This window comes from Heterodontus francisci, chromosome 10, assembly GCF_036365525.1.
Source record: "Heterodontus francisci isolate sHetFra1 chromosome 10, sHetFra1.hap1, whole genome shotgun sequence".
NCBI classification, from domain to species: domain Eukaryota; kingdom Metazoa; phylum Chordata; class Chondrichthyes; order Heterodontiformes; family Heterodontidae; genus Heterodontus; species Heterodontus francisci.
The window spans coordinates 94,857,678-95,141,282 of NC_090380.1; the positions used below are offsets into that span (position 1 = coordinate 94,857,678).

General features: G+C 42.7%; 2 protein-coding genes and 1 long non-coding RNA gene across 16 annotated transcripts; 2 read left to right on the forward strand and 1 right to left on the reverse strand.

Moving 5' to 3' along the window:
• Nucleotides 1-8,326: 8,326 nt before the first annotated feature.
• Nucleotides 8,327-142,014, reverse strand: LOC137374644 (uncharacterized). The gene is made up of 4 exons (XR_010975864.1): nucleotides 141,932-142,014; nucleotides 141,703-141,849; nucleotides 37,254-37,317; nucleotides 8,327-8,502 (listed from the first exon to the last, which is right to left on the reverse strand). It is a non-coding gene; the product is annotated as an uncharacterized lncRNA (long non-coding RNA).
• A 19,408-nt stretch (nucleotides 142,015-161,422) lies between these two features.
• Nucleotides 161,423-211,454, forward strand: LOC137374643 (exosomal polycystin-1-interacting protein-like). Of its 7 annotated transcripts, XM_068041083.1 has the most exons (4): nucleotides 162,054-162,215; nucleotides 178,440-178,537; nucleotides 194,825-194,999; nucleotides 209,538-211,454. In XM_068041083.1, exon 4 carries the CDS (start codon nucleotides 209,593-209,595, stop codon nucleotides 210,256-210,258), a length of 666 nt encoding a protein of 221 aa, XP_067897184.1. In that variant the 5' UTR covers nucleotides 162,054-162,215; nucleotides 178,440-178,537; nucleotides 194,825-194,999; nucleotides 209,538-209,592; the 3' UTR covers nucleotides 210,259-211,454. The 7 variants fall into 7 exon arrangements, 6 of the variants coding, with proteins under 6 accessions (XP_067897188.1, XP_067897184.1, XP_067897182.1 ...); XR_010975863.1 differs by lacking the exons at nucleotides 178,440-178,537; nucleotides 209,538-211,454 and adding an exon at nucleotides 201,852-201,900; XM_068041081.1 differs by lacking the exon at nucleotides 178,440-178,537.
• Nucleotides 211,455-223,510: 12,056 nt separating this feature from the next.
• Nucleotides 223,511-252,232, forward strand: LOC137374645 (interferon alpha/beta receptor 2-like). 8 transcript variants are annotated; one of them, XM_068041091.1, is made up of 11 exons: nucleotides 223,511-223,725; nucleotides 226,865-227,003; nucleotides 227,167-227,255; nucleotides 227,564-227,747; nucleotides 228,133-228,223; nucleotides 231,977-232,106; nucleotides 233,288-233,511; nucleotides 234,192-234,373; nucleotides 239,174-239,345; nucleotides 244,285-244,403; nucleotides 245,707-252,232. In XM_068041091.1, exons 5-11 carry the CDS (start codon nucleotides 228,172-228,174, stop codon nucleotides 246,262-246,264), a joined length of 1,437 nt encoding a protein of 478 aa, XP_067897192.1. In that variant the 5' UTR covers nucleotides 223,511-223,725; nucleotides 226,865-227,003; nucleotides 227,167-227,255; nucleotides 227,564-227,747; nucleotides 228,133-228,171; the 3' UTR covers nucleotides 246,265-252,232. The 8 variants fall into 8 exon arrangements, with proteins under 8 accessions (XP_067897192.1, XP_067897189.1, XP_067897197.1 ...); XM_068041088.1 differs by having other exon boundaries at nucleotides 227,586-227,747; XM_068041096.1 differs by having other exon boundaries at nucleotides 227,586-227,747; nucleotides 244,288-244,403.
• Nucleotides 252,233-283,605: the final 31,373 nt, after the last annotated feature.

Below are 283,605 nucleotides of genomic sequence, written 5' to 3' on the forward strand. Positions count from 1 at the left end.
TGCTCCTGCAGAGTGCAACTGCTGTGCACTGTGTTTTTGCAGGAGTTTGGAAAATTTTGTTGGAGGCTGAAGGGAGTGGTATTGGACTTTGCCAAGGAGTTCAGAGGTGCTTGAAGACCTGTCAGTGGAATCACTAATGGGGACTATAGTTGCAGCACGATGGGGACATGAAACACAGGCAGCAGAAAGGGGAAGCTGTGCACAGTAGAGGAAGGCTCTCAATAGAAGGCTGTACCACCAAGGGTCATCAGGGTGCATGTGTACTATCTCCACTGCAGCCAGGAGCTTTGTCTGAGGTGGCTACATTTCACCAAAGAGGTGGTAACTCCTCCAAAGCGTACCATTTCCTCCAAACTGTGTGAGGTAATGCATTTTGGGAGGGAAAACAAAGCAAGGGAATACGCAATAAACGGGAGGATACTGAGAGAGGTAGAAGAAGTGAGAGACCTTGGAGTGCATGTCCACAGGTCCCTGAAGGTGGCAGGACAGGTAGATTGAGTGGTGAAGAAGGCATATGGATTGCTTTCCTTTATTGGCCAAGGTATAGAGTACAACAGCAGGGATGTAATGCTGAAACTGTATAAAACGCTGGTTAGGCCACAGCTGGAGTATTGCGTACAGTTCTGGTCACCACATTACAGGAAGGACATAATTGCTCTGGAGAGAGGACAGAGGAGATTTACAAGAATGTTATCAGGGCTTGAAAGTTGCAGCTATGAAGATTGGATTGGCTCGGGCTGTTTTCATTAGAACAGAGGAGGCTGAGGAGTGACTTAATTGAGGTGTACAAAAGTATGAGGGGCTTAGATAGAGTAGACAGGAAGGACCTGTTTCCCCTAGTGGAAAGGTAAATTACTGGGGGGCACAGATTTAAGGTGATTGGTAGAAAGATTAGAGTGGACATAAGGAAAAACTTTTTCACCCAGAGGGTGGTGGGTGTCTGGAATTCACTGCCAGGAATGGTGGTGGAGGCAGAAACCCTCAACTCTTTTAAAAGGTACCTGGATTGGCACTTGAAGTGTTGTAACCTGCAAGGCTACGGACCAGCTGCTGGAAAGTGGGCGGCTAGTTTTATCGGCCAGCACAGACACGATGGGCTGAATGGTTCTATGGTTCTAATCTGACCTGCAGCTGTACAGCAGGGTGAGCCACTGCCAGTGGCTGTGAAAATCCTTGTCACCCTCAATTTCCTCACCAGCAGATCCTTCCAGCCGGCAGCTGGCGACATTGCCAACAAATCACAATTTGCCATGTATCACTGCATCAAGGAGGTGACAGAGGCCCTGTATGCCAGGAGAGGGGACTTTATAGTCTTCTCCTAACCCGAGAGAAGCAGGATGAGTGAGCACATGATTTTGCCAGGCTAGTGGGATTCCCAATAGTTCAGGGAGCCATCGACGGCACACATGGGACTCTGCGAGTGCCCCATATTAGCAGGGAGATGTACCAGATCTGAAAGGGCCACCATGCCCTGAACATGCAGTTGGTGTGTGACCATGCATAGAACATCATGTCAGTGAATGCCCACTGTTCTGGCAGCAACCATGACGCTTTCATCCTGTGCCAGTGAGCTGTTCTGATGAACCAGAGGCTGTCTGCTTGGTGGCTGGGTCACTACACCTGGCTCTTGACTCCCCTCTGCTACCTGAGCATGCGTGGACAGCGCGCGTAAAATGAGAGCCACGTTGCCACTGGGAACATCATGGAGCAAACCATCAGCATTTTGAAACAACAGTTCCACTGCCTGGACCACTCAATGGGTGTCCTCCAGCACTCTCCAGAGCATGACTCCAAATTTGTGGCGGTCCAGTCATGAGGGCGCTGCCCTTCCAACAGGCCTTCAGCAGGCACCTCGGGAGGAAGAAGCGGAAGAGGAGGAGGAAGGGAGGAGGCAACCAGGATCCTTTCACTCCAGAAGGGCTGTCCATGTGCAATTACTCAGACTTCCCATTCACCTAAAATCTTATTCCCACATTACTGTTGCTCCACAGTTCCCCACCTTTCCACCCCTCTACTCTGGTCCATCAACTCACTCTCTTCGCCAAAATCCTGAAAGAAAAGACGCCACAAAAAACCATTCCAGAACAACTTTATCCAGCAACACTTTCAATAATACATACAAAACTGAACCATTCACTCTTGTGCATTCCCTCAGTGCTTTGCCTGTCCTCGTGCTCCTATGCTGTGCTCCTCCAGTGGCCGCAGCATCACTGGTGGAAGGTGTAATGAGTTCTTTATGTTGTCTGATGCAACATAAATGAGATGCATGGAGTCCAGTTATGCTGAAGATCTCAAACAGATTTATTGCAGCTGAACTATTATATACCATATAGAGCAAACTATTTCCAGAACTTTCCTCTAGAGTGTCCCTGGCATGTAGTCACATGACTACATCTGGTACTTAGCTCAGTAGCATGCTAAGATCTGACCTCACTCTTAAAGGTAATCATACAATAGAAGGCTACTGACTGTCAGTGGGGGAGACTGCAAATGGCCTTGTAGGATGTCCTCAAGCAGCTCTGGGCCTTGAGATCCCAGCTTCAACTGCACCACTTCGGCATCAGTCTGGGCTGGATGGCTAAAAGGCAACAGCAAGGGAACTAGCGGGGAGGCAGGAGAATGAATGCTGAGAGAGGGCAGTAGGTTTGTGCACCATGACAGGCACTGCCCCAGGGTGGCACCTCATCAATCCTAGCTGGACTGCAGTGAGGGACTGCATGCCCTTTTAGCAGCCATGATGGCAGCAGTCTGGACTTGCATGGCAACAAGCATGGATCTCATGACCTCAGCTTCCACTGCAGCACTGAGACATTGGGCTGGGTTTAGTTCTCCATCAGGTGTTGGGGTCCATGGCGGGGGGAGGGGCCTGTAGGTGCCTCTGGGAGAAGGCCGCCATGTGCTCCGATACCGGGAGGACCCAGCCCGATATTGCTGGTGGTGGCGAAGCCTCATGGCAGCCCTGCCCCCCCACCCCCACTGCTCGGTGACGGGACTTTCATTTGCATATTTAAATAAATTTAAATGAATGAATTAATCATACTTACGTCACAGCCTGAGTTCCCGCTCCGATCTTCAGCCCGGTGACCGGTACTCCTGTGCCTTCGGATCCCCGGCAAGGAAAACATGGCGCCACACTGGTGGGGAAGGGGAGGAAGTAATTTTCTCAATGTGGGAGCAGGGGAATGGGGTCAAAGTAACATCATTGATATAGGGGATAGTGGGAAGGGTTGGAGGTTAAAGTTTATGCAGTTTGCAGGGGAAGGTCAGATCGTAAAGGTGTTTTGGTGGGGGGGGGAAGGGAAAATGAATAATTTTATGGTTATTGGGGGTGTGAGAGGGGCAAAATAAATGTATGTAATTTTTTTAATTCACTTTATCTTTAAATATTTAAATCCATGCTTTAAAAAGGGCGTCAGCGCCTGCATATCGGCCGGGGATGGACAGCCCGCTCCTTCCACGTGATCGGGGGGTGGGGGACGGGCTGCCCCGGCTGTTCAAGTGAGCCATCGCACGGAAGATTGTGGTGGCTCTGTGACATGCAGCCGGTGCGGGCTGCTTTTTTTTTTACCCCCACCGACATCAACGACGGGCACAGAAGATTCAACCCATGGGGTGGCTTCTGTCTGCGCTGCAATGGAAGCTGAGACATTGGCCACCAGATGCTGCATTATGGCTGGGTCTGCAAGTGCTGTTATAGAATTGGCCACCATATCCATACCTGAAATGTTGGGCTCCAAGCTCGATGAAAAGCCCTGTGTCAAGTTGGAGCCAGATTCCTCCATGCTCCTTGATAGTGACAACAGGTTTTCTGGCAGGCTTGCCAATGCACCAAGCAGTTCTCTGTGCATGCCCTTTAGCATTCTCCTGTACATCGTCCCGTCAAAGTCCTCATCTGAGTCCTCAGAACTCATCTGTGACTTCGCCTTCCGGGAAGCTGGCGCATGTGCTATCCTCTCCCCTTTGCATGGCTGCAGCTCACTTGTGCCTGGTGACTCACCATGTACAGATCCCAACTCTATATTACCCTCTAAAGCCTGTATCTGAGCTGGTGGCTACGACTGTCAGATCAAGTGACGCTGCTTCTTCATCAGACACCTGCTCTTGCTTGCGCCCTTCATGGTGAGGCTGCCATAGCTGGCCAGGTGGCAGTTCTTGGGTACTGAAAGCAAAAATGCAGAAGAGGAGAGTTCAGATGAGAGAAGGTGGTGTGGGAGGGTAGTGGTGGGGGTGCAATGGAAAGTAAGAGATCCATCGTCACACCATCTGCAGCTTGCACTTCATGCAAGATGAAGCATGAGGGTGAAGTGGGATTTGAGAAGGTGCATAAGGCAGGAACATATTGTCATCCTGGATTTCCTCAGCAATGTGGGATGCAATGGCCTTAGTCATTGATCTATAATGGAGAACACTGTCTCCTCCAAAGGGCTCAGGGGATGCAGCCATGCCTTTTCCCTGCTGGTTCTCTGCTGCACCCTCCTGTTATGTGCAACCATATCCTGCAAGAAACAGGGAAATGTGTTGGTAATTGTGTTGCAATGCGTTTGGGTGATGCTCCTGTCATTGCTGAATAGCTGGACGTATGTGGAAACTGGACGATGTGGGCATGAGGCTTGCAGCATTAAGTGTGTGAGGGTAAGGTGGAGCATCTGAAAGGTAGGCATGAGTCCTGATTGCTGTGGGTGAGTGATGGGGCTTTAGTACATTGAGCAGCATGAGAGGTTGGTGGTGCAGTGGGTAGGGGATGTGACTGGAATGTGCATTCACTGATCTTGAGCACTCGTCATTGAACTTTTTGCAGCAATACAGCTGGGTCCTTGGCACCAGATTCCTGGAATTCACCTATCTGACCACCTGCTTCCATTCCTTTGGAGGGTATGCCTTGAGGACCTCCTAGCTTCCTGTGAAAACATGACTACTCTGCTCCTTTCAACCTCCTCAACTAAGGCATCCAGCACAACATCAGAGAAGTTGGGAGTCCTCTCTCTGGTGTGTTGTTCCATTGGTCGTCTTCTTCCCTCCCTCAATCACTCTCAATCACACATCATGATCTCTATACTTGCTAATGAACCTAATCGAATTTTTAGCCTAATATTCCAATGGAAACCTAATCAATGATCTGTATAGGTTCAGCATTCCCTCTTTGCATTTGTACTCAATGTCCCTATTTAAAAAGCCAACGATCCTACTGCTTTTTTTTTTACAGCTTTGTCAACTCAATCTTCAGATAGTAGAAAAATAAACCTTTTACATTTCTAATATCTGCCAGTTCTGATGAAGGGTCACTGACTTGAAATGTTTACTCTGCTTCTCTCTCCACAGATGCTGCCAGACCTGCTGAGTATTTCCAGCATTTCTTGTTTGTGTGTCAGAAAAATAAACACTCTGCCAGACCTGTGTCATATCCGAGGAATTACAAATAAGGTTTAGTAAAAGTAACAATTAGGCAGTAGCAGAACAAATTTCATTGGATTACAGAACACTTAATTTACAGCTAATCAGAAATGCAAAAATAACAAAAGATTTCTCATTTATTCTTCAAAATCAGTAACTTCTGGCTATGGAACTGGCAACTAGTCTTGAAGGTGTCAGGGCCTTTCTGCTTAGATACCTGTCTGAAGACATCTACCACCTTTTCTTTATTTGGAATATTGGAAATCAAAAAGGTGATTGATACCAAGAAATACAGTTGTTTCTCACAGTTGGTTCAGTTGGGATTGATATCACATAACCTGTCTCTGGCCAAGAAAGACAACCAGATTCCATTGATTGATAACTTTGTAAATAATAATCCGTAGGTAAACAATAATGGCTTTTGATGATAAATATTGATATGTCAAGGCCTATTAGAGTCATTGCAGCAACAACAGAAAATGCTGGAGACACTCAGCAGATCAGACACCATCCATCAAAAAACAGGAGTCAATTGATGTTTCAGTTATAAACCCTTCCAAATTCTAAGGAAGGATGAAAGGCTAATAGACTTGTGTTTTCTCTGTGGATGCTGCCTGACCTGCTGAGTGTCTGCAGGCATCCTCTGATTTTGTTCCAGATTTTCAGCATCTGCACTATTTTGCTTTTTGATCGCAATGTCTTTGTAGCCACTTCATCATTTGTGGACCTGGTTTTCCTCACAAAGCAATTACGAGCCATAACTAGCAACTGTGGATTTCACCTCAACCCAGAGACCCTAAGCCTACAGTAACACAGATTTAAAATGACCAGTCAGATTTCATAAGTATATAAATGTTCTTATGATTTAGATGGCAACAGAATCCCTATTCATAACAGTGGTTTCCCGGCTTTATGCGCAGTTTGAGCTTTTTGTTCACATTAGTAAATGGAGAAAAATATATTTCAATATATATTTTTCAATAAAGCCCTTGCTTCTTGTGACATAAGGTACCCTCATTGGTTGAACACACTGTAAACAAAAAGTAAACTATGACAAAGCATTTTCATCAACAAACAATGTGAATGATGCACATTCCTGATATAATCCAGTCTTCACTAATCTTTAACTTGTTCATTATATAGTCATTACTGCTAAAGAAGAAAATAATAGATTTTTAAAAAAAATTACAGAAAAGCATACCAAAAGTAATAGAAGCTCGGAGTAAGGAAAGATCATTTAGTGGTCTACCCATCAGCTAACATCATTGTTAAAGATCACATTCAGGACTCATGCAGATCCTTTTGCCATATCTCTGTGCATTCCCATGTCTCTTTGCTGAATTAGGAATCTATCCATGTATTTATGAATGCTTTAATGAGCCAACATTCATTGTTAGGTGTCATTCTATTCCCCAGCCTTTCTTCTTACCTGTAACATTTTCAATCTGTAACAATCAATGGATACCATGAGATTCTGCTGCGAGTAATGCTTTAAAACTGATGGACTTTTTTCCTAGTTTATTTTCCATTTATAAAACATGAGTGTCTAAATTTTGCAATCAGTGTTATTTTGCCAGTATTAATCTGTTTAAAATAAATGGGTTAATGCCAGCATTGGACTAATGTTGATTAGATTTGCTGGACTAGAAACCATTAGAGTAAACTCCACAAGATATATTTCCCAGCTGGATGCCTTGTGACCTGCATGAGAACAGTCTTTAGGGTATATCCAATGTAGCTGAAGCCCAACATCTTGTCAATCACTCGCTCTGTCATGTCCAGCAACTGGATGCCCAAAATGTCAGTGATGTAGAAACACAGGAAAATAGGAATAGCAGTAGGCCATTCAGCCCCTCAAGCCTGTTCCATCATTCAATTAGATCATGGGTGATCTGCGCCTCAATTCCATTTACCTATGCTCTATATCCCTTGATACTGGCACCGATTAAAAAGCTTTGTTGTTATCAATCTTGGAAATTTCAATTGATCCAGCATCCATAACCTTTTGGAGGAAAGAAGTTCCAAATTTCCTCTACCCTTTGGGTGAAAAACTGCTTCCTGGTTTCACCTCTAAATGGCCTGGCTCTAATTTTAAGATTATGTCCCTCTGTTCTGGATTCCCCACCAGAGGAAATAGTTTCTCTGTATCTACCCTATCAAATAGCATTATCATTTTAAAGATCTCAATTAGATTGCTCCGCAACCTTCTAAACTTAAGGGAATGCAAACCAAGTTCATGCAACTTGTCCTCATAATTTAAAGTTTAAGCCCTGGTCACAGCAAGCATGAGGGAACTCTGTGCCATGCTTGGTCCCTCATTGCTTTGGACTCACCTGCAAAGAGTTGTGAAGATGCCACTCATTCCATGGTACTTTGCATTTGAGTAACTTCTTCCCACAGAACTGAAGTGACATTAGAGGTGCACTGCTGCATATTCTCTGACTGCTACTACAGACTGATGGAGACTGACTCTAAAGTAGTTCTGAAAGCCTTCTGCATAATTTTCTTCTGAAGGCCAGACTAGTAGGATGCCAATCCCTTGTCCATGTTGCTGGCAGAGTATGTACACACACAGCATGGTCAGCAGGTTAATTTTCCTCTCCTGGAATCTCAACTTGCTCCTCCTCAGTTATATTTTATGCTTCACTAATGCACATTCTTCCAACCCAGTCTTGGGGTACTAGACTCTGTGCTGATGCTGGGGGCAGCTTGAGTGCTTGTCACAATGTTCTGTGAGATGCCTGCACTGGTGGCATCACTCTCTCTGGACTCATTATCTTAGGAAAGACCTACACAAAATAAATGGAGTAAGATTTATAATATAACCTGTAAACAATGGATTCCAAAATAGGTATGGCAGAATAACTTTAATGCTTCATGCAGGTAAGGATATAATATACATAGTCCTTGTTGGGAAAAGCAGTGAAAAGGTGAAGGATCATACAAACGGAAGGTTGTTTTATGAACTCCAAACTTGTCTCTCCAATGCCGTCTACAGCTCGCCTTCCCTATAGGATAAGACTCATCTTCTCATAAGTAGTTAACTGCTTCAGTGAGGTTGGGCAACCTCCAGTATTCATTCCTTCCTCAATGGTTATGGGCAGCCTTGGCCTGTAAACAGACCACATTGATCAACATATTAGTTTGTGACTGAGTAATGGAAACAGAGCATTTCAATCCACAATAATTTTAGCATTCTGCTTTACTCGCAAGTTGTTTTTGTGTGGTTGGCCTTTGAAGGCCTCAGTTAATGGAAATCTTGTTTTCTTATTCCATCTTTTATATTAATATGGCATTTAGCTTCTATAGAATGAAGGAATGTAACATTAAGGGGACAATACAGTGAGGAATTGTTTACACTGGCCTTTCAGAAGGTCCTGCAGACTTACAGTTACATTAGGGTCACAGCTTGTATGAAAAGTGATGATCTATTTATGTCGCAGTGAATAGATTTAACATGAAACTTCTTCTGATGTAACAAACCTTTTCTTCATTTGTTCTCAGAACCACCTGATCTAGAGCACAGCATAGACTTGTTGCTCATGTCCTCCCAAGGGGCTTGATCCTTTGGTTTCAGATGGGATCATCTTTAACCCTTCTTCGCTGCACCTCCCTCATCAGCACCTCCAAAACAATGGGGGTTAATGGATGTTACTTGCAGCAATTTCACTCAGTCGAGGTTCTTTAGTTAGTTTAGTGGCTGTTTCATTTGCCATCAATCAGCAGATGGGTTTTTAAAGGAATGCTAAGCTTTATTCTCTTAAATGTATTTCTTTTCCGAGAGACATTATATTACATATGTGCAGTTAGGGAATTGAATCCCTAATTCAATCAGTCCCACCTCCTTCTTACCTTGGAGTCATGAATATAGCAGTGAGTCTATTGTATTTGAGATTTTATATTATACATTCTGTAGGAAATAGGATCAGGCTACAGGTAGATAAAGTCTGCTCAACTATATCTAAAATAACAGTCTGGCTATATATCCAGTGTTAACCCACTTGCAATGAAATATTTAACTGTATGTTTTACCTTGGAAATTGCACAGGTTCACAACAGTATCACTGATGGGTGCTAAATTAAGGTATGTCATTCCTTTAAGAAGCCCTTGAATAGCACTGATAGGCAGGTGACATTGTACTGACTTAACTCCCAAGAAAATCTGAGATTCCTCACCAGGAGAATTAAATCAGTGCCACTTAATTATATAGCTGACAATTGAATAACCTATTTATTAGTGTCAAATCCACCAAAACTAATTGCATGCTTGTAGATAGGAATAAGTGGAAAAATGAATATTGAATTAGGTGTAGTTTTTAATTGTAAATGTTGATGGCAATATAGCAGACTTGCTACTGTCCAAGAACAGATAGAAACTCTGACATTGGCATACTCACTGTTATCATATTGCTACACCTCACATTCTGTTTGTACTCCGCAGCATGTTGTTACAGTATAGTTGTATTACTGATATGTTGTGATATGCCACAAGAATTCTTTGAGCACTTTTCATATTATCGGTTATTAAATATCTTCAGCATACAGGCAAACTGAATCTTCTCTCCTTATACAGTGTAGGTCCAGACCGTGCCTGCCTGAATTTACAGGCAGTGTATTCCCAACAGACAAGAAAATATTATAACTCTTTTAGTTCCATCTCCTTATAGGGACAATTAAAATACAATAGAAATCAATAGCTGCCATTTTTAACATAAATGAAGACTTCAACTGTGTCAGACGCTGAAAAAGTGATGCTGTGTGTTGGTAGCTTTGTGTTAGAAATTTGTGGTCTTATTTACCAGTCTCCATAAGAAATGTCTTCAGATGTAAATGTTTCTGAACCACATAAGTCGTATTAAGACATGTAGCACAGGAATGAATTACTTTGGCCATGTCATAGGTGCTTTATATTCTAATAAACTATTAGAATGCAATGTTTATTATAATGTATGTGAACATTAAGAAATAAATTAATTTTGATATCACAGAGGTACTGGATGGTTTAGGCATCAATGCAAGGCTCTTTGCAGTGAAGAAATATCATATCAAGCCCTTACTTCACTGAACTACTCATCTCAGCTGCACTGCACAGCAAAATGTCAAGCGACAGCTAGACTTCTGCATCTGGGGAGAGAAAGTTGGATGAGTTTGTTCTACAGGGCTCCACTCTCACATTCCTAGGGAGCCATCCTAGAGCTGCATTGGCAACAATCTGAGAGCAGGCTACATGTACCACCTGTTCAGTTGTAGGGCTTCAGAGCCCTACAAGGAAACCTGATTGAAGAAACCTAGGGCTGAATTTTTCCAACAACAATTGACCACCGGGGCTGAAATTGGGAACTGACCCAACCCTGGCAGGCAGTGGGACCCAGGGGCAGCATTTTACCAGCCATGACCAATTAACAGGCTGCTGGTGGGGCTGCCGTCCAATTGAGGATGGTGGCCTGCACCCTCATCCATCCCAGCACCCCCAGAGCTGCCAGCTCAATTGGAGGGCCTTCAGCTCAGCAGCCTCAGCAGTGCCACCACTAGTGGTGGCCACTGCTGAGAGTGCAAGATGAAGGAGAGGCCGCTTCCATAGCACGGCGCCCTCGAAGTGCAGGTGTTAATTTTAAACAGGCAGGCAGGACCAGGTGATCGGGGTGGGGGTGGCGGGGTCACAATTAAGCGGCGGCGCCACAGCCACAGTGGTGGCCATTGCCGTTGGGGGCGGGGGGTTGCCCTCTGTGGGCTATGGAACAGTCATAAAGGAGGGCCTCCTCCCCCAACCCCTGGAACCTGCTGGGTGGCTGCCAGGGTTTAAACCCTGGCAGGGACGGGCAGTGGCCCTTAATTGGGCAATTGTGACTCAATTGGCTGTCCTGTAGGTGGCCATGCGGTTGAGGTTCCTACCGCTAATAATATGCCATGGTGGCAGGAAGACTGCAGGCTTCCTTCCCGACTCCTTCCCCTGCTATATTACCAGCCCTCCCACCTTCCAACCTGTCTCCAAAGGGCTGGTAAAATTCCTAACAGACTTTCACAAAAAGTACTTGACATGTAATTAAGTCAATCCTCATTCTTTTTATGTTAAAGCCATTTACTATGTTTCATTTCTCATACAAGTCAGATGGCACATAACATATGTTGTCTACTGGGGATTGGCAAGACCTTGGAAGAAGCACTGAGAGTAGCAAGGACACAGAAAGTATTATGGGTGGGGGACTTCAATGTCCATTACCAAGAGTAGCTCGGTAGAACCAATGTTGGCTGAGTCCTGAAGGACATATCTGCCAGCCTGGGCCTGTGGCAAGTGCTGAGGGAACCAACAAGAGGGAAAAAACTACCAGACCATGTCCTCACCAATCTATGATGACAGTATAGGTGGAAGTGACCATCACATAGTCTTTGTGAAGACGAATGCCCATCTTCACACTGAGCATACCCTCCATCATGTTATGTGGCATTACCACTGTGCTAAATGGGATAGATTCAAAACATATCTACCATATCAAAACTGGGCATCCATGAGGCTCTGTGGGCCATGGGCAGCAGCAGAATTGTATTCAGCCATAATTTGTAACCTCACTCTACCATTACCATCAAGTCAAGAGATCAACCCTGGTTCAATGAAGAGTGCAGGAGGGCATGCCAGGAGCAGAACCAGGCATACCTAAAAATTAGTTGTCAACCCGATGAAGCTACAACACAGGACTACTTGCATGCCAAACAACGGAAGCAGCGCAACCACAACTAATGGATCAGATCAAAGCTTTGCACTCCTGCCACATCCAGTCGTTAATGGAGAGGAATAATTGACAATCTAGTGGTGCTGTACTGAAATATTCTTATTAAGTTCACAAATGACATCTTCTGTGACTGTGGCCAATATGTATTATCCCTACTTCCACCTCCACAGCAGCATCCAACTCAACCTCTGCCAAAACCCATCTGCTACTGAATCCCTCAACCATGCCTTTGTCACCTCCAGTCTCAACTATTGCAACATTCCTGTAACAGACCTCCCATCCTACATCATCCATAAACGTCAGCTTTTGCTGCCTATATCCTATCCCACACCAAGTCCTGCTTATCCAACATCCATTTTCTTGCTGACTTTCTTTGGCTCCTGGTGAGCCAATGCCTCTAATTTTAAATTCTTATCCTCGTTCCCTTCATGGCCTGGCCCTTTCCTGACTTTGTAACCACCTCCAGCTCTATAAGCTCTGTACTCTCCATTCCTCTGACTCTAGATTCTTCCTTTTTACCCTACCATTGGCAGCTATCCCTTTGTTCATCTTTGCACCATGCTCTGGAATTCTCTCTCAAAGCCTCTCCACCTCCCTCCCCTCCTTTGTCCTACTTAAGCTTGGGCCAAGCTTTTAGTCTCCCATCTTAATAGTTCCAGCTTTGGTTTCCCATCAAATTTGGTCTGATTGTACCTTTACAAAGTGCCTTCAAACATTTTTCTATGCTAAAGGTGCTACAAAAATGAAGGTTGTTGCTGTTTAGTTTTATTTTGTGAATACATTTTGTGCTCATCAAGGAAATGTGTAATCCAAATGCCTTTTACTCTGAATGTCAGCAAAAGCACGTTTGAGTCATATATTAGTTTTACACTACTACAAATTTATGATGTAGCTACAAACTCAGAACAGCACCTTCTACTGCACCTATATAACATTTCCATTCTCCATACAAGTTATCCATATGGGTTCCTTCAATGAGATTACCAATTTAATGCCAAATTGTTTCAAGTTATTGACAGTTTTGTGCAATTAACTTACAGAACTGGATTGAAATTGGCCAAACTCCTAGGCTCGCTCAAACCTGAAGAGAAATTCATGAGCCTGACTTGGATTTGAATCCAGAGCTGAAAGGATGTGTCACCTTAATAACATTGTTAGCAAAGGGATTGGGTTCTTCATGATGTGCTTGATGTGATAGCCATCTGTTTTTCCCTCCAGTCTTCACCAAGTGTTTTGGTAAATATTTCACTGAAATAGCTTCAATATGGTGCTCAAGTCTATACACTATTCCAGCAAACACTAGTCAGTTTTGGTAGATAAGACGAATTATGGTCATGACCCTTTAATAACCAGCCAACCTATCTGTTTAGTCATGTAACGACTCCTCAACTGTCAGTCACCAACATGTATTACACTGTAAGCACTATACTGGAGCTAAGCAAGAGCTGACTGCCAGCTGCCAATCTTAAACCACATTGAGAATCAGAATCTTCCTTGACGTGACACCTACCACTTAGTTTGTTATTGTGCGGGGAGCTGTCAGATGCAATTATGATCCCAAACTATAGGAGGCTGGCACACGGAACAAGGAAAACTAGCCTTCAGTCTTGGAAAAAAAAAGAATTAATTTAATTTGGAAGTGACACCATTAAATAATGAACTGCATCAAAATCTGCCCTTGGGGAAGTTTAATTTAAGTCACTCATATTGTGTTATGCTGGTGCAGGGAAACTAAACTGAATGTCGACTGATGGCAGTTTATATTAATAATTCTGCTTGTTATTCTATGATAATTTCTGCAAAAATTGACATGAAAATCTCCCAGTTTGGGTCCCTCAGGGAGTTTCGATTGAGTTTTTTGATCCTGTTGCTCATTGATTTGAGGTCTGATGTAGTGCAAGGGTCCTTATTAGTGGCGTCTGTCACTGCTGTAATGTTTTTGTTATTTTTCTCGTTTGTTCACTCTGACATCATGTCATTACAGAATGGTGCTGTTCAGGCACTACCATGCCTGTTCGTTAGCGTGTGTTTAATGAGCAGCTTAATTGAGCTGTCTAGTAGGCCACCTGTCACCCTCAGACCTTATTAACATACTAATGGTCCGACATTGTACTCTCTGACAGGCAACAGGGTTTGCTGATTTGACGTCTGGATAGAGGGATTCTGGAGAAACAGTGGAAGGTTGGGATAGAGATGGGGGCTGTGGGGAGGGGTGTGGGGTGGTTACTGGGATTGTGGCTGCAGAAGCTAAAATTAACCCATTCTATCCTAAAACACAAACACTATCCTTAATCTAATCCAAAACAGATTTTGTTGTTGCCATTAGCTCGATGATCTGTCATATTTCCAGGCTAGAAAATGTTGCAAGATCTATTTACATTTCTCATTAATTATCAGCAACAAAGAGACTATGAAGCTATAAGCAGGGTTTGAAGCTATTTTTAAACAATTCTCTTGTCATTAGCTGGATAATGTAAGTATTTCCAATGTAAAGTTACCAGTTTTTCTTATAGTAAACTGCAACAAAAAAAATCCAATCAAAAATAATTGCAGTAGAAAGGGAAATATATGAACCAATAATGAAATTCAAATGATGCACGTCATTTAAGATAATATATTTTTCCAAAAAAAAGTCAACAATTTTCTATTCAAAAAGTTGTTTTCAACCAGGTTCATGACACGCTCTTCTGCTTTGAGTCAACTGATCCAAGTTCAGACAGCAATTGTACATCTACAATTAGTTGCCATATCCCTGGTCTAGGAAGGGCCAAAATCCACACAAGGTTCCTATTCATGCTGCATTCAAGTAACACCTGTAGGAAGGCAATGTGCAGCTCAGATCAGGACGTGATCATGCTCAGTTCCATGATAAAATTGCCTCCCCACATTCATTCTCTGGACTCACGCACAAGAAACATAGCTTTACAGCACAGAATAATCCCATTCGTCCAAAAAAGAGCTATCCAGCCTAATCCCACCTTCCAGGTCTTGGTCCATAGCCCTGTAGGTTACACCACCTCAAGTGCCTATCCAAGTGTTTGTTAAATGCGACAAGGTTTCTGCCTCTACCACCCTTTCAGGCAATGAGCTCCAGACCCCCTCAACCCTCTAGGTGAAAGAATTGCTCCTCAACCTCCCTCTAATCCTTCTACCAATTACTTTAAACCTATGCCTCCTGGTTATGGACCTCTCTGCTAATGGAAATAGGTCCGTCCTATCCACTCTATCATAATTTTATACACCTCAATTAATTCTCCCCAGCTTCTTCTGTTCCGAAGAAAACAATACCAGCCTATCCAATCTTTTCTCATAGCTAAATCTCCTTTGTACCCTCACATCCTTCCTGTAATGCGGTGACCAGAACTGTATACAGTACGCTAGCTGTAGTCTAACTAGAGTTTTATACAGTTCTAGCATAACCCCCCTGCTCTTACACTCTAGGCCTCGGCTAATAAAAGAGAGTATCCCCTATGCATTCTTGACCGCCTTATCTACCTGTCCTGCAACCTTCAGAGATCTGTGGACAAAGAGAATAGGTACTTAGGTAAGGTATCTAAGGGTTGTCCGTAGCCCAAAAAGAGTCAGTAGGAGTAATTTTGACTTGAGGCGATATTTGTTTTCATTTAAGCTAATGGGGGAGGAGTTTAATGTGGCGTCTGAACCATTTTACTCTATTTCCCAAAGTCAGTATTATCCGAGTGTCAACAAAGAGAGACAAATTGGAAAGAAAAATAAGTTGTGTTCAAGTAAAGAATCTGACTAGCTTGGATCTTTCCAAACGTGAACAGTAAGATCTATAACTGTACATTCCTGGCGAGGTTGCATAGCCTTCAAGGAAAATTGTTCAACAAAATGTTTACTTTTGTTTGAGGAGAAATGAGCTGTGTGTAATTTTTGTCATAATGTCACATAATACAAAGGATGCGATTTATGTTGTGGAGTTCTGTGCTTCAAACCAATGAGAAATGGTTAGCTGAACTTTAATCCATCCCTCATCTAGGTCATCCCAACAGGAATGATTGGGTTCAGGTTATAATATAGGTAGCAAGAGTTTTTGATAAGGTAAAGTTTACAGAGGGTGGAGGATGAAAAGCCAGCCACGATAGCATTGATATAATTGAGTCTGGAGATAGCAAAAGCTTGGATACAGTTTCAGTGGCAGCTAGGCTGAGTTAGGGCAGATGCAGACTATGGTACAGAGGAGGAAGTAAGCAGTTTGTGATGAAAAGGATATGGGATCGGAAACTCAGCTTGCGGTCAAGTAAGATGCCAAAGCTGAGACAGTGACTGAGGAGTGGGATGAGGTCAGTCACAATGGTACAGAGGCTGTCGGAGATAATGATTTTAGTTTCACCAATGTTTAGTTGGAGAAAATTGTACCTCATCCAAGACTGGATGTTGTACAAGCAGCCTGACAGCACAGAAACAGTGGAGTGGACGAGAGAGGTGCTTAACTGGTAGAGTTGGGTGTTTTCAGTGTACAAGTGGAAGTTAACCCTATCACTGTGGATGATGTCATCAATAGGTGACCTGTCAATAAGAGATAGGAGAGGTCTGATGTTGGATTCTTTGGGGACTCCTGCCGTGACATGCAACGGATGGAAGAAAAGTCATACGTGAGATTAAAAAAAAGTGGGACCGAATGAGTACATTCCCAGCAAGCTGGACAATTGAGGTAAGGCATTGGAGGAGGACTGTTACAGTGAACTGTAACTAAGATGGATAATACACCATGGTCACAGTCACAGAGAATGTTGATTGTGACTTCAGTTCAGTCTGTTTTAATGTTGTTCGAGGAGCAGATTCTAGACTGGAAAAATTGAAGCAGGGAATTGAGGGAGAGATGGGCATCGTTCTGATATATGGCAACACATTGAAGGACTTTGGAGAGGAAAGGGAGATTGGAGATCGGGCTGTAGTTTGTAAAGTCTGAAGAATGGAGGGTGAATATTTTGGAGACCAGGGATGGCAATGACAGTTTTGAAAAGGAAGGGGAGAGGGAATCAAAAGTGAATAATTTATGAAGTGTAGTCACTGTTCTATAGGCAAACTTGACAACCAATATGACCACAGCAAGATCTTACAAACAGCAAATGAAACAAGTGGTTCATATTGGTCGAAGGATAATTGTTAACCAGGACATTGGGAGAACTCTTCTTTAAATAGAGTAATGGAATCTTTAATTTCTGTTTGATTAGGCAGACATGGCATGAGTTTAATATCTATATAAGATTCTCCAATAAAACAGCATTCCCTCGGTACTGCAATGAAGTGTCAAAACAAGATTATGTGTTCAAATCCTAAAACTGGGTAGGAACCCATGAACTTCCAAGTCAGAGATGAGAATTATAACACTAAGCCACACTGACACCGTATAGTCCGTAACATCTCACTATGAACAAGTGACCATGTGTACTGCAATTACCTATGTATGCATTACCTAGCTATGTTCTCAGGAGTATAAGTACAAATATTTTATAAACAAATCTGCTGACAGTGACAAATATGACTGATGATGCTATAATATCACAGCGTCAACATCTGCATCATTGTACTTTCTTCTATAATATAGACACATTGTCAAGGAAATAACATTGCTCCAATTAGTATAGCCAACCATGTGATCCACCCCAAAGTACACCACTCATGAGTTTTTGCCTATTTAAAAGAGAAACAGGGAAATAGGTATCCAGTCTAACTGGACTAAGCAGAGGAACAGTAAAATGAAATGTTAAATATCTATTGATGAAACAATGCAATACATAACTGAACAAAACCACAGCGTATAAGTATTGATACTGAAAGCAAAAGTGTTGAATAAAAATGGTACAGAATGAGGAAAGTTTCTTCTACTCTGTAAAATCATCTCACCAAGAACTTTTATTTCACTAAGGTCTGAACAAAAATTATTGTAAATGACTACTCCTTACTCCACAAATATAATTGAGTAAAATCATTTTATATTCATAGACTCACTGTGAGCAATGCCACAGGTGATTTACTTGTCTTTTTTTATTCATTCCTGGATGAGAGTATCACTGGCCAGGCCAGAATTTATTACCCATCTCTAATTGCCCTTGAGAAGGTGGTGGTGAGCCACCTTTTTGAATCACTGCAGTCCATGTGGTGTAGGTACACCCACAGTACTGTTAGGAAGGGAGTTTCAGAATTTTGATCCAGTGACAGTGAAGGAACAGTGATATAGGTCGAAGTAAAGATGGTATATGACTTGGAGTAGAACTTGCAGGTGGTGGTATTCCCATGCGTCTGCTGCCCTTGCCTTTCTAGGTGGTAAAGGTCATGAGTTTGGGAAGTGGTGTCGAAGAAACCTGAGCAAGTTTCTGCAGTGCATCTTGTAGGTGGTACATACTGCAACACATATTAAAAGTCTCAAATACAGTACGCCTATAGTACCTGTAATTGTTATACTTACTTCATGCAACATTTTTCCTGTTAGACAGTCCCATCACTGGGGCCCTACCAAATTCACAAGTCACATTTTATAAATTTCACAGTCACAACATTTTAAGAATCATTAATTTCATGATTTCATGTATTTAAATCATAAATTTCATGCAACAAACCAAGAAAATGATCTATTTAAAACAAAAAGAAGACAAGGTAGGTTTCTGGTTTCAAAAGACATTTATTTTATACTCAAAAACAATTATAAAAAGCTGACTATAAACAGGTCACATTTTTCACTCACTAAAGTCAGTGGTTGAATGTGAGCATGGAGCAACCTGCAACTTTCTCTTTCTTCACTCCCTGTCTCTGCGTTGTGAACACCTATCCGTGTTTAGATAAAGCTCTCTCCATGTCCACAGGGTTTGTTGGAAATGTCAAATAGCGCTGTGCTAACCTTGCAAAGTGGGGGATTCTGCATTCCACAGAGTTCTTAAACTGCAGCACAGGCGAAGTACAATCTCTTTCTTTTGCAATGCTTTTATAAGTAGGAATCTCCAGCCTACAGTTCTTGTCAAAGCCAGGAATCACATCAACCAAGTTTAAATCCACCATCAACAGGTGCATTTGTGCAGGGTCAAAGATACGCAAAGCTTTCAAGAACACTGCAGAAGGTTGTTGAAACCTCTGAGCTGCTTTTTCTTCACCGCTTGACTCTATCCCGTAGCAGTAATATTATTTGAGCTTCTTTGCCATGCAAGAAAACTCCAGTTGAGCACAGGTATTTACTTCAGCATCATCAGAGTGTTGATAGTTTGACTGTTCTTCACGCCTGAACAGTACATCCATTACTTTATTGTAAACTTCATGGATTGTGACGAGTCAAGATTCAAACCAAGTGATTACATCCACCAATCGGGTAGCATTCTTGGCAACAAATGAACTTCCTCTTTAAGCTGAGCATCATTTAGAAGGGTTACAATGTCTGTTAAAACCTGTGTTTATGGTGTCAGTGTGAGCTCTTCTGAGAAGAAGTCTGAGTAGTACTTCAGATGAGCTGCATGATACTGTACTGCCTGAAACCAAGAAGTCCAATGTATAATTACTGGCTCTGGAGGAAGCGTAATGCTTTGTTCCCAATTTCAGCCATTTTAGCTGCATTTTCAATGTGTTACCTGTATTAAAGATTACGGCTAGGGCAGCGTTTGAAGATCTTTTGAATGTAGCTGACCAGTTTGTCAACTTTACCAAACTTGCTTTTCCACAGCTCACTAGCAAGAGAAATTATATGCGTATTACATACACATTCTGTTCTAATGAAAGGTCACAGACCTGAAACGTTAAATCTGCTTCTCTTTCCATAGATGCTACCAGACCTACTGAGAATTTCCAGCACTTTCTGTTTTTATATTAGGCATTACTTTGGAGCACAGATTTGAAACATTTTGTCATGTAAGTTGCAATGTCACTAATGAAAGCAGACACTTTGTTCAAATTTGAACCGTATTTTAAAACGATTTTGATTATTGCTTGGGAAACTATGGTGCAATTAACAGCTTCTAAGTGGATGCAGTCTGCCAGCACTGTTGTTAGCTTTCCTGACAGTACATCTTAAGCCTTACCAGACATAAAATCAAACAAAATATGTAGTACATAGTTGTCTTGCTCATCGGTGGACTCATTACAAATAATTGCAAAAGGCTCACATGCGTTAATCTGAGACTTCATCTCCTCACAATGCGAAGCAAAACCCTTCAGTAGGTAGTCCTGTCGTAGTTTATTTGCACTAGGCAGCAACTACCATTTGCACATCATAGTGAATGAATACCCACAGCTTTGAGTGATCAAGTATTTCCAATGCTATTTTGGCACTTGCAAAAGCATTCACGAGTTCCATTGTAATCAACTAATGATTTTCTGAGTTCTCTGTCGACTTCTTAAAAAGAGATGAAATAGCTGCTTGTTTTTTTGCGTGTTCATTTTGGTTTCTAAATTCTTTCACTCGATGTGCTGCAGTACTGGTTGTGGCTGTTTTTGATTTGCTCATTCTGGCATTTTCACTTCTCTGCTAATACTTGAGACTACTTCTCTCAAAACTGCACCTGAAGCCCTCCCTCATCTACCAATCAGCGTGTAGAGCCTTGTGTCAATCACTAAAACACGCAAAGGTCACAACATGCCTAGCAGTCAGTGAGGTGAGCATTGTGTCAATGAATAAAACGTGTGTAGTTCTCAAAATGGCCGATTTCACAGAAGACCTGAGGTTTTATGGTCCGTGACGTATTCTTCACGGCTGTGAATTTGGTAGGGTCCTACCCGTTACCTTTTGTTGATACCATTATAGTTATAAAACAGCATGTCGCCCAATCATCATGAGCAATGCCACAGGTTATCTGCCAATGTCAATTAATAATTCAAGAGACTAACACTGGTGAGACAGTAATAAATCACAAATTTATGAATTGCAAAAGAAATTTGCACTGAAGCGACAAATAATACTCTGTGAAGTTTTTGTCCAGATAATAACGTGGTTGAGGGATGGGCAGGACTGACAGCTCAATGTTCCGGGGTACCGATGCTTCCAACGTGACAGAGGTGGAGGTAAGAGAGGAGGGGGAGTTGCAGTATTGATTAGGGAGGACATCACGGCAGTACTTAGAGAGGATATCCTGGGTGGAACGTCCAGAGAGGCCGTATGGGTAGACCTTAGAAATAAGAAAGGGGTGATCACTTTGATGGGATTATACTATAGGCCTCCCAATAGTCATAGGGAAGTGGAGGAGCATATAGGTAGGGAAATCACAGATAGGTGTAGGAATTATAGGGTTGTAATATTAGGTAATTTTAACTTCCCTAATATTGACTGGGCCTGCCTTCGTGCTAAGGGATCAGATGGGGAAGAATTTGTTAAGTGTGTCCAGGATAGTTTTCTGAAGCAGTATGTGGATGGCCCTACTAGAGAAGGGGCTACACTCGACCTCCTCTAAGGAAATGAGGCTGGGCAGGTGGTTGATGTGTCAGTGGGGGAGCACTCTGGGACCAGTGACCATAACTCTATTAGCTTCAAGATAGTTACGGAAAAGGATAGGCTGGTCCTCAAGTTGAAGTCCTAAATTGGGGGAAGGCTAATTTCGATGGCATCAGACAGGAACTCTCAAAAGTTGAATGGAAGAGGCTGTTTACAGGTAAAGGGATGTCTGGCAAGTGGGAGGCTTTTAAAAGTGAGATAGGAAGAGTTCAGGGCTGGCATGTTCCTGTTAGATTGAAGGGCAAGGCTGGCAGGTTTAGGGAACCTTGGTTGATGAGGGATATTGAGGGTCTAGTCAGGACAAAGAAAGAGGCATATGTCAGGTATAGGCAGCTGGGATCAAGCGAGTCCCTCGAGGAGTTTAAGGGATGTAGGGGTACACTTAAGAAGGAAATTAGGAGGGTGAAAAGGGGCCATGAGATTTCCCTGACAGATAAGATAAAGGAGAATCCTAAAAGATTCTATAAGTATGTTAAGAGTAAAAGGGTAGCTAGGGAGAGAATAGGTCCCCTTAAGGATCAGTGTGGTAATCTATGTGTGGAGCCACGGGAAATGGGCGAGGTCTTAAATGAATACTTCTTGTCTGTATTTACCGTGGAGAAGGTAAATAGGGCGGCACAGTGGCGCAGTGGTTAGCACCGCAGCCTCACAGCTCCAGGGACCCGGGTTCGATTCTGGGTACTGCTTGTGCGGAGTTTGCAAGTTCTCCCTGTGTCTGCGTGGGTTTTCGCCGGGTGCTCCGGTTTCGTCCCATATCCAAAGACTTGCAGGTGATAGGTAAATTGGCCGTTGCAAATTGCCCCTAGTGTAGGGAGGTGATAGGGAATATGGGATTACTGTAGGGTTAGTATAAATGGGTGGTTGTTTGTCGGCACAGACTCGGTGGGCCGAAGGGCCTGTTTCAGTGCTGTATCTCTAAATAAAATTTTAAAAAATAAATAAGGTCATGGAAGTTAATGAGTTCAAAGGAGGGAGCAGCGAGATCCCAGAGCATATCAACGTTACAAAGGAGGAGGTGTTGGAGGTTTTGAAGTGCATTAAGGTGGATAAATCCCCAGGCCCTGACCAGGTATATCCTAGGATGCTATGGGAAGCAAGGGAGGAGATTGCTGGGGCCCTGGCAGAGATTTTTGTATCATCGTTAGCCACGGGTGAGGTACCAGAAGACTGGAGGATAACTAATGTTGTGCCTTTATTTAAGAAGGGCAGCAGGGATAAGCCAGGGAACTACAGGCCGGTGAGCCTTACATCACTGGTGGGAAAGTTATTGGAAGGGATTCTGAGGGACAGGATTTATATGCATTTGAAAGGCAAGGTCTGATTAGGGATAGTCAGCATGGCTTTGTGCGTGGGAAATCATGACTTACGAATTTGATTGAGCTTTTTGAGGAGGTGACCAAAAGGATTGACGAGGGCAAGGCGGTGGACGTTGTCTACATGGACTTTAGCAAGGCTTTTGACAAGGTAGGCTGGTCCAGAAGGTTCGAACACATGGGATCCAGGGTGAGCTAGCCAATTGGATACAAAATTGGCTTGGTGATAGGAGGCAGAGGGTGGCAGTGGAGGGTTGTTTTTCAGATTCGAGGCCGGTGACCAGTGGTGTGCTGCAGGGATCGGTGCTGGGCCCTCTGTTGTTTGTCATATATATTAATGACTTGGATGTGAATGTAGGGGGCATGATTAGTAAGTTTGCAGATGACACCAAAATTGGTGGTATAGTGGACAGTGAAGAAGGTTGTCTAAGGTTACAACAGGATATAGATCAACTGGGAAAGTGGGCAAGGGATTGGCAAATGGAATTTAACACAGACAAGTGTGAAATGATGCATTTTAGGAGGTTAAACCAGGGCAGGACATATACAGTGAATGGCAGGGCCCTGGGGAGTGTTGTTGAGCAGAGAGACCTTGGGGTGCAAGTACATAGTTCCCTGAAAGTGGCAACACAGGTAGACAGGGTGATGAAGAAGGCATATGACATGCTTGCCTTCATCGGCCGAGGCATTGAGTACAAGAGTTGGGACGTCATGTTACAGTTGTACATAACGTTGGTTAGGCTGCATTTGGAGTACTGTGTGCAGTTCTGGTCGCCGCACTACAGGAAAGATGTGATTAATGCTGGAGAGGGTGCAGAAAAGATTCACATGCATGTTGCCTGGTTTGGAGGGCTTGAGTCATAAAGAGAGATTGGATAGGCTGGGTCTGTTGTCGCTGGAGCGAAGGAGGCCAAGAGGGGACATGATAGAGGTATATAAAATTATGAGAGAATAGATAGGGTAGATAGCCAGAGTCTGTTTCCCATGGTAGGGGTGACTAAAACTAGAGGGCATAGATTTAAGGTGAGAGGGAGGAGGTTTAAAGGGGATCAAAGGGGTAAATTTTTCACACAATGAATAGTGGGTATCTGGAATGAGCTGACTGAGGAGGTGGTGGAGGCAGGAACAGTAGCAACATTTAAGAGACATCTGGACAGGTACTTGAATGAGCAAGGCATAGAGGGATATGGAATTAATGCAGGCAGGTGGGATTAGTATAGGTAGGCATTATGGTCGGCATGGACGCAGTGGGCTGAAGGGCCTGTTTCTATGCTGTACGACTCTATGACTCTATAATAACTTTATTATGAATTCGCACTGAAATATTTTAGTTCTGGCAATTATTTTTGTGCCATGAAGAATTTCAGTGCATAGAATGGACGCTTGTCTACTGATGACATTAAACACACCCGTGGCAGGTGCTATTTAAAAGTACCTCTGCTCTGCTCCTGTCCTCAGAAGATTGCCCCCCCCCTTACCCCCACCCCCCACCCATTGCATTGGTATAATATCTTTCCTTTCCCACATCAACTACTGATTAGGTTTCCGATTCCTATTGTACTTTTCATTCACTGCCCACAAGGAAATGAGTTGCCATTGGACAAACTCATTTCACATGAAACCCTTTACAGCAAGTTTCATTCCCTCCTCCTGGGAAAGCTCTGAATTCAGGGCCCAGGGGATAGTGTGACAATCCACGATTCACTTAAAATATTAAACTGCTAAAATTGTTTAAACAACTGCTCAAGCAAAATCATGTGATCTTTCACATACCAGGTATAATCAATGACTTTAGCTCTAAAATTCGACCGCAACACCCCTCTAACTAAATTGGGAATGTTTGAAAAATTCAGTCTATAAATAGTTACTTGAGTCCTCTGGAGAGCGTGAAAACAAATTACAGGATGCATTTTGTAATAAAACCAGAAAGTGCTGGAAATACTCAGCAGGTCTGGCAGCATCTGTGGAGAGAGAAGCTGAGTTAACGTTTCAGGTCTGAGACCGGAAGGTCTCTCTCCACAGATGCTGCCAGACCTGCTGAGTATTTCCAGCACTTTCTGGTTTTATTGTGTTATGCAATAGTTTCATTTTACTGCAGTAATTATTCATTCTTTCATAATTATGTTTGTAATTCTGATGTCACGAGGCCCAGGTGAAATTTGCATTTAATGTCCAATTATTTTTGGAGTAAGTTCCCTCCACTTGTGCAAAAAAATTGAAATAAATGAAGCCTAATCCAGCATATTAACAGTTAATCTCTTTCAGACCAACAATGACTTGAACTTGGAGTTTCCCTCTCTCCCCCCCCCCACCCCTTTACACTTTTTATGACTGAAAAGAATCCTGCTTTAATATTCTGTTACTGCTAATTGAAACAGTTATCACCTGTCTGTCAGTTGACCTCAGTTAATGATCAGGCAAGGCACAAACTGCAGTCAGCTGTGCAGAACCACATGGACTTAGCCTGTCCATCATTACCAATGCAGAGTTTTGAAGCGAACTTCTGACTCGAACCAACAATTACGAAAAATGCTATACATGGGCTTAGCCTGTCCGTCATTATAAAGATGTCAGGCAATGTGCAGTTCAAGAGTCAACTTCTGTCTCTTGCTGTGCAAATGCATTCTAAAGAAAAGGCTAGACTGTGACACAAAAGAATTAAACATTTGTTCCTGAATTCATTTGGAAAAGAAAATAATCTTTTACAGGACCGGGCTTTAAAATCATTGAAAACTTGTATAACCCTTGGCTTTTACTAGCCTATATGAATAGCAGAGATATTTTTTCCCCTTTTTGTTAAGGTGAAACGTTTGGTGAAACTTGACCTTGGTTAACCCTTTGAAGACATCTGCAGCAAAATGTTTTAGTGTTTTCCAAGAATATTATGTGCAAAATCATCCCAGTGTCAGTAGATTCAACACCCATTTTCTGACATGTAGGATACTGTAAGTGAAGTGGTAAAGTGGGGTTTGGCTGAATTCTAACACCATATTATTTTGAGTGCAAAATATTTTCTGCACATAAAATTTGGTTATTAATTATTATTAGGAGTTGGATGCAATCTTAGCAGGAGCTGATTGTGATTGTTCAAGTACATGCAGAATTTAGACCCAAAAACTGCACAAGATATCCACCAATGCATTGTTGCTGCTAAGCAACACTTCTTTAATAGTAAAGCCACAGTGAGAAGGGACTTGAGGTTTGGTGCTTGTCATTTTAATTCTCTGCCCCACTCCCACTCCAACCTCTCCATCTGCAACTTCCTGCACTGCTCTATTGAAGCTCTATGGAAGTCCAGGAACAGCATTTATCTTTCGTTTAAGCACTTTACAGCCTTCAGGACTCAATATTGAGTTCAACAATTTCAGATCATTTTTTCGGACAGTAGTTCTTTAATGATTCTGATGTCATTTTCTAATCCTCTCGACCCATTCTTTGTCTCTTTACTTGTCCCATTAGCACCCCCTTTTGCATTGCACCACCATCCCTTTTGTCATTTAATCTCTCCTGCCTTCCACCCTATCACAGACTTTTCTTTCTGTTTTTTCTTCCCCACCCCCCTTTATAATTGCGTAAGACCTGTTACATCTCTAACATTTTCCAGTTCTGATGAAAGGCCACCTACCTGTTAAATTGTTTCTCTCACCACAGATACTGCCTAACTGCCTGACCTGTTGAGTATTTCCAGCATTTTCTGTTTTTATTTCAGATTTCCAGCACCTGCAGTATTTTGCTTTTGTCTTTTTTTTCTTCTTCTTTGGCCTCCTTGTCTCAAGAGACAATAGGTACGCGCCTAGAGGTGGTCAGTGGTTTGTGAAGCAGCGCCTGGAGTGGCTATAAAGGCCAATACTAGAGTGACAGACTCTTCCACAGGCGCTGCAGATAATATTGGTTGTCGGGGCTGTTACACAGTTGGCTCTCTCCTTGCGCTTCTGTCTTTTTTCCTGCCAACTACTAAGTCTCTTTGACTCGCCACTCTTTAGCCCCGCCTTTATGGCTGTCCACCAGCTCTGGCGATCACTGGCAACTGACTCCCACGACTTGTGATCAATGTCACAGGACTTCATGTCGCGTTTGCAGACGTCTTTAAAGCGGAGACATGGATGGCCGGTGGGTCTGATACCAGTGACGAGCTCGCTGTACAATGTGTCCTTGGGGATCCTGCCATCTTCCATGTGGTACACATGGCCAAGCCATCTCAAGTGCCACTGGCTCAGTAGGGTGTATATGCTGGGGATGTTGGCCGCCTCGAGGACCTCTGCGTTGGAGATATGGTCCTGCCACCTGATGCCAAGGATTGTCCGGAGGCAGCGAAGATGGAATGAGGTGAGACATCGCTCTTGGTTGACATATGTTGTCGAGGCCTTGCTGCTGTAGAGCAAGGTACTGAGGACACAGGCTTGATACACTTGGACTTTTATGTTCCGTGTCAGTGCGCCATTTTCCCACACCCTCTTGGCCAGTCTGGACATAGCAACGGATGCCTTTCCCATGCGCTTGTTGATGTAAACTTCTCTAATTTAGTATCTAATTTTAAAATATTATTTTAACTAAATTTCCTGTATCAATGCATGATACTTTTGCTTGGTTTTTGTGGACCATTATTGTTTGCCAAAGATAACTGTCTGCCAGGCTAGCTCTTGAGTGGAGCCTATGATCTGAATACTTGGCGGATGACACTGGTGCAAAGTTCAAAGAATGAAGCAGAAAAAAACTATTTTTTGAATTTCGTGGTGGAGCCAGGAAGAGAAGTACTCTACTGGGCCCCACAAGGAAAGTTTAGGCTTCCCTTGCTCTGGGCTTCTGCTCCACCCCCTGATAATGGGGCAGTCCTGAAGCCCCTTCCCCGTAGCATATTTGTTCATTACATTGGTAATTTGGAGAGGTGTCCATCTTTGAACTGATGGAAATCTAAAGGCATTAAGGAAGACTTGGGAAGGATGTATTTGGGTGATTTTCTTTTGCTGTATAGAGGAAAAATCAAATATTTTTTAAATATTCATTAAAAATTCTATACATCCTGGAAAAATGAAGACTCAGTGATTGTAAAAGCCTAATTAAACTATAAATGTCAAATTATCAAAAAAAGACAATTATAAAAAGCAGTCTTTAAAAAAAACTAAAAACAGTACAAGGGAGGCTAAATGTAATTAAATATTGGTAAATAATAACTATAATGGCAAAGTTCTTTTTAGTGATGTTGAAATACAGTCAACAATTATGGACTAGAATAGACCATTGAAAGGTTGGTACAGATAGAAACAAAGGTAAAGCAATGAATAAAGGATAGGTGTTCAGCTAAAATTAGCAAGTTAAAAGTAACATTAATGTTAATGTGCCTAAGATTGATTGTGCTGCAATACTGAGTGCTCCAGGAAATGTGAATTTCATGAATGAGGTTGTGAAGATTGGAATGTGGCTCGTGTGGTCTGTTACATATTTTTTTAAAATTAAAGAATTACACTATGGGAATTATAGACTGGTGGGCTCAACTTCAGTCGTAAAGATATTAGAAATTATTATCTACTGATACTTTAAAGGAGTTGAATTTATGTAATACCTTTCATGTCCTCAAGATGCCTCAAAGTGCTTCAAAACCAATTAATTACTTTTGAAGTGTGATCACAGTTGTTATGTAGGCAAATGCTGCAGATAATTTACACACAAAAAGGTCCCATATAAAACAATGAGACAAAGATTAATCATTCAGTTTTTTTTTGATGGTGTGGGTTAAGGGATAAATGTTCGCCAAGATGTTTCACCTCTTTTCCTTTCAATAATGCCATGGAATTTTTTTTATGTCTACTTGAACAGGCAGATTGGCTCTCAGTTTTACATCACATCAAAAAGATAACACTTTCTCAAGTCATACTAACCTCTCAGTCTAGATTATATGTGCAAATCCTGCAGTCAATTTGAACTCTCAACCTTCTAACTGAGAATTCAGAGTGCTGGAACTGATCTAAGCTGGTAACATAGGATACCAGAGTTACTGGTGATACCCAACCCAGCTTTGGAAGACATGGGTCATGCCTCAGTAACTTGATTGAGGTATTTTTTAAGGAATGACCAAATCAGTCAATGAAGGAAGTCCAGAGAATATTATCTACTTTGTTTTCCAAGAAGCCTTTGATTAATTTCTGCTTAGGTTGAGATAACAAATGATTCTGTCACATGATTGTTGTTGAAACAGCATAATTCCTTGAAATTATTTAAACAAAGAATATTAATTATGACATTGGGCCTAGCAATGAATGAAAATTCTTAGGGCTCTGTCTTAGGTTCTTCATTGTTTAACTTTACGAACATTCTTGGATAGGAGATAAATTGTACTATTATTAAGTCTGCAGATAATATTCCAATATGTGGAAAGATTGCCAATAAGGAAGCGATTATTGGGCTAAAACTTGTTTGGGTAAGCTAAGTGAATCAATAATATTTATTATTTAGGAATTCAATGTGAAGAAGCATTCTACACATGGGGTCAAGCAACTCAATGTATATCTATTCCATGCACAGATTCTCGTTAAAAGTAACAGTGAAGGAAAGGGTCTTGAGGCTAATCACTAGCCAGTTGCTAAAGGTTGACGAGTAATGTGGAGGAGCTACAGGAAAGATTGTGTCAATGAAGTGCAAAACTGAGAGCAGTCATTCTACACTTTAATTCTACATTGTTAATTCTACACTTCAAGGGCTGAATTTTGTTTCCTCACCACCGGTCCCGGCAGGGGTTGATAAAAATGGCAGCTGGCACGCACAGGCCACACACCACCACGCCACTGCAAACTTGAGCCCAGTGACTCATTACAATATGCAGGGGCTAGCCTCGGCAACGCCGTGAAAAGGGTTAGCTGCCTCTGCGCAAGCGCTGGTGCCATTTTTAAAGAGCTGCCAGCCCTACTCAGAGAGAGCAGAGTTGCCCCATTCCCTCCCCCCACTACACTAAAAATAAATGTCTGATCCGTCCCCCCTACCACGACTGTAAAATTGCAGAATTGACCCCTTCTCCCGGCAACTGCACAAAGTGCAGAGTTCACTCCTTCCCCTTCTCAAAATAAAAATGCTGAGTTGACCCCATTCCCACCACCTCACTACACTGAAAATGCTCTGACCCCCCACCCCCTTCCCCACCTTAGTGGTGTCAACTTTCCCTGGTCGGGAAAGTGAAGGCCCCTGAGTGCCGCCTGTTGCACTGAAGATCCAGATCCGACAGTAAGACCACAGGGAATTGTATTTAAATGTATGCATCAAGTTCATTTCAATATTTAAAGTCAGGTCTCATTGCTGAGTGGCAGAGGGACCACCACGGAGCCTCAACGCCACCGGAAAGATCAGGCCTGGCAATCTCTGGCTCTGTGGTGGGCCGCTGCCATTCCGATCTTCCAGACACCCACCACAGAGCCTGACGTCAGGACCTGAACAAAATTCAGCCCCAAGTTTCTACATCTGCTGATGGATATTAAGCTTCTAGAGAGGGTGCAAAAGAAAGCAACGGAGGATGATGGCCAAACTAAGTTAATGAGATTGGCTTAGAGACTGAGAGTCATTCATTTTGGAGAACAGTAGGCTTGGGGGAGATGTGACAGAGGTTTTTAAAATTTGTTCAGAAAAGGGTAACAAGGTAAACCTTGCAATTACAGGCTAGTTCGTTTAACATCGGTGATGGGGAAAGGAAAGCCAGCAGAGATTTGTTAAGGACAAATAGTGTTTGACTAACTTGATTGAGTTTTTTGATGAGGTAACAGAGAGAGTGGATGAGGGCAATGCAGTTGATGTTGTGTATATGGACTTTCAAAATAAGACAAAGTACCACATACTAGGCTTGTTAGTAAAATTGAAGCCTATTAGATAAAAGGAGCAGCAGCAGCATGGATACAAAATTGGCTTAGGGATAGAAAACAGGGAACTGTGGTGAATGGCTGTTTTTCAAACTGCAGGGAGGTATACAGTGGAGTTCCCCAAGGTTCAGTACTAGGACCATTGCTGTTTTTGATCTACATTGATGTTTTAGTTTAGTTTAGAGATACAGCACTGAAACAGGCCTTTCGAGTCTGTGCCGACCATCAACCACCCATTTCTACTAATCCTACACCAATTCCATATTCCTACCACATCCCCACCTGTCCCTATATTTCCCTACCACCTACCTATACTAGGGGCAATTTATAATGGCCAATTTACCTATCAACCTGCAAGTCTTTGGCATGTGGGAGGAAACCGGAGCACCCGGAGGAAACCCACGCAGACACAGGGAGAACTTGCAAACTCCACACAGGCAGTACCCAGAACTGAACCCGGGTCGCTGGAGCTGTGAGGCTGCGGTGCTAACCACTGCGCCACTGTGCCGCCCTGACTTGGACTTGGAAGTACAGGATGCAACTTCAAAATGTGCAGATGACACGAACCTTGGAAGTGTAGTAAAGAGTGACAAAGAAATGATAGACTTCAAGAGGACAAAGACAGGTTGGTGGAATGGGCAGACACATGGCAGGTGCAATTCAACACAGAAAATGTGAGGTGACACATTTTCATAGGAAGAATGAGGAGAGAGAATACATGCTAAATAGTGCAATTTTAAAGGGGGTGCAAGAATGGGGAAACCTGGAATTGTAGAATAGAAGAATCGAATGATAGAGTGGTTACAGCACAGAAGGAGGCCATTCAGCTCATCAAGCCCATGCCAGCTCTCTGCAAGAGGAATTTAGCTAGTCCCCCTTCCCCATCCTTTCCCTGTAGCTCTGCAATTGTTTTTTCCCCTTCAGGTGCTTATCAAATTCCCTTTAGAAAACCTGATTGAATCTGTCTCCACCATCCTTTCAGGCAGTGCATTCCAGATCATTACCACTCGCTGCATATAAAAGATTTTCCTCATGTTACCTTTCTTTTACCAATCACTTTAAATCTGTGTCCCCAGTTCTTGACCCTTCCACCAATGGGAACACTTTCTCTCCATTTAATCTGTTTAGACCCCTCATGATCTTGAATGTCTCGATCAAATCCCATCTGAACCTGGAAGTGTCTGTACACAAACCTTTTGAGGGTGCGAGGACAGGTTAACAAAGCAGTTAATAAAGGGTTCTGGTGACGGGTCAATGACCTGAAATGTTAACTCCATTTCTCTCTCTACAGATGCTGCCAGACCTGTTGAGTATTTCCAGCATTTTCAGTTCTAATTTTAGATTTCCAGCACCTGCAGTATTTTGCCTATGAGTTGAGTCAATAGAGCATATGGGATCCTGGGCTTTATAAATGGAAGCATAGAGTATAAAAGCCAGGAAGTTATGCTAAATGGATATAAAACACGGGTTTGTCCCCAGCTGGAGTATGACATCCAATTCTGGGCACCACACAAGGAGCTGAAGGTTTTTGAGCATATACAGAAAATAGATGAGGAATTACAGTTAGGTGCATAGACTGAGGAAGCTGGGGCTGTTCTCTTTAGAACAGAGAACGTTTAGAGGAGATTTGATAGAGATATTTAAAACCGCATAGGGTTTAGATAGAATGAAGAAGGAGAAACTGTTTCCAGTGGCTGAAGTGTCAATAACCAGAAGGCATAAATTTAAGGTGATTGGAAAAAGCACCAGAGGCAGTATGAGGAAAAACATTTTTAAACAACAAGTGGTTTGGATTTGGAATGCACTGCCTGATAGGGTGGTGGATGGCAATTGGATAAATATTTAAAAGAGAAAAGAATTACAGGGTTAGGGGAAAAGAGCCAAGGAGTGGGACCAACTGGATTGTCCTTCAAAAGGGCCGGTGCAGATCCAATGGGCCAAATGGTCTTCTTCTGTGCTGTACTATTCCATGATTCCGTGATTCTAATAGGATTGGGTGTACAGGATTCAGACAGGATCAAGGATGTACCTATAAAATACCTAGGAAAAAATCAAGTTAGATACTAGGAAATATTTCTTCTCAGAGAGTAAGCAAGCTATCAAGGACATGGTAAGTTTTGGTGCACTTGATGAGTTCCTTAATGATGAGTCACATCAAGAGGTTGTGGGGTGGGGAGGGCAATGGGCTCTAGGTTGTGGTTCAGATAAGTTGGCCTAGTGGTGCGACATGGACAACTATGGTCCGCTGGAGCTGGCTTGTTTACTATATGGAGTTGGGAAGGAATCTCCTAAAAGTTATCATGAAATAGACCACAATTATGTTTTTTCCCTTGTCATGATTGTATGTGTGGCTTGAGTATTAGAGACTATATGGTACTTGGAAGAGAAACTGAAAGTAACTTTGTGCTTTGGGGAAAACACCTGACCTGGGGGTTGTTGTAAGGTCAGATAGGTATGTGCAGCAGCAGTGGACAGAAGTCTTTATTAAACACTTCTTAAATCTTTGTTAAAGTTAAATCTGTGACTTCAAGTGTGAACTTTTGAGCCTGAGATGTGCCATTGGCAACGAGGATATAAAGAGAAACAATACAGAGGTCAATTCGGAGATATTTAGGATTGTGTCATGGCATTTTCTGGAGCTGATATGTCTGCAGTCTGGGGAATTGAGCCATTTGATCTGACGGGTGATGCCAGTACTGTCAGTGTGAAATGGAAAGCGTGGCTGGAGGAATTTGAAGCGTATACTGACAGTCGCGGTTTGCTTTTGGATGAGGTGACGGAGATGCAGAAAGCACAGCGACGGGCCTTATTGCTGTTCAATACGGTGCTTCAGTGAGGGAGACTTTCAAGATGTTGCCTGTCACAGGAGAAAAGGTGGATTATGAACGTGAAAGCTTTGAAAGACCATTATATGGTGATGCCAAATGCCACATTCTAAAGGCATGTTTTCCATCAAATGAGACAGAAAGGGGGGAAACAGTAGCCCAATTTGTGACTCGTTTGAGGCAGGCGTCAGATGGATGCAATTGTTTTGCGACGGATCTGAATAACCAGATAATGGATCAGGTAGTCCAACATTGCAAGTCGGATAAGTTGAGGTGTAGGCTGCTGGAAGGAGGAGGTGGCTTCATGTTGGATGACATTTGAAAATAGCGGCTGCATTGGAAGCAGTGGATGGACAAGTTCACAGCATGAAACTTGGTCCTATTTCCGCCATCGGCATGACAATATCTGAGGTTAATCGAGTGAGAACGGAATCCAGGTACGTGTAAATGTAAACAGCAAAAGTCTGAGATGTGGCAACTTGAAGCACTATGGAAGAGGTAACTGCTGCCCTGCCAAGGGAAAAATATGTAGAAAATGTGAGGGCAGAGACCATTTTGCCAAGAAGTGCAGAAGCAAAGCTGAACAGAGTGGGAAGCCTGGCAAACCATGTAAAGGAAAGAGAAATGGAAGTAGCACAACTGTGAGACAAGTTGAAAAAGATGCAGTGAATGAGAACACAAATAGCAATCATGGATACATGTTTTTTGTCAATGGAAGCAACCATTAGAAAGTTCCAGTGATTGTTGGGGGTGTTGAAATGAACATTATTGTAGATTCAGGCAGTGACAGTAATGTCATCAGCAGAGCACTGTGGGAGGAACTGAAGACAAAGGGAATCAAGTGCATATCTCGAAAATATGTCAAAAAGCTTTATCCTTACACATCTAAACCCCCACTTTAAACTGTTGGATGCACACTGCAAGTGAGAGAGCTGGGATCAGAGTGTTGAGGCAAATTGAGGAGGATGGTGAGCCTCTTCTGATCAGCGAAATTGGCCAAGCCTTGGGGGTGCTACATATTGGATTTAAAATGAATTATGTGACAGCCTATGCAGAGCTTTGAGAGGAGTTTGGACCTGTGTTTCAAGGAATTGAGAGGTTGCACAACCGCCAAGTACATTAAACAATTGACGAGAACGTGAAGCCTGTAACTCAGCATGTACGCAGAACACCTTTTGGTCTGAGAGGGAAAGTTGAGGCAAAGATCGAGGAACTGGTTGACCAAGACATCAGAGAGACAGTTGAAGGACAAACACACACAGATCATCACTAGAGAAGGAAGCTGAATCATTTGTGCAATTTGTGGCAGTTCATGCTACACCCAGAGCAATGACAGCTAGAGAGATTGAGAGTCAGACAAAGATGCAGAATTGAATGACATCAGACAGAGAGTCCAAGCTGGAAATTGAAAGAATTGCCATTCAAGACATACATTATTGTACGAGATGAACTGTGCACAATTGGGAAGTAACAGACTTGTAGTGCCATAAAAGCTTAGGACTAGACTGGCAATGCTGGCTCATGAGGGTCACTTGGGAGTAGTTGGTACTAAGCAAAACTTATGAACTAAAGTATGGTGGCCGGGGATGGAGAAAGATCTGGAGCAGTTTGTCAAAACATCATGGATGTCAAATTGTCAGTAGATCCAATCCATCAGAACCAGATGCAGCACACTGTTACCGGCTGGACCATGGGAGGATTTAGCTTTGACTTCTTAGGCCCACTTCCATCAGGAGAGTCCATTCTAGTGATGATTGACTATCATAGCCGTTATTATGAGTATGTGGTAATGATGTCTACAATGGCAGAGAAAACGGGTGTTTGCATTGACTGAAATATTTGCAAGGCACGGTCTGCCAGTCACATTGTATTCAGACAATGGGCCACAATTCATTTCACAGACCTTTGCAGATTACATACAAGTGACAAGAATTCACCATCATAGAGTGACCCCTAAATGGCCACAGGAAAATGGGGAAGTGGAAAGACAAAACAAATCCTTAGAGAAGCAGATGAGGATTTCTTAGGCTGAGGGTAAAGACTGGAAGGAGGTGTTGTTGTAGAGCAACTACACACACTATTTAGGGAAAGAGCCCAACTGGACACAAAATACACACCAAGGTACCAGAGCTGAGGGACATTAGAGTTGATCAGGAGGTTCAAGATCATGATACTGAGAAAAAGGATGCTGCAAAGTTTTATGCAAACCACAGAAGGGGAGCTAGATAATCTGATGTTATACCAGATGATGAAGTATTGCTGAGATGGGAGAGTCCGAGTAAGATGGAAACACCATATTATCCCAAGCTGTACACGGTTACTGCCAAGAAGGGAAACAGTGTAACTGTGCTGTCGTCAGAAGGAGTACTGTATTACAGAAATTCTTCATTCGTCAAAAAGTATCATGGTTACAAAGACACAGCAGCAGATGAACCAGATGTAGGAGCTAAGACGAAGCTGACATTTAGCAATTCAGAAATTCAAGCCAGTTATGTTGTTGGCAGGCAGACAGCTTGCTATCCAGGGGGAGAAACATCAGTTCCAGAGAGGCCTAATCCCGACGTGGTGACCAGAGTTGCTGAGACAACAGGAAGACCACAGTGCAAGAGGAGATCACCAAAGCATGATGAAGATTTTGTGTTGTGATTATGTTCAAAACGAAAAGAGTGTACGCGAATGCTGACCTTGAAAGCAAATGTAATTGTGAAATTCATTTACTCAGTGATTTAGGAAAATAATGATTTCTTAAGTTTGGATACAAAATTTGTTGCAGTATTTTTGGTAAGAGATGGAATTTAAGCTACATACGCCAAAAAGGAAAATCTCGGACATATTTTAGTCTAATAAGGGAGGAATGTCACGATTGTATGTTTGGACTTGATTATTAGAGACTATATGGTACTTGGAAGAGAAACTGAAAGTAGCTTTGTGTTTTGGGGAAAACATCTGACGTGGGGGTTTTTGTAAGGTCAGATAGGCATATGCAACATTTTTGAACAGAAGTCTTTATTAAACACTTGTTAAATCTGTGACTTCAAGTGTGATTCTTTGAGCCAGGGATGTGACACCCCGATCTTCCTCAGGAGTCGGTATTGATATATGTTCAAAGGAAATTGCATGTGCCAGGCCTGATGGTCTTGTCCTCTTCACGTGCTCAGATGAAGCTTTACACATAATTATACACTCACTTCTCCAAACTAAATTACAATTGTCATTATTGAGTGCATCCACTTAGTTTATCTAATCCAATTTAAAACCAATTAATCTCTTACTTATTGCCAACCCTTGCAAATAATTATCTATTATCATTGTTCATCTGTAAAAGCCTTCTTAAAACTGACTTCTTTGGCTGTGTCTTCAGCCACCTCCTATAATTTCATTCCTACGTGCTGCTCAGTCTCCATCCATACCCCTATAATGCACCTTGGAATATTTCATTACACATAGACACATTATATAAATGTAAATTGAGGTTGTAGGAACGGTACAAACTTATTTATGTTCATCAGGGCAAAAGGATGGCCTGAACCATCGCACAGGAGAATTAGGGCTGAATTTTACTGGCCCCTCGACACCGCGGGTCACAGCGCTGGGGCTGGTAAAATTCTGCAGGGAGAGGCCTGCCTTGACCCACAACGTCAAGAAAGGCCCGCCGCAAATTACCTGGCAGCGGGCCCTTTATCTCCATATGCAGATTACCAATAAATATATGCAAAATTAATTACCTGCCTTCCCACGCCGATTTTACGGTCTCCGTTTGGCCTTCGTGTGGAGTTCCGAGGCGAGAACCTGGTGGAGAGGGGGGAGAAATAAAAATTTCAGGGCGGGAGGGGTGGAGGAGTGGGAAAATCAATTTTTATTGGGTGTGGGGATGGTGGGAAGGGGTTGAAGGCCAAAAGAGTGAAGGTTGTGGGGGAAAGTTCAGGTATTTGAAAAATCAATTGATGGTCATTTTGGGCAATGAAATGACCATTGGGGGTGTTGGGGAAGGGCCTCCATCACTTATTTTAAAATTTAATAAAAATCAATTATTTTTGGCCCTTAAAAATTAAAATTAATGTAAGATAGCACTGGACGCCATTGCCGGGCGCCCCCACATGTCAACAGAGGCAGGCGCTCTGCCCCCACTATTTAAATGAACACCTGCACGAAACATCATGGGGGCTTCTCGGCGGCCGCTGAATGCGGGCACACTGCTGAGTTTAAAGGGCACCACCATGGAGTGCGGCGCCCAAATAGAATTCAGCCCCTAGTATCTAGCCAATAGACACTGTTGTGGATAAAACAATTGAGCTAGACATCACCAAAGTCAAATCTCTCAGCCTTTAGTGTCCCAAGGTTTACTCCAGTCTGATTTCTAAGGGGTTTATCCAACTGGCTGAAACTACCCTGAATTGTATTCTAATTTCTAACCAAACTTCTCTGGCAGCTAACTGGAACTGATACCATATCAGTCTATGAGCCACAGAGAATATGCAGCTGGTACCATAGTGATCTGGATAGCATCCATTCAACAGTTCATTAATCCAATTCAAATTAAGGAAGGTTGGTTCAATGTCCTCCAATCTTATATCTGTGCATTTGTGTATGTGCGCCAATGTCTGATGACTGTTCTGTTGATGCTCTAGTATTCTTACATCAAAGGCTTCCAAACCAGCTTTGGAATCCATATTCTGTTGCCCAGGTGACTGCTACTCGAGAAATTTATCTCAACTGATGGTACTAATTGCTCTGTGCAAGTATGATGTTCATATGCAGAGGATCAATTAATTTGTGTGAAGCTAAAATAGTAAATATCCTAGTGAGTTCAATTTTAGTTTCAGGTGATGCAGATGTCCAAACATGGACAAAAGAGCTGAATTCAAGGAGCCTTAGCAAAATTGAAGTCAATGGAATCGGGGGAAAACATTCCACTGGTTGGAGTCATACCTAGCACAAAGGAAGATGGTTGTGTTTTTTGCAGGCCAATCATCTCAGCCCCAGGACATCATTGAAGGAATTCCTCAGGGCCCAACCATCCAGCTGCTTCATCAATGACCTACCTTCCAACATAAGGTCAGAAATGGAGATATCTGCTGATGATTGCACAGTGTTCAGCACCATTCACAATGCCTCAGATTATGAAACACTCCATGCTGACATGCAGCAAGTCCTGAACAACATTCAAGCTTGGAAATTATAGGCCGGTGAGCCTTACGTCAGTGGTAGGGAAACAATTAGAGAGGATTATTCGGGACAGGATTTACTCCCATTTGGAAACAAACGAACTTATTAGCGAGAGACAGCATGGTTTTGTGAAGGGGAGGTCGTGTCTTACTAATTTGATTGAGTTTTTTGAGGAAGTGACGAAGATGATTGATGAAGGAAGGGCAGTGGATGTTATCTATATGGGCTTCAGTAAAGCCTTTGACGAGGTCCCGCATGCATGGCAGACTGGTACAAAAGGTGAAGTCACACAGGATCAGAGGTGAGCTGGCAAGATGGATACAGGTTGTTTTCGTTAGAGAGAAGGAGGAGAAGAGGTGACTTAATAGAGACATATAAGATAATCAGAGGGTTGGACAGGGTGGATAGTGAGAGCCTTTTTCCTCGGATGGTGATGGCAAACATGAGGGGACATAGCTTTAAGTTGAGGGGTGATAGATATAGGACAGATGTCAGAGGTAGTTTCTTGACACAGAGAGTAGTAGGGGCGTGGAACGCCCTGCCTGCAACAGTAGTAGACTCGCCAACTTTAAGGGCATTTAAGTTATCATTGGATAGACATATGGATGAAAATGGAATAGTGTAGGTCTGATGGTTTCACAGGTCGGCGCAACATCGAGGGCTGAAGGGCCTGTACTGCGCTGTAATGTTCTATAAATAAAAGCAAAATACTGCGGATGCTGGAAATCTGAAACAAAAACAAGAAATGCTGGAATCACTCAGCAGGTCTGGCAGCATCTGTGGAAAGCACAGATGCTGTAATGTTCTATGTTCTATGTTCTATAGAACTGGCTCGGTCATAGAAGACAGAGGGTATCAGTGGATGGGTGTTTTTCTGAATGGAGGGATGTGACTAGTGGTGTTCTGCAGGGATCAGTGCTGGGACCTTTGCTGTTTATAGTATATATAAATGATTTGGAGGAAAATGTAGCTGGTCTGATTAGTAAGTTTGCGGACGACACAAAGGTTGGTGGAGTTGCGGATAATGATGAGGATTGTCAGAGGATACAGCAGGATATAGATCGGTTGGAGACTTGGGCGAAGAAATGGCAGATGGAGTTTAATCCGGACAAATGTGAGGTAATGCATTTTGGAAGGTCTAATGCAGGTGGGAAGTATACAGTAAATGGCAGAGTACTTAGGAGTATTGACAGGCAGAGAGATCTGGGCGTACAGGTCCACAGATCACTGAAAGTGGCAACGCAGGTGGATAAGGTAGTCAAGAAGGCATACGGCATGCTTGCCTTCATCGGTCGGGGCATAGAGTATAAAAATTGGCAAGTCATGTTGCAGCTGTACAGAACTTTAGTTAGGCCGCACTTAGAATATTGCGTGCAATTCTGGTCGCCACACTACCAGAAGGACGTGGAGGCTTTGGAGAGGGTACAGAGGAGGTTTACCAGGATGTTGCCTGGTCTGGAGGGCATTAGCAATGAGGAGAGGTTGGAAAAACTCGGATTGTTTTCACTGGAACGACGGAGTGGAGGGGTGACATGATAGAGGTTTACAAAGTTATGAGCGGCATGGACAGAGTGGATAGTCAGAAGCTTTTTCCCAGGGTGGAAGAGTCAGTAACTAGGGGACATAGGTTTAAGGTGCGAGGGGCAAAGTTTAGAGGGGATGTGCGAGGCAAGTTTTTTACACAGAGGGTGGTGAGTGCCTAGAACTTGCTGCCAGGGGAGGTGGTGGAAGCAGATACGATAGCGATGTTTAAGAGACATCTTAACAAATATATGAATAGGAAGGGAATAGAGGGATATGGGCCCCGGAAGTGCAGAAGGTGTTAGTTTAGGCAGGCATCAAGATCGGCGTAGGCTTGGAGGGCCGAATGGCCCATTCCTGTGCTGTACTGTTCTTTGTTCTTTGATCGGTGGCAAGTAACATTCACACTACTTAAGTGCCAGGCAATGACTATCTCCCCTTTACATTCAATGTCATTACCATCGCTGAATCCCCATCACCAACATCCTAGGGGTTAACCATTGGCCAGAAACATAACTGGACCATATAAATACTGTGGCTACAAGAACAGGTCAGAGGCTGGGTATTCTGCAGCGAGTAACTCAACTTCTTGCTCCCCAAAGCCTGTCCACAATCTACAAGCACAAGTCAGGATTGTGATAGAATACTTTCCACTTGCCTGGATGATTGCAGCTGCAACAACACTCAAGAGGCTCGACACCAACCAAGACAAAGCAGTCCGCTTGATTGACACCCCATCCACTACCTTAAACATTCACTCCACCACCAACACACAGTGGCAGCAGTGTGTACCATCTGCAAGATGCACTGCAGCAACTCACCAAGGCTCCTTCAACAGCCACCTTCCAAACATGCAACCTCTAGCACCTAGAAGGACAAGGGCAGCAGGCACACGGAACACCATTGCCTACAAGTTCTCCTCCAAGCCACACACCATCTTGACTTGGAACTATCTCGCCATTCCTTCATTGTCACTGGGTCAAAATCCTGGAACTCCCTCCCTTGCAGCACAGTGGCTGGACCTACATCACATGGAACTGCAGCAGTTCAAGAAGGCAGCTCACTAGCACCTTCTCAAGGGCAATTAGGCATGGGAAATAAATGCTGGCCTTGCCAGTGATACCCACATTCCAAGAACGAATACAGAACAAAATGTTGCTGGAGATTTTTGTCTCGTGCTTAAACTGGAAGATATTAGAGTACTCCACCAGAACTATGAAATTTTACAGCCAACAGGAGGCCATTCAGCTCAATATGTCTTTGCTAGCTGTTTGCTCTATATCTTCCTCTGATTGAAGTATTTATTCCAATTTTCCTTTGAAGATGCAACCAACTGTGTGAAAAAAATTTTACTAACCTCTCCCCTCACTCTATTATTAATTTTAAATTGATGACCCTCATCACTGACTCTTTTAAGGAAATAATCTTTCCCTATTCTTCATAATTTCAAAAACCTCCATTGAATCTCCTCTTAGCTTTCTCTGCTCCAGTGGAAGCACTCTCTTCCATTCTCATCGCTATAATTTTACATCCCTCACAATATCCTGATTATTCTACACTGAGCACCCAAAACTGTATACAGTACTCCAGCTGTGGCCTAACCACTGCTTTGTATAATTTTTCATCCTTATTTTACTCTTGTACGCCATGCCAATATTTATAAAACCCCAAATTCTGTTTTTATAGCTTTATTTACCTGCACTCTCACTTTCAGGAAATAGTGTGCTGAACCTTAAGTCACTCTGTTCATCCACACCCTTCAGTGTATCTCAATTAATTGTTAACCTTCATTCATTTTTTCTTTCAAAATGTACTCCCTCGTTCTTATCCACCTTAAATTGCATCTGTCACTTGTCTCACCATTACACTAACCTATGTCTTCATGAAGTCTTTTACAGTCCTCTTCATTGTCTGCCAAATCTCCTACGTTTGTGTCATTTGCAAGTTTCAAGATTTGTATTCCGTATACCTGTCCAAATTATCTATACAGAGAACAAAATTGAACTCAACATTGGCTTTGGGGACGCGACTTTTAACCGTTCTCCAGTTTGGGCCAAACCCATTTACCCTAACTCTTGTTTCTTGTCCAATCAATTTTAGTCTATGTAGCTACATTTCATTTAGACCATACATCTCTTGTGAAACACACTACCAAATGTCTTCTCAGAAATAATATAAGAAAACCGGATTTTTTAAGAACAGGAAATACCATAAGGCGGAACAAGTCCATCCCTGTTAAAGAGACCAATCGCCTTCCTATCATATCCCACAATCTACCTTTCTCCAATAATGAATCCAATTGCCTCTTGACAATTGTGTGCTTTAATGGTTCTCCCCAACTTATCACCCTTGGGTAAGAAAGTTCTAATTTCTTTTCTTTTTCCTGATATTTAACTTATATCCCCTATTATTTGTATCCCTGTTATAATAAACAATTTACCTGGTTCAATGTTATCAAATCCCTTCATCATCTCCTTGTATATTGCACAGTTATAGTTAGCAATTTATTCTGAGTAATATAATTTTCTCGCGCATTCATTGCCAATTGGAAAAGGAGCAGATTTAGTTGTAAGTTATTCTGATTGCCTCCACCTCATCACGCCTGACAGTCTAATGTCAAGATGCCTGCAGCATCAACATTTTAAACATAGGCAAACATCAATAAACAAACGTTACTTACGCATGGCGGTGCCTTGCTGAGAGACAGAATGTAAACAAAGCATCTCTGCTGAATGCATTGCAGATTAGAACACCCAGCCCCAAGTAAGGATTTAGCAACTAGCATTACTTTCGCCTTAAAATACTCCCAGCTGAAATTTGACAAAAGGTTGGACATTCAGGAAAGCTTCCTCTATTCTGGATCCTAGCCCCAACTTTAGAAAAGCACCCCATGCATCAGTTTGATTTTTTTGCATTTCCCATACTAGGTCTCCTTATGGCCTCTCAGAGATGCCAATTAATGCCAAATCTCATGCTGCAGCTCACACCAGCTAGATTATGTACCTCAAATTAATTTCACTTCAGACCTTTACAGCTAATTGAGCTGCATCCTTACAAAGATCAATTTAATGGTCTGAAATGTTATGTTCATTTGTATCATAATTCAAAGCCAAACTTTAACATTTCACATTTTTTTCCTTCTAGCGATCCAGTTTCCTCAAATTGAATTACTGAAAGCTGTCTTTTCTGTCTCTAAACTCAGATCGTCTTCTCTTGTACATGTCCCAAGAGGAGAGGGATGCTATGCTGTGTGATAGAGGAGAAACCAGTCATTTTTGTACAGTGACTCTTATTGCTATATTGAGAGGCTGTGATCACACTGCCCAATTAGAGGGGCCTGTGAATTTGCACTTGATTAGTGTGACAGAAATGCTAAATTTATAAAAAGTGTATATATCAGGCAATCACCAGGTTGGTTGACAGGACAGTGAGAGAGAGTTACCAGCATTGCAGCTTCCAAAGATGTTGAGGATTAGAGTTATATCCTTACGGTTTTAATGTCATTTTCATAGCCTGGCAAGATGCACTTTTACATAATAGCTCAATGTTTGTGAAGTGTTTTGGGGTATCCTGAGGATATGATTAGGTGCTCCATAAAGGTGAGTTATTCACATGTTGGCACTGTTTCAGTTGGGATGCTAGGAGACAGGCATCTCTGAGCCAATTCTAGTCACGTATACTACTAATTCTAGTGCTAGTCATGGTTCAGAGGTAGCGTTCTCACCTTTGATTTGAAAGGTTGTGTGTTCGAGTCCAACTCTATAGACTTTAGCACATAATCCAGATCAACATGTCAATACAGTACTGAGGGATTGTTGGAAGTGCTGTTTTTTGGGATGACAGCAATGCTGCCCTGTCAGCCCTCTCAGGAGGATATAGAAGAACCTATGGTATTATTTCTGACCTAGCAGTGTGCAAATTGGCTGCCACATTTCCTACATTACAATAGTGACTACACTTCACAAATGATTCATTGACTGTGCTTTGAGATGTCCTGAAGATGTAAAAACTGCCATCTAAATGTGAGTCTCTCTTTTTCTTTCTTTAAGTCCAGAGCCACAAAAATCTGGGTCTACAATTCTTCTGGTGAGGTAAAAGAGCTCTATTTAGCATTATAAATGCTGGAAGCCAGCTCACAAGCAGAGTGAGTGGATGGAGCATTTGTAAAAAATCCCAGCCCTTTAATCCAACCTAACAAAGAGAATTTTGTGGAAACAAGCGACATCTAATAATTTATTTTTTAAAAAGCATGAACACGATTAATAAAGCAGGATCTATTTAACTTTAGAAATAAATGAAATAATAGAGGAGAATTTGGGCTTGTCATCAAAATGGATGACAAGTAAAATAAAACGACTGTTTCACGCGCCAACCCACGCTGCTCTCAGAAACCAGTTTATATGCGAGAAACAGGCAACGACACGTTGAATTTCTGCCCTAATGTGTGAGAAGTGGCAAATGCAATCTAGTGTATAAGAATTGAATATTGAGTATAAGAATATTTTAGACGGAAACTATTCTGTTCAAAATACATTTTCTCTTAAATAAATTTAAATGGAAAATAATTATTAAAAAGCAAGAAAGTCTTTCATTTATATAGCACCTCTCATGGTCTCAGCCATCCCAAAGTGTTTTATAGCCAGTGAAGTACTTTTGAAGTATAGGCACTGTTGTAATGTCGGAAATGTGGCTGCTAATTTACACACAGCAGCTCCCACAAACAGCAATGTGGTAATGATCAGATAATCTGATTTTGTGATGCCGATTGAGGGATAAATATTGGCCCAAGCACCAGAGATTACTCCCCTGTTCTTCAAAATAGCACCATGGAGTATTTTTATGCCCACCTGAGAGGGCAGATGGAGCCTCAGTTTAATGCCTTGTCTAAAAGATGACATCTTTGCCAGTGCAGCACTCCCTCAGGACTGCATGGGAGTGTCAGCCTTGTTTTGCATGCTTAAGTCCTGGAGTGGGAATTAAACCCACAACCCGCTGGGCACAGAGGTGAAAATACTAACAACTGAGCCATGGCTGACAGACTTTACTATTATATATTTTATGCCTTAAACCATATTATAAGGTGAGTATACACTTATCGCCAAAAACATGTGGACAAAAATATTTTTTAATCTCTCACTGTCATTGTTTCTGTGTCTTTTTTTCTGTTTACTATTTTACTTCTTGCTTGCTCTCTCTCTTTCTCTCTCTCTCACACATTCTCTACATCTCTGACTCTGTTGTCAGTCTTCCGATAAGTCTTTTCTTCCTTGTCTACTCTCTCCATGTTTTTCACTCATGGAATGGATCTCACACACACTCTCTTACTGATTTATTAAAGTTGCATATTTTACCCTTTGTTAAATATCTGGCCTCGCAGCAAGATAAGACCAACTGTACTTGGTCAGAGGTAGGAATCTGGACCAGGCCTGCAAAATCCTGAGGTCGGGTGGAGAAAAGTTAATTAGATGCATGCATCAGTATAAGAGAAACTGAGCTGCTAGAAATCTGGAATCGGGAGGGGGGACAGTGGTGTACTGGTAATGTCAGTGGCCTAGTAATTCAGGAGTCCAGCCTAATTTCCTGGGAGCGTGGGTTCAAATCTCACCATGGCAGCTGGTGGAATTTAAATTCAATTATTTTTTTTTTAAATCCAGAATTGCTAGTCTTGCCATGAAACTATCATCAATTGTCATAAAAAACCATCTGGTTCACTATGTCCTTTAAGGAAGTTAATCTGCTGTCCTTACCTGGTCTGGCCTACATGTGACTCCAGACCCACTCTTAACTGTCCTCTGAAATGGCCTAGTAAGCAAGTCAGTTGTCAAGGGCAATTCAGGATTGGTTGCCAGTGACACCACATCCCATGAAAGAATACAAAAAAAATAGAGGTTGGGCTGGGAGAAGATGGTGGGCCTGAGGCCACTGTTTTGGTAAGAACTAACACATCCAGTAACATATGAAGTGGGAATCTATTTGCATAACAGGTATAGCAGGTGCTTGAAGATTGGAATCCATGTTTAGGCAGGTGCCAGAAGTGAGGAGGTTTGCAGGGGCAAGACTGCAGCCCAAAACTATAGTGCAGTTTAAGAACAATGGGTTTCAAGGAGGGCATTGGGTCCAAAAGCTATCATGAAGGAGGAAAGAATCTGTTATGGTGATGGTTTCTTTGGGGATTAGAAATGAAACAACAAAAACCTCCTTGTCAGCATCAGGACCGGAAGATCTGCTGATTGCCCAAGTTCTGATCTTGTTTTTTCTATTTTTCTTTTGTAATCATTAAAAGCAACATTGCGTAAACAGATGATCTACCAGTCTTAAGCTAAGCAGAGCACAGCTGGAGTACATGAGCTGCCCTGGGAGGGGGGAATGATGAGGCACAGGCAGTAAGATATACAGTGTGGAGGATTAATTAGATTAGATTAGAGATACAGCACTGAAACAGGCCCTTCGGCCCACCGAGTCTGTGCCGAACATCAACCACCCATTTATACTAATCCTACACCAATCCCATATTCCTACCAAACATCCCCACCTGTCCCTGCATTCCCTACCACCTACCTACACTAGTGACAATTTATAATGGCCAATTTACCTCTCAACCTGCAAGTCTTTTGGCTTGTGGGAAGAAACCAGAGCACCCGGAGAAAACCCACGCAGACACAGGGAGAACTTGCAAACTCCACACAGGCAGTACCCGGAATCGAACCAGGGTCCCTGGAGCTGTGAGGCTGCAGTGCTAACCACTGCGCCACTGTGCCGCCCAATGAAGGTGGGATTGGAGAACTAGCATCATGGCTGAGAAGAAGGATTTTTTCCCGAATGATCTGATTGTTCAGTGGTGTCACATGTTTAGCATGTTGGTATCTGGTTGGTCTGTTGTTATGAGGTTAGCCAATCAATAAATCTGAAGGCTCACTACAATATTATGATCACACAAAGACTTACCACCACATTTTAAGCAATATGACTTTCATGAATTGAAATCAAAGGGTGTAGAGTTTTCAAGTAAACCATTCACACTGATACCCTCAAGGGATGCTTTAGCTTCACAGTAGCTTATCTTCCATATGCTCACCATTCTTTTGCCATCTATACTGATCCACAATCTATAATCAAGAGACTGATGTCAGCCTTGGCGCTGCAATAGCATAATTACCTCTGAATTAGAAGCTTGTGGATTGAATACCTGCTTTGGAGATTTGAGCACATAATCTAGACTGACACTCCAGTGCAGTATTGAGTATCTTTTGGGTGAGACATTAAACCAAGGCCATGCCCATGCTGTCAGGTGGATATTAAAGATCTCATGACACTTTTAGAAGAGTAAGGGAGATTTCCTCGGTGGCTTGGCCAATATATATGCCTCAGCCAACATCACTGGTCATTTTCACATTCCTATATGTGAGATCTTACATGTACAACCTGCCATCAGGCATGTTTTGAGCAATACCACAACTCCAGAGAGTTTTCCTTCCTTACCCCAGAAGACACAGCTAAAATAGTCAAACTCAGCCAAATGTGAATATCAGAGCATCCAAACGCAAGTCTAATATTTGAAGTTGTTTAGACTTGTATTAGTTTAGTGATACAGCACTGAAACAGGCCCTTCGGCCCACCGAGTCTGTGCCGACCATCAACCACCCATTTATACTAATCCTACACTAATCCCATATTCCTACCACATCCCCACCAGTCCCTATATTTCCCTACCACCTACCTATACTAGGGGCAATTTATAATGGCCAATTAACCTATCAACCTGCAAGTCTTTGGCTTGTGGGAGGAAACCGGAGCACCCAGAGGAAACCCACGCAGACACAGGGAGAACTTGCAAACTCCACACAGGCAGTACCCAGAATTGAACCCGGGTCGCTGGAGCTGTGAAGCTGCGGTGCTAACCACTGCGCCACTGTCAAGATATTATCAAGATAGTCAGATATAGGTGTATCCAATTTAATTCCCAGAATTACAAATTCAAGCATTATTTTGTACTGAACATGAAGTATAAAACAAAACCAAATCATCACATGACACATCATATGACAAATGACTCCCAGACTGAAGTTTTGACCTGAAACACAAAACCTGCACTTAAAAGGGGAACAGTTCATCGGTGAGGTCTATAATAATATCAGCTTTATCCATACACTCTGCGAGTCAGCTAAAAAAATCTTTAAGAGCCTTATGCACTAAAAGCTTAGCAGGTGCTCGATTTACCAAGTAGCAGTCCTTCTAAAAGTAACTATACTCCTTACTTCTTTTACAATGGGCTGAACTTTTCTGCAAGGTCATGCTTTGTGTCTCAGTCCTTTTTGCCAAAGTGTTGAACTTTGACTGAGGTCATGTGCTTGTCCTGCTGTGGGTCTGCTGCAGAGTGGACCACAAACAGTGGCCTGAGGGAGTCACCTCACTCAGGGCATCGTCTGCCCATGCCAGTTGATACTGTCTTACCCTGACCTTCACTTACTCCATTCCTAAGAACAGATGTCAAGGGGCACTGGGCAGATGGTCTTGAACTGTCTCCCACTGACCAAAGGCCAAGGTTTTTTAAAAAAATGCTGGATATGGTCTGTTACATGTCATACCAGCACTAAAAGATCCAGACATTCAGAATGTTTCATACCTTTCAAGAAAATGAGCAGTTTGTAGGCAACCAAAGCCGATTTATAACAATTGCTTTGAAAAACTAATTGAAAATATAACTTACTTTACTAAGTACTTATTTCTTTTCCTTCCCTTCCCAAAATACCTTCATCTCACAATTCTTAATCATAAAATGAAGGTAATTTAGACTTCTGTACAACTTCAGGAATTTTGTTCCTCCATCGACTGTGGAGCATCGCAATAGGGAATTCCCTGTTGGTCTCCCCTTCTGCCTATCCCCCACACCTCACCACTACCCTGTACAGTGCTCTGAATTTGGCATATTTCAGAAGAAATAGGAGCAAGAGTAGACCATACAGCCTCCTTAGCCTACTCTACCATTTAATAAGATCCTGGCTGATCTTCTACCTCAACTCCACTTTCCTGCCTTTTACCCATATTCCTTGATTCCCCTAGTGTCCAAAGAAGGGTCCTTCTAGATGATTGAATTGATTTAGGTTTGGATTAGGCCTGAGTGAACATAATTGAACACGTAGCTAAGTTTTGTTTTGGCTAATGTTCTAGGAATATATCTCAAACAATATTATTCTGACAATCATAGGATTAACTAAAGCATGTCATATTTCCTCATATATATCATATTACACCTTGGAGAGTAGGCATATATGTACCTTAATTATGCCGTTCTGCTGAAGATATATTTCTGCTGTAGACTTGCTCAGTGATTGCCTACTCCAGCATTTATCAAACAGACATTCCAAGTTTCTAAACTTGTGTTACAACTGTGATGAAAGCAACACCTGCTAAGAATGAGGCATAATAATTTTGTCATTTGGAATATTAATTTTAAACTCTTACTGGACTGCACCTGCATTCTAACAGGACAGTGGCTGGAAACATTTACATTTTAAGAGACAGTTACCTGGAGAGGACAATGGAACTGCTCCCTGATTCAATTAACCAAATGGATTTTGATCACTAGACATTGACTGTGTGAAAGCCAGCATTCCAGCTCCCTACTGAGGATGTCTACTAAGATTGAAAGAATCCACAAAACCTCGCCGGGCAGGTTGTTTAAAAAAAAGCTAGTCACATGACTGGCTTGCAGGCCCAGGTTTGGTTTGAATTGTGTTCACAGAACAGTTTGAAGTCAGACTGCAACTGAACTTGAAGAGAGAGCATCTCTCGCTGTCTCTCTCTCCCTCTCAAGCAGAGAAGAAACTGCAACTGGATTTCAAGAAGACAGAAAACCATCAAAATAAGTTTGAAAGTGTGTTCTGGGCCCCAACAAGATAACAAGATTGAACTGCAATCAAAGACATTACATCAAACTCAAAAGACTGTAAATGAACTCCAGCTATTGCTTCAAACCTTTCCCCTTGATTCTTTCTCCTTTTCTGTCTCTATCTGCATGTGGGTTTATCACGTATGTATGCTAGCGTGGTCGCGTCACATATTTTTAGTAGTTTTGAGCAAAGTAGAGTTTTAAGGTTAATAAACTTACACCTTTCTTGTTTAACTCTAAGAAAACCTGTATGGTTGATTTCTTTGCCATTACAATTGGAGAGCGATGAACAAGGATTCACTGACGGGTAGCTAAAGCCTCGGTGTTTTAAAAATTAAAACCTGGTACAGTCAAACCAGGAAAAGGCTGAGAGGGAATCCCTAGATCCCTTTCTCACCTTGTCATAACGCAACTAAATCTAATAGGTGCTCCAGTATCTTAAATCAGGTAAGTGCCCCAAAGCTTACAACGGATGGAAACTGCAAAACTTAGACAATACAAGAATACAAGAAATAGGAGCAGGAGTAAGCAATACTGACTGCTTCATAGACATGGGTATATCAAGACACTGGAAGACATGAGTTTATCAGGCCATGGGAGGACTTGAATCACTATCCAGACAAACTGTCTTAATAGTGCATAACATGGATTCTCAGGACAGATATTCTGAGCAAGAAATGTTGATTCATTCCCTGAACGAGTTACCAGGGCTCAGTTACCATTTATTAATTATTAAAACACACTCTGAACTCTGATGAAACTAATTCAGCAAAAGTAAGGAACATTTCAGTAGTTTTACACCTCCTGTCAGCCAGTTAATAAAGAAAACACTGTTAGCATGGCTGAAAATATATTTGTAGAATAAATAAAACCACTAATAATCTTGGTTAGACACACTGCTTCACCATGTTGGTCCAGTAGTTGTGCAATGCTAGGGCACAGATAAAAAGCCATTTCAGCCGTGTTATCATCCTGAATAACAGCTTGCAGGACAGGTGCTTCCCTGCGGAAAGGGAACCAGCTTTTGAGTTGGGTGAGCAGAGGTAAAGAGAACAAGTTATCCTGTGGATACCTTCATGTATCTGATAATTAGGGATCACTAAAATTAGTTTGAACCGGCTTCCACTGATGTTCTGTTTAGAGCAGAGAGGGTTAAGGAGGGATTTGGTAGAGGCATTCAAAGTCAGGAATGGTTTTGACAGAATAAATGAGGGGAAACCATTTCCAGTGGCAGAAGCATCAGTAACTAGAGGACACAGATTTAAAGTGATTGGCAAAAGAACCTGAAGCGACAAGAGGAAACTGTATTTTTTACATGAGTTGTTGTGATCTGGAATGCACTGTCTGAAAAGTGGTGGATACAGATTTAATAGTTTTAAAAAGAGAATTGGATAAATATTTGAAGGGAAAAATTTTACAAGGCTAAGGTGAGTGGGACTAACTGGATAGCTCTACCAAAGAGCCAGCACAGACACGATGGACCAAATGGCCTCCTTCTGTTCTGTATCAGATTCTATGAAATCTCCAGACTTTTTCTTGCTAGTAAATAAGGAGAGGGGGTGGGGGGGGGGTGGGTGTGCACATCACATCTATGACATCAACATGCATATCAGGCATTGAATGAGCATGTTGATGTCACGGATATCATACATAAGTAGGAACAATAACAGAACCTTGTAATTTGGATTTATTTTAAAGAGACCTGGATCTTTTGGTGCTGCTTTTCGGATTATGTTGCTTAAAATGCAACAAGCATCAATATTTTATTCCTAAATTATGTATGGAGTGAAAACAGCAGTGCACTAAAATCTTAACCATATTAATAGTCCCCTGAAGACTGAGGTCATCAATCAATAGCTGAGTCAACTCAAGACAATGTGCACTGAAAGCAAGATTGCAACTGTTCCCCTGTTTTCACTATCATACCATCAGAGTGGCAGGTAAGTGGTTTAAGTCACAATCATAAATATAGGTTATTTAACTATATTTTTTATTTTAGAAAATATAATCTAGAAGCCAAGTGGGAATTTGATGATGAGGCCTGTAAAAGTGATGTTACTGTAAATAATTGTGCGATGTCAGTTAGCCTGATTGTACCTTTTCTTAATTCCCTTGCTGGTTGGTTTTGAGTTTTAGCAATGTTTAAAATAATAAATGGTCCCAATCTTCTGCCGTAACTCTGGCAAATAATTCCCCCCGGAAATTCAGGACCATTGCTTTTTACTGATTTTTCTTCCAAATTTACCCTGGTTTTTGGGTCCAATCTTTTCTCACCGATTGTTTTGCCTTTTTATAATAGATTAAACCTAATGTAGAACCCTAAGTATAGATTGGCAACAAATTCTAACAGGGGAATTTTATGCCCTCCCTCGTGTCAGGTTTGGAGGCGGAGAGAGCATATAATTGTGTCGGATGGTGGCGGGCGAGGACTCTGCCACCATCCTGCCTCCACTGAAATTAAGTCCATTTACAGGTGTTCCCGCCCCGCTGCCAGTTGAGGCCTTTAACTGGGAAATGAATGCCAAATTAAGGGCCTCATCCCCCAGCAGCCCCAATTAACCGAGAGGCAGGCAGCCTGCCCATGGGAAGCACAGCAGGAGAAACTGTGTAGGCTACTTGCTGGCTCCCTCATTAAAAGGCACTTAGTGCCTGAACGAGGGACCCGGCATCGGGAAGGGGAGAGCCTGCTGAGAGCCACACCCCTGCCCTTGCTGCCAACCCCCCCTACACCCCTCTCTCCTAACGACCCCAACTCCGCAATACCCCTGCCGCCCTGACATATCAGTGGCCTGGGTCCGGCGCTGCTCCTGGGCCTTGGGTGGGTGCACCACTGGTAGCAGCCACTGCCTCTGCGGTGACACTGCTCAGTTAGAGAGTTGCCGGCCTCCTATTGGCTGGCAGCAGAGGGTGGGACTTACATCTTTGGAATCCTTGATCCCGTGGAAGGCCCACCGCTGTCCAGTTAAGTGCCTAATTGGCACTTGATTCGGCAGGCCTCCCACAGAAGAGGCAACACGTGGTTCTCGCCATTGCTTTTGCTGGACGTCGAGACCCCCATCGCCTGGATAAAATCCCGGCCTATGTTTAATTATCCTTATTTTCAATAATAAAACAGGACTGACAGAGGGATGAGGGTAGATCTCAAAGTACTCTGTCACCTAGTAATGGTCAATAGTGCAGGAGATTGACAAAAGGAGATAAAAACCCTTCAAAAAACATTTCATAAACGTATCAAGTATAAGCAATTTGCTACGGCAAAGGTTGGACCTATTAAGGACTCAAAGAGCAATTTTTATGTAGAGGCAGAGGGCATGGAAAACGTATTAAATGAGTACTTTGCATCTGTCTTGACAAAGGAAGCAGATGATGTGAACGTTACAATAAAAGAGGAGAGGGAAGTGTGACAGAATCACACCTGCCAAATGGAAACATATTAATTTTATCATATAGGACACTACTTGAAACCTTTTACTGGGCATTGCAAATAACTTGTTTAAAAAAAAGCAGAGCTAAGCGGCTGAAAACATGGTTGCACATTTGCATTCTGAGAGATGTGAATGGAGAGACGATGGGGGTGCTCCTTAATTCAATTAACAAGATTGGTCTGGACAATAGTGATGTTCAAAAGGCAATGACAGCTTTTGACTTTGTAAGAGACAAAACTGCACCCTCCACCAAGTACATCTCGAAGACTCTGAAATCCAACAACCCTCCTAGAAGTTGCTGTTTCAAACAAAGAGATCATCACATGACCTACCTGCTGGTAAGACTGGGGCTTTTTGAATTGTGCCACACAAAAAGCAAAAGACTGCAATATGAACACCATGGAGATCTCTCTCTCTCGCTCTCTCTCTCCCTCCAGCAAAGTCCCAGGAAAACCATGGTGGCAGCTTCTATGCTTCAAGACTACAAACAAGACCTCTCTTTGGCCTTCTGGTACCAGAGAAGCAAGCTTGAAATTGTGCATTGAGGCCCAGTGAGGATCCAATACCTTAACTTCAATTGAGGACATTCTATCAAGGGCATTACCACCCAGTAATTGAATTCCATTTATTACAAATTCTACTTCAACACCCTCCCCCCCACAATTCTTTCTTCCCCTCGGTATCTATTTGTGTGTGTGCCTCTCGTATGCCTGCGAGCGGTGTTGCATTGTGTATTTTAGCTATTTTAACCGGGTTAGAGTGATAAGGCTAATAAACTTACATCTTTCTTGCTTAAAGCTAGAAAATCTGTCTGATTGGTTCATTTGCAATTACAATTAGAGTGTAGTGAACAAGGACTCACTGCGGGGTAAACTAAAATTACTGTGTTTTAAAAGATAAACCCTGTTACAGCCAAACCAGGAAATGGGCTAGAGGGGAGCCTGAGACCCCGTCCTCACCCGGTCGTAACAGAAGTTATGGACAAGGAAATAAATAGAAAAGATGTACTAAAAAGACTAGCATGACTGAAAGTTGGTAAGTCATCTGGTCCAGATAGAATGTATCCTAGGTTGCTGAAAGAAGAAAAGGTAGAAATAGCAGAGGCATTAATCACTATCTTTTCACCTTCATTGCATACAGGAGTAGTGCTAGAGGATTGTAGTGTTGCTAATCTTATGCAAATATTCAAGAAAGGGGAGAGGAACAAACCAGGAAATCACAGGCCAGTCAGCCTAATGTCGGTGGTGGGAAGTTACTGGAAATCATTATTAAAGATAAAATTAACTGTGATTTGGAAAGGCATGGGTTAATCAAGGAGAGCCAGCATGGATTTGTTAAAGGTAAATCATGTCTGACTAATTTGATTGAATTCTTTGATGAGGTAACAGGGAAGGTTGATCAAGGTAGGGCAGATGTATATATGGACTTTTGGAAGGCATTTGACAAAATGCCACACAGGACGCTTATTAAGAAGATGGAAGTCCACAGAATTAAGAGGAAAGTGGTGATATGGTTACGGAATTGGTTCAGTAATGGGAAGCAAAGATTGCTGGTAAATGGATGATTTTCAGACTGGGAGGTGGTTTGTAGTGGTCTTCCCAAGGGTCGATTTTGGATCCATACTCCTAGCATATTTTATAAACAACTTAGACTTAAGTGTAAGGACCAGCATTATAAAGTTTGAAGATGATACAAAACTTGGCAAAGTGGTAGATCATGATGAGGATAGTTATAGGTTTCAGGATGACATAACGGGATGATGAGATGAGCAGAAGCATGGCAGATAGAGTTCAGCGTGGGTAAGTGTGAAGTGATGAACTTTAGGAGGACTAATATGGTAAGACAGCACATTACAAATGGCACGATTTTGAAAAGTGTAAATGAGCAGCAGAGTTTGGTGTCCATATACACAATCCTTAAAGGTGGCAGGGGAAATTGATAAAGTGGTTAAAATGCAAATGGGTTACTTGGGTTTATAAATAGAGCAATAGAAAATAAAAGCAAAGAGATCCTGCTGGAACTTTATAAATCACTGGTTAGACCTCAGCTGGACTATTGTGGACAATTCTGGATGCTGCACTTCAGGAAAGATGTCGAGACATTAGAAAGGGCACAGAGGAAGTTTACTGGAATGTTACCAGGGATAAAGGACTTCAGTTATGAGGAGAGGTTGGGAAAGTTAGGACTGTTCTCCTTGGACAGAGGAAGTTAAGAGGTGACTTAATAGTGATTTTCAAGATGATGAGAGGTTTTATAAAGTAAATAAGGAAAAAATATTCCCTCTGGTGAATGGATCAATAACTAAAGGTCATGGGTTCAAAATCATTGGAAAAAAATCGAGTGGGGAGATGAGGAAACATTTTTACCATTCAGTGAGTTTTCAGAACCTGGTACGTTGTACCTAAAAAGGTGGTGAAAGTTGATTCCATAAAAAGTTTTAAAAGGGTGTTGAACAGGTATTTGAGGATAAAGAACTTACAGGGTTACAGACAAATAGTGGGGGGTTGGCACCAAGCATGACTGCTCTATCCAAGAGTCAGCACAGACACAACAGGCTGAATGGCCTCCTTCTGCACTGTAAGTTTTTATGTTTCTATGATTCTTTAGCAAAAAATGATAACCAAAAAATGAGCAAATTCAAAACATGAAAGAAACTCATATTTGTGGCAGTTGCTGGATTTTAAATTCCAATAGCTGGTGACCCACAACATGTCACTACTGACACTACTGGGTCAAATATCTGGTATGCAGTATCCATCTTTTCGTAATATATATAACATCAGCCTGTAAAACGGTAAAAAAAAAATCAATTTGAATTGATTGTGTTGCTGAATTCAATAAACACTCTGACCTCCCCAGCAGATAATTATAGGAATCTTCCACTAATATGCAGCTGTTTCTATCAGCAATCAGTTCAACTCTTCGACAGCACTAATAAAGTGAATTAGAAACACAGTTTATTTATTTGCTGATGAGGGGTTACACAGCATTAGCTTGAGTGACTGATACCATTCAATTGATAAATTCAATTGTGCCAATTAAATCGCTGTCAGATTAGAGCAACTTTATTCTGAGGAATTTCATTTTAGCCTTCAATAAAGCATGCAACACACTGTTAGATTAATTATAGAGGACACTCCAGTTTAACATCCAAAGCCTCTATTAGCACATGCTGGTGTAAAATTAAAACCAATTATGTAACTAAAACCTAATGTTTTAGGCTACTTGAATTCGTTTTGCCCATTTTCCATTGACACATTTCTATGATTGTATTTATATATAACCTAGTAACACTGGATAACTAAAATGGTTTAGTTGTTTTGTTTTGTATTTTTTAAATTTCCCTCATGTTTCTTTTTTCACTGCTCTAGATTCGACCTGATAAATAGATCAGAGATCCCACCTATGATATCCAGTGGGGTTGTCATTCCTTCTTCTCTGTAGAGCAGTGGTTCTCCAGGGTCCTCCAGGTGGTCCACGGGCTGGTCTAAAATGCAAGTCACTGACGCACAATGCCATGGCCGAGAACATACGAGAGAACAGGCCGGAAACCTCATTCCCACCACTTGCGTGATGTCACACACCAGACCTGCTCCCGTGTGCACGGCACGAGTTGTCATAAGCGCGAGCAACAATGTAGTTTTATAAGCAAGATTTATGTTACTGTTACAACGTACAACTGCGAGATCGATCTTCAACACTTGTGGCGCTGAAAACAAAGAGATACCGGATGAATGTGGAGCCTGACGTGAAACTGAAGCTCTCCAGCTTGGAACCAGACATCACCTCATTGGTGTTTCATCAAAATCAGTGCCATTCCTCCCATTGATTCTGATGAGTTTTTTTGTGATAGTGAGTTGAGTAGCACCAGTAGGTAGGTGGTCCACAGGGTGCTTTGCCCTACCTAGGTTGTCCATGGGGAAAGAGTTAGAGAACCATTGCTTTTCATCATCACCACTGAAGAATTTACAAGAATGTTACCAGAACTGAAAGGTTATAACTATAAGGAAAGACTAAATAGGCTGGGACTCTTTGCTGTGAAAGGAAAGAGAATGCTGAGGGTGACCTGATAGAAATCCTTAACATTATGAAGCGAATTGATAGGGTAGATGCAGAGAGTGTCCAAAACTAGAGGTCATAAATGTAAGAGAGTTACAAATAAATTCAATAGAGAATTTAAATGGCTGCCAGCCCTCCATGCACTGCTACCTTGTGTGAAGCACTTGCCTGCCAGCATTTTAGAAGACCCCTCCACCAGTCCAACATTGCATAAGACTCCTCCAGCTGATCAGCATTGTAGAAGACCCTGAAGGAGAGGATCGAGTACCTGTTGTAATCATGGCAGAGGGAAGACACAAGGTGGCCCCACGGTTTAGTAGTGCCTCCCCGTAGGTTCTCCTCCTGGCTGCAAGGGAAAGGCACGAGGTCCTCTTCCCAAGGGACAGGAAGAAGAGACTGGCCCGGTTGACCAAGCAAGCTTGAATGGAGATTGGAGAGGAGGTCAGCAACCATCTGTCTCTGCTGACCTCCCACAAGGTCTCTCGAGAGCAGACCTATGAAGGAAGCACTCGTAAGCCCCCATCATGGACTAAAAGGCTGCCACCAGCCTGGGTGCTGTGCTAGTCTTTGTGGGGAAACTAACAGTCTTCCTCCTTCTGTTTGCAGGAGAAACAGGCACACAACAATAAAGAAATGGCTGAGAATGGGGGAGGCCTCCCTAACCTGCGTATCCTGACCCCGGAAGAGGAGGCAGCCCTGAAACTGGTTGGGCGATTGCCGATGGCAAAACAATTGTGCCATCACAGGAGAGAGAGTGAACAGGTGCAGGGGCACAGTGCTCATGTGTCTACTACTGGGAACATGGAACTCCACATCAGGCACAGTTGGGATGAGAAGTAATCTCAGTAATCTCAAAGGACAGACAGCTGGAGAGCACAGGCCAGCAGGCCACCTCTGAGGAGGAGAAGGGATCCTCAGAGGGTTCACTGTCACATCATTCCCCACCAGCGCAGATACGCTCACGTCAGTGGGTATGCAATTGCTATTAGATTCAAGGTCACAACCTCGTGAGCACATCACCATCACACCTGAGGAGGTGACGGAAGCTGTGACAGCCAAGGTCACTAACAGTCAGAGGACTGTGAGAGGCCAGGCCCATGCTGAGCCCTAGCCTTTGCAGTCATCGACAACATAGCACCTGCTGGAGCTGCAGTATGGGGTTAGGAAATATCTGGTGGAGCTGCTAAAGGTGATGCGCATCCATGCGCGGATGGTGGAGGAGACCATCCAGGCCTTGAGTGCTACCATGTCTCAGGCATATGCATGCATGGCTTCCTCCATGGAAAGATTGGCGATCCTGGAGAGCCAGATACAGCAGTCCAGCTAGTGAATGCTGGAGACGCATGCAGACCTGTGTGCCATCGCGTTGACCGTGAGCTCAATGCAGCAGTGGCAAGGTGAGAGGGGGACAAGGTGCCTGGAGTCTCCACCAGGTCATCAGGGAGGAACAAGGAGGAGCCTTCTCCATTTGGGTGCTCCTCTCAGGGTACTCCTGGTGTGGACAGCGACTCCTCAGACCCTCTGTCCCTCTGCCAGTGACCCCAGCACCTCCAGTAGCCACAATGACAGTGGAGAGTCATGCACCTATGCTGGAGCCCCCCACTGTCCTGGAGCCCTCAGGGCCTCAGGCAGTCAGAGGACGGCTACCAAAGTCTTCCCAGCCGGAGCAGCAGCCTTCCTCCACCGCAGCTGCAAGCAAGGGGGTGGCTCCTCGTAGGAACCCACATAAATGAGTTAAGAAGAGCATTTAGATGTACTTGAGGTTCACAGGTGCTTAGACTTTGTACACGTTAAGGCTTTATTATGTTGTGTCACTCAATAAATGTTAGAAGCTGTAGATCATCCTTTTCATTCTGACTGTTGGTCATCCTTTTTTATTTGTTTTTGGGATGTAGGCGTCACTGGCTAGGCCAGCATTTATTGCCCATCCCTAATTGCCCTTGAGAAGGTGGTGGTGAGCTGCCTTCTTGAACCGCTGCAGTCCAAGTTGGGTAGGTACATCAACAGTGCTGTTAGGAAGGGAGTTCCAGAATTTTGACCCAGTGGCAGTGATGGAACGGCGATGTAGTTCCAGTCAGGATGGTGTGTGACTTGGAAGGGGAACTTGCAGTTGGTGGTGTTCCCGTGCATCTTCTGTCCTTGTCCTTCTAGGTGATAGAGGTTGTGGGTTTGGAAGGTGCCGTCGAAGGAGCCTTGGTGAGTTGCATGTTTGCTGTCTTGTTAGATGTCATCTACAACTTTGTTCCCTCAGTGGGCTGCTTGTGTTGGAGTATTCTGCATCTGGTCAGCTCCCTAGCTTTGTCAGCATGCTCTGTGAACCTAAGTGATAGGCAATGGAGTGTGAGATGAAGGTGGTGACAGCATGTCCGCATGAAGGTGAGTCCCGACCGTATTTTACATTTCCCCGTCCCCCACTGCTGACCCTACTCTCAGTGGCCCAGTAAAATTCCGGCCATACTCTCTTATGTGGTATCATTTTAAAAATTATTTTTATGGGATGTGAGCATTTATTATCCATCCCTAATTGCCCTTGACAACTGAGAGGCTTGCTAGGCCACTTCAGAAGGGAGTTAAGAGTCAACCACATTGTTATGGGTCTGGAGACACATGTAGGCCAGACCAGGTAAGGACGGCAGATTTCCTTTCCTAAATGACGTTAGTGATGGTTTTTTTCAACAATCGATAGTTTTCATGGTACCATTACTGAGACAAGTTTTCAATTCCTGATTTGATTATTAATTAATCAAATTTAAATTCCACCAGCTGTCATGGTGTGCTTTGAACCCTTGTCCAGAGCATTATTCTTGGCCTCTGGATTACTGGCTCAGTGACGTTAACACTACGCCACTATTTCGCATTGGTGAGCACCTTAGCAAAATCTGTTTGAAATTCCACATAAACCATATCCACTGTATTTTCTTTATCTATATTCTCAATTACTTAAAGAATTCTATAAGGTTGGTCAAGCACAATCTCCCTTTGAAAATCCATGCTGACTGGCTGGGATTCACTCACATTTCCCCAAGTGCTTAGTAATTTAGCCCCGATTATCATCTCTTGAGCTTAGAAATTTCATTAGCATAACAGAGCCATTGGAAGTTCAATAGAGTGGGACTTCTGTCCACACATATTATTTTGCTGTAAGTCCATCTGTATAATACAATAAGGTTATTTAAATATTAGGGGCAGGCACCCACGCTAGTATCACTTGCACTGAGATGTCTGCCCTGCAGAACAAGCAAGATATTGAACTAGCAACTTGCTGCTCCATAGGGGGAGGGACACAGACTGGTTAGGCTGCGATCTAATGATTACTTCCTCGCTGGTGGGACCCATATACAGTTGACTCAATTTCCATTGAATAGATTGTGGGATTGGCATATAGATCCTGTTTGCTGAGTACATGAAGACATATTTACCATTGGTTGTACAGGAAGCATAACCAGCAAGATTCCAGTGGGAAACCCTGCCTTGGCCCTCCCAGTCTCTCGCCATACCAATATGTTTCTTCGTTCCCCGGTAATGGCCAGTTCCCTCCTCAAGTGCTGCTTCCATCCATCTGCCCTCTAAGGTGGATGGCATTAATCCAAAAATAGCAAGGGAATTCTCCCTGGTGTTCTTGCCAATATTTACCCCTCAACCAACATCACTAAAAGAGGTCGTTATCACATTGCTGTTTGTGGGACCTTGCTATGCTGAAATTGGCTACCTTGTTTACTACTCACTCTGGGGATAGTGGCAGGTGGGGCAGTGCAATTGTCACACTGCAACATGGATGTCTTAAGGCGAGCTCATGGAGGACAGAAACCTCCCATGGAGGAGAAGTAGGCTTGGCTGTAAAGCGCTTTGCAACATCCTAAGATTGTGAAAGGTGCTATATAAATGCAAGTCTTCCTTTCTTTTTTAGCATCTTTCTCTAGTTTCTCTCCAATCTGCCCTCATGTCCTCTCTGAGCTTATCCTGTCTGTGAGACCCACCTCTTGCCCCCTCAATCCTATTTCCACTAAACTGCTGACCACTCAACTTCCTCTCCTATTATTAGCCAATATTATAAATGGTTCTCTCACTTCAGCAGTTGTCCCTCTCTCCTTTAAATCTGCCGTCATCACCACTCTCCTCAAAAAACCAACCCTTGACCCCCAACCCCTTTGCAAACTATCGTCCCATCTCCAACCTCCCTTTCCTCTCCAAAGTCCTTGAACTTGTTGTCACCTTCCAAATCCGTGCCCATCTTTAAGGAACTCCATGTTTGAATCCCTCCAATCAGGTTTCCACCCCTATCACTGTATCAAAGTCACTAATGACATCCTCTGTGACTGTGACAAAGGTAAACTTTCTCTCTTCATCCTTCTCGACCTGTCTGCAACCTTTGACACAGCTGACCACACCATCCTCCTCCAACGCCCCTCCACTGTCATCCAGTTGGGTGGGACTGCTCCCACCTGGTTCCATTCTTATCTTTCTAATCATAGCCAGAGTATCAGATACAATGGTTTCTCTTCCTGTTCCTGCGCTGTTCCCTCTTGTGTCCCCCAAGGATCTTCCTTGTCCTCCTCCTATTTCTTATCTACTTGCTGCCCCTCAGTGACATCATCCAAATGCACAGCATTAGTTTTCACATGTACGTTGATGACACCCAGCTCACCACTACCTCTCTCAACTCCTCCACTATCAGACTGCTTATCTGACATCCAGTACTGGAGAAGCAGACATTTCCTCCAATTAAATATTGGGAAGACTGAAGCCATCATTTTCAGTTGTCGCTCCAAATTCCATTCCCTAGCTGCCGACTTCATCCCTCTCCCTGGCAACAGTCTGAGATTAAGCCAATCTGTTCGCAACCTTGAGGTCACATTTCATCCTGTGATGAGCCTTTAACCTCATATTCACACCATCACTAAGACAGCCTATTTCCACCTCCTTAGCATTGCCCAACTTCACCCTTGTCTCAGCTCATCTGCTGCTGATACCCTCCTTAATGCCATCATTACCTCTAGACTTGACTATTCCAAAGTACTCCTGACTGCTCTCCCACTTTCTACTCTCCATAAACTTGAGGTCATCCAAACCTCTGCTGCCTGTGTCTTAACTTGCATCAAGTCCCGTTCACCTATCACCGTTTTTCTCACTGACCTACATTGGCTCCCAGTCAAGCAACATCTTGATTTTAAAATTCTCATCCCGTTTTCAAATCCTTCCATGGCCTCGCCTCTACCTCTGTAATCTACTCCAGCTCCACAACCCTGCAAAATACCTGCACTCCTCTAATTCTAGCCTCTTGAGCATCCCCAATTTTAATCGCTGCACCATTGGCGGCCGTGCCTTCAGTTGCCTGGGCCCGAAGCTCTGGAATTTCTTCCCTACACCTCTCCACTTCCCTACCTCGCTTTCCTCCTTTAAGACATTCCTGAAAATCTACCTCTTGACCAAGCTTTTAATAATCTGACTCAATATCTCCATATGTGGCGCGGCGTCATATTTTGTTTTATCATGCTCCTGTAAAGCACTTTGAGCCTTTTTATTATGTTAAAGGCACAATATAAATATAAGTTGTTGTGAGTGAAAGAGGGGTGACTTTATAGGCTCCAACACAGCTACTGGTAGCTTTACAATAATAATGTTTTGCTAAAGCTTTAAAAGCATGAATTAATTGTAAAAGCTGTCACACAAAGTTCAGATTTTAAAAAATTTTCTCAGTTACAGTGCCTCAGTAATACTGTCTTTCATCATCCGCAAGAGACTGTCATTGGGCTTTAAAGATAGGGCAGAAGATTACAAATATACCACTAAGATTGTAAGGTTAAGCAATCCATCATGTCAACTTATCAAAACATAACAAATTAGATGAAAGTGAGACATCTTACCCTGCCCACAACCTCATTATCTTACTCTTTAATCTGAGCAGTTACCTGCTTTAAACGATTAAAAAAAGCCTGTAATTATTATACAGATATAAACTCTTTTAGCAGTGTGTCATTTGTCGTGAGCTGAGCCAAACAGCAATGCATGATCTCGACAGGATCACAATATTCAGTTGAGTGAATGCTAGCTGAAAGTACCATATGTTAAAGCCTGGTGACTTCAAACACAGATTCAAACTTGAATGCATTTATAGGCTAATGGATGCCTAGAATTCGTTTGTAAAGTAGTTTTTTCTTGTTTTTGTGTTTTGTTTTTGGCAGCCTCACACATATTGGCTCAAATCTGTGTCATTTGTTCTGCATGTGTATCAGGTCTAAATGTTATTAAGCAAGGACAAAGCCTTCAGGTAGCCCCCTGCGGCTTTAGCAGTTTGGAATGCTGGGCTCCCACTGGGACTAACAAGGCATCCTGCTATGGAACCATCCAAGGTCAATGCTTGGTTTGTAGGCATCTGCAGACAGCACAAGCCCTGTTCCACCCTAGTGGTCATTGTTACCTTCCACTGACCAGCTGCTGGTGATCGCTAGGTCAAAACAAAACGGGTATAGAGGCTCCATTCACCCAAGATTAAATGCCTGAAATGAGCCACACCTTTGAACAATTGCATCCTACAAGAGGAACAGCATTCAATGGCTGTGGGGCCCCACTGATCAATGCCTAAGAAAGGTGCAGCCTACAAAGCAGCTTCACACCCTCAGACCTTGTATGACTGTTCAACTGCTCAAACTCCCAGATCCAATATTCCCTTCAGTCTGACACACATTATCTGCAGTCTGCTCAGAAAAAATTGACAAGTCCCAGGACAGGCAGCCTTTCACTGGCATAAACCTCTGTTTACATTTGAACAAAATGTCTTGTAGAGAGACAGTTCAAACCTAGATATTAGTTCACATTTCTGTCTCTTTCCTTTGTGACAATTTTAATAGGTCTCACAGGTGTAAAGATTTGATTAAGAAGATTGCAGTTAGTATTCAGTCTAACTTTCAAATCCAAATAAAGGCTAAAAATGAGCGCTAGTAACTTAATTCTGAAGCAGTTTTTGCATAAAAAACAATGGATTGCACAAGGCACAGATCTACCAGACTGGTCACAACATTTCATGTTGCTGTAATGAATGGGAATATACAAACATATTTCATTTTGTGAGACCTCTTTAAAGATCATTTCATATTCGAGCACTTCGAACAGTCAAGTGAACTCAGCATCAACTGTTATAAGAGCACTTCCCTCTTAGAACAAGGAAGTTAATTAGTAAATAGATAAATAGAAACAAGTGACAGCCAATTGAGCTGCTGTTAATGTGTGGCATCGAAGCCCAGATTTTTAGAATTAACTTACTCTTATCCATGCATGAATTCTTAATAGGCTCAGGCACGTCAATGTTGTAAAAACAAATATAAAAGCTGTTCTAACTGATAATGGTTGTAATGACAATCCCAGAACATTTTATGTGAGAATAGAGGACTCAACTTGACTACGGCACTCCTCTTTATCGTATTATTTTGTTTCTAACAATAAACAGGCTAAAGCATATGTAATAATAACACACTATTTTTATCTCTGCACAATTTAACACTATCCTGAAAAGTGAGGAAAAAATTAATATCTTCGGAAATGGATGAGGCAGGCCAGTTTTATTTTTAAAAGGGCCCGCCTTCATAAGAAAGAAATGTTCGGCAAATCTTTTTGTTTGTTTATAATGAATGAACTGGCGTTGAAATGCAATAGTTGTATGGGGTAAAATCCATTTTTCTCCTTCCCCAATATAAAGGAAGGATTTGCTGAACATTTCTACAAGAAAACAATGTCCTTTCCTTTATAAACCCAAGCCCAAATCTGTCCCAGATAAAATATGAATTTACTGTGTGGAAGCATAGTGTATACCTGTCAGAGTGTGAAATAGCATTTCAAGGGAAGTGTGGTTCAACTCAGAATTTGTTTTTAAAGTTTACAGCTTTATTTATGTCATTGCCTTTAGAATGTACATAAAAACTTCTCACATAACAGTTTATATGAAATTATATGAGAAGGCGATGTGAAGAAAAGCTCTCCTTAAATCCAATTGATAAGACACATTAAATAAATTGTTTGGTGTTTATATGAAAAGTCATCCACCATCAAACTAAGAAACCTTTTATTTTTCAGAATTAATTGTATTAGTGTTACAATTTAGATGTCAATATTACTGATAGGAACAAGGTAAGATCTCTAAAACTTCTAGAAATAAAGGCTTGAAACTATAACAAAACATACAACCAGATCCCAGGTTCATCTGCAATGTAGCAGATTAGCCAAGTCCTTCACAAATTGTTAAGAAAGGGAAAAAAAATCTGTTGTCAGATTTGGGTGTTTATCAGCTATGTTCCAGACACTTGACCTGATGTTATGGACACATAATCCGCTGATCTGCATGCTGGGAGCCTTGTGAGTCTCAGGCTCCAAACACACATGAAATTGGCTGTCGCACTTGTGCTAATACACAGAGGCCTCAGCACATTGTCTGCACCAAATGTAATTCCACTCACAAAACTGATGGCGAATATGAAATGCGAGGCTGGATTTTCTGAATCGTCCAACTAATGAAACAGTCTGTGGCCATTATTTGAGCTCCACAGTGAGAGGCTTTACAGCTCTCATACCACAGAGCTTGTAAAGGTTAAAGTTGTTGAAATGTAGGCCACAAAAGAATAAATAGTTTGATGTTGTCAGCTAAGACTGTACAAACCAGTTGGCACACAAACAGTTACAGCATGTGGCCTCTTGTGGTTTTAAATCCAGGTTACTTAAATCCACCGATTTGTAATTACAAATTGTCTTGGCCTGAAGATGTTTGCAAGTGAATGCAAACCAAAGAAAAAAGGGAAAGAGGAGGGAGGAGAAAGATGGTTTTCCTTGATTCAGTTAACTACAATATACAGCAATAACAAGCTACCTACACTGGGTCTTTGTGCAGAGAAATAAGTCGTCATATGTGTAACTTTGGAATACTAATTCCTAAGATTATTTTTCCGTCACAAGTTGCCATTTCTCCAAAATTGTTAACTGAGAATTTTCAATTTGTGGACAATTACAAAATAGAACATTGCTGTTCTAATGGAATATCCTGCATGAGTGACATCACAACGGCTGTTTTGTCTTAATAAATGATCAGATACACTATTTTCCTGCCACAGAGATGATGCTAACGGTGAAAAGAGACCAGGAAGTATTTTGAGAAAATGAAATTCAATAGAAGCCAAGGAAGGATTTCTCGTCTGTAACAAATATGTCAAAGTTTCAAATATTCCTCAGATGTCTGATGACTCAATCTTTTTTCTTTTGCTGGTTTATTCTAAATATGTGTGCTTGTGACCTGGACATTTTTTAAAGGTCTAGAATCTCTTTTTTCCATCTAGAGCCCATGGAAAGTTGCAAATAACGTGGAATCGAAATCATGTGAAACAAAGTACTGTATAACTGCATAAATGTTATATTTTAGAAATTTCCCTTCATTGCTACTGGTGAAGAATAGGATTGCCAAAGATGAAGAATTGGATTATCGTGGTCAAGAGTAGGGCTATCACAGGAAAGGAACAAGATTATCAATGGTGAAGTTCAGAATATCACTGAGAAAGATTAGGAAAACCATTGTCAAAGGATAGGATTTCCACCAGTGAAGAGAAGGACAGATACAAACATGGAGAAGATACGTGTTACTGCCAGTGAACATAATTGCTTTTCTGATCTGAAAATAACTGGTTGGGTCAGAAATGGTATATCATTTATCTATTCATATTGCTTACATAATTTTAATTCCGTATGCATGTATGAGATTAATTTAAAAGACCTGGAACATGCATTAATTACTCGAATCATTCTTTTGTGAGAGACTGTGGCAATGATACTCCTACATTCACAAAATAGTGGCCACCAGTGTTCCATCTGGGGAGCCGAAGGCACGGGAATGCTGGCCGCCGGCACCAATATTGCTCCGGGACGGACAGCGGGATTGTGATGGTCATTAATTCAGGTATTTACATTAATTTACATATTGAAATTGGGCTCCCATCGCCGAGCTGTGGAGGGGCTGCCATGAGGCCTCGCCGCCGCCGCTGGCAATATGGAGCTGGGCCTTCCCAGAGCTGAGGCCTGTGGCGAGCCTTTCCTGGAGCCATTTTTCAGCCCCCCCCCCCCCCCCCCACCAATTCATCCTGCCTCGACTTCCGACGTCAAGGGGTCTGTAAAATTCTCCCTGAAGTGACTGTTTGCACTGTTCTAGATAATTTTAAAGTGCTACCTAATATTCTAAGCTTGTATCCTCTTGAATACAGAAAAGTAAGGTATTTAAGATGATTAAAGGAATTGGTAGGGTAGATGGAAAGAACTATTGCCTCTGGCGATGGAGTCCAGAACATAGGGGAAAGCTGGTCACATCAAAAGGCAGAATTTGACTATGGGAGGAAAGGGAGTTTCCAGACAGGGCTTCACCCCCTTTGAAAAATGACCTATCTCCATCAAATATTAGAGGCTGCTGGAGATAGAAATGCTGGAGGGAAAGTACTAGAAGGAGATTAGTATTCCATGTGTGCCTCCAGAACATTGTAATATAACAGCTGATCAAACGGACTCTGACACAATCTTTTCTTGGCTACTAGAAATGTGAAATGCTTGCCTGTACCAAGGTAACATGACCATTCTAAGTTCTTTTTTCTTTTGCTGTCTCTTTGTGTCTTTGCAGCAGCCCCACAGGGTTCCAGAGTCAGCCCCCTCTGGAACTCACCTGACAATAACCTCAGCAGAAACAGCAGCACACTTGGCACTCCCTCACTGCATTTACCCTACGCACTCATTAACTCAAAGTCATCCACCCAGAAAATTTAGATAGATAGCGCAGATATTTGTGGTTATAGAAACATTGAATATAATGTTGTTGACTCTCAACTGCCCTCTGAAATGGCCTAGCAAGCCATTCAGTTGTATTCAAGAAGGCAGCTCACCACCACCTACTCACAGGCAAATAGGGATGGGCAATAAATGCCCATCTTGTAAATGAATAATAAAAACATTGGCAATATCAGTGAACAACGATGACTCCTATAAGACAATTCAAATCCAACACCAAATATGGCTGCAACGCAATCCCTGTATTGTGTTTGATCAAGTCTTTGACATACGCAATGTCTCTAAGCATAGACATACGGCAAAATAAATGCAATGATCCCGCTTTTCCTCTAGATAGAGACATAGGGCTGAATTTTACCCGCTCCTCAACACCGTGAGTTGCAGCGCGGGGGCTGGTAAAATTCTGCGGGGAGAAGCCCACCTCGACCTGTGACATTGAGAAGGGTCCACCACATATTACCGGCGGCGGGGTGACCTCAGTGTGGCCCCCCGTCGCTCGATGATGGCGCCCCAACTAATATATGTAAAACGGTGCTTGCCTCTGCAGATTATGCAGCCGCCACCACCTCTCCATGGACACTTGCGGATTTTACTTTGAACAGGCGGCCGTCATGTGCTGTCCCATTAACGAACAGAAAAGTCAGCAGGTCATCAGAGGCAGAAGGTTTTGCTACGGAAGTAAGTTCCGTTTTCAGGGGTCTCACTCTGCATACTGCAAGGGAGGAGGGGGGTGGTATTACAGAGATCTCTGCTCTGCATTCTTAAAGGGAGGAGGTTTGCAGGGAAAGCTCTGCAGGCATGAAGGGAGGTATTGTGTACCCTCCCTCTGTAAACAGTGTACGCTCTGCGTTTGTTTGTGTTTGTGAAGGAGAAATGGCACTCTAGTCACCCTGTGTGTGGGGACGGTGCCAGAAAGGGTAGGAGCATTAAGGTTATATGGATGGTGGGGCAATCGATTCAGCTAGTAGGATCTTGATGTGGTCGTGCTGTGCCACTCTGAATGTTGGCCAAGATGGGCAATGGCATGGCACGCCACATAGTTGATCCATGAAAGCACCTGATGTACCCATCAATACCAATCCCTGCCCTGTTAGGAACCTTCGAATACATGAAGGATTCAACTTTATTTATCACATGGAAATAGGTATTATTCATCCTACATTATGTGCTCTTCTGCTCCTGAGATGCACCAGAGGCAATATCAACAGGCAGGTGCGATCCATGTAGAGGCCCCCAAGTGTGAGCAGCAACCCCCAAAGGGAGCTCGCCATTACGATTGCCGTGCATCTACAGGCCCCACATGACATGCCATCAGATGTCAGAGCATCAGTGTCAGAGGCGATTGGGTATGTAGAGAGGGTGATGGCTCGTCTCTATGCCCTGCTCAACAATGACCTGCAGCCCATGGGCTTTGGTGGACATCCTATGCCTGTGGTCCTCATAGTGGTAGAGGCTCTTAAGCTTGATGCCTGTGCAGCATTTCAGGGGCCCACCAGAGATCTTTGTGGGGTCACACAGTAAGCAGTGCACAGCTGCATCAGGGAGGTCACCAATGCCCAGCAGTGGAGGGCCAGTGAGTATGTCCGCTTCAGGACGGACTCTCACAGCCAGGCCCAGAGGGCCATTGGTTTCAGCACCATTGCCGGAGAATCATAGGTTTTAATGTTCATAGACTGCACCCATGTGGCCATCAGGCCTCCCACCAGGCTACCACCTGCAGCCGTCACCATTAAAGGAATCCTCTCAATCTATGTGCAGCTGTTATGTGATCACCAGAGATGCTTGCTGCGAATGTGTGACCGTTTCTCAGGCAGCTGCCATGACATCTGGGTCTTGCACCAGTCCCGGCTGCCACCGCTCTTCACTGAACTGGCTCAGATGGAGGGGTGGCTTCTTGGTGCAACATCTGCGTTAGCAGCCTGACTGAAGGAAGACTGCTGATCTGATTGTCCTTTGGCTGTGGATGACTTTGGCACTCATACCCTGTGCACACGAGGCCTGGCGGGTCCCGGCTGGCTGGAGGAGTGCTCGTTCTTCCCCTTCCAGCATTGGACCCTTTGACAGCAGGTGGCCCCACAGCTATTCAGCTCCACTGCCATCTCCAGCCAGACTGCCTTGTTCAGGCAGGAGGGCCTCTTCTTACCGTCACTGGTGAAAAGGACCTCCCACCTTGCCCACACAGCCTGGAGGAGAGTGAGCAGGGAGGCACCCTCGATTACACCTCTGCCATCCTTGGCTTTTGGTGTGGTCCTTTAAATGCAAAGGTGACTCCACCATGTAACTGCTCTAACTTCTGGCTGCAAGGTTTGTCTTGCACATGTTTGAAAACCAATGCCGAGGCTAGTGAGGAAATCTGTGCTGTTGTCATGGTTTTTTAAATATTACACATCAACACATGTTCACAAACACTTTGCCTCTGCAGCAGCTGATCATATTTATTGGTGTAATATTTCTAATTGGCAATGCAGCTAGAATATGAACACTTGAGCGCTTACCTTCTGGGAGAGCAGCAGAGAGGAGCGGACCTGCGGGAAGAACACAGAGCGGGGAGCGGATAAATAGAGCCCAAGGATTGCGGCCTCGAGCACTTACCTTCTGGGAGAGCAGCGGAGAAGAGCGGACCTGCGGGAAGAACACAGAGTGGGGAGTGGATAAACAGAGCCCAAGGATTGCGGCCTCGAGCACTTACCTTCTGGGAGAGCAGCGGAGAAGAGCGGACCTGCGGGAAGAACACAGAGTGGGGAGTGGATAAATAGAGCCCGAGGATCGCGGCCTAGAGCACTTACCTTCTGGGAGAGCAGCGGAGAGGAGTCCAGGCACGCCGGAGTTTGACAACAAAGTGAGTAGTGACATCACAGGAAAGCTGCAAGGTGATTGGTTGGTGAGTAACTGCTGTTGGGGAATAACTCTAAATAGCTGAGTTAGTACACTATTTTTAGGGCGTGTGTGTAAATAGCTTAATAATAAGGAACAAGTGAGTCGCTGGTATTATTTTTTTGAGTGAGGTTTATTTTAACTAATGAACTGTATTGATTTTTAGTAGGATTTATCAGTACTTAGTAAGATTTTATTAATAATTCTAAGCTGTTGTAGTATTGGTAAGTTTTTTTTTAGCAGTAGCAAAGGGTCAACTAATAAATAAAGGCATGGCAGGGTTGCTTCAACCTCAAGAGTGCACCTCCTGTGCTATGTGGAGGAAGTGCCGTCAATTGAAGCAGCTTGAGGTCTGGATTTTGGAACTTGAGCGGCAGCTGGTGACACTGCAGTGCATTCATGAGGATGAGAGCTACGTGGATAGCACATGTATAGATGTGGTCACCCCACAGCTTAAGAGTATACAGGGAGAGGGGGAATGGGTGACCACCAAACAGTCAAAAAGAATCAGTCAGGTAGTGCAGGAGACCCCTGAGTGCATCCCACTCTCCAACAGGTATTCAGTTCTGAATACTGAGGAAAGTGATGCTTCACCTGGGGAGCACAGCCAGAGCCAAGTCCATGGCACTATGCGTGGCTCAGCTGCACAGGGCGGGTACAGGGAAGACTGGAAGAGCCATAGTGATAGGTGATTCAATAGTCAGGGGAACAGACAGGTGTTTCTGTGGCTGCAGACGTGAATCCTGGATGGTGTGTTGCCTCCCTGTTGCCAGGGTCAAGGATGTCACTGAGCGGCTGCAGAGCATCCTGTAGGGGGAGGATGAACAACTAGCAGTCATGGTCCACATCGCAACCAACAACAGGTAGAAAGAAGGATGTAGTCTTGCAGTCAGAATTTGGGGAGCTAGATAAGAAATTGGCAAGCAGGACCTCAAAAGTAGTAATCTCCAGATTACTCCCAGTGCCACATGCAATTGAGTATAGAAATAGAAGGATAAGACAGATGACTGTGTGGCCGGCAAGATGGTGCAGGAGAGAGGGCTTCAGATTCCTGGGACATTGGGACCGGCTCTGGGGGAGATAGGACATGTACAGGCTGGACGGGTTGCACCTGAACAGAGCCAGGACTGAGTTCCTTGCGGGACGTTTTGCTAGTGCTGTTGGGGAGGGTTTAAACTAGTTTGGCAGGGGGATGGGGACCTGAGGGTAAACTCAGCTGGGACAAAATCAGAAATTAAAATGGAAGGCGGAAAATTAATGGATGAGTCTGGAAGACAGAGGAAACGAGGGTTAGAAAATAAAAGAAAGAGTTTGGCAGTGCTCAAGGGTATCTATTTCAATGCAAGGAGTATAGCAAATAAAGCAGATGAGCTGAGGGCACAGATAGACACGTGGCAGTATGATATCATAGCTATTACAGAAACAAAGCTTAAGGAGGGACAAGAATGCTAGCTCAACGTTCCTGGTTACAGCGTTTTCAGACGCGATAGGGAGGGGTATAACAAAGGAGGGGGAGTGGCAATTTTGGTCAAGGAAACTATTACAGCTGTGAGGAGGGATGATATTTTAAAAGGTTCATTAAATGAGGCCATATGGATTGAGCTAAGGAACAAAAAGATACTATAGACCCCCAAACAGTCGGAAGGAGATAGAAGAGCAGATATGTAGGCAAATCTCTGAGAAGTGCAAGAACAATAGGGCAGTAATAGTAGGGGATTTAAATTATTCCAATATTAACTGAGACAGTTTTAGTGTGGAAGGAATTGGAGTAGAATTCTTGAGGTGCATTCAGGAGAACGTTTTTGCCCAGTATGTAGCAAGTCCAACAAGAGAGGGCACAGTTTTAGACTTCATTTCCTAAAACTAAGATAGGCATGTGGAAGGAGTGGCAGTGGGAGAGCATTTTGGTAGTAGTGATCATAATTCAGTCAGTTTTAACATAATTATGGAAAAGGACAAACTTAGAACAGGAGTTAGAGTTCTCAATTGGGGCAAGGCCAATTTTACTAAGCTGAGGTGTGATTTAGCGAAAGTGGACTGGAAACAGCTACTTGAAGGTAAATCAGTGTCAGAACAGCAGTCAAAGGGGAGATTCAAGGGGTTCAGGGTAAACATGTTCCCACAAAGAAAAAGGGTGAGGCGACCAAATCTAGAGCCCCATGGATGTCCAGGAGCCTACATGGTAAGATAAATCAGCAAAGGAAAGCCATGTCCGACACTGAGAACTCAATATTACAGAAAGCCGAGAGAAGTATAGAAAGTGGAGGGGTGAAATCAAAAAGGAAATTAGGAAAGCAAAGAGAGGGCATGAAAGAATATTGGCAAGCAAAACCAAGGTGAACCCAAAGATGTTGTCTCAATACATTAAGAGTAAGAAGAAAACTAAGGAGAGAGTAGGGTCCATAAAAGACCAAAAATGTAACCTATGTGTAAGAGCGGAAGATATTGGTATGGTTCTTAATGAATACTTTGCGTCTGTCTTCACAAAAGAAGGAGACGATACAGATATTGTAGTTAAGGAGGAAGGGTGTGAAGTATTGGATGTGATAAACATAGGGAGAGAGGAAGTATTAATGGAATTAGTTCCTTGAAAGTTGATAAATCACCAGGGCCAAATGAAATGAATCCTAGGCTGTTAAAAGAAGCAAGAGAGGAAATAGCAGAGGGTCTGACCATCATTTTCCAGTCTTCACTGGATACAGGTGTGGTGCCGGAACATTGGAGAACTGCTAACGTTGTAATAAAAACAAGAAATGCTGGAAATACTCAGCAGGTCTGGCAGCATCTGTGGAGAGAGAAGCAGAGTTAATGTTTCAGGTGAGTGACCCTTCTTCAGAACTGGCAAATATTAGAAATGTCAAAGGTTTTAAACAAGTAAAGCGGGGGTGGGACAAGAGATAACAAAGGAGAAGGTGTAGATAGGACAAGGTCACAGAATAGGGCGGCACAGTGGTGCAGCGGTTAGCACCGCAGCCTCACAGCTCCAGCGACCCGGGTTTGATTCTGGGTACTGCCTGTGTGGAGTTTACAAATTCTCCCTGTGACCGCGTGGGTTTTCGCCAGGTGCTCCGGTTTCCTCCCACAGCCAAAGACTTGCAGGTTGATAGGTAAATAGGCCATTGTAAATTGCCCCTAGTGTGAGTAGGTGGTAGGGGAATTGAGGGGATGTGGTAGGAATATGGGATTAATATAGGATTAGCATAAATGGGTGGTTGATGGTCAGCACAGACTCGGTGGGCCAAAGGGCCTGTTTCAGTGCTGTATCTCAAAATAAAATAGCTGACCAGAAGATCATGGAGCAAAGGCTAACACTGTACCTCTGTTTAAAAAAAGGAGTGAAGGATAGATCAAATAATTACAGGCCTGTCAATCTAACCTAAGTAGTGGGCAAATTATTGGAATCAATTCTGAGAGACAGAATAAACTGTCACTTAGAAAAGCACAGGTTAATCAAGGATAGTCAGCATGGATTTGTTGAGGGAAGACCTTGTTTGACCAACTTGATCAAACTTTTTGAAGAAGTAGCAAGGAAGATAGATAAGGGTGTGCAGTTGATGTGGTCTACATGAGTTTTAGCAGGGCTTTTGACAAGGTCCCACATGGCAGACTGGTTAAAAAAATAAAATCCCATGGGATCCAGGGAAATGCAGTAAGGTGGATACAAAATTGGCTCAGTGGCAGGAAACAAAGGGTAATTGTTGACGGCTGTTTTAGCGACTGGAGGGCTGTTTCCAGTGGCATTCCGCAGAGCTCAGAACTGAGTCCCCTGCCTTTTGTGGTGTATATTAACGATTTGGACGTAACTGTAGGAGGCATGATCAAGAAGTTTGCGGACTACACAAAGATTGGCCATGTGGTAGATAGCGAGGAAGATAGCTGTAGGCTGCAAGAAGATATTGATGGTCTGGTCAGATGGGCAGAAAAGTTTCAAATGGAATTCAACTTGGAGAAGTGTGAGGTGATGCATTTGGGGAGGTCAAACAAGGCAAAAGAATACACGATTAATGGGAAAATACTGAGAAGTGTAGAGGAAGTGAGGGACTTTGGAGTGAATGTCCACAGATCCCTGAAGGGAGCAGGAAAGGTCGATAAGGTGGTTAAGAAGGCATATGGAATGCTTTCCTTTATTAGCTGAAGTCTAGAATGCAAGAGAAGGGAGGTTATGCTGGATCTGTATAACTCATTGGTCAGGCCACAACTTGAGTACTGTGTGCAGTTCTGTTCACCTCATTACAGAAAGGATGTAATTGCACTAGAGAGGGTACAGAGGAGATTTATGAGGATGTTGCCAGGACTGGAAAAATGTAGCTATGAGGAAAGATTGGATAGGCTGGGGTTGTTCTCCTTGGAACAGAAGAGGCTGAAGGAAGATTTGATTGAAATGTACAAAATTTTGAGGGGCCTGAATAAGGTCTATTCACCTTAGCAGAGAGGTCAATGACAAGGGGGCATAGATTTAAAGTGATTGGTAGAGAAATTAGAGGGGAGATGAGGGAAAACTATTTCACCCAGAGGGTGGTGATGGTCTGGAACTCACTGCCTGAAAGGGTAGTTGAGGCAGAGACCCTCAACTCATTCAAAAGGAGTCTGGATATGCACCTCAAGTGCCGTAAGCTGCAGGGCTACGGATCAAATGCTGGAAGGTGGGATTAGAATAGGGTGATCATTTTTCAGCCAGCACAGACATGATGGGCCAAGTGGCCTCTTTCTGTGCCTTAAACTTTCTATGATTCTATGAACATATTTTCCTATTTTTTAACAAAGATCATTTAATTGCAGTTACCTGTATTTTCACATAACAGTTAGTAGAGAAATGAATACAGATTCCAAATGCATATTAGTCTGCGGCTTTTCACAGTAGGTAATTATTCTTCAATTATGGTTTTATTTCTGTTGTGTATTTGCCTTTTATGGTATATTTAAGTCTCACGTCCTGGAATGTGCAAAATTAAGTTTATTCACCCAGTTGCAGCACGCCTACAAGAAGGAATGTTACACTAGAGTGGAAGAACAGGATCGCAACTTCACAGAACACTGGGGTAACTCAGCAGATCAGGCAGCACCTGTGGAGACAGAAGCAGAGTCAACTTTCAGGTCTGTGAACTTGGTCACGTTAACTCTGCTTCTCTCTCCACAGATGCTTCCTGACCTGCTGAGTTTCCCCAGCACCTTCTGCTTTGCTGCCAGATTGACAGCACCCCACTCTTCAACAGTCAGGTAAATATTTCTTTCGCAGATGTCAGGAAGTAGGTACTGGAGCACTTTAAATAGGTCTCTCACTCTGCTGAATGTCCCGCCTCGCCCCACGTAACATGGGGGGGTGGGGTGGGGGAAACTCGGTGCAGCGATGCTAATGAGACCCTGCGTGAAATATCGCGGAGGCTCTGCGGCGGCAACTAAATGCGGGCACCCCGCTGAGTTTAAAGGGCACCGCCGCGCAGCGCGGCAGCTGAATATAATTCGGCCCATAATCTTCATCAATCCTTTTGATCCTCACTCACTAAAAATTGAGAAGGAAATCTTAAGATCTTTACAGGCCTCTAGTCATTTACATTGTCATTATGTCCTTATAAGAGAAATGAAACAAAAACAGAAAATACTGGAAATATGCAGCAGGTCAGGCAGCACCTGTGGACAGAAAAACAGAGTTAATGTTTTGTATGTGAACATTCATCAGAACTCAGAAATGAGGTAGTTCCTACAAAAACACCACATGTAAACTTGCTTATCATCCTGACCCATTGTCCCACTTAATATCATTATCTTGGAGCCTATCTTGTTTAACAATCTGCAGATAAAGTTTCATCAAACAGACATGAATGACACATCCTATACTTTCAGCAAAAGCTAAACAGTACAGTCAGCTGAATTATACTCTGACCATTAAACCCTAAGTTATCTTGGGAATGAACAGCTTTAACCATTTCGTAGCTACAGTGCAAATCCCCAAGCCACTTATAAGTTAAAAGAAAAGCAAAACTTTAATTATATGGGATTATACCAAATTATGTATATATGTATAAACAAGTAGGGTATCTTACAATCCAAAACAAGAAGGGTGAAATTTGAGCCAAAATCTACATGGAATGAATTTTCCGCTTTTTGAAATGTACCCTCTCCACCATGTGTCACTGCATGGATAATTTCAACCTCACTCTTCATCAGCACTGACTAATTTTAATTTAAAACTATCCCGGTGCTGAGTGCCATACTTGACAAAAATAATTATTTTGATAAAGCACTGGATGGGATGAAAGAGGATATAGAATTGAGGACCAAGTCCCAAGAACATCAGCATCAGAATCCTGGTGAAGATCCTACACCTTAAACATTAATTCATCTGTTTTCACCTTAGATGATGCTTACATTTTGAAGGGTCCCAGCATTTTCTGGATTTTCTCTCTGATTTCCAGCATCTGCAGTTTTTTTTTGTTTAAATATAACAAGTGCAAAAGGTTCTGACTTTTTTTCCCTCTATTTTCTGAATGTAGAAAGAACATATTCATATAATCCCTTTTCACTTCTTTCAAGAGCTCTTTATGACCAGTGAACTGCTTTTCTGAAGTACAGCTATTGTTATAATTTCGGCAATTATGACAACCATTTTGTGCACAGGAAGGTCCCAGAAACAGCATTGAGATGAATGATAAGTTAATCAGTATTTAATATTTTCAAAGGTGGATTGGTTATTTTGCCAAGGTTATGTTTCAGATCTGTCCTTAATAATTCTGTATCAATCAGTTAAGTTTAAGAATTGCTTGACCTCTTGTGAAAACATTAGCTTATAAACCAGTTTATGTTGTTCCACTTAAGAGACAATACACACAAGTCTAATTCGTGCACTGTTAATGTTTAGTTCACTGGGGAGAAAAATTACACAATGAAAGTTGAACCATTACAAAAAAATAAAAACAGACCTGAGGCTAATTTCATCAATAATGACTTTCCAATTCAAAATATCTGACAGAAAACTCACAAATGGTTATTTTTAGCATGGCAATATGTTCTGCAGTCATTACAGCACTGACATCCCACAATTACCCTGTAAGTAATTATTTGCTCCAGCCTATAGATAGGAACTGAAGAAGGTATATTAAAATAAAAACATTTCTTAGCATCATATCATTGAAGGTTTTTTTTTAACAAAGGCTGTCATTTTTATTGCCAGTGGGAGATAAAAGCAAAATACTGCCGATGCTAAAAATCTGAAATAAAAATTGAAAATGCTTGAAACACTCAGCTGGTCAGGCAACATCTGAAGAGAGAGAAACAGTGTTAACATTTCAGGTTGATGACTTTCTGTCAGAACTGGAAAAGGTTGGAGTTAGAGGTTTAAGCAAGTATAGGGGCAGGGAAAAGGAAGAGATTTAACTGAGATGTTCAAGATCATAAAGGGTTTTTGAATAGTAAATGAAGAGAAACTGTTCCCAGTGACAGAAGGATTAGTAACCAGAGGACACAGATTTAAGGTAATTGGGAAAAGAATCATAGACAAGATGTGTAGATTTTTTTTTAATGCAGTGTTGTCATGATCTGGAATCCACTATATGAAATGGTGGTGGAAGCTGATTCAATAATAACTTTCAAAGGGGAATTGGATAAATACTCGAAGGGGAAATTTTTGCAGGGCTATGGGGAAAGAGCAACATCATGGGATTAAATGGATAGCTCTATCAAAGAGCTGGCACAGAGATGACGGGCTGAATGGCCTCCTTCTGGGCTCTATCATTCAATGATTCTTTGATTTTCAAAGAATCTGCCATTTTAATTGTATTTTCATTTTTTTCTATTTTTTAATATACTGGCAACATGTAAATTAGACGCGAGTCCACGATGCCAATATGAATTCTTAATATGATATAATGGAATTATGATTTTTGTGGTTAATATCACCTCTGTCCCTCTACAGTGGAGGTCTTCCAACATGAAGCAGATGCATCACAGGTAGTATGCAGATGATGCAAAGGAAATAGAATCCTGCTCCAGCTAGTTAAATGCATGTATCATACACTAAAAATATGCGTATGTGTCTGTGTGTGTGTATATATATCATGGAGACAGTTCATATAAATGAGAGGAGGAATATTCCAGCATTATGGGTTCTGCATTAAGAATGAATTTATTTTCCTCCACTGTGTACAAAATGGGTTTTCCTGCTTCTGACTTCTTTTAACATTAGTAACAAATGCAGAAAATTCACTCTAAAATGAGCTGGCCAAATTGACTCCATTTGTGAAAAAATTGAAACTATGGGGAGATGGAATGTAGTTCTTTAAAAGATTGAGTCTCATTGGTAATATAGCTGTAACTGAGAATTAGATGGTGCTGGTACAAAAATAATAAGCCTCAAGTAAGGCATCAGATCAGAAGATATATTTTTTTCACAGAGCAGGTGATATGTGGAACAGATACCAAGAAAAAGCAGTAAATGCCATGTTCATTAACTTCTTAAAAAAGCGAGGATAAATGTCTGGTTAGAAATAAGTCTGAAGGTTATGCTGATAAGTGTAAACAGAGTTGATCAAAACCCCCACAAGGCCACTATGGTTCATGTGCTGCTGCAACTATGAAAGTGTCATTTGAGAAAGCAACTGGTGAAGGCTGAATAATGGCGGCTGTAAGGTTGCATAGATATTCATAGAATGTTTTCTCAGAAGATTAAGGCGGCACTTGGATTACAACTGTCGTGTTGGTGTCAAATGGCTTGCTTTGCCAAGAAGTTCTCCAGGAGCAGAGAGCAGTCGGACCTGTGTGAGAGCAGTCCAGGCGCGCCAGAGTTTTGAAAAAAAAGTCAACAGTGACATCACAGGAAAGCTGCAAGGTGATTGGTTGGTGAGTAACAGCTGCTAGGGAATAACCCTAAATAGCTCGGTAAGTAACTAAAGTAAAGAGAAAGGTCTACAGTTCTTTTTTAATATAGTAGGTAGTTTTTTTTTAAGGAATCAAGGTTCCTGGTGTAAATAATCTAATTTTTGGGTATTTTAAGGGAGTAAAAACATCATGAAAAAAACAAAGAGTGATATCACAGGAAAACCATAAGTTCATTGGTTTGTTAGTATCTGCCAATTTAATTACCTATTCGAAGTTGATTTCAGATTAAAGGTGAATAGGAGAAATATTTTACAGATTAAAAACTAAAGACCAGTCGGAAATTTAAAAACAAATTAAAATCTAATAAAATAGAGATGCAGGGCCAGGCGATGTGTTGTACCTGCATGATGTAGGAGCTGGAGGACCCCATTGTGGTTCCTTGGGACCACATCCGTAGCAAGTGTTGGCTGCTCCCGCTCAGAGTTGATGAGCTGGTGTCTGAGCTTCGGACACTGTGACACATCAAGGAGGGGGAGAGTTACCTGGATACTGTGTTTCAGGAGACAGTCACAACCCCTAGATTTACTACCTAAAATTCGGCCAGTGGTCAGGGACAGGAGGGTGACTACAAGTGAGGCAGGTAGAGGGATCCAGGAAGTAGTGTTGCAGGAGCCTCAGCCCTGTCCTTGTCCAACAGGTTCAAGATTCTTGCTCCCTGTGTGGACGAGAGCAGTGAATGTAGGGAGTATGAGTAAACTGACCATAGCACCGTGGTACAGGGAGCCGTTCAAGTGCGGAGAGAAAAGAGAAATGTGGTCGTAATTGGAGATAGCATATTTAGGGGCATAGACACTGTTCTCTGTGGCCAGGATCAAGAGTCCCGAAGGCTGTGTTGCCTACCTGGTGCCAGAGTTCAGGATATCTCATCTGGGCTTGCAGAGGAACTTGTAGTGGATGAGGAAAGATCCAGTTGTCGTGGTCCACGTAGGTACTAGGTAGAACAAAGCTAGAGGTTCTGCTGACAGAATAAGAGCAGCTACGGGCTAAATTAAAAAGTAGAACCCAAAAGGTAATAATCTCCAGATTACTACCTGAGCCAGTAGCTAATTGGCACAGGGTCAATAAGATTAAAGAGGTAAATGCGTGGCTCAAAGATTGGTGTGGGAGAAATGGGTTTGAATTCATGGGACATTGGCAATAGTACTGGGAAAGGAGGGGGCTGTTCTGATGGAACGGGCTCCACCTGAAGCATGCTGGGACCAGAGTCCTGGTGAATCGCATAACTAGGGCTGTAGATAGGGCTTTAAACTAAATAGTGGGGGGGAGGGTTCAGTTGCATGGAAAATTAGGAAGTCAAAGTTAAAGGAGAAGGTAGGAGTGCAGGTTAGTGATGAGGCTGATTGTTACCAGAAAATAAAAGGTAGGGACAGAACGTCATATTGCACCAAGGAATCGTACAAGAGTAGGGAAATTTGACAATATAACAAACTTAAAGGCTTTGTATCTGAATGCATGAAGCATTTGGAATAAAATTAATGAGTTAACTGCTCAAATAGAGATGAATGGGTATGATTTAGTGGCGATTACTGAGACGTGGTTGCAGGGAAACCAGGTTGGGAATTGAATATCCAAGGGTACTCAGCATTTCGGAAGGATAGGCAGGAAGGAAAAGGAGGTGGTGTAGCTTTGTTAGTAAAGGAAGAGATCAGTGCTGTAGTGAGAAATGATATAGGCACTGGAGATCAAGACGTAGAATCAGTCTGGGTAGAAATAAGAAATAGCAAGGGAAAGGAGTCCCTGGTGGGAGTAATCTATTGGTCCCCAAACTGTTGTTCCGTAGTGGGGCACAGTATAAACCAGGAAATACTGGGGGCTTGTAAGAAAGGTACGGCAATAATCATGGGTGATTTTAATATGCATATAGACTGGATTAATCAAATTGGTAAGGGTAGCCTTGAGGGAGAGTTCATTGAATGTATTAGAGATTTATTTTTGGAGCAATATGTTGTGGAACCAACCAGGGAGCAGGCTATTCTAGATTTGGTATTATGTAATCAGGTGGGATTAATTAATGATCTCATAGTTAAGGATCCTCTAGGGAAGAGTGATCATAGCATGCTAGAATTTCAAATTCAGTTTGAGGGTGAGAAACTGGAGTCCCACACTAGTGTTCTGGAGTTAAACAAAGGTAATTACATAGGCATGAGGACAGATTTGGCCCTAGTGGTCTGGGCAGGAAGACTAAAAGGTAGGACAGTTGACGCGCAGTGGCAGATGTTTAAGGAGATATTCAATTCCTCCCAACTAAAATATATTCCAGAGAGGAAGAAAGATTGTAAGAGGGGGAAAACATCCATGGCTAAGCAAGGAAGTTAAGGATAACATAAAGACAAAAACTAGGCATACCATATTGCAAAGGCCAGTGGCAGGCTGGAAGATTGGAAAACTTTTAAAGATCAACAAAGGGTTACTAAAAAAGTAATAAAAAGAGCAAAGGTAAATTATGAAAGAAAATTAGCACAAAATGTAAAAATGGATTGCAAAAGCTTCTATAAGTATATAAAAGGGAAGAGAGTAGCTAAAGTGAATGTTGGTCCCTTGGAGGATGTGACTGGGGAGTTAATAGTGGGGAACACAGAAATGGCGGAGACACTAAATCAGTATTTTGCCTCAGTTTTCATGGTGGAGGACACTAGTACCACCCCAATAGTAACAGGTAATGCAGAGGTTATAGAAAGGGAGGAACTTAGAACAATCATCATCACTAGGGAAAAAGTAGTGAGCAAACTATTGGGATTGAAGACAGACAAGTCCCCAGGGCCTGATGGCTTACATCCGAGGGTCTTAAAGGAAGTGGCAGCGGAGATAGTGGATCCATTGGTTATAATATTCCAAAATTCCCTGGATGTGGGAAAGGTTCCAGTGGATTGGAAAAATGTTGATATAACGCCCTTATTCAAAAAGGGAGGGAGGCACACTAGGAAACTATAGTAGGAAACTATAGACCAGTTAGTATAACATCTGTCGTTGGGAAATTGTTAGAATCCATTATTAAGGAAGTAATAACAGGACATTTAGAAAGTCAAAACACAATCCATCAGAGTCAGCATGGTTTTATGAAGGGTAAATCATGTCTGAATAATTTGCTAGAGTTCTTCGAAGATGTAACAAGCAAAGTGGATAATGGGGATCCTGTAAATGTAGTATATCTGGACTTCCAGAAGGCATTTGATAAAGTGCCGCACAAAAGTTTAATACACAAGGTAAGATCACATGGGGTTAGGGGAAAGTTATTAGCTTGGATAGAGGATTGGCTAACCAACAGAAAACAGAGAGTCGGGATAAATGGGTCCTTTTCTGGTTGGCAGGATGTAATTAGTGGGGTGCCACAGGGCTCGGTCCTTGGGCCCCAACTATTTACAATCTATATTAAATACTTGGATGCAGGGATAGAAGGTACTATAGCCAAATTTGGAGATGACACTAAAATAGGTGGGATAGTAAGTTGCAATAAAGAAATAAGAAATTTACAAATGGATATGGATAGGTAAGGTGAATGGGCCAAAATTTGGCAGATGGAATTTAACACGGATAAGTGTGAGGTTATCCATTTTGATCAGAAGAATAGAAAGGCAAATTATTATCTAAATGGAGAGAAACATCAGAGTGCTTCTGTGCAGAGGGATCTGGGTGTCCTCTTGCATGAATCACAGAAAACTAGTAGGCAGGTGCAGCAGGAAATAAGGAAGGCAAATGGAATTTTGGCATTTATTGCTAAAGGAATAGAATATAAAAGTAGGGAAGTGTTGCTGCAACTGTACAAGGCATTAGTGAGACCGCACCTGGAGTATGGCGTACAGTTTTGGTCCCCTTACTTGAGGAGGGATGTAGCTGCATTGGAGGCAGTTCAGAGGAGGTTCACTAGATTGATTCCAGAGATGAGGGGTTTGTCTTATGAAGAGAGATTGAGCAGTTTAGGCCTTTACTCTCTCGAGTTTAGAAGAATGAGAGGAGATCTAATTGAGGTATATAAGATGATTAAGGGGATTGACAAAGTAGACTTAGAGAGGATGTTTCCTCTGGTGGGGCAATCTAGAATGAGAGGTCATAGTTTTAGGATAAGGGGTAGCAGATTTAAAACAGAGATGAGGAGAAATTACTTCTCTCAAAGGGTCGTGAATCTGTGGAATTCACCACCCCAGACTGTGGTCAATGCTTGGACATTGAGTAAATTTAAAGACAGATTTTTAATTAGCAATGGGTTGAAGAGTTATGGAGAACGGGCAGGAAAGTGGAGTTGAGGCCAAGATGAGATCAGCCATGACCGTATTGAATGGCGGAGCAGGCTCAAGGGGCCGAATTGCCTACTCCTAAGTCGAAGAGACTTAGTAGTTGGCAGGAAAAAAGGCAGAGGCGCAAGGGGAGAGCCAACTGTGCAACAAACAAACAGACAAACAAATTTCTCTGCAGCACCTGTGGAAGAGCCTGTCACTCTAGAATTGGCCTTTATAGCCACTCCAGGCACTGCTTCACAAACCACTGACCACCTCCAGGTGCATATCCATTGTCTCTCGAGATAAGGAGGCCCAAAAGAAAAGAAAAGAATTCCTAGTTCTTATGTTCTTAAATCCAGAGTCAGGGCACCTCTTGCAAATTAACACTCACTCAGTACTGTATTGAAGTGTCAGTCGAAATTACATGCTCTTTTCCCTAAATAGGGTTTAAATCCAAACTCTTTTGACTCAGAGGCAAGAGAACTACCAACTGAACTAATACCTCCTCAACAGTTCTACTGAATCTAGAAAGGGAAAGAGGCAAAGGGAAGGAGACAGCAAAGAGCAAAGAAAAAGGTTTCCTTGTCATTCAAAAACCATTGATAATGTCCTCCAGTTTCTCAAAGCACCTTCCCCCAGTTCTAAGATTTCAAATCATGTGACTTCTGTCCTTCAGTTGCTAATACCTAGACTATGTCCATTATAATAGTTTTATACCACTTGCTATAGTGGTTATAGAGATATATTGTGCTTCCCAAATGTTCTGCATTCCTTTGATGATGTCTGAAATACCCAGCCATCTTCGTAAATGTTATATAATTTTACCTTTTCTTGCAGTATCTTGTCCGTTACATTTGTCATTCTACACTTTGTGATAGAGAAGAAGATAGTCAGACCAAGCATTCACAAGTCTTTCATCCTGGCATAAATGCTAGATCTGGTAATGACCCAGTTAAATGTAACAGGTTGTGAAGGTATATTTGCATAACCTGTCCAAGTACCCACAACCCTGGATGCATCCCAGATGCCTGTGATGGTGTAAAGCCAAGAACGCAGGCAGAGACTTTGACCCAATGACAATGAATGAATGTCAATATGTGTCTAAGTTGGGATGGAGTGGTGTTCCCATGCATCTACTGCCTTTGTCCTTCTAAATGGTGGAGGTTGCGGATTTGGGAGGTGCTACAGTGCATCCTGCAGATGTACACACTGTTGTACATGCTGCGCTAGTGGTGGAGGAAGTGAATGTTTCAGCTGGTGGATGGAGTGCCCATCAAGCAGACTGCCTTGTGTTAGATGCTATTGAGCTTCTTAAGTGCTATTGCAATCTTCTGATGCTTTGTATTTTGTACTTTGTAAGATTCCTCATTATGATTCTCATAGAGTCATAGAGTCGTACAGCATAGAAACAGGCCCTTCGGCCCACCGCATCCATGCCGACCATAATGCCTATCTACCTGCCTGCATTAATTCCATATCCTGCTATGCCTTGCTCATTCAAGTACCTGACCAGATGCCTCTTAAATGTTGCTCCTGTTCCTGCCTCCACCACCTCCTCTGGCAGCTTATTCCAGATACCCACTATTCTTTGTGTGAAACATTTACCCCTTTGATCCCCTTTAAACCTCCTCCCTCTCACCTTAAATCTATGCCCTCTAGTTTTAGTCACCCCTACCATGGGAAACAGACTCTGGCTATCTACCCAATCTATTCTCTCATAATTTTATATACCTCTATCATGTTCCCTCTCAGCCTCCTACGCTCCAGGGAAAACAGACCCAGCCTATCCAATCTCTCTTTATAACTCAAGCCCTCCAACCCAGGCAACATCCTTGTGAATTCTAAAGAAGAACAATTTAGAAAATATACATGTTCATTTTTTAACAAGAACATCCATTTCTAAAAGGATGAAAATGAACATCTGAGTGAAATCTAGGTGCCTGCAGTCTTCGAGCAGGGTAATTGTTCCTGTTCTATCTAACTAAGAAGCCAATCGCTCAGCAAGTCAACCTTCAAATTATCACGGAACTTAAACTAATCCAATTTGTTACAGCATTGTTAAACCATGTGGGATACCACACAACACTTTCATAAATACTTTTTCCAGCTGGTATCTGGAAGACAGTTTTCAAAAGTACCGGTGACTGAACACCAGGGATCACAATTTATGCTTTTTTCTTCAATAAAAGTCCAACATGTTGCAAGCTATTGCTCATAAACAGAGAAAGGGTCAGCTACCAAAAGGTCAAACGAGTTCTTACTCCTAACCTTTAATTCTCTCAATCACTGAACCTGTAGCATTCAAGCATTGTTTCTAGACTTCAGGCATCAGCAGGAAATTAGTATAGGAGCAAATAGCCCATGGAGGCAGTTTAAAAGGACAACCACACAAGCTAAACAGCCAGGGCAATATATGCAACAACAAATATATGTTACCATTAATATATCTTCTTATCACTCTTTATTGCATAAATTGAAAGTTTAATCTATAGCAAAATGCATTTTAGCTTTTTTATGGTCACACTCTATTTCAAAATTTCTGTTAATTTGAACTTTTAATTATATTAAAGCTTCAGAGGCTGGTAATAATTGGTCAAGACACATTACACAGACACACAGCTCAATACAACATTCTGTGAGCTCCAACCATCAACTTTCTTTTGGTCAGAATTTAGAACTATTAAGTCACACAGGTTCTCTCTTATCTCTCTTAATGATTTGTTAAGATCATTTCTTGACTGAGGCCTGTGAACAGGTAACCAGGAATGGTGCATAGGAACGAAAGGCTCAGAAGAGAGACAAATAGATAATATTCTGTTTCATTGGCTTATGTTAAATTATTTAAATTCACTATCTATGAAGCACTGTTCTGATATTTCAAATTATGTAATACAGCAGACGTTCAAAGTTTCTGATTTTCAGCTATTATAAACAAGAAATGTCCTTCAGTCACAACAATAGCATGACATTGAAGGTATGTTACCCAATAAATGGCTAAAGAAAATCCTTCATGTGTACATTTATCCCACAAAGTCTTAGTGAGTACATGATTTTGTCTGTGAGATAAATGTAACGGATAGGGTAATTTTTTAATAGTTTTATTTTAAACTTAATAAAGCAAAATTCATAAATATCATTCAAACTTAAGTAAGAGTACAAATGTCTGATGAAGAAGCTACAATACTTTAAACTTGCCAGCTAATGTTTTGTACCTGAACATAAGGACATCAGTGATAGGGAAACTATTGGAAAAAATTCTGAGGGACAGGATTAATCTCCACTTGGAGAGGCAGGGATTAATCAAGGATAATCAACATGGCTTTGTCAGGGGGAGATCGTGTCTAACAAACTTGATTGAATTTTTCAAGGAGGTGACTAGATGTGTAGATGAGGGTAAAGCAGTTGATGTAGTCTACATTGACTTCTGTAAGGCTTTTGATAAGGTCCCGCATGGGAGATCGGTTAAGAAGGTAAGAGCCCATGGGTATCGAGGGCAATTTGGCAAATTGGATCTAAAATTGGCTTAGTGGCAGAAGGCAGAGGGTGACGGTGGAGGGTTTTTTTTTGCTAGTGGAAGCCTGTGACCAGTGGTGTACCGTAGGGATTTGTGCTGGGACCCGTGCTGTTTGTAGTGTACATTAATGATTTAGATGTGAATATAGGAGATATGATCAGTAAGTTCGCAGATGACACGAAAATTGGCGGTGTCATAAATAGTGAGGAGGAAAGCCTTAGATTACAGGATGATATAGATGGGCTGGTAAGATGGGCAGAGCAGTGGCAAATGGAATTTAATCCTGAGAAGTGTAAGGTGATGCATTTTGGGAGGACTAACAAAGCAAGGGAATATCCAATGGATGGTAGGACCCTAGGGAGTAGAGAGGGTCAGAGGGATCTTGGTGTACTTGTCCATAGATCACTAAAGGCAGCAGCACCGGTAGATAAGGTGGTTAGGAAGGCATGTGGGATACTTGCCATTATTAGCCGAGGCATAGACTATAAGAGCAGGGAGGTTATGATGAAGCTGCAAAAAATGCTAGTTAGGCCACAGCTGGAATACTGTGTACAGTTCTGGTCACCACATTATAGGAAGGATGTGATTACACTGGAGAGGGTGCAGAGGAGATTCACCAGAATGTTGCCTGGGCTGGAGCATTTCAGCTATGAAGAGAGACTGGACAGGCTAGCGTTGTTTTCCTTAGAGCAGAGAAGGCTGAGGGGGGACCTGATTGAGGTATACAAAATTATGAGAGGAATTGATAGGAAGAAACTTTTTCCCTTAGTGGAGGGGTCAATAACAAGGGGGCATAGATTTAAGGCAGGAGGTTTAGAGGGGATTTGAGGAAACAAAACTTCACCCAGAGAGTGGTTGGAATCTGGAACACACTGCCTGAAGGGGTGGTAGAGGCAGGAACCTGCATAACATTTAAGAAGCATTTAGATGAGCACTTGAAACACCATGGCATACAAGGCCACGGGCCAAGTGCTGGAAAATGGGATTAGAATAGATAGGTGCTTGATGGCGGCACAGACACAATGGGCCAAAGGGCCTGTTTCTGTGCTGTATAACTCTATGACTATGACTCTATGACATAAAAAATAGAAGCAGGAGTAGACCATTCGGCTACTCGAGCCTGCTCTGCCATTCAATACAATCATGGCTGATCTTCTACCTCAATTCCACTTTCCTGCCTGCTCCCCATATCCCTTGATTCCCTGACACATCAAAAATCTATTGATCTCAATCCTGAATATCCTCTACGAGGGAGCATCCACAACCCTCTGTGGTTGACAGTTCCAAAGATTCACAATCCTCTGAGTGAAAAAATTTCTACTCAACTCAGTCCTAAATGATCAACCCCTTACACTGAGGTTGTGCCCCCATGTTCTACATTCCCCAGCTTCTCAATGTCTGCACTGTCAAGCCCCTTCAGAATCTTGTATGTTTCCATGAGGTTTTATCAGTACCATGGACAGCATTCCTGAAGCCTTATTTAGGCACTTAACTAAACAATGGATCTTAAAAATAAATAAACAAGCAAATATTTGTGATTCACACACTTATATACATCCTCACACGTACATATATGCACACATTTACATCCACATGCATGCAGAAACACACACACACACAAGCATATATACATATATACACACACATGCATACTTATATAACTATACTTGTATACGTACACCTTATACACAAATACATAAACACATACTTAGATGCACACATATAGATATACACATGCATATTCTTATACACACTAATATACACATCTGCACAAAAGTAAATGCATATAAACTGTCACGCACACCAGAAGTACAATGATACAACAATCATGGACTAACTCTGAAGAGTTATGAAAAACAGACTTTGTCTTTAAAAAATGAACCTTTATATTAAAAAGTGAACAATGGTCCAAAATGACCACTAAACAAAAGAGGATTGGCCTTTTGTATATTCAACAGTCTGACAAAGGACAAATACTCAAAGCCAAATGGTGTTAATGAAATCCATCTTACAACTATCATAAAAACATTCCAGAATTGAATGTCTTCTTCTAAAACAAAGGAGGTGTGAAGTAGCCATGTCCTGGGCCATTATGCGATCACCTTGGGGAGGAGAGGAGAATGTCTCTTACCAGGATATGAGAGGTGACCCAGTTTTACCTTAAAAAAAGACAGAGAGACTGACCCAGGTGAAGCTACTTGTAACAGCTTGAGTTCCAGCCAAACCAGGAAGCACAGTGCCCTGCTGAAGAAAATCTGACATCTACAGTATACGGCAGTGAGAGCTAGAAGTAACCCACCATCTCCAACAGAACCTTCAATCAAGAGAGCATTCTACAATCATCTCAGGCCTGCATCCAGCTAGAACTTGATTCTCAAAAGAATTTAACAGGTTTATCATAACCTTCCACTGCCCCCGCCCCCATTAAAAACCACCTTCCTCCTTCCCTTCTCTATCTGTTTCTTGTGTGTGTATGTGAGTGAATGCATGAGTGGATGTGGTTGTGATAATTTCAGGACAAGGCATATTGATCAATAAACAATTGTCTTTCTGTTTTATAAAACCTACAAGAAAATTTGTCACTGCCTGTTTATTTGAGAAATAAAACACCAAGGGGCTAAACTCTCATACAAGTACACTTGCTGCAGTCAGGTGGGGAGTCAAACAATGGGAACCACCCATGTTACACCATGTGGCCGTAACAATACAAATACCTGCACACCATTACACAATTATCCTGAAATAAAATAAATGATGTTATGGGGATTGGAGGCTGAAGAAACTTTTACAACATTGAAAGGAATAACAAATAATAAAGACCAGAGAGAAAAGAAAACAATTCACTTTAAAGTTTTTTGTCACTGATTAATTTATTTAAACAACCCCATCAAAATAAAGCAAGACAGGAATCAATTTTTAACAGCAATTACTTAAATTTCTATATTGTTCCTCATGTACAAAAAGACATTACAGTGTATTTTACAGAAGGGAGTTGACGTTGAGCACCAGTGAGAAAGAAAATGGAAAGAATTAGGGGAGCAAATGCTTGGTGAAATGAGAAGGTTTTAAGGAGACTTTGGAAAGCAGAGATGGAGGCAGCATGGTAGGGAGAAATTTAGGGAGAGAGTTTTGGAGGCTGGGAAATAGTGCTGAAAGGAGGGCCACTGATGGACAGCATCAGAAACAGTCAGTATCAGAGGAGCAGTGGGTGCAGAAATCTGGCTGGAAGAGATCACTAAGGAAGGGAGGGTGTAAACATGGAAAAGATCTGAAAACAAACACAAAGATTTTGACATCAGTTTGCTGAGACATGCAGAACCAACAGAGCTGGGAAAGACAGGGGTGATGAGAGCATCAGGGTTAGTGGGAGTTAGACGATGGGGCACAGTATTCTGAATAATTCATAATTTTTGGAAGATTGGAAAGAAGGCTAGCTGGGTAAGCATTAGAAAGCCTTGAGGTGATAAAGGCATGGATCAGGGTTTCAACAACAGCAGGGGAGATGTTGTAAAGTTGGCAGGGTGCTGATTTAGCAATGGAAAGGATGTCAAAATAGAAGCTCAGTTCGGGTTTCAGTATTAAGCCTTAGTTCTACAGTACCAGAATTAGCTGAGTAACCAGTGGTCAGGTGAATGGAATCACAGGAACCAAAGAACCAAAGAGGATGACTTTAGTTTTGACAACATTAAGCTGGAGGAAATTTTGACTCATATAGATCTTAACAGACAGGGAATTGGAGAGTGTAGCAGTCATGGGATTGGGAGGCACTGGTGAAGTGGTAAAGTTGGAAGTTATCTGAGGATATGTGGAACGTTGCCCCCTGCTTCTGGATGATATGAAAAAAGGGTAAAATTTAATGATGAAGAGGAGGGGCTCAATGCTGGAAACCGGAGGTACATCACTGCAGGCAAAATAATTGTAACAAGTATGTGTGCAAGCAGGAGAGAGAAGTGCTATAGAACTGAGCTACAGAGGAACATGTGATGCACTGATATTCTAACAAGCACTTTGGCAGGTCTAATTATCCATTGATTAGTAATCTGATATATTTGTTCACTAACATCTTCCTTTTACATATCAGTTCATTTTTGTTGTGCTTGATTAAAAATCATGTACCATTGATACCTTATGTATAAAATTTGCAAAGAATTATCATGCACAATAACATCTTTCAGTTTTCCTGTTTCAAGCGATAAAATCACCAGTGTGGATCCAGCTTGGATGAGTCACCAGGAATGAAATTAATTTGGCAGGGGCAAAATGGGCAGCTGTGGATTGGGCACCCATTATACAAAGCCAAGTTTTCCTTCTCATTGACTGTAAGGGAAGGGAAATTCAAGCGGGGTGTATATCGAGTGGCCTATCCAGTATTGCCTGTTTTGCATTGAGTCTAACAGTATGAGGGACCTTAATTATATCATTAGAGAAACAGCTTTAAATCCAGGAAAAACAATAAAGGTTTTAGATTCAACTGGGAACATTGAGTCAGCTCCCCTCTACTGTCATGCTCAATCAGGCTCCAGTACTTGGGGTTTAAATAGAAATAGTAAAAAAAAAATACAACAAATACAATTGGAAAGAATGTTAATAATAATATGTCTAACATCTGATTTGTTGCAGCAGCACTGATGGAGAGAATTGTTCTTTAAAGGGGCATTGACAAAGTGGCAAACTTATTTTCTTTGTTTGCAACTGCATTACCAAATGATATAAAATGTTTTGAGATAGACCCTCACCTCATTTCCAAGTGACAGTGCTGTGACTTATTTGGTTTTCTACTAGGTCTTCTTGTCTACCAAATAAAAAAAATGCCAAATGCTTTTTTTCCATGAAGAGTATAGTCCCTTAAACTACACAATATTTAAGGAGAAAGTGCAGTCTAATCTTCCCCGTCTCAAAAGAAAGCAAATAAGTGTCAATCAGTCTTTGAAAGTGAGAAGAGAGTCTGCAGCAGGGAGGCTGCTCTTCCTACCACATGCCTTTCACTTGCTCTGGGGCCGCACTGGCGTTCTGAAGTGCTAGTACTTGATTCCCTCCATTACCTGGTTTTAATTAACCTCCTGAAGTCTCTTTGTGTGGCTGATGATGTCAGTGGAGCAGCTGAATAGAAAAACGCCCCCGTCAGATTTTTGGGACAAGCTCTACATGAATGGCTCGGCTCAGCCTGGTGGTTGTTTCCTCTTTAATCCCATGTTTAGGAGCACGAGCTGTGGACAATAGACAACTCCTCCAGCCTCTCTAATCTTGATTCCATTTGACACATCCAGCCCCTTTGTTGACCCTCATAAGAATAAGCTATCTCAATGTACTCGAGATAAGATTACCTTCAGAAGTGTCATTGAGATAAAACAGTCCAGAGTACTGTGCCTGGCAACTCCATGCCTGAGAAAACGGCATTACTAAGCAACCTTCTTTAAAATGTCATTGTGTATAAGCCCTCAGATAAAGTGCTGCTTTCCACAGGATACACAAGATGATGAAAGGCCTACCAAATGACTGGATGTATTTTTTAAAAACCAGTCAAGCTAAGTTTTAAACCTTTTTTATTCATTTTATGGGTAACCAGTTTGTCAGTGGCAGTGTTGATCGGTGTTCCTGCTGAGTGGTGTTTGAAATGGAATGATTGCTGAGCAGAATTGGCAACTTTTTTTGCACTTGGCTTACTGTGACATGCAGTGCAATAGGGCACTCACAGGTTCATAAATTACAGAGATTCAGTGTGCGGAGATGCAGAATCTCCAAAAACAGTAAATGGAAATGTGAATAAGGGCCCCTACCGGTAAGATATTCAGGGAAAGAAAACCCTTACCCTCAGGTTTTTAAACTTTAGAAATTCACACCTCAGCCAGAATCACTAAAAATATATTATCTGGTCATGATTACATTGCTGTTTGTGAGACCTTGATGTGTGCAAATGGTTTCCTACAACACTTCTAAAGCACTTCCTTAGCTGTAAGGCACTTTGGGAAGTCATGAGGTCATGAAAGGTGCTATATAAATGCAAGTCTTTCATTTCTCTTTCTATTTTAAAAGGTCACACCTTGCATACAATTTATTACATGTAATATTCGCATCCTTCTTGAAAAATAACAATATACAACATTTTCCAAAGAAAATTTTACAATTTGTCTTTCACATTGAGCTTGGAACAAGATCCTTGGAAGTGTCAACACTTGTGTAGATTCTTGCATTGTAGACATACAGCACTTGGAGAACCAGGAAGGCTCATATATTAGCTGAAATCTAGTCACCAGTGCACCATAAAGGTTTCTGAGGGTAAACTAAAACAATAAGTTCATTTCTAAATGGTTTAACAAAGGCTTGGTTGCAGAGAATCCAAAATCAGATTTCGGCTTGAGGTTTGCTTATTTCAGGGTGCATTATGCAATTATAATTTTAGATTTATCTAATGATTTCCATAAACTGTAAAAGTAAACATCCCCATAGGCAAAACCCCAAACCAGTTTTCATGGAATAAAAGCAAAGAATGTTGGAAATGCACAGCTGGTCAGTTGGTATCTGAAAGGCTAAGATAGTTCCAAATGTTTCAGATTGGATCCTGCAGCAGAACCCCTTTTCTGTTTTTATTTAAAATTTCCAACATTGTTGATCTTTTCTTTTCCAAATCCTTCATCGGTGAATTTTAAGTGCTTTTAATTTTATTTACTTTTATATATTCCATATTTCTAGATGACATCAATTATTTTTCACTGCCTTTCACGCTTGTTGTTAATTTTCATGTCCAAGCTTCTCCATTGTCATAATCGGATAAATAAAGAGAATAAATTGCAAATACTGGAAGGAGTATCTTGTAACTGCTAGTCTGTCAAGTGATATGGACCCCAACATGTTAATCTATCTTTGACTACCCTACCTTCCACCCAGCTTCATGTAAGGACCATATTCCATTCTCCCAGTTTCTCGGTCTCTGTTTCATCTGTTCTGATGTTGCCACCTTCCAGACCAGTACTTTTTTCCTCAACCACAGATTCTCCTCCACTGTGATTGACAGGGCCCTTGATCATGCCCATTCCTTTTCCTACACGTCTGCTTCTCCTCCCCCCCAGAACTATGATAGGGTTCCCCTTGTCCTCCCTTTCCACCCCACCATTCTCCACATTCAAAGGATCATCCTCCACCGTTTCTGCCAGCACAGTGTCAACACCAAAACACATCTTACCCTCCCCTCCCCTTCCAGCATTCGGAAGGGACCATTTCCTCCGTGACAAAATGGTCCACTTCTCAATTACTCCCAACACCCCCTCCCCTTCCCACAGCACCTTCCTGTGCAAGCTTAGGAGGTGCAGCACCTTCCCTTTCAACTCCTCCCTTCCCACCATCCAGGGCCCCAAACATTCCTTCTTGGTGAGCAGCAATTTACTCGTATTTCTTTTAATTTAGTATACTGTATCATTGCTCACAATGCGGTCTCCTCTAACTGGGGAGGCCAAATACAGATTGGATGATCACTTTGCGGAACACCTCCATTCAGTTTGCAAATGTGACCCTGAGCTTCCGGTCTTTGTTCTAATGAAGCTCAAGAAACAGTAGCACTTTACAGCCTTCTGGACTCAACAGTAATTTCAACAATTTCAACATAACATGGTCCCATATTTTTGCAGCTGTTGGTATTTAATCCTGCTCTAGACCCATCTTTTGTTTCTTTTATTGTCCCATTGCCATCTACTTTTCCCTTGTTCTATCACCCCTTTTGTCATTTAATCTGTCTTGCCTTCCAGCCTATTACAGAACTTCTCTTTTGTTCTTTTCCTCCACTTTCCTTTCCTCTGTACTTGATTTAAACCCGTTCCATCTCTAACTTTTCTAGTTCTGATGAAGGGTGATTAACCTGAAACACTGGCTGGGATTTTATCTGGGTGACAGGGGTCTCAGCCACCAGCTAATGCGCCGCCAAGACCCCTGCGTCACCTCCTCTGGGTAAGGTCCTCTGCATTACCTGCTAATTCGGTGCTGAAGTGGACAGCAGCGGGCGCTCCCCAGGATTAAGGACCCCGCAACGGAAGTCCAGTCAGAGACTGGCAGCTGTTTAACTGAGCAGCACTACTGTGGAGACAGTGGTTGATGCCGGTACTGGACTCACCGGAGATGCTGGAGCCAGGCCACAGGTGAGTTGAGGGGAGGGGTTTCACAGGTGAGGTTTGCGGGGGAGGGGTGTGTGAGGAGGTCAGCAGCAAGAGCAAGGGGGTGGCTGTCAGTTGGTCCCCCATTTCCGAAGCTATGTCCCTCGATCACGTACTAAGGGCCTTTTAATGAGGGACACCCAACCCCCACATCTGCAGCCGGCAAGCAACCTGCATGGGTTTGCTTGCCGTGCTCCCAGTACGGCAATAGGCCCGCCTGCCGCTGGGTTATTGTAAAGGATTATTTAATAAAAATTAAATACATAATGGGAGGCCCTTTCCCATCCCCCCAATGTTTTTTAAGGGACATTAGTGGAAAAAGAAACTTTATTACCAACCCACACTTTCCTCTCGCACCTCTTTACATTTGCCCTTCAACCTCTTCCCATCATCCCCACATCCAATAAAAATTATTTTCCCCGTTCCCCCACCCCTTCCTCCCTGAAAATTCTATTCCTCCCCCCTCCCCACCACGTTCTCGCCACGAAACTCCGTTAATACCAGCGGCGGCGGGATGAGGCCCCTAACTGGGCATTAATTGCCCATTTAAGGGTCTCAATTGGCGGCGGGGCGGGAAGGCCATCCATGGGTCTTCCCACAGTGAGCTTAATTTGGGTGGAGGCAGGAAGGTGGCCACTGAGGAGAGCATAACATTCCCCCCATTAACTCTGGGCTGAACTTTACCAGCTGCTCGACACCACAGGTTGTGGCACAGGGGCTGGTAAAATTTTGCAGGATGAGGCCCGCCTCAAGCCGCGCTGTCGAGAAGGGCCTGCCACATACTACCAGCGGCAGGAGGACCTCGGTGCGGCCCTCCCCACCGCCTGGTGGCGGGCCCTTCATCTGCATATTCAAATGAACCTAAATGAGATGGAAATAAACTTACCTGCAGGTGGCGGACGTCCCACGCCAACTTTACCAACTCCGAACGGAGCTCGCACTACTTCGGAACTCCATATGGAGTTTTGAGGTAAGAACCTGGTGAGGAGGGGGGAGGAATTAAATTTTCAGGGAGGAGTGGGTGGGAGAGCGGGGAGAATAATTTTTATTGGATGTGGGGGTGGTGGGAAGGGGTTGAAGGGCAAATGTAAAGCGGTGCGAGAGGAAAGTGCGGGTTGGTAATAAAGTTTCCTTTTCTGCTAATGTCCTGTAAAAAACATGGGGGGGATGGGATAGGGCCTCCATTATGTATTTAATTTTTATTAAATAATCCTTTATAATATTCCTTTAAAAATGAAAATTTCTCCAAAGGGCTTTCAGCTCTCTAAAAATGGTGCCAGCGCCTGCACAGTGGCGCCGGACACCATTGCCGGGGATGCGGAGGCCGCCCCCTCTACATCATCAGGGGTGGCCACACCGCCCCCTCCATTTAACTGAGCCCCCGTACGTAATACCGCGGGGGCTCCTTGACGGCACTTCCGGATCGGAAGGCCACCAAGTTGAAAGTGCGCCGCCGTGGAGCGCAGTGTCCTGATAAAATTCAAGCCAGATTGTTTCTCTCTCCACAGGTACTGCCTGACCTGTGGAGTATTTCCAGCATTTTCTGTTTTCATTCCCTATTTTTAGCTCAGTTTTCCATGAGAAGTCCAGCAGCAGATCATTTCCCTGATGACACTGACCTTTTAAATAATGAATTGTAGATTTTAAATCCCAATTAAGGTTAAAGGGTGGGTTTTAAGGTTTAATAAGATAGTAGGAATCTGGGAGGTAAAGGGGTTATCACTACTCCAGGACAGTTAACCCAATAGCACCGAGGCCAAATGGAAAGCTTGAATCCAGTGTCAGCTAAGTCAGAGGTTGTGGGTTCAAGCCCCACTCCAGGACTTGAGAGCAAAAATAAAAGCCAACACTCCAGTATAGAACTTAGGGAGTGCTGCACTGTTGGATTAGATTATTTAGATTAGATTAGAGATACAGCACTGAAACAGGCCCTTCGGCCCACCGAGTCTGTGCCGAACATCAACCACCCATTTATACTAATCCTACACTAATCCCGCATTCCTACCAAACATCCCCACCTGTCCCTATATTTCCCTACCACCTACCTATAGTAGTGACAATTTATACTGGCCAATTTACCTATCAACCTGCAAGTCTTTTGGCTTGTGGGAGGAAACCGGAGCACCCGGAGAAAACCCACGCAGACACAGGGAGAACTTGCAAACTCCACACAGGCAGTACCCGGAATCGAACCCGGGTCCCTGGAGCTGTGAGGCTGCAGTGCTAACCACTGCGCCACTGTGCCGCCCCAAAAGATGTATCATCTTTTGCATAAGCCATCAAACCGAATCCCCGTCTGCCCACTCAGGTGGATGTAAAAGATCCCATTATTTCGAAAAAGAGCAGGGGAGTTATCCCATATGAAATAAAAACAGAAAATGCTGGAAAAACTCAGCGGGTCTGGCAGCATCTGTGGAGAGAGAAGCAGAGTTAACGTTTCAGGTCAGTGATCCTTCATCAGAACTGAAGAAGGGTCACTGACCTGAAACGTTAACTCTGCTTCCCTCTCCACAGATGCTACCAGACTTTGAGTTTTTCCAGCACTTTTCTGTTTTTATTTCAGATTTCCAGCATCCGCAGTATTTTGCTTTTATTAAAGAGTTATCCGATATGTCCTGGCCAACAATTATCCCTTAATTAACATCACAAAAATAAGACAGATTATCTGGTCATTATCACATCACTGTTTGTGGAAGCTTGCTGTGCTGTTCTGTGAAAGACAAAATATAAAGGCAAATATAAAGAATCTTGTGGTCTTAGTCCCTGCCGGAACAGCAGGACCATTTTTGGGTCTGGAACCTGGTTTCCTAATGAACGGGCTTTGCCGAGTCTCTTTCCTAGAGCAATGGCATTGGAGTCCCACCTCCGAGCTCCCCAACCAATGGGAGGGTGACAGGATGATGCATCCATTCTGTCAAAGGAAAGATTTCTAATTAAAGGGACCATTGCACGGGTTACAGGGGTTCATCAGCACTTGGAGTTTGAGCCTGCAGCAACACTGGAATAGAGGGAAGACTTGGGAAGTCTGCCCCCACCCCCACCCCCAACCCTGGGCATCTCACTCTTACCTGGAGCTCCTGCTGTGCGATCTGAGGAGCTACAGTGAGGTAAGCTCTCCTAAGGACAGGAGGAAGAGGTCAACCTCTCCAACAAAGCAGGTATGGATGGAAGTGGCTGAGGAAGTGAGCAGCAGGTGTGGTCCCTCTAAACTGCATACAGTGTACCAGAGCATCCAGGGCCTCAGGTGGGCATGACAGGTCAGTGGCAGAACACTGTCAGGCACAAAGCCCCACACACAGATTTGCTCAGCATTCTCCTGCACAGCACTTCTCAGACCAACACACCTTGCAGCTCCACTCATCCCTCTCTCTCCAGGGACCCCCCCATCCAGCCAACACTCACACTCCCTCTCATCTTACTGCCCTCTCACACACATGCTTCACAGTCACCCTCCACAAACAGTGTCCTTCCCTCTTATCCACACAAGTCATTACGAACACCCATACCTCTCTGGTTTCTTTCCTTGCAGGACAAGAGAGCACACAACTTGACGAGAGGCAGAGACTCGGAGCTGTCGGCAGTGGTGTTGCTTCTGCTCATGCACCTCAGCAGAGGTGGAAGGTGGAGCTGCATAAGCTGCTGCCATACCAATTTGAAGGCTAGCATCAGGGAAGTGCAGCTGAGGGTGCGTGAAGTGCTAGATAGGAGAAGTACCTTCCAAGAAGTTGGCAATCACTTGTGTTACGAACAGGAAGTTAATCTTTTTTTTTCTCTGAACATATTTCTCCATTTTTCCAACCACCAGTCTGTAAATAGATTAGTGATTGAATGTTTTTCCCTCCCTTAAATCCTAGTAATAAATGACCACATCAACAACATGGTTTTTAAAGTTAAAACAAAGGTGGGTTTATTAACACACTCTTAAACTCAGGAAGGGGTTTAACTTTGCCACGCATGCTTACAAACATTCAGCGAAAGGTTAAAGGCATAAAAAAAAGCAAGGACATTTCCTAAATAGAAACTTAACTACTAGCTAATATGGATTTCAGTTAACACTAGAGTCCTTTTTTAAATATAAAAAGAAAAGTCCAAAGATGGAGATCACCGACTGGAAATGCTGGGTAGGGGAAGGAGTCGCTGAGAATAACTCTTCCCTGACAACTTCTTCTGGCACCTTTGGATAATAATGGAGGCAGCTAAATTGCTGAAGTCGCCTTCTTTTGGACGGAGAAGAAACTGGTAGAAATCAGACTTTCCTGCTATTTTTGCAGCTTGTCTTCTTGTTGATTTTTCTTGCTGAATTTTTCAAGGTGTGGCTCGTTTCTAATTTTTCTTGTTGAAAAGGTCTTAGAGAGATGTGCAGCGTCAGGCAGGTTGGGTTTTGCTAGGCAGGTGTGCCTTCCGAACTGGATGTTCCCTGAGCTGCTACAGTTTCAAATTCAGCAGGCTGACAAAGGTGGTCTCTTGGACAAGCTGTACCAGATGATCTCCCTCCTCCGTGTTAACAAGTGGAACATAAAAGTAAGACTTGAAACATGCTGTATAAAATGGCAGTTGACATTCATACCCAAATGCACAAAACACAATTTACAGGGGGTTCGCATCTATTCATGACACCTGCGAAGAAGTGACTGCACTGTCTGAGAGGAGAACTGCTTTGAACAGCAGCCTTCCAATGGCCATGGCTGGAACTCTTCAGTGTAACTGATCAAAACCTTCCCAGCTTGTCAGTTTCACTGAAGATGCTCCTCTCACAGTTCACGCACCTCGGTGACCCTGGCGAGATGCATAGTGGGGAAGCAGTTCACTGTTGGGAAAGAGAAATCCAGAGTTAAAAAGGCTCTTAATTGCCTTTTTAATTGTCTCAATTGCTTTCTCACCGACCCAAGGGGTTCCCTGCTGAACTTGAAACTCATCCCAAGGAAAGTCAGAAATGGCCAAGCTGACATCCCAACTTGACATTAATTTCTAGCATACACAGTAGTTTGCTTTTATTTTAGTGTTCAATTCAATGCCACTTCTCTTCCAAGAATGCCTACCTTGTAGAAGTTTTACTCTTCTCTCTGATGGGAGTGCCATTTGTCTCTTTTACCTTGTTCACCTTCATCACTTTCCATTTCCTTCCTGGTGTCTACCAAAACTTGTTTTCACAGCCACATCACCCTCCTCAGTGACTGACTCCAGCTGCAACTGAGTTCTGATGAAAGGTCACAGACCTGAAACGTTAACTCTGTTTCTTTCTCCATGAATGTTGCCAGACTTGCTGAGTATTTCCAGCACTTTCTGTTTTTATCATCAATTTCAGGGGGTTTAAACTCCCCACACACACTGAAACCCACCTCTACTTAGTTGGAAAATTTCTGCCCCAAGTCTTTCTTTCTAAGTTACAGGCATGGAAGAAATAGTCCATGAATCTTTGTAGTGTGAGCGATTAGCACAGCATCATCAGAGTAGAGGAGTTCTCTGATCAGGATGCAATGCATTTTTGTCTTCGCTTTCAGCCTCGATAGATTGTAGAGCTTGTATTGTAGAGCTCCTCAGTCTCGTCCGCACCTTCCATGAAAACAGTACAGTTGAATGTCTCCATTTCCGATAGTTTCAGAGTAAAGAATGGAGTGAAACAGGGTTGTCTCCTAGCCCCCACTCTGTTTGGCATCTTCTTCTCCATGCTCCTGCCCTTCGGCTTCCCTGCAGATATGGAAGGGGTCTATTTGCACACTAGATCAGACATATACAGGCTATTTCTACAGTTGGTTAGCAAAATCACAATAGATAATAATTGAGCAGAGGTTCCGTGATTAACTTGTTTGTATTGTTTATGTCGATCACAAGTTCAACCTTGGGCTAGCTGTAAGATGCTTAAAAAATTTGTTTTGGCAGAGCAGGCAAGATGGATTACATACTCAGCAGGTCAGGCAGTATCTGTGGAGCGAAAAACTGTTAACGTTTCAGGTGTTTCAGATTTCCAGCCATTTTCACCACCTCCAGCATCATGCCACCACCAAACACATCTTCCCCTCCCCTCCCCTTTCAGCATTCGGAAGGGACCATTCACACTGGGACACCCTGGTCCACTCCTCAGTCACTCCCAACACCTCACCCCTTTCATATGGCACCTTTCCATATGTTATATATTTGGTTCTTTATGCTGCCACCATCTAGAGTCTAGTCAGAGAGGTTCTTAGACTGCAGTGTTTAATCTTTGTTATTTAGTAACCATTGTTACAACCAGGTGAGAAAGGGGTCTAGGGGTTCCCTCTCAGATTTTTCCTGGTTTGGCTGTAGCAGGGTTTAATTTTTTTAAACACCATATTTTTAGCTTCCCCTCAGCGAATCCTTGTTCACTGCTCTCCAATTGTAATGGCAAAGAAATCAACCAGACAGGTTTTCTTAGATTTAAACAACAAGGGTGTAAGTTTATTAACCTTAAAACTCTAATTCAGTTAAAACTACTATGAATACACGATACGACCACGCTAGCATGCCTACGCGATAAACACACACGCAGATAGTGACAGAAAAGGAGAAAGAATCAAGGGGAAAGATTTGGAGCAATAGCTGGAGTTCATTTACTGTGTTTTGAGTTCAATGTAAAGTCTGATTTCAGTTAAATCTTGCCATCTCGTTGGGGCCCAGTGCACACTTTCAAACTTGTTTCAATGGTTTTCTGTCCTGAGGCTTAGTTTCTTCCGTGGGTCCCTGTCTTTGTGTGAGAGGGAGACAGGGAGAGATGCTCTCTCTTCAAGTTCAGTTGCAGTCTGATCAACCTGTTCTATGAACACAATTCAAACCAAACCTGGGCCAGCAGGCCAGTCATGTGACTAGCTCTTTTTCTGGGACAACCTGCCTGGCCAGGTTTTGTGGATTCTTTCAATCTTAGTAGACATCCTCAGTAGGGGGCTGGAATGCTGACTTTCACACACTCAATGACTGGTGATCAAAATCCATTTGGATTAATTGAATCAGGGAACAGTTCCATTGGCTTCTCCAGGCAACTATCTCTTAGAATGCAAATGTTTCCAGCCACTGTCTTGTTAGAATGCAGATGCAGCCATGTTTTCAGTCCAGTAAGATTTAAAAATTAATGTTCCATATGACTAAATTAATATGCCTCATTCTTGGCAGGTGTGGTTTTCATCATACTATATACACTCCACATTAGCCTGTGCGTCTCCTTCAAAAGCCACTCTGTAACTGTTCTCAAGTCTCTCTCACATGATCTCTTACCTCATCCTGGTGGGCGGTAATCTTTACATTCTCTCAAGATTAACCCTTTGATACCCTTATACTACACCATGCAAGCACAGGAGATGGAACACCTGCCCGTTTACCTCCTCTCTTCTCTCTGTCCAAGGTCCCAAACACTCCTTCCAAGCAAAACAGTGATTTATTTCTTTCAGTTTACATGGGGAAACTAAACGCAGACTGGGTGACCATTTTGCGGAACACCTCCATTCAGTCTGCAATCGCGAGCCTGAGCTTCCTGTCGCTTGTCATTTTAATTCCCCACTTTGCTCCCACTCTGATCTTTCTGTCCTTGGCCTGCTACAGTGTTCCAATGAAGCTCAATGCAAGCTTGAAGAACAGCACCTCATCTACAGCACCTATAGCCTTCCGGACTCAACACTGAGTTCAATAATTTTAGATCATAGCCTCTGCCCCCATTGTTTTTTTTTGCTGGTTTCTCCACCCCCACCCCCCCCCCCCCACCTTTTCTTTCTTAATTCCTTTACTTTGTGTTTGAATGGCTGCTATCCTGTCATTCACACCTCATCCAGACACATCTTTTGTTTCACTTGGCTTAGTACCATGAAACCTTTTGTCATTTAATCTCTGCTCCCTGCAATGCCCCCCCCCACCCTATCACACACCTTCCCTTTTGTTCTTCTTCCCCCTTCCCCACCTTTCACTTGCTCAAAACCTATTACATTTCTAACCTTTGCTAGTTCTGATGACAGGTCATCAACCTGAAACATTAATTCTGTTTTTTTCTTCACAGATGCTGCCTGACCTGCAGAGTATTTTCAGCATTTTCTGTTTTTGTTTCAGATTTCCAGCATCTGCAGTATTTTGCTTTCGAGTTAAGGGGTGTACTCCTTTTTGATGTTGCTAAATAACTTCGGCTAAATTTTACCTACTTGATCTTTCCATACCTCCAGGACAGCTCGTAACAAAAGGAAACACATAGAAAACCAGGAAAGGGTAAAAATGCCATGAGAACCAACCCAATTGGCAAAGATCCTGGAATGTCCCTGTTACTGCTATATCTTGAAAAAGTATTCAACAGTTGAGAATAATTTCCCTTTTAGAGATAGAAAGCTGCTCTATTTGTTCTTTAATACTTAGGTGAAAGGCTGTGTTTGCTGACAACGCAACTACTAGGTGGCGCAGTACTAGCACATGCACAAATGCAGCCTTATCAACATTGAATGAATCATAGAATGGTTACAGCACAGAAGGAGGCCAATCGGCCCATCATGTCTGTGCTGGCTCTCTACAAGAGCAACTCACCTAGTCCCATTCCCCCACCTTTTCCCCATAGCCCTTCAGATAAATATCCAATTCTCTTTTGAAGTTGTCGATTGAATCTGTCTCCACCACACTCTCAGGCAATGCATTCCAGATCCTAACAATGTGGTTGACTCTTAAATGCCCTCTGAAATGGCTTAGCAATCCACTCAGTTTCTCAAAGACAATAAATGCTTGCCTAGCTGGCGGTGCCCAAATCCCATGAACGAATAAAAAAAACACTCGCTGCATAAAAAGGTTTTTCCTCATGTCACTGTTGCTTTTTTTGCCAATCACTTTAAATTGGTGTCCTCAGGTTCTGGATCCTTCCACCAATGAGAACAGTTTCTCCTTGTATACTCTGTCCAGACCGCTCATGATTTTGAACACCTCTATCAAATCTTCTCTTAATCCTCTCTGCTCCAAGGAGAACAGCCCCAGCTTCTCCAACCTATCCATGTAACTGAAGTTCCTCATCCCTGTAACCATTCCTGTGTACTTTTCCTTCGCCCCTTTTAATGCCTTGACATCCTTCTTAATGTGTGGTGCCTGGAATTGGCAAACCAGTGTTTTATAAAGGTTCATCGTAACTTGCTTGCTTTTGTATTCTATGCCCCTATTTATTAATCCTAGGATCCCATACGCTTTCTTAACACTTTCCCAATCTGCCATGTCACCTTCAATGGTTTATGCACATATACCCCCAGGTCCCTTTGCTTCTGCACTCCCTTTAGAATTGTATCATTTATCTTATATTGCCTCTCCTCATTCTTTCTGCCAAGATGAATCACCTCACACTTTACTGCATTAAATTTCATGAAACGTCACTGTCTGCGGCGTCTCAGGCAGCTGCCAGTAATAAAGATGGTGCTGCTCAATTTGACACAAAAAACGAATTGAGCCCCAACCCCATCAATGGTCGCGATTGCTGCCTCCCTCCCCTCGACAGTACCTCGCTCCTTCCCACAATTGCTGCCTCAATCATCGCTTCTCTTCCCCGCTCCCTCCCACAATCGCCGCCTCACTCGTTGCTTCTCTTCCCTACTCCATCCCTCGATCGCTGCCTCAATTGCCACATTCAGTTTCCCGCTTATTCCCGCGATCGCCGCCCACTCTTGCTCCCGTTTTCTCACTGTTTCAACCTGTCATTCTCTCAGGCGCCCTTCTGCTTGCCATTCCCTCCCCCCGCACACTTCCCACCTTGCCGCCCAGAGTAGCAGCGGAGGGTGAGGGAGTGGCAAGGCGGAAAGTAAGCGGCGAGCAGAACAGCAGGATGGAGCAGCAAGCAAACGGGTGCAGGAAGGAGCGGGGAAGAGAATCGGAGATTGAGGCAGTAATTGTGGGAGGGAGTGGGGTACTGCTGTGGTGGATGGAGGCAGCAATCGTGGCCATTGAGGGATGAAAACACTGCGTCATTATGTGGTGACATCACTGCGTGCATGCGCTGATTCATACTGGCAAGCTGGCAAATGTTTGGACGCACTGACGACATCGACGATCACACTGCACATGCCCTGCATAGTCAGAAGACACTCGGTAGGAAAATCAACCTAAGCTCTGCTAACTGAAATTTCCTAATAGTTTAACAGATGCACATATCAAACCAGCATCTACCAACTAGAACGTATTCCTGACTCTAGAACTTTACTGCTTCAGTGCTGTACTCAGTGTTGGCTGTGTAAGTCAAGGTAGAGATACTACATCTTGGTGAGAAACCTACCCACCATGGGGAAGGGGTGGCTGATGAATAATCATGGCTGCTGTCATGCACTTTTCATCGGCCAATCCAGAAGTAGGATTGGTAGAGGCTTCACAGCAGGTCAAGTGCTTTCCCTCTCAATCAGGAAATTGTTTTTGATGCAGAGGAATCTAAGGAGGTCCAAAATAGGGCATGAAGCTAAATATGTCATGTGTGGACCCCCATATGGCACAGTTGAGAAATGCACTGCCCATTGTGCCACTAAGCTTTCCCATTGACAGAAGGGTGGAGAACGAGAGGACACAGATTTAAGGTGATTGGCAAAAGAACCAAAGGTGAAAATCTTTTTTATGCAGCAAGTGGTTACGATCTGGAGTGCACTGCCTGAAAGGTCACAGATCTGGAAACATTAACTCTGCTTCTCTCTCCACAGATGCTGCCTGACTTGCTGAGTATTTCCAGAACTTTCTGTTTTTATTACTGTCGAACCATACATCAGTAAGAGTCAATCCCTTCAGGAGACATTTGGAGAAAAATATTTCAGAAGAAACTTTAAAAAAGTAGCATGTGTAGGACCTCCAAACAGCAAATTACAGTGATTTATTTGTTGATATTTTTAGCCTTTAACAACAGTGAGACAATTTTAATGTCATCAAAGTACAATTGACAGCAAATGAAGTGCATTACATATTTTGGAAATCTGTCACACTCAGAGGCATCACAAATTATTTGGCAGTTTCATAACATTATTTCTGAATAATCTCCCAGCAAACCTACTGAATAAAATCACAAGCCATTTATACATAAAATCAGATGCTAATGAGGCAAATAATGGGAGCAAGAAAAAGCTGACTAATCACGCATTCATGGAGATACATAGTTTAAAATAAAATCTTGGTTTACAGTACACCTTAATATTCTGAAAGCCTGCAAAATCCCATAAGGTTAAATAGAAGTAGTAATTAGAGACAATCAATGGGACGATCTGATTCATTTTTTTCTTGAGAGAAATCTACTGTCAAATGTTAATTTGAATCCAAAACTCCAGTTTGATGTTGTTCCAATTTCTGTTGAATAGTGACTATGCTGCTGTTCAATGCTTTGCATCGAGCTCATTGTTTTAATGAGGTGCACAGCAAAATTCGACAGGTGCAGGAACAGAGCAGTGGAAACCCTCTGGGAAACATCAGCTGAATCGCTTGTGCTGGTAGAGCAACTGCTGGAAATATCAGCAATTCAGAAGAGAGGCCAATTTACCTGAGATTTTATTTTTAATAAAGAGGGGAAGGGAAGGAGTACTTCTATTATAAAGTTGCTAAAAAAAAAGTCATTTGAAAAACATTCTATTCATAGCAGATATTATTTTCCACATTTCTTTTCAAGCTTAGAGATAAGCCATTTTACACCTCTTTCCCATCTAGCTGCCTCACTGGCATCACCTAAGGAGACACAGTGAGCTGCTCCAAGGGGAATCCCATGGGTCGACATCTGTCTGGTCTTGGATGCCAACTGGGATGTATCTGGGCTAAGCAAAATTCAGTAGTGCTTGCGTATCAGTTTGTCTTGGGGCGGCAGTGAAGTTTTGCTGGCTCAGGTGCCTCCTGATTGCAACTGAGAAGTACCAGTCCATCGATTCTATATAATAAAAGCAAAATACTGCGGATGCTGGAAATCTGAAACAAAAACAAGAAATGCTGGATTCACTCAGCAGGTCTGGCAGCATCTGTGGAAAGAGAAGCAGAGTTAACGTTTCGGGTCAGTGACCCTTCTTCGGAACTCCGAAACTTGAGTTCCGAAGAAGGGTCACTGACCCGAAACGTTAACTCTGCTTCTCTTTCCACAGATGCTGCCAGACCTGCTGAGTGAATCCAGCATTTCTTGTTTTTGCATCGATTCTATATGGTGTTTTTCATTCCTGTTCCTGCACCTGAGGAGAGGCTTGAAATGGTGGATTTCCATGGGCTGAAGAAAACATATTAAAATTAGCAATATCTCCTCAGAGATAGATTATTTGTCAACTACTATTTCATAGTAAGTGCACAAGGGGCAATATTTTTCAAATGCCTTCGTATGCACTTTATATTTATCAAGATGAAGAATTATCATCACTACGGCATTGACAGCTAGGCCAACAGCTGCCTAGGTCCTAAGCTCTGGAACTCCCTCCCTAGACCTCTCCGTCTCTCTACTTTCCTTTCCTCCTATAAGTCGCTCTTTAAAACCTACCTCTTTGATCAAACTTTTAATCACCTGTCCTATTATCACTTCATGTGGCTGGGTATCAAATTTTGTCTGATAACACTCCTGTGAAGTGCCCTGGGACACTTTTACTATGTTAAAGGTTTTTTTTTATTCATGGGATGTGGGCATCGCTGGCTAGGCCAGCATTTATTGCCCATCCCTAATTGCCCTTGAGAAGGTGGTGGTGAGCTGCCTTCTTGAACTGCTTCAGTCGTTGGGGTGTAGGTACACCAACAGTGCTGTGAGGAAGCGAGTTCCAGGATATTGATCCAGTGACAGTGAATGAACGTCGATATAGTTCCAAGTCAGGATGGTGTGTGGCTTGGAGGGGAACTTGCAGGTGGTGGTGTCCCCATGCATCTGCTGCCCTTTTCCTTCCAGGTGGTAGAGGTCACGGGTTTGGAATGTGCTGTCTAAGGAGTCTTGGTGCGTTGTTACAGTGCATCTTGTAGATGGTACACATTGCTGCTATTGTGCGTCTGTGGTGGAGGGAGTGAAGGTTGAAGTTGGTGGATGGGGTGCCAGTCAAGTGGACTGCTTTGTCCTGGATGGTGTCGAGCTTCTTGAGTGTTGTTAGAGCTGCAGTCATCCAGGCAAGTGAACAGCATTCCATCACACTCCTGACTTGTGCCTTGTAGATGGTGGACAGGCATTGGGGAGACAGGAGATGAGTTACTCGCTGCAGAATTCCTAGCCTCTGATCAGCACTTGTAGCCACAGTATGGCTGGTCCAGTTCAGTCTCTGGTCACTGGTAATCCCCAGGTGCTATATAAATGCAAGTTGTTGTTGTTAGTGCTGCAGAATTCCTGGCACCCAACAGCAGCATCAGGAACTTCCAGGTTAGGTATAGCATAGTAAGATGCAGAACACACGAATTAGGAGCAGGGGTAGGCCATTCGGCCCCTCGAGCCTGCTCCGCCATTTGATGAGATCATGGCTGATCTGATTATGGCCTCAACTCAGCTTTCCTGTCCACCCCCTATACGCTTTTACTCCCTTGTTAATTAAGAACTATCTAACTCAGCCTTAAAAATATTCAATAATCCCGCCTCCACTGCTCTCTGGGGAAGAGAATTCCGCAGCCTAATTTCTTATTTTTAAACTGTGTCCCCTGGTTCTAGTCTCTTTCATAAGGGGAAGCATCCTCTCAGCATCCACCCTATCGAGTAGCCGCAAGATCTTATAGCTGGAATTTTACGGCCCCCAAATGAGCAGGCTGGTGGCGGGAGTCCGTTTCTGACCCCCTCCAGCCCCCACTGCAATTTTATGCAGGGTGCCGGTGGCGAGAAATGGCCCGACTACCCCAGGCCAATCAAGGCCCTTAAGTGGACAATTAACTGGCACTTAAGAGCCCCCTCCCGCTGCCGTGGGGATTTTACCCTCGGGTGGCCAGACAGCAAAGGCCTCAAGAACCCTGCCTGGTAAAACCAGGCAGCCTTCTCGCGGGCTGGGGGGGTGCCCTCCTGATCGGGCACCTTGTGCTCCATGGAGGGCCGCCCCCAAATGTCCCAACCATCCCCAATGCACAACACTCCCCCCACCCCCACAACCACCCCCTCTTGCCTCGCTGGGGCCCAACCGATTTTTTAGGGCCTCACTGGGGACACTTACCTGAATTCCGGGGCCGTCCTTCCTTTTGCCTCCGATGGCTGGGTGCAGTCTCAGCAGCGGCCACCGATCCCGGTGGCGCTGCTGGAACTAAGAGCTACCAGCCTGCTGATTAGTCGGCAGCTCCATTAGGCGGGACTTCCTGCCTCAAGGAGGTGGAAGACTCGCCCAAGACCAATTAAGGGCCTGGGGAGCAAAAAATCCAGGTGTGGCTCCCCAGGCCTGGCAGAGGCAGGCTCGCCCCGACTTTTCTGCTGGTGAGCGGGGCCTCCCGCCTAACATAAAATTCCAGCCTACATATTTCAGTAAGATCACCTCTCATTCTTCTAAATTCCAATGGATACAGGTCCTCATAAGATAACCCCTTCATCCCAGGAATCAGAGTAAAACCATTTCTATTCTGCCCTCGCAACGGTCTCAACATCGATCATGAATGAGCACCCCCTAATGCACTGTGGGAGATTTTTTCCCATTTTCCACACTGACCATTTTTTGAGATTGCCACACATTGCCACCTTTGCTAAAATAGGGGCAGGTTTGTGTCATGCTGGCTGTGCCTGCGATAAAATTGGTTGAAACTAGCATGACTCATTTCACACAAAACCTTTACAATCATCAGAAAAAATAAACTTTCATCCCATTAATCTGAGAAGTGGTTTGTTCGCATTTTATTTATTTTATGCTTTTTTCTCATTTAAAGAGAATCCCAGGCTTCATAACAGCCTGTATTTAAGCCACAGAACCTGTTTCCAAATGCAGTCTCTTGCATTCCACCTATACAACAAGAAAGATTTGAAAAGGGATATTTCCCGTGTACTGAAAATAGACATTTTGACTCCAGGTGACGCTATCACAATACATAGGGAAGCTACAGATATTTGAATATAAGGCTTTGTAATTAAGGAATCAAGAGTGCAGTTTTTTTTAATTCACCTGACCTGATCACTGTGTAGGGCTATGCCAATGTGGAGATGTAGGTTGGTCTGCTTGTGTGTGTCTTTTCTTTGTATCTTGTTAAAAACAACTTAATAAATGATTCGATACTGTATGTCAAAGTTAAAAAGCAGATATTGGAAACATTGATGATACAAATCTACAGTGTACGTTGCAGAGTTATTTCTCCCTGGCACAGTGCAGCAGGAGCATTATCAAAGCAAGTCACCCCTGGGTTGGTCTGAGAAAGAGTCGAATTGAAAGCTTCCCTTACGCCAGTGCTATGCCTTGAAATGAAGTTAACGTCCAGAGGATATAAATATGCTGCATGTGCAACTGCTGGCAACTAAGAAATAATATGGATCACAGAACATTTCCTCCCTCTCCAGTGCAGTATTGAGGTAGGGTGGCACTATTGAAGGTCCTGTATTCTGGATGAGGGAAACCAAGTCTTCCCGCTCAAGTGGACGGAAAAAGTCCTGTGACACTATTTCAAAGAAAAGCAGGGGAGTTCTCCCTGGCATCCTGGCCAATATTTATCCCTCCACCAACATTACCAAAACATTGTAAGAACATAAAAACATATGAAATAGGTGCAGGGAATGATATTCGGCCCTTCAAGTCTGCTCCGCCATTCAATATGATCATGGCTGGTCTTTTACCTCAATTTCCCACACTATCCCCATATCCCTTAATTCCCTTAGTATCCAGAAATCTATTGATCTCTGTCTGAAATATGTTCAATGACTAGGCAAACAGGCCCTCTAGCATAGAGAATTCCAAAGATCCACTTCCCTTTGAGTGAAGAAAGCTGGGATTTTATGTACCCCCAGAGGTGGAATCGGAGTTGGTGGGGGAGGGGGTTTGGCATGGAGTATCGCAATGAGTGGTGGGGGTGAGGTGCGTAGAGAGCCCGTCACTTCCCCATCACCAGGGATGGGTAGGCCAATGACGGCCTTCCCAAACAGAGGCCAATTGAGGCCTGTAAGTGGCCTATTAACGACCAATTAAGAGCCTCTTCCTGCCGCCGCTGCGAGGGCTTGGGGAAGGGAGTCCCTCCTTCGTGGACAATTTGTGGGCCCTCATCCCAATCCTAAATGGCTGACCTCTTATTCTGAGACTGTGATTCCTAGTTCTAGACTCACGGGTCAGGAGAATCATCCTTCCAGCATCCACCCTATATGTTTCAGTGAGATCACCTCTTATTCTTTTAAATTCCAGGGAATATAGTCCCAATCTACTCAATATTTCTTCATAGGACAATTCCCACATCCCACGAATCAGTCTGGTGGACCTTCGTTGCACACCCTCCAAGGATAGTAGATCCTTCCTTAGGTAAGTCAACCAAAACTGTACATAATACACGAGTTCCAAAGAAGGGTCACTGACCCGAAACATTAACTCTGCTTCTCTTTCCACAGATGCTGCCAGACCTGCTGAGTGATTCCAGCATTTCTTGTTTTTGTTTCAGATTTCCAGCATCCACAGTATTTTGCTTTTATTTATCATAATACACCAGGTGTGGTTTCACCAAGGCCCTGTACAATTGCATTTAGGACCCCTTCACTCTCATACTCCAATCCCTTTGTAATAAAGGCTATGATACTATTTGCTTTCCTAATTGCTTGCTGTGCCTGCATATTAACTTTCTGTGACTCATCTTCAAGGACACACAGGTCCCTATGACTACTAACATTTCCCAGTCTCTATTTCCCAGATCCCTACTACTGACTACCTCTCCCTGGCAACTGTCTGACACTGAACCAGACTGTTTGCAACCATGATGTCATATTTGACCCTGAGATGAGCTTCTGACCACATATCCGTGCCATCGCTAAGACCACCTATTTCAATATATATACTATCACTCAACTCTGTCTCTGTCTCAGCTCATCTGCTGCCAAAACCCTCATTCATAACTTTGTTACCTCCAGACTTGACTATTTCAATGCACTCCTGGCCACTGCTCCCACATTCTATCTGCCACAAACTTGAGGTCATCCAAAACCTTGCTGCCATGTCCTTACCTGCACCAAGTCCTGTTCACCCATCACCCCAGTGCTCGCTGACTCCCAGTCATGCAACACCTTGGTTTTAAAATATGCATCCTTGCCCCCACCACACTCTGGTCCCCATCTCTGTTATCTCCTCCAGCCCCACAATCTTCTGAGACACCAATGGTGGCTGTGCCTTCAGCTGCCTAGGCCCTAAGCTCAGGAATTCCCTTCCTACACCTCTCTACCTCTCTTTCCTCCTTTAAGATGCTTCTTAAAACCTACTTCTTTTGACTATGCTTTTGCCCATCTGCCCTAATATCACCGTATATGGCTTGGTGTCAAATTTTGCTTTATAACATTCCTGTGAAGTGTCTTGCAATAATTTATTACATTAAAGCTGCTATATAAATGCAAGTTGTTGTTGTGTTGTTTTAGTATTTTAAAAAATATTCTGCTTTTCTTTTTTTCCTTCCAAAGTGAATAACTTCACACTTACCCATATTATATCCATCTGTCATGTTCTTGCCCACTCACCCAACCTGTCTATATCCTTTCTCAGCCTCTTTGCAACCTTCTCCTCACAGCTTACTTTCCTACCTAACTTCATATCATCAGAAAACCTGGATACATTACTCTCAGGCCCCTCACCTAAGTCATTGATATAGATTGTAAATAGCTGAGGCCCAACCATTGATCCTTGTGGTATCCCACTCATTACAGCCTGATAACCCAAAAATGACCTGTTTATTCCTACTCTCTGTTTTCTGACTATTAACCAATCCTCAATCCATGTTAATATATTATCCCCGATCCCAAATGTCCTAATTTTGTGTAATAACCTCTTGTGTGGCACCTTATTGATTGCCTTTTGAACATTCAAATACATCCACTCATTTTCCCCTTATCTACCCTGCTAGTTACATACTCAAAACTCTCCAACAGATTTGTCAAACACCATGTCCCTTTCATAAATAAGTGTTGACTCTGCCTAATCAGATTATGATTCTCTAAGTGCCCTGTTACCAAGTCCCTACTAACTAGCCCATAGTTCCCTCTTTTCTCTCTCCCTCCTTTCTTGAATATTGGGGTTACATTTACCACCTTCCCATCCATGGGGCCTGTTGTAGAATCTAAGGAAGTCTAGAAGATCAAAAGCAATGCATCCACTACCCCTGTAGCTACCTATTTTTAAACTCTAAGATACAGGCCATCAGGTCCAGGGGATTTGTCAACATTAAGTCCTATTAATTTCTCCAGTACAATTTCTTTGCAAATAATAACATCCCTAAGTTCCTCATTTCCACTGGAACTTTGGTTCCTCACTATTTCTGGAATGTTTTTCTGATCATTATCACATTGCTGTTTGTGGGAACTTGCTGAGCATAATTTGCTGTGTTTCCTACAGTACAGCAGTGACAAACTTCAAACGTATTTCGTTGGCCATAAAATGCTGTGGGACATCCTGAGGTCATGAAATGCACTTTATAAGTGCAAGTCTTTCTTTCTTTCTTACCCTGTGCCCATTAGTAATGGCAGCTCTGGCTACACTACTGCAATAGCCCACATTCACACTGGTTTCCTGACCCGTTAAATTGTTCCCCTGTCAATTCTTCCTCATTTTTCTTCACACATTTGTTTTAGCAAATCAGAGAAAACAATAATGAAAAGACAATTGGTGCCACAGGCCAATCTTTAAAACAACACTTTTTAACTCTGCCACCGTGCTAAATGGGATAGATTTCGAACAAATCTAGCAATGCAAAACTGGGCATCCATGAGGCGCTGTGGGCCATCAGCAGCAGCAGAATTGTACTCAACCACAGTCTGTAACCTCATGGCCTGGCATATCCCCCACTCGACCATCACCATCAAGCCAGGGGACCAACCCTGGTTCAATGAAGAGTGCAGGAGGGCATGCCAGGTGTCAACCTGGTGAAGCTGCGACCCAGGACTACTTGCATGCCAAACAGCGTAAGCAGCATGTGATAGTCAGAGCTAAGCCATCCCACAACCAATGGATCGGATCTAAGCTCTGCAGTCCTGTCACATCTAGTCATGAATGGTGGTTGACAATTAAACAACTAACAGGAGGAGAAGGCTCCACAAATATCCCCATATATCAGTCTACTCTCAATCATCAGTAAAGCGATGGAAGGTATCTTCGACAGTGCCATCAAGCAGCACTTGCTTAGCAATAACCTGCTCATAGACGCTCAGTTTGGGTTCCTCCAGGGCCACTCAGTTCCTGGCCTCTTTACAGCCTTGGTTCAAACATGGTCAAAAGAGCTGAACTTAAGAGGTGAGGTGCCCCTGACATCAAGGCATTATTTGACCGAGTATGGCATGATGGAGCCCTAGCAATACTGGAGTCACTGGGAATCAGGGGGAAAACACTCCGCTGGTTGGAGTCATACCTAGCATAAAGAAAGATGGTTGTGGCTATTGGATGTCAATCATCTCAGCTCCAGGACATCACTGCAGGAGTTACTCAGGGTAGTGTCCCAGGCCCAACCATCTTCAGTTGCTTCATCAATGACCTTCCTTCAATCATGAGGTCAGAAGTGGGGATGTTCGCACAATATTCAGCACCATGTGTTACTCCTCAGATACTGAGGCACCTCATGTCCATATGCAGCAAGACCTGGACAGCATCCAGGCTTGGGCTGATAAGTGGCAGGTAACATGCATGCCACACAAGTGCCAGTCAATGACCATCTCAAACAAGAGAGTATCTAACCAACTCCCCTTGACATTCAATTGCAATACGACTGCTAAATTCCTCACTATCAACATCCTGGGGGGGTCAGCATTGACCAGAAACTGAACTGGAGTAGCCACATAAATGCTGTGGCTACAAGAGCAGGTCAGTGGCTCGGAATCCTGCAGCAAGTAACTCACCTCCTGACTCCCCAAAGCCTGTCCACCATCTACAAGGCACAGGTCAGGAGTGTGATGGAATACTCTCCCCTTGCCTGGATGTGTGCAGCTCCAACAACACTTAAGAAGCTCGACACCATCCAGGACAAGGCAGCCCACTTGATTGTTTGTGGATGGGGTGACAGTCACTCCCTCCACCACCACGGACCAAGGCTCCTTAGACAGCACCTTCCAAACCCAGAACCTCTACCACCTAGAAGGACAAGGGAAGCAATGTGAACAACACCACCTGCAAGTTCCCCTCCAAGCTACACAACATCATGATTTGGAACTATATCGCCGTTCCTTCACTGTCGCTGGATCAAAATCCTGGAACTCCTTTCCTAACAGCACTGAAGGTGTACCTACCTCACATGGACTGCAGCAGGTCAAGAAGGCAGCTCACCACCACCTTCTCAAGGGCAATTAGGGATTGGCAATAAATGATGTCCAAGCCAGTGACACCCACATGCCATGAACAAATAAAAAACTGTGATATTCCCCACACTTTTCAAATTTGTTGTATTAATGCCAATTGGTGCTTTGAAACATAGAGTTTGCTGGTTTAGATTTATATTGGCTAGGGACTAGCTTGCATGGTCCAAATATTTTCATTTAATATATATGGCATTCCAGATAGATCATCCTCCAGTCTGAACTGGATCCAAAACCTGTTCCCAGAGCTGAAACAATGGTAATTGTGCAAACCAAATCCAGACACAAGGCATCTTGCGGAATATGCCAGTGTGTTTACTGTGAAAAAGACATTGTGCAAGTGTGAAATAAGCACAAGCCTAACAGGGAAATAGAATTTATATCAACTGATTTCTTCACTAATGATGCAGTGGTTCTCTTCCTACCTGATCATGTGGCTGACTGGTGTTGCTAAGCTTTCCATCAGCAGTTTTGTTTTGTGCAGGATCCTGTCTCTTATTGGCTCCATGACTTACCATCCACATGGTTAAAAGTACCATTTAAGTTATGGTCTATAAATGTCTGGTATATTTTGGGCTGGGATGACAATGATCCTTTACAGCGTCTTTACAAGTCCAGCTGTCAGCCTGAATTCAAATCCTTCGTGACCAATTTAGTCGAAATAACTTATTTTACACTGTTGTAAAGCACCGTGCATCAAAGTACTACGGTTTTGTCAAGATGGCGGTTTGAGCCAAGGCTGCCATGGCAATGACGTCAGACCAGCTGCAGAATGAAGTAAGTGACCCTGCAGGAACCTTGCAAATCCCTAAATGCACTTAGAGAAATAGATTAAGCCTTGTTCATCAGAGAATCAGTTACAGACCTCATACAAAGAGGACAGCTGGGCAGTGTTAGCAAACTTAATATCACCAGCAGATCTGTAAAATTCTACAGTATTCACTATTATCACACTGGTTCTTTTTTCCTATCAGTGCAGGGAAAAACTATGCAGGCAATAGTAAAATGCTTGGCAGTAAAACGAAAATGGCCTATTGTGTGGTACCTTACATTTTGGGAATCCTAAACTGGCAAACACATGCTCCTAAGGTACACAGTGCCCTCTGCAGGCTATTACATCTAAATAACAATATGACGAATATTCACTTTTAAAAGTAATGATCAAATGCAGTAATGCAACACAACAACCTTAAACCAAATTTATAGTTTACATGTAATGTCCATGTGTATCGATGAAATGTTGGTTGTCTAATTTGAAATAGTCAACATTAATGTCAAAACGATTTCATTTTATATGCATTACTATGGGACAAAAAAAACATTTTTACACAGTAAAATGTTCCTCATTTCTTTGAGTGAGGTGCAAAACTAAAACTAACTAATAACCTGTGTTGACCTGAATGCAACAGTTTTGAGATTATTTTTTGTCTCTACTTTATTATTGAAAGTGCTGATGAATACTGTGGTTCAGTTCCACAAGCATTGACAGCTCTCCAGCACATTCCAAACCAACTATTATTCATGTGTGAGCCTGGACAGTGAGGGTTAGCAGGTTATTCAACTATGGAGGCATCGAATCAAGTCCAATCCTTTCAACACCCAATATTTTCAGCAAGGATAAATGGACAGTTATTAGGAGAGGAAACCCTAGCCATGGGAAACAGTAATTTGTAATACCTTCGCTGCTCACAAAGAACAAAGAACAAAGAAAATTACAGCACAGGAACAGGCCCTTCGGCCTTCCAAGCCTGCACCGATCCAGATCCTCTATCTAAACATGTCGCCTATTTTCTTAGGGTCTGTATCTCTTTGCTTCCTGCCCATTCATGTATCTGTCCAGATACATCTTAAAAGACGCTATTGTGCCCGCGTCTACCACCTCCGCTGGCAACACGTTCCAGGCACCCACCACCCTCTGCGTAAAGAACTTTCCACGCATAACCCCCCCTAAACTTTTCCCCTCTCACTTTGAACTCGTGACCCCTAGTAACTAATTCCCCCACTCTGGGAAAAAGCTTCTTGCTATCCACCCTGTCTATACCTCTCATGATTTTGTACACCTCAATCAGGTCCCCCCTCAACCTCCATCTTTCTAATGAAAATAATCCTAATCTACTCAACCTCTCTTCATAGCTAGCGCCCTCCATACCAGGCAACATCCTGGTGAACCTCCTCTGCACCCTCTCCAAAGCATCTACATCCTTTTGGTAATGTGGCGACCAGAACTGCACGCAGTATTCCAAATGTGGCCGAACCAAAGTCTTATACAACTGTAACACGACCTGCCAACCCTTGTACTCAATACCCCATCCGATGAAGGAAAGCATGCCTTCTTGACCACTCTATTGACCTGCATTGCCACCTTCAGGGAACAATGGACCTGAACACCCAAATCTCTCTGAACATCAATTTTCCCCAGGACTTTTCCATTTACTGTATAGTTCACTCTTGAATTGGATCTTCCAAAATGCATCACCTCGCATTTGCCCTGATTGAACTCCATCTGCCATTTCTCTGCCCAACTCTCCAATCTATCTATATTCTGCTGTATTCTCTGACAGTCCCCTTCACTATCTGCTACTCCACCAATCTTAGTGTCGCCTGCAAACTTGCTAATCAGACCACCTATACTTTCCTCCAAATCATTTATGTATATCACAAACAACAGTGGTCCCAGCACGGATCCCTGTGGAACACCACTGGTCACACGTCTCCATTTTGAGAAACTTCCTTCCACTGCTACTCTCTGTCTCCTGTTGCCCAGCCAGTTCTTTATCCATCTAGCTAGTACACCCTGGACCCCATGCGACTTCACTTTCTCCATCAGCCTACCATGGGGAACCTTATCAAACGCCTTACTGAAGTCCATGTATATGACATCTACAGCCCTTCCCTAATCAATCAACTTTGTCACTTCCTCAAAGAATTCTATTAAGTTGGTAAGACATGACCTTCCCTGCACAAAACCATGTTGCCTATCACTGATAAGCCCATTTTCTTCCAAATGGGAATAGATCCTATCCCTCAGTATCTTCTCCAACAGATTTTAGCCAGTGCAGCACAGTCTAGGTATTGAACCTGGAAACCCAGTGATCTAAATCCCACATGGCTAGCCTAGGCTGTGCATTTACTCACCAAGAAAGATCCATTATGAGTTTATTTGAATTTATTTGCAAATTCAGATTATTGAGTTCAGGTTAGTCACTCCCTATAAATAACAAATGACAATGAAAGTGCATGGGCACATATAACTTGTTACATTCATTATTATCTTGTTGGTTGCAATCTCAGTTTAATGGATAATAATCATTTTTACTGTAATATGCATTTTCTGCTGACTTAAATGTATTTTTAAACAACACAGTTTAAATCACTTAGAATTCAGTTAGTTGTTTTAATATGAATAACATATAGATAAAACTGAATCTTACATATAATGAGCCCAGAACAAACTCTCTGAGTTAAATATTCCAAAAGCAGTCAGGTGTACCACAGGTGACTACATATATAGTTGTACTATATAGCCCAGGATTAGCAAGCACTACTGGGAAGGATGATTTCCTCTGTGTGTTATGGTCAATTAAATCAGAAATCCATTTACAAAGAATATGTTTGTGATTTCATTACATATAGTACACAGAGGAAATTTCCCTGCAAAGTAGCACATGTAGCCCTAATCTGCAGCAATCCTATAATAGAACTTACCTGCGCTTTTCTGGGGAAAGAATCACATTGACATTTTTGGCTCTTTTCGCAACTTATTCTTGGAGGTGCAAGTCCATAGGTATCAAAGCGGCTTTCCTTCAGGGTGACCTGCTTCAGAGGGAAGTGTTTATCCAGCCTCCGAAGGAAGCATCAGACATAGAAGGGAAGCTCTGTAAGTTGAATACATGTGTTTATGGGTTGAATGATGCTTCCCAGGTATGGTATTTTTCGGTGAGGGCAGTTCTGTTACAGTTAGGGTATTCAAAATTGCAGGTGGACCCTGCAATGTTTTATTGGCACTATAACGGAAAACTTTCGGGTATCTTTATGATGCATGTGGACGATTTTTTGTGGGGTGGTGCTAATGAGTTTGAAAAGAATGTTATTCATCGAATTATGGCAGAATTTAAAATTGGCAGTCAGACGTCCGGGGCTTTTAAATATGTGGGTTTGGAGATAAAACAGGGTGAGTCGGATGTCGCTTTACATCGACATTCTTACTTGAAAATGTCACTCCCATCACAATTGGTCACACCAGATTGGGACCGAAAGACGCAGCTATGTCTAAGGATGAGATGAGGAGTCTTGTCGGACAGCTCAATTGGTTAGCCTCACAGATGAGACCAGATGCAAGTTTTGATGTGCTAGAACTTAGTCTTGTGATGAAACATCCTAAGGGTGAAGACATCCTGAGGGCAAACAAAACATTTAAAAAATTAAAAATAGTGAAGTGTATGCTGAAGTTCCCTGCTTTGGGTGATCCCAAAAATATGAAATTAATCGTTTTTAGTGATGCCTCGCATGCAAAACTTGGTGATGGATTTTCCAGTGCAGGAGAGTTTGTGATATTCCTTGTGGGAGAGAAAGGGAAAAGTTGCCCATTGGCATGGGAGGCCAAGAAAATAAGAGTGGTGAAGAGCACACTAGCTGCTGAAACTCTTGCACTCATGGATGCTGTTGATATGGCGTTCTATTTGTCCAAGATCATGGACAAAATATTATATAAAAGGGAGACTGAAAAGACAATACAAATTGAATGTTACATAGATAATCGATCTCTGTGGGATAATATACATTCGACAAAAAGTGTAAATGAACCCGAAGGTTCCGAAGAAGGGTCACTGACCCGAAACGTTAACTCTGCTTCTCTTTTCACAGATGCTGCCAGACCTGCTGAGTGGTTCCAGCATTTCTTGTTTTTATTTCAGATTTCCAGCATCTGCAGTATTTTGCTTTTAACTTAGAAAATAATGATAGGATTGGGCAGAGTCAACATTAATTTATGAAAGTGAAATCATGTTTGACAAAGCTGTTGAGGATGCAATTAGCAGAATAGACAAGGAGGAACCAGTAGATGTGGTGTATTTGGATTTTCAGAAGGCTTTCAATAAGGTCCCATACAAGAGGTTAGTAAATAAAATGAGAGCACATGAGATTGGAGGTAATATCCTGGCATGGACTGAAAAGTGGTTAATGGACAGAAAACAGAGAGTAGGAATAAATGGGTCATTTTCAGCTTGGCAGACTGTGACTAGTGGGTTGCTGTAAGGATCAGTACTTGGGCCCCAGCTATTCACAATCTGTATTAATGATTTGGATGTGGGGACCAAATGTAATATTTCCAAGTTTGCTGATGATACAAAGCTGGTTGGGAATGTGAGTTGTGAGTAGCATGCAAAGAGGCTTTGAGGGGATTTAGACAGGCTAAGTGAGTGGGCAAGAACATGGTAGATGGAATATAATGTTGAAAAATGTGAAGTTATTCACTTTGGTAGTTAAAACAGAAATGCAGAGTAAATCTTAAATGGTGAGAGATTGGGAAGTGCTGATATCCAATGGCACCTGGATGTCCTTGTTCATGAGTCACTGAAAGCTAACATGCAGGTGCAGCTAGCAATTGGGAAGACAAATGGTATGTTAATCTTTATTGCAAGAGGATTTGAGTACAGGAGTAAAGGTGTCTTGCTGCAATTATATACAGACTTGGTGAGACCACACCTGGAGTATTGTGTACAGTTATGGTCTCCTTACCTAAGGAAGGATATACTTGCCATAGAGGGAGTGCAACAAGGATTCACCAGACTAATTCTTGGAATGGTGGAATTGTCCTATGAGGAGAGATTGAGGAGACTGGCCCTATGTTCTCTCGCGTTTAGAAGAAGAGGTGATCTCATTGAAACATACAAAATTCTTACAGGGCTTGACAGGGTGGATGCAGGAAGGATGTTTCTCGTGGCTGGGGAGTCTAGAACCAGGGGACACTGTCTCAGAATAAGGGGTAGGCCATTTAGGACTGAGATGAAAAGGAATTTCTTCACTCAGAGAATGAGGGCTGTGGAGGCTCAGTCATTGAGTATGTTAAAGACAGAGATCGTTAGATTTCTACATAATAAAGGCATTAAGTGATACGGGGATAGTGTGAGAAAATGGCGTTGAGATAGAAGATCAGCCATGATCTAGTTGAATGGTGGAGCAGGCTCGAGGGGACAAATGGCCTACTCCTGCACCTATTTCCTATGTTCTTAAGCTGAGGTATGGCATCCTTTGAAATAAGCACATCTCCATATGCTTAAATAGTTTGCAAGTGATGTTCCTGCTGCTGCCTATAAAAGTTGCTCATTTCGAATGATGGCAGTTTCGACTTATCACAATTTTTAAAAAGTGAAACGATGACATGATCGACATGATTTTCTTCTGCCGGTTTTCTGGAAGTACTGGGAAGACTATAGAGGGAGAAAGGAGATTTATTTCCTGGACTTGGTCATGACCCAATAAATAGCGGTACTTTCTAATCTGAAGCCACCTTTCAATTCATAGCAGAGTAAACCGGGGCAGATTTCATGAGGTTCTCCTAATCTCCCACCGTAACTTTGGCAATGATTGAAAATTTGGAGAAACATCAAAAACAGCCAGTTACATTGTTTTTCCGGTGTTTTTAGTGATCTCTTGCAGAAATTATAACTGGAGATTGGGAGAATAGCCTGCATATAGTCTACTTGCACAATCGCTTTACTGAGTAGACAACCTGGCCATTGGTTTTTGTGGAATATCCCTGTTAATAGCCTGGTCGCCACATTTACTTACACAACAACCATGACTGCACTTATTTGAAGCTCTTTGGGACATTTCCGAGAAACACGCTACAGCACAGTATAAATATTGGCTTTTTTTCCTATTTAGATTGATGGGCTAATTCTTATGTTATAACTTCTTTAACTTCATCCGTAGTCTAGAACCAGGGGACATAGTCTCAGAACAAGGGGTAGGCCATTTAGGACTGAGATGAGGAGGAATTTCTTCACTCAGAGAGTGGTGAATCTTTGGTCTGTAGTAGTCACTATGATAATGGTACCTACCTAGATCTTTCTGAGATAGGATCCAGAAGGACGGTTTGTTTGTCCAACATCATCAGTTGCTGTAATCTATCAACTAGGTTTCCCATTCAGTTTTTGTAAAATTATCAGTTGGAATTTTCCTTTCTAGTGGCAATGCAGCTAGAGATTTGGCACAACAGCCCATCCAACTCACCTGCGGCTGATTCCAGCAAAGGTTGCTGGGCTCCTATGGGATGTAACCAGCTGCTGGGAGTTCCCAATTGTTGGGGGTTTGGGGAGAGGGGTTTGGAGGTCAGGGAGGGGAAATCACTGTTGCTGAAGGAGTCAGATGCCAGAAGCACCTTAAAGGGACAGGCAGCTTCCAGCATGCAAGAGATATTGTCCCTTCCACCAACCAACTTAAAATGAGCTGCTGTGGATGGGTACATTGACAGTTCCTGCATTGATTGCATAATTACATTGAAATTTGTTGTGTCTTTCCGAGCAATACTCTTGCTATAGTCTTACGTTCTACCATTCACAATATGTCAATAATGATGAATAATGTAAGATATACAATGTCACTTATTATTGCATCACTCGATTGTGGCCCCCCTTCATTGTACTCAAAATGAGAAGCGATCCAATAGACTCAATAGACCGCCGATCCATTTTCCTCACACCCGACTAGATACGACTACGTGTCGGGTTTGGGTCGGGTCAGGTTGAAATTCCGAGTCCAGCATTTGGGCTCGGGTCAGGTCAGGTCAGGTTGGACACTGCTTCCAGGAAGTTACGGGATCAGGCTTACCCATAATTCCTCACATCTCCAGCTGCAGGAATAGCCTGCTGCCGGAACAGATAAAGGAGATCCGGGTCGGGTCAGGTCGGGTCGGGTCAGGTCGGGTTTTAATTTTATACCTGAGTGAGGCTTTAAGCTGCACTGCCACTAGAAAGGAAAATCCCAACTGATAATTTTATAAAAATTGAATGGAAAACCTAGTTGATAGATTACAGCAACTGATGATGTTGGATAAACAAACTGTCCTTCTGGATCCTATCTCAGAAAGATCTAGGTAGGTACCATTATCATAGTGACTACTACAGACCAAAGATTCACCACTCTCTGAGTGAAGGAATTCCTCCTCATCTCAGTCTTAAATGGCCTACCCCTTATTCTGAGACTATGTCCCCTGGTTCTAGACTACAGATCAAATTAAAGAAATTATAAAACTTAATCATTAGCCCATCCATCTAAATAGGAAAAAAGGCCAATATCTATACTGTGCTGTATCGTGTTTCTTGGAAATGTCCCAAAGAGCTTCAAATAAGTGCAGTCATGGTTGTTGTGTAAGTAAACGCGGCGACCAAGCTATTAACAGGGATATTCCACAAATAACAATGGCCAGGTTTTCTGCTCAGTAAAGAGATTGTGCAAGTAAATTATCTGCAGGCCATTCTCCCAATCTCCAGTTATAATTTCTGCAAGAGATCACTGAAAACACCGGAAAAACAATGTAACTGGCTGTTTTTGATGTTTCTCCAAATTTTCAATCATCTGCCAAAGTTATGGTGGGAGATTAGGAGAACCTCATGACATTCTGCCCCAGTTTACTCTGATATGAATTGAAAGGTGGCTTCAGATTAGAAAGTACCGCTATGTATTTGGTCATGACCAAGTCCAGGAAATAAATCTCCTTTCTCCCTCTATAGTCTTCCCAATTAATTCCTATGAGAGTAAAATCTACATTACAATAGTATTTGCACTCAGTACCTCAATAAGCTGTTTACATTGTACAATGTCTGAAGCTTCACTCTGACTTGATAACCTGTGGAACAGATCTCAACAACGAATTCTTCCCCTTAATATTTTATATCAATCTATAACACTGTTATATTGTCCATACTAAATCCAGGTTTATTGATTTCCCTAATCTTGGTATCTTTGTTTACACAGAAAAAAATACCTGCTCCTGGCCTATGCTCCCCATACTTCCTAGAATTGTTACAGCACTGAAGGCCATTTGACCCATCGCGTCTGTGCCGGCCTTAAGAAGCAATTCATGTACTGCCATTCTCCCCACATCCCTGCACATTCTGCCTTTTCAGATATTTAGAATATATAGAAAATGCAGAAAAGTTTACGGCACAGAAGGAGGCCATTCTGCACATCGTGTCTGCGCCTACTGAAAAACGAGCCACCCAGCCTAATCCCATTTCCCAGCACTTGGTCCATATCCCAGGAGAGTACGGAACTGCAGGTGCATATCCAGACACCTTTAAAAGAGTTGAGGGTTTCTGTCTCTACCACCCTTTTGGACCCCTACCATCCTCCGGGTGAAAAGTTTTTTCCTCATCGCACCTCTAATCCTTCTACCAATCACTTTAAATCTATGCCCCCTCGTCACTGACCCTTCTACTAAGAGAAATGGATCCTTTCCATCCACTCTATCCATGCCCATCGCGACCTTGTACACCTCAAACAAATCTCCCCTCGGTCTCCTCTGTTCCAAGGAAAACAACTCCAGCCTATCCAATCTTTCCTCATAGCTGCAATTTTCCAGTCCTGGCAACATCCTCGTAAATCTCCTCTGTACCCTCTCTAGTGCAATTACATCCTTTCTGTAACGAGGTGACCAGTACTCAAGTTGTGGCCTAACTATTGTTTTATATAGCTCCAGCATAACCTCCCAGCTACTTATTCTATGCCTCAGCTAATAAAGGAAAGTATTCCATATGCCTTCTTAACCACCCTATCAACCTGTCCTGCTATCTTCAGGGATCTGTGGATATTCACTCCAAGGTCCCTCACTTGCTCTACACCTCTCAGTATCCTCCCATTTATTGTGTATTCCTTTGCCTTGTTTGACCTCCCCAAATGCATCACATCATACTTCTCAGGGTTGAATTCCATTTGCCACTTTTCTGCTCACCTGACCAGTCCATTGATATCTTCCTGCAGTCTACAGCTATCCTCCTCACTATCAACCACGTGGCCAATTTTTGTATCGTCTGAAAACTTCTTAATCATGCCTCCTACATTTAAGTCCAAATCATTAATATATACCACAAAAAGCAGGGGACCTAGTACTAAGCCCCGTGGAATGTCACTGGAAACAGCCTTCCAGTCACAAAAACACCTGTCAACAATTACCCTTTGTTTCCTGCCACTGAGCCAACTTTGTATCCAGCTTGCTACATTCCCCTGGATCCAATGGGCTTTTATTTCTTTTACCCAGTCTGCCATGTGGGACCTTGTCCAAAGCCTTGCTAAAATCCATGTAGACCACATCAACTGCACTACCCTCATTAATCCTCCTTGTTACCTCCACAAAAAATTCAATCAAGTTGGTCAGACACGAACTTCCCTTAACAAATCCAGACTGATGATCCTTGATCACTCCGTGCCTTTCTAAGTGTCAGTTAATCCTGTCTCTCAGATTTGATTCCAATAATTTGCCCACTGCTGAGGTTAGACTGACTGGCTTGTAGTTATTCGGTCCAACCCTTTTTAAACAGAGGTACTTCGTTAGCAGTCATCCAATCCTCTGGCACCAGCTTTTCTTTTCTGCCTTATCTTACCTTGTATTCTCCTTGACATGCAGGGGGCTCTAAATATGGCCATCCAGTGTGGATTGGAAAATGATGGTCAGAGCATCCACTATTTCCTCCCTGGCTTCTTTTAATAGCCTGGCATATATTTCATCTGGCCCTGGTGATTTATCCACTTTCAAGGATGCTAATCCCCTTAATACTTCATCTCTCCCTATGTTTATCACAACCAACATTTCAAACTCCTCCTTAACTACAATATCTGCATCATTCCCCTCTGTTGAGAAGACAGACGCCAAGCATTCATTAAGAACCATACCCACATCTTCCACCTCTATACATAGGTTACCTATTTGGTCTTTTATGGGCACTACTCTTTGCTTAGTTAACCTCTTACACTTAATGTATTCATAAAACATCTTTGGGTTCTTCTTGATTTTACTTGCCAATATTCTTTCATGCCCTCTCTTTGCTTTCCTAATTTCCTTTTTCATTTCACCGCTGCACTTTCCATACTCCTCTCAGCTTTCTGCAGTATTGAGTTCTTGGTGTCTGGCATAAGCTTTTCTTTTCTGCCTTATCTTACCTTGTATTCTCCTTGACATGCAGGGGGCTCTAGATAAGGCCATCCCATCTTTTTTCTTTGAGGGAACATGTTTACTCTGAATCCCTTGAATCCCCCCTTTGTATGCCTCCCAGCTCTGACACTGATTTATCTTCAAGTAGCTGTTTCCAGCCAACTTTTGTTAAATTAGTCCTCAGCTTAGTAAAATTTAGAACTTTAACTCCTGTTCTATCTCTGTTCTTTTCCATAATTATGTTAAAACTAACTGAGTAATGATCACTACCACCAAAATGCTCTCCCACTGCCACTCCTTCCACCTACCTATCTTCATTTCCTAAAACCAAGTTGAGAACTGCGCTCTCTCTTGTTAGACTTGCTGAATACTGGCCAAAGAATGTTCTCCTGAATGCACCTTAAGAATTCTGTTCCTTCCATTCCTTTCACGCTAAAACCATCCCAATTAATACTGAAGTAGTTAAAATCCCCTACGATTACTGCCCTATTGTTTTTGCACTTCTCAGAGATTTGCCCACATATTTGCTCTTCTATCTCCCTCTGACTCTTTGGGGGTCTATAATACACTCTTATTAGTGTGACAGCCCCTTTTTTGTTCCTTAGTTCAATCCATATGGCCTCATTTGAGAACTTACATGCATGTTAATGACAGGTGTTCTTAACAGAGCTCTTACAAGAGCAGATGGGTAAATTTAAAGGGTCTTGGCCACTTAGAGGTAATTGACCACATTTAAGGAGAAAAAGTGTTGTGAGTCTTTACAAAGGCTGCCAATATTTCTATTATACTTTTCAGCCTTCCAAAAAGTTGTTTGAGTGACAAGAGTACTCACAAACCCCAGTGACTGACAAGTCTATGTCCAAGTGATGGAGTGACACAACACTCCAACCTCCTGTTTGATGGTTAATGAAGTGGAGGTGGTGTCTTTAAAATGACAGTGGCTCTCAAGGAATAAATTACTAATATATAGTACATTACCAAGACTCCCAGGGTACAGTGACTGTAAATATCTAGGCAAACATGGCAGCATACAGCAGGAACCCTCAAACAGAAATGAGATAAATGACATGTTAATGGCCTGTTAATCTTTCTTTAGTGGTGTTAGCTCAGCACCGCAGCAGTAAATGCACCATTGTAGGGGATCACGAATTAGGCTCAAAATGTTGCTGCTTTCCTGTTCTTTGTACACTAGAGGGAGACAAATAGATGTAATGTTAGAAGCCACACTCTGATGGTAAACATTACTCCTGAAGATAGAGGTCAGTAGCACTTCTTCAATTTATTACTTCATTTCCTCCAAGAAAGCAATAAAATTGTAAAGAGTCATTGTGCTGCAAAATAATACTGTTGGAGAAAAAAAGATTTTCAGGTTTTATGTTTGTTTTAAACTCAAATGTTGGGAGAACGTCCAGCTGGGTGGGACTGTCCTTGCCTCTTCCTATTCCTATTTATCCAGCCATAGCCAAAAATCTCCTGAAATGGCTGCTCTTCCTGCTCCCGCATCGTAATTTCCAGAGTCCCCCCCAAGGATCTATCCTTGCCCGCATCCCATCTCCCCACGTTTCTCATTTACATGCTGCCCCTCAGTAACATCACTCAAAAAAAATGACAAATTTTGCTGCAGCAGGGAATCTAACAGTGCCTGCTGTAAGTTAATTTGCCCTAATACATTTAGGTTTTAAAATTTTTGTCTGGCAAGTTTTTGAAAGATGATAACATTGCAGCGAAGGAAGCAGTACATTTGGGACCTGAGTGAATAGGACAAGTAACTGTGTACTCCTTCACCAATCAGATTGAAGGACTGTGAAATTAACAGAACAAGGACTGAGAAGGAAGTGTAAATTAGAGTGGGCGAGTTGAATGTCAAATCAGGTACAGAAAGAGAAATAAAGGGAAAGAATTATTAGATTAAGTGCAAAGAAAGAGACAGAGAGGAAAAGTAAAAGAAAATTATTTTAAATTTGACTTTTAAAAAAAATCTCCAACAATTAAAACCTGAAGGAATGAGAATCCATATTTGTAATAGTTAATTTTCAGTGCAAGAGAGGTTGACTGGTGGTAATTAACACTTATCACATTGCTAAAAGAGTACTTAGACTTGAAATAACAAGACTTATAACCTTCTGTGGTGAGATTATTTCTTATATACCACACAAATAAGGTGACTGCACGCCATTCAAGGCATTTCAATGGTGAGGCAGACAGTTTCCATGAAGCTAACGGTGGAACACTGCAACCCGAACAGTACCTTTTGAATATTTGCATCTAACCCCGCAAGTGTTCATTGCGTGCAGTTGTTTTGACAGGAAAATCAGGGCCAACATTAGATCCCACATATACTTTGGAGCACACAACTCTACTCACCACCAACTCTCTTGACCTTCTACTGCATCTGATTTGTCATGCTGCTTGTCCATCATGTAGACATTTCTTCTATTTATATATTGGGAAAACCAAAGTAATTGTCTTCAGTCCTCTCCACAAATTCCTTCCCCTATCCTCTGACTGAAAACCCCCTCCTTGGCCACTGATTGAGGCTGAGCCAGACTGTTCAGAACCTCAGTGCCCTATTTGACTCTAAGCTGAGCTTCTGACCCTTTATCCACACCATCACCAAGACCATCTACTACCACCTTTATAAATCACCCATCTCCGCCCCTGTCTCAACCTATCTGCTGCTGAAACCCTCATCCGTAGGGCCCAGAGGAGGAGAAAAGCTCCTCATAACATAAAACATAACAACATGCATACAATGTTAGTAATCCCTGAACTGACTTGATATCTAGACTTGACTATTCGAATGCTTTCCAGGCTGGCCTCCCACCTACCACCCTCTGTAAACAGTGGCGCAGTGGTTAGCACCGCAGCCTCACAGCTCCAGCGACCCGGGTTCAATTCTGGGTACTGCCTGTGTGGAGTTTGCAAGTTCTCCCTGTGTCTGCGTGGGTTTCCTCTGGGTGCTCCGGTTTCCTCCCACATGCCAAAGACTTGCAGGTTGATAGGTAAATTGGCCATTATAAATTTCCCCTAGTAGAGGTAGGTGGTAGGGAAATATAGGGACAGGTGGGGATGTGGTAGGAATATGGAATTAGTGTAGGATTAGGATAAATGGGTGGTTGATGGTCGGCACAGACTCAGTGGGCCGAAGGGCCTGTTTCAGTGCTGTATCTCTAAATAAATTTTTTTTAAACTCTGCTGACTATATCCTAACTGGCACCAAGTCCTGTTTGTCCATCACCCCTATGCTTGCTGACCTGCATTGGCTCCCAGTCCCAACTTCACTTCACATTCATTATGAATGTGTTACAACCAGGTAAGAAGAAGTCTAGGGGGTCCCTCTCAGCCTTTGCCTGGTTTAACCGTAACAGGGTTTAATTTTAAAAACACCATGTTTTAGCTCCCCTTCAGTGAATCCTTGTTCACTGCTCCAATTGTAAGGCAAAGAAATCAGACAGGTTTCCTTACATTTAAACAAGAAAGGTAGAAGTTTATTAATCTTAAACTCTAATCTGGTTAACGACTACAAATATGCGAAGCGACCACGCTAGCATGCATATGCGATAAACGCACATGCAGATAGAGACAGAAAAAGTAGAAAGAATAAAGGGGAAAAGTTTGAAGCAATATTTGTTAGTTATTTACTATCCTTTGAGTTCAATGTGGAATCTTTGGTTGCCGGTAAGTCCTGCTGTTCATTGGGGCCCAGATCACACTTCAACTTGTTTCAATGTAGGAGTCTTTTCTCTCTTGGGGTTTACGTGTCTTCCGTGGGTCCGATGACTTGGGAGAAAGCGAGAGAGAGACAACCAGGAGAGAGGCTTCCTTGTTCCAGCTTCAGTTGCAAACTGCCTTCTGTCCCTTTCTGTGTGGCATAATTCAAAAAACCAAGTTGGCCAGCAGGTTAGTCATGTGGCTAACTGGCTTAACCACTCCTGCATTTGTGGATTGTATCATCTTAGCAGTCCGCACTTCCTTGCAACTTCAATGTCTGGTGATCAAAATACCATATGGGTTAATTGACCCAGGGAGTAGTCCTTTGTCTCCACAAGCACCGTCTCTTAGTATGCAAATGTTCTCCAGTCAAAGATCTAGAGATCTCTTTAGCAAGTCATTTCTTCACTCCAGCAACAGTTTAAAATCAATGTTCATAAGACAAAATTAATATGTCTCATTCTTGGCAGGTGGGGGTCTGCATGACAGATTATAAAGTCGATTGTTACATGGGGTATGAACAGAATAGACTTGATAAAGGAATGAGACTTACAGACCAAATGGCCTCTCTCATTTCATACTTATATTGTTATATTTTTCTGAAGATTGTAGAAAATCCCATTTGCAATAGGAAACAAACTTTCCAAAAAAACAACAAAAATGCTACCAATAGTCTGCTTACACAAAACAAATTTGATAACACTTGTTATGATCATGTGAGGAGGGGTCGAAAGGCTCCCCTCTTGTCCCTCTCCTTGTTTGACCACAACAAGATTTATTTCTTTTAAACAGAGGATATGTTTACCAATTCAGTGAGTGTTTAACCCTTCATGTGCTACGGTCATAAAAGAACCAATTGGATAGGTTTTCTTGAGTTTAAACAAGAGGTTAATTTATTTTACTTGAAAATCAAAACCTGATCTACGTAAAATAATAAACTATGTTTCAACTTTCACACACACACGCACACACAAAAATAGGTTACAGAGTGAAGAAGAATAGATTGGTTGGATTAGAGTCTAAAACTGGTATTCAGTTCTGAACATTGAGGTAAGTGATTATTCATCTGGGAGAGCCAAGGCCATGGCACCATGGGTACTTCAGCTGTTTTTCCAGGGGTTACAAGGAAGACTGGAAGAGCAATGGTGATAGGAGATTCAATACTCAGGGGAACAGACAGGCGTTTCTGTGGCCACAGACGTGAGTCCAGGATGGTGTGCTACCCATTTGGTGCCAGGGGCAATGATGTTGCTGAACAAGCTGCAGAGCACCCTGAGGGGGGAGGATGAACAGCCAGCAGTCGTGGTCCACATTGGTACCCAATGACATAGGCAGGAAGAGGGATGTGGTCCTGCAGAAAGAGTTTAGTGAGCTAGGTAAGAAATTAACACGCAGGATCTCAAAAGTAGTAATCTCCAGATTACTTCCAGTAACATGTGCAAGTATAGAAATAGGAGAATAGTGCAGATGAATGTGTGACTGGAAAGATGGTGCAGGAGGGAGGGCTTTAGATTCCTGCGACATTGGGACCAGTTCTGGAAAAAGTGGGACCTGTATAGCCTGGACAGGTTGTACCTGAACAGATCTGGGACAAATTTCCTTGCGGGTCGATTTGCAAGTGCTATTGGGGAGGGTTCAAACTAACTTAGCAGGGGTGTAGGAACCAGGAGGAAATATCACAGTGGAATACCAAGGTGCACAGAATACTGGGAGAGATAGATAGCACTAGAGTAGGGAATAGTAAGTCATTAGGCAGGATCAGAATAAAGGAGAAAGTAATAATGTCTAAATCAGGGTTAATGTGCATGTACGTGAATGTACGCAGTGTTGCTAATAAGATTGATGAGTTACAGGCGCAGATTGACATGTGGAAATATGATATAATGGCTATAACGGAGACCTGGCTCAAAGAAGGGTAGAACCGGGTGTTAAATATTCCTGGATACAAGATGTTCAGGAAAGGTAGCAAAGGGAAAAAAGGGGGAGGAGTGGCAGTATTGATTAAGGAGAGCATTGCAGTGCTGGAGAAAAAGGATGTTCCAGAAGGATTGAGGATAGAATCTATTTGGCTAGAGCTAAGGAACAAAATAGGTGCTGTTACATTGCTCGGTGTTGTCTAGAGGCCACCAACTAGGGGAAGGACATGGAGGAACAAATTTGCAAGGAAATTACAGACAGGTCCAAAATTATAGGGTAGTTTTAATAGGGGACGTTAATTATCCAAACATAGACTGGGATAGTAGTAATGTAAAAGGCATTGAGGGACAAGAGTTCCTAGAGTGTGTTCAGGAAAATTTTCTACAGCAGTATGTTTCCAATCCAATGAAAAAGGAGACACTGCTGGACCTGGTTCTTGGGAATGAGGTGAGTCAAGTCAAGTGTCAGTAAGAGAACATTTCGGGGACAGTGATCATTACATCATAAGGTTTAGGCTGACTATGGAAAAGGACAAAGAACAATTCAGCAGAAGATTAATTAACTGGGAGAAAGCCAACTTCAATGGGGTAAGAACAGATCTGGGACAAATAAATTGGAGGTTGACAGGAAAAACGGTAGCTGAACAATCAGCTACCTTCAAACAAGCGATAGTTTGGGCACCGTCAAGGTATGTTCCCTCAAAGGGGAAAGGTAGGATAAACAAATCCAGAACTCTCTGGATGACAAAAAAGATAAAGGCCGGAATTTTACGCCATCCCAGCAAGCTGGATGGTGGTGGGGGTTGGCGGGGGGGTGGGGGGCGTAAATTTGAGCAGGAGGCTCCAGGAGGACTTCCCAACCCGCTCCCGCCTCCGGCCCACTTTAGGTGGGCCGGGGGGAGTGGGGGGAACGAGAAACGGGCCACCCGTCCCAGGCCAATCAAGGCCCTTAAGTGGCCGTTACCTTTGCCCACCTCGACGGGGATTAGCTCGTATTTGTCCATGCCGATAACAGATGCAAGATAGAAAATACTATTGAAAACTAGGCTGAATACATAAGATTCAGAGGGGAAGTGAAAAAGCAAATAAGAGAAGCAAAGAGAGAAAGTATGAAAAGAGACTGGCAGTTAACATAAAAGGGAGAGGGCATAGCTGAGATATTAAATGAATATTTTGTATCTGTCTTTACTAAGGAAGAAGATGCAACCCAGGCAATAGTGAAACAGGAGGTAATTCAGACACTAGAAGGGCTTAAAATTGATAAGGAGGAGGTATTGGATAGGCTATCTGTACTCAAAGTGGATAAAACACCAGGACCAGATGAGATACATCCAAGAATACTTAGGGAAGTGAGGGCGGAAATCACAGAGGCACTGGCCATAATTTTTCAGTTTTCCTTAGACTCGGGGGTGGTGCCAGAGGACTGGAGCATTGCAAACATTACACCCTTGTTCAAAAAAGGGTGTAAAGATAAGCCTAGCAACTGCAGGCCAGTCAGTTTAACTTCAGTGGTGGGAAAACTTCTAGAAAAAATAATTTGGGACAAAATCAATAGTCACATGGACACATGCGAATTAATTAAGGAAAGCTAACATGGATTTCTTAAGGGAAAATCATGTTTAACTAACTTGCTGGAGTTTTTTCAGGAGGTAACAGAGAGGGTTGATGAAGGCAATGCTGTTGATGTGGTGTACATGGACTTTCAAAAGGCATTTGATACAGTGCCACACAACAGACATGTGAGCAAACTCATGGAATAAAAGGGACAGTAGCAACATGGATATGAAAATGGCTGAGTGACAGGAAACAAAGAGGAGTGGTTAATGGATGTTTTTCAGGCTGGAAGAAGATTTGTAGTGGAGTTCCCCAGGGATCAGTGTTGGGACCCTTGCTTTTCCTGATATATATATTAATGACCTAGACCTTGGTGTACAGGGCACAATTTCAAAGTTTGCAGATGATACAAAACTTGGAAGCATTGCGAACTCTGAGAAGGATTGTGTATAACTTCAAAAGGACATAGACAAGTTGGTGGAATGGGTAGACAGGAGGCAGATGAAGTTCAATGGAGAAATGTGAGGTGATTCATTTTGGTAGGAAGAACATGGAGAGACAATATAGAATAAAGGGCACAATTCTAAAGGGGGTGCAGGAGCAGAGGGACCTAGGTGTATGTGTGCATAAGTCATTAAAGGTGGCAGGACAGTTTGAGCGAGCAGTTAATAAAGCATACAGTATCCTGGGCTTTATTAATAGAGACATAGCGTACAAGAGCAAGGAAGTTATGTTGACCTTGTATAAGACACTAATTTGGTCTCAGCTGGAGTATGGTGTCCAATTCTGGATGTGGCACTTGAGGAAAGATGTGAGGGCATTGGAGAGAGTACAGAAGAGATTCACAAAAATGGTTCCCGGGATGAGGAATTTCTGTTATGAAGATAGATTGGAGGAGTTAGGACTGTTTTCCATGGAGAAGAGAAGGGTAAGAGGTGATTTGATAGATGTATTCAAAATCATGAGGGGTCTGGACAGAGTAGATAGAGAGAAACTGTTCCCAGTCATGAAAAGATCTCGAATGAGAGGGCACAGATTTAAAGTATTTGGTAAGAGAAGCAAAAGTGACACGAGGAAAAACGTTTTCACACAGCGAGAGGTTAAGGTCTGGAATGCACTGCCGGAGAACTTAGTGGAGGCAGGTTCAATTGAAGCATTCAAAGTGGAATTAGACAGTTATATAAAAAGGAAGAATGTGCAGGGCTATGGGGAGAAGGCAGGGGAATAGGACTGAGGGAACTGCTGTTTCAGAGAGACAGTGCAGACATGATGGGCTGAATGGCCCCCTTCTGCTCTGTAACAATTCTGTGATTCTGTGATTCTGTGAGATGCATCCAAGGATACTGAAAGAAGTGAGAATGGAAATTGTGGAGGCACTGGCCATAATTTTTCAGTCTTCTTTAGACTTGGGGGTGGTGCCAGAGGCTCGGAGAATTGCAAACGTTATACCTTGTGTGACGATAAACCCAGCAACTACAGGCCAGTCAGTTTAACTTTGGTTGTGGGGAAAATTCTAAAAAAATAATTCGGAAGAAAATTAATAGTCACATGGACAAATGTGGGTTAATTAAAGAAAGCCAGCATGGACTTCTTAAGAGAAAATCAGGTTTAACTAACTTGCTGGAGTTTTTCTGAAGAGGTAACAGAGAGGGTTGATGAGGGCAATACAGTTGATGTGGTGTACATGGACTTTCAAAAGGCGTTTTCCTTGGAGAAGAAAAGGCTGAGAGGAGATTTGATAGAGGTATTCACAATTATGAGGGGTCTGGACAGAGTAGATAGGAAGAAACTGTTAACACCTATGAAAGGATCGAGAACAGGAAGGCACAGATTTAAAGTAATTGGTAAAAGAAGCAAAAGCGACATGAGGAAAAACTTTTTCACGCAGCATGTGGCTAAAGTCTGGAATGCACTGCCTGAGAATGTGGTGGAGGCAGGTTCAATTGAAGCATTCAAAAGGGAATTAGACTGTTATATGAAAAGGAAGAATGTGCAGCATTACGGGGAGAAGGCAGGGGAGTGGCACTAGGTGAAATGCTCATTAGGAGAGCCGGTGCAAACACGATGGGCTGAATGCCTCCTTCTGCGCTGTAACAATTCTGTGAAATAAAAGAATATATAGTCTGTGGAGTCTGATAATGCTGTTATCTTCCAGCTAAACCCATGGTCCTGAAGTTTCTGGCTGGTAGAGGTGGCCACCTGGTTCAGGGTTTTCTTGGAGACAATGATTATAGATGGCTTTCTCCTCGGAGTCTCTGTCTGCAGCAATAATAGGCTTGGATCTTTTGTAGTCCGCAGGCAGGGTTCAAACTTTACAGCATTGCCTGGAGAGACAAGGAGAGAGAGAGTCAGACCCCCACTTGTGTCCTGCATTGGTCAAACTCAAGTGCTTGTCTGTTGTAGAAAGAAGAAACTCCCACTTTTCACACAGATGGAGAGACTGTCACAGGAACGTCCACTGTATTCTCTCTTTTGCACCTTAATTAGTTCAAGTCTTAAGAATTCCAATCTCTCTCTCGGGTCCTATTATTTCAGTGTTTACTGTTTGAGATTTGTCTCCTCCAATGTTAATGTTCCAAGGTGGCTTTGAATGTCTTGTTAACGGAGGTGAGGTGGCAGGTAGCTCATTCAAAAATTTGCAAGCCATTGTTCTGATAGGAGATTAAACCAGACATTTGACTCCACCTCGATACCTCGGTATGTGAGATATTTCAATTCAAAATGCAGTGACTATTTTAGCTGTTTTCTTTTTAAAAGTTTAACTTAAGTGTCCAACTGATGGATTAAATAAAATCATTGGCAAAGCATGTGTTCATGACACACTTAGCACCTGACGCAATTGCTAAAAGAAGTCATTGATCAGTTAGCTTTGTTGAGAAAAGTAAAACCAAATAGGCAGAGAATTAAACCATTCAAAAGGAAGGTGCAAAGGAAGATGGTAGTGGTTGTTGGAAGTCAATCATCTCAGCTCCAGGACATCACTGCAGGAGTTCCTCAGGGTAGTGTCCTAGGCCCAACCATCTTCAGCTGCTTCATCAATGACCTTCCTTCAATCATAAGGTCAGAAGTGGGGATGTTCGCTGATGATTGCACAATGTTCAGCACCATTCGTGACTCCTCAGATATTGAAGCAGTCCGGGTAGAAATGCAGCAAGACCTGGACAATATCCAGGCCTGGGCTGACTAGTGGCAAATAACGTTTGCGCCACACAAGTGCCAGGCAATGACCATCTCAAAGAAGCGAGAATCTAACCATCTCTCCTTGACATTCAACGGCATTATGATCGCTGAATCCCCGACTATCAACATCCTGGAGGTTACCATTAACCAGAAACCGAACTGGAGTAGCCATATAAATACCGTGGCTACAACAGCAGGTTAGAGGCTAGGAATCCTGCAGCAAGTAACTCACCTCCTAACTCCCCAAATCATGTCCACCATCTACAAGGCACAAGTCAGGAGTGTGATGGAATGCTCTCCGTTTGCCTGGATGGGTACAGCTCCAACAACACTCAAGAAGCTCATCACCATCTGGGACAAAGCAGCCTGCTTGATTGTATCCCCATCTACAAACATTCACTCCCTCCACCACCGACACACAATGGTAGCAGTGTGTACTATCTATAAGATGTACTGTAGCAACGCACCATCTCCTTCTACAGCACCTTCCAAACCCACGACCTCTACTACCTAGAAGGATAAGGCAGCAGATGCATGGGAACAGCACCATCCGCAAGTTCCCTTCCAAGCCACACACCATCCTGACTCGGAACTATATCGCCGTTCCTTCAGTGCCGTTTGGTCAAAATCCTGGAATTCACTTCCTAACAGCACTGTGGGTGTACTTACACCCCAAGGACTGCAGCAGTTCAAGAAGGCAGTTCACCACCAATTAGGGAGGGGCAATAAATGCTCTCCTAGCCAGTGATGCCCACATTCCAAGAACGAATAAAAAAAAGTGACATCTTTGTTCCAAAAACCTGTACCACACAGGGTCAATGTACATGTGCATCTAAAAATTTCAAAACTATAGGGCTCCTTTAAGGAATCGAATTTAGTCGAGTTGTTTTAAATATGATCCACTGTAAGAAATATGAAAAGGTGCAAATTAAGATTTGTTATCTAATGCTCTTCCACCACCCTTAATGGATGTGCCAAAAGCATCCTATAATAGAACGCCCCAGCTAGCAGTTAACCTGCACTTGTCAGCCTCTCACTGAGTGTACGAGTGGATTACATGTTTCAGCATGACAAAACCTCCTGTTTTCAAACTTTTTCCAGCCCTTTACAGTTGACAGGAAGCCAACGCAGTAAGCAAAAGCTTACTTTAATAGCAGTTACTTGAATAAAACTTGGCTGACAGTGACCTGAAAAGCAGTAATTAAAATTAAGCAACATCAAGAGAGCCAATTAACTGATCAGCTGTCATGGGGTGCATCTTCACAGACGCTACCAGTCTGAAACTACAGTTGGGTTCTAGTCAGGAAGAACGATGTTTACATTGCCTGGCTGGAACTGGAACGGTCTTGCCCAGGAACAGCTATTACGTCCCTGGATACGGGTGTGGACATAGCACTCTGCCACCAGTTAAAGATGTAAATATTTAGAAAATGGGAAGGGGAGGATCCTCACTGAGGTTAGGTGAGTTCATAAAATGCTCATATTTGATGTGGCACTAGAGTAACACTCCATTCAGTGTCCAATTGAAGTTATGTGCCCTACCCCATCCAAGCAGCCTCACTTCACTTCGCTCCAGAGTCTGTTTGCATGCTAACTCTAAGAATTAGATTGCCACTTTATATTTGCATTGTACTAACTGGTCATTCATCTCATTTGTGAGACTTTGCTATCTTATTAGCCCACAATGCTTCAAAAATAATTCTTTGGCTTGAAGCACTTTGGAATGTCCTATAAATGCTAGTTCTTTCATTCTTTCTTTCTTAAACACACCGTCAAACTCAGTTCCAACAATTTGCTATTTTATATAATGTATAATAAATACTTCACCTGGCACGTGAGCCAAAACCACACTGCCCAAGTTCAGCAGTGCCACACACTTGGCCATAACCAAAAGAGCAAGCAGCTAATCTATTCCAGTGGTGTTGTACACAATACAATTTATTTGAAAATTCCTTATAACTAGCCAGTAAAAAATGAAAATTTGGGGAAAGACCTACGAATTGAGTGTTTTAACACGAATAACATCAATTCAATTCTAACAGGATAGTCCCCATCAATGATCGTTTCACTCCATGGCCATTTCAATCAGATATGGTAGTCTTATGGTAATGATACTGGACTAGCTGCTCAGAAAAGCATGAAAACTTCTACTGGATTGAAATTCAGGAAATCTGTTCAGACTGTAAACAGAGCATGCTCCGTCAAATTGTCTCTAAAAATAGCTAGCAGGTTCCTAAGCTCGCCAGTTCTATTCAGATGAGGCCCTGGACTCAAAATGACTTTGGTCTCTTCAATCCCAGAACAGGTCTTCGACCAATGCAATCTGCCAGTTGGCCACCAAAAGTTAAAATCTACACCATTGAAATAAACATTAATGTTACAGAAATAATACTGTTTCATTACTGTGTTTCATTACTGTGATTAAAAACCTTAAAGTACAACTCTCGCTTCTGAGTCAGAAGGTTGTGGGTTTAAGTCCAACTCCAGAGACTTAAGCACATAATTTAGGCTGATACTCCAGTGCAGTACTGAGGGAGTGCTGCACTGACGGAGGTGCCGTCTTTCAGATGTGAAGTTGAAACGAGGCCCCATCTGCTTTCTCAGGTGGACGTAATCCCATGGTACGATTCAAAAAAGAGCAAGGGAATTTCCCTCAATGTCCTGGCCAACATTTAACCCTCAACCAAAATCACAAAACACAGATTATCTCATCATTATCACACTGCTGTTTGTGATAACTTGCTGTGCGCAAATTGGCTGCCACATTTGGACATTACAACAATGACTACACTTCAAGAGTACTTCACTGGCTGTTAAATGCTTTGGGATATCCTGTGGTTATGAAGGGCACTATATAAATGCAAGTTATTTCTCTTACAAACATTGGGCTGAATTTTACAGACATCCCCGCCCTCTGACGTCAGGGGTTGTGGCAGGGATGGGACTGGAAAATGCCTCCGGGAGAGGGCCGTCACGAGGCCGTGAAGGCCCAGCCCGATAGTGCCAGCAGCGGCAAGGCCTCATGGTAGCACCGCCACCCACCCACCCCCCCACCCCCACCACTCCCACCGCCGCTCGGCAATGGGACTGCCATTTAAATATTTAAATTAACTAAAATCAATGAATTGATGAGACCTACGTTCCCACCGTCTGCCCCGGTGCGATCTTCATACCGCTGGCCTGCACTCCCATACCTTCAGATCCCCATCTGGGGAACCGAGGTGGATCACTGGTGGGGAGAGGGGAGGAGGTACCTTTCTCATGGGGTGGGTGGGGGGGGGGAAGCTGGGTCAAAGTAATATCATTGGTGTAGGGAATGGTGGGATGGGTTATAGTTTAAAGTTTAGGCACTTTGTGGTGGGGGGGGGGGAAGGTCAGCTGGTCAAGGTAAGTGTTTTGTACTTTAATTGTTATGGGGGTGGCAGAGTGGCAGAATAAATGTATTTAATTTTTTAATTAAATGTCTCTTTAAATATTTAAATGGATGGTAGAGCTCGAAGCCCTTTAAAAATGGCATCAGCACCTGCGCACAGGCAGCTGACACCATTGCTGGGGACGGACAGCCCGCACCCTCCAAGTCACTGGGGGGTGGGGGTGGGGGTGGGGGAGGGGAGCAGCCCGCCCTGGCTATTTAAATGAGCCGCCGCACTTAATATAACGGTGGTTCCGTGCCTGCCGCCAATTTTGGCAGTGGGAATATAAATTTCAGCCCATTATTTTGAATTGAAAAACATTTTAACAATGTAAACTCATTCTCTTTTCCACTAACTTTGTTAGCTTTACTTGTTCCTAGATGTCCTTACCACTTTTTCTTTCTCTGAAGCAACAACTTTGAAATATTTTTCTTACCTGCCTCCTTCTCCCTCCCAGCTTCTATTTCAGTGGTGCGGCTTGATCACTTCTATGGTCCATAAAAACATGTCAAAGCAAGGAGGGATGGACAAGTATGGTCATCAGCCACCCCCTTGTCTGATTGCACCAAATAAATGAATCACCCTATGGAGTAGTAATAGTTAAAGGATTATTCAACAAGTTCTTTCAAGAGCAATTATCAAATATTCCCAATTTAGAACTTTACCATTTTGAAACATCCCGTTTCTTCAAATCGTGAAACTGATCTGTTCCTCAGCTGTTACAGCTGCACTATTGACAGAAATATTTCCTTGCCATGTTCTCTCATTAGTGGAATCAGCTGTACTAGGGAGTTTCCATGCAGCTTTATGAGAAGCAAGCAATCATTGAGCCAAATTTTCTGTTTGAAAATTAACCTTTTAAAGCATCACACTTCAAATCTATTAGTTTCTTGAGATGGAGCTCTTCGCATTTAAGACCCTGCTATTGCAAACTCAGAGTCAATCAAAGTGGTTCCTTTTAGCATAGGTTCTTCTAATCGATTTTTAAACCTTTCTTGACTAAATTATTTTTCAGCTGAGGCCAAGGTAAATATTTTGAATACATTTGTTCAAAAGAAGTATAAAATAGGTGCTCATTGTGCTATATTTGCAGTGAGGCCTATTAGGGACAAATGGTTCATATATGCTTAGAGGCACAGGGCAAGGCTAGAATATGTAAGCATGCTATATCAGTGTTTACTAAGGAAGAGAAATCTGACAAAATATCAGTAGAAGGGGAAAGAATAGAGACAATGGATGGGGTAAAAATTGAGAGGGAGGAGGTAATGGAAAGGCTGGCTTTGCTTAGGGTAGAGGAGTCACCTGGTCCAGATGGCTTGCTAAAGGAAGTGCGGGTGGAAATGGTGGAAGTCCTTGCCATAATATTCCAATCTTCCCTAGATACAGAGGAGGTGCCAGAGGATTGGCAAATGTGAAACCCTTATTCAAGAAAGTGTGTAAAGACAGTCCTAGCAACTACAGGCCAGTTAGTTTAACGTCAGTGGTGGGTAAGGTTTTAGAAACAATAATCAGGGGGAAAAATAAACAGGCACTTGAAGAGGTTTCAGTTAATTAAGGATAGCCAGCACGGATTTGTAAAAGGCAGATCACACTTGACTAATCTAATTGAATTTTTTGATGAAGTAACAGAGAAGGTTAAAAAAGGGAATGTGTTGGATGTTGTCTGTATAGATTTAAAGAAAGCGTTTGATAAAGTACCACATAAAAGACTGGTTAACAAAATCGAGGCTCATGGAATCAGAGTGACAGTGTCCAATTAGATAAAACATTGGCTTAAGGACATAAAACAGTGAGTCGTGGTAAATGGTTGTTGTTCAGACTGGAGGATGGTAGACAGTAGTATTTCCCAAGGGTCATGGCTAGGACCACTGCTTTGGTTGCTATATATAAATGACCTGGATCCTGAAATACAGAGTAGAATCTCAAAATTTGCCAATGATACCAAACCTGGAGGAGTGGCAAAGAGTGAGGATGATACGAAACGCCTGCAACAGGACATTGATAGGCTGGCAGAATGGGCAGACAAGTGACAGATGCAATTTAATGCTGACAAGTGTGAGCTGATGCCTTTTGGAAGAAGGGATAGGGTGAGGCAATATAGACTTAATGGAGCCATTCCAAAGAGTGTGCAGGAGCAGATGGACCTGGGGGTCGATGTGTATCGATCTTTGAAGGTGGCAGGACATACTGAGAAAGTGGTTAGCAAAGCATATGAGATCTTGGGCTCTATCAATAGAGTCATTGAGTACAAAAGCTGGGAATTATGTTGAACCACACTTTAGGAAGGATGTGAGGATCCCTGAGAGGGTGCAGAGGAGATTTACCAGAATGGTTCCAGGGATGGGGGAATTTTAGTTACAAGGTTAGGTTGGAAAAGCTGGGGTTGTTCTCCTGAAGCAAAGGAGATTGTGGGGAGATTTGATAGATGATTATGACAGGTTTAGATAATTTAGACAATGAAAAACTGTTCCCATTAACTGATGGTACAAAGACACAGATTGAAGGTTTTGGGCAAGAAATGCAGGGGGAATGTGAGGAAGAACTTTTTTATGCAGCAAGTGGTAATGACCTGGAACTCGCTGCCCACGAGGGTGATTGAAGCGGAGATGATCAATGATTTCCAAAGGAAATTGAATTGGCAGTTGAATGAAATAAACTTGCAGGACTATAGGAATCAGCAGGGGAGTGGGATTGATTAGATTACTCTGCGGAGAGCCAAATTGCCTCCTTCTATGCCAGATATGATGCTATGACTCTATGACTACATCACAGTTATTAATCCCTCAATAAGGTTGTCATGACACATCAACTTCATGTGAACCTGGCAGCCCTCTCTCTGCCCATTGATCCTTGCTGTTGGCTGCCTGACCACTCTACAGGGTGCTGAGCAGAGTTTGCAGAGACAAGTCTGCCCCTCTTAAAAGGAGGGTACATTAAATCACAGGAGGCTGCTGCTAAATATCAATGTTGCAATAAACAATGGAAAATGGAACACCAGGACAGAGAGAAAGGGCTCCCAGACTCCTGGATGCGACACTGGAGGCCTTAGTGGTGGCTGTGGACAGGAGGAGAGGGGCCATGTTTCATGAGGCGGGGGTGAGGCAGACTAGGAGGCCCTCAAGAACCAATGCCAGAAGGGATTGGGAGCAGGTGGCACAGGAGGCCAATTCCCAAAGTCTGTCCCTGAGGACCTCGCAGCAGTGCTACAAGAAGTCTAATGACCTCATGCAGCTGTCAAGATCAGTGAATGCATCTTCAAAGGCCATCTCCTACCCACTGCTCCACCAAACTCCCATGCTGCTAATGCACCACACCTCCATCATTCACCCATCTTGTTCAAAGAACTGCTGCCTGTCCAGCCATGGCATACCCAGGAGGAAGAAACAGAACAACAACAAAGCACTGCTAAAAGAGGCCCAATCACTTGCTCTGAAACTCGCAGCCACCTGCTCAGATACTGGCATTGAATGTACCTTAAAGGCTAATGTAGAGTTATGATCTGCACATGATGAGAAACTAGGCATGAATGGACTGCAGTTAAGAAAGGATAATGGAGGGTTCATGTGCCACCTCACTGAAGGGCAAGATCACAGACGAGTTCTGCTACACGAGGTTCAGATAAGAACCTCGATGGGGCAGCATACAGGATAACGCTGTTGAGGATGCACACTGAGATGCTGGGTGCATTAAACTGGCCAGCCAGACAGCTTCTTGTCACTGTACAAGTACATGCAGCACTCCTGATCCAAGTTGGCAAAGCTTGCCCTCTCCACAGTTTCTGCTCCATTTCCCTGTCGTGCTGCAGACCCAGAGGCACTGGCACTGCTGCCTTCATACCTGTTGCAGCCTTTGTGTGGATAGGTTACCTATTCATCTGCTGTTCTTGTGAGGATGTAACAACGCTCCCTGTCAAATCCAGGAACTCATCACACCTCTAAAAACACTCCACAGTACTTCCAGAGACTTTGCAATAGCAGAACTTATTCTAAATTACCTTAAATTGGGTACCTAGCCCTTTTAAAAAAAATGCCAGTGCTGGACGCCTCTTTCACCTGAACATATATTCTTTGGTGAGTCACAAGCTAATATGGTGAATGAACCTGTATGGTCCATATTTGTAAATAACGCATCAAATCTGCCAGTAAGGCTGAGTGACATCAGGGCAGCATCAGTTCAGAGGCTTCTGGCACACGCAGGGGATGCCCACGCTAGCTCTTTTCCCTGCATGGGGCACCATGCAGGCCATGCTAGACATGGCTGGAGACACAGCAAGCCCCACTTAGAGGGTCTCTAGCTTCCATAGCGCCATCTCCAATGACGCTGTTGGTCTGAATTTCATCCCCCCTTAAGTTCTGCCATCATATGAATTCTTCATTGAGTTTGCTTCTTATAGCTGAATATCTGTTCTCTATTTATTGCGCATATAAGATTGCTGGACAGGAGTAGGAAGCAACTTTTTTTTTTAGATCTAATGAATAAATTGATTCCTATATGCTATTTTGAACTTGTCCCAGAAATGTTTCTCGGCTTCTACCAATATTATTCCAGGAAATGCAACTTTACCTCCATCCCTCTCTTTGCAAAAAGTACACAATTTCTGTTTTTGTTCTATAACCGCCCCCCACCCCTCCCATGCTGGCACAACTGAAATTGGCAAATCGCAGGCATGAGATGAAATCATGAAGTAGGAAATAGACCTCGTTGAGCCCATTTTATGTGCAGGAAATGGGCTAAACAAGGGCCAATTGTAGGGAAAAATGTCCTACATCCAATTAGTGCCAGGGGAAAGGGAGTCACCATATTGCCATGGTGCCATAAGAATATAAGAACATAAGAAATAGGAGCAGGAGTAGGCCATTTGGCCCCTCAAGCCTACCCCACCATTCAATAAGATCATGGCTGATCTGCCCCAGATCTCAACTCCTCTTTCGTGTCAGCTCCTCATAGCCCTCAACTCCCCGATATTTCAAAAATCTATCTACCTCCTCTTTAAATATTTTCAGTGATCTAGCCTCCACAACTCTTTGGGGTAGAGAATTCCAGACATTCCCTACCCTCTGAGAGAAGAAATTCCTTCGCTCTGTTTTAAATGAGTGTCCCCTTATTCTGTAACTATGTCCCCTAGTTTGAGATTCCCCCACTAGTGGAAACATCTTCTCAACATCTACCCTGTCAAGCCCCCTCAGAATCTTGTACGTTTCAATAAGATCACCCCTCATTCTTCTAAATTCTAATGAATAAAAACCTAACCTGTTTAGCCATTCCTGATAAGTCAACCCCTTCATCCCAGGAATCAGCCTAGTGAATCTCTTTTGAACTGCCTCCAATGCCAGTATATCCTTTCTTAAATACGGAGACCAAAACTGTATACAGTACTCCAGGTGCGGCCTTACCAACATCCTGTACAGTTGTAACAAGACTTCCAGTTGCCCTGGTACACATCTGAAGCAGATGTTAGGCCCCTTACTTATGTAAATGAGTGATTTAGGACCCATGTACTAAATTGATGAGCAATGAATGGAGCAGGCTCCCGGACAGCTCTGCTCAGGATTATTCAGCAATGATTGTGGCCTAAGCACCACCAAGTAAGTGTTTTTAAAGTTTCAGCTCCTCCTGGCTCCATAGCACTCTTGAGGGTCATTGTCGATCCATGATCAGCTCCCCTCCCTCTCGTTGTCCTTCTCTGCTCTTCCCCAAGGGCCTCTGCCAGCAAGGCAGGCAGTCTGAAATTGGAACGCTAGCAGTTGCCTCTGGAAGCTTGACAGATGCCAGCAGCCTGCCCAAGTAATTGAAATGAGGCCCAAGGTCCAATTTTGGGCAATCTTGGTCTTCCCAGTTGGGGCATGCACTCCATGTGCATATGTTATTTAAGTGCCTGACAATGGGCCATAACCAATCTTCACCCATGACACCATTTAGGGTCCTACCACCCTATTTCAGAATACATGTAAACTTGATGAAATTGGGCTGGTTATTCTATAATTATCCCTTTTCAGGTTTGTTGTTATCAGATAACTCGTACACTCGGGTTTCAGTCAACTGACTTTCTGTAACAATATAAAAAAGGATTTAATGGCACTTTATCTTGGTGTTTCAACGCACCAAGCCTTAATATAGTTGAATAATGTTATCAGCAAATGTGCTTCGCAAATTCTCGGTGCTTCTTCACACAACGGTATGAAAAATTAACAGACAGCTCTAGATTGCTCTCATGTACATCCTGGTGGCCAACTGAAAAGCAGTATCGGCAAAATGTAAAGTGCTTAATTATGTTAAGTGATAGGATATTTACTCTGCAGTATAGAATTAAATACTCATATGTTATAGTGATAGGTAATTGCTTTCCAATTATCAAACAATCCGGGGGTTTTTTTATTTTCATCAAGACATTTTATCATTCAGGCTTTCTTCCGATGGTTTAAAATTGTGGTCACAGCAATTTTCATAAGCAGTCTGATTTCCTGTAAATCGAATCTTGCATGCCAGAGGACTAACAACTAAACTTTAATTATGGTGTAGAACAACCGAAACCATGTGAAATACCCACTATGATCTCCTCTAAAAGGTGGCAAATATTGTATTGGCAGACCATTTCCACAGTGCACTGGTCTACGGGCTTGGTAAGGAGAGGCAGTTTCCATCTTAGCTGCAGTTCTTTCTAATATATCTACCCCATGCAACTTGTCATGTTACATACATACAAAAAATATTCCTATTTGATGCAGGATAAAAGCTCTGCTTTCTTCACGCTGAGTTCTGCCAATTTATGAACCCAAGTCCAAAGCTCAATCTAGCAGATCACTTGATTTTTAATCAATACAAGGAAATTGTTTATGGAAGTTGCTCACAGTGATAGTCAAATGATATGCTGTTTTGTACATTTCTGTAGCCATTACAGTCACTGTAGAAACTAGGGCAAGACAATCCAGTTGGAGATAAGGTCTAGGAATTAACGGAATCGAAGCAGTTGCAGTCTTCACAGGTACACATAGTAAATGTCTCCATGGAGTTTAATAAACAATTTAATTTAGTTAAGAATAATGAATGCTAAGACCTTTACTTCAGCTGTGTGCAATTTACTTCCATGGTTAAATAAAATTTAATTTAACTTTTAGCTTTCCCTCCTGTGATACACCAATCAATTTTCTTAGTTTACACTCTGGCCTTGCCTATGGCTTTGGAGAGAATAATTTTTAAAAAAAACAAGTGGGAGAGTTACTCTGGCCAGATACATTTATACCATGATTGCTCAGAACAATTCAATTACATTTTATTTAGTTAGGTTTCAACTGCTCAAAGTTCAGTCTTATGCCACTAGTAATGGGTGAAATGTCAATGGTCCATTTGCAGCACACTATGTCCAAAACTGATACTTTCTTTATTGTCACAAATTTTGTAATGTGTCAACAAAATCTTAAGAAATAAAGAAACTATAAGATTTTTTTTTTAAAGGGTGGAAGATGCAGCAGAAATTAAATTAACAACAGAAAATGTCAGCAGAGCATGGTAAGGGTGTCAAGGGCTATGGAGCAAAGGTGAGTAAATGAAGTTCAAGAACAGATCATGATGAACTAATGGAATGGCAGAACAGGCTCAAGGGGCTGAAAGGCCTACTCCGGTTCCTATGTTTCTAAGGTTAGTTGGCATCCTTCCATCTGTGAAAGATGATGGACACACAGCAAACAATCCATTTAGGTGGGGCGTCTTCTCTTGGTGCACCTTTGCTGATGACAGTGAAGGCCAATTCTTGAGAGGCAGGTTCTGCCACAAGTGCCGCACATGAAGCTGCCAAGTGACGCTGTGAGTTGTTGTTTTTGACATTGGCTTCTGTTGCCAAGCAGCTGTAGCAACTGGTCATCGTGGTAGTGCACAGCAGTCCACAGGATGCGTTGCCATTTCCCTCTTTCACCAGCTAGTGATTCCCAAGTGTGATAGTCGACATTTAGGGCCTTCATGTCACACTTGCAAAAATCCTTGAAGCAGAGCTTTGGGCACCCCACTGGTTATCCAGCCCCGGCTACCTCACCATACAGAAGGTCCTTGGGTATGTGACCATCTTCCATTCTGCAGACGTGTCTGATCCACCGAAGCTGCCTCTGCTTGATTAGTGCCAACACACTTTGGGAGCTCTGCCTTTGAGAGGACTGACGTATTTGTGATTTTGTCCTGCCAGGATATACCCATAATATGCCACAGACAGCGAAGATGGAAATTATTGAGCTTCTTTTCCTGGTAGCTGTAAGTCGCCCATCTTTCACAGCCTGTTACGGCCAAGTGAGAAAGAGGTCTAGGGTTCCCTTTCAGCCTTCACCCGGTCGTACTGTAACAGGGTTTAATTTTAAACAGACTGTTTTTAGCTCCCCCTTGGTGAATCCTTGCTCACCGCTTTCCAATTATAAGGCAATGAAACCAGCACAAACAGGCTTTCTTAGGGTTAAAGAAGAAAAGTTGAAATTTATTAAACTTAAACTCTAACTCGGTTAACGCCTATGGATACACGACGTGCCCACGCTAGCATGCATACACGATACACACATGCAAATAGAGACAGAAAAGAGCAGAAGAAAAATAAAGTGGAAAAGTTTGAGGCAATAGCTGAAGAGTTGTTGTTACAGTTCTTCAAGCTCACTGTAGAGTCCTTGATTGCAGGTAGATGTTGATTTTCGTTGGGGCCCAGTATTCTTCTTAAACCTTGTTGCTGTAGGAGACTTTTCTCTCTTGAGGTTCTTGTGTCTTCAATGGATTCAGAGGCTTGTGAGAAAGAGATGGGAGCAGACAGACAGGAGAGGCTGTGGTGAGCCAACCAGGAGAGATTTTCTCAGTCCAGGAGCATTCTGCTTTCTTCCCAAACTGTTTGTACAAATTCAAATAATTCAGGTTGCCCAGCTGGTTAGTCATGTGACTAGCTGGTTTGACCATGTCCGTTTGTGTATTCGGCCATCTTAGCAGTAAACTTGGAATGCGAGCTCCCCCAACTTCAAAGTCTTGTGATCAAAAGTCCATTGTGGGTTGAATATGTCAGGGAATGGCTGTTTTGTCCTTCCAAACACTATCTGTTAATATGCAAATGTATTTCCAGCCATGACTGATCTGTTTAACAAGTCCTTTCTTCACTCCAGTAACAGTTTAAAATCAATGTTCATGACAAGATTCATGTGCCTCATTCTTGGCAGGTGGGGGCCTAGCATGACACCTCCACACCCAGTAGAATGAAATGGGATTTGAGAAAAGCGCATTTCATTAAAAGGGTCAAGAGAAAAATATAAGATACAGAAAAATAACATGCATTTCTCTTATTCATTCACAAATCCTAAACCTTATTAAAATCGCCCCTTTTTTGGCATCCCAATAAACATGTGGTTCTTTTTTGAGGAAGTTTCTCTTCCATTTGCCCATGTCCATGGCTGCCTAGGGTCTTTGTTCCTGTTGAGGTAATTTTTTTTTCAGGAGAGTCGGTAGTGGGTGGGCTATCCTGAGCTCTCTTTAAGTGCTTTGCTAAGTCATGCAAAGGCTTTTGACTTAGGGAGGATGGGTGATTTTTTTTCTGACTGTGGGGGAGGATTCGTTGCTAATCTCCCCTTTGTCCCAGAGGACACTTCTGCCTGCAGGTATTTGTGCAGACTCTACTGCACTCCCCTGTGGCACTTCGACTAGGTGAAGCATCACCCTCATGGTTTCTGTGCCCCCGAGAGGTTTTTCTTTGACTCTGCAGGTTCCTGTAAATGCTGTTAGCCACTCTGGTGGGGTGCTTCCAGTGTCTGCATTAAGTAGGAGGATGTTGGGTTTAACTTTTCACATTTTTCGGGGTTGGCTGACCGGACAGTAGGGGTTTTCATCCAGGATTCCTCCCAAACTTCCTTTAACCTGCCCTCTTGGTTGTTTTTTCCCCTTCTCTTTCAAACTTTTGCCAGCCTTATGCCTGCCTGTCCCCTTTTGTTCTCGGCGGGGGTCCCTTACAGTTCACCAGCCCTCTGCTGGAGGGTCTTCCTAACACTGGTACAGGACTTAGGGGAGCAGGTTTCACTGTAGGTTGGGGTTTCCCTTCAACCTGGCACATGTGGAAACTCTTGCAGTACTCCACCACATTTTTGTGGAGTTTTGAGCAGTCAAACTGCTGTCTTATGCGGCCTTTGGTCTTTCATGTACAGCCACTGTATTCTCGTTGGCCTTTCTTAATAGTTCTCTCCGGTACCTCTGCGGCACCCCTAACTGGTGAACTATTGTCCACTCCTTGCTCTCAGGTCTGTGAGGAGAACTCCATTTCCTCATCAGTACCTTATTCTTTAAATGGTAGCAATCAGGGACTCCCTCTGCTTCACTTTCAGACTGGGCAGCCTGTGCTAATTCTCGCAATACTGGGTCAGCACACTGAGCCTCAGCTAGGGAAAATCCATTTAATTCATTCCCTGGGTCTCCTAACTTTCTAAAGACAGTCTCAGACAGACAGACTTGGCCATCTGCCTGCAGTGCTCATTCAGTCTCCTCAGGGGGAGCGGGTTTGATCATGACCTGATCCACCACATATTCAGCTAAACTGCAGGGGTCCGTCTTCTGCCACGGCCCTGTATCTCTGACCTCCTGCGGTCTTTCTTTCACTACTGAGGGGGGGGGGGGGGGCTATCATCTTCACCCCGCCAGATCATTACCTAGGAGCAGGTCAACCCCGTCCACAGGCAAACTAGGGGCAATCCCTACGGTCCCGGTCACTACAGGTGCACCCGGTGTACAGGTACAGGCATACACTGCCCTCCAATTTAATTCACCACCATTTTGGTGTTCACTGCATTCTCTGGGGGAAAGGTCAGACCTTTTCCCAGTAAAAGGGATCTAGTGGCCCTTGTATCCCTGAGAATTACTATGGGCTTGCTTGCCCCACTCAAGGGGTATGGGGTTAATCTCCCTTCAGACACAATACCCTGATAACCTGCAGGAGCCCTATTAAATTTTCCTGCACTTGCAGCGGCAGACTTCCTGGGTCTCACTCTTTCCATCAGGTTCTCTTCTTCACTGAGCAGGTGTGCCCTGATTAACCCAGGTTTTCCCGTTAGTTTCCAGTCAGCTCTTAAATGTCCTGCTTTATTACAATGGAAGCACACAGGTCTTCGGGTCTCACTCTTGCTCACAGAACCTTCCTTTTTGGCTACAGAAGGGTCCCTTGTGTCTCCTGCTTTCCTTTCTCTCCCAGGACTGCATGGGCTCCTATGACCTTCCCACCCTTTGTTCCTTTCGGATTTGTGGGGGTGGCTAGGAAAGGTTCTCCCCTGGAAAACCGACTTATAAATGAAAGCAAACGGCCAGGACAGGCGCTTGCCGGGCTCTCTGGACCCCTGCTCCTCTACATGGGTCTTCATGGAGAGTGGGAGAGAGTTTAAATTCCTCTAACAGAATTACTTCTCTGAGATTCTCATAGCTGAGCTGTGCTTTAAGAGCCCTCAGCCACTAGTCAAAAGCCAGCTGCTTACTTCTTTCAAACTCCAGATAAGTTTGATTAGCTTGATTCTTGAGGATTCTAAACTTTGGCAATAGGCTTTGGGTACTAATTCATATGCCCCAAGGATAGCATTTTTGGTCAGTTCATAATTTGATGAACTCTCATCTGGCAACAGGGAATAAACCTCATGGGCTTTTCCAGGTCTCAGCTGGCCATTTTAGCTGCCTTGCCAGTTTCTCAAAAGACACAAAAAACGTTTCCACATCTTCCTCATTGAATTTTGAGATTAGTTGAGCTAGTTTTAACAATTCTGTAACCAGCCCTGAATTACACTCCTCCATATTGGCCACACTTTAACTGTGGTTACTCTGTAGCCCCCTAGTTAACTCAAGCCACTTCAGCTCTCTTTCTTCGCATTCTTTCTGGAATATTCTTTCTCTCTCTCTCTCTCCTCTCTCCTCTCTCTCTCGTTCCTTTTCCTGCCTTTCTCTCTCTCTCTCCTCTCTCTCTCATTCCTTTTCCTGTCTTTCTCGCTCTCTCTCTTCTTTCTTTCTCTTCATGTCTTTCTGGAAGGCTCTCTTTCTCTCCCTTTCTCTTTCCTCAAATTCAAGTTTCCTCTGTTCCAATTGTATCTTTGCTAACAATACCCTGTCGGATTCTGCTTCTAACCCTGTTTCTGCTTCTTCAGATTCAAGGGAAAAATGGTTCGCCACTAGCCTTAGGAGTTCAGACTTCCTAGCCTTGCCACATACAGTGATCCCACACTGCTCAGCCATTTTCCCCAACTCCTCCATAGACAGTGCTTTTAACTTATCCTAAGATGTTCACTGAAGCAGTCATTTGGTTTGCTTTTAGGTTCCCCAGTTTATAGGCAGCAATAAAAATATACTAGATTAGGAGTGTACATGAGCTGCTGTCATAGAAGCTTAGGGCTGGATTTTAATGTGCAGGAGCACATGGGTTTAGGAGCAAAGGGGGATTAAAACCAGCAAAATTGACAGCGCGTTGGGAAACTGGCTCCAACCTGCCAACTTCCAGGTTTCACTATAGCACGTTAGCCTGTGTGCAAGTAACCTCCTCGGGAGAGGTGGGTTGCCACTTAACATATGTTAAACGCTCAATTTGAGCAATATTGGCATGGATATTTCAGCTTAACTTTGAATCCATGGATTTCCAGTGAAAGCAAGGCGAGTACACAGCAGCAATTAAAGGGGCTGAACCAATCCCAGGGAAATATGCCAACAAGTAATCACTACTCACATCTGCTTTCTTACCCGCTTGTAGGAAAGGGTTCAGTCACGGCACTCATGCTGAGCAATTATATTAGACACTTTGAAGTTTTCTTCAACACTTTGGAGGTCTGATCTACACTTTTCAAGTCTAAGCTATCAGATCAAATGGGTGCTGTTTATGCTGCCATAGATTGGATGTCAGTTGAGGACCAAGACGACCAGCAACAGTGGTGGAGCAGCCTGCTGGTCACAGACTTGCAGCTCCACAACAGAGAGGGAAACAGCAGAGAGGAGCAGCTCCTAAGAACCAATAGCTGCTACACAGGATCTACAGGCAGAGGATAAGCTTCCTCCACATGTCGCACCAATGCCTCAGGAGCCTCAAGGAGTCACATCAGTTAGTGGCAGACATTCACAACCTGCTGGAACAGGACCTTCTGCCTGGTGACTGCGCTTTAACAGTGGTTGCCAATATCACCACTGCCCTCAATCTTTTTGCCTCTAGATCTGTCCAGGGCTCTGCTGGAGACATTTGCAGAATCTCACAGTCAGCGGTCCACAGATGCAAAAGGACAGGTGAATGATTACTTTTTTGGTAGGGATGCCCATTATGTCAATGATGCCAGTCAGAATGAGTAGGCACTTGGATTGGCAGCTTTGGCTGTCTTCCCACAGGTGCACAGCAACTGCACATTGTCATGCTCACAGAGGGAACAGTGATTAAATATGAAATGAACTGGAGGAATTATGAAATAAAAGTCAATTGCTGAACTGAACTACAAAAAAATGGACACTTTTGTGCTATAGGCAGGATGGAGTATAGGTCAGGTGACCCCTCCTGTACTGTCAATTAACATGTGTGTATATTGAAGATGAAATCCATTATTCACGTCTAAATTAGCCTTGGGGAAATTGTAATGGAAAAGAGTCTATTTCATGCTAACAACTCCCATCAGCAGGAATGGAGCTAACAAAGACTTTTACAGTCAGACTGACTCCACCATCAAGACTAAGGCAATAGGTGTGAACTAGTACTCCTTTAGCAGAATGGACCACATTCAGATGCCGTCATATAACAATGGTTCCCATATCCTGAAACATTATATTAATTACCTCAGATGAGAGAGCCCTTCATCACATGACTGACACCCCAACTTGACATGTTTCTACCTTAAAAGATATACCTCTTATAACTGCCATAGAAGATCGTTTCCAGCCAGAACAGCTGTGAGACAGTTCCAGCTAAGCAGGAGCCCTGTTGATAATACCTTTTAACTATTACAGCAGAGAAATTACAAGGTGAATTTGGAAGTCCCCATCTGCAAAAGTGAACCAGGATTTCCACCATCGAGTTCAGATTTAGGTTTAACCACAAAGAAGCCTGTGATATTTCATCCTTTTCAAGACAACAAACATTTAGGCCTGCACTGCTGAAAGATTTCCTCCCAAAAAGCTTCCAAAGGTTTTTTAAAACAACAAAGTATTTTACAACCATTAGATGGCAATTGCATGCTACCCCCTACTCTCTATCTTTTCATGTGTGTATGTGTATGAATGTGTGAGTGGGTGAAGTTGCAAACATTTTTTTGTTATTTTGTAAAAATAAATATTTAGCTTTCTTTTTTAACTACGAGGAAACCTGTCATTTGTCTATTTATTTGACCCTTAAAATACTCAAGGCTGGGGTTGGTTAGCTCTGTTGGCTAGACGGCTAGTGTATGATGCAGAAAGATGTCAACAGCGCAGGTTCAATCCCCATACTAGCCATGGTAGTTTATGGAGGACTGCCTCCTTGCCTTGCCCCACACTTGAGGAGTGGTGACCCTCAAGCTATACATCACCAACTATCTCTCTAATGGGGAGAGATGCCTATGGTCCTTTGGGACTATGGCTAGAACAACAACAACAAAATACTCCGGGCCTAAAACACTTCTTTGAAAACATTATGAACATGTTCATATTTCACTCATTTTGGACATCAAGACAACTTGACTGAGCATTGTATGCTATGTGCCTGTCTGGTGTTTAATTCTGTCACCAGATTGCTGGGATATCCCCATCTACCCATCTTCGATGGCCAGACACACTGAGATTCTTCTGATCTCCAGCGTCTCATCCTCTGCAGCTGTTAGTTGCAAGATGGCTGAAGGACCACTTCCAAATCTCTGCCTCTCCCTGGTGTTCCGTGCTTTCTTCTCCTTCAAGGATGGAAAAAAGAGGCAAATGAATGAGATTAATGGCAGGTCTTCACCCAATGAACGGAGTGTATTTGTTGAGGGTGACTATGAGAAAGAGGCATGACATTGGTTAAGGATGAGGGTGAATAGTAATGGTGGATAGATAGATGGGGTTGTGAGGAAGTGCATAGACAGAGAAGGTTGGGTGCACCTTCAAGGTACATGGGTGCAAAGAATAATGTGCTGCGCTAGGCTTGAGAAGGCAAAGTGAGGGGATTGGGGTGATACACACTCAGGATGTAGGTAAATGTGCTATTGCTGTCATCTTTCCTGCCCTGGTTGGATCATTGAGCCGCTTCCTGCATTGGATCCAGGAATGTGGCACCACACTCCTGCTGCTGACCACTTCTGCTACCTCCATCGACACTTTCTTGGTTTCTCCAGGAGGCTTCTTCCTCCCATTGGTAGGGAAGAGTATCTCTCTCCAGGTTTTCACAGCCTCCAGCAGCACATCGAGGGAGGCATCATGAAGCAGGGCTTCCATTGTAACACTTCCTTCTCTCTTCTTCCCGACTCCAACTGCTTCAAACTGCATGGTTGGATTGTCCTTTTAAGTACTGGAGTTGAGATCACGTCCTGCAGGTTGTCGTCATGCCTGCTGATGCTGATTGAACAGGAAACTCAGAAATCAAATGCTAATGACGTGGCTGTATAAAAAAAGCCACTGACCATTACACTCAAGATAATTCCAAATTTCTTGCAAACTATTGTTTCCCCCCTCCCCCACCCCCCCACCCCCACTTCTAGCATGCCTGCAGATTAAAATTCAGCCAACAAAAACATAGAAACAGGAGTAGACCATTCAGCTTCTCTAGCCTGTTCTGCCATTCAATTAGACCAGGACTAATCTGTTCTTCAATTCCATTTACCTGCCTTTTTAGATTTCTTGATATCCCTACCTAACAAACATCTATTAATTTCAGGCTTAAACATTTCTATTAAACCAGCATCTACAGCCTTTTCAGTAACCAGTTCCAGATTGCGTCTACCCTTTGTGTGAAAAAGGATAGCGGTTTCGCTCCTAAATGGTCCAACTCTCATTTTAAAATTATTCCCCTAGTTCTGATTCACCAACCAGGGGATACACTTTCTCTCCATCTATCCTATTGAATCCCTTGTATTCTACTAAGTTGGCTAAATACTTCAGTATTCTATTTGCTTTGTTCTTGACTGTTCTGTTGGGATTAGACATGTTGAATATTGTGTCAACTAGGACCCCGAGATTTCTTTCAACGTTATCCTGAGCTACTTCAACACCATTTGTACAGCATGTGTACCCATCTTTTTTTCTATGTGTAGATCTATGCACCTGTCCATGTCTCTTGCGCACACCTTGACGTCACTCCTGCTATTTTCTACTTTTCAGCTAATTTCGTATCTGTTCTCAAGGTTCACCCTTTTATGCAGAACTTTATTAAATGTGTTTTGGAATTCTATGCACATGACATTACAGGGCTTTCAAGCTACAAAGCACACATTGACACATGCCCTTGTGTACCTTTAAAGAAAACTGAGTTCAAATTCTAATGTAGTAAAGACTGAGTCATATCCTCCTCTAGTGAATTGGGTGCAGTGAATTGGTTTAGTGCTCACCCCTGACCACCCCCCTCCCTGCCCCCAATACTAACAGAATTGTGCAGATGATTTATTTTTCAAAAGGAAATTATGATCTAAATGTATGGTGCTCTTGTCAGATTATACCTTCAGTGCTGTGTCCCTTTCTGGTCATGGAGACATTCAACCACAGGAGGAAGTGCAGAGAGGAGGCAAAAGGCTGATTCCCTACTGTCAGAGGCTTAAAGAAAGACTGGAGAAATTTGGGGCGTGAACTTGCTCTTGGACTGTAGTGCAAAAGGGACAGTGGCGAATTGGCAGTCCTTTTTATGTTCTGCCCGATTGTCTTCACTGAGTTTTGTTAGTGGAAATTAAGCCACATTCATTAATAGAAGATAATTTCTGGTTAAGGTGATAAATTAACAGAATTTCATCTAATTTATCATCGAACTGATTAAATTCCACAACAGTAATGGTATGATTAGAGGTTTGTTTCCTGTACTTACTGCCAAAAGTGGTTTAACAAGAGGCAATATTGTTGTTGAAAACATAGATTTGTCCATTAGATTAATTTGAAATAGTTTGCTTGTGTTAAGGAAATAAAAGCACCATAATTGTGTTGGTATTGTTATTACAGCTCAAATTAATTATTACCAAATCAGAACTTTTTTTAAACACTGAAAATGATCTCATTTATGGGAATTGGAGTTTAACTGATTTACAGGGTGATAAGAAAACGGTGGCAGTAAGCAGTCATGACTTATCTGTGTTCCAACTGTCTGTATACACAACTTCACACTCCAGTGAGTATTTTATCAATGCCACCCACGATTAATTTCTCATTGATGGTTCCAGAGCAGTGTCAAATTCAATCTGAAGCAGCCCTTCACACTGATCTTCGTTTTTAAAACCCTGTGAACCATTCAAGTCTTGTCTTTAGTTGGAAGGGAGTAAAATTATTAAAGAGCCGCCAACTTACCACTGGACGCCTGTTTGTCCCATTTTCAGATTGACTTTGATTTAGATGGTCAGCACTCCCATCAGGAAGAGGCCTAATGAAAGTATGAAAAGAGGAGTCAATAACATCATTCAGACCCCAACAGGATTATCATGTCAATCAATGCTGTGATGATTACTTCCTCAACACGTTCACAAATTATGAGCAGTGCAGGATGGGAGGCAGCCATTTCCAGCACTACCTAAAGGGATCATTAGCTGTAGTAAGGCAAAATGGAAGTGAAGGGAGCTTTGAGCCATAAAGCTTCCTAAGCTTCAACTCATCGCTGCTGGGTATGCACTTTAAATTTTTCCGATGCAGAAATAGGGTGCTCTGTTGAACCTTCATCACCCCCATCCCACTGTGATCTTTCCAGCCCTCCCCTTTAAAGTGCTGCTGTGGGCCCATGACCGGTGTCTGCCCCGTCCAATCTCTCTCCCTCCCAAAAGGTGAACTCCTTATAGCAGCGCGATCAGTGCTATCTGGCTGATTTACACTGGAGTTGAAAACGACTGCCTGAATTTTTAAAGATGCCTTCGAACACTTTGTCTTTAACCAAAGTCAAGCTAATAGGTCTGTAATTTCCCAGTTCTAAATTATTTCCCTTCTTAAATATTGACACCAAATGGGTCTTCCTCCTGTCCATAGGAACAGTCCCAGATCCTAGCAAGCAATTAAATACATGAAAATGTGGTTTCAGAGCATAACTCTGACTTCTTTGCGAATTGTTGGGTGAATGCTATCAATGCTAGCCACCTGATTGTTGTGAGACCCCTTATGCTAGCCAGGACTATGGCTGCATTACTTTAACAATGCCAACTTTAGCATCAACCCTACAATACGTTGTTGGTAATTCAACATTGTCTGCTATAGAGAAGATTAATACAAAGTAGCCGTCTAATGCCTCTGCCATATCCTGGGAACCCAGCTGAATCTGCCTTGAGGAATACTTAATGTTCCATGGCTGCTAATAAAGCTGTAAAAGACCTTGATAACAGTTGTTGGCATCTTTGTAAGTCAAGCTCTTGAAATCTGGGACTAGCATGGCATTTTCAACAAATTTGGTTTGGCTGATCAAATTGATTCTAAACATATTGTTGTCACTATTGCCAACATGTTCTGATGCTATAAAGAAAGAAGGTCCCCCCGCATTATATAATGGCTTTCATGACCTCAGGACATCCCACGGCACCTTTCAGTCTATTAGGCACTTGTGAAAGTCACTATTGAAAAGTAGGAAATGCACCAATTTGCTATATCTGGAATACCACTAAAAACATCTAGTACCCAATTAGTTCTAGTCTCCTCACTAACATATTGTGCAAGAAAATAATCATTTATTATACCTAAAAATACATCTGTAATAATAGATTTTATGGTCATAGAATTGTCTTGCAGTTAATCATTATTGATTTATAATGTTACTGAGAAGGGATTCGCCAAAAATTAGTTAGCCTAGAAATTGGCCCATTTTTTGAAGGCTACTTGGATTACCAAAGCCTTAATTTGACAGGCAGGAAGTGTGTGCATTTTTCCGGGCGAAAGTGCATCACCAATGATAATGCACAAACACAAAAATGCAGCCTTTATCCACACCTGAAACAAGTATCAACTCTGGCTGCTCTCAGAAAAACCAAACCTCGGGATCACCTGCTGAGCTCAACCAAGAATATTAGAAACTGACCTGAATGTGGAGCTGGAAGGAAGAGGAGTGCTCCTCCAGATCCCACGTTCAATAAAATGATCACTGCCGCTCCTCCCACCTGCCACAGCACCGTTTCTCACAACCCCCCCACCCGACCCTACAAATCACCACAACTTCTGTCCCCAACCCTCCGATCTCTCCGGCCCTGATCCCCAATTTTTTAATGGGTATTTAACCTGGTGGATGTGTGGCACTTGAGCGGAATGCTTTGTCCAGCATGGTGTCGATCTTCATCGGTGTTTTTTTCCTGCTGCACCCATTCAGGCAAGTGGATAGTATTCCATCTTGTGCCTTGTAGGTGGTGAAGAGGCTTTGGCAGTCAGGAAGTGAGTCACTCACCACTAGAATACTGAGCATCTGACCTGTTCTAGTCGCCATGGCATTATGTAACTGTTCTGTTTGAGTTTCTGGTCATGGTGACCCTCAGGATGTTGATGGTGGGAGATTTGGTGATAGCAATACCATTGAATGTCAAAGGAATGTGGTAAGGCTCTCTCTTGTTGTAGATTGTCATTGCCTGACACTTGTGTGGCATGAATGTTGCTTGCCGCTTATCTAGCCTAGGTTTTGCTGCATGCAGAAATGTGCTGTATTATCTGAGCACTTGCAAGTAGAGATGAACACTGTGAAATTTTCAGAAAATAGTCCCACTTCTGACCTTATAATGGAGGGGAACTTATTGATGAAGCAGTTGAAGATAACTGGGCCTAGAATGCTGATCTGAGGAACTCCTCCCACAATGTACTAGAGTCGGGTCTCCAGCAACCACAGCTATCTTCCTTTGTGCCAGGTATGATTCCAGCCACTGGACAGCTACCCCCGATCCCCATTGACTTCAATTTTATTAAGGTTCCTTCATGTCACACTTGGTTGAATGCTGCCTTGATGTTAAGGACAGTCACTGTCATCTTACCTCAGGAATTCAGCACTTGTGTTCATGTTTGGACCAAAACTTTAATGAGATCTGGAGCCGAGTGGTCGTAGCAGAACCCCAACTGAGCTTCATTGAGCAGGTTATTGGTGAGTAAGTGATGCTTGATAGCACAGTTGGCAACTCATTCCATCACTTTGCTGACAAAGTAGTAACTGACCAAGTTGGATTTGTTATGCTTTTTGTGGACAGAACATCTGAGAATTTTTCCAAATGCAAGCAACAGCTTTTTTTTTAAATAGTGTGAAACAATAGGAAGCAGGTTTCCTCCAGTGGGAAGATTTCCTCTGAATACTATCATAGAAATCATAGAAGTATCTGGAAGAACATTGTTCCGATTTTGCTAGAAATAGTGATCAAAGGAAACTGTCCTGCTACAGTTATATAGCGAAGGGAAGTAATCATCCTTGACTATGTTAATTAATTTCAGACAGGCTTATATAATTTATTGCTACTGTTCTCTTTATCTTTGTGACTGTATGTGTTTTGACTGAATTCAGTTAGTAAAATTGTTGTGTACTGTAAACTCTGAATGAACTTCACAATTTTAATAGTCTGTGGCAATGTAAATTAGGAAGTTTGAAGCAGTTACAAAAACTGAAGGATACTTGTCTCCCTGCTGTGTTAATAATTAAATCATGAACCTTGGGCTGTCCTTCTTTTTAAAACTGTTGCTATGGCAACAGTTGGGGGTTATGGCCTCCAGTGAGCATTGAAAGAAGCAAGTCCAAGATCACAAAGTACATTCCATTCACTACTAGATTTACAAGTCTGTCAAAGGGGATAGTTGGTATAAGGCATGAGATAATATAGTTCAAGAAACTGATTTAGGTTGACTAGAGAAAACTAAACATAGCAAAAGGTAAGTGAAGTATCTTTTTGCCTGAACCTACTACTTCAGGTTTAGGTTTTATTGCTTTTATTATATCTTTTGTATTTATTACTATTACTTTTCCTTCATTCATAACCAACATTTTAGAGTTAAAAATTAGAAAATGTTTTTTTGGAGAAGAAGGCGGAGTTTTAAATTGGTTTTATTGCATCTGACTGAAGGAATTGTTATTGAAACAGTAAATATAGTGTCAGAGTTATTTATGTGTTTTAAGTTACATAACAAATGCTAAATGTGTTACTATCATCATGGATTCTAAGTGGGAAATCCTTCTGGGATAATAAAATGAGTAAAGTAAGGGCAAGCAGGTTCCTTCTTGGCTCACTTGTGGTCCAGATTTTGAAAACAGTTTCACTCAATGTAGTTGTTTGAACACATTATGTAGTCCAGATGGCTTGGCTCATCATGGAGGTGCAATGTGTTATCCTCAGTTTCCATGTTTGCAACCATTTTATCATTTAACCATTTAATCATTTTGGTCCACCAACAAGTGAAAAGATTGGTTTTGGCATTGTTTTTCACTCACCAACAATCCACCACTTTATTTATTAATTTCCAAATCAGTAGAGCTCTTTGTATCCTGTTGTGATTAACATTTGGTTACGGATGTGTTTAGCAGATTTTAACTGCAAATTCACACTAACCTGCAATCTGACTGCATTCCCAGGATTGCATGAGACATATTCAATAAACACACACTTTCACAGCAATGAGTACCAATTATGGTGAAACTTTGAGACAGCAGGATTGAGTGAGGTTCGCTGACAAAAGTAGCTCTTGCCATTTGTTATGATTTTCTCCCTGGAAATAAACTCCTTAGTTAATCGAAACATCCACAGGAGATCTCAAGTTTGCTGCCAAATTCATGAAACTTAAGATGGCAAACTCAATTTGTCTTTTATAAGTCTTGACTTGTAGAAAAGATAGGCAAAATGGGAAAGGAGGTGTGGTAGCCCTAATACTAAAGGATGAGATAAATTCACAAGATATTAAGAGGAACAGATAGGGTAGATAGAAATAAACTATTTCCACTGGTTGGATGTGGGAAGGGGGTCTAGCATTAGAGGGCATAGTCTAAAAATAAGAGCAAGGCCTTTCAGAAGTGAAATTAGGAAAAACTTCTACATACAAAGGGTAATAGAAGTTTGGAACTCTTTTCCACAAATGGCAATTGTTGCTAGATCAATTATAAATTTTAAATCTGAGATTGATTTGTTAGCCCAAGGTATTTAAGGATATGAGGCAATATGGAGTTAAGTCACTGATCAGCCATGATCTCATTGAATGGTGAATCAGGTTTGAGGAGTTAAATGACCTACTCTCATTCCTATTCCCCCATGGCAGTAGACAGAAAGAATGTTAGCCCAGAAAATTAGGATGTACTATTAGTATAGGTGGATCTTAGAAATAACAAGGGGCAGAAAACACTGGTGCGAGTGGTTTATAGGCCCCCTAACAGTGATCATAATTTTGGGCAGAGTATAAATCAGCAAATTAGAGGAGCATATAACAAGAGCAGTGCACTAATCATGTGGTACTTTAGTTTTCATATCGACTGGGAAAACTAAATTGGAAAAAGTAGCTTGGAGGATAAGTTCATGGAATACATTCCAAACAGTTCTCTAGGCAATATATTGAGGAACGAACGAGGAAACAGAAATCTAGCATAGGGGTCAGCTATGTGTCTGTACACAGACACTAGTGTCCGTGGTCAGCATTTTGGGGTCCGTGACTAGTAATTTCACAGATGAGAAATTTCCCATTGGCTTCTTCAGTCCGGCTTTTAAAGAAAAATTGCAAGTGTCAGTTTCACAGCTGACTGACGGTGAAGCAGAACAGCGATTCCAAACTTTGGACAGATTTGTGGTTTTCCGGTGTTCTTTAAAAAAATCAGAACCCACCAGAAAACCACGAGTCTGTCTGAAGTTCAGAAGCGCTGTTCCTGCTCTCAGCAACAGTCAGTGAAAAAGTGCAGTGAGGAGGTGGGGGGATACAGAGAGAGAGAATGGGGGAATAGAGAGAGAAAGAGAGTGGGGGTACAGAGAGAGAGGGTGGGGGAGAGACAGTGGGGGGACAGAGACAGACTGGGGAGAGAGAGAGAGTGAGAGAGAGAGCGGGAGAGAGAGAGTGGGTGGACAGAGAGTGAGAGAAGGGGGACGGAGAGTGGGAGAGAGAGAGAATGGGGGAGAGAGAGAGGCTGTGGAGACAGAGAGAGATTGTGAGGACAGAGAGAGATTGGGGGCACAGAGAGAGATTGGGGGCACAGAGAGAGATTGCGAGCACAGAGAGAGATTGGGGGGACAGAGAGAGTGGTGGATAGAGTGTGGGAGGGAAAGAATGGAGGGACAGAGAGAGTGGGGGAACAGAGAGGGTGGGAGAGAGAGAGAGTGGGGGATAGAGAGAGTGGGAGAGAGAGAGTGGAAGAAAGAACAGGAGAGAGAGAGAGGGGACAGAGCGAGGGAGAGGTGGGGACAGAGCGAGACAGAGAGGGGACAGAGAGCAGGGATGACACAGGAGGAGGGAGCAACACGGGTGAGGGGAACTGACACGGGTGGGGGGAACGACACAGAGAGGAGGGACGACATGTTGCTGCTAAATTATTTTAGCCCCCATCCCAGAAGCAACACAGAGGGGAGGGAGCAATACGGGGCAGGGTGGGGGGGAGCAACACAGAGAGAGAGAAAGGGGGGTGAGAGACAGAGACAGACAGACAGACAGACACAGATAAAAAGAGGAGGGAGAGAGAGCAATCAAGATCACTCCTGACAAATGGACATCTATTCAGAATACTTCGCATCACCACATAAGTGTGCGGGCAGACTTTGATACTTGTGCAAGAAAAAAAATGCCAGGTGTCTCACTAACTCAATGTCCAACATAGAAAAGAGAGAGTAAGTCAATAAATTAGTCTTCTCATTTAAAGCTTCTTCACAAAAATGCACATTTGTTGTTGTTTTGATTAATAGTAAGATAAATTTTTAATACCTTTTTCTTTCCAAAATTGTCTCACCAAACCCATATGTAAGACAAAAATTGTAATGTGGCCCCCCACGCAGAAAGGTTAGACAACCCTGCTCCAAGCCTTTAACCTTGTGTTTTAAAATAACTTTGCAGCTAGGTTATTTTAAAATACAAGTTTAAAGGCTTGTGTTATGTAAACTCATTTTAAAATGGCAAAAATCACTTAGGGAATGTCTTGCTTGTTACGCTATGGCACTTATTAGTTTTACTTGGAACACAATCTCAGTGACATGTTGAAAGTTACTGGACTTTTATTTCTATATAAATGCCACAATTCCACTGCTATCCATTTGGAATCACATTGTTCCAGAACTTGCACTGAGGGGACAACAGGCAAGAAAATCAAAGGAATCTCCAGAAGCCAATGCTGTAAGCTCCTCATGAATACAAGAGTACCATGTATTAGGGCTAAGAGATATTGGCAAAAACAATATGTTGCTAACCCATATATAATAGTTAGTAAATACAATGTAACAGATAGCTTTAATAAACCTTAATCTATGATGAACTATCTATGATTCCTTAGCAAAATCCATGCTGCATTTACAGTTTTAAAAACTGTTGGGGAAGACATAGTATTACAAGTATATCAAAGATCAGTAACTGCAATGTGCATCATTTACTATCCAGTTTGAGGGCAGATAACCAGAGTGGCCAATGTCATTTGAAAGTTGTCTGTATCGAACAATTACATTACAAGTGCACCTTTGCTAACAGGTAAGAGATTTGGCTTGGAGATGAATTGGTTGGTCTGGAGTACAATCTTACAGATAGTGACTAAACATTTTGTAATTGAATAATACATGCAGTAACAACCACTCAATCTTTTTGCAGAAAAGCCTTTAGTTAATCATTATCCTGTCAGAGCTGAATCGGAATCGAAGTGATAGGCTGAGATAAAGACATAAGTGAATTTAAGAGAATCGCTTTATTGGAGGAATTGAAGGGCGCTCTTTATTTGTAATTGTGCTTATCTAATTTTGTCACTAGCTTTGGTGAGCAAATTATATTTTGTCCATGAGAGATTCTGTTGTTTTTGTATTTTAGAATCCAGGACCTAGTTTTACAGCCTGCCAAGATGAATAAACTAGTCTTAGCTACCTACCATTAATCTGTCAGTCCCTTCCTGTCCCACTCTGCTTTTCTATTTTACATGACACTTCTGAAGTACTATCTGCTCCATCTTATAAAATTCTCCTGATTTGGAGATCACTGCCCTTTTGTTGGCTGCCCTGGCTTCAGGCACGTATTACAAGCAGATGAAGAAGTTGCACAAATATTAACCATCACGGGTTTAGTTATCTTGTGACAACAGCAGTGTGAGAAATGGTCCGTCTTCCTATTGCTCACTTTTCTACTGCCTCACCTCAATAACCACAATAACAATCCTCTCCTTGGATTTTCTGGTTTATTGGATGAATTTGCATTCCTGATACTGTGTGAATCCACAGAGGTCATCTGATAAGGTCCATCTATCACCCTGTGACATGGTGTAGCTCGCTCTATTCTGTCAACAAAAGTAATTCACATTGACATTGCATACTATTTTGCTTGCTAGCTAATTTATACAGTTGTGCTGCTCTCCATTGACGTTTGTATGCTTAACTACTTTATTTATAGGGAGAAATATATCTTAAAGAGGACTGTGTTTTGATGGCCTTACATTGGTTATATGCTTTCTAAAGAAAAATTGCCCCCTTGTCCATGGCTGAGTAAATAATTTTGGCAAATGTCCGTAGTGCAACATGTCAGCGCCTATCCCTGATCTAGCACTGTGTAATGAGAGTGGTTAATTCGTAATCTTATAGTAAAGGATCCTCTCGGGAAGATAATATGATAGAATTTCATTTAAATTTGACAGTGATGTGGTTAAGTCTGAAATTAAGATCTTAAATTTAAACAAAGTCAATTAAAGAGGAATGAGAGGTGATTTGGCTGAGGTAATTCGATTAAAATATATGATGATAGGTAAGCAGTGGCAAACATTTAAAGAAATAATTCATAATTTGCAACAAATATACATAAGTAAAGCCTGTCACTCCAGAATTGGCCTTTATAGCCACTCCAGGCGCTGCTTCACAAACCACTGACCACCTCCAGGCGCGTATCCATTGTCTCTCGAGATAAGGAGGCCCAAAAGAATAAAAAAAAACACTGGAAAAATGGTACAGGCATGGCTAATTGGAGAAGTTAAGTATAGCATTAGATTAAAAGAAGAAAGTTGCAATGTTGACAAAAATAATAAGAAGCCTGAGGATTGGGAAGGCTTTAAAAATAAACAAAGGGTAACCAAGAAATTGAAATGAAGGAGTAAATTAAATATAAGAGTAAGCTAGCAAGAAATATAAAATCAGGTTGCAAGAGCTTTTACAAGTATGTAAAAAGGAAGAGATTAGCAAAAGTAAGCGTGAGTTACTTACAGGCAGAGACAGGACAAATTATAATGCGGAATAAAGAAATGGCAACGATGTTAAACATTATTTTGGCCAGAATCTTACCAAGTCCCAGGTTGTCCTGCAGCCAGAACCAAAAGCTGGTGCTGAGCCTAAGCGATTGGACTGTGGGACCCTGGCTGGGATATTGGAGTCATAGTCAAAGAGTCAGAGTTATACAGCACAGAAACAGGCCCTTCAGCCCATTGTGTCTGTGCCATCCATAAAGCACCTATCTATTCTAATCCCATTTTCCAGCACTTGGCCCGTGGCGTTTCAAGTGCTCATCTAAATACTTCTTAAATGTTGTGAGGGTACCTGCCTCTACCACCCCTTCAGGCAGTGCGTTCCAGATTCCAACCACCCTCTGGGTGAAATTTTTTTTCTTCAAATCCCCTCTAAACCTCCTGCCCCTTACCTTAAATCTATGTCCCCTGGTTATTGACACCTCCACTAAGCCAAAAAGTTTCTTCCTATCTATTCTATCTATGCCCCTCATAATTTTGTATACCTCAGTCATGTCCCCCTCAGCCTTCTCTGCTCTAAGGAAAACAACCCTAGCCTATCCAGTCTCTCTTCATAGCTGAAATGCTCTAGCCCAGGCAACATCCTGGTGAATCTTCTCTGCACCCTCTCCAGTGAAATCACATCCTTCCTATAGTGTGGTGTCCAGAACTGTACACAGTACTCCAGCTGTGGCCTAACCAGCATTCTATACATCTCCATCATAACCTCCCTGCTCTTATATTCTATGCCTCGGCTAATAAAGGCAAGTATCCCATATGACTTCCTAACCACCTTATCTATCTGTGCTGCTGCCTTCAGTGATCTATGGACAAGAACATCACGGTCCCTCTAACCATCAGTACTTTCTAGGGTCCTACCATCCATTGTATATTCCCTTGCCTTGTTAGTCCTCCCAAAATGCATCACCTCACACTTCTCAGGATTATTACCGGTGATGGCCAATTCAGAAGCCGCTGCCAGGACCACCATCCAGTTGAGGATGGCAACTGGCTTCTCAGAGCTGCCGAGGCAATCAGAGGGCCGGCAACTCAACAGTCTTGGCCTGCTGCTGAGGCTGCAGGAAGAGGGAGCCTCCATGTTGAGGTAAGTTTTTTTCAGTGTGCCAGGATCAGGCAGCCAGGCAAGCCTTGGAGATCAGTGATGGCATCAGAGCTGGAGGCCTTTGCCACCAAGGGGCCCCTCTCTGGGCCATGGATTGGCCATTAAGGAAGGACCCCCCTCCAACCTCCGGGAACCTCTTGGGAGGCCGCCACAGTTTAGTAAAATGCCGGGAAGTAGCCGTTAATCGGACAATTAATTGGTTTAATTGACAGCCTGCCTCCAGTTGGCGGGCAGCTGTGACACTGCCATTCCTGCTATTAAGAATATCCTGTGACAGCAGGAAGATGTCAGGTTTCCCTCCCAGAGCCTTCCTTTGCCATTTTATGAGGCATCCCACCTCCTAGTCTGTCTCCAAAGAGCTGGTAAAATTCACCCCTTTTATCTGTCCTCACAGTAGAAGACACAAATAACATACCAAAAATTGTGGGGAGCCATAGGTCTAGTGAGAGTGAAGAACTTAAAATAATTAATATTAGTAAATATAAAGTACGAGAGAAATTAATGGGACTAAAAGCTGACAAATCCTGTCAAACTGATGGCCTACACTTTTAGGTTTTGTAAGAGGTGGCTGCAGAGATAGTAGATGCATTGATTTTGATTTTCCAGAATTCCCTGGATTCTTGAAAACTCCCAATAGATTGAAAGGCAGCAAACATAACCCTGCTATTCATGGAAGGAGGGAGAGAGAAAACAGGGAACTATAGGCCAGTTAGCCTGACATTAGTAGTAAGGAAAATGCTAGAATCTATTATTAAGGACATGGTAATGGGGCACTTGGAAAATCTCAGTATGATTAGGCAGAGTCAACACTTATATGAAAAGTGACAAATCACTTTTGTGACAAATCTATGAGAGTTTTTTGAGGTGTAGCTAGTAGGGTAGACTAGGGGGAACCAGTGAATGTAGTACATTTGTATTTTCAGAAGGCATTCAATAAGGTGCCACACAACAGGTTGTTACACAAGATTAGGGTTCATGAGGTTGGGGGTAATACATGGATTGAAGATTGGTTAATGGACAGAAAACAGAGAGTAGGAATAAACAGGTCATTTTCAGGATGGCAGGGTTGAATTTGTGGAGTGCCGCAAGGATCAGTGCCTGGACCTCAGCTGAGGAATTCTGTGGTGAGTAACTCACCTCCTGTCTCCCCAATGCCTGTCCACCATCCACGAGGCACAAGTCAAGAGTGTGATAGAATACTCTCCACTTGCCTGGATGGGTGCAGCTCCAACAACACTCAAGAAGCTTGACACCATCCAGGACAAAGCAGCCCACTTGATTGGCATCCCCATCCACCACCTTCAACATTCACTCCCCCCATCACCGACGCACAGTGGCAGCAGTGTGTACCATCTACAAGATGCACTGCAGCAATTCACCAAGACTCCTTCGACAGCACCTTCCAAACCCACGACCTCTACCACCTAGAAGGACAAGGACAGCAGATGCATGGGAACACCACCACCTGCAAGTTCCTCTCCAAGCCAGACACCATCCTGACTTGGAACTTTATTGCCATTCATTCACTGTCGCTGAGTCAAAATCCTGGAATTCCCTTCCTAACAGCATTGTAGGTGTACCTACACCCCCAGGACTGCAGCAGTTCAGGAAGGCAGCTCACCACCATCTTCTCAAAGACAATTAGGGATGCCCGATAAATGCTGGCCTAGCCAGCGATGCCCACATTCCATGACTGAATAAAAAAGAAAAAAAATTGACAATCTATATCAATGATTTTTGCTGGCAATGCAAAGATAAAAAAAGACTTGCACTTATATAGCGCCTTTCACGACCACCAGGCTTCAGAAAGCACTTTACAGCCAATGAAGTACTTTTTGAAATGTAGTCATTGTTGTAATGTAGGAAGCACAGCAGCTAACTTGCACACAGCAAGCGCCTACAAATAACAATGTGATCTTGATCAGGTCATCTCTTTTTGTGATGCTGATTGAGGGATGAATATTTGACAGGTCACGAGGGATAACTCCCCTGCTTTTCTTCAAAATAGTGCAGTGGGATCTTTTATATCTACCTGAGAGGACAGATAGGGCCTCAGTTTAAAGTCTCATTTGAAAGACAGCATCTCTGACAGTACAACACTCCCTTAGTACTACACCAGAATGCCAGCCTTGATATTTGTGCTGAAGCCCTGGAGTGGGACTTAAACCGACAAACCTCTGACTTAGAGATGAGAGTGCGACTAAATGAGCCATGGCTGACACCTAGGTCATAATCAACTGGGGAAGTAAGCATTCAGGAGGATGCAAAGAGGCTGCAAAAGGACCAGTTAAGTGATTGGGCAGATGGAAAGATGGGCAGAATGGGGAAGTGTGAAATTATCCACTTTTCCAGAAAGAATGCAAAAGCAGAATATTTTTTAAAAGGTGAGAGAGTTGGTATTCAGAGGACTCTGAATATCCTCGTACACATGAATCACCGAAAGTTAACATGCAGGTGCAGCAAGCAATTAGGAAAGTAAATGGTATGTTAGCCTTTATTGCAAGGGGGTTGGAGTGATATGAAATAAGAACATAAGTAATAGGAGCAGGAGTAGGCCTTTTGGCCCCTCGAGCCTGCTCTGTCATTCAATAAGATCATGGCTGATCTGGTTGTGGCCTTAACTCCACTTTCCTGCCCCCCATTACCCTTCACTCCCTTGTAGATCAAAAATCTGTCTAACTCAGCCTTGAATATATTCAATGACCCAGCCTCTGCTGCTCTCTGGGGTAGAGAATTACAAAGAGTAATGATCCTCTGAAGGAAGAAATTCCTCCTCATCTCTGTCTTAAAAGGGATACTCCTTATTTTGAAACGGTGCCCCCTAGATCTAGATTCCCCTATGAGGGGAAACATCGTCTCAGCATCTACCCTCAGAATCTTATATGTTTCAATAACATCACCTCTCATTCATCTAAACTCCAGTGAGTAGAGGCCCAACCTTTTCTCATAAGACAGCCCCTTCATCTCAGGAATCAGCCTTCTCTGAATTGCTTCCATTGCAAGTATATCCCTCCTTAAGTAAGGAGGCCAAAACTGGTCTCAGTAGTCCAGATGCAGTCTCACCAGTGCCCTGTACAGTTGTAGAAAGACTACCCAACTTTTATACTCCATCCCCCAAAGCAATAAATGCCAACATTCCATTTGCCTTCCTAATTACTTGCTGTACCTACATGCTAACTTTTTGTGATTCATGTACAAGGACACCCAGCTCCCTCTGTACCACAACGTTCTGCAGTCTCTCTCCAGGAAATAATATTCCGTCTTTCTATTCTTCCCACTGGACAACCTCACAGTTTCCCACATTGTATTCCATCTGCCAATTTTTTTCCCACTCACTTAACCTGTCTATATCTCTTTGCAGACTCTTTGCTTTCCTACCTATCTTTGTATCATCTGCAAATTTGGCTACAGTACACTCAATCCCTTCATCCAAGTCATTAATATAGATTGTAGATAGTTGAGGCCCCAGCACTGATCCCTGTGGCACTCCACTTGTTACAGTTTGACAATCTGAAACTGACCCATTTATCACGACTCTGTTTCCTGTTAGCCAATCTTCTATCCATGCTAATATATTACCCCCAACACCATGAACTGTCATCATAAGTAGTAACCTTTTATGTGGAACCTTATCAAATGCATTTTGGAAATACAAATACACTGCATCTACTGGTTCGCTTTTATCTACTCTGCTTGTTACATCATCAAAAAACTCTAATAAATTTGTCAAACACGATTTCCCTTTCATAAAACCATGTTGACTCTGTCTGATTGCATTATGATTATCTAAATGTCCTGCTACTACTTCCTTAATGATGGATTGTAGCATTTTCCCAAACACAGATGTTAGGCTAATTGGCCTATAGTTTCCTGCTTTCTGCCTCCCTCCTTTCTTGAGTAGAGATGTTACGTTTGCACTATTCCAATATGCTGGGACTATGGAATTTTCGAAGATTACAACCAATGCAGCCACTATCTCTGCAGCCACTTCTTTTAAGATACTAGGATGCAGACCATCAGGTTTTGTCAGCCTTTAGTCCCATTAATTTTCCTGGTACTTTTTCTCTAGTGATAGTGATTGTTTTAAGTTCCTCCCTCTAGCCTCTTGGTTTTCTACTTTTCTTGGGATGCTTTTTGTGTCTTCTACTGTGAAGACAGATACAAAATACTTGTTCAAAGTCTCTGCCATTTTCTTGTGTCATGCTAGGCCCTCACCTGCCAAGAATGAGGCACATTGATTTTAAACTGTTGCTGGAGCGAGGAAAGGACTTGTTAAACAGATCAGCCATGGCTGGAAAATACATTTGCATATTTACAGACAGTGCTTGGAAGGACAAAGGACCATTCCCTGACACATTCAATCCACAATGGACCTTGATCACCAGGTATTGTGTGTAAGAGGAGCATTCCAGAGACTGCTAAGGTGATACAATCCAGGACTGGTTGGACCAGCTGGTCACATGACTAACTGGCTGTTCCAGGGTTTTTTTTTTACCTAGCCTCAGAGAGTTTGAACTCGGAAAGACTGTTTGCTCCTAGACTGAGAAGATCTCTCCTGTCTACTCCCATCTCTTTCTCACAAGCCTTTGAATCCACTGAAGACACATGAACCCCAAGAGAGAAAAGTCTCCTACAATGAACAAGGTTTAAGAAGAATACTGGGCCCCAACGAAAAGCAACATCTACCTACAATCAAGGACTCTACAGCGAGCTCGAAGAACCATACCAACGCTTCAGATATTGCCTCAAACTTTTCCACGTTATTTTTCTTCTGCTCTTTTCTGTCACTATTTGCAAGTGTGTATTGCGTATGCATGCTAGCGTGGGCGCGTTGTGTATCCGTAGGCATCTACCGAATTAGAGTTTAAGTTTAATAAATTTAAATTTTTCTTCTTTAAATCTGGTTTCTTTGCCTTATAATTGGAAAGTGGTGAACAAGGATTCACCAAGGGGGAGCTAAGAGCTAAGAAAACAGTGTATTTAAAGTTAAACCCTGTTACAGTAAGACCAGGTGAAGGCTGAGAGGGACCCCTAGATACCTTTCTCACCTGGTTGTAACACTTGTTTTCCATTATTAATTCCCCAGTCTCATCCTCTAAGGGACCAATGCTTACTTTAGCCACTCTCTTCCTTTTTATATATTTGTAGAAGCTTCAACTGTCTTTTTATATTCCTTGCTAATTTATTCTCATGCACTAATTTCTCCCTCTTTTTTTTTTTTAGTCATCCTCTGCTGGTTTCTAAAATTTTCCTAATCTTCTCGCCTACCACTAAGCTTTGCAGAATTGTACACCTTTACTTTCAGTTTGAAACCATCCTTAACTTTCTTAGTTAGCCATGGATGGTGCATACTTCCCATAGAGTCTTTCTTTCTCAATGAAATATATCTTTGTTGAGAGTTATGAAATCACTCCTTAAATGTCTGCCACTGCTTCTCTACCATCTTACTTTTAAGCTATTTTCCCCATCCACTTTAGTCAACTGTCTTCCTACGTCAACCTACGTGGACCATAACAACTGGATGCTTCCCACTCAAAGTTTCTCTCCTGCCCTGAAGAAACATCCTTAGCCCTGGCACCGGGCAGGCAACACATCCATCGGGACTCATACTCTCAATTGCATAAACAGTATCTATCCCCCTCCGCCCTCTCACAGGCCTTCCCCTTTGCTCTTCTTCCCCCCTTTCACTTGCTCAAAACCTATTACATTTCTAACCTTTGTCAGTTCTGATGAAAGGTCATCGACCTGAAACATTATGTCTGTTTCTCTCTCCACAGGTGCTGCCAGACCTGCTGTGTATTTTCAGCACTTTCTGTTTTTATTTCAGATTTTGCTTTTATTTCAGTTAAGCTGGACCTCATGCTACTTCCCCCTCACTCCAAGTTCATCTTCAGCCCTGAGGATAAGAGTAAGGAAGTCTTGCTGCAATTGTATAGGGCTTTGGTGAGACCACACCAGGAGAATATGCAGTTTTTGCCTCCTTGCCTTAGAGGGGTGCAACAAAGTTTCATTAAATTGATTCCCGGGATGTGACGGCTGTGTATGAAGAGAAATTCTCTGCAGTTTAAAGAATGAGAGATGACTTTATTGAAATGTATAAAATTCCTGGAGGGCTTGACAGGGTAGATGCTGAGAGGCTGTTTCCCCTCACTGGAGAGTTTAGAACAAGGTTCATAGTCTCAGGATAAGGGTTTGGCCATTTAGGACTGAGATGAGGAGAAATTTCTTCAGTTAGAGGGTTGTGAATCTTTGGAATTTTCTACCCCAGAGAGCTGTGGATGCTCAGTCATTGAGAATATAAAATACTGTGATCGATAGAGTTTTGATCTGGGGATAGGGTAGGAAAGTGGAGTTGATGTATTAGTTCAGCACTGATCTTCATTGCAGTGCTGAGGGAGTGCTGCACTGTTAGAGGTGCCGTTTTCCGAATGAGATGTTAAACCAAGGCTTCGTCCCCCTTTCAGGTGGACGTCAAAGATCCTTTGACTGTATTTCAAAGAAAAGCAGGGGAATTATCCCCCGTCTCCTGGTCAATATTTATTCCTCAATCAACATCACAAAAATAGATTATCTGATCAGTATCTGTTTGTGGGAGCTTGCTGTGTGCAAATTAACTGCTGTATTTCCTACATTACAACAGCGACGACACTTCAAAAGTACTTCATTGGCTGTAAAGGGTTTTGAGATGTCCGGTGGTCGTGAAAAGCACTATATAAATGAAAGTCTTTCTTTTTTTTTGATATTATTGAATGGTGGACCAGGGTTGAGGGGCGGTCTAGCCTACTCCGGCTCCTACTTCATATATTCTTAAATCAGCCCACAATTTCAAATTTCACATGCTTCAGGGAGTTGTTCCATCAGTTACCATGGCTCCATAGAGCATAAGAAATTTAAATGGCTTGTTTTAATCCTTGCACAAGCTGCCAATGAGTCCTTCATCACTGACCTTCTGACTCTGAAGCGAGCCATCAATCTATGAATATGCAAACAGATTAGGAAATATTTTGCCTGGTGAAACTGGTAGGCTGGCTCATTAAAATAAAGGTTTTGCACAGTTTCTATGCTAGCTTGACAACATTAAGGTCAGCATTCCAACAAACTGGACCTGACTATGGCAGAAGGAGCCCAACAGTTTACCACTAAGTGTGGGTGTGGAGCTAGGAGCCAGCATTCAATGACTGCTTAAATCAAGACAAAGGTCATCACCTCAAACTGGAGGGTGCATTATGCCCCTTAATATCAACACAAGGGGTGCAGTCCTTGCCTTAAGTCAACCCCTTTAATCACAGCATTCACTCCAGTTGATCTGAAAGAATGCATAACGAACTGGTTCAAATGTGCACCAAATTACTTATGGAAACTAAACAAAATATTTCTGCCTTCTGGAAAGATCAGATACAACCCACTCTTAAGTAGCTTTAGATCACAATCACATTTCCTTACAGTATCTACTGAAATGTTTGTTCATGCATTACTAAATCATCAGTCTCAGTCACGACAGAAACTCCTCTCAGATGTCACTTATGCAATGCTGGGAAGTTTCTAAGCAGCGTCATTTCTTGGAAGAGCATGCTCCGCATATGCCATCACTATGGCAACACTGACATTCTTTGACCATGGCACCTTTTAAATACAATTTTTTTGGATAAAATAAGGTTAAAATAATATATTTGTATCACTGGATGTGACCAAACTGTACCCTTTCTGTATATAAACATGACAGAGTTTCTTAGCAAGACCACTCCCATCTGTTAAGGATTTTATTGTTGTAAAGGCTGAAAGAGGTTTTGGTATTTAGCATGTAAAGGTTATACCACTTTAAAGACTTTGATATTGCTTTTGGGGAGCAGTTAAACGATTTAATTATAGTCACCTTGCACCAATCACATCAAAATTTAAATTTACAATCTGTGTGGGGAAACGGGACTCGAAAGGAATGGGGGTTGGAGAAAGAGCGACAAAATTGGATCCCAAATTGTCTCACCCGCACTCCCTGCAAGTGCAGTTCTGGGAGCAGAGAATCTCAGAAGTAGCCCTTGGAAATATTGTGGTTGCCATTGTTGCAGTGAACTGTCTGTGTCAGCAAAAAGAGAAAATACATTGATAGGTTATTGATGCAGCAACATTTCACGTTTGAAGAAGACCACCTCTATCCCAAGCCTCACTGATGGTTCTCCATATAATATAAATTTGAAAATTAGTGCAGCAAAATTGGTTTTGACATCAAGAATTGTGAAAATGGGAAAAAATAAATCCTGAGTTCAGGAAACCACTAGCTTCCTGCCCACTCTGCCTGTTACGTTATTTCCTATTCTTATTGCCTGCCAGCAATAGAATCTTGCACAATGTAAATTAGCTATTAATCGGAAACCAGTAACTTTCCTGTTTTCTTGCAACTCATTAGCAGCAAACTCAGGCCATTTAAAGGAGGTACCAAATGCCAGTCAGGTTTTGTCCAATTGAGAACGAATTTATATTTGTTACCAATCAATTATATACAGTAAGGATTGCTCTTAGTGCTCCCCTCTCACTGGATATAATGAATGGGGATAAGCAAGAGCAAGGAAGGTTAATGTCTTCAGCCATTGTTGACAATGCCCTAGCGGCGGCCATAGACAGAAGCAAAGGTCCATACAGCCACTAGATTCATTATAGAGCATATCATTGGCACCTTAAAGCACTGCTTAGATTGTCTTGAAAAAGAGACGGTGGCATAGTGGTAATGGACTAGTAATCCAGAGGACAAGGTTAATGCCCTGGGGACATGTGTTCAAATCCCACCACAAAAGCTGGTGGAATTTAAATTCAATTAATTAAGTTCAATTAATTTTTTAAAATCTGGAATTGCCAATAAACTATCATCGATTGTCATAAAAACCTATTTGGGTCACTAATGTCCTTGAGGGAAGGAAATTTGCCATTGTTACCTGGTCTGGCCTACATGTGACTCCAGATCCACAGCATTGTGGTTAACTCTAACTGCCCTCTGAAATGGTCTAGCAAGCCACTCAGTTGTCAAGAGCAATTATGGATGGGCAACAAATGCTGGCATTGCCAGTGATACCCACAAGCTGTGTCAAGAAAACATGCTATATCAAATGAGGATTTTTAATTCATCAGTTGGAAACCTACATTAAACTTTTAGAAAGGAGCTGGGAACTTAGTTAACTTTTTAAAAGCTGGCAGCCAAGATGGCCACCACAATTTGCATTGAAATACCTCACATTCCAGGACATTGAATTGGAGATGCATGTCTGATGAGGTTCCATCCAGGAAAATGCCTCATGAATCTGGAATCCGTTAACAGCTTCGCTTCTAATGGCAAAACATTCAAAGCCTTCTTGGAGCATTAACAGTGGAGACATACCTCCAGGGGGCGAACATTGAAACAATGAATCCCAAGAGAGATTGAAAATACCTAGACTCAAATCTAATTAAATTGCAAACGAGGACACTGGACAATCATGTGACCGTCTCTCCATCTGTGGAAAAACTAGCAGTCTTTTGCAAAAGGACAAGCCCCTGAGACTTTGAAGTGACAAGCTTTGAGTGCTAACCAGACAAGACCTCAGTGGGGCTGTGTATGTGTATCTCTCTGTCTCTTTTTCTCCAGATATACAGCAAGTTTTGAAACCAGTCTGCAACTGTAGAACATCCAAGTCTACCATTGCTACAGCCAGAGACCCTGTCTCCAAGAAAAACCTGAACCAGGTGGGTCAGCCACAAAGTGCACTTCTACCAGCCAGAGACTTCAAGATCACAACATCAGCCAGGATACAACGGAATTACCAGACCCCACAGTCTGTATATTATTTTTATTTGTTCTGGATTCTAATCCAAACCAAACTATTCCTTATCACTCTAATCTATTTGTATGTGTGTCATTCTTGTGTGTGTGTGTGTATGTGTGAGAGAGAGTGTAAGAGTAGCGTAGTTTATTATTTTATTTAGATTGGGTTTAGACTTTAAGTACAATAAACTAACCTTATTCTTGTTTAAACTCAAGAAAACCTGTCCGATTGTTTCTTTTATGATCACAACAAAGGTAAAAGGTAAAACACTCACTGAAGTGGTAAGCACATCCACTGTTTTAAAAGGAATAAACCCTGTTGTGGTCAAGCAAGGAGAAGGACAAGAGGGGAGCCTTGTGACCCCTACTCACCTGATCGTAACACATGAAATAATTTTTTAAAACATCGAGGGCAGAGCAGCCCGCTTGATCGGCACCTGGTCCACCACCTTAAACATTCACTCCCTCCACCATCGAGGCACAGTGGCAGCAGTGTTTAACATCTACAAGATGCAATTGAGCAACTCACCACGCCTCCTTCTACAGCACCTTCCAAACCCATGACCCACCTAGAAGGACAAGGACAGCAGGCACGAGGGAACACCATCACCTGCAAGTTCCCCTCCAAGCCACACACCATCCTGACTTGGAAATATATCACTGTTCGTTCCTTCACTGCCGCTGGATCAAAATCCTGGAACTCCCTCCCGAACAACACTGTGGTGTACCCATACCAAATGGACTGCAACGACTCAAAAAGGCAGCCATCACAACCTTCTCAAGCGCATACTGGGATGGGAAACAAATGCTGGTGTGGCCAGCGACGCCCACATCCCATGAAACAAATAAAAAAAGGAAATGGGAGCTGTGCTCTTGTTCGGATATTTAACAGTTAACTAGAGTCTGGGATGTTCCCAGGTACTGGAGGAATAATAGTTCAGAAATGGGAAATTAAAAGCCATGTCCATGACCATGGACCATGACCCCACCACCGAACATCAAGCCACCGTCCAAAGTACTGTCACTGACCTCATCTCCTCTGGAGATCTTCCCTCTACGGCTTCCAACTTCATAGTCCCACAAACCCGGACAGCCCGCTTCTACCTCCTTCCCAAAATCCACAAACGGGACTGTCCCGGCAGACCCATTGTGTCACCCTGCTCCTGCCCCACTGAACTTATTTCTTCCTATCTAGACTCTATCTTTTCTCCGCTGGTCCAGTCTCTTTCCACCTACATCCGTGACTCTTCTGACGCCCTACGTCATTTTGACAATTTCCAGTTTCCTGGTCCCAACCGCCTCCTCTTCACTATGGACGTCCAATCGCTCTACACCTCCATCCCCCACCAGGATGCTTTGAGGGCTCTCCGCTTCTTCCTGGAACAGAGGCCCAACCAGTCCCCATCCACCACCACCCTCCTCCGCCTGGCTGAACTTGTTCTCACATTGAACAACTTCTCCTTCAACTCCACGCACTTCCTTCAAGTAAAAGGTGTCGCTATGGGTACCCACATGGGTCCTAGTTATGCCTGTCTTTTTGTGGGATATGTCGAGCATTCTTTGTTCCAGTCCTACTCAGGCCCCCTCCCCCAACTCTTTTTCCGGTACATTGATGACTGTATCAGTGCCGTTTCCTGCTCCCGCCCCGAACTAGAAAACTTTATCAACTTTGCTTCCAATTTCCACCCTTCTCTCACCTTTACATGGTCCATCTCTGACACTTCCCTTCCCTTCCTCGACTTCTCTGTCTCCATCTCTGGGGATAGGTTGTCTACCAATATCCATTATAAGCCCACCGACTCCCACAGCTACCTCGACTACACTTCTTCACACCCTACCTCCTGCAAGGACTCCATTCCATTCTCCCAGTTTCTCCGTCTCCGACGCATCTGCTCTGATGATGCTACCTTCCATGACGGTGCTTCTGATATGACCTCCTTTTTCCTCAACCGAGGATTTCCCCCCACTGTGGTTGACAGGGCCCTCAACCGTGTCCGACCCATTCCCCGCACCTCTACCCTCACCCCTTCCCCTCCCTCCCAGAACCGTGACAGGGTTCCCCTTGTCCTCACTTTTCATCCCACCAGCCTCCATATCCAAAGGATCATCCTCCGCCATTTTCGCCACCTCCAGCGTGATGCCACTACCAGTCGCATCTTCCCCTCCCTTCCCCTGTCAGCATTCCGAAGGGATCGTTCCCTCCGCGACACCCTGGTCCACTCCTCCATTACCCCCACCACCTCGTCCCCGTCCCAGGGCACCTTCCCCTGCAATCGCAGGAGGTGTAATACCTGCCCATTTACCTCCTCTCTCCTCACTATCCCAGGCCCAAAACACTCCTTTCAGGTGAAGCAGCGATTTACTTGTACTTCTTTCAATGTAGTATACTGTATTCGCTGCTCACAGTGTGGTCTCCTCTACATTGGGGAGACCAAGCGCAGACTGGGTGACCGCTTTGCGGAACATCTCCGCTCAGTCCGCAAGCAGGACCCTGAGCTTCCGGTTGCTTGCCATTTCAACACTCCCCCCTGCTCTCATGCTCACATCTCTGTCCTGGGATTGCTGCAGTGTTCCAGTGAACATCAACGCAAGCTCGAGGAACAGCATCTCATCTACCGATTAGGCACACTACAGCCTGCCGGACTGAACATTGAGTTCAATAATTTCAGAGCATGACAGCCCCCCATTTTACTTTCATTTTTAGTTATTTTTTCTTCCTTTTTTTTTTACATTCTTTTTTACATTTTTTACTATCTTTTTTGCATTTATTTCATTTCATCTTAGTTTGTTCAGTTTGCTTACCCACTGTTTTTTTCAGGTTTTTTTTCAGGTTTGCACTTGCTGCTGTTCAATATTCAGTGTATTCACACCTAATCTGTACTAATGCTTTGTCTTTCAACACACCATTAACATATTGTCTGCCTTTGCTCCGTGACCTTTTGGTCAGCTATGTGGCCTGGTCCAATCTGCACCTTCTCCTTTGTTATCTCTTGCCCCACCCCCACCTCACTTGCTTATAATCTGTGACTTTTCTAATATTTGTCAGTTCCGAAGAAGGGTCACTGACCCGAAACGTTAACTCTGCTTCTCTTTCCACAGATGCTGCCAGACCTGCTGAGTGATTCCAGCATTTCTTGTTTTTGTTTCAGATTTCCAGCATCCGCAGTATTTTGCTTTTAAATTAAAAGCCTGTTAATTTGACTTCGGTTACAGGCAAACCTAAAGTAATCAGGAGAAATACACCACTCACGAATGGAGAATAGGTTAATAGTAAAGTTTAGCACGGCTTATAGAAAAGAAGGTCTTGCCTCAGTGACCTGGTTGAACTTAATAGGGTGGCATTTGTAAGTAGCCTAGAAATTGGATCATGCAGTGCCTATTTTACACAGTTTATATTGATAAATGTTCCTTCATAGGGATTCAAGGCACGCATGTAAAAACAGTTCGCCACTTTACATATTGATATAGGGAGCCTAAGGACTGTTTGAGGCCCCTTTTCCAAAAGTGGTTGTGCATGCTGCAATCAATCACCTGAGGTAACTGGGTGTTTTCAAATTTTAATCTATCCCTGATGCAGAATACCAGGGATGCACAGGTATCCCTTAAGCCCAGAGTTGCTAGGACACATTTGATAGCAAATACATTATATGACATGTTACTTGCATGGCATTTATAATACATTATGCATCTGCCGCCAGTTTCCATGTCATTTTTGACGGATGCAAAAAGGCGCAGGGACCAGGGTGTAATGGGTTCCTACCCCATTTGCCATGCCTACCGCAGCCAGATTACACCAGTTTCCTGGCATAATGACAGAGACCACAATCATTTAATGACACCCAGTTTGGAATGCATGTGTACATGTGCAACGCATGAGCATGTTTAGTTTAGTTTAGAGATACAGCACTGAAACAGGCCCTTCGTCCCACCGAGTCTGTGCCGACCATCAACCACCCATTTATACTAATCCTACACTAATCCCATATTCCTACCACATCCCCACCTGTCCCTATATTTCCCTACCACCTACCTATACTAGGGGCAATTGCTAATGGCCAATTTACCTATCAACCTGCAAGTCTTTGGCATGTGGGAGGAAACCGGAGCACCCGGAGGAAACCCACGCAAACACAGGGAGAACTTGCAAACTCCACACAGGCAGTACCCAGAATTGAACCCGGGTCACTGGAGCTGTGAGGCTGCGGTGCTAACCACTGCGCCACTGTGCCGCCCCAAAGCATTGAAGCATGTGCAGCTTCAATGTCTAGCCACTCACTGCAACTTTTTCTGCTGGTACAACAGATGCCACTTTGAAGGCAATATTCCGACCTGTAGTAAGGCATCTTTGGTCAATTGTAGATACCCAAAAAATGCTCAAGGATCTCCAACTGGATCTGGTGAACCCACCATCCTGTCAAGTTTAGGAAGATCTCCCTTTTTAGAAACCTTCATTGTCTTGTAGCTTCTTGTGGGTAAGAGGCATTTTGAAAAAAGTGCCCATCATACCAGTGGAGGATGTGGCATATCATAGTAAGCCTCCCCTTATTGATAGGCGGTTAGAGAAAAAGTCCAAATTAAGGTGAAGTGCTGATGAAAAAATGCAACAAAAGGAAATGAAAAAAGCCAAGAAAAACACCTACCAAATCACTACACAGACAGCTTTAAGATTAACAGGAAGAGCTTTCTGCTGCCTCTGCTTTGTTACTGACTTCTGTGCTTCTGTGTGCCTTTTTAAAGTGTGCAGGCATATGATGGTGCTCAAAGTCAAAAGGAGAAACACGGCACTATTTACTTCTATTTTGGCCCTATATTATAAGGCTTATTCCATGAAATAATAAGAGCCGCCTATTCCCACTACACTCCCCATGCAGAAACCCCAAGCAGCAGGGCCATTCACTTTTGTATCTCCTATGCTCTTGAATTTCCTCTTACCCTATGCGATCTGCACACAAGAGCATATTTCTAACTCCAGTGTTTCTAAATTGTTGTTATGAGTATGGTGGGGAAGATTCTAAAGTCTGTAATGAAAAAAAGTCATTAGCTTTAGGACAATTATGGCTCTGCACTAGTTATATCTGCACAACCTTGGTTTAAAAAGTTAATTCTCACGAACAGACTGGTTTTAGAGATTTATGGTCGGGTGTTCTGGATTTAGCTTTTTTTTTAAAAAACTCCTTTTTTTTCTAATCTCCTCACGTCAGGCACTTCTGCCCAACCAAGCAATCAATCAGTCAGGTGACCTGCTTCCAAGCCATTGTGATGCCACCCTGCAGGAGGTCCCATGCTAACAGATAGAGGTCACAGAGTATTAAAAAGACTAGGATAAGCTCTTTGTAATTAAGATTCAAATAATTCTGTATTCTGAAAATCTTACTCCAAATTTGAATGGCATAACATTATTTAACATGAAACATATCTTTGTATTGACTAATAATCCCACTGAATTTAGATTTCCAATCAGGTTGTTTGTTCATTCCAAAGGTTTCACATAAGTTTAAGCAACACCAGACTTTGTGAAGAGTTAAACCACAGGAAAGTTTTGGCTGAATGACTACATGGAAAATACAGAGGGAGATGAAAGAGGCAACTGTTATTAATAGAACAGCTCAACATAAGACATCAGAAGCACAAAGGCAACTCTGTCCCAGCTGTAATTCTGCTGTGATGGACACCCAACCTGATGGCCACAATTTTTTTTTTAAAGCCTCAAATGATATTTCATAACACTGACCTGTTGTTGGCCAGTTTGCCATGCAGAACAGTATGCCAGTAGTCTGCCTCAGTCAAGGAAAGAAAACTTGGCAGGACCAATTTCATCCCAGGGAGCAGTTTGCCAGCCAAACCACCAGGCTAACCCTGACTGAAAGCCAAAGCTGGTGAATAAGGGGCAGCAGTAAAATTCTAAAGAGTGAAGACATACCCAAAAAGAAGTAAACGAATCTGTGAACAGATTATTAATACATGAACCTATTGACAGTCTGGTTTTGACTTTATTTTAATTAAATTCTGCAAGGCACAGACTGTTGCATACTTGGCATTGGAAGAATTTCCTTTCAAAATTCTCCTCCACATTCAGAGGAGGCAATGCTTACAATGGTGCATGAATTAAGCAAATATAACCCACCCAACCTTCTTAAACTGTCCAATATGACCTTCACATAAAAGAAAATACATGCTGCATTGACTCAGACCTTGAATCAGGGCAATTTAATTTTTTTTTTTGCTGAGCAAAATTTAAAAGGCTCTCCCAATGAAAAAAGACATTGGCTGACAATTCATAGCGCCGGTAGTTTCAGCGCTCCACTCGCTGGTATAGGAGAAAAATGGTGTCCACGCTGTTCCCACCCACTTCCAGTGTGGTCTGCGCTGAACGCCATGTTGTTGAGGGCCTTACTGGGGGCATTAAGTGCATGTGCCAAAAGTATGCAAAGCAGGCCGATCATGACGTCAATCAGCATCTCACACTGATTTGACACCCAATCTGTCATTTTGACCGCACCGCTCTTGTTAATGCCCTCTCTTAAACACTCACAGCTGAACATGCAGCGTGAAGAACCCCTCCCCAACCAGCCTTATTTAAAGGCATCATCATGCAACTTACAGGTTACTTGCTTATTACTTACTACTTGCTCTTACTGGGTTTGTGGAAATATTGGGTGTTTGGAGGACTTCATAAAAGTTGGTAAAATCTGCAAGAAGTTCTGCTGGATATTTGGAAGCTGTTGGTTGCTACTGCAAGGCCTCTGAATACACCACTTGCTCTCAGTCATGGGGCTATAATTGCAGTTCCCCTTGGACTGCAACATCAGAGAAAAATGGAGCAGAAGCAGGAAAGAAGACAAGCTGCTCACAGAGGGAGGAGGAGGAGGAAGAGAAGGACACCAAGGAGAAGTGTGTTCAGCAGTTGTGATTTACTGAGGAAGTGGTGACAGAACTGTCGCAACTTTTGGAACTGGACTTGCAGTCTCAGCGCAGAGTGAGGACGGTACTTCTAATGGCTGTGAAGGTGACCGTGGCCCTGAATCCTTTCTTTCAGGTCTCCTCCTGAGGCTGGACTAGGCAACGTAGCAAACATCTCACAGTTCGCTGTCCATCACTGCATCTGGGAGGTGACAGAGGCTTTCTATGCCAGGACACGGGACTTCATTGCCTTCTCTCTAAACAGAGAGAAACAGGAGAAAAGCACACCTGGTTTTGTCAGGATAGCCCATTTCCCCATGGTGCAGGGTGTCATTGACTGCAACCATGTGGCTTTGCATGCACCACATTTAAATGGAAAGGAATGTATTGTTGATGTGCAGCCACATTCAGCACATCCTGCTGGTGAATGCCCGCTATCATGAAAGCAGTCATGATTCAATCATCCTGCAGCAGTCTGTTTTTACAGCAATCTGTCAGCTCCCACAGAGAGTGACTGCTTGGCAACAAGGGTTATCTACTCTCCACCTGGCTGATGATTCCCCTCATGTGGCCAGTACTCATGGGAGTCATGCTGCTATGAGGAACATCAAGCAGACCATCAGGATGCTGAAACAATAGTTTCACTGTCTTGACTGCTCGGGAGGAGCCTTTCAGTACTCACCGGAGTGGGTCCTGATTCATGGTGCTTTGTTTCATCTTCCATAGCCTGGCATCATGAGGGGACAGACCTTTGCCACCATGCGTTTGGTGACCACCTCAGGAGGTAGAGGAAGAAGAGAAGGGGAAAGAGGGGGAGTAGAAAGAGGAGGAGAAGCAAGGGAGGAGAAAGCCAGCACATTCACATTCTGGATGGGCTGTCCATGTGTGCATCATCAGACTTCAGTTCCCTGAATGAAACCCCAGCTCGGTGTTATTCAACAATTCCACACATTACCATTGCTCTGCAATGGACCATCAAAGCATTGTCTCAGTTACAATCCTGAAACAAAAGTAACAGTTCCATACCAACTTTATCCAACAACACGTCTAATATTCCATACATAGGAACATAGGACATGGGACTTAGGAGCAGGAGTAGGCCATTCGGCCCTTCGAGCCTGTTCCACCATTCAATAAGATCATGGTTGATCTGGTTGTGGTCTCAACTCCATTTTCCTGTCTGCTCCCCATAAGCCTTTTCTATTAAAAAAATCTAACTCAGCCTTGAATAAATTCAATGATCCAGCCTCCACTGCTTTCTTGGAACGAGAATTCAACAGACTAACGACCCTCTGCGAGAAAAAAAATTTCCTCATCGCCGTCTTAAAAAGGAGACCTCTTATTCTTAAACTGTACCCCTTAGTTCTAGTCTCCCCCACAAGAGGAAACAGCCTCCTGGTATCCACTCTATCAAGTCCCCTAAGGATCTTATGTTTCAATAAGATCACCTCTCGTTCTTCTGAACTCAATGGGTAAAGGTCCATACAATACTCAACTAATCACCCTCGTGTATTCCCTTAGTGCCTGTCTTGTAGGTGCCTTTGCCTGGCCTAGTGCTCCTAAACATTGCTAGGCCAATGGCTGCAGCCTGGCTGGTGGAAAGCTGCTGACTTTCGGTAGACTGCAGATGGCCTTGCAGGATGCCCTCGAGTAGCTCTGGGCCTTGAATGAATTGGTTTGGACTACACCACCTCAGCATGGGTGGCAGCAGTCTGATTGGCTGACTGACAGGCAACAGCAATGGCACTGGTGGAGTGGCAGTGGTGGAAGCAAAATACTGTCCTGCTGAGAGAGAACAGCAGAATCGGGCTCCATGGAGCCACTGCAACTCACCTGGGTCAGAGCCTCAGCAATTCAAATAATCTGCTGGATCACAGATGGCTGAACTGCTGTGAGACCCTGCAATCCCCTTTGAGCACCGGTATCCACAGCCATGATGGCAGCAGTCTGAGCTTCATGGCAACAAGCTGAGGTTTCATAACCTCAGTCTAAATTTCCACTGCAGCACTCAGATATTGGGTGGCTTCTGCTTGTGCTGCAATGGAAGCTGAGACATCGGCCATCAGAAGTTGCATCATGGTCAGGTCCGCAAGTATTCTCATGGCGTTTGGCACCACTTCTGTTCTAGAACAGCGAGCGTGAGATAGAGGTACAAATATGTAAACAGATTATGGAAAGCTGTAGGAGCAACAGGGTGGTGGTGATAGGAGATTTTAATTTTCCCAACATGGACTGGGATTCACTTAGTGTTAGAGGTCTAGCTGGAGCAGAATTTATAAGGAGCATCCAGGAGGGTTTTCTAGAGCAGTATATAAATCGTCCAACTCGGGAAGGGGCCATACTGGACCTGGTGTTGGGGAATGAGCCGGGCCAGGTGGTTGACGTTTCAGTAGGGGACTACTTTGGGAATAGTGATCACAATTCCGTAAGTTTTAGAATCCTCATGGACAAAGACGAGAGTGGTCCTAAAGGAAGAGTGCTAAATTGGGGCAAGGCCAACTATACCAAAATTCGGCAGGAGCTGGGGAATGTAGATTGGGAGCAGCTGTTTGAAGGTAAATCCACATTTGATATGTGGGAGGCTTTTAAAGAGAGGTTGATTAGTGTGCAGGAGAGACATGTTCCTGTGAAAATGAGGGGTAGAAATGGCAAGATTAGGGAACCATGGATGACAGGTGAAATTGTGAGACTAGCTAAGAGGAAAAAGGAAGCATACATAAGGTCTAGGCGGCTGAAGAAAGACGAAGCTTTGAAAGAATATCGGGAATGTAGGAGCAATCTGAAACGAGGAATTAAGAGGGCTAAAAGGGGTCATGAAATATCTTTAGCAAACAGGGTTAAGGAAAATCCCAAAGCCTTTTATTCATATATAAGGAGCAAGAGGGTAACTAGAGAAAGGATTGGCCCACTCAAGGACAAAGGAGGAAAGTTATGCGTGGAGTCAGAGAAAATGGGTGAGATTCTAAACGAGTACTTTGCATCGGTATTCACCGAGGAGAGGGACATGACGGATGTTGAGGTTAGGGACAGATGTTTGATTACTCTAGGTCAAGTCGGCATAAGGAGGGAGGAAGTGTTGGGTATTCTAAAAGGCATTAAGGTGGACAAGTCCCCAGGTCCGGATGGGATCTATCCCAGGTTACTGTGGGAAGCGAGAGAGGAAATAGTTGGGGCCTTAACAGATATCTTTGCAACATCCTTAAACACGGGTGAGGTCCCAGAGGACTGGAGAATTGCTAATGTTGTCCCCTTGTTTAAGAAGGGTAGCAGGGATAATCCAGGTAATTATAGACCGGTGAGCCTGACGTCAGTGGTAGGGAAGCTGCTGGAGAAGATACTGAGGGATAGGATCTATTCCCATCTGGAAGAAAATGGGCTTATCAGTGATAGGCAACATGGTTTTGTGCAGGGAAGGTCATGTCTTACCAACTTAATAGAATTCTTTGAGGAAGTGACAAAGTTGATTGGTGAGGGAAGGGCTGTAGATGTCGTATACATGGACTTCAGTAAGGCGTTTGATAAGGTTACCCATGGTAGGCTGATGGAGAAAGTGAAGGCGCATGGCGCCCAAGGTGTACTAGCTAGATGGCTAAAGAACTGGCTGGGCAACAGGAGACAGAGAGTAGCAGTGGAAGGGAGTTTCTCAAAATGGAGACGTGTGACCAGTGGTGTTCCACAGGGATCCGTGCTGGGACCACTGTTGTTTGTGATATACATAAATGATTTGGAGGAAAGTATAGGAGGTCTGATTAGCAAGTTTGCAGACGACACTAAGATTGGTGGAGTAGCAGATAGTGAAGGAGACTGTCAGAGAATACAGCAGAATATAGATAGACTGGAGAGTTGGGCAGAGAAATGGCAGATGGAGTTCAATCAGGGCAAATGCGAGGTGATGCATTTTGGAAGATCCAATTCAAGAATGAACTATACAGTAAATGGAAAAGTCCTGGGGAAAATTGATGTGCAGAGAGATTTGGGTGTTCAGGTCCATTGTTCCCTGAAGGTGGCAACGCAGGTCAATAGAGTGGTCAAGAAGGCATACGGCATGCTTTCCTTCATCGGACGGGGTATTGAGTACAAAAGTTGGCAGGTCATGTTACAGTTGTATAGGACTTTGGTTCGGCCACATTTGGAATACTGCATGCAGTTCTGGTCGCCACATTACCAAAAGGATGTGGATGCTTTGGAGAGGGTGCAGAGGAGGTTCACCAGGATGTTGCCTGGTATGGAGGGTGCTAGCTATGAAGAGAGGTTGAGTAGATTAGGATTATTTTCATTAGAAAGACGGAGGTTGAGGGGGGACCTGATTGAGGTGTACAAAATCATGAGAGGTATAGACAGGGTGGATAGCAAGAAGCTTTTTCCCAGAGTGGGGGTTTCAATTACAAGGGGACATGACTTCAAAGTGAAAGGGGAAAAGTTTAGGGGGGATATGCGTGGAAAGTTCTTTACGCAGAGGGTGGTGGATGCATGGAACGCATTGCCAGCGGAGGTGGTAGACGCGGGCACGATAGCGTCTTTTAAGATGTATCTAGACAGATACATGAATGGGCAGGAAGTAAAGAGATACAGACCCTTAGATAATAGGCGACAGGTTTAGATAGAGGATTTGGATCGGCGTAGGCTTGGAGGGCCGAAGGGCCTGTTCCTGTGCTGTAATTTTCTTTGTTCTTTGTTCTTTTGTTCTAGAAAGGATGGGCTCCAAGCTCTGCATGAGGTCCAATGCCAAGTTGGATCTGGACTCCTCCACGCTCTTTGACAGTAACAATAGGCTTTCTGGCAGGCCTGCCAATGCACCAAGCATTTCTGTAGGCATGTCCATCAGCCTTTTCAATAAACCACACCATCAAAGTCCTCATCTGAATCTTCTGCAGCACAGCTGGTGTGCAACCTCACCCTCTGGGGATCTGGCACCCAGGTGATCCTTTCTCCCACTCTGCCTGTAACCCATTCATACCCATAACTTACCACATGCAGATCCTCCCTCTACGCTGCCCTCTAAAATTCATGGTTGTGGGATTCAGATTGGGTGATCCTTGATGGCCTCAGTGACATTGCTGGCCACTGCCTCTGTGACAGCTGCTCCAATTACTCCCAGTACCATCTCCTCCATGGGAGTCAGCACAAGCAGCCATGCCTGCCTCCTCCACTACCAACCCCCGCACCTCCCCCACCCCCCACCCCCCCCCGCATCCCCCACCCATTTGCAGCTGCTGCATCTATTGTGGCCCATCTTGTCCTGCAAAAGAGAGGGAAATGTATCAGTTAGTGTAGTACAATGTGTTTGGGGTGATGTGCCTGCCACAGTTGACTAGCTGGCAGTGTGTGAAAGCTGCGCGATGTGGGTGTGCGGGTTCCAGCAGTGCTATGTGTGGCTACGTGTGTGAGGGTGAGGTATGTCAGGTTTTAGTTGTGTTTGATATCGATTGTTGGTAGGTGAGTAAAAGGGTGAATGGAGCAGTGTGTGCAGTTGGTAGGATATGGCATGTGGGCATATATTCACTAACCTTGACCACTCATTTGAGATCATTAAACTTCTTTTGGCTCTGCATCCAGGACCTCAATGCGAGAATGCTGGCATGGACCACTGCAGCCATCTGCTCCCACGAGCTTCTCAGCACTTCTCCTGGCCCTCTGAAGGAAGAGGATCTCTCTCCTCCTGTCCCACTTCTGCATCAAGGCGTCCAGTGCAGCCTCCAAGAATCTTGGGGCATGCTCCCTGGCCTGTTGTGCCATTTCTGTTGCTTCCTCCAGATCTTCCACTCTTCTTCAAGCAGTTTCAGCCTCTGCTGCAACCAAAGTACACCTCGCCTTTAAGGGGTGTAGCCTGGTATTAAGTAGTGCAGGCTAACTTTAAATGGTGTTAGCCTCGCACGAACTTGGACCCCCTGCTGAGGCGTGCAGCCACTCATCCGTGCATTCAGTGCTGGGCTGCATGCCGCAATCATTATAATTAAGCAGGCAACACAAAATTTGCTTGCTGCCTGCATCACTTTGAACAGGTGTGGGGTAATTGCTTATCGCGATCTCTGCACCCGATTCTGGGAGCTAGCAAATTTAGCCCAAATTGTTGGGGTTCTGCATAGATACAAATGAGATTTTCACATGCTACTGAACATGTTGTTATGACCAGGTGAGGAGAAGTCAAAGGACTCTCCTCTTTTCCCTCTCCTTGTTTGGCCACAATAGGTTTATTTCTTTTTGAAGTGGATATACTTGCCAATTCAGTGAGTGTTTAACAGTTTACGCGCCGTGATCATAAGACGAACCAATCAGCAGGTTTCCTTGAGTTTAATAAAGAGGTTAGCTTTATTATCCTTAAACCAGTCTAAGTAAAATTAAAAAACAGCTCCAACATTCACACACACACACACACACACACACACACACACACACACACACACACACACACACACACACACACACTCGAAGTTCACACACATGCATACACAAATGGGTTACAGAGTGGGGAAAAATAGACTGGTCGAATTAGAGTCCAGAGAAGTAAAAGGGATGTGGAGGTTGGTGACTCAGCTGGCTTCAGACTGGATTTGGTGGTATGTGACTTTCCTTTGGTGGCCCTGAGGCTTCCGATTTGAAGATGTGGATGGCTGATTCGGTGGTTCTCCTGGAAACAGCAATGTGGCTGATTTCCTTTAAGGAGTCTCTATCTGCAGCAGGGGTATGCCTGGGTGATCACGGTCAGCAGCAGGGTTCGAAGCTTGCAAGGTGGATTGCAGAGACAGAAAGGAAGGAGGGGCCCCACTCATGTCTTCTCTCTTCAGCATCCAGCTGTTTGTCTCGCTACTGCAAAGAAAACACCAGCTTAAGCACACGGAGGGTGGGCCTGTCACATGAACATCACCCAATGATTCAAGCATGGTGGTTCCTAGTGTGTATTCCCTCTTGCAACTTAATCAGTCAATGTCTAGGAATTCCCTTCTCACAGCTAGGGTCCCATTGTTCAAGTGATTAGGTTTGAGTGGTTCCTCTCTAATGGGAACAGGATAGGTGGTCCATTCAGATTCCCCAGGTCATTGTTCATGATGGGTCATGAGCGGCATGGACAGAGTGGATAGTCAGAAGCTTTTTCCCAGGGTGGAAGAGTCAGTTACTAGGGGACATAGGTTTAAGGTGAGAGGGGCAAAGTTTAGAGGGGATGTGCGAGGCAAGTTCTTTACACAGAGGGTGGTGAGTGCCTGGAACTTGCTGCTGGGGGAGGTGGTGGAAGCAGGTACGATAGCGACGTTTAAGAGGCATCTTGAAAAATACATGAATAGGATGGGAATAGAGGGATACGGTCCCCGGAAGTGCAGAAGGTTTTAGTTTAGGCAGGCATCAAGATCGGCGCAGGCTTGGAGGGCCAAATGGCCTGTTCCTGTGCTGTACTGTTCTTTGTTCTGTGCAGACAGGCTGTCTCCATCTGAATGCATTAGAATGTGGAAAGTACAGTGATGCAAATTAGGGTGGCCATCTTTAGCTGCTAGCATTGAGTCACGTTTTACATGTTTGTTCAATTCAGGTTTCCAGCTGGTGGATTAAAAATCATCATTCGACATAGCATGTATGTATTCACAATCAATTATTTGAAAGCTCAGGCTCCATTACTCTGCTGACAGACTTCACATTATTCTACAACAACATAGTGAAACATCCCAAAGAATTTTACAAGGGATGAGTGCTGGGGGAATTGGATACCAAGCAGGAGCTGAAGGAAGTTTGGGGAGGTGACAGAGGGCAGGATTGACAAGATAGGTTTTGAATCTTTTGAAAGTTATGAGAGTTGTTGTGACGTGAAGGAATGTAGAGAGAATTTTCCCGAGTATAGGGTCCTGATGGCTAACGGCTTTGCCACCAATCAAGGGAGAGTGGAAAACTTGGTAAAATCCCATCCAAGTCAGCAAACCCTACGTACCATCTTCGTCCTTGCAACGGATGCACTTGAAGTGTCACAATTCACGTCAGGACGTTTGAAGAAACATGACAATTTCTATTATAATTGAAATGAATCATTAATGAAATCAGAAGAACTGACATTTTTTCTGCTTTTGCTTTCAATCAGGAATAAAGATGAGTTCTGAGTTCCTTATAAATGTAAATGCTGTCTGACTCAAAATAAGACACAGTTGCTTCATGTTTTTTTTTATTTGTGATTTTGTTTTCTTTTCAACAATTATATTGCTCACCTCTACTCATTTTCTATTAGTCAGACTCATTTCACTGTTGCTTGGTAGAGACTTTCCATTTATCATTACGGACTAGATTCAAAAACAATCTCAGATGGTGTGGTAACCCACTGCACAACACAGAGTGTCATTTAAAATGAATCTTTGTAAATGTGCTGGTATAGCCATATATAAAGATACTGGCAATGCCACCTTAGTTCTAAACCTGTTAAATTGTCCAATGACACCGTCTGTTTAACAAATATTGTCAGGTTATTTCAAATTGCCAAAATTTCCATGCCCAATATTTTGAGCTGTGCTGTGTTATTTTTGTGTCCTTTGGTTTGAAGCAGCATCCATAAGAGTTGGCAGAATTATAATTTAGGAAATTCATTAACCACAGCTAAAGGATGATGAATATATGGGTAAGAATATGGTGGGAGAAGCAAACCACTGCAGGTTTTCTCCTCAGCTGTATGTGTATTTAGTTCTTATACTATACTTGTTAATTGTAGTTGCAGGGTAACAACTCAGACTGCATTTTCGCTTTCAAAGTTGCCTCAGGAAGTGTTGGAGTTCATGCTTTAACATGTTCAGAGTACTAATATAATTTTTAAAAATCCAATTAAACATAAAAATGGTTCCCCTAAGGTTTTTGCTTTCAACAACTTTCCATTGAAGGAGCCAAGGCTTATAAGCAAGTCTTGGTATGCTTTGTGACCAGTAAGTCTTGCTATAAATCTTTAAAAATTCTTTCAGTTATACGCACAGGTGCACATTGGAAGCTGTAATGTGCTGGCTTGAATAGTTAAGCTCCTTCTTCTTTCAGGTTCTCTTCCTCTGTCTGCATTTCTTTGTTCCAATCTCTCCCCCTTACCCCTTCTACTGTGCTCCACTTCTCCAGTCCCACTGCTTCCTGTGCTCTACTACCAGGCCACCTATTCTCCACTCCTGTGCTCTACTGGCCTGCCCTCCACTGGGTTCCACTCCCTGCCTTGAAACAGGACCATGCTAAATATCTCAGCAATGTTTCAGATTCCAGACAAGCCACAAGCGATGTCATGAGCGATCAGCTAATATTGTGCAGGATCTTTTAGTGCGGGAATTAAAATATGTCACATTTAAAATTGGATTTCCACGCAGGAAAGCAAATGAAGGAGGTCCAGCGGCAAAAGATCACCATGGTGATGAAATATATTCCACAAACAACATACCAAGAGCTTCATTAATTGAAAGGAAACAGACCAGCAAGTCCAGTATTCATTGAACTAACAAAAGCTGCATGTTTGGGGTTTGAACAGATCATGAAAGCACTAAGGTACTTTGCATTCAACTATTCAAATTGCAAGTTGTTGCTTTAAAAAATAGGAAACTTATAGCAGTCTTGTCGCTGTAATGCTGGAGTTTCTGACCCACGCACAGTTCTAGAAGATAGTAGGACTGGGGGAAGTTACAAAGATAGGAAGGGAAAAGACCATGAAAGGACTTAAACAGTAATTTTAAATTGGAGGCATTAGAGAACTGAGAGCCCAAGTAGATCAGCAAGGACAGGAACCATGCGTAAGTGGGTCTTGGCGCGAGAATAGGACACAGGAAGAAGAGTTTTCAGTGATTCAATAAGCTGAAGTTTGCAGAGCATAGAGGATCAGAGGCCAGCCAGCAGAGCAGTGTAATATTCTGGAGGTGACAAAGGCATGAATGACAGTTTCAGCAACAGATGGGCTAAGGCAAGGGCGGAAGCTGGTGATGTTGTAGAGATGGAAGTAGGTGGTCTTTCTGATGAGCTGGCACAGGGTAGAATGTTGCAAAAGATATGGTTCAATTTGAGACAGTGGCCAGGGTATGGAGTTTTTGTTTAACTGAAAGAAATTGTCCAAGCCCGCATGTTGGTCAAGTAGTCTGGCAGCACTGAGGTAGTGTAGGCCTTGGGCAAGGTGTTGGAGGAGTAGATGTCAATCCACATGTGGAATCTGACACAGTGTTTTTAGATTATGTTGCCAAGGAGCAGCATGAAGATGAAGAAGAAGAGTAGGCCAAGGATAGATCCTTGAAGGATTTCAGATGTATCTGTGCAGGTCTGGGAAGAGAAGCATTTCTGCAGATGCTGCGGCATCGATCAGATAGTAAGATTGGAACCAAGCGAGGGCAGCCCCACTGAGATGAACAACAGAGGAGAGGCAATGGAGAAACATGATGCGGTTGGCTGTGTCAAAGGTTGCAGAGAGGTCAAGGAGGATGAAGGTGAAAAATGCACCACGGTCACAATCAAGAGATACCATTTGTCATGGGGGCAGTATTAGCCTCTGCTATGCTCAAAAAATGTGCCACATGCGGAATGATGCTCTCAATCCAATATTCCATATCCCGTTCCATTACTCAGCATGATTGCATCCAAATGGACCATTTCCAACAGATCACCTGATAATTTCGTGATTTTTGAATAACAGGTTCCCAGAGCTAAACATGGACTGTGAGGACAAACACAGAAAATACTGGAAATACCAAACGGATCTGGTAGCATTTGGGGAGAGAGAAACAAAGCTAACATTTCAGGTCAATAACATTTCATCAGAACTGATGACAGTTCTATTACTAACCATCACAGTGACCCCTTGGCTACAATGCTGAAGTAAAAGCCACCACAAAACAACCATTCCAAACCAACTTTATCCAAAAACCATCCAATATTCCATACAGCTGTCAACTAATCACTCTTGTGCATTCCCTTAGTGCCTGTCTTCCATGTGCCTTTGCCTGTCCTAGTTTTTCACAGTGCTACAGCTGACTTTCAGTGGAGGAGACGGCAGTTGGCCTTCCAGGATGCCCTCAAGCAGCTTTGGGCCTAGAAGGCCTGACTTCTGACTACACCACTCGGCATGGGTGGCAGCAATCTGGGCTGGATTGGAAAGTTTGTTTTTAAATGCCTCCCAAAATGCCCCATAATTTCCCACTAAGTCAGTGGAAAATTAACATAAGTGAATCATTTATAGGACTTCAGCAGAACAGGAACAGATTTTAAAAGTGGCACAGGAAAGGAAACTCTCAATTCGAACCATCACGGATGCTCGGGTAGTCATAACATAACTATGTTGCAAGCTGTAAAGTCCCATGGTAGCAACAAGTGAAAGTAAAATTTATAATGTGGACTTGGTTTGGATATGCCCCAAAATACAGAATAAATAGCTGAAGTGGCACAACATGAATGAAGGTGTACAAGGGAGATTAGCAGGCACCCAGACTATACTGCCTGCACATACAGTGTTCCACCAACCATACCTTCAGATCATGGCATAACTATATGATATGGCTGGGGACAACTGCCTCCACAGGCCCCAGGTCACCAGGAAGCCAGTTGCAGTGTTTTGCATCTGCTGCAGCCAACTTGAGATATAGACCCAGTATTGCTGAAAGTTGTGAAAGTCACCCTTCAGATTTATTGCAGATATACTGTACTGCTGACAAATTGAATGCTAATCATGGTAACCTGTCATTCATCCATCTCATAGAGCATAGCATCTACTTTACCAGACAAGAAGCAAGTGGTGGTATGCTGCACCATTCTGTCACTTGCCTCCAGATGAGCATCATGCCTCCATATCAGACGTCCTTTCACTACATTTTTGCTTGGCTCTTCTTCCAGACAATTGTAACAGACAATACTTTTGCCTCATCCACCTAGTGCATTAGTGCCCCCCCCCCTGCCCCGCCCACCCCAAATCCAACCAAAAAGAAGTGCACTCACTGCATGTTATTTCCTACGTCAGCTCAGTTCCATAATTACTTACAATTCCAGTCAAATACACCTTCATCATATTGACCCCAGCCTAATTCAACTACCATGGATCCCATTCATTCTATCTGCTAAATCCTTTTTTATACACCATCCTAAGAACACTCTCTAAATATGCTTGAAGTACAGTGCAATCAAATTTTATGCTAAGTATATATGGTGAATGTTATTTGACCCCTATTTGACCTTGGCTTCAGAACCCAACCTCAAGCTCCTACTCAATGCTCCTTAGTGACAGGAATTAGGTGGCTGACTGCTTTGTCTCAACATCATGGGATCTAGATGGCCCTCTGCCTCTCTACATTGAGAGTTCTTTGCAATGTTAGTGCCATGTCGGAAAAGAGAAGGCTGAGCATGAAGGTCTTTATAATTATGAAAGGATTCGTTAGGGTAGATGTAAACAAGATGTTTGCACTTGATTTTGCTAAAGTTCCACATTGGAAGTTAAAGTGCATGGATTGGGGGTAATATACTATCATGGATTAGGATTGGGTAACAGGCAGAAAACAGAGAGTAGGAATAAATGGGTCATTTTCAGGTTGGCAGGCTGTGACCAGTGGGGTACCGCAAGGATCAGTGCTTGGGCCCCAGCTATTCACAATCTATACCAATGATTTGGATGTGGGGATCAATTGTAATATTTCCAAGTTTGTGGATGACACAAAACGTGGTGGGAATGTGAGTTGTGAGGAGGATGCAAAGAGCTTTCAAGCGAATATTGTGTACAGTTCTGGACCCTTTGCCTGAGGAAAGATATACTTGCCATAGAGGAAGTGCAGCGGAGGTTCACCAGACTGATTCCTGGGATGCTGGGATTGTCCTATGAGGAGAGATTGAGGAGACTGAGCCTGTATTCTCTAGAGTTTAGAAGAATGAGAGGCAATCTCATTGAAACTTACAAAATTCTAAAAGGGATAGACAGGGTTGATGCAGAAAGGATGTTTCCCCTGGCTGTGGGGTCTAGAACCAGGGGACACAATCTCTGAATAAAGGGCAAGCCATTTAGGACTGAGATGAGGAGGAACTCCTTCACTCAGAGGGTGATGAATCTTTGGGATTCTCTGGCCAGAGGGTGGTGAAAGCTCAGTCACTGAGTAAATTCAAGGCTGAGATCGTGAGCTTTCTAGTTGCTAATAACAACAAGAGATATAGGGATAGTGCAGGAATATGGCATTGAGGTAGATGATCAGTCATGATCTAGAATGGCAGTAAAATAAAAGCAAAATACTGCATGCTGGAAATCTGAAATAGAAACCCAGTTCCGAAGAAGGGTCACTGACCCGAAACGTAACTCTGCTTCTCTCTCCACAGTTGCTGCCAGACCTGCTGAGTATTTCCAGCATTTCTTGTTTTTATTATCTAGAATGGCAGAGCAGGCTCAAAGGGCTGAATGGCCTACTCCTACTCCTGTGTTCCTATGTTTCTACTTGCGGAGAAGACTAAAACTAGGGGTCATAAATAAAAGAGAGTTACTAATAAATCCAATAGGGAATTCAGGAGAAACTTCTTTACCAGAGAGTGGTTGGAATGTGGAACCTGCTACCACAAGGAGTAGTTGAGATGAATAGCATAGATGCATTTAAGAGGAAACTAGATAAACATAAGAGGGAGAAAGGAATAGAAGGTAATGCTTATAGGGTTAGAATAGGAGCGGTTGGAAGATGCATGTGTGGAGCATGGACTAGTTGGACGGAATGGACTGTTTCTGTTCTGTACATTCTATTTAATTCTATGTAATGCCAGTGGTGACTGCTGGTCTTCCTTGCATTCAGGCACATTTACTGTCATTTGAGTAGCTTCGCTGAAGAGATCATCCAATATGTTGGCCTGAGAGTCAGCAGCCTCCAGCAAAGCCCTGCCTGCATGGTAACAGCCTTCTGGAGTGGAAAAAAAAGTCTAGTGATGCGCTTCATAATGGACCTTTCAATCCATACCTCTAGCAAGTTGAAGCTTGAGATAAGTGCCGGAGCATGGAGCCTGGGGTCTCAATAGCAGCAGCAAGATCATTCAGCAGAGATTCTCCCACTGTGTAAAGAATTGCAGACACTGGGGGCTCAGCTACTGATATCTCTGCAGTTTCCAAGCACTCCATGGTGGACCTTAATGCTGAAAAGTTCTTGTGTACATTGCATTGATATGGACATGTGGACTCCTCCGCTCTTCTGTCAAATTTTGCAGGGTGCTTGGTGCAGTGTTGAATGACTCCAGAGAATGGTAGTGTTCAGGTAACATCCTTGAGGTGCTGGTGTTGCAACCTCAGCAATGGACACTGCCAAGGCTGCTGAGCTCCCAGCCCTCAAATGGACAGCAGCCCTGGCGGTGACCTGTTAACTGGCCGCCACCAGTAAAGTGCTGCCTTAGGGTCTCACCGTCCGCCGGAGCGAGGTTACCTCCCACTTTCTCCTGGCAGTGGGATTTCCAGCTAATCGACAAAATTCAGCCCTGTGTTTCCAAAATGTCTGTTGCTTGACACAATGCAAATCTAAAAATTCTGATCAATGCCACTGGAATTTATTTTACTGTAAGGGTCAGTTGCTTTTAGAATGATGTCATCACTCCTTATAACTTGTTACACAAGTTATTTGTAAACATCCAACACAATAATGTCATTGTGTCACTCTGGCATAACTTGTGTTATGAAAATGTGTCATAAATATGTTGTTGCTATCGCTTGCATGTGATGGAACTGCTATCTCCTGGGTATTCTCTAGGCCCTAAATCTCTTCTGGGCCCTGTCCATCTCCAAAACAATGATGATGCCTCTTTAAATGATTAGCCTGTTTATAGGCTTATTGACTTCTCAATAATAGTCAGATTGTACAATTCTTTAAATGCTTTTAGTTTTAATGGCATGTACTCTCAAATGCAAATGATCAAATATTGTTAATAGTCTTAACTGCTACACTTTAGTAGATGGTAGAAACAGTAGAAGCCTTATAATGCACTGTGTTAAAAGTATGTACTTCGGACTATAAACTTGAATACTTCTGGTTTCAAAATATTATTAGCTAAATTAATCAGTTGCAGAAATTAATATAACAGATATAGACAGAAAATAATTTGAAGTTAAGGGTAGTAAATTGCACTTCCATCCCTAAATTCGGAGAGGAACAAAAAAAAACTAACCATAGATTCCCATTCCTAAAGACAGTTCAGCAGGCTTACATGATGGTGTAGGCCAACAGCAACATTCACTATGCAAATGAAGCATGCCAATGGCAAAGCCTTAAAGGCTGGCATGAATCACCTTCAGCAGAAGAAGGCAAGAAGAGGAGCAGAAAATGTTTTATACTTCTAGAGAGAAACTGTTTCCACTGGCAGGGGTCAGCGGTGGCTGGGGGTTGATAACTAGAGGTCACAAATTTAAGATAATTGGCAAAAGGCAGTAGAGATGAGCTATTTTTTTCCTGCAGAAAGTTGGTATAAGCTGAAGTGAACTGCCTGAAAGCGTGGTGGAAGGAGATTCAATAGTCACTTGCAAAAGGAAATTCGATATAAACTTAAAAAGGTAAAATAAATTCCAGGGCTACGGAGGAAGAGCAGGTGAGAGGGAAGAATTGGATAGCCATTTCAAAGAGGCACGATGCACAGGCACAATGACCTCCTTCTGTGTTTTAAGACTGTGAAGATGTGGGTATTTTTAACCTTAACATTAAAGCTGAAATATTATCCCATTCTGGAACACTAGTGGGAGCTATAAAAGCCTGCCTAAATCTTACGAGTGCTTTTCCTAACTTGATCCATTTTGAAGTTATCCATATTTTCACAATGTGGATCTGTTCCAGTTTGTGTGCTCATGCTGCTGACTTCTGCTTTTCCCCTGTATCTTAGCCCAATGATTGCCAAGAATCAAGCAGCAAAGATGATCAGCGCAGGAGTACACAAACCGCACACTGCAGATATTTTAACCTCTCTGTGACAACCTATTGGCAGAAAAAAATTTTAAAAAGAGAAACAAATAGCCTTCTTTGGCTCCCACCTATATACCATTAAAACAAAAATTTGCAACAGCTATGAGCGACGACAGCTTCAGTACAGTAGTCTGGTTTCTGGATTAAGACAGAAAACAGTGTAATTGGAACCATCCCTATATATTTCACAGTAGACACATAAGCCAGTTGCCAGCAGGTTGCTATGAAGCAGTAATTAAATAACCATGCAACAAGAAGCAGATCCAATTGGAGAAAATTATTCTTCCGTCTGATGACTTAACAAAGTTACTCTACCTATATTTCTGTATTATTCGAATATGCTGATGATGACTGATTCAGAATTTAACAATGTTTAATCTGCGTAACGTAAGTCATATGCTTTTTCTCTTTTATGCGTGTGCTGCCTGTGGATCTTGCTGCCTGGCGTGTGTGCTGGTTCAAACTTCAGAAGTAACACCTCCTCCCTCCAGCTTGTTAAAGACTTTATTAAATGTTAATGCGTTTGACAAATGGATATTTCACAGTTATTCAGCTTTCCACCAGTTTTTACGTGTTGAGTTTTTCATCAAAATATGTTGTCTTTCTGAAAATTATCGAACAGAAAGTAGAGTAAGGCATTGAGCCATTACGGTCAGGAAGGTTCCAGATCGTATTCATGGTCTGTACTGAATTGGCTGACCTCAGCCAAGACAGCAGTTGGAATTTGACAGTTGGGCTAGCTAGGGGAAGATCTTCTAGGATACCAGGTCACAATCACTGGGTGACAACTCAAATGGGCTCAGTTTCCATGCCACTGTGGCTAAATGCTCTGCCGAGAGTCAGCTGAAGATGTCTCATATCATTCACACATCAACAGTGCCCACTTAGCTTAAATACCAGAGAGCACATGTGAAGCCACAACCTAACACAAGCTGCTGTTTTCAGAAGAGCAAGAGAAAGAATTGGAACAAATGAAGAGTTAAGAATTGACCCCTTCTGGTTAATTCAGCTGCCAACAACATCATGTGAAGCTTTATCTGGCAGTCCCTTCCGATGAAAGTATCGGTGAGATATATCAGAGAATTGTCAATGTATTTGTAAATGATCAACCCCATGGCCTTGAAATAATGCACATCAAGCTTTTCTGGAATACTTCAAGGTGGCATATAATTGGAATCATGTTGAAAAAAATAACGATAGTTGAAGAAACAGGTGTGTCTAGCATAATATAAATTTAACGAGGAAGATCACTCTGAAATTTCCTCACAAAATGTTTTATTGTAGGAATTGCAGAAGACTTATCTTTATTAATCTGGTGTTTTGACTGCATTGAGTTAACATAATTTTGTGGATGCAGTTCGGGCTATCGTAAGGAACAAATACAATGGCTCTTTCTATAGTCTTTGAAGGATGAAAAATCAGCTTGTAAAATGTACTATGCACTATGGTGATTACGCCTCTGCATTTTCTGTTTGCAATAATTGTAAAGATGACCTTTGAAACCATCAACATCATGTTCTATGAGTGTGGCTAATTTTTAGGTGGAGTGGGTGGAGTCACACCTTAGATCAAAATTCAGATTTGTACTGAACCAAGTAACTGTTTAGAAACAAAAATATTAAAGAACAAATGTTTTGTGGAGATTCTGTTGGCATCTAGATTGAAGTAAAAATATCTCACCTTCAGCTACTTGTCCAGAAGCAACTGCACTATGAATAGGTTCAAATCAAGCTAAGATAAACATGAGTTTGGCCTGCAGTGACACATTGCCAATAGAGTTTCAGACTGCGATATGTTGCTACATTCCCAATGTCCCAGCTCCAAGCAGGAGAAACAAAAGGGAGATAACATATAGTTTGGATTCAGTTGTATCCAACTGGTTAATTTCCATTGACTTCAATAGGCAGTGCATAAAACTGAAGGGTCAATCTAATTCCATCAGTTTTCTGCCAGGCAGGTTAGGTTAAAATTACTGCCAGCCCTCCCGACCCCAGCTGGGTAAAAATCCATTTAATAGCTGTACAATTATGATCAGATTTAACAAAACTTTTTTCCTGTTCAAAAATAAATGGTCTGGATTTTGCAGTCATATTGACAATCAAATTCTCAACATTTGTCGTTATTACTCCTCTGAAACTGACAGCAACTTCTGGAGTCTGCACATGTACAAGTTAAATGTGGAAATCCAGAAGCTGCTGTCAGTGATCTTACAGTACTGTTGAAGTCCCCCCAGACTGTAATTAAATACAAATCACTGAACTGATGAAAACCTGCCCTTTTACGCTATTAGCCTCACTGTAAAAACCATTGAACAAAGTTGAATGAGGTGTAACTGACTTTTTAATTGTGTATTAAGTTCATAATTACTGCTGAACAGCCTTACTGGCCCTGAAAAACTAACTTTATATGTGTGGAATGTCAAATTTCTCCATTATGATAAAAACATCACATTTTCTTTTAAGTTTGCTTATGGTATTTCACTCTCTACCTTAATCCCATATCTGTGTCCCAATCATTCCTTTCGCCCTGTAAAATTCTAATTGAAAGTGAGAAATTCAGTACATTTTACTTCCTGGTTTTGTTGTCTTTGAGAATAGTTCAATGTGATTGGCTGCTTACCCTGTTTGATGACATTACTGTTGTTGGATGCCTGTAGATCCCCTTGACTTAGCGCGAGATTCAAACTGATGCCGGGAAAGGGGAAATTCACATCACACAGGCTGTTAGCTCTTTGTGGGCAGCTTTCTTTGAGGTCAGCGGCGATCGCTGTTGCTTCACCACTGACCGTGAAATCGGGGCTAATATCAAAACAGATGGAACTGATGAGACTTACCGGGGTAGATCTTGACTTTGTGCGAGGGTGTCAAACAGGTGACAGTGAATCAGCCACCTGTTTTAAACCCCTTCCAATTTTCATTTCCACTGGTGTATGAGGGAGCTGAATTTATATGCACAGTTGAAATGACAAGATCCTAAAGCACCCCAGTTTAATGAATGGCTTTATCAACTCATATCTGTTCAGTACCAAAAATTGGTGACATGAATTGCATCCTTTGTAACTATTTAATTTTTCTTTCCATGTTTTTCTATTTCTCTCTCTTGAAGGTCCTGATTCTGCTAGTGTATAGGTTCATAAGCACTCGGGGCCCTTTTAAAGAAAGATAAACTTGCACTGTAGGACATTTTATGATGTTAAGACTGCCATATAAATGCAAGTTATAGTTCTTGTTGTTTTATTATATTAAAAGGGAGGGGAGGCACTGAGCAGCTGTGATTCTGTGAGTGGCACGGGAGAAATAAAATCACAAATTGACATCACAGCATAAAGAGGGGTCGTGGGGGTAATTTACAGGCAAATATTTAATTTAGTCTATCTACAACTTAAATTAGATCAAGTAACTAATTAAAAATCTAAAAAAATTTAAGCTAAGTTGATTAAACACAATGGGGATCAAATTGCTCGACGCAAGCAGTGTGAAATTCATAGCGAATTGGCAGCTGTGCCAGTTTTTATTTTCCATTGACTGTCAAGAATTTTAATTTCAAACCAAGTAAAAGTGGCTTTCACACTAGGAAACGACTCTGCAAAAAGAGGTGAACTATTGTTCTGTGAATTTCAATGGTGATGAAAATTTGGCTGCTGATTCACTACAGACCCATTTGGCACTGCTGGTGTGGACCAATTTCACCCCCATAAACTTTAATTAATTAATATATAAAACAAGGTTAGATAAGGATGGCAGTGCAGGAGGTGTGCTTCAACCGCAGCATGTGGGAATTTGTGGAAAGTATTGTGATCCCAGACAGCCATATCTACAGAAGGTGTTTACAGATTGAGAAACATCTCAAGGAGCTGTTGAGCTGAAATTCAAGGTACAGACAATGCAGGACATCAGAGACGGGTAGAGTTACCTGGATACTTTGATTCAGGAGGCAGTCACCCCCCCCCTTAGAATAGGTAGTGATATAGGTCTGGTTAGTGGGCTGGGACAGGCAGGTGTGACTGAGTCAGGCAGGTAAGGGAAACCCGTGTGCAGTGCTGGAGGAGCCTTGGCCTTTGCCATTGTCCAACCTCTCTAAGGTTCTTGCTGCCAGTATGGATGAGGGAAAAGTCTGCAGGTTGGATGAGCAAACTGACCACAGTGCCATTATACAGGAGGTCATTCAATGATGGAGAATGAGTCGGAATGTGGTAGTGATAGGGCATAGTATAGCTAAGGGAATGTTCTCTGCAGCTGCGACAGGGAGTTCCGAAGGTTGCATTGCCTGCCCGGTGCCAGGGTTAAGGACATCTCCTTATGGCTAAAGGAGAACTTGGAATGGGAGGGGGGGATTCAGTTGATGTGTTTCAAATAGGGACCAACGACATAGGCAGAAATGAGGCTCTGCTGAGAGAGTTTGCGAAAATAGGGTTGAACTTAAAATGCCGAACCTTATAGCCATGTGCAAATTGGCATAGGAACAAGCAGGTGAGATGATTAAATGCATGGCTGAAAGAGTGATGTGTGGGAGGCAGGGGTTTCAATTCATGGGCCACTGGTACCAATACTGGGGAAAGAGGGAGCTGTTACATTGGTACAGGCTCTACTTAAACCAGGCTTGAACCAGTGTCCTGGCTAAATGAATTACTCGGGCAGTGATGAAGAATACTAATGAAAAAGAAGGGGTGGGAGGATTCAGGAATGGGTAAATTCAAAAGTAGTAAGAGAGATGTAAGAACAGAGTAATGATTTGGGTAAAAATAAGCAGGGTGCGTCAGGAAAGGACAGAAAGCTTAACAAAGGTAATAGTGCAATAGTGACTAAGGTGACATCTCGGATTTAGACAGATTTAGTAAGTGGGCAAGAACATGGCAGATAAAATATAATGTAGAGAAATGTGAAGTTATCCACTTAGGCAGGAATATAGAAAAGCAGAATATTTTTAGAATGGTGAGAGACTGAGAAATGTTGGTATTCAGAAGGGCCTGGGTATCCTTGTATACGAATCACAGAAAGTTAATATGCAGGTAGAGCAAGCAATTAGGAAAGTAAATGGGATGTTAGTCTTTATAATAAAGGATTGGAATGTAAATGTAATGAGATCTTACTACAGTTATATAGGGCCTTAGTCAGATTGCACCTGCAGTATTGCGTAGAGTTTTGGTCTGCTTACCTAAGGAAGGATATACTTGCATTACAGGGTCACTTTAAACAGGCTCCAGAAATAATCAAGAGTGCCAAGCCTGCTATACCTGAAATAATCAAGAGTGCCAAGCCTGCTATACCTGAAATAATCAAGAGTGCCAAGCCTGCTATACTTTCAGCACTCTATGAACTGCTTTGCCTGTGCTGGGACGAGGGAGCAGTACCACAGGACATGCGCGATGCCAATATCATCACCCTCTATAAGAACAAGGGTGAGCGCGGTGACTGCAACAACTACTGTGGAATCTCCCTGCTCAGCATAGTGGGGAAAGTCTTCGCTCCAGTCGCTTTAAACAGGCTCCAGAAGCTGGCTGAGTGCGCCTACCCTGAGGCACAGTGTGGCCTTCGAGCAGAGAGATCCACCATTAACATGCTGTTCTCCCTTCTGCAGCTACAGGAGAAATGCCGTGAACAACAGATGCCCCTCTACATTGCTTTCATTGATCTCACCAAAGCCGTAGACCTCATCAGCAGGCGTGGTCTCTTCAGACTACTAGAAAAGATTGGATGTCCACCAAAGCTACTAAGTATCATCACCTCATTCCATGACAATATGAAAGGTACAATTCAGCATAGCAGTGCCTCATCAGACCCCTTTCCTATCCTGAGTGGCGTGAAACAGGGCTGTGTACTTGCACCTACACTGTTTGGGATCTTCTTCTCCCTGCTGCTCTCACATGCGTTCAAGTCCTCAGAAGAAGGAATTTTCCTCCACACAAGATCAGGGGGCAGGTTGTTCAACCTTGCCCATCTAAGAGCGAAGACCAAAGTATGGAAAGTCCTCATCAGGGAACTCCTCTTTGCTGACGATGCTGCATTAACATCTCACACTGAAGAGTGTCTGCAGAGACTCATCGACAGGATTGCGGCTGCCTGCAATGAATTTGGCCTAACCATCAGCCTCAAGAAAACGAACATCATGGGACAGGACGTCAGAAATGCTCCATCCATCAATATTGGTGACCACGCTCTGGAAGTGGTTCAAGGGTTCACCTACCTAGGCTCAACTATCACCAGTAACCTGTCTCTCGATGCAGAAATCAACAAGCGCATGGGAAAGGCTTCCATTGCTATGTCCAGACTGGCCAAGAGAGTGTGGGAAAATGGCGCACTGACACGGAACACAAAAGTCCGAGTGTATCAAGCCTGTGTCCTCAGTGCCTTGCTCTATGGCAGCGAGGCCTGGACAACATATGTCAGCCAAGAGCGACGTCTCAATTCATTCCATCTTCGCTGCCTCCGGAGAATCTTTGGCATTTGGTGGCAGGACCATATCTCCAACACAGAAGTCCTCGAGACGGCCAACATCCGCAGCATATACACCCTACTGAGCCAGCGGCGCTTGAAATGACTTGGCCATGTGAGCCACATGGAAGATGGCAGGATCCCCAAGGACACATTGTACAGCGAGCTCGCCACTGGTATCAGACCCACCAGCTGTCCATGTGTCCACTTTAAAGATGTCTGCAAATGTGACATGAAGTCCTGTGACATTGACCACAAGTCGTGGGAGTCAGTTGCCAACGATCGCCAGAGCTGGCGGGCAGCCATAAAGGCGGGGCTAAAGTGTGGCGAGTCAAAGAGACTTAGCAGTTGGCAGGAAAAAAGACAGAAGCGCAAGGGGAGAGCCAACTGTATAACAGCCCCGACAACCAATTTTATCTGCAGCACCTGTGGAAGAGTCTGTCACTCTAGAATTGGCCTTTGTAGCCACTCCAGGCACTGCTTCACAAACCACTGACCACCTCCAGGTGCTTACCCATTGTCTCTAGAGACAAGGAGGCCAAAGAAGAAGAACAGGGAGTGCAACAACTTAATCCTGGAAAGGGAGATTGCCCTATAAGGAGAGATTGAGTGGACTGGGCCTATTTAATATGAGAAATTTCTTCACTGAAAGGGTAGTGCATCTTTAGAATTCTCTACCCAAGAGAACTTTGGAGGCTCTGTCATTTAGTATATTCAAGACAGAGATCAATAGATTTTGGATACTCGGAGAATCAAGAGTTATGGGGATAGTGTGGGAAGATGGAGTTGAGGTAGAAGATCAACATGATCTTATTGATTGGCACAGCAAGCTCGAAGGTCCAAACAGCCTACTCCTGCTCCTATTTCTTACACTCTTATGTCCTTATAACATCTTTCATGATCTCAGGATGTCCCAAAGCACTTTACAGTCAATGAAGTACTTTTGAAGTGTAGTCACTGTTGTAATGTAGGAAACATGGCAGCTAATTTGCGCACAGCAAGCCTCCCACTAACAGCAATGTGATAGTGTTCAGTCATGTTGGTTTAGAGGTTTACACATCCTTTAATTCTTTATCTATAAGCTTGAACAATGCTTATCATCACGCTATCCAAACATGTAGATAAGAGCCACCAGACAGTCAAGCCTGAATCTATTCTCAGTGAACTTCCACACAAGGCCATTTTCCACCATGCTGGTGGTTTACGACCAGGAACAAGAGTTTTCCCCTCATTAACCCAGGGACATTGAAGTTAATTGTCTCCTCCTCACCACCTCCACTAAGTTCCGCTCACTCAAAGCAAAATAGAGATTGAAGTTGAGACGTTAATTTTTTTTAAAGAAGTGAGCTTATGACAAGACAACGTCTTGTGCCCAAAATTCCTCACATGGTTCATAGGTTTGAATGAGCCACCGGGACAAGGAAGTGAGCAGAGTCCGTGTATTTTGCAATGGAAGGGGATAGGAATCAGTTATCCTTGTACCTCCCAAACAGAAGTAGCCTCAGGAGTGGTATTTGCAGAGGTCTGGAAGTGCACAAATTTTAGAGAATTAATTTGGAAGAGGAAGTTGAGGTAGCAGTTGAATTGGTAAGATAAATCCCTGTAAAGAACTGCATTGCTGCCCCCAGTCACCCATATGACAAAACGTTTTTTTCCTGTCTTATTTTTAAATGCCTGTACAATGATGAAGAAATCGTTACAAACCATTTCCTTTTTTGTTTCAGGCCCTGTGAAAGAACGGAAAATCTCTGTCACGTTGTATAACATTATGTTGTAAACATGAAGGTGACTGATGCCGTGTCAACCCAGCTGGTGCTCTATGTGCTGTGGTGCTATGTTTGTGTGGCTCTGGTAAGAAGCAGTAACCACACGCTTATCTTTCAAATAGAAAGCAACTTCCGCAATTGCAGCTGTTTCTCCAGCATTCCAGACTGCGGGTTTGCTCTTGCTAACCTTGCATGCAACTGTAAGACTGTCTCCTCTGAAGATATGGACAAAGCCAGCCCAACCTTCAGCTTCAGCGGTGAATTAGTCGTGTGGGTGTCAGATACCGCTACAGTTGGGCTGCTGCTGAATTACTCATCAGTTCCAAACCTCAGGCTTTCTTTGTGCAGCCCCGACGCTGTACTCACGGAATATCTCATAATCTTTGGCCTGAAAAAGCTCTGTGTGACAAACCCTAAGGCGAACGCCTATCCACTGCAAAACATAACAATATACAGCACAGGCAGCGCAGCTGTCAAGTCATCTTTGCAGAATAGCACTGGGTTCTCATTTTACATTTCATTCTTAAACATGGCTCTGTTAAATGGAGATTCTAAATTAAAAGCGTACTCGGTGCCAAACGTCACAAACATTGCAGAATATTTTCCAGATCTTCATTATGACACCACTTCTCTGCCTTCCGAGGCCAAAAGTTCTTTTGTTACATTCATCTATGTTTAGAAACCATGCAACAAACTCGCTTTTGGACAGTTGAAAAAGTGCAATTCAGATGCTGCGTTTGCAGTTATCTTTTTGTGCCCAAGTTTGGGGGAATTTTCAAGCCCATATGTGCCATTCATTTCAGTAGCCTTCATTTCTGTTTTGATTCTGTCTTTATGTAGAAACGCCAAATATGGACAAGGAAGAATACATGCTGTGGCCGCATCTAACCATGTGCACTCAAGTGGCTTCACCGTAAAAGTTAGGTTAGGGTTATAACTTTGAAGGGAATGTTAGTCCTTGATAGTAACTTCCAAGGCCTCATGCATGAAAATATATCACATTACGAAAATCAGGGTTTTTTTTTCAAATTACAGCACCTCAAAATGGCATTGACACCAACATACATAAAACTGACATGATTGTAATATATTTAATTCTATTTCCACCAGGCTTGCAGTGGTGCAAGATTTCTGTGCTTTTCTGCACCATATTCCGATCAAGGCTTTTGGGAGAAGTAACCCCACTTTAATATCACTGTAAAAGACTATTAACAGTAGCATATATACTGTACTTGTAGACAAGTTGATCCATGCATAGAATAGCCTCCCTCCTTTCCAGCCAAAGCCCTGAAATAAGCTATGACCTGTACATAAAATGGACCCTCACTCACCATGGGAATTTGATTTTAATGCATTGCAACTGTTCCACTGCTGCTCACAGAGAGGGAGCAGGAGGCAGGAAATCTGGAGACTGAGAGAACAAAAGACTGAGAGGCTATGAGAGATGAGCAGCACTGAAGAGTCTAAAGTAGAGAGGAGAGCAGGACTGGATTAGCAGCAAATGCACTCCCCACAGTAAAAGGTTACGCTATAATTATTTACATATAAAATCATCCATTCCTACTTTCAACCCCCAACTTCCTAGTCTTATACACAAACATGGTGGCAGTGAAGGCTTAACACTGGAATTCTAATGACCTATCCACACAGAAAAAGAGCATTATTTTATATGTTAATATATCATCCTAACAATACACAGCTTCACCATGACTTTTCATTTCAAGAAAGAAAGAACTTTATTTTATCATGCACCTTTCATGACCTTACAACGTCCCAAAGAGCTTCTCAGCCAGTGATGTATTTTTGAAGTTCTAATGTTGGGAAATATTGCAGCCAATTTGTGCACACAATGAAATAAATTACAAATAATCTGTCTTACTGGTGTTGAATAAGGGATAAATGTTGGCCAGGTCACAGGGAGTTCTCCTCTGCTCTTCTTTGAATAGTACCATGGTATCTTTTATGTGAGAGACAACACAGGGCCTCAGTTTAATATCTCATATAAAACATGGCATCGCTGATTATGCAGGACTAGATTGTGGACTCATGCCCCCTGGAGTGGACTTACAAACTGCTGGCCCATGGGCAAGACTACTATCACTGAAGCACGGGTAACACCCAAAACATTTTTTTAAATGTCTCATGGTGACTGAGTAGGTAAATGCCCTTCTTTGAGGGTCTGTTCACCTTGAGAAGTAAGCAGGGGAATGGGGGAGAACATTAGCAAGGCCTCTTTAGGATTCAAGATGACACACATTGCAATCATCTCTCTGTGGTAGACTCATTAATCCGATACCTAAACCCAGCTAGTCTACAGTACAGTACTGTTGACTGACCAGCCAGCCTGGCTTACTAAGGGAGTCTAAGGGGTAGACCTGTCACTGGAGACCAGGATTCTTTCAATTCAGTTCCCAGTAGCCCTGCAATCCAATGCCCTTTAGTGTAGGGTGATTGTACCTGGACAAGCAACCAGAAATAACCCTGCTTAGCTGCACAGTTTTAGCTGGTTAAATTCTAGCAAAACTCTTGCACACAACTGAGAGTCTGTAAGCCTTAGTAGCATTGTAGCTACTCATTGTATCAGGACCATGGCTGTTCTCAATGCCACTCCGTAAACAACTGGCATGTTGAGACAAATATCTATTTCTACTCCCTTTACTTGCAATTCAGAAGAGTTTATCAAATTCCACCTTATCCATTCTACTTTATATACTGTCTTCCAAAATGCTATTTTATGAAAGAAATTTGCTCTTGAATGATCAACACTATCATCCCCCAGTCGTCCATAGATTGACCACTCACTCACTGAAATATTGGCCCCAATTTTAACTGTCCCCACCAGGCGACAAGCGGGCAGGAGTCAGTTAAAATAATGGACTGAATTTTACAAGCCGCCCGACATCGGAGGTCGTGGCGGGGGGCCCCAGAAAATATTTCCGGGAGAGGCCCGCTACGGGCCTCGACGCCAGAAAGGCCCCGCCCCATTTTACCGGCAGCAAAACCTCGGGGTGGCCCCACCCCTCCACTCAGTGAAAATAAACACATTAACATCTTTAAATAAATGTTAATTAAGGTATAATGAATTACCTTTCCAGGATGGCTGTCCTACGCCAATATTCCGGCTGGTAGTCGGAAGTCCCGCGCCTTCGGATCTCCATTCGGAGATCTGAGGCAGAAGACTGGTGGAGAGGGGGGAGAAATTTTCAGGGCGGGGGTGGAACGGCAAAACAAACACTATTGGTTGAAGGGATGGTGGGAAGAGGTTGAAGGTCAAAGTACAGAAAGTTCGGGGGGGGGGGAAGGTCAGGGTCGGGAATTTTCTTTTCTTGGGAGGAGAGGAAAAATAACTAACTGTTTATTCATTGGTGGGGGGTGGGAGAGGGGATTGAACAATGAACAAATTATTATTTTAATTTTTAAACAAACCTATGCCTTCAAACATGGAAATGAAACTGAAGGGCCTGGAGCCCTTTAAAATTGGCGCCGGCGTCTGCGCAGTAGCACTGGACGTTGTTGCCGGGGACTGAGCACTTTCCCCGATGATGTCATCGGTGGGCAGGTGTTTTACCCCCTCCATGTAAATGAGCCACCGCACGAAATATCGCGGCGGCTCAGCGGCGCACAAGTCGCGCATGCCTCACTGAACCACTGCCTTTTTTGATGCGAGCTTTCAAAATTCAACCCAATGAGTCAGTTACCCCTTCCAATTGCACCTCTTTTCATGCGTGTTCTGATGTTAGCCTGTTCTTTTGAGGAGGCAAGCAGGACACCCACAGGAAGGAAGCAGGGTCCTGTTTAAAATATGCAGATCGGGTTCAATAATGTCACCAGGAACTTGACCTGCAATTTCAAGCTGAGGTCTGAGCAGGCGGGGGTTGTGGCGGGGGGTGGATGGGGGGGGGGGGGGTGCAATGTTGGCTCCTTTGTCAGGAAGAACCTGCCAGAAGCCAGATCCTGAGCCAGAAGAAACCCAGTGTTAAATTTTAAATTGATTTTCAGGTTTCCTCGTGGGCCAGGAGAGGCTGGAGTGCTACTTCAAGCCGCACAAGGAAGCATTGGGCTTTGCACTGGGCCACCACCGCCCCCTCTCCCCACCTTCCCTGCCATCCCTCAATCATGGACAGATCCCCTGATCAAGGCAAGATCACCCGATCATGGTAAAAAAAAATCCCACATGACCTCTGCCCCCAGCCCCTGCCACTTTGGGGCCATTGTTCCCACAGATTCATTTTGAAATTATCTTCCCTCAAACACAGGTCATGTCACCTGGTTTCTGAACAAGGTGAATAGCTTGCCATGGTCCTATGTTCTTCCTCTATATCTGGATACTAATCCCACCAGGAGATATGGGGATAATGTGGGAAAGCGGCATTGAGGTAAATGATCAGCCAAGATTTAACTGAATGGAAGAGCAGGCTCGAAGGGCTGAATGGCCTACTCCTGCTCCTATGTTCTTCCTATAGTCAACCATTTGCTCAAAGACTCAGGTTGTACCATCGTATTTTCATTGACCTATGACCTCACTAACCAGTTATTCTTCCCTTACCTTCAAGCCATTTCAAAGGCTGAAACCTATTGCCTCAATTTTTCCCACTATAAACAACTTAAATTAGCTGAATGCTCAAGCTGCACAGACATATAGAAAATATTTAAATGGCCCATCTCATGAAATACAGCATGGTTGGGCCACTATCCCAGCAATACAGGTGCACGACAGAGGGCTGAGAGTGCGGAATGCTCACCCCTCCCCCTCCGATCAGGATATCGGCCCTTATATCTGATGGAGTTCTAATCACCCCTTTCAATGTAGGAGGTACACTGAAGGCAATAAGAAATTTCCTGATTTCTAAGGACATTCTTCTTCCTTTAAAGTTAAAACAATTTCTTTGAAGCTGTTTGGTAATCAAATGTTAGCATCTTAACAGATGAACAGATAACGGCTCAGAATAACTGTCTTTCTGATAATTTATTTATTTATTTAGAGATACAGCACTGAAACAGGCCCTTCGGCCCACCGAGTCTGTGCTGACCAAGAACCACCCATTATTAGCTTACTTGTCTTGATACTTGACAGTAACTGGAAATTGCCCTTTTTTCTAACAATATCCTGTGTTCATTAGCCATCATAGAACAACATCGTCACCTTAATTGATGTCTGACCAAAAAACATTTGTATCTTTTTCACACAGTGGATGTCTCCATTTTGCGAGACATGGTCAGAGCAGAGTCCATTTTAACTCTAGTTAATTCAAGCTTGTAGAATAAAGACAAAAAGTCCTGTCATTATCATAACATTTGAAAGAAAAGGGAAAAATGCTTTTCCTTGTTGACACCATGAGTATTTTGTAGATGTTTATTATCTTGCTTCATAATAATTTTGAAAAGTTAAATAGCAGTTAAAGGGATAAATGACAGCAGCAAAAGGGCAACATGATGCACAGGTAGGAAGATCGGCTGAGAAAAGAATGATCACCCCATGGATAAAGAAAATGAGCTTAAATTGACAAAAAGAGAAATTAATAAACAAAAAGGCATATCAACAGCAGAGGATTCTAAGAGGAGGAAAAAATAAATTAAAAATGAAAATAGATGAAACAGAAAATAAAGTGTACTGAAGAAGAGCTGCTTTGGAATGGCATTTGTTTCAGGTATCTGGCTCTTGACTGCAGATCTCGCAACGGGGGTTTACAGCTCTGAGCAGAGGGGATTTTTGTAAGGGAGAAAATAAACAGGAGTTTTGTGGAAAACAAATGCATAGAACCATTTTGCACAGTTTACAACATTGATAAAGTCATACCCCACAGCTCAGCTTCTGCAAACGAGCCTTCTAAGTCCCATTAAACACTCCCATTTGTTGGTGAATAAGCATGAACCAGGACTGGAATCTTAACCGAATAGATGCGCATGCAACCCGGAGGCTGGTAGAAGGTCAGGCACCCGTTTCTAATTGGAGCTTGTTTTGCCGTTGGCTCTTTAACTCAGACACAACAATTGAATCCCACCTTCCACATTTCCTGACGACCCAAGCTCTTTCAATGAAGGCTCTCTAATTAGAGGAACCCTGCCAGGGGCCAGAATGGCTGCAGGAAACTTTACTTCTGAAGGAACCTGAAGGCAAGAAGAGGAAAGGAAGACATGAGAAGGCTACGCTCCCCACCCCCCGCCTCCCTGATTCTCTGACTCTTCCCTGATGGTTATGCTGGAGGGGGTGAGGGCCAGAACGAAGGTCCTCCTCCCTGTGAAAAGCAGAAATGGGCCAGCCACGCAACCGCTGCATGTGTGGCTGGAAACAGCAGAGGCTGTGAGCAGCAGGAGTATGGTGCCCAAGACCCAGATTCAGTGCCAGAAAAGGTTTAATGATGTCATTAGATCAGGAAAGGTGAGTGCTGTGCCACTTTCAGGTGGCATTCATCAGTCTCTGACCTCCCTAGCATTCCCCTGAACTGCACTCCTCTGACCAACACACCTTGAAGTTCCACACATTCCTTTTTCTCCAGGCACCACCTCAAATCTCTATCTGAATAGTCAACACTCATACTCACCCTCATCCCATTGCCCTTTCGCACCTATCCCTCACAGTCACCCTCCTCAAATATTCTCATTCCATCCTCAACACATATTCTACTTCTCACACTCCACTTTCTCTCATTGCAGTAGAAGAAAGCCCACAACTCCAGGAAGCGGCAGAGAACTGGGACTGGACCTGTAGCCATAGCTACACTGACTACACTAAAGGAGCACGCCCTAGTGATAGGCAGGGTGGCACACACACTAGGCATCTGTGTTTGAGAGATAGGAGTGGCCCAGAGACCTGGTGACTTTGCACTTAACGGTCACTCATGTTGATTTGATATCACCAGTAACTGAAATGCCATGATCTGCAGTATGCTGAGTTTTTACCCTTTTTCACTGTCAGCGCTATCTCATGCCTTTAATCTCCCACAGGTCCTTCAAGCGTGATAGAGGATATGATGAGGGACCAGGCCAAGGAACCCTCAGAGGAGAGTGAACACTCTCAAGATGCACCATCACTTGACTGGTACACACCCTCCATCAGCACAGATACATACACCTAGGTGAGATAGCTAGGTTGTCACATGGTGAGAAGCACATCACACATGAACAGGAGCACGTGTTGAAGACAGGAACAACAGTAGAGTGTCCCTGTCAGAGGGTGCAGGACACCCCAAATTTCTCAATGCTAAGCCTCAGTGGTCATCCACGAAAGGGAAGTTGTGGAGCAGCAACAGGAAATGTGTGTGCTTATGTCAGCATTTCCACAGGCAGTGCGGACACTTGCAGAGAGTTTGAAGGAGTCCATCTCTAGCATAAGCGCCTTGTTGACCCTGGCGAGTTGCAGACAGCTTGGGAAATCCGTGTGCTTGCTCTTAAAGCCAGAATGCTTGGTTAAATTCCCAGTTAATTGCCTCTTTGAATATTTTAATTACTTACAGCTGCACAGGAGTTGCCGCTCGCCTGCAAACCCGCCCTGATCAAATATGGAAGTAGTTGGGTTCCGGACCCGATATCACTTTTCGGAGCTTTAACCACCCTACCCATCAGCATTTGAACCCAGCTCCCCTTGGCAGTTAAAATTCTCCCCCAAGTGTCAGAAAGAAGAATCTAACATATCAATGCAAAATGCAATGTACAGTATGACTGAATAATTGCATGCAATATATAAAGGTGTATATTCTCTACTGCTCATCATAATTTGTTAAAACACAGATATCTCAAGGCAAATTGTGAACCAAGGATAAATAATCCAGGAACTGGAATTTGTTAAATCATGACTTAAACCTTAAGCAGTTTTCTTACAGTCAACCACGAATCTGCCTGGTTCAATAATTATCTCTGGTTTGAGTGGATGTACAGCTTTCCTTTCAGTCAGTCAGTGGTTTTCTGTCTAACCCAGTGGCTTTGAGGTAATGCTTGATATTAGCTAATTTCTCCTTTGTGCAATATTTAAAACTGTTGCACAGCCTAGTGTACTATTTTTTTCGAATCATGGAACTAATTGCCATTTGTGGGACCTTGCTGGGTGCAGTTTGGCTGCCATGTTTTCCTACCTTACTACAATGACTACATTTAAAATTACTTAATTAGCTGTAAAATGCTTTAGGATGTCCTGAGGTCGTGAAAACTGCAAGTTGTTTTTTTCAAATGATGTAAATGAATTAGTTGTGCTTTTATAACAATATAACAGCATTGTGGTCATTTTTACTGATACGATCTTTTTATCTGCACATTTTTTAAAAATTGAATTCAATTTCTCTAACTGTAATGGCAGAATTTGAACTCACATTTTCTAGATTACTAGTCCAGTAACGTAACTACTGTACTTCCCAAGCAAGATGTCCCTTTTTAGTGCTGGGGATCATTTCATGTGGGTGCTTAAGGTTGCCCTTCCACTTGCTAATTTGTACAACGAACAGTTCAAACTCATCAATCTTTCTGAACATCTTCTTTCCAATTCCCACTTCTGGAAGCCATTTTTTCACATCGTACACACAACGATGCATATTTCGATTGCAATATCATGGCATTAATTCCATTTTGATTCTGATTGATAATTGTGAAATTGTGCAATCTGACCTTACGTGGCCAGACAAAGATGGTTTCTGCAAAACTTTTTGTGCTTGCAATAAATAGCACACTGCTTTGTGTACAGATTAGCCCTTCCAGTAAGATAAAACAGAAACCTATATGTTGTTTGAAATATTTCAATAGGTGTGCACCAGGATCACTGAAGAATGTTAGAGATATCCAATAGACTAAGGTCCCAGTTAGATTCAATTGTAACCAATCTTTGTCTAATATTTCAGAAAGATTTTCAAAATAATTATTTGACAGGCCATGATGTGAATGCTCCATTCATGACCATAATTATCATTATACCAGCTGTGGGATCCCACAGCCCGTACAATGAAAGGGAGCTACCCACACCTACCAGACACAAGTATCACACTGGATGTCAGTCCAGAATTCAGACTTGGATTTCTGGGTTTGAGTGCTGCACTTTCTGATTCAAAGGCAGGAATGCTACCTCTAAGCCAAAGGCCCACAGCTGTAGGGAGTTGAGGGAGACAAACTCAAAGAGCAATTTACAACTTCTCACAAATGGTTATAGAATATCATTACTGGAAACCTAAGAGCAAGTTACCTGTCTGTCCTCTTGGTTCAGATATTGTAAATTTTGAGAGACAAATATCACCGAGACTTGAAACTCCATACTGCTTCATAATATGAAAGCTCTGTATATATACATTTTTGTATGAACTTTTATCTGAGCTAATGATTTGCAAAGGCTAAATGTTAGTTACCTTATGAAAGGATCTCCTTTTCCTTCACTTAAGAGTAGATTGATTATAGAGTTCTGGTTAGGACTGCTCATGGTATTGCAGATGATAACTGAGCAAACCTCCTACAGAAGAATCATTAAATATTAAATGCAGCAGGTCAAGACTGTTTAATCAAATACCTCCGGCTTTTGAAAAGTTGCAGAAATGCAAGTGGACTAACCAAGGAAGCAGACAGATTTTGTTATCGATAATGTTTGACCTACAGAAAGACCCCCACCAAGGAGATTAATGTCTCAACATTAACACCCTGACATAGAAGGCTTTGATTCAAGCAACAATAATATGGCAGCAATCCACATCACCATCTGCTTGCATTGTGAAAATAATCAATGATCCAGGTTTCGCTGGAATTCGTCATCTCACGATGTGCCCCGTTAGTTAGACTTTTCCGTCAATCTTCAATTGAAAACATTTTGTCCTCCAAGTTGCTGCAAGTGCAAGCTGATAAAATTTGGGACCTTGATGAATGACAGGACTAACATTCTATTTCCTTAACCAATGATATTTCAAGATTGAGAAAGAAACAGAGGAACAATGGAGGAGGAAATGGAATAAAATAGGTCAAATCAGTTACAAAAAGAGAAATAGAGGAAAGAAAGATTGGATGAGAGAGAAAAAAAAGAGGCAGAAAGGAAAACTAATTTTAAAAGTCTTTAACAACAATTTCCTACGTGTAGGAATGAGACTCTACAACTTAAATTGTTCCCTTTCTGGGCCAGAGCAGTTGCATGGCATTGCAGCAACGTAAATCTCATCATTAAAAAGATACGTACGTTGTTAGGTAGTAGCCCAAATTTTCTCCAGCAAGCTTAATTGACAATTAATGCACAAATGCAGCAATTTCATGAAATTCACTGGGTTGTTGAGAGCGAGCAGCCATTTTCATGAGGACAACAGTGGAATAGTGCTAATCGCAAAGAAATTTGTGCCAAGTCACAATTCACAGATTAACTCTTCCTCACCAGAAGTTGCTGAACGATTTACACATTAAAAACAGCAAGTGCTATTAAACTAACTATTATTTTGGTAGCAAAGTCTGGGCCAATATCAACCTGTTCAGCAAAAATGGCTTCTTCAAAGAAGCTGTCCTTTACTCCAAAAGGGGCGATGCATATATATGGACAGCAACCTTAGCAGTTTAATTCACATAGTTCAAGCGTATTCCTACATCACGGCATTGAGACAGATCTCAGTGCATCAACATGGGTTTCTGGAAAGGGAGATATTAGAGAGTTTTGTTGTTTCAAGTCAAGAAGTAAGTTGCATATAAATTTAATATTGTTCTGTATTCATTTTGTTTCTATTTGGATTTCATTCTTGTAATAAATTGAACTGATATTCTAGCTTGAATTATATGGTTGGTTTTCCACCTATCAAAAAGGACAGAAGCACATGATGGGCAACCAACAAAGAACTTCAGTATAAAAGAGGTCATTTTTAATCCTGCGGCACGCTAACCCATTCAGTCTATACATAAAGTCATAAGTTTGTGTTTATATGAGGCCTCCTGCCTTGTGATGCAAGCACTAATAGTGTTGGCACAGTCTGAGTTTTAACAATCACATGCAAAAAAACCTCAAACACAGCACGAAAAATTCAAAAGCAAAACATTAGGAACCATATGTCCTAAATGTCACACTGCTGATAGGACTTTGTGATTAAATGTGGAACTTCATGCCATGTAGAGTAGTTGAGGTGAATAGCATAGATGTATTTAAGGAAAAGCTAGATATGTACATGAGGGGGGAAAGGAACAGAAGGATATGATGATAAGGTGAGGTGAAGGTGGGAGGAAGCCCATATGGAGCATAAAACACCAACATGGAGCTGTTAGGCAAAATGGCCTGTTTCTCTACTGTGTATATTTTGCAAAATTTTGTAACACCACTTAAATGGCCCGGTATAACCCCAGCATGAAACCATGCCTTAAGGAATGGAAGGGAGAAATCATTTTCACTGGTCCAATATCTATGACCTGGTGTAAACACTGTTAAAGACTTGTTGGGTCAATTGGCCTGCCTGTGCTGTAAATTCTATGATTGTTGAATATCAAATGGTTCATTGTCCATTCAATAAGAAAGCATACCATTCCTGACTGAGTGAGAGGTCGGTTGCTCATGGAAGAGGCAGGTTTATAACACCCAGTCAGATGGAACATATTTGAACAAATTCACTCCACAAATGGAACACACCTAACAACTACATGGTTTGTTGCTTAGCAAGAATTCAGTGAAATCAAAACGGAGGCTCTTTTCCCTCCAAAACCAACATCAAATGTTGCCAGAAGAAACTGTTTGGTTTCTGAGCAGATCTGCCAAGATTCATTCTTTTTGCATGAGACTCATTTATATCTGTTCCAAAATATAGTTGATATGTTTTCATGTATCTCACACTTTAAACAATGTACTGGTAGTACACCTACAGACCACATGAAAAGTGCAGTAAGGTATGGCTGCATCGGGGATGAAAAGAACAGAGAATACTAACCATCTGAAAACATTTGAAATCCAGACTAGACTGATCCAATGAAAATTCCCACTCTCTACCCATGCTAGTCAAGTTCCTATCTGAAATTAGTTTCTGCTGTGTCAGCCCAGTCCTCACTGTTTTCACACATTTCCATTATCCCTAGCCATTCACTCCAGTCTAAGTTTAAAGAGTTGAAGCCGAGCTGAAATCTAAATTGACTTTATTTAGACAAAAGAGATCAGCAAGGGCTTTGTAGACCAGATAAACAGAGCTCATGAATGAGATTTGAGCTATGTGTAGGTCACCTCTACTGCAGGGCACGGCTGCGTTTGCTGACAACGCAAATACTAGGTGGCAGTGTACTGGCTCATGTGCAAATGAAACCTGCTGCACTAAAACGTCACAGCTGCCAGGATTAAAGATGACGCTGCTCAGATAATCATAGAAAGGCAACGTAAACCCATGGCAGCATACAATGGCCGGAGAGAGAGGGAGAGAGGGAGGGCGGGCGAAGCGGAGGGCGGGCTGGGGAAGCGGAGGGCGGGCGGGGGGCAAAGCGGGGAGCGGACAGGGGCAAAGCGGGGAGTGGGCGGGGGGGGGGCGAAGTGGGGAGCGGGCAGGGGGGGAAGCCGGGAGCGGGCGGCCAGAGGTGGGGGTGGGGGGCGAAGCGGGGAGCGGGCAGGCGGCTGGGGGGGTGGGGAAGCGGGGACCGAGCGGCCTGCAGTCGGTGGCTGGGGGAAGAGGGTGGGGAGGAGGAGAGTGCACCCGCACCTGCCGCCACCAAGTTCTTCGACCACTTGCTCCCCGCTTCCCCCCACTCCCCCGCTCTCCCCACCTCCCCCCCCCCCGCTCTCTCCCCGCTTCCCCCCCACCACATCTGCACATGTGCTAACCAGTCCTGGCAGTGTGGAACACTGCGCATGCGCAGAGAGCAGTAGCCCGTTTGCACATGTGCACAGCTTGGTGCAGTCTGATGACGTCAGTGGCTGGCTGCGTTGTCAGGAATCACTTTGTTGATTTTAAACTTATTGGAGTGAAGAAAGGACTTGTTAAACAGATCAGCCATGGCTGGAAAATGCATTTGCATACTAACAGACAGTGACTGGAAGGACAAAGGACCATTCCCTGACACATTCAACCCACAATGGACCTCGATCACCAGGTATTATGTGTAAGAGGAGCATTCCAGAGACTGCTAGGGTGATAGCACTGCCAAGACGTGGTCAGACCAGTTAGTCACATGACTAACCTGCTTGGCAACCTGGGGTTTTCTGAATTGTACAAACTGTTTGAACTCAGAAAGTCTGTTTGCTCCTGAACTGAGATCTCTCTTATCTGCTTCCATCTCTTTCTCACAAGCCTCTGAATCCACTGAAGACACATGAACCCCAAGAGAGAAAAGTATCCTACAGCAAACAAGAAAAATACTGGGCCCCAACAAAAAGCAAGATCTAGCTACAATCAGGGACTCAACAGTGAGCTCGAAGAACCGTAACAAAAACTCTTCAGATATTGCTTCAAACGTTTTCACTTTATTTTTCTTCTGCTCTTTTCTGCCTCTGTTTGCATATGTATAACGCGTTTGCATGCTCACGTGAGCGCCTCGTGTATCCGTAGGCGCTAACTTAATTGGAGTTTAAGTTTAATAAATTTTAACTTTTCTTCTTTAAACCTAAGAAAACCTGTTTGTGCTGGTTTCTTTGCCTTATAATTGGAAAACGGTGAACAAGGATTCACCAAGGGGGAGCTAAAAAAAAAGGTGTTTAAAAATAAAACCCTGTTATGGTAAGACCAGGTGAAGGCTGAAAGGGAACTCTAGACCTCTTTCTCAACTGTCAACAAGGAACGTTTCTTCTTTAAAGGAGCTTTCATTTATGAAAAGCACAGAAGTTTCCGGTATGTTCTGTCTTTGGTTCAGATTTGAATCTTGTGCAATGTTTTGCACTTTCTGTTCTACTTCAATGGAACCTGTTTGGCATCCTGTAAATCTGGGTCACGTGATTGCCGGTTAAGGCTGACAGCTGCGGCCTTTGTCGTGACCTCATCGTTCGGCGCTGTGATTGACAGTTTCGGGGTTCCGCCCACCCTCCTGACGTCCTTTCCAACCCGCAAAGGAGATCGCAACCTGGACAAGAGGTTACCTGCAGACTCCCGGCTTTACGGAGGCTGACGGGAAATTGGCGGCGAAAGTACCTCTTGTGTTGAATTAAGGGGTGGCGAGGGCGGTGCTTGGGATCGGATCTAATGCTGCGTGAAGGATGAAGTATTGTTTCCCCACCTATGGAACAGCGAAGATTTTCTCTCACTGACATCAGGTAAGCTGCCGAAAGTGAGAGGAATGATGATGTTGTCATGGTGCAGCAGCTGGTTGTAGGGCAGGTGTCGGGTGAGGGTTGTTGTGTTTTTTTTTAGTGTAGAGGGAGCTTTACTTGTATCTAACCCCGTTTTTTTTTCCTGTCGAGGGGGCCTTTATGAGGGTTGTTGTGTTGAGTATTGCAGTACAGTGAGTGTGAAGATTTATTATAAAACAAAAGGTAACCGGTTAAAGTTCCCGGGGCAATGTAAGGAGTGTCCAAAAATCAAGACTACTTATTTTGTTAATGTTAATGTGATAAAATCTCAACTTGAGAAAGGAAAAGGGTTCCGCACCAATTTTTATTGCAGTTAACAAACCGACACAGTAGTAGCGGAAGCGCTGCACATAGGATGAATGTTTCAGAATGAAGTGTTAAAATGTTCCCCTTCGTGTGAAGGGGAAACCGTTTAAAAACAGCCAGAATCGCAGGACTAAAGTTTATTAATAATAACGTTTATTAAAGTGAGTGTTGGATGTTTGAGGCGCTCTTCAAAAATACTGAACAGATCTTACTGCTTCATTGCAGTGTTCAGGAATAGGGTTGCGTTAACAAGTCAGTGACTTGCATTTATCTAATATCTTTAATAAAATGCCCCAAAGTCAACACTGAGGAGCAGTGACGGCAGAGCAGGAGTTTGGAGTTAAAAGCAAAATACTGCAGATGCTGGAAACCTGAAATAAAAACAAAATGCTGGAAATACTCAGGTCTGGCAGCATCTGTGGAGAGTGAAACAGAGTTAATGTTTCAGGTAAGTGATCTTTCATCAGAACTGGAGTTTGGAGGTCACTGAAAAGATGGGAATTGAGATGACAATTGGGGGAATGCAAGTGTTGGCACTAAACTGAGGAGTTTCAGAGAGCAGGGCAAAACCTTCTGCCACAGTTGGTGAATATGAGACTGGAAGGGTGTGATACACAGGAAGGTATAGACAGGCGGGTTGAGGCAGGTAAAAAGATAAGGACATGAAGGGATTTATCATTTGAAAATGGTGTGTATTGGTATTAAACATCCAGTAATCTGATTCATTAAAAAAAGTAACCATCAGAGCAGTGCCATACCTATTCTGGGTGAGCTGTAGCTACATTTCCACTGCAGTCCTACTCACCTACAGCATGATACTATGTATCAGATTGTGGTTTAGTGATAGTCACAATTGGCTAACTATGGCATGTCAATAGTGAATGATATGCCACTGTTAGCCTGACAGATGGGGTTAAATGCATTCTTTAAAGGTGCATTTTTGTATTATTTCAAATGTAGTTCATTTCATTATTTGTGATTGCCTGACTACCATTGCGATAGTAGAATGAAAAAAAGATGTTAACTTTTCAGATTAAAATGTTTATGTACAAATATTATATTTCAGTATATCTTTAACACTGTCGTGCTATATGAAGAAATTCTTGAAAATCTAGCTTTTTCACAATATTGCATAAAATTAAAACAGTAAATAAATTTAAACATTGGTTACACCAAGGATTAGACCAGATTGAGTGATGCATAGAGTTCATGTTTTGTTAGATATTCAGCTTAGAAAATTGATTATCATTCGAAGCAGATCTTAGCTGTGCAGGGTCATGTGTGTATAATAAAAGCAAAATACTGCAGATGCTGGAAATTGGCCTTATGCAGAAGGAGACATAGCCTACAGAAATGGGGTAGTGCTTATTGGAGGACCCAAAAATAGTAATTTTGGTATTCCTGATGTTCAGTAGGAGGAAGTCGTGACTTCTTCATAATGCTACACAGGAGGTCTGACAGCACAGAGATAATCATGGGATCAAGAGATGGTGGAGAAATAGGGCTCACCCCATATCTGCCGATCATGCCACCGAGAAGCATCATATAGATGAAGAGGCGAATGATGACGAGGATAAAACTCTTGATGTGACAGGGAGGGAACAGAAGACATTGTCAGAGATAACTGTTCTGACCAGTAGAAGTGGAGCTGTGCAAGGGCAGTGCTGCAAAATAGAACAATTTTAACCGCTCACTCCTGAGACCTGCACATTACTGATTTGCACTTGAGATCTACAAGAAGTTACACAGGACACAAATTCCATCTATAAAACTTTATTATTCTTGAGTCAGATTTAAAACCACCTTCACTATTGGCTAACATTCAGCAGTGCACTAATAATGTTACAAAAGATGGCACCTGCAACCACCAGCGGATGATTAGTCAGTGTTAATTGTAGCTCCTAGTAGGCAAGATGACTGGCCAAGCAACTCCTTCCAACTGCAGTGCTGATTATCTCTTTGCAACATCTTTTTATATTCTTTTTCAGGGATGGACCAATACCTAGGTATTGACAGGGCTTTATTGTCCTATAAACGTTATTAATACAAAATGTCCAAAGGTGCATCAAGTTGTTTGTTTGAACCATGGAGTGAAAGCCCCAGCTGACATCCACCTTCCATGAACTTCTAGCATCTTAATCAATCAAGTTTTACACCAATTTCCCTTATCTCACCCTGTACCATTCCCATGACTGGTTTTGTGGCTCCCTTGAAGCATCCCACCTCTTGCCTTCAAACCAGCTTTTAGGAGTTCCATTTTTTGTATTGGCCTGTTATCATTTATTTATGTTCAGAGCTGTTCATATAATGGTTATCCAATCCACCCGTTCTCATTTCTAATGAAACACAGTGTTCCACTAAGGCCTACGTGCCAACTAACTTGCACATTCCAGCAAGCATTTCTTAATTAGTCATGGTTAACTGAAAGACTTAACACAGCTTCAAAGTGTAGTTGTTTGTTGTTCTTAGTTCTCTTAATCATAATTGGGTCCGTGGGCCTCACAGTCAAACAGCTGGCAAGTAATATATTAAATGATGTTGTGGGAAGGCAGATTAGAGAGAGCAGGATATAGGAGAGCATGGATAGGTTCAGAAGAGAGGGTGATAACAAACATTTTAAAAAGATAGCGATAGTGCCTGAGGGAAAGGTCATTAACAATGTCAAGTAGCACCAAGGTTCAGGAGGGGAAATTGATCTGGGGTTGATTGCGGGGGGGCACCAAGGGAGAAAGAGGTGGGTCACAGAAGATGTGGGAGCAGGATCAATGGAAGGACTGGTCTTTTTATTTTTCTTCAGAATATCAGAAGGTGCATAAAATGGATGGTCACATGGTTCTGATCTGGCACACATCTGAATGGTTTCCAAAAGTTCACTACTTCCGAACCTTGCCATTTACTCAAATGAGGTTGGAAATGATGCTGTGAATTCACTGAAGGTAATTCCTCAGAAAACGTGTTACCTGTAGGTTACCGTTCAGTCATTATAGTCACTAAGCTTATGTTTATAGAAGAAAGTGCTAATTGTTCATAAAAGGCTCGAAAATCAGAATTTTGGAGCCGCCTTGTTAATCCTATCTGGAAATTGGTCTATTCTTTCAGTGCCAAATTACTATAAAAGACCATAATAGGAAATGAAAGTTCTGGCAACCACAGAATGTTCCATGGCTGCTGATGTTCCACAAAGCAAGGTATGTATTTTTTTCCAAGAAAGTGCAGCTGAAATTAATTACAAGCTAATATAAAGTGACTGACATTTTCTAGTTTTATCATGGGACAGATTGCAGGTATAAATAAGATATTACATCTCAATTAATCCTTTTAATGTGAGCATCGTCCGAAACATACTGCATGTTCACGTCTGCCATGAAGCCCCCAGTAGCAAATAAAGGAAGAACTGAAAGCAGAATGAGACTGTTCAACTTGTTCTGTGTATATTTGTGTTTTTCTTTTAAATATATCTAAATGAAAGATTACAGCCTTATGACCAAATCTCTAGTTTTTGGTTTGTCATTATTCAGGATATCTTCTGTCAAGCCCCAAACATCTGACAAATTAACTGATACCTCTGCTATAGCAGCTATGTTGGACACACGGTAACCACATTCCACTTGGAGCAATAAATGAAAAGCAGGACAAAACTGAAGGGAATGTATCAAATACAGCAAGGAAAATTGAATAAGGTATCAGGCGTTATAGAATTTATTAGCTTAAAATCATATACTAGTTTATTTGACTGCACTTCAGTGTAATTTGTTCCTTTGTGAGGAAATTATTTTCAAAATTGATTGGAGGACATGTTGTCATGCTAGAAAGCAGCACCTAATATTGAATTCTTATTCCCGTTGATGAATTCGTTCCATTTATAGGTCAGTTAACCAATAAAGGGCAGAAAAGGATGGTCCAGGTGGAAAATAAGTCTTGCTTATCATCTATTTCTGCTTCAGAAAGCTGGTTAATTTTGCTTTTGAACTTCTGCCTACAAGGGACAAATCACAAAAAGTGTTTACATTTTAATTAAATGATGTAATCAGTTACACTTATTAATCAATTTTGTTTGTATCATAGGATGAAAAGAGGAGAGTGCTAACATTTTAATCAACCTTAATGATGTTTAAAGTAACGAATCTGTTATACCTTCATCAGTTTCTTAACTCTGGTAAATATGTAACTTTTTATTGTAACAGTATCATTAAAATATTTTTCTGTTTTGTAGATATTCTCCACCTTGTATATTGTGGAAAAATATTTATTTAAAGGTCTATTTTTCTCCTGAAAGATGTCCCATGTGTCATAGTTAACATCTTTCCTTCATATTTAACTTCCAGAATAAAGTAGTCTATTTCTAAATTTAGAAATATTTGCAAGCCACCTCAAGTCATGAGTTTGAGGATAGTGGGAAAAGATATTGTAAATTATTTTGATATTGAAATGTTGCAACCTTGGGTGTTAGTCTTGGCTTGGTGGTAATTCTCTTGCTTCTGAGAGAGATGATGTGTGTTAGGCCCACTCCAGAGATTTGAGTAATCTATGCTGACCTTTTGCAGCACTGTCAAAGGTGATGCTTTTTGGATGAGACTTTAAACCAAGGTCTTCGTCTGCCCCCTCAAGTAGACATAAAAGGTCAACGAAAGGGTAGAGGAGTTTCCCCAATGTTCTGGCTAAAACTTGTATCTTAACCAACATCACTAAAATAGATTTCAAATAAAATAAATAAAATAGGTCAATAATTTCATGGCTATTTATAGGGCCCTGTTTTGTGCCATGTTTCACTACATTACAACCATGACTGCACTTCAAAGTACTTAATATTGTCCTAATATTGTGAAGGCTATTGTATAAATGCAATTCTCTTTCTGCCATTCTCTTCTCCCCTTCCTTTCCTAAAAGGGCCACTTGGAATCGTAAGATAACATGATAGAAACTGTGCTTTCAACTGGATTGACTCTATTTATGGTACTATCCATTGCTTATAATTATGAGTACTGGCACATCTCTCATGGCCTTACTTGTGTTTAGTTGAAGAAAATGTTATGTCCTTTTGCTGAGACTCTAAATAGGCTGAGAGGGCTTGCTGTAATATTCCTGAAGTCAGCAGTTCTTGTAATTATTTTTAGCAATAATATTTTCTTCCTGTGGAGAAACTAAAAATAGCAGGTATTAACGCTTCAGACAATGGCTGGAATTTTAAGTTGGGTGGGAGGCCCCGCCCAGCGGCCAAAAAGTCAGTGTGAGCTCGCTTCCGCTGGGCCTGGGGAACCACCCTGGGAGTTTTCGCTGCCTTGGGCGGGATTTCCACCTCCTTGAGGCTGGAATTCCCACCTAATGGAGCTGCCAGCCAATCATTGGACTGGCAGCTGTTCGTCCCAGCAGCGCCTTCAGGAGCAGTGACCACTGTTGGGACTATGCCCAGCCATCGGAAGCAAGAGGAAGGACAGCCCCAGAATAACAGTAAGTTTTTGGGGCCTCGTTGGGGACGATCGGCCAAGCCCCAGCAAGGCAAGGGGGTCAGTTAGGTGGGGGGGGGGTGGAGTGTTGTGCGGCGTAGGTGGCCCTCCGTGGGGAACGGGGTGCCCGATTAGGAGGGCACCCCCAACCCACAAGAAGGCTGCCAGGTTTTACCTGGCAGCGTTCTTGGGGCTTTTGCCGTCTGGCTGCTGAGGGTAAAGTGCCAGTGGTGGCATGAGGAGGCCCTTAAGTGGCAGTTAATTGGCCTTTCGAGGGCCTTGATTGGTGGCGTTTGTTGCCGCTGCCTCGTGTAAAACTGCAGTGGGGGCAGGAAGGTGTCGGATACGGCCCCCCCCCCCCCCCCCCCCCATCTCCCACTGAATTTTACAGCCACCTGCCCACTTGTTGGGGCGGGGGTGTAAAATTCTGGCCAATATCTGTAGATTTAAATCTGTGTCTTGTACTTTTAGTGGATCTTGCCTTGCTGTGTATTCCAGCTTCACTTTTATGTTGTACTAAGCTCAAGTGAAGCTACTCTTGCTAACTAACGAGAAAGTTGTGGCTTCAAGCCCAAGTCCAGAATTTGAGCACATGATCTAGGCTGATGCAATAATAATAGGATACTACATTCACAGAGATGCTGTCTTTCTGATGAGACATTCAGCTCAGGCACTGCTTTCCCTATTCGGGTGACTGTATTTTTAAAAAACCCTATGGCACTTTTCAAAGAGCAGGGGAGCTCTCCCGGTAATCAAGGCCAGCATTTATCCTTCAATCGACACCATTGAAATAGTTTTTTTTTTCATTTGCTGTCTATAGCCAATTGCACACAGTTAGATCCCATCAGGTTTGCCCAAATAACAATAGCACTACAAAGGTAATTTATTAGCTGGACATCCCTAATAACATTCTGAAACAAAAACAAGAAATGCTGGAATCACTCAGCAGGTCTGGCAGCATCTGTGGAAAGAGAAGCAGAGTTAACGTTTCGGGTCAGTGATCATTCTTCGGAACCCTAATAACATTCTGTTTGCCTGACATTCACTACATTAATGCAAATTTGTTCTTTATAAGTGGAACAATACTTTACTGGCTGAAGTTTGAAGATGATTCATCAATTTACCCTCAGCAATTGCATCAATATTTTGACCAACCTCCAGGAGCTTTGAACCTTTCTCTGCAACAAAATGTATGAATTCAATTGCATGATAGAACACAGTCCACACAATTGAACACTCATTTTAAAAGCTAAACTGCAGATAAATGTTTCAATTCGTTTGAAAGAAATAATTTGTGCCTGTTTGCACTATGCATCCATTTTGCTCCTTCCCAGACCACAGGCAGCACATGTACATAGAAATATAGTATAAAGTTAATTGGTGGGATACAAGGCCCTGTTTACTGTTTTCTTCATTTTCATTTTTTATTTTCTGTTAAATACTTCACTGCTGATCCTCCCAGCTTGCAGCACCTCTCCCACTATCTAATGTCACAGTGAATCTGTGGCATTTAGGGAAGAGGAATTAGGTGGGACTAGCCCACCATAGTGCTGCAGCCTGAAAATAGCTGGGTAATGTGTGTGCCACTTTGCCTGAATTCATAAATGTTTCAAGAGCTGAATGTACCTCTAATGGTACAGAAATCGCTAAAAAATAGCAATGCTGGTTAATATAGACTTTTTCAAAAAAAAAGTGTCCATTTCTAGGGAAATAGAATTGAAAAGCAGAAAGTTATGTTAAACTTGAATCGGACCTTGGTTAGAGAAGACTATCAACAGTTCTGGTCTCCATGTTATAAAAATGATGTAGAGGTATTGTTGAAGGTGTAAAAAAGATTTACTAGAATGGCCAGAAGTGAGAAGTTATAGCTATCAGGAAAGATTGCTGGGGCTCTTTCTTTACTAGAAGAAGAAGATAAGACTGAGGGGTGACCTGATAGAGGTCTTTAAGATTGTGAAAGGGTTTGAGAGAAGAGGTGTTCCTACTTGTCTAGGGGCCATAAATATAAGATTGTCACAAATAAATCCAATAGGGAATTCAGGAGAAACTTCTATATCTAGAGAATGTGGAAATTGCTACCACAAGGTGTAGTTGAGGTAAATAGCATAGATGCATTTTTGGGGAAGTTCGATGGGGATAGAAGGATATGTTGATGGAGCTAGATGAAGTGTGGGAGGAGGCTTGTGAACCTGTTGGGCTGAATGGCATGTTTCTGTGTTGTATATACTATGTAATGCGATGTGATTGAATTATGCCAAATTGAAGATTACTGCCCCCGGGCGCACACTGTGTTGTATTTTAGTATGTGTCTGTAGCTTACTATCTGAGCACAGTTGTACTGACTACCATTAAAACACTGCCAGCACTGAGGAATTTGAAGTATTTTTGTGCACGAACTTACTGTAATAGTTTTTTTTTATGTCAATTGATGCTTATACTGAAATATTTTTAAAATACTGTTCTAGTGACTGCTGTACTGCTTCCGCCTCACAATGCATCATTTACATCAGAAAACCTCCATCATGTTTTAATGTGGGAAGCAGGGACAGATGCACCATTCACCACACGCTACACAGTGGAATACTTACCTTTAAGGTTTGTACCCTCTGGTCTTTAATCTTTTCAAATTAGAATAACTGTGTAAAATAATTGCAAAGGTAATTAACATGTGGAAGTCTAATTGTATGTGTGCGTATTTGGGTGGAGAATATGGTGAAGCAGCAGTTAATGTGATTGGTGGGGTGCAGGTGGGGGTCCTGTGGGGAATATACATTCAAGGCAAGGGACTAAAATTGCTTAAATATCTCGGTTGATATTGAGTTCTAATTTTGCCTCTAATCAATATAAAAGTACGTAACTGTCGCTTCCTATGAATTGCAGTTGCTTTCAAATTTGCTATCCTCAACTCCTCAGCCTTTGCAAACTACCACCCCATCTCCAACCTCTTTCCTGTCCATAGTTTGAGCATGTTGTCACTTACCAAATTCACGCCCACGCTTCCTGCAACTATATGTTTGAATTTCTCCAACCATGTTTCTGCTCCTGCTGTAACATTAAAATGACCCTAGCCAAAGTCAGAAATAATATTAAATGAAAACAGAAAATGCTAGGAATACTCACCATGTTTGATAGCACCTGGGGAGAGAAAACCAGCATTAACGTTTCAGGTCAGTGACCCATTTGTCGAAACACTTAAAGCACACCTTTTTGACCAAGTATTTGGTCACCTTAATATCATCTTACTTGGTTTGCTATCCGTCTTTGCCTGATTAGGCCTTTGTGAAGAGTCTTGGAACATTTGTCGATATTAAAGGTGCTACATGCATGTAGGTTGTTTTGTAATTACAGTAGTGTAAAAATATTATAAGTTCTACTCTTGAGTTTACAGTAAAATTGTTCCAATGTATTTGTAACCAAGATCCCCTCCTTTTTGCATATAGCAGGAATGTTGATGAACAGCTAATGAACATTGTAATTATGGTACTGTTATTCCATTATAAATATCTGTGGTTATTGAATAGCTAATTATCATCTGAATCACACTAAAAAATGTTAATATGGGGACTAAGGTGCAAACTTATTTATAAATCCAACTTGAATGTGTTGTTGCGTAAATAAACTAGTCTGATAGTACTTATTCCTCCTTCACCAAAATAGTAGATAGCATAGTTTTATTTTTGTGTGTAACCATTTGTGGCATAATAGGTTGAAACTTCTGCACAACATTACCTTAATATATCTCCTCTGTTCAAACTGTTTGTTTAAATTCCTAACAGCACACTTGGTACACAAAACTGTCCAATGATCATGAACCAAACATGTGATCTAGAGAATCAGTGGCTTGCTGCACAAAACTGTTCACTGATCACAAACCGAACTTGTGATCTATCAGATGAATTCACTGACGTCTTTGAGTCTTACTTTACTCGAGTTAAAGCAGTTACAGAAACGGATGAATCCAATTGGACTTCCTTGGACGAGTTCCAACCTTTTCGAGACAGTAAGCTTGTCATCTTTGTTTTTGGATACAAACAACTGTATTTCTGTAATTATGGCTTGCTCATTATTTTGATATTGCAATTATTGCAAGTGTACAAAGACTTATTTATTTTAAAAAACTAACCTGTGCACATTCTTCAGAATATTACTTTCTCAGTATGATGCTTTTTGTTCCTATAGACTTTTGCACATGTTCTCTCTCTCTGTCTTTTTCATTTTGCCTATTTCACCTTGTCTACATTTTTTTGTTTCCTACTAATTTGTATACCTTCCAGATCTGTGGGAACTTTAATGGGGAAAATGTCTTTCAGATAGATGGATATATCATAAATGTGGTTTAACTGCATATTAAATGTTACCACTAACCCTTGCCACCGGATTACCCTGTTGCTCTCACTGAAGATTAAAAGAAGTCCTAAAAATAAGCAAAATTTCAACTTATTGGCAAATTTAATTAAATAGAACTTTGGTTACAAAAGTTGAATGCTCTGTTTTCAGGTTTGCATTCATTTCAATGGAGCAAAATACTTCTGATTTTCTGAAACTATAGTATGGGCATGGAAAAACCAGTTTAATGAAAATTTCTTTCCGATTCGGGTGCTCCAATCAGTTTGATAATACAATGTAATACTATTAAATTGTAAATGTTTTTTTTAATTCAGTTTTATTTTCCTTCTACAGCAAAAATACGGCCAGTTAATGTTCACCTTTCGGAGACCCCTGTTGGAGTCATCAAAATTCATTTTAATGTTGCAGCACCCCCACTGCATTTTTCACGTAGCTTAGAAGTCGAATCATTAATAGAAATCTATGCCAGATTGAGCTATCGGCTTGCTGTGTTTAAAAATGGAAAGTTGGAAAAGGTAACTTTTTTTTTCTTAAAAGTGAATAACAGTCATATATTTTAGACAAAGGCAATTTCAGAAATAAGACTGAATTTATTTCCAAATAACGTAACTGGATGAACAGTTCTGGCTGTTGTAAGTGTTATTTTGTCTTCTGCTGTATGTATTAGTGGGTGGTGAATTGGGAGATGTTGCAAATATCGCCTATTTCAGCCTAGAAGGAGCCTGATGCATAAAAATCATGGCCATGGTCACCTTCACTGGCAATGCTGTCCTCGCCCTGCTCTGAGGCTGCAGTTGTGGCTGCAGCAGGTGGCAGATTTCAGTAAGGACCTCTTTGGTGAAATGGAACGTTTCACACACTGTTCCTCACTGGAGTTGAGGTAGGAGAATTGTTCTCTGACAACCCTGGTGGATATTTCACCCTGCTAAAAGCCCTTCTCCCCCTCGTTGAGGGGCTTGTTCTCCTCTGTCACCAGGCAATTTGTTGTTTGAGTGGCATAATTGCTAAATTGGTGGAGAGTATTAACTGGAGCCTTTCTGCTGTATACCTGTAGACCCAGTTTCTATGATAAATAGAGCTGGCACCCTTGCTCAGATGCTGTAAAGATGGCCAATTATGACATTGAAAAATTCACATTGATTCTGTGGTTGGTGGTGTGGCAGATTGTGGGTAGCATAAAGGAAGCTTTACTTCACACCTGTTATGTGCTATACCCGACTAGGTAGTTTTGCTGATGCCTTGCCTCAGTGGTGATACTCCCATTTGAGTCCGAGTCCTTCCAAACCCGTGACCTCTACCACCTAGAAGGACAAGGGCAGCAGATGCGTGGGAACACCACCAACAGCAAGCTCCCCTCCAAGCCACACACCATAATGACTTGAAACTATATCACTATTCCTTCACTATCGCTGGGTCAAAATCCTGGAACTTCCTTCCTAACAGCACTATAGTTGTACCTACCCCACATGGACTGCAGTGGTTCAAGAAGGCAGCTCACCACCACCTTCTCGAGGACAATTGGGGATGAGCAATAAATGCTGGCTTAGCCAGAGATTTCCACATTCCAGGAGTGAATTTTTAAAATGTCATAGTCATTACGATACGGGGGGCCATTTGGCCCATTGAGTCCATGCAAGCTGTCTGTGGAGCAGTCCAGTCAATCCCATTCTCCCACTCTATCCCCGTGGCCTGGCAAATTTATTTCCCTCAAGTTCCATCCAATTTCCGCTTCCACCGGCCTGGTAGGCAATGAGTTGCAGGTCATTACCACTCGCTGCATAAAAGAAAACGGGAACAGCTTTTCTTTGTTTACCTTATCAAAACCTGTCATAATCTTGTACACATCTAGCAAATCTCCTTCAATTTCCTTTATTCTAAAGACAACAACCCCAGCTTCTCCAATGTAACCTTGTAGCTAAAATTTCTCATCCCTGGAACCATTCTGGTAAATCTCCTCTGCACCCTCTCAAGGGCCCTCACATCCTTCCTAAAGTGTGGTGACCAGAACTGGATGCAGTACTCTAGTTGTGGCCTAACCAGTGCTTTGGAAAGGTTCGGCATAACTGCCCTGCTTTTGTACTCTACACCTTTATTTATGAAACCCAAGATTCCATATGCTTTGCTAATCACTCATTCAATATTTCCTGTTATCTTCATGGATCTGTGCACAAGAATTCCCAAGGTCCATCTGTCCCAGCACACTCTTTAGAACTGTGCCATTGAGTTTATATTGCCTCTCTCTATCCCTTCTGCCAAAATGCATCATCTCACACTTGTCTGTATTAAATCTCATCTGTCGTTTGTTTGCCCATTCTGCTAACCTATCTTTGTCCAGGTGCAGTTGATTGGTTATTATCCTCCCTATTTGCCACACTTTCAAATTTGGTATCATTGGCAAATTTTGAAATTTTATTCTGTATTCCAATATACAAGATATTTATATATCTCAGAAAAATGCTGTGATCCTAGCACTGAACCTTGGGGAACACCACAGTCTACCATCCTCCAGTCTGAAAAACAACCATTCACCACAACTTGCTGTTTTCTGTCCTTAATTTTTTAGCCAAGTTGACACTGACCTTTCTATTTCCATGAGCCTCAATTTTATTAACCAGCCTTTTATGTGGTACTTTGTCAAATGCTTTCTTAAAATCCATATAGACAGCAGCCATTGCTTTTCCTTCCATCAGCCTTCTGTTAATTCATCAAAAATTCAAATAGATTAGACAAGCATGATCTGCCTTTTACAAATCCATGCTGGCTCTCTTTAACTCAAATCTCCCCAAGTGCCTGTTGATTTTTTTTTCCTGATTATTGTTTCTAAAACTTTACCCACAAATGATGTTAAACTGACTGGCCTGTAGTTACTAGGAATGTCCTTTCTTGAATGAGGATGTCACATCTACCACTCTCCAATTCTCTAGCGCCTGCTGCATTTCTAGGGAAGATTGAAAGATTATGGCAAGCCCTTCCACTATCTCCACTCCCACTTCCTTTAGCAACCTAGGTGACTTATCACTCCGCATAGCCAGCCTTTCTGGTATATCCTGCCTATGAATTTTCACCCCATCAGTTACCTCTACCATCTCCACTTCTACCGATTATTTTATCAGGATCCTCTTCCTTAGTAAACACTGAATCAAAGTACTCAGTGTTCTAGCCTCGCCCTGCACCTCTCAGCATATATCATCCTTTTTGTCCCTAATAGGCCTCATCCCACCTCCAACAACCTGTCTACTATTAACATGCTAGTAGAAGATTTTTGGGTTCCCTTTTATGTAAACTGCCATTCTATTCTCATTCTCTCTTTGCCAGTCTTAGTTTCCTCTTCACTTTCCCCTATCAAATTTTTTTTTAATATTCATTCATTCATTCGTGGGATGTGGGCATCACTGGCTAGGCCAGCATTTATTGCCCATCCCTAAATACCCTTGAGAAGGTGGTGGTGAGCTGCCTTCTTAAACTGCTGCAGTTCATGTTGGGTAGGGACACCCACAGTGCTGTTAGGAAGGGAGTTAAAGGATTTTGACCCAGCGGCAGTGAAGGAACGGCGATTATAGTTCCAAGTTAGGATGTTGTGTGGCTTGGAGCAGAACTTGCAGGTGGTGGTGTTCCCACACATCTGCTGCCCTTGTCCTTCTAGGTGGTAGAGGTCATGGGTTTGGAAGGTGCTGCCTGAGTAGCCTTGGTTAGTTGCTGCAGTGCATCTTGGAAATGGTACACACTGCTGCCACTGGGCATCATTGGTGGAGGGAGTGATGTTTGTAGATGGGGTGCCAATCAAGTGGTCTGCTTTGTCCTGGATGGTGTTGAACTTCTTGAGTGTTGTTGGAGCTACACCATCCAGGCAAGTGGAGAGTATTCTATCACAGTCCTGACTTGTGCCTAGACAGGCTTTGGGGAGTCAAGAGATGAATTACTCGCTGCAGGATTCCTAACTTCTGACCTGCTCTTGTAGCCACAGTATTTATATGGCTAGTCCAGTTCAGCTCTTTTGTCCAAGTTTGAACCAAGACTGTGATGAGGTCAGGAGCTGAGTGGCCCTGATGAAACTCAAACTGAGTGTCACTGAGTAGGTTATTGCTAAGCAAGTGCCACTTGATGGCACTGTTAATGACACCTTCCATCACTTTGCTCATGATTGAGAGTAGACTGATGGGGCAGTAATTGGCTGGGTTGGATTTGTCCTGCCTTTTGTGTACAGGACATACCTGGGCAATTTTCCACATTGCCAGTGTTGTAGCTGTACTGGAACAGCTTGGCTCGGGGTGTGGCGAATTCTGGAGCACAGGTCTTTAGTACTGTTACTGGAATGTTGTCGGGGCCTGTAGCCTTTTCAATATCCAGTGCCTTCAGTCATTTCTTGACATCACGCGGAGTGAATTGAATTGGCTGAAGACTAGTATCTGTGATGCTGGGAACTTTAGGAGGAGGCCGAGATGGATCATCCACTCAGCACTTCTGGCAGAAGATTGTTGCAGATGCTTCAGCCTTATCCTTTGTACTGATGTGCCGGCCTCCCACATCATTGATGGGGATATTTGTGGAGCCGCCACCTCCTGTTAGTTGCTTAATTGTCCACTGCAATTCACGACTGGAAGTGGCAGGACTGCAGAGCTGAGATCTGATCCGTTTGTTGTGGGATTGTTTAGCTTTTTCTATCACATGCTGCTTACGCTGTTAGGCATGCAAGTAGTCCTGTGTTGTAGCTTCACCAAGTTGACACCTCATTTTGAGGTATGCCTAGTACTGCTCCTGGCATGCTCTCCTGCACTCTTCATTGAACCAGGGTTGATCCCCCCCCCGGCTTGATGGTAATGGTAGAGTGGAGGATATGAGGTTACAGATTGTGGTGGAAGAACAATGACAAGTTGAAGAGCTGTAAAGTGGTAATGAAGATTAAAGATGGGTTAGTTGAAGAGATGGGTGTCTTAGAGCATCTGATGACTGGTTTTGAAAGGAAACCGCTAATTGCTTGTAATCCAAGAAGTGTATTGGCTAGGTTAAAGGTGAATGCAGTAATTGAGGGAGCAAGTCTCACTGATAAGCTTGTCAAAAAAACTTTCTGTAGCGTCAATACTTCATTTCTTTGTGGAAGTTTAAAACTTAATGGAGAAAACAGAATTGCTAAAATTAGACCTAATCAGCACTACTTATGCTGATTCTGAATTTAACTATGATTGCAAACCAAAAACTGGTCTACAAACACAGCACTTGTACACAATATTGTATTAATCACAGAAGATTTTCTAAATCTAGAAGTTAAATTATCATCTATTAATTTGGATGTAATTCTGACCTTTTTTCTTCAACAGAACAGAGATGTGTTCAGATCTACAAAGGAAATGAGTGTTGAAGAAATAGTTGAAAATGTGCAACCAAACACAAATTACTGCATCACAATAAAAATGTTTATTTATGATGAAGATCACTCTGACCCTTTGGAAAGGAGATGTATAGTCACGCAGTATGTGAAGGACGATAAAGGTACAGAATGATGACAAAAGCTGGGTTGGCAGGGCTCCAGAATTCTTCATTAAATTTCAAAACCCCAAATTTATTTAGAGTCACCAACATTTTCTATCTTTACCACATTTGTGTCTGATTTCATGCATTTTTTGGCTGGGGAGGAATTCCTATTTATCCAAGTAGATTAAAATATCTGGATGTAACTGAATCTTGGGATGTAATTTTAATCTAATTTTCCTGGCTGGGAACTGATGGGATCGGATGGAATGTCTGTTTTACACCCAGCCCAATATCACTCTCCATGGGCTTTGTACTGAAATTGGTCAAGGTGTAAAACCAGTGATGGGATGGGTTAGGGTAAAATTACCCTCTTAATCTGCTTAATGGCTTTGACATGAAAATTGACTAAGCACAATTATAATGCATTCTGTGGACACTTGATCAGTCGTACTTCATGAAATATAGTTTTTTCCTTGAGAGCAATTCAGAAAAATTTGACCTTGCTTATTTTGTCACAGTCTGCAACCATACCTGTTGTTGCATTGGAGATGGCTCACGGTGTAGCTAAAGGATTTTGCTTCACTCCAAATTTCTTCCCTCCCTTCCTATCCTGAAGGTCTTGAATTTTTACTGGAGAATAGTTCTGTGGGTGCTTGGCATCATTTGGTATCTTGTCTTAGTGACTTCTTCATATGTATACCTGACTAGTGAGTATTTTCAAGCTGTTCAACTGCAGGGGCATTACAACCAACTCCAAAGCTGTCCTCGCTACACATCCACATAAGTGCTTCTAGGAGTAGAATCTCTGCACTGAAAATGGCCATTTGGCTTATCATGCCTATGCTCTTTGTAAGAGCTGCTAATTTAATCCCACAAGCCACTATTTCCCCATTACACTACAAATTATTCCTCTTCAAGTACATAGCCAATTGCCTTTTGAATCTGCTTCCACCAACATAGAGTTATACAGCACAGAAACAGGTCTTTCACCCACCGTGTCTGTACCGGCCATCAAGCACCTATCTATTCTAATCCCATTTTCCATCACTTGGCCCATAGCCTTGTATGCTATGGTGTTTCAAGTGCTCATCTAAATACTTCTTAAATGTTGTGAGGGTTCCTGCCTCTACCCACCCCCCTCCCCCCCCTTTGGCAGTGCCTTCCAAATTCCAGCCACCCTCTGGGTGAAATTTTTTTTCATTAAATCCCCTCTAAACCTGCTGCCCCTTACCTTAAATCTATGCCCCCTGGTTATTGACACCTCCGCTAAGGGAAAAAGTTTCTATCTATCTACCCTATCTGTGCTCCTCATAATTTTGTATACCTCAATCAGGTCTCCATTCAGCCTTCTCTGCTCAAAGGAAAACAACCCTAGCCTATCCAGCCTCTCTTCATAGCTGAAATGCTCTATCCCAGGCAACATCCTGGTACATCTCCTCTGTACCCTCTCCAGTGCAATCACATCCTTCCTACAGTGACCAGAACTGTACTCAGTACTCCAGCTGTGGCCGAACTAACGTTTCATACAGCTCCATCATAACTTCCCTAGTCTTATATTCTATGCCTCAGCTAATAAAGGCAAGTATCCCATATGCCTTTCTAACCACCTTATCTACCTGTGCTGCTGCCTTCAGTGATCTATGGACAAGTACACCAAGGTCCCTCTGACCCTCTGTACTTCCTAGGGTCCTATCATCCATTGTATATTCCCTTGCCTTGTTAGTCCTCCCAAAATGCATCACTTCACACTTCTCAGGATTAAATTCCATTTGTCACTGCTCTGCCCATCTTACCAGCCCATCTATATTGTCCTGTAATCTAAGGCTTTCCTCCTCACTATTTACAACACCACCAATTTTTGTGTCTTCTGCAAACTTATTGATCATACCTCCTATATTCAAGTCTAAATCATTAATGTACACTACAAACATCACGGGTCCCAGCACTGATCCTCGCAGTACACCACTGGTCACAGGCTTTCAATCACAAAAACCACCCTCGACCATCGCCTCCTGCCACTAAGCCAATTTTGGATCCAATTTGTCAAATTGCCCTGGGTCCCATGGGCTCTTACCTTCTTAACCAATCTCCTATGCGGGACCTTATCAAAAGCCTTACTGAATTCCATGTAGACTACATCAACTGCTTTACCCTCATGTACACACCTAGTCACCTCCTCGAAAAATTCAATCACATCTGTTAGACATGATCTCCCCCTGACAAAGCCATGCTGACTATCCTTGATTAATCCCTGCCTCTCCAAGTGGAGATTAATCCTGTCCCTCAGAATTTTTTCCAGTAGTTTCCCTACCACTGATGTTAGACTTACTGGCCTGTAATTACCTGGTTTATCCCAATTACCTTTCTTGAATAATGATACCACATTCGCTGTCCTCCAGTCCTCTGGCACCTCTCATGTGACCCGAGAGGATTTGAAAATTTGTGTCAGAGCCCCTGCAATCTCCTCCCTTGCTTCACATAGCAGCCTGGGGTACATCTCATCTGGGTCTGGGGATTTATCCACTTTTAAGCCCACTAATGCCTGCTCCCTTTCAGCGCTTATTTGTTCAAATATATCACAGTCTCCCTCCCTGATCTCAACACCTACATCGTCCTTCTCCATAGTGAACGCAGATGAAAAGTAATCATTTAAAACCTCCGGCTCCACACACAGATTGCCACTTTAGCCCCTAATGGGCCCTACTCTTTCCCTGGTTTCCTCTTGCCCTTAATGTACTTATAAAACGCCTTGGGATTTTCCTTTATCCTTTGAGGTAGTGTAGACCCGATCTTAAGCCTCTCTGAAAATTCTCTCCAAAGCCTTGATAACCTTCCTAAAATGTGATGCTCAGAATTGTACAAATACTCCAGCTGAAGCCTTTCTGGAGATTTGCATGGCTTAGCATATCTTCCTTGTTTTTGTATTTAATGCCCCCATTTACAAAGCCAAGTATCCCATACCCTTAACCCTTTATCAACTTGCCCTGCTGCTTTCAACCATTTGTGAATTTGCTTCACCAGGTCCTTGCACCTCCATCAAAATAGTGCCATTTTTCTCCCAAAGTGCATCACTTCACATTTATGAAGAAAAGAAAATGTCTTGCATTTATATACTCTTTTTTTTATAACATCAGGGCATCCCAAAGCACTTTACAGCCCGTGTAATTATTATTGTAATGTAGGAAACGCAGTGGCGGATTGCATGCAGCAAGCTCCCACAAACAGCAATATGACGAGCAGATTTTTTTTAATGATGCTGATTGAGGGATAAATATTGACTAAATTATCCTTATTAAATTGCATTTCATGTCTGCTCATTTCACCAGTTTACGCCTTCAGGAGTCAGTTACTATCTTGCTCATTACTGCATTGCCAGGTATCATCTGTAACTTCAAAATTGTATTCCCTATATACAAATGCACCCAATAACCTAATATTGCCCCCTGAGGGACCACAGTGCATACTTCTGTCCGTTCCGAAAAATATCCATTCACCATTACTCTCTGCCTCCTACCCCTTAACCAGTTACATACCCAAGTTACCTTTAATCCCAAGTACTTCCATTTTCCAAATAAGTCAATTATGTGATGCTTTATCAAATGCCTTTTGAAAGTCCATTTATACTATTGCACGGCACTACCTTAATCCTCTCTTACTTCATCAAAGAGCTCAATCAGGTTAGTCTGGCACAATTTGCCTTTAACAAACCAATGCTAGCTGAAGCTTATTTACCTATGCTTCTCCAGATGAGAAAATATTTTGTCCTTGACAGTGGTTTCTAGTAGTTTTCTCATTACTGTAGAGCTATTTAGTGAAGAGGAGCAGGAGCCTTGGCAGATTATTTTCTTCCTTTAAGCCAAAATTTGCGAACTTCACACAATTCTAATCTGGCACTTTTTAATCTGTATGGCTCAGCAATTCACTGAACATGCCAATGGGAGAGCCTGAAAAAAAACTCCGAGAGAGATTAACCTGTTAATGCTTTTAATAATCTATGTTGCAAGTGTGCTTGACCAATTACAGTGTCAAAGCCAAATTAAGCTAGAATCCCATTACTGATCACCCAGATATTTCATCAATCTGCGTAAATTTGTTTCTAAAAAGAAACTCCTATTCCAGACGGTGCAGTTCACATTGTCACATATATGTCCTGGGTTTGCATCAAAACCAGACTGATGGAAGAGAGGGCAAAGTAATATCAAACACACTGGTATGCTATACAATATGATTTTACCCCAGTGAAGTTCAAATACAACCATTGCTAGTCACCAATAATGATATTCCTTAGTTCAGTACTTGAACCTGTTAACATCTCCCTCCATCACTGACACACAGTGGCAGCAGTGTCTACGATCTCAAGTTGCAGTGCAACAATGCAACAATTTCCTTAGACAGCACCTTCCAAGCCTGCGACCTCTACCACCTAGAAGGACAAGGGCAACAGATGCATGGGAACGCCACCACTTACACATTCCCCTCCAAGCCACGCACCATCCTAACTTGGAACTATATCACCATTCCTTCACTGTCACTGGGTCAAAATCCTGGAACTCCCTTCCTAACAGCACCTACCCCAAGGACTGCAGCTGTTCAAGACAGCGGCTCATCACCACCTTCTCGAGGGCAGTTAGGGATGGGCAGTAAATGCTGTCCTCGCCAGTGATGCCCACATCCCACGAATGAATTTTTTTTTTAAAAAGAGGTCAAAAGAATATCATGAATATATTCATATGCTATGTTGCAGTGTGTCTTCAGGTATTGGTTAGTGCAGATTGAAGAAACCAAACACAGTCTTTCAGAGAAGTCTGACTGCGTTTAGCTTTTAATAAAATACTTTTTTTTTTTAACTGCGTTTAAATAAAGGAATGGGACTTGCCACTGAATTAATTTGGATAGTTCTAGGGGTGGGGCAAATTGGTACAAAGGAATGTCTCTGATATATCTTATTCTTTTGCAGTAGCGCAAACACTACTAATTGTTGTATGCATCTTGGGAATTTGCTTGGTCGGCGTCGTCATAGTACTATGCAAAGCAGGTTTTCTTGGTTTCTTAAGCAAATATGGTCCACAAGCTCTGGTATGTACTTGATTTTCAAACAGGATTATCAGATTAAAATCTTACATGAAACAGTTGTTTTTTCAGTGCTTAATCAAAGTGATGGATCTCTTAAAGTTTTTTCAATCCTAGGTAGCATCTTTAGAAGTTATGTGTGATTTACAGTTTTATCAGAAGTTTAATCCTTTGCCCTAGACAGAAAAGCATTTTTCTCATCTATATATGATTTTGAGCTTTTAGCTTTGCACAATGTTTTAATGCCTGGTTTCTAATGTTGTGTACTGCATGCGCAGGTTCTTGTCTGGTACATGTGCTGATCAAGGAAGAAGTGTAGAGATTGTAGCAGCTAGGTTTATGAAACCATCGTCCCAGTGTAATAAGTAGTGGGGTGCATTAGAGTTCGAAGTACAAAACAAGAAGTTATATTATTCATGAAAGGTGTTGGTCAGATCTCATCTGTAGTACCATTTGCAATGTGGTCACTCAATTGGGGAAGAATATTTTTGTCCTTAAGGGGATAGTGCGGCAAACAGTAAGATGTTTCCATGTACTGGGAATTTAAATTTTACAAGGAAGCCTAAAAAAGTTGTTGGGGTGGGGGGGTCGGTGGTGGGTGCAAACTTTGAGGTGGCCTGATTGATTGGCTTGACCTGTGGCAAATAAGAACCAAACAATATAATGAGATGAGATTGATTTTTGCATAAAGGAATGAAGTTATTGAGCTTAATGGCCTTTTTCTGTTTCTGAAAACTTTTGTTCCCCAGTCTAAGTATCCTATTTTGTACATGCTGTTGCTATATTGCACCAAAATGGCGGAGATTGTTATAAGCTTTCATACATCATTAATTTTTTAATAGCTACATTTAATAAAGTGTAAACATGAGATTTTGTTTTTGTTGCCAAGGGCAGATATTCAGTATCTCTAAGCCACTACTTAAAATCTTAGTTGGGAGTACTTACCTCAATGGATAGATGTACCATGTGGTGTGGCATATATCCATACAAGCCAGAAGGCCCAACATTAATCTTTCCTAATTTGTACTGAACCTGGCTACATGTGCCAGGTGATCATGAGGTCACTCCAATTGATCTAAATGTGCCAAGAGTAAGAAGGGAGGGAATCTAACCAAGATTCCTGTTTTTGTGCATTTCCGCAAATCCTTCTGAAAGCGAATATATGTTAGGTGAAGATCGAATTGGATCATATTTAACAATACGCAACTTGAGTTACCATCTTTAGAAGAAGTGAATCTGGACAAATTGGGAATCTTACTCTCATTTGAGCATTTAAATTTAATATGTTTTATTTGATCTGTCCCATCAGAATAATTTAAAACACGTCCGTCCTGTCTACAAGTGTAATGATGTGCAAGAAAAATTCAGCACTTTGGAACATGTTTGTTTCAATGAAAGGAAAATTGAAAACATTGAAGAAGATTGTGAGGAGGATCTAATGAGTAATGATGAGGAAGCTGGCTATGAGCAGAATTCGCTATTTATACCTGTACAGAACAGTGCTCAGAGTTCCAGTGCGTTTTCTGAAGTCGAAACAGATGAAGCCAGCACAATGTCTTGTGATGATCAACTCTGTGATTCAGTATCTGATTATTTTTCCAATAATCACAATGACAGTCAGATGGCTACAACAGACATAATGCAAAATGAATGCCCAGATGCTGAGAACGTGAGTCAGACACAGACAATCCACAGCAGAAAGAGCAGTTTAACATCTGCAAGCATTAATATTTCTGATGTCGCACTGTGCTCTATCCAAATACAAGACCTAGACTGTTGCTTTGTAAACTTTTCAAATGAAAGGATGTGTGATCAGGAGGCACAGGAACCTGATATTGCAGAAAGTGATGATTTGAACGATTCTTAGCTTTCTGAGGTTTGTGACAATGCTGTAATTTATCAATCTGAAAAATGCAGTCTGTTTGACATACCAGGCAGCTCAGTTCTTCCCCCGGCTTTGTATTCTGACTGTCTGAGACATTGATGAAGATTTGCATGAGGTGTGACAACTACTTTTGCAAAACTGTTCAGAATATTCTCAGAACTTTTAAAGACAAAAATACTGCTACTGAGTGCCTCTGATATCTTTAAAAGGTTCAGCTGATGGAATTTTCCTTTCAGATCATGCATTATTCACTTGGAACTGTGTATGCTGCTGAGAGGAATTGAAATATATAATTTAGCTTTGCAAAAAATAAGCATGTTGGGGTTTGCAGAGTTATTTGTAACCTCATAAAACTTTGAGTAGAATTTTCAGTTTTGAGTGCTGGTATATTTTACCATGGTGTACCTCTGTTTTCAGTGTTTCTGCCAAAGCTGGAGGGGAAGCGGCAAAATAGTTGTTGTAAGCAATTTGTCACCAGGGCACAAAGAAAAATGTTCGTCACGGAAGTACATGACCTATTTGCTACTACAAAATAATGAAATAATGTATATAAAACAAACAATTTGGGCAATGAGCATTGGGACACAAGTGCAAAATTCAGAAGCTTCATATAAGGTTAGTTTTTTTTTTTTCGCAGGATTGTAGATATGTAGAAGAAACTACCAAAGAAGATAGTTGATTTGAGTCAGTCAGTTCTTTTTACAAATGGTCTGGATTGACATCTGTTGAAAAACAGGCTGGTGGGTTTCAAATGAGGTGGGGAAAAGGAAATGAGATTTCCATAAAGTAAGGATTATCAGGTGGTATGGAAGGAGTCCATAATCGCATGGTCATATGTGGGGATTGACGGGCTGAATGGTCTTTTGCTTCTCTGGATTTTCTTTGTGTTGTCAGGCAAACCCCCCCACCTGCCAAGACTGAGGCACACACAATTTCGCCATGTGAAGATTAAAACTTAAAATTGCAAGCCCCTGACTGGAAAGACATTTGCTTGGTAACTGACAGTGTTGGAACAAAGGGACCCAGTCTTTTGCTTCCCCAATACACAGAAGAACTGGTCAAACCAGTCGGTCACGTGACCACACACTGGCCAACTAGAGGAAAAGGAGAGACAGACAGGAGGGGGAGAAAGAGCCTTCCAAAAGGAACATGAAGAAAATGAAAGGCAGGACAGAGAGAAAGAGAGACCGGAGAAGGAAAGAGAGAGAGAAAGAATATTTGGAAAGAATCCACAGAGTGAGAGATGAAGTGACTTGAGTTATCTTGGAGGTGACAGAGTAACCCTAGTGAAAGCTTGGTCAATATGGAGGAGCGCAATTCAGGGCTGGATACGAGCTTGCTAAAATTCGCTCAATTAATTCCAAAATTCAACGAGGAAGATGTGGAAGCGTTTTTCGTGTCTTTTGAGAAACTGGCAAGGCAGCTAAAATGGCTAGCTGAGACCTGGTCTCTTTTAATGCAAAACAAACTAACTGGAAAAGCCCATGAGGTATATTCCTTGTTGCCAGATGAGAGTTCTTCAAATTCTGAACTGACCAAAAATGTTGTCCTCGGGGCATATGAATTAGTACCCGAAGCCTACCACCAAAAGTTTAGAACCCTCAAAAAGCAAGCTAATCACACTTATCTGGAGTTTGAAAGAAGTAAGCAGCTGGCATTTGACCAGTGGCTGAGGGCTTTAAAAATACAGCTCAGTTATGAGACTCTCCGAGAAGTAATCCTGTTACAGGAATTTTAAAACGCTCCCATTCTGAATAAAGACCCATGTAGAGGAGCAGCGGGTTCAGGGAGCCCGGCAAGCAGCCGTTCTGGCCAATGAGTTTGCTTTAATTTATCAGTCTGTTTCCCAGGGGAGAACCTTTCCTGATCACCCCCACAAATCCGAAAAGGACAAAGGCTGGGAAGGTGATGTCCACCCAGGCAGTCCTGGAAGAGAAAGGAAAGCAGGAAACCCAGTGGGCCCTCCTCCAGTCAAAAAGGAAGGTGCTGTGAGCAAGAATGAGACCCGGAGACCTGTGTGCTTCCATTGTAATAAGGCAGGGCATTTAAAACCTCAAGGGAAAACCGGTAGGGTTAATCAGGGCACACCCGCTCAGTGCAGACGGGACCCTGCTGGAAAACACAGAACTAGCTGTGGCTTTAATTGTAGTAAGAGTGCAACCCAGGAAGCTTACTACAGCCAGTGCAGGAAAAGTTAATCGGATTCCTGAAGGTTATCAGGGTTTCGTATTTGAAGGGAAAGTAACCACATATCCCTCGTGTGGGGCAAGCAATCCCATAGTGATTCTCAGGGACACGGGCCACCAGATCCCTTTTACTGGGAAAAGACCTGACCTTTCCCCCAGAGAGTGCAGTGAACACCAAAATGGTGGTGAATGGTATTGGAAGGCAGTGTATGCCTGTGCCTGTACACTGGGTGCAATTGGAGAGTGACCTAGTTTGGGACTGGTGACTGTAGCAGTTGTCCCTAGTTTGCTTGTGGACGGGGTTTACCTGCTCCTAGGTAAAATGATCTGGCAGGAGTGAAGGTGGTAGCTCCCCCCCCCCCCCCCCCAGTAGTGAAAGAAAGACTGCAGGAGGTCAGAGAGACAGGGCGGTGGCAGGAGACGGTCTCCTTCAGTTTCCCTGAATGTGTAGTGGGTCAGGCCATGATCAAACCAGCTCCCCCAGAGGAGACTGCATTGGCACTGCAGGCAGATAACCATGAGGTCTGCCTTTCCGCAACTTTCTTTGGAAAGTTAGGAGACCCAGGGAATGAATTGAATGGATTTTCCCTAGCTGAGGCTCAGCGAGCAAGAATTAGCACAGGCTGCCCAGTCTGAAAGTGAAGCAGAGGGAGTCCGTGAGTGCTACTATTTAAAGAATGAGGTACTGATGAGGAAATAGAGTTCTCCTCACAGACCCGAGGGCAAGGAGTGGACAGTAGTTCACCAATTAGTGGTGCTGCAGAGGTACCATGGAGAAATATTAAGAAGGTCCCATTAGACTACAGTGGCTGTACATGCCGGTATACGGAAGACCAAAGCCTAAAGACAGTTGTTTGGCCAAAACACCACGATGTGGTGGAATACTGCAGGAGTTGCCACATGTGCCAGGTTGAGGTGAAACCCCAACCTACAATGGAACATGCACCCCTAAGTCCTGTACCAGTGTGAGGAGGACTCTCCAGCAGAGGGCTGAAGAACTGTAAACGACCTCCGCTGAGAACAAAAGAAGACAGGCAGGCACACAGCTGGCAAAAGTTTAGAAAGAGAAGGGGAAAAAGTGACCAAGAGGGCAGGTTAAAGAAAGTCAGGGAAGGATCCTGGATGAAAACCCCTACTGTCTGGTCAACCAACCTCATAAAATGTGAAAAGTTAGACCCCACATCCTCTTATGTAAATGCGGACTCTAGAAGCAGAGTTGCTAAAAGCATTTACAGGAGCCTGCAGAGACAAAGAGAGACTTCTAGGGAGCAGAGAAACTGTGATGGTGATGCCTCAGCTAGTTGAAGTGCCACAGGAGAGTGCAGCCAAGTCTGCACAAATACCTGCAGGTAGGACTGTCCCAGAGAACAAAGGGGAGAGTAACAAAGACGCCTCCTCCACAGTCAGAGGGAAAGGGAGTCACCCATCCCCTGAAGCTAAAAGTCTTTGTATGACTGACAGTTCAGGATACTCATGCCCACTACTAACTCTCCTGAGGGAAAAAAAAGGGGGAAGTTAAAACATCCCTGGCACCCAAAAAAGACCATTTTTAATAGGCTTTAACGATGGGTGAATGAATGAGAGAAATGCATGATTTTTCTTTCTGTACCTTTTATTTCTCTCAAACCCTGTATTGAAATGTGCGATTTGAAGAAAACTGGTGCATCATTCCCCTGGGTCTGGAGGTGTCAGGCAAACCCCTCCCCACCTGCCAAACTGAGGCACACATGATTTCGCCACATGAACATTAAAACTTAAAATTGCATGCCCCTGACTGGAAAAACATTTGCATAGTAACAGTCAGTATTGGAACAAAGGGACCCAGTCTTTTGCTTCCCCAATACACAGAAGAACTGGTCAAACCAGTCGGTCACGTGACCACACACTGGCCAACTAGGGGAGTTTTAAATTTGAAAAACAGAATTTGAACTCAAAGCCGTGTGCTCCTGGAACTGAAGCAGAACCTCCTCTCCTGTCTCCCTGCTCCCATCTTTTTTCTCACTGAACTGAAGAATCTTGTGAAGACACGTGAACCTCAAAGAGAAAAGTCTCCTACGTGGAATAAGGTTCAAGAAGAATACTGGGCCCCAACAAAAAGTAAGAGCTGTCTACAATCAAGGAGTCTATGATGAACTGGAAACACAGCACAGTAAACAAGAAACACTTCTGAAATTGCCTCAAATCTTTCCATTTTATTTTTCTTCTCAAATTCTGTCCCTATTTGTATGTGTGTATCATGTGTGCATGCTAGCATAGGCATGTCGTATATCTGTCAGCATGAACTGTATTAGAGTTTAAGTTTTAGTATTTTTCATTTTTCCTTCTTTAAACCTGAGAGCCTGTTTGTGCTCATTTCTTTGCCTTATAATTGGAAAGCTGTGAACAAGGATTCACAAAGGGGGAGCTCAAAACACTGTGTGTTTAAAATTAAACCCTGTTACAATAAGACCAGGTGAAGATAGTAACAGACCCCTAGAAACCTGTCTTACCTGGTCCTAACAGTGTACATTCTGATTTTATTTGTGGTAATCTAGAGCATTTTAAATTCAATTTTGGTCATTTTAGTAAGGTTGAGTTATGGCTTGCTCCCTTCAAAATATGAGGATCTGTAATATTCCTTTGGTTCAATCTCCACAGCTTGACAGATTTTAGTCACATGCTGGGCAAAGTTGATTTTAAAAATCAAGAATTTCTTGAAGCTGGATCATCTGCTATTCCATCTTTAAGGAAAGTGGCTAGCTATTCATGGTTTATCTTCATCTCAAAGGAAACTGGTTTCTAAAATGAAAGCAAACCTCTCCTGTAAAATAAACGCAAAATACTGCAAATGCTGGGGCAGTCTTGTTGATGGCAGGCCTTGGTGTGGGGGAGTGGAAGTGGCGAAGGTAGTGAGATTGAGGAAGAGGCTGCTAGTGATCTTCACTGAAAATTTTTAATTAGGCTGGGGTCTGAGTATGGCATTTCTAAAAGCACTCTTGCTGTCATGCTCTGCCGTTCCCTTTGCTTACCTGTTGGTGCTATGGCCTAACAATTTGGATACAGTGTTATGTTTCTGTCATGTACATATGTGGGTAGGTGAAAAATACATGTGTGGGTGTAGTTTGCCTTGACTGGTCTGGCCACTTGGAAAACAGCAAAGTGGGGTTGCAGAAGTGCTTGTCTTCACTGCCTTCCAAAGTTGTTGTGCACCTCCATTCACCTCAGATCTGCTAATAAATTGCCTGGGGTGGGCAGAGAGAGAGGGCAGGCAAAAAACTTAAGCCATACTCAATAAATTGCTCCACATTTGCTTCACCCAAGTCTCTTGATACAGTAGAAAATTTAATTTGATCACAGTAGTTTGAGCTGAAACAGTGTAACTGTTGTTTTATGGGATAATCTTTTAGAACTTCCCCCTTTTGATGACAATTGGAAGGACTAAGTATACTTTTAAGAAGCTACCTGAACACTGTTGGACTGTGCATGAAGGTGCCAGTCATTTAGAACTTGATAAGTTTGAACCATCATGTTGAGATAACTATCTCTCGCACTACTTTCTGTAAAAAGAATGATTAACAATAACTTCAACTTGCCAGTGTCATGAATGCCACCAAGATGCTGGGTGCAAAGTGGAAATTGTATTTTTTATTAATGCAAATATTGATTTGCAATTTTTGAAGGAATAATTGAGGTTTATAATTTGTAAAACATGAAGCTTCTCAATTAGTGTCTTCCATAAACTGGTGAAATGAAAAAGCATTACAATAAAAGTTTCCAATTGAAAAGTAATTTTGTTTATTTAAAGGGTGGCAATATACCTTTTGATACAAGTAGCATTTGCTGCTATATTCCTTTCTGGTCTAACATCACATCTTTTATTACCTATTCCCCTGATTCAGGACTCCTCATTAATACTTCTATTGTATAATAGTGAAGAAAATAATCGTAAACCTCTAAATTAAAGCATTTGTCACCTATCTCTGAAGACACCGACTTCCTTCAGGGGGATGTAATATTTGCTTAATTTTATGCAAAACTAAGCCAAATGCTCCAGAATTACATACTTAACTTCTAGGACAGACATTCCATAGTCCACAATGTCAAAAGACTCTTGCTGCAAAATTCAGTTGCACAGTGCTGATCTTTTCAGTGCTATGGGTGCTGTTTTGGGTCCAAAATGGTATCTGCACTGTGCACGTGCACTTCTGGTGTGAGCCATGCCAGATGCCATTTTGGGTAGGTTGTGGGAACGAACACCAGAAGTATGTAAAGTAGGTAGATCATGACATCGATGTGTCACGCTGGTTTGAATCTATTTTTGATCTGTTCGCTCCAGCTAACACACTGTCTTAACCTCACACAGCTTAACATGTGTTAAGCAGAAGGAAGGCCCCGACACCACTGCCCCCACCCCAGCACTATTTAAAGCTATATCAGCCACTTTCAGGTTAGCTGCTGACTGATTTCTACTGTCTGTTGCTGAGTTAAAAGTGTTTGGTTTATACAGCTATTTAATGGTTCTGAAGTCTACAGGCAGTGGAGTGGTATGGGGTGAAGGCCTCAGTTCTCAAGTTTCAAGGGTTCTGCTCAGACCAGTTGCTCCCAGTCATGGGTGCAATAATTCTCTCCTTGGCTTGCAACATGAGGAAGAATGAGCAGACTTAACACGGAGGACAAGCTGCTCAAAGAAAGAGGAGGAGGGGCAGAAAGGTTCTCAGCAGGAGGCCATATCCACCCAGGGTCTACAGGGAACAATTCTCCTATCTCAACCTCAGTGAAGAACAGTGCGACAACTCTCTTTCGCTAAGGAGGTGCTCACTGAAATCTGCCACCTGTTGCAGGCAGACTTGCACAGTCTCCGATCAGGGCAAGGATAGCATTGCCAGTGGCTGTAAAGGTGACCATGGACACAAACGTATTCCTGTCGAGCTCTTTCCGGGCTGCTGCAGGCGACATTTCCAATATCTTGCAGTCACCATCTACTGTTATAAGTGAGACCACGGATGCTCTGCATGGCAGGAGAATGGAATACATTGCATTCTCTCCAGAGCGAAGCAGGTGGAGCTGGCATGCGGTTTCGGCAGGATAACAGGCTTCTCTGTGGTACGGGGTGCCATTGACTGCACATATGTCATATTGTGGGTGCCATATGTAAATTCTGAGATGCTTCCACTCCCTCTATGTCCAGCTGGTGTGTGAACATACTTGGTGCTTCATGTAGGTCAATGCTTGTTATCTTGGTAGTCTGCTGTACTGTCAGCATTTAAGCCGTGATGAGAAACCAAAGGGTGGCTACTGGGTTATCTGCTGACCACCTGGCTTATGACTCTGGTGCACAACCCACATGCACATGGGCAGTATACATATAACCATTTACAAACATATGAATTAGGAGTAGGCCACTCGGCCCTTCGAGCCTGCTCCTCCATTCAGCAAGATTATGGCTGACCTGATTGTAACCTCAACTCCACATTCCCACACACCCCCAATAACCTTTCACCTCCTTGCTTAACAATAATCTATGTACCTCTGCCTTAAAAATATTCAAAGACTCTGCTTCCACTGCCTTTTGAGGAAGAGAAATAATTTCTCCTCTGTCTTAAATGGAGACCCCTTATTTTTAAACAGAGACACTAGTTCTAGATTCTCCCCAGAAGCGCAAACATCCTTTCCACATCCACCCTGTTAAGAGTCCTCAGGATTTTATATGTTTCAAACAAGTCGCCTCTTACTCTTCTAAACTCCAGTGGGTACGATCCTAGCCTGTCCAACCTTTCTTCATAAAACAACCCGCCCATTCCAGATATTAGTCCAGCAAACCTTCTCTGAACTGCTTCCAACACATTTACATCCTTCCTTAAATAAGGAGAGCAATACTGTACACAGTACCCCAGATGTGTTCTCACCAGTGCCCTGCATAGCAGAAGCAAAACCTCCCTACTTTTGTATTCAATTCCCCTCGCAATGAACAATAACATTCTATTAGTTTCTTAATTATCTGCTGTACCTGCATACTAACCTTTAGCGATTCATGCACTAGGACTCCTAGATCAGTGATGGAAAGAGTCGTCGACAGTGCTTTCAAGCAGCACTTGCTCAGCAATAACCTGCTCACTGGAGCTCAGTTTGAGTTCCCCCAGGGCCACTCAGCTCCTGACCTCATTACAACATTAGTCCAAACGTGGATAAAGAGCTGAACTTGAGGTGAGGTGAGAGTGACTGTCCTTGACATCAAGGCAGCATTTGACTGAGTATGAAATCAAGGAGCCCCAGCAAAACTGAAGTCAATGGGAGTCAGGGAACACTCTCCATTGGTTGGAGTCACAAAGGAAGATGTTTATGGTTGTTGGGGGTCAATCATCTCAGTCCCAGGACATCACTGCAGGAGTTCCTCAGGGTAGTGTCCTAGGCCCAACCATCTTCAGCTGCTTCATCAATGACCTTCCCTCCATCATAAAGTCCGAGTGGGGATGTTCACTGATGATTGCACAATGCTCAACACCATTCGCAACTCCCCAGATACTGAAGCAGGCCGTGTACAGATGCAGCAAGACCTGGACAACATCCAAGTGGCAAGTAACATTTATGCCATACAAGTGCCAGGCAATGACCATCTCAAACAAGAGAGAATCTCACCATCTCCCCTTGACATTAAATGGCATTACCATCACTGAATCCCCCACTATCAACATCCAGGGGATCACCATTGACCAGAAACTGAACTGGAGCAGCCACATAGGTACCATGGCTACAACAGCAGGTCAGAGCCTGGGAATTCTGCAGCGAGTAACTTACCTCCTGTTTCCCCAAAGCCTGTCCACTATCCTCAAGTCAGGAGTGTGAGGAATACTCTCTACTTGCCTGGATGAGTGCAGTTCCATCAACACTCAAGAAGCTCGACACCATCCAGGAGAAAACAGTCTGCTTGATTGACACCCCATCCACCACCTTCAACTTTCACTCCCTACACCCACCGATGCATATTGGCAGCAGTGTGCTGTATACACTATGCACTGCAGCAACTCACCAAGGCTCCTTCAACACCTTTCAAACCCACAACCTCTACCACCTAGAAGGACAAGGGCAGCAGATGCACGGGAACACCACCATCTGCAAGTCCCCCCCCCGCCCCCCAAGCCATATACCATCCTGACTTGGAACTATATTGCCATTCCTTCACTGTCACTGGGTCAAAATTCTGGAATTCCTTCCTAACAGCAATATCGGTGCACCCACACACCAAGAACTGCAACCATTCAAGAAGGCAGCTCACCACCACCTTCTCAAGGGCAATTAAGGATGGGCAATAAATGCTGGCCTAGGCAGCAATGCCTCCATCCCCCAAACGAATAAAACAAAATCTCTCTGTATCTCAGAGCTCTGCAATCTCTCACCATTTAGATAATGTGCTTTTTTTAAATTTTTCCTGCCAAAATAGACAATTTCACATTTTCCCACATTATACTCCATTTGCCAGGTCTTTGCCCACTCACTTAACGTATCTATATCCTTTTGTAGCCTCCTTATGTCCTCTTCACAACTTAATTTCCTACCTATCTTTGTGTCATCAGCAAATTTAACCTCCATACCATCAGTCCCTTCATCCAAGTCATTTTTATAAATTGTTAAAAGTTGAGGCCCCAGCATTGAACTCTGTAGCACACCACTCATTACGTCCTGCCAATCAGAAAATGGTCTATTTATGCCTATTCTCTGTTTCCTGTTAGCTAGCCAATCTTCTATCCATGTCAATATGTTACCCCCTACATCATGAGCTTTTATTTTCTGCAATAGCCTTTGATGTGGCACCTTATCAAATGCCTTCTGGAAATCTAAGAACAGTACATCCACCGGTTTCCCTTTATCCACAGCATATGTTACTACATCAAAGAATTTCAATAAATTGATTAAACATTATTTCCCTTTCACAAAACCATGTTGACTCTGTCTGATTACCTTGAAGTTTTCAAAGTGCCCTGCTATAACATCTTTAATAATAGCTTCTAACATTTTCCTGAAGGCAGATGTTAAGCTAACTGACCTGTAGTTTCCTGCTTTCTGCCTCCCTTTTTGAACAAATGAGTTATATTGGCTATTTTCCAATCTAATGGGACCTTCCCTGAATTTAGGGAATTTTAGAAAATTAAACCAATGCATCAACTATCTCACTAGCCACTTCTTTTAAGACCTGAGGATGAAGTCCATCAGGACCCAGGGACTTGCCAGCCTTAGCTCCAGCAATTTATTCATTACCATTTCCCTAGTGATTGTAATTGTCTTGAGTTCCTCCCTCACTTCCATTTTCTGATTTACAGCCATTTCTGGGATGTTACTTGTATCCTCGATAGTGAAGACCGATACAAAATACCTGTTCAATTCATCTGCCATCTCCTAACTTCCATTATTAATTCCCCAAATTCACTTTCTATCAGACCAATGCTCACTTTGTTAAATCTTTTCTTTTTTAAATATCTATAAAAACTCTTACTATCCATTTTTATATTTCTAGCTAGCTTTCTCTCTTACTCTAATTTTCCCGTCCTTATTAATTGTTTAGTCATTCTCTGCTGTTTTTTTTATTTTCTGTCCAATCTTCTGACCTGCCACCCATCTTTACACAATTATATGCTTTTTCTTCAAGTTTGATACCATCTAACCTTTTTAGTTAACACATGGATGGTGGGTCCTCCACTTGGAATTTTTCTTTCTAGTTGGAATGTATCCTATTCTGTGTATTCTAAAATATCCCCTTAAATGTTTGCCACTGCATCTCTATTGACCTATCCCTTAATGTAATTTGCCAGTTCACTTTAGCTAGCTCTGCTTTCATGCCCTCATAATTGCCTCTATTTAAGTTTAAAATATTAGTCTTAGACCCAATCTTCTCTCCATCAAACTGAATGTAAAATTCAATCAAATTATGATCACTGCTGCCTAGGGGTGCCTTCACTATGAGGTCATTAATTAATCCTATCTCATTGCACAATACCAGGTCTAGTGTTGCTCTGCTCTCTGGTTGGCTCCAGAAGGCACTGTTCTAAGAAACTATCCTGAAAATATTCTATCAATTCCTCATCTAGGCTACCTTTGCCATTGATTTTTCCAGTCTATGTGTAGATTAAAATTGCCCATGATTATCGCCGTACCTTTCTGACAAGCTCGCATTATTTCTTCCTTTATACCCCATCCTACCATTCAGTTACTGTTAGGGGGCCTGTACACCAATCCCGCAAGTGACTTCTTGCCTTTATCATTTATCATCATCTACATCCTGGTTTCCTGAACATCGGTCTTCCCTCTCTATTGCGCTATTATCATCATTAATTAACAGAGCCACCCCTCCACCTTTTCCTAGCTTCCTATCCTTCCTAAGTGTCATGTACCCTTCAATATTCAGGTTCCAATCTATGTCATCCTGCAGTCATGTCTCTGTAATCGCTCTCAGATTGTACTTATTTACTTCTATTTGCTCTCTCAGTTCATTTGTTTTGTTTCGAATACTATGTGCATTCAGATACAGAGCCTTTAGTTTTATCCATTTATTATTTTTGTAGCCTCTAGTCTTATCTGCTGATTTACTCGTATTTTTGTACTCTCTGTCCCTTCCTGTCACAGTCTATCATTTCCCAGATACCTTTCTCTCTTGCCTTGTCTCTACTCTTTGATTTGCCACACAAAATGTCATCAAGTAGACCAATAGGGTGCTTAAGTAATGATTCCGCTGCCTGGACCACTCTGGAGGACCCTACAGAACTCTCCAACGTACCAGTGAATGCAACCCCAATTCCACACTCAACAACAGTCCCACATCTTATCCTTCTCTCTGTTACTGACCATTATAGTGACCAGAACACTGAAATAAAAGCCAACACAAAACAAACATTCCAAACCAACTAATATTCCATACAAAACTCATTTTTAAATACTATTACCCTGGCAAGCACATCTAGTTCAGAAGCATCCATCCAGAATTTTCTTCCCACTATCTAGTGTCCTGTTTTTAACATTTCCTCCAGAATCATTCCATCGAATTCTAAGCCTGCAGTTGCATACTGTCACAACGGAATGTAGAAATCGGTGAAATCAAATTAAATCTAGATAACATTGTCTTCAGTAGATAATTTCCTGCACTCTGACCCCTCCTAGTTCATAGCACACTTCCAACAATACTATACTTTGGAGGACAATATTTTAAACCAACTTTTAGATTTTGTATAAATTATTTGGCACAACAAAACTCTGAAAGGAAATTGGACTGCACAATACAAGACAGTGTGACTAGATAAAATTACCAAAATATGCATTGCAGGTTGTATTAAAGGAAAATCATAGTTGCATTGCAAAAGGATCAAAAAGGAATATATAAAGAAAATAATGGCACAAAAAAAAGAGTACGCATGGAAAAGTAGAGGAAAAATCAAATATAAAAGAAAAATGAAATAAAAGAATATTAAAATTAGAATAGTAGGCTATGTTTTATCATATCAGATCATCATGCATTTAGTATTTTTGAACGAAATAGCTAACCTGGATTGTTCAGTTTCATGGCTAGTCATCATTTGATCCTCTAAGAACATCATATCAAAATGTGTTCTCTATCTTTTTTTTTAAAAAACTTAAAAGTTCTCGAAACAAATATTAAAAATCAAACCATTTTCCCAGTAACAAATTCAAATCACCTGATTCCCTCCATAGAAAGAATCACAGAAAATTTATGGCACAGAAAATGCCTGTGCCAGCCAAAAAAGATCAATCCAGCCTAATCCTACTTTCCAGCTCTTGGTCCGCACCTCTGTAGGTTACAGCACTTCAAGTGTATATCCAAATACTTTTTAAAAGCAATGAGGGTTTCTGCCTCCACCACTCTTTCAGGCAGTGAGTTCCAGACCCCCACCGCCCTCTGGGTGAAAAAAATTCTCCTCAACTTCCGTCTAAACCTTCCACCAAGTACTTTAAATCCATGCCACCTGGTTATTGACCTTTCTGCTAAGGGAACTTACTAATCAGACCAGCTACATTTTCCTCCAAATCATTTATATATACTACAAACAGCAAATGTCCCAGCACTGATCCCTGCGGAATATCACTAGTCACATCCCTCCATTCAGAAAAACACCCATCCACTGTTACCCTCCGCCTTCTGTGACCGAGCCAGTTCTGTATCCATCTTGCCAGCTCACCTCTGATTCCGTGTGACTTCACCTTTTGCACCAGTCTGCCATGCGAGACCTTGTCAAAGGCTTTACTAAAGTCCATATAGACAACATCCACCGCCCTTCCCTCAACAATCATCTTTGTCACTTCCTCAAAAAACTCAATCAAATTATTCTATCCATTCTATCTATTCCTGGCAGCATTCTCGTAAATCTCTTCTGTGCTCTCTCTAGTAGGATGACATCATTCCACCAATGTGGTGACCAGAACTGTACACATTACTCTAGCTGTGATCTAACTAGTGTTTTATCCCTGCTCTTATACTTTCTGCTTCAGCTAATACAGGAAAGTAACCCGTAAGCTTTCTTAACCACTTTTTCTATCTGTCCTGCTCCTTCAGCATGATTTTGTGAAGCGGAGGTCGTGTCTTACTAATTTGATTGAGTTTTTTGAGGAAGTGACGAAGATGATTGTTGAGGGAAGGGCGGTGGATGTTGTCTATATGGACTTTAGTAAAGCCTTTGACAAGGTCTCGCATGGCAGACTGGTGCAAAAGGTGAAGTCACACGGAATCAGAGGTGAGCTGGCAAGATGGATACAGAACTGGCTCGGTCACAGAAGGCAGAGGGTAACAGTGGATGGGTGTTTTTCTGAATGGAGGGATGTGACTAGTGATATTCCGCAGGGATCAGTGTTTAGTTTAGTTTAGTTTAGAGATACAGCACTGAAACAGGCCCTTCGGCCCACCAAGTCTGTGCCGACCATCAACCACCCATTTATACTCATCCTACACTAATCCCATATTCCTACCACATCCCCACCTGTCCCTATATTTCCCTACCACCCCAGAGCTGGGACCTTTGCTGTTTGTAGTATATATAAATGATTTGGAGGAAAATGTAGCTGGTCTGATTAGTAAGTTTGCGGACGACACAAAGGTTGGTGGAGTTGCGGATAATGATGAGGATTGTCAGAGGATACAGCAGGATATAGATCGGTTGGAGACTTGGGCGGAGAAATGGCAGATGGAGTTTAATCCGGAAAAATGTGAGGCAATGCATTTTGGAAGGTATAATGCAGGTGGGAGGTATACAGTAAATGGCAGAACCCTTAGGAGTATTGATAGGCAGAGAGATCTGGGCGTACAGGTCCGCAGGTCACTGAAAGTGGCAACGCAGGTGGATAAGGTAGTCAAGAAGGCATGCTGCATGCTTGCCTTCATCGGTCGGGGCATAGAGTATAAAAATTGGCAAGTCATGTTGCAGCTGTACAGAACCTTAGTTAGGCCACACTTGGAATATTGCGTGCAATTCTGGTCGCCACACTACCAGAAGGACATGGAGGCTTTGGAGAGGGTACAGAGGAGGTTTACCAGGATGTTGCCTGGTCTGGAGGGCATTAGCTATGAGGAGAGGTTGGAAAAACTTGGATTGTTTTCACTGGAACGACGGAGGTGGAGGGGCGACATGATAGAGGTTTACAAAGTTATGAGCGGTATGGACAGCGTGGATAGTCAGAAGCTTTTTCCCAGGGTGGAAGAGTCAGTTACTAGGGGACATAGGTTTAAGGTGCGAGGGGCAAAGTTTAGAGGGGATGTGCGAGGCATGTTTTTTACACAGAGGGTAGAGTGTGCCTGGAACTTGCTGCCAGGGGAGGTGGTGGAAGCAAATACGATAGCGATATTTAAGAGACATCTTGACAAATATATGAATAGGAAGGGAATGGAGGGATATGGGCCCCGGAAGTGCAGAAGGTGTTAGTTTCGGCAGGCATCAAGATCGGCGCAGGCTTGGAGGGCCAAATGGCCTGTTCCTGTGCTGTACTGTTCTTTGTTCATTGTTCAGGGATCTGTAGCCATTCACTCCAAGGTCCCCCTGTTTCTCTACACTTCTCAGGATTCTACCATTTATTGTGTATTCCCTTGCCTTGTTTCCCTTCCCCAAGTACATTACCTCACACTTCTCTGGATTAAATTCCACTTGCCACTGTTCTGTCCATTGATATCTTCCTGAAATCTATAGCTTTATTCCTCTCTATCAATCACATGGACAATTTTTGTGATATCTGCAAACAGGTGCAGAACTTGCTGAAGTAAGCTTATAGACATGTCAAAACTTGTGGTTAAGGGTACATGACTGTTGAACGGTGCAGATAAAGGGGAGCAGATTAAGGGAACAAACAATGGGTGTCACAAACAAGTCTGGACATCTGCTTCAGCAGCTAAACCACTAACGCTTGCAAATCAAAGATAAGCTAATGTTTGGAGCTTTATCTTAAAGACCATGCAGGACACGATCATGTGAGCATTGGGTTGAGCAATGAGTCTTTAAAAAATATATAAGAGTTAACACTTGAGAATATCCTCAGCGGGAACCTAGGAACAACAAGCAGGACCCTGAGTCCGGAGGCTCAATGATCAAACGTGACGAGAGACTGATCACCTCTGCGTCGACGGGCAGTATACTGTACAAGAAGTGAGACTTTATTTATTTGGTGTCTAAATAAAACTGTTGTATTAAACTTCTCCTTGTCATATGTTTGTATTCCAATGTCTGGTGCCTGGGAGTTTGACATAATTGGAAAAGGGGTCAATCTTCCCATCCCGAGTTAAATTAGGCACAACAGAACTGGCGTAGTCGGCAGGATCCTGATAAGAATCTTGTCTTAAGCTTGCAGGATCTGAACTTGACAACGAAATACAAAAAGGGGAATTTAAGGATTCAGGGAATGCTTCAGTGTAAATTAGTTAAGGATTCGGGGAATCCTCCAGTGAAAGTTAGTTTTAAAATGGCTCAGTCTCAGCCTAATTGGGAATCGGAATTAAGGGGATACTTAGAGGACAAGTGGCCCTCGTGGATTGAGTTTGCTGTTGAACAGCACAAGGGTCAGGGATCCGTAGGAGTGCAGCATTGGGAGGATGCTCGTACTCACCAGGCTAAGAAAGCCCCTAAATTAACAAAGGCAACAGTGATTGCCTCGTGTATGGGAGAATTGGATGAAAAGGAAAGGGAAGTAGCGCAATTAAAAGAACAACTGGCAAAAACGCAAAAGGATAGGGACGCTTGGAAGGACCGGGACCTCCAGCTAGAAAAGGAAAATAAGATGTCCCAGGACGAGCAACAAAAACAATCAGTATTTTTAAGTCAGTTCCAGACTTAGGCTGAAAAGGCTGAACGCAGTTGCAGTAAGGATGAGCGAGAAGCTGAAAGGGCTGAAGAACAGTTAACTAAAACTGAACAGAAATGTAGCGATCTCCAGATCGCTATGGAAGTCTTACAACAACAGACCGCAGATAACAAACAGGATCAGGAGATTGCATTAAGTGTCAGAAAGAAATGAGAAAACTGCAGTCTCAATTGTCTTTCCAAAGAGGAATAATTTGGGCCTTTGGCGATAGGGATGACCCTGACGATACTGGGGGAACCCCAGTGAAGTAGATCGGAAATAGCTTGCATGGCGAGCTAGTCAGTATAATGATGATGATGACAGAGACCATTACGGGGACCAGAGAGATTGGGATAATCTGCCAGCACTTGGTGGTCCCTTAGAGCCATCAGCCCCCATGGCACCCGTAACCACCCATAGAACGGCGAAGCCCCGGGTGCGATAGGTGAAGGTCAGACCTTGACCTACACCACTCCGTATACCATCACTCTGTTGGCCGAGATGCAGAAGGAGGTCCCTAAATCTAATGGTACGGGAGTCCCATACACCACTTTTACTGCCATCACCCAGCTCCAGGCACTGCACGGATTGGATGACCGCAAGGAAGTAAAATTATTGGGATTGTGTGTAGACCCAATTCTGTTCTCCACACTCCCGCAACCCCAACAGTTAGGGAATGGGATCCCCGATCAAATGAAGGCAGTCATTCTGGAAGCCTCGGGTGCCAACAAAGGTGACCCCACAGCCGGCTTGCCCAAGTGTAGGCAGGGAGCTAACAAACACCCCGTAGCCTTTGCCAACCGGCTATGGAGCAACTTTGATGGAGTTTACAGACCCGGATTAGTCAGACAACATTTAGCGAATATTAATGGACCGAGATGGGTAAGAACACTCATTGCCCACTCCAACAAATCAAGCCAGAATGCTTGTGAATCTTATGACCCCACTGATCAGACCCTTACAGAACAATGGGCGCTTAGGAGAACGACTAGAGCCTGGGAGCGAGTTTTAGCTAAGAGAGAAAGTAAATCAGGAAGCAAACCCCTACAGGGCAAACTCCATGCATTTGTCCCACAAGGTCCATCATGGAAAAATGAAGGATGAGTTCGAGTACAACCTCCTAACAGAGGACCACCACCCCCATATTCGGGACCATCCCGATATGGACAGGCAGGGCGGGGAAGGTCAGCAGGGCCCATAGGAAGTACAGGTAAGGATGGTGGGGCTTGCTACAACTGTGGAAGGCAAGAGCACTTTGCCAGGGATTGTGACGCCCCAAGGCAACAGCCCCGTTCTAACTCAGAAGGACCCCCAGGTGCGGAGGGAACCAACCTAGACAACTGCCTCTGGAAGGTAAAGGAGATTGGGGATCCCAAGGACTCTTTAGGATGGCCCCAATGATGAGTCACCCGGTAGTAGCTGGCTAGGCTACCTGGAACTACCAAATCCTCAACAATGATGGTGTCAGGCCTCACAATGGGTGTGCAGGGGAAATTGGGATGATTTTGGATGACAGAAGTGTGAGGTGATGCATTTTGGGATGACTAACAAGGCAATGGAATATACAATGGATGATAGGACCGTAGGAAGTACAGAGGGTCAGAGGGACCTTGGTGTACTTGTCCATAAATAACTGAAGGCAGTAGCACAGGTAGATAAGGTAGTTAGGAAGGCATATGGGATACTTGCCTTTATCAGCCAAGGCATAGAATATAAAAGCAGGGAGGTTATGATGGAGCTGTATAAAACACTAGTTAGGCCACAGCTGGAGTACTGTGTACAGTTCTGGTCCCCAATCTATAGGAAGGATGTGATTGCACTGGAGAGGGTGCAGAGGAGATTCACCAGGATGTTGCCTGGGCTGGAGCATTTCAGCTATGAAGAGAGACTGAAAAGGCTAGTGTTGTTTTCCTTGGAGCAGAGAAGGCTGAGGGCGGACATGATTGAGGTATTCAAAATTATGAGAGGCATTGATAGGTTGGATAGGAAGAAACTTTTTCCCTTAGCGGAGGGGTCAATAACCAGGGGGCATAGATTTAAGGTCAGGTGCGGGAGGTTTAGAGGGGATTTGAGGAAAATTTTTTCACTCAGAGAGAGGTTGGAATCTGGAATGCACTGCCTGAAGAGGTGGTAGAGGCAGGAACCCTCACAACATTTAAGAAGTATTTAGATGAGCACTTGAAATGCCTTAGCATACAAGGCTACGGACCAAGTGCTGGAAAATGGGATTAGAATAGTTAGGTGCTTGATGGCCGGCACAGACACAATGGGATGAAGGGCCTGCTTCTGTGCCGTATAACTCTATGACTCTACCTACAGCGGCCTGTGGGGTAGAAGGCCGCCCCACCCTATTTTTATGGGACACCGGAGGATCCAGAACAGTGTTAAATCAACAAGGACCCCTTGACCCTCGCATGCTCTCATCAGAAAGAATTACACTTAGTGGATTTACCGGACATAGTAAGACAGGATATGGAACCAAACCCCAATGTTTTATAATGGGCATGCAAACCTTTGCCCACCCTTGTATCTTATTGGACTGGGGAGGTGAAAATGGGGAAGGGAATATTATTGGGATTGATCTAATGAAACAGCAGGATCTATTCTTTGACCAAGTCAACTGTTGTTTATGGAAAGTGGGCGATGGTAGATATGACGAAAATACCAGACTGGCACTGGGTAGTACCTACACAGAAAGAATCTGTACTATGACCGAATTATGGCTAAAACCTGAGGAAATGACCCAAAGTGGACAAACACAGAAAATGTTATGGGAATATCCGGACATGTTTGCTAAGACTAAACATGATTTTGGTAGAAGAAACGGAGAAGTAGTGATTGAGGGACCCAACCCTAAACCCAGAAACAGTATATCTTTCCCAGGGAAGCCGAAGAGGAGGTAGGGAAGGTAATCAACAGCCTCCTACAACAGGGAGTGCTCAGACCAGTAGCTTCCACCAACAACTCACCCATATGGCCAGTGTGGAAGCCAGATGGATCTTGGCAACTGACAATTGACTATCAGGAACTAAACAAGGTAACGCCCCTTACCACCCCCACTGTAGCAACCAGTCCAGAAACTCTTATGTCACAGCGGCCAGCTGCCAAGTACTTTACAGTATTAGATATCAGCAATGGATTCTAGTCTATCCCACTGGCACAAGAATGCCAAATATAAATTTGCATTTACGTTCCAAGGCCAGCAGTGCACTTGGACCTGCTTGCGCCAAGGGTTCCATAACAGTCCGTCTATATTTCACCAGAGACTGGCGAACTGCCTGAAGAACCTCTCCCAACCGGTGTGCCTCGTACAGTATGTAGATGACCTACTACTACAAACAGAAACAGAACAAGATCATTATGATCTATTGAAGGAACTCTTACAGCTACTGCAACAGGCAGGAGTGAAAGTCAATCCTAAAAAAGCCCAGATCATGAAAGAGGAAGTATCTTACCTCGGTATAGTTATTACTCAAGGAAAGCACGAGATTGAGGACAAATGCCGTAGAGTGGTCTTAAACTTACCCCTACCACAGATGTTAAAGGCCTACGATCATTTCTAGGATTGGTAGGGTACTGTAGGAATCACATAGACAACTTTGCCCTGAAAGGCACCCCGCTATACGATTTGTTGAAAAAGAATTCCAAGTGGGTATGTACCCCAAAGTGCACTGTGGCTGTGGCAGCACTTAAGCAGGCTCTTGCAACCATCCCCCGCACTACAAGTGCCAAATCCATTTCTGCCTTTTGCTCTTGAGGCAGCCACACCTGGCACTACACTCTCAGCTGCACTACTGCAGGAGAAACATGGACGGCTTTGCCCTATAGCCTATGCCTCCAGGATCCTGACTTCGGTAGAAAGAACCTTTACAGTATGCGAAAAGCATTTACTGGCGGTATTTTGGGCCATACAGAACTTTACTTATATAATTGGCCTTAGCTCTATCACTATCTTGACGGAACATACCCTATATAGTTATTACTGGACGGCCGTCTGAAGGATGGCAGTGTTAGCCAGGACAGGATAGCCAGATGGACTCTGCTGCTACAGGGAAAGACATTGAAGTTACCAAAATCAGGTCCAGACCATGTCTACCCGACAATCTAAATTACCAAGGCGAACCGCATGCATGTCAGGTATTGACAGCAAAGGCTCTGAAAGGACCTTTGTATCAAAAACGAATGGGGAGAGTAGCCCGGGGCCTACTCAGTCCATCAAAAGTTTTGTGGATGGATCCTCATTTGTAGAAAACGGAATTAGACAAACTGGGTGCAGCATAGTTTGGATAACAGGAAGTGAGGAAGTGCTGGAGGAACTACCTATTAAATTACCTAACAACGTTAGTGCACAAGGCACCGAGTTGGCAGCCATAGCCTATATAGTCTCACACTCGACTGCCTTTCCCCACTTGTAGATATTTACTCAGACAGTATGTATGTGGGCAATAGTCTAACCGAATACTTACCCTTGTGGGAAGCTCGAGGATTTGTATCAGCCGATGGCAAATCTCTACCATCTGCACCCCTCTTAAGGGAAATTTTTGAACACGCCAATAATTATGCTGGCAGGTACGGCATAATCAAAGTTAAAGCCCACAGTAAAGAAACCCCTGAAGGCAACAGACGTGCTGATGAATTAGCCAAACAAGGTGCCTACAGTAGCAAGGACATTAGGAATCCCTGACACTAGACCCAAAACATTGACTCCAGCCAGCTCACCTCTCACCTCACTCTGGAATGTTCCAGATCTAGGACCACTCAACCCCACTGTCCACCAACCAGTATGGTATGGATCATCCCCAGGCCCTGAGAGAATCCAATTAAGGCTAAGGAGACTGGGTGATGATGATTATGATCTAGGGAATGGTCCAGAATAAGTATCAGATATTTAGTGCTTGTAAATAACAGCAGATATTATCTTGGTTGTGTATCACAGGAACGAATAATCTGTCAACATGCGTTGGTGGGTATGTGCGCTTGCCATAGCTATTGTGCGCTTGCCATAGCTCGAGTCCGGAGACCCCGAGCGAAGTAAAAGATATGAACGAAGAAGTGGTAGAAAGGCAAAGGAAGCAATAAAAGACAGCAGAACCCAGGTAAACTGATCAAGAATATTGTGGTACAAGGAAGGGAAGGTCCAGTGTGATCCAAATGAGGGAACTATCAGCATCATCATCCGTTAGCAACCTACAAAGCTGCCGTGTACAGCCACCAATGTTAAAGGACAATCCAGCTCAATATGGTTTCTCCATCAGGCACAGCCTCGCGAGTTAGACCAAGCTTGGACAGTTCCAATATGGGGCAAGCCTAATGGATCATGGGTGAGGAGCCCGACTAACAGTAAGGAGCTTGTGTGCCATGAAGTACGAATAAAAAACGATCAGTTCGATTGGAACTGTACCGATAGAGGGGTACAGGTGGTTGCACTAGTACAGGAATGCTGTACCCACCCCTTCCCGACCCCAAGAAGGGATGGCGAAGTTGTACGTTTGGTAGCCGGACCCTGAGTCTGTACCAAGGGAAGGTGCCAAAATCAGCAATGAGGGCCCCAACCATGGCGAATGGTGGGAGGACAGTTAACCCTGCACTCCCCACAACTACCCTATCCTTGGACCCAGTACCCTGCCCCATTTGCCTCCCTGGTCCGAAAAATGGGTTAGCAATAATTGACACCCAGAAGTATGTGTTTGATAATGTACAGTGTGGGTTAGTACCGGTTGTATTGGATATATCAAACATAGGCCTACCAGATTGGTGTCCAGCAAAATGAGGGAATTATATAACGTATTGATGCAACAATTATTGGGATAAGAATGGACGAATATAGGCAGTGATAGTAAGGATGAAAAGGAAACTCCCCATAGGAAGAAATGTCTGGTTAATGATGCCGTCACAGTATTTAACACGGGCAACTTAGTGTTTAACACTAGAGACCTCTAAAATATAGATAGTAAATTGAGAACCCTAACCCAACAGGTTAAAAATATATTAGCTAACCTTACCCAAGAGGACAGGAGAATAGCTCAATCCCGTTTAACTTTGACCAAAGGAATTGAAGGGTTGCAGAAGGACACGCTGGGACTATTAACAAGCTAATTAAGGAATTAAAGGATCAATCGGAGCAAAACAATAATGAAAGTATATGTTCCATTTATGGATCGTGGATGTTAGAACAAACTAGAGAAAACCTTAGACAAACAGAGGAAGGAGAGATAAATAATACTCAGTTGAAGGAAATGTTGAAAGGAAGCAAGAAAGGAAATATGACTGTGTGTGATTATAGGCAGATAACTAAGATCTGGTGGACAGATGGGTGTACTACTACAAGGAGTAGCATGTTGGGATTAATATTGGGAATACCGGAAATACCCCAGAACGAGAACCCCATGTCACTATTTAAGGTGGAAAATATAGGAGTGATTAGAAATGGTGAACATATTAAATATCATAATATTCTACCGTATGCTGTTAAGAGCAAGGATGAAGTAATTGGAATGGCTCTGCACAGATGTGAGATGCGGGACAACATTGCTATTTGTCCCTATCCTGTATATAAGACACCCGAGTCAATGTGTGGCTTTAAGAGTAACATAACTGTTAACTGTACAATGGAAACAACCAAGGCTGCTTCTGGAATAACTCAAGTGGTGTGTAAAGGCAAAGGACAATATTGCTTAACAACAACTGCTGTAAGCTATCGCCAAGGAAAGACAACCTGTCCAATAACCAACCCCACATTCTGTATGGTGCCTCAACAGCCAACTAGGGTTGGTCAAGTAGAAATTGTGGACATACCTCGACGGAAACATGTGAATATCACTGTACACGAAGGAATTAAGGACACTCTGATACAGTATCTTGAAAGACACGAATACGAGATTGAGCCACTTCCGAATAATTTACAGGAACAACGAAGGATGGTAGACTTAGCCGCGAAAGGGTACTATTTCAACAAAAAACTGAAGAAACACAGAAGGAGATCGACCAAATAAGAACCATCAGTTGGTGGAATGACTTTATGAACTGGGGGTCTAATGTACAAATACCACCATGGATACAGATAGCCTCTTATGTATGTGTAATTGTGTTAATACTTATTGTACTGTATAATATGTGTCTGGTATTCAAGTTAACGTCCATAATTAGGGAGCAACAAAGGAAAGAGTTACTCAGGAAATGCTAGAGGAAAAAAGGAGTTTGATACCAAAAGGGTAGTGATCCATACAAATAGGAAATTTATAGGATCAAAGGGGGGACTATAGCCTTGAAATATTGGTCACATATTGTTCTATACCCAGTATGCTCTAAGGCAGCTAAGATAGGCGCAGAATTTGCTGAAGTAAGCTGACAGACATGTCAAAACTTGTGGTTAAGGGTATATGACTGTTGAACGGTGCAGAAAAGGGGGAACAAATAAGTGACTATTAAATGAGGCAGATAAAGGGGAGCAGATTAAGGGGAACAAACAATGGGTGTCACAAACAAGTCTGGACATCTGCTTCGGCAGCTAAACCACTAACGCTTGCGAATCAAAGATGAGCTAATGTTTGGAGCTTTATCTTAAAAACCATGCAAGGCATGATCATGTGAGTCATGGGTTGAGCAATGAGTCTTTAAAGAATATATAAGGGATAGCGCTTGAGTATATCCTTGGCGGGAAACTAGGAACAACTCTCGAAGGCAGGACCCTGAGTCCGGAGGCTCAATGATCAACCGTGACGAGAGACTGATCACCACTGCATTGACGGGTAGTATACTGTACAAGAAGTGAGACTTGTACTTATTTGATGTATAAATAAAACTGTTCTACTAAACTTCTCCTTGTCATATGTTTGTATTCCAGTGTCTGGTGCCTGGGAGTTTGATATAATTTGGGTGGCACAGTTGTTAGCACCACAGCCTCACAGCTCCAGCGACCTGGGTACGATTCTGGGAATTGCCTGTGCGGAGTTTGCAAGTTCTCCCTGTGACCATGTGGGTTTCTGCCTGGTGCTCTGGTTTCCTCCCACAGCCAAAGACATGCAGGTTGATAGGTAAATTGGCCATTGTAAATTGCCCCTAGTGTAGGTAGGTGGTAGGGGAATTGAGGGGATGTGGTAGGAATATGGGATTAATGTAGGATTAGGATAAAATGGGTGGTTGATGGTCAGCACAGACTGGAGGACTGAAGGGCCTGTTTCAGTGCTGTATCTCTAAATAAATAATTGGAAAAGGGGTCAATCTTCCCATCCCTAGTTAAATTAGGCACAATACAAGTCCCACCACTGAGGGTCTGCAGTACGTCATTCCATTCCCACAGTGTTTCCTTCTTCAGTCATTGTGACTTGACTAACATTTGTTGCACCAATTGTGGTTCCCTGTGAAACCAACCTGTGAAGTCCTGCTTGGGTGAGGAACATTTATTGCTGCAGTTGGTTTCAGTCCCATTAGCGCCGCTTCTGATGCCATCCTCCAGGCTGTGTCCTGAAAGACAGTGTACGCCTGCACCTTGTACTGTTCTTCCATTCCTGTACCCTTCAGGGCACCTCTTCAGGTTGTCGACAGAGACAATTTAAAGAGATTACTTGCCATTTGGCTGGTTAGCAAATATTTTGACAGTTCTTTCATTAATAACAGAATGTATTTGAACAGGTTTCTTCCACTTAGGTCTCAAACCAGGTTTCTGTTCAAACGTTCTCTCCTGAACCCACTCCCCATTTACAGGTTGCCAAGCTTTGTTAGTTACCTATTTTTGTCTATTCTTCTCTCTGATCCTCTGATCAATTTCATGAATTTGATCTGTTATTTCATGTTTCAAATCTAATTGTTGCTATCGAGTCAAGGAGTCAGAAAGCATAGAGACAATAAAAGAACTGCGAGTAAGTGGTGTATGCATTTCAGCACCATACATTAAATAATATGGTGTTCTAGGGAACACTGTCCCCGATGTGCACATGGGCACATTATTTAGTGATAACTGTACTTCCGGAATGATGGTGGCCCGTTTATGCCCTCTGATTCTCAACAGTTTGGTCAGTAGCTTTTTTACTTCCTGGTTTTTACATTCCTCCAAACCCGCTGACTGCGGATGTTGTAGTGTGCTCTAACCCAATCCCCCTTTGCACACAATAGTCTTTGAAAACTGTGGAAACAAAGGCTCCGCCTTGATCTCAGTGTAGGATTTTGGGTGCACCAGCTACTGTAATAATGTCTGTAATAGCATTGACAAGTGCAGTTTCCAAAACAGTTTTTGTGGGGACCAGCCAGCAAAAAGAAGAGCAGCCATCAACACAAACGAGAACATGTTTACACCCCATTGAGGGGGGAAGTGGTCCAATGAAATCAACAAAAAATTTCTCCATCGATTTATTCAGCTTCACAGGAGCCAACGGTGGTGGTTTATTAAGTGATGATTTGTTGATCAAATTACATGGCTCACAATTTGCCACATATGTTTTAAAGGCTTTAAGCATGCCTGGCCACCAATATAAAGGAGTCAATTTACAGAATGTTGTTTGGGCACCTCGTGAACTTCTTTTACAAGCTGTTCTCTTTTGTGAGTCGGGGGTTCCTCCCGGAGACCCTTGGGCAACTTAGCCACTACAATATCAGTCAGAGTCTCTGAATAGAAATACTTTGATGGCTATTCTTTTGGATTCTCTTTCGTTGGGTCTAATAGCTGAATCAGTTCCTCATCCTGATTAGCTGCCTGTTCTGCCTTAGTGATGACATTACCTGTGGCAGGCCCCTCTCGAGGGGGTGTCATGCAGACTGAATGTTTTGCCTGTCCATCAGCAAGACTGTTGTCCTTTGAATGTACTGAACCAGTGGTATGCCCGGCTATATGAATTACCTGACAATAACATTTTTCCTTTTGCAAATGGAGAATATTTTCCCACAATGACTTGTGTTTTATGGGTTCACCTTTATGATTGGTAAAACCTGTTTGCTCCCAGAACACAAGGTCTTGATTGTAAGCCCATTTACAATAATCACTATCTGTATAAATTAATGCGGGCTTAATAGGGTCTGCCTTTTCTAAAGCATACTGTAATGCTGTAGCTTCAGCATACTGTGCTATCCGTTGGCCAAGAGGTATGGACAGTAATTCTTCTGGATAGAAAGAGTAAAAATCCCAAAAGGTACCTATTACTATTCCCATCCCAACTGAGGATTGTTGAGATATCTCTTTTTAAATCATCATTGATAACCCATCACAGTCAATAACCTGATGATAATCTGTAAGTGGTTTCAGAGGTACTTGTTTAACTCCCTCCTCAGTATCATCATCTTCCAATACAGGGAGGTGTTCTGAGTCCATGTCTAAGGATAGAAATTTAAAAATGAGTGTGGGATCATACAAAAAGGAGGCCCATTTCTCATATCGGATTTGATTGGCTCTTCTCTCATTGATGCCATTTGCAAAACTGATCTCAAATCTGGTATTTCAGTATAAATTGTCATGGGGTGTATCCCTTGAAAGGGCCGTGCTTTAATGAGGCACTAAACTGTCAACGGCATGACCCTTTCCTTTTTATTGTACCGTCTTTCAACATTGGAAAAATTATAAGAATGAAACTGAACTGAGAATTCAATTTTTATGGTAAAAAACTGCAACTGCTATTTTAGAAGATGAAGAATATTTTAACATGAAGATTAAGGGGGACCGGCAAGTCCCTTTGCTCCAAATCTATAGCCTTCTGTACATCATGGCACAGTTGTTGCAATTTCAAGTAATCATCTGGGGAAAAAATGAATGGGCCTTTTACTGTCTTGCCTACTCCAGCATACGGAGGTGCTGAGAGCTGAGCAAAGGGTGTTGTAAATGATCTAGCAAAGTTCAGGAGTCCTAAACTTGCCAGCAAATTTTTCAAAGTTCGGGGATATTGAATTGTATCTAATTTATCTTTATAGGACTGAGTTAATCCCTTACCATTCCCAGTTATACAGAGGCCTAAGAAATCTACTTACTCTCAAATAAACTGACTCTTTTTAATGTTGATCGGGTATCCAACAGCAGTGAGCCAGGATAAAACTGTATCAACAGCCTGCAAATGTTCCTGGGGAACATTATGTGAAACATAAATGTCATCCACGTAAGAGTTAACATTGGGCAGGTCTTTTAAAAGATTGATAACATGAGCAGAAAAAAGAATGGGACTGTTTCGAAATCCCTGGGGTAATCTAGTCCAACAGTATTGAAAACCATCAGGGGCTGTCATTACAATTTTTTGCCAATTGGATTCTTTAAGTGGATGTGACCAAAAACCGTTAGCCAAATCAATACAAGATTTAAATTTTTCTCTGTTTATGCCAGAAAGAAGTGCAGTGGAATTCTGCTGCTGAACCGTATTCAGCACTGAAACTTTATTAAGGAATGTGTAATCAACCACTAATCTCCACCTGCCATCAGGTTTAGGGACACCAAACAATGGCAAATTAGTTCCAGAGGGCATTTTTATCAGGACAGTTTGTTCCTCTAAATCCCTAGTAGTGTCGAGTAGATCTAATTTCCCTTTATGATCCTGAATAGGCCATTGTTTCCTGAGCTTGTGCCAGCCTGCATCGAGAGAGTGAGGTTCGATATCTACCTTGCCACATTGATTCCGATGATGCTGTAGATAAGGGTAGTACTTGTTTAGGAGCTGTTCCAAAAGACCCTTATTTCCTACCCCCCCCCCCACCCCCACCCCAACAGGTGTGGTCTAGCTGTGCCTGAATATATCTCTGTCGGTCATCCTGGTCCGTGGATGTCTCCACAGGCCTGGACGGGATCCTAACGAAGTGTTTAATATCAGGCTGTCCTATAATAAGAGAGAAAAACAAATCAGGTAGCAAACCCACCTCCAGGGTGGCTGTAATACCATAAATGGTAACAGGAATTGCATAAAAGGCAATCCGCAGTGCCTTACACTGTTTAAATCCCCCTAATGATAACTGATAAAGCAGGCTTCCCAAATCTGACTACTGAGGTTTTATAATTACAGGATCCATGATTGAGTAATCAGCTCCTGTATCAAAGAGTGCCTGTACCTGTCCAGCAGTGGGCAGTGTTGCCAGGGCATAGGGGAATTCAAGAGACCCTGACTGGGTGCCAGCCCTTCACTGTGGAGAGTCAGATGCTTCTGAGTCCTGACTATCAGCCCTGCCTTGATTTCTGACGACTTTAACTGAAGTCTGCCCCTCCCTCTTAGGAGTCTCATGCTTTACCGATCCCTTAGGTGGTCTATCAGAAGGCTGACAGTCAAAACTGTCGCACCCTCGGGATGGATGCCAATCCTGTTGGGAGTCTTTCTGATCCCTGCCTTTGTCAGCCCTGGAACCTCCCATTACTCTATGATAGGAATGGCCAGTGTAAAATTCATCCCCATAGGGATCCCAGCTGACCCTGCTATCTCTGCGAGGTGTAATGCTAGACTGTTCCCACCGTTCTGGGGAAATATACCACTCATACTCCTGGTGAGATGGCGATGTAGACCGACCAGAGCGCCCGTCCGGGGGCCCAAAGGAACGGGTCTGTGGGCAACTGGAACAAGAAGGAGTCCATGTCCTATTCTGTCCCTATCTGTATGAAACAGAGACACAGTCAGTATTATTTTTAACTTTAGGATCCAGTTGGACCACAGGGTTAGTATGGGGCAGACTCAGCGAGGAATGGTTCGAGCGGATAATGCGTTCAACATTATCCCACCTCTGCTGGTCATCAGGATAAGCAGACAATGCCCCTTCATAGGCTAATCTAAGTGCAGAATTTTGATACTGGTAAGCCAGACAACCATGAACAATTTCCCAGTTGCCATGTGTAAGGTCCTTACCTAATCGATAAGCAACTACCAAAACATTCGGCTTAACAGTATTTTGAAGGATTTCTTTGATTGAACCCATGACATGCCCTCCTTGAGTTATGCTCAGTTACCTGATTTCAACCAAGTCTTGTGTTTGCAGAGGAAAATGGTTGTTTCCCCACTTCTAATCATTATCCAGCAGGTTCTGTTAGAAAGGTGATTGATGAGTTTTGATTGATGATCAAATAACTTACTAATGGTCATAGTTCACTTATGGACATTTGGATCAGATAATACAGGCCAATTCATGCCATAAACAATACCTTATAGAACTGGTGGCTTTCCGAGATGAGAGGAGGAAAAGGCAAAATTATGATCCAATTAAAAAAGCAACATATGTTGGATTTTGCTATCCTGATATGGCATCTGACCCCATAACCCATCCCTCTATTCATGTGTTTTTGCTTATCCAATATATTATTGACATGTATTTCAAAAATTCTACCTTTGTAACTTACATGTGTTTTATATTATGCAGGTGTCTTTATATTATATATTGTTGGATATCCATTGTTATATTACAGTTGTTCCTTTATATCCTGTTTCTTGTTGATGATATTTGCACAACTATTGGGAGTGATAGGGCCTAAATTCAACATTGGTACAAAATTACAAAATTGTGAGAGGCCTGGAGAAAGTGGATGTGAAGGGCCTATTTACCTTAGGGGGCATAGATTTAAAGTGATTGGTAGAAAGATTAGACGGGAGTTGAGGAAAAGATTTTTCACCAGAGAGTGGTGGGGGTCTGGAACTCACTGCCTGAAAGCGTAGTAGAGGCAGAAACCTTCAACTCATTTAAAAGGTGTCTGGCTATGCACCTCAACTGCCATAACCTGCAGGGCTAAGGACCAAATGCTGAAAAGTGGGATTAGACTGGGGGACTCATTTTTCGGCCGACACAGATGGGCTAGGTGGCCTCCTTCTGTGCCATAAACTTTCTATGATTGGTGCCCTGTTTTACACAGTGGATTGTGAGCCTTGGTCCTTGCTGTAGCCAGAAACCAACTTAGGAGCATATAATTAAGTCAGCTGTACCCTAAGCATAATATGATTACATACTGAGTCATTGTACAGAGAACATAATGAACAACAGTTGTCTGTCCAAAGAAGAAAGTAATACAGTACGTAATAGGCTAAATCCACTTCTGGAACAGCATCTAATTCAAAAACCTTTAACAAATTTGCATACTTACACAGAGGTTTTTTTTTACTTTTTCATGGGATGTGGGCATCACTGGCAAGACCAGCATTTGCTGCCCATCCCTAATTGCCCTTCCTAACTGTACCCCCCTGTTTTAAATTCCCCAACCAATGGAAACAATCTCTCAGTGTCTACCCATCCAACCCCTTCAGAATCTTGTATGTTTCAATTAGATTGCCTCTCATTCTTCTAAACTCCAGAGATTATAGGCCAAATTTACTCAGCCTCTCATCATAGAACAACCCATCATCTCAGGGACCAATTTAGTGAACTTCTACTGTACCTCCTCCAATACAAGTATGTCCTTTCTTAAAAGTGGAGACCAAAACTGCACACAGTACTCCAGTTGTGATCTCACCAAACCCTGTACAATTGTAGCAAGATTTCTTTATTCCTGTACTCCAATCCCCTTGCAATAAAGGCCAACATGCTATTTGCCTTCCTAATTGCTTGCAGTACCTGCATGTTAACTTCCTGTGTTTCTTGTACAATCACACCCAAGTCTCTTTGATCATCAACACTTACAAGTTTCACATCTTTTAAAAAAGTCTTCTTTTCTATTCTTATGATCAAAGTGAATGACTTCACACTGCCCTATATTATATTCCATCTGCCATCTTGTTGCCCATTACAGTAGCTAAGGTTGTATTCCTTGAAATTTAGAAGGTTAAGAGGTGATTTGATCAACATTTTCAAGATGTTATGGGGAACTGATAGGGTAGATAGAAACTATTTCTGCTGGTTGGTGAATCTAGGATTAGGCGACATAGCCTAAAAATTAAAGCCAGTCCTTTCAGGAATGAAGTTACTTCTACATGCAAAGGAAAGTAGAAGTTTGGAACTCCCTTCTGCAGAGCACAGTTGATGCTGGATCAACTGTTAACTTAAAAGCTGGAATTGATAGATTTCTGCTCACAAAAGGTATTAAGAGATATGGGGAAAAGGAAGGATATAGAGTTAGTTCACACAGCCATTATCTCATTGAATGGTGAAACAGGCCCGAGGGGCTAAATGGCCTTCTCCTGTTCCTATTGTCATTCAGGCCTCCACCTGCCAAGAATGAGGTATATTAATTTCACCACATGGACATTAAAGTTCAAATTGTTGCTGGGAAGAAGAGAAGACCTATTACAAGGAATTACCAGTCCCCTGGCCGGAAAGACATTTTTCATATTAGCAGACAGTGTTGGAACAAAGGAGCTATCCTCTGCTCCCATACAATACGCAGAACAGACCTGGTTAAGCCAGTCAGTCACGTGACCACACTGCTGGCCAACTTGGGGACTTTTAAATTGTAGAGACAATTTTTGAACTGGCAGAAAGCTCTTTGCTCCTGGAGTGAAAAGACCTCCTCGCCTCCTGTGTGTTTCCATCTCTTTCTCACGGAACTGAAACCCACTGAAGACACATGGACACCAAGAGGAAAAAGTCTCCTACAGTGAACAAGGTTTAAGAAGAATACTGGGCCCCAACGAAAAGCAAGATCTACCTACAAAAGGACTCTACAGTGAGCTTGAAGAACCGTAACAAATTCTTCAGATATTGCCTCAAACCTTTTCAATTTATTTTTCTTCTGCTTTTTTCTGTCTCTATTTGCATGTGCGTGTCGCTTTTGCATGCTAGCATGGGCACGTCGTGTATCTGTAGGCATCAACCGAATTAGAGTTTAAGTTTAATAAATTTCAACTTTTCTTCTTTATACCTAAGACAGGCTGTTTGTGTTCATGTCTTTGCCTTATAATTGGAAAGTGGTGAACAAGGATTCACCGAGGGAGAGCTCAAAACACGTGTTTAAAATCAAACCCTGTTACAGTAAGACCAGTTGAAGGCTGAGAGGGACCCCTAGACACCTTTCTCACCTGGTCGTAACACTATGTTAGAAAGAGCTATTAAAAAGCTATAGAATTCAGACTGGGGAGTCTCATAGTTCCACTGCAACTGCTCCAAACTCACCTTTCACTTACTTACAGTGCCAGCTCACCTGTTAACTTGTTCATTGCATGCTACTAATCTTCCCAATACGCTTGAGTCACGTAAGACAATATGACTTTTGTTATGGAGTTAGTCTGGGATAGACACTTTATTTCTAAAGGTTATGCATTTTGGAAACTCAGAACATGTTGTATTAATACAATCCTAATTTGTATTAGCATTCTAGTGTATTAATAATTAATAAATTATTGTTTTTTTAAAAGCCATAGTTTGTGGCCAAAGTTTTTTCAGGAAAATGAGCCCATTAAGTTAAAATTAAATCATGTGTCAATAACAAGGCAATTTCCCAAAGGAAAATGTAAAATCACTTTGTACCTTTTTGCCCCTGTAGGCCTTTTAAGTAGTGACTGCCCTACGAAATTCTTCTGCCTGCAAATCAGTATGCTATGTGTAGGGAGCATATTTCAAGCTGACAGCTTGCTGAGTTAATTTAAATTCAGCCTGACCATGAAAATGGCATAGACCCCACACAGACTTCTTTGAGTGGGCACATTGCATGGTCTGCTCACTTGACTTACATCCCATGAGATCATCTCCCCCCATACATTTTGGGGGAAGTGTTTGGCATCACTCACAATGCAGGGGGAGACGGTAGCAAAGTGGTAATGTCACTGAACTAGTAATCCAGAGGCCCAGGCCAATGCCTTGGGGACAGGGTTCAAAGCCCACCACTGCAGCTGGTGGAATTTAAATTCAATTAATTAATTTTTAAAATCTGGAATTGAAAGCTAGTCTCAGTAATAGTGCCATGAAACTATCATCGATTATTGTAAAAACTCATCTGGTTCACTAATCCCCTGAGGGAAGGAAATCTGCTGTCCTTACTTGGTCTGGCCTACATGTGACTCCAGACCCACAGCAATGTGGTTGATTCTTAACTGCCATCTAACTGAGTGCTAACTGAACTGAGTTCTGATGAAGGGTCACTGACCTGAAAGGTTAACTCCACTTCTCTCTCCACAGATGCTGCCAGACCTGCTGAGTATTCCCAGCATTTTTTGTTTTTATTTCAGATTTCCAGAATCTGCATTATTTTGCTTTTATATCCTTCTTATGGTATGGTGTCCAGAACTGAACACCATGAGCTGTATTTTAAAACCCCTCTGCCGTTGGGAATGTTGGCGGGGGTGGCAGGCAATGATGATCGTTACGGCGGAGGCCTGCCACCGACCCCGACGGTGACAGGTCCCGTGCCGATCTCAGCAGTAGCGGCAAGGTCTCATGGCAGCCACTCCGCCGCTCGGCGGCAGGACCCCCATTTAAATATGTAAACTAATTCACATACCTGATTCAATGAGGGTCCTGTCACCTGCTAAATCACCGCACCCATCTTCATTCGGGTGGCCAACAATGCCGCGCCTTCAAATCCCCCTTTGGGGAAACATGGTACGACACCTGTGGGGAGGGGGGAGGAGGGTTTTTTCTCTGCGCAGGAGAGGGGGAGTGAGGTTAAAACGATGCGGATTGGTCTGGGGGTGTGATGGGAAGGGGTAAAGGGCAAAGCTGCCAAACTTTGGAAGGGGAAAGGGCAAATTCTGAGTCTTCACATTCTGGGGGGTGGGGGGGGGTTGGTGGTGTGGAGGGCACCAATGGCCGGAAATGTTATTGGGGGAGTGTGAACATGAATTTAATGGTAAGTTATTTCTTTTCTTTTTGGTCATTGAACTGACCTGCCCCTTTAATTCTAAAATCTCCATTAAGGCCTTTAAAAATGGCGCCAGCACCTGCGCATTGGCGCTAGACACCGTTGCCTGCCACAGCTCGCCCAGCCCCTCCACGTCATCACGGGGGGGGGAGGCGGCGTGGGAGCCACGGCCATGCAAATGAGGTGCCGCGTTTGAAATTGCGGCAGCTCCGTGATGCGGTGCCCGTGCAAGTGGGCCGAATTTTTTTACGTCCGTCGCCTACTTCAGCAGCAGACTCTTAGAATCCAACCCAGTATGTCAGATGTGGTCTAACAAGGGCTTTGTATAGCTGCAGCATGAATTCTACCCCAACAAAAAAATGAAAGGTCATCAACTTGAAACATTAACTCTGTTTTTCTCTCCACTAATGCTACCTGGCTTGCTGAGTATTTCCAACATTTTCTGTTTTTGTTTCAGATTTTCAGCCTCTGCAGTATTTTGCTTTTGTAGTTAGTGATTAATTCTATCCTGTTGTTTTCTTATCCTTTAGACAAGAAGTCCAGCATTCCATTAGCCTTTTTGATTGTGTTTTTAACCCATCCATGGCATTTTATGGAACCTTTAGGTTTCTTTGGATCTCCACTGCTTCTAGCTTTTCACCATTTGGAAAGTACTCTGATTGATCCGTTTCAGATCCAAAGTGGATGACCTTGCACTAGCCTATATGAAATCCATTTGCCACAGTTTTTCCCATTCACTTATATAGAATCATAGAATGGTTACAGAACAGAAAGAGGCCATTCAGCCCATTCTGTTCATGCTAGCTCTCTGCAAGAGGAACTCTACTTATTTATATATTTTTTCATAACTTTTTGTAATTTTATGTTTTCATCTGCATTGCTATCTTTGTGGAAGCGGCAAACTTGGATATGTAGCTCTCTAAACCATTATTTAAGTCATTAAATATAGTGAATAATTGAGGCCCCAATACAGATCCCTGTGAACACCACTCGTCACATTCTGCCCATTATCCCTACTCTCTGTCTCCTACCACTCAGCCAATTTCCTAATCAGGTAAATAATTTTCCTTAACTTCCATGAGCTTAAACTTTAGTTAACATTCTCTTATGAGTGATTTTATCAAAAAATCTTCTGGAAGTCCATATAAATAACATCCATAGACATTCCCCTAAAGCATTACTTTAGTCACCTTTTCAAAAAATTCAATCAGGTTCGTCAGGCATGACCTGCCATCAACCTAGTAACCTCCATGTAACATTCAATCAGGTTGGCAAGCTATGACTTCCTTTTTCAGAAACAATATTGCTAGTCTCTAATTACCCATTCACTATTGGGGTGGTCGTACAATGTATCCCTAATGATCTCTTCTGAAAACTTGCCTACATTGATGTCAAAGCTAATGGGGTTATAATTTTCTGGAATATAAACAGGTAATGCTGGAAACACTCAGCAGGTCAGGCACCATTTGTGGAGAGACAAACAGAGTTAACTTTTCATATTTGTGACCCTTCATCACAACTGGAAAATATTACAGATGCAACAGGGTCAAAATAAGTACAGGTACAGGGAAAGGGGGAGAGGGGAGGTTGCAAGAATATGAGCTTATGTAACCTATGAATGCACAACTTACTCACAGTTTGCTCAAAGGGTATATATGTTAACAGTTGAAGCAAATAGAACAAATGGGTTAAGGAGACGTAATCATATTTCTTGCGATGCAGGGATAGAAGGATCCTTTGTGAAGCTAGGATGCCATTCAACCAGGGAACGGAGTGCTTTTTTGGGCTATAGGCTTTTTCCTGTTTCTAATATTTCCAGTGTATTTTGAATGAATTCTGGGACACCCTTTGTGATGTTGACTGTCAAATTTTATTTCACATATTAACAGCAGCTTTTTCTGCTATCTATGATTATTCTATGCTTAACAATGAAATAACATTGCAACCACCACACCTCATTTCAGCTTCCCCTCCCAACAGCTATTTAAGTGCAATGTTGAAAAACCCCTAAATTTAGCTAAAATAAAAATATTGTCTGTTGCAAATCCAAAGTTGATTGTGGGCTTAGTGAAAACTGTTTGTGGCTGAACACTACTTAAGAAATTTTTTCAAATCTCATTAATTTCAGTTCTCCATTTCAGTATCAAATGCTTTCAAAATAAGAATTGAGAAATCCACATTTTAATCTGACAGGTGCTGCCAAACCTGCTGAGTGTTTCCAGCATTTCTTGTTTTTATTTTAATCCTAACATGGGCATGGTAATTAGTGACATTGCTTTCATTACTGTCATCTATAGGGTGGTTCCAATGCTTCACTTTGAATGAATATTTTTAAAGTTTTGAAATAGTTTTCAGTGATGGAAGTCTGTGTTTCCATCCGCTCTACAACCAATAACAATTCATCCTTGTGTTATTGAGTCCACACATCTTAAAATAAATTTCTGGAAGGATTTTCAATTTAGTAAAAAGCTCTGAAGAAAAGTGAAAGGAGCCTCACAGTAATAACAACTTACATTTCCATAGTGATCCTCAGTGAAGAAAAACATCTCCAAGCACTTTACATGATGGAGATTTCTTTCTTAAAGTGAGCAGGATAGAAGAAAGGCAAACAGAAATTCACTGTTATCAGTGCAGCTGTGGCAATACAAAGGGGTGTCTTTTACACTGTAAACATGTAGTTTCCTTCCCCTCATCATGTCTTGAACCAGGACACCAATCCCAAAGGCCTGCTACCCGACACGAACCTGACGGGACCCGACAACATGTGTCGGGTTTGGGTTGGGTCGCTCTTCCGGGTTGGGCTTTCGGGTTCAGGTCGGGCCCGGGTCAGACACACACAGTATTAATTGGACTTGAAAGGTTGTTTAAAAAGAAACTGATTCGGAATTGGAAGGTAGGTAAAGTGAACATTCTGGTGGTCGGGTCTGGCTCAGGAAAAAATGGAGGGACTCAGGCCGGGTCGGGCTCGGGTCCAATGTGGTTCTATTAGGTTCGGGTCGGGGGGTTTTTTCCTGACCTGAGCAGACCTTTAACCAGTCCTCCCTTACTCCTTATCACATTTCAATTAAGATACCTAGTCTATGTTCCCCTGGGACTGCAGCTGCCTCTGCTTGCTGTTCTTTGATTTCTGCTGTTCTTTTAAATGAATTAGTCAGATTACCCATTAACCTTTTATTG

Coding starts and splice junctions, on each gene's coding strand:
- LOC137374645 (XM_068041091.1), top strand. CDS start 228,172: ATGATGTTTAAAGTAACGAATCTGTTATACCTTCATCAGTTTCTTAAC. Junction 232,107..233,287: donor GTGGAATACTTACCTTTAAG/GTTTGTACCCTC, acceptor AATTCCTAACAG/CACACTTGGTACACAAAACT. Junction 233,512..234,191: donor GTTCCAACCTTTTCGAGACA/GTAAGCTTGTCA, acceptor TTCCTTCTACAG/CAAAAATACGGCCAGTTAAT.
- LOC137374643 (XM_068041087.1), top strand. CDS start 209,593: ATGAAGGTGACTGATGCCGTGTCAACCCAGCTGGTGCTCTATGTGCTG.